Raw genomic sequence first — 258,784 nt, 5'->3', positions numbered from 1 at the left:
ATGTGCACTCGAGAAGAAAGTATATTCTGTTGCTTTGGGATGCAGAGTTCTATATATATGTGTCAGGTCCATCTGATCCAATGTATCATTCAGGGCTCTTGTTTCTTTATTGATCCTGTGTCTAGATGATCTATCCATTGTTGTAAGTGGAGTATTAAAGTCCCCCGCAATTACCACATTCTTATCAATAAGGTTGTTTATGTTTGTGAGTAATTGTTTTATATATTTGGAGGCTTCCGTATTCGGTGCATAGACATTTATAATTATTAGCTCTTCCTGATGGATAGACCCTGTAATTATTATATAATGCCCTTCTTCATCTCTTGTTATAGCCTTTAATTTAAAGTCTAGTTTGTCTGATATAAGTATGGCTACTCCAGTTTTCTTTTGACTTCCAGTAGCATGATAGATAGTTCTCCATCCCCTCACTTTCAGTCTGAAGGTGTCTTCAGGTCTAAAATGAGTCTCTTGTAGACAGAAAATAGGGTCTTGTTTTTTTTTAATGCATTCTGATACCCTATGTCTTTTGGTTGGCGCATTTAGTCCATTTACATTCAGTGTTATTATAGAAAGATATGGGTTTAGGGTAATTGTGATGTCCGTAGGTTTCATGCTTGTAGCGATGTCTCTGGTACTTTGTCTCACAGGATCCCCCTTAGGATCTCTTGTAGGGCTGGTTTAGTGGTGATGAATTCCTTCAGTTTTTGTTTCTTTGGGAAGACCTTTATCTCTCCTTCTATTCTAAAAATTTTTTTTTAACGTTTATTTATTTTTGAGACAGAGAGAGATAGAGCATGAATGGGGGAGGGTCAGAGAGAGGGAGACACAGAATCTGAAACAGGCTCCAGGTTCTGAGCTGTCAGCACAGAGCCTGATGTGGGGCTCGAACCCACGAACTGTGAGATCATGACCTGAGCTGAAGTTGGACGCTTAGCCGACTGAGCCACCCAGGCGCCCCTCTCCTTCTATTCTAAATGACAAACTTGCTGGATAAAGGATTCTCGGCTGCATATTTTTTCTGTTCATCACATTGAAGATTTCCTGCCATTCCCTCCTGGACTGACAAGTTTCAGTAGAGAGGTCTGTCACTAGTCTTATCAGTCTCCCTTCATATGTTAAAGCATGTTTATCCCTAGCTGCTTTCATAATTTTCTCTTTATCCTTGTATTTTGCCAGTTTCACTATGATATGTTGTGCAGAAGATTGATTCAAGTTACATCTGAAGGGAGTTCTCTGTGTCTCTTGGATTTCAATGCCTTTTTCCTTCCCCAGATCAGGGAAGTTCTCAGCTATGATTTCTTCAAATACACCTTCAGCACCTTTCCCTCTCTCTTCCTCCTCTGGAATCCCAATTATGCGTAAATTATTTCTTTTTAGTGTATCACTTAGTTCTCTAATTCTCCCCTCATACTCCTGGATTTTTTTATCTGTCTTTTTCTCAGCTTCTTCTTTTTCCATAATTTTATCTTCTAATTCACCTATTCTCTCCTCTGCCTCTTCAATCTGAGCTGTGGTCGCCTCCATTTTATTCTGCAGCTCATTTATAGCATTTTTAGCTCCTCCTGACTGTTTCTTAGTCCCTTGATCTCTGTAGCAATAGATTCTCTGCTGTCCTCTATACTGTTTTCAAGTCCAGCGATTAATTTTATGACTATTATTTTAAATTCATTTTCTGTTATATTGTTTAAATCATTTTTGATTAGTTTGTTAGCTGTTGCTACTTCCTGGAGTTTCTTTTGAGGGGAATTCTTCTGTTTCATCATTTTGGATAGTCCCTGGAGTGACACGGAACTGCAGGACACTTCCCCTGTGCTGTCTGGAGTAACTTGCATTGGTGGGTGGGGCTGCAGTCCGACCTGATGTCTGCCCCCAGCCCACCGCTGGGGCCACAGTCAGACTGGTGTGTGCCTTCTATTCCCTTCTCCCAGTGGTGGGACTCACTGTGGGGTGGGGTGGCTCCTGTCTGGGCTATTTGCACACTGCCAGGCTTGTGGCGCTGCTTCCATGGGATCTGGTGTATTAGCCAGGGTGGTGCACAGGGGCAGGAGGGGCAGCCTCAGCTCGCTTTTCCTTCAGTGGTCCACTTTGAGAGGGGCCCTGCAGCACCAGGAGGGAGGCAGACCCATCGGAGGGATGGATCTGCAGAAGCACAGCATTGGGTGTTTGCGTGGTGCAAGCTAGTTCCGTGATGGGAACTGGTTCCCTTTGGGATTTTGGCTGGGGGATGGATGAAGGAGATGGCACGTCCCAGCGCCTTTGTTCCTTGCCAAGGTGAACTCTGCCCTCCGGGGCTCAACAACTCTCCCTCCCACTCTCCGAGCAGAGCTGTTGACTTATAACCTTCCAGATGTTAAGTCCCGCTGACTCTCAGAACACACTAGGTCTGGCCCCTCCGCTTTTGCAAGCCAGACTAAGGGGCTCTGCCTTGCAGGACGGCCTGCCCCTCCACCACCCTGGCTCCCTCCTGCCAGTCCGTGTAGTGCTCACCGCCTCTCCGCCCTTCCTACCCTCTTCCGTGGGCCTCTTGTCTATGCTTGTCTCCAGAGAATCCGTTCTGCTAGTCTTCTGGTGGTTTTCTGGGTTATTTAGGTCAATGTGGGTGGAATCTAAGTGATTAGCTGGACACGGTGAGCCCAGCATCCTCCTATGCCGCCATGTTTGCTAACTCTCCTGGTGACTGCTTTTTTGCACCACAGGCTCATAGTGAGTTTGAGCTCCACTAAAAGCTCCAGATTTCTCTATTTAGAATGTCTCCAGTCTGGTCTTCTAGAATTTATTTTTAGAAGAACTATCATTTAAGAATTTTCAAAATAATTATCTAGCTAGTTTTAGTGCAGGGTTCTAGCTTATCATTTCGTTTCCTGGCCATGGGATGTCTCATGGAAAATATTATTTAGAATAATAGTTTTATCTCTGAAGAATGAAGAGTACATATGAGAAAGAGCAGCTGGGACTGTATCACCTCCATAACTAACTGCCTAATCTTAATATGTCATTCAAGCCTTATTTTTCTAATATTTTTAATAGATTTTATTACCTATTTGCATAGTACCACAGGGATTTTGGAAGAATAATTAAAACAAAGGAGATAGATAATTTTCAAAAATATGAATTGTTGGGGCACCTGGCTGGCTCAATTGGAAGAGCATGGGACTCTTGATCTTGGGGTTGTGAGTTTGAGCCCCATGTTGGATATACAGATTACTAAAAAATAAACTTAAAAAGCAACACAAAAGAATTGAATAAAATAAGAACAATGTTTAAAAATATATGAGTTATGGGGCAACTGGTTGGCTCCGTTGGTTAAGTGTCTGACTCTTGATTTCGGCTCAGGTCATGATCTCCCAGTTCCTGAGTTTGAGCCTAACATCTGTGCTGACCATATGGAGCCTGCTTGGGATTCTCTCTCCCTATCTCTGTCTCTGTGTCTCTCTCTCAAAATAAATAAATAAACTTAAAAAAATATGAACTGCATCATGGAAGAGAAGTACAAAAGTGGTAAAGATGGCAGTGACATTGCTGATATTCATTATCATTATCACCATCTGGTGCAACATGGTAATTTGTGGATTCCAACCCACCCCCACCCCTCAAAGCAATCCAAAATAGAAGGAATTTTGTATAATTATGGGCCATTTTAGGAAATAGAATACTATTGATGATAGAATAGGACGTTGTAGAATGTGTCCTCTGGCTTTGAGGTGAGAACTCCCACATCTTGGCCTGTAATCAGGAGCACCCCATGGGGAAACTCTCTAGAAACTCTGGTTTATCTTTTCATCTTCCTTTCTTTGCTTTTATTCCTGATGGTAGTGACTCATTTCTCACTCCCCTTTCCCTAAAGCCACGAGCTCACAAGCTTCTTGTGGTATCTGGGTTTTCAAAGAGAGAGGGGATGGAACCATGCTGATGTATTTTTTAAAAAATTTTTAAATCTTTATTTTTAAGAAAGAGAGAGAGAGAGAGAGAGAGAGAGAGAGAGACAAAGTGTGAGAAGGGGAGGAACAGAGAGAGAGGGAGACACAGAATCAAAAGCAGGCTCCAAGCTCTGAGCTGTCAGCACAGAGCCCAATGTGGGGCTCAAACTAACAAACCACAAATTCATGACTTGAGCCGAAGTCAGACACTTAACTGACTGAGCCACCTAGGTTCCCCAATGCTGGTTTTTCAGCACACCTGAGAAAGCCTTCTGACAAATGAGGTGGTTCTGGAAGATAGAGGGAGCCTGGTCCTGAGGATCTGAGGCTTTGGTCAGAAAATACTTGGATTTTCGGATGAGGAGAGACCTTGACACATCTACTCCCCTGAGATTCCTGGGAGAACTAGGGCAGTGGGAAGTGACTTTGTGCAGGGGAAGGGGACTGTGTGCTCACAGAAGGGTCCTGCTTAGACTGTGGGCAGGAGGGACGGGGCGTGCATGCAGTGGGATAGCTCAACGAAGACGACGCATGCTCAAGATCGGAATTTCTCACCTTACATTTTTTTGCATGTGGATGCCCTTTGCTGGTGAGTGGATCTCGTAAAGAGACTAAGGCCGAGGCCATGGTGTCCAACACAAAACAGAACTTTTAATCATGTTGCTTCTGCAGCAGCCAGCACAGTCACACCCTTATTTCTCAGATGGGTTTGGCTCCATCCACACTATCCTCTCCCTTCCCTTCCTGTTTTATCTTATTGGATGGTATTTCACTGTGCAGCTCTTAATGGAACACCTTCTATGCATCCAGCTCTGTGAAGTAGTGTTTATAAGAGAAGATCTCAGTCTTCTTGGGTGGGTGAGTCTCACACACATGACATAAATGGAGGCTGAAACAAAGATGTAATACATTTAAGGATCTAGAGTGTATGAAGCATAAATCAAGGGTTCAGGGAGGGTAGGGGAGGAAATCTGGTAGCCACCAGTATTACAGGGGGTGGGGGCGGGGTTAAGATCAATGATAGTCTTTGAGTGGCTGGTCACCCAGGGAATCTCAGACTTGAATAGCCCTTCTTCTTCTTTCCTGGACTCACCCTGCCCTGGTCCTGGAGGGAGAACATTGTAGTTAAAACAGTTGGAAAGTCCATGTCAGTGTCCTGTGTAGACACACCAATATCCCCACGTTGTCCTGTGTCTCCTCTAAGTGCTTCACACACTGTTTACGCCCTTAAACTACCTTTATTTCTCCTGATAGTTTATAAACTTCTCACTGAAATTTTAAAGATCTATCTGAAAACTGAGTAGAGGGAATTCATATATTTTTTTAAAAATCAAAGCATTTTGTCACCCCCTTTATGAATAAAACCATACTTAGAAACTGGATAACAGCTAAAGCAATCCAAGCTTTTGGACTAAGCTACAGGTGTATTTAGAAGGCAATTCATAATTCTAAATATTTAAGTATTTGAAAAATGAGAAGTTAGCAAAAGGAAAAACAGAATATAGATGAAAGGAAATAATAAATAATAAATAAAAATAGGAACAGAAATAATGAAATTTAAAAGAACACAAAATACCCCCAAATTTACACAGTAAAGCTAATTCTTTGGAATGACATACAATTCTGCTAATGTGAATCAAAATCAAAGATCAAGAACACAATAAAAACTGAGAACAAACTGAGGGTTGATGGGGGGTGGGAGGGAGGGGAGGGTGGTTGATGGGTATTAAAAAAAAAGAACACGATAAAAAATTTAAGAGAATCCTATGAATAGATTTGGGCCAATACACTTGAAAATAGAGATGAATAGATAATTAAAAGATAAATAAATATTTTCAGATATCAGATCAGATAAAGCAATGACATTACTATTCCCATGGGGAGAACTGTTTTCTTGCTATATCCCAAAATATATCCTTTTAATATTTGACTCTTTAAAATTTTTCTATAAATATAGATCTGTTTTTATAAACTGTCTAAAAATAGGCCTGTTGTCTACAACAGGTATCCATTTGGTGAGAGATGTGAGCACCATCTTTAAATTTGTATAAGCCAAAAAGAGCAGAGTTAGTCTTATTATTCCAAGCTGCACAGAAAAAAGAAGATAAATTTGATGTCATTGTTTTATTTTTTTTAATTAAAAAAATTTTAATGTTTATATTTGAGAGGCAGAACGTGAGTGGGGGAGGGGCAGAAACGGAGACAGAATCCAAAGCAGGCTCCAGGCTCTGAGCTGTCAGCACAGAGCCCCATGCAGAGCTTGAACCCACAAGCCAAAAGATCATGACCTGAGCGGAAGTTGGATGCTTAACCAACTGAGCTACCCAGGTGCCCCTTTAAACATTTTTTTAAGTAAGTTTATTTATTTATTTATTTATTTATTTATTTTTATTTAAAAAATGTTTTAATATTGAATTTATTGTCAAATTGTTTTCTATACAACACACTGTGCTCATCCCAACAGGTGCCCTCCTCAATGCCCATCACCCACCCTCCTCTCCCTCCCACCCCCCATCAACCCTCAGTTTCTTCTCAATTTTTAAGAGTCTCTTATGGTTTGGCTCCCTCCCTCTCTAACTTTTTTTTTCCTTTCCCTCCCCCATGGTCTTCGGTTAAGTTTCTCAGGATCCACATAAGAGTAAAAACATGGTATCAGTCTTTCTCTGTATGACTTATTTCACTTAGAATAACACTCTCCAGTTCCATCCATGTTGCTACAAAGGGTCATATTTCATTCTTTCTCATTGCCACGTAGTATTCCATTGTGTATATAAACCACAATTTCTTTATCCATTCATCAGTTGATGGACATTTAGGTTCTTTCCATAATTTGGCTATTGTTGAAAGTGCTGCTATAAACATTAGGGTACAAGTGCCCCTATGCATCAGCACTCCTGTATCCCTCGGGTAAATTCCTAGAAGTGCTATTGTTGGGTCATAGGGTAGTTCTATTTTTAATTTTTTGAAGGACCTCCGCACTGTTTTCCAGAGTGGCTGCCCCAGTTTGCATTCCCACCAACAGTGCAAGAGGGTTCCCATTTCTCCACATCCTCTTCAGCATCTATAGTCTCCTGATTTGTTCATTTTGGCTACTCTGACTGGCGTGAGGTGGTATCTCAGTGTGGTTTTGATTTGTATTTCCCTGATGAGGAGTGATGTTGAGCATCTTTTCATGTGCCTGTTGGCCATCTGGACGTCTTCTTTAGAGAAGTGTCTATTCATGTTTTCTGCCCATTTCTTCACTAGAGTATTTGTTTTTCAGGTGTGGACTTTGGTGAGTTGTTTATAGTTTTTGGATCCTAGCCCTTTGTCTCATATATCATTTGCAAATATCTTTTCCCGTTCTGTTGGTTGCCTTTTAGTTTTGTTGATTGTTTCCTTTGTAGTGCAGAAGCTTTATCTTCAGGAGGTCCCAGTAGTTCATTTTTGCTTTTAATTCCCTTGCCTTTAGAGATGTGTCAAGTAAGAAATTGCTGCAGCTGAGGTCAGAGAAGTTTTTTCCTGCTTTCTCCTCTAGGGTTTTGATGGTTTCCTGTCTCACATTCAGGTATTTTATCCATTTTGAGTTTATTTCTGTGAATGGTGAAGAAAGTGGTCTCGTTTCATTCTTCTGCATGTTGCTGGCCAGTTCTCCCAGCATCATTTGTTAAAGAGACTGTCTTTTTTCCATTGGATATTCTTTCCTGCTTTGTCAAAAATTGGTTGGCCATACTTTTGTGGGTCCAATTCTGAAGTCTCTATTCTATTCCATTGGTCTATGTGTCTGTTTTTGTGCCAATACCATGCTGTCTTGGTGATTACAGCTTTGTAGTAGAGGTTGAAGTCTGGGATTGTGATTCCTCCTGCTTTGGTCTCCTTCTTCAAAATTACTTTGGCTCTTCGGGGTCTTTTGTGGTTCCATACAAATTTTAGGATTGCTTGTTCTAGCTTCAAGAAGAATGCTGGTGCAATTTTGATTGGGATTGCATTGAATGTCTAGATAGCCTTGGGTAGTATTGACATTTTAACAATATTTATTCTTCCAACCCATGAGCACGTGAATGGGATCAGTTTATTTATTTGTCTTTCTGTTGCTTCATTATTAGTGTATAAGAATGCAACTTATTTCTGTACATTAATTTTGTATCCTGTGATATGTTTATTTTTGAAGGAGACAGAGACAGAGCACGAGCAGGGGAGGGGTAGAGAGGGAGACGCAGAATACGAAGCAGGTTCCAGGCTCTGAGCTGTCAGCACAGACCCCGATGCGGGGCTCAAATTCATGGACCCCAAGATCTTGACTGGAGCCAAAGTCAGATGCTTAACCTATTGAGCCACTCAGTCACCCTTACTTTGAGAGAGAGAGAGAGAGAGAGAGAGAGAGAGAGAGCACACTCAAGTGGGGGAGAGGCAGAGAGAGAAGGAGAGAATCTCAAGCAGGCTCCACACACCATCAGTTTGGAGCCCAATGCAAGGTTGATCTCAGGAACTAAGACCGCGACCTGAGCAGAAATCAAGAGTCAGATGCTTAACCAACTGAGCCACCCAGGAATCCCAATGTCATTATTTTTAAAATACTTTAATATTCAGAAACAATAATGGGTCCCTTATGATGTATAGTAACATAAAGTGTAACCAGCACTCAGATAAAGAAACAGAACATCCCAGAAGTCCCCCTATTATTCTCCAAGGGTGACTTCTAGCTGAACTTCTAATAGCATAGATTCATTTTAGCTGTCCTTGTACTTAATATAAATGGAATTATGTACTATGTATTTCTTTTGTATCTGGTTTTTGTTTCTGTTTTCATTTTTTGCTTACCATTATGTTTGAGATTTATCCATATCATAATAAGTAGCAATAAATTGTGCATTCTCACTATTAGTATTTTGTTGTGTGAATATAACCCAATTTAAATACATACAATTTATAATTTATGAATGAATATATAACCTGTATAATTAACCCAATTAATGTAGGCTATGTTACTTCTGCTTTTTCAATTTTTATTTCTTTGTTTGTTTGTTTGTAAAGTGGGTTCCACACCCACCCAGCATGGAGCTTGGACTCACTACTCTGAGATCAAGATCTGAGCTGACATCAAAAGTTGGACACTTAACTGACTGAACCACCCAGGCACCCCTGCTTTTTCATTTTAAAACCGTTTTTCAGCTATTTTACTTTATTTTATTTTCTAGTTTTATTCAGATATAATTGACAAATAAAAATTACATATATTTAAGGTATACAAGTTGTTGATTTGATATAGGCATACATTGTGAAATAGTCACCATAATCTAGCTAATTATCATATCCACCACCTCACTTGGTTACCATTTTTCTTTTCTTTCTTTTTTTGTCGTGAGAATACTTAAGTTGATGGGCATTTACATTGTTTCCATTTTTTTGTTATTCTAAGTGCCACCACTATAAATATCACAGACATTACCTTTCGCAGAACAGAAGCACATATTTATGTTGGGTATGTACCTTGGGGTAGAACAGCTCAATATTAGCTATGTGTAATATTCAGTTTTCCTAGATACTACAGACTTTTCCAGAAGAGTTCTACCAATGAGCATTTTCACTAAACATCATGTGAGAGTTCTATTTGCTCCACAGTGTCAGAAGTTTCCTTTATATGGAACATTCACACAATTTTCAAGTTTATTCTTAGGCATTTTACTTTTTGTTGTTATTTTTTAATTCACAAGTTATATATAATTGGGTATTGTTAAGTTAACATAATTGGCTTATGTGAGTCAGTTTTTATGGTTTTTATTTAATTTTGCATCCATCAACTTATTAAGGTCTTTTATTGTTTATAGGAGCATGGTTATAGGTTTATTCTCTTCTAGGAGCATGTTATATGGTTTATTCTCTTGATTTTCCCAGGTAATAATCATAGCATTTATAAATAATGATTTTATAGCCACCTTATATTTTTTATACATGCTATTTGTTTGTCTTTTATGGTTTTAACGTATATTTCCTCTAGATAAATATTTAAAATAGTATGAATAGTAAACATTGTATTTTATTTTATTTCTATTTTAGAAATAGAGAGCAAGCAGGGGAGGGGAAGAGGAAGAGGGAGAGACAGAATCCCAAGCAGGCTCCACGCTGTCAGCACAGAGCCTGATGCAGGGCTTGATCCCATGAACCAGGAGATTATGACCTGAGTCAAAATCAAGAATCAGGCACTCAACTGACTGAGCCACCCAGGCACCCTAACAGTGAATATTTTAAACTTCCAAATTTCCATTCAGCCTCCAAAATGTTTATCAAAGTCTTTTTATTACTAGCATATCTTCCCCGAGAAGGAAGAATTTCACAGCAGTTCCTGAGAAAAAAGATGGATGAAGCATTCAAGTGACTAAAGTAAGTCCATCAAGGCCAGAGCAGATGAGAGAAGAGAGAGGTGACAGTGAAATGAGGAGAAAAAGGTGGGAAGTGGCCATATCACCTGGATCACCCAAAGTGGGGACACAGAAGGAAAAGCTAAAAAATTGTGATGATCACAACCCGGGGTTGCAGACCCACTGAGAGAGTGGGATTTAATTTTAAGATCATGCTTCCCACACCCACTCCTACCACCCCATCAACAGGGCTTCAGTATAAAAACAGTGAATTAAAGCTGATAGAACAGGGGTGCCTGGGTGACTCAGTCAGCTGAGCGCCTGACTTCAGCTCAGGTCATGATCTCGAGGTCCATGGGTTTGAGCCCCACGTTGGGCTGTGTGCTGACAGTTTGGAGCCTGGAGACTGCTTCAGATTCTGTGTCCCCTTCTCTCTCTGCCCCACCCCTGCTTGTGCTCTGTCTCTCTCTGTCTTTCAAAAATGAATAAACAGGGGCGCCTGGGTGGCTCAGTCGGTTAGGTGGCCGACTTCGGCTCAGGTCATGATCTCACGGTCTGTGAGTTCGAGCCCCGCGTCGGGCTCTGTGCTGACAGCTCAGAGCCTGGAGCCTGTTTCAGATTCTGTGTCTCCCTCTCTCTGACCCTCCCCCATTCATGCTCTGTCTCTCTCTGTCTCAAAGATGAATAAACGTTAAAAAAAAATTAAAAAAAAATGAATAAACATAAAAATAAATTTTTAAAAAGCTGAAAAAACAGCAAGATAGAAACTCTATTTAAGAAGGGCTTCCTAGGGAAACCCACCAACAACAGTGAGAACAGACAGGAACGTTAGAGGAAGCCAGCTCTACAGCTTCAGCAAATATGAACACAGCCCAACTCGTAGACAGATGAATACAAAACCTCACCCACAGCTCTAGCTATGTTAATTCCTAATATAAGATAGATCCCATCCAGCTTTCCACATCCACACAAGGTGTGCTAACAGGAAAGAAGAAGTCCAGTCTGGAGACACAGGGATGACCAGACTCAGATATGGCACAGAATTGTGGATTGTCAGACGTGTGTGTGTGTGTGTGTGTGTGTTGTATACACACATACATAAAGAGATTTATTACAAGGGATTGGCTCAATTGTTTTGGAGCTGACGAGTCCCATGGCCCACAGTCAGCTGACTGGAGCCAGTGGAGTAGCTCTAATCTCTGAGGATGTGCCACCCAGGACCCAGCAGTTCCAGTCTGCAGGTCTCGACCTGAGAGAAAATACTTAAAGGAAGTTGGAGTTAAGGAGGGAGGAAGAGACAATGGGCATCCACCACAATGGTGAAGGCATTGGTACGTGCAGGAGACAGGCAACTTGCAAACAAGGGAGGAGATCAGTAAAAAATCAGGTCCCTGGCACAAAATTTTCTGAAGGGTCTGCTGCTTCTTTCTAAGCCTCTGAGTTATCCTGGTTCAGGACAAAAATAATAACAATACTGATGTTCTTGTTTTTCCTGTTTATATTACCAAAGCCACAGACAAAGTGCAAACAGCATGTGTTCCGACTGAGAAGGGCTTGGCCCTGGGTGTTCTCACCCACTTCCTGTTCCCCACACAGCAGACTTTGCTCTTTCTTGAGCAAAGCTCAAGCAAAGCTTGAGCTGAGCTTTCTGATCCCATTTTACTGAAAACTATAAGCAATGTATTCTATATATTCATATGCCATGGACACTTTCCTCTACCTCTTCCAGTCAAAGTCCCCAGAAGCCTGCAATGTGTCGTCCCTAAAAGGAGACACAAAGAACTCACAAGACAGCACGGACCCAGGAGACAGAAAACATGACCATTCCTCTTCCTCTACGGCTGACGGAGTGGTAAGTCTGAGTGAGTGAGAGTGTGTGTTTGTGTGCGTGTGTGTGTGTTGTGTATGTATGTTTCTATGTGTGTTGTATGTTTGTGTTTGTGTATGTGCTGTGTTTGGGAGTGTATGTGTATGGGTGGAGTGTGTGTGATGTGCTGATGTGTATGTTTATGTTGATGTGTATCTGTGTGTTTTTGTGACTGTGTATGTTGTGTATTTATGTGTGTTTGTGTGACTGTGTATGTTGTGTATTTGTTTCTGTGTGTATGTGGGTGTTTTATGTTTGTGTGTTTTGTGTGTGTGTTTATGTGTTTATGTATTTGTGAATATGTGTGTGGAGTTTTCTGATTGTATGTGTGCAGTGTTATGTGTGACACGTTTGTGTGTGTGTGTTTGTGTATAGGTGTATGCTGTGTTTATGAGTGTGTGTTTGCAAGTTTGTGAGTGTGTGCATGTTTGCAAGTGTGTGGGCGTGTGTTGTGTTTGTGAGTGTGGGTGTGTGCTGTTTGTGACTATGTGTGGTTGTATTTGAGTGTGTGTGTGTTTGTTGTGTTTGTGAGTCTGTGTGAATGTGAGTGTGGGTGTGTGTTTGCGAGTGTGTGGGTGTGTGTTGTGTTTGTGTGTATGTTTGCAAGTGTATTAGTGTGTGCTGTGTTTGTGTGGGTGTGTGTTTGTGAGTGTGTGGGTGTGTGTTGTGTTTGTGAGTGCACGTGTGTAGTGCATGCAGTGTGCGTTTACAGTGGTACGAACCCATCCATGAATAAGAGTCAGAAGAACTCTGTTCCCTGCTCGAATTCACTGTTTAGCTCTGAGCAAGATGCTTTGGCGAGTTGACTCTCCTCCTGAGAAGCATTAAGTGGGGGGACATAGCTGCTTATGCTCTGTGCTGGAGACAAAACCTACCAAGTGCGGCGAGGCAGGCATGTGAGGTGCTGGCCAGGCAGGGGCAAAGCAGCAAGGCCTGGGGCGCGGACTCACTTGCTGGTGCAAGGCTGGGGCGCACAGTGCAAATTTTCTGCCTGTGTTCCTCACCCAGCTCACCTACCCGCCCTGCTGTTACTTTCCACTGAGCCTCCCCTTCTTTCTAAAGGAGTCACGAGATTTTGCTGGTGAAGTACTGCCTCAGTTTCCACCAAGGATGTAAGGAAGCGAAGGACAAAGAGGTTGAGGGGTCTCCAGGTACAGAGATAGGAGCACTAATCTCCTTGTTCCAGAAGCCCTTTGGATAAGCAAATGCTGTATCCCTGCTAGGGATAGCTGGGGACAGCTGTTCCCCTGACCTGGTCACTCTCTTTTCCTGAAGTCACATGACTTACTGGACTGTGACTGTTTTGAGCCTGGCCCTTCAGAGGTGACATTGCTAAGTAAAGCCAACAACCATACAGCAAGGGCCACACTGACCTCCCACTGGGCAGCTCCCAGGATAAGGGCAGGACTGAAGTCATTTGCCAGGTTAACAGAGTACAATGACTTTCTGAGGATGTTGTGGCAATGGGAAAACCAGGCCTATCAGGGCCCCCTGTAGCTGGGTCTCCCCACACCCCACAGCCTTTGTCTGGCGACATTCATCTGACTGTGTCTCTGAGAGTCTTACATGTTCTGGAAAAACAGTCCTGGAGCCATGCAGTTTCCTCCCTGACTCCACAGAGAATATCAAGCAGCTATAGGCTGACGGGCCCCTGACATAGGCAACTGTGTTAGTCCATGAGGCAGGATGCACTGAGCGAGGTTACATGCTGTCCTCAGAAGGATGCCTGAAGTTCCTGGATAGAGTGGCATGGCCCTTCCCACAGGGGAGGAGACCTCAGGGACATTTAGTTCAGGCCTAGCATTCACACTTATGGGGACAATAAGGCCCAGGCAGTGTGACCATCCACTGTGACCAACTGATGGCCATTGGAGATGAGCACTGCGGTCTCCTGGCTCCCAGCAGGACTCTGCCCCACACCCTGATGGCCCCATTCCTGTCCTCACAGCAGAACCTGGCCACCAACCTGTAAGCCCTCTGTAATCCTAACTTCCTAACTGCCAAACCTTCCCCAAAGGTCAGGCCTGGACTACCCGTTTTGGCCCAAGATCCCTGCCCCCATCCCCCAGCCAGTCCCTCGCCACGACTTCCTGCCCATGCCCTCCAGATACACTGTGGCCACACCAGTCTTCCCACTGCTCTCAGGACCCAGTATCAGACCTGCCTCTGCTCTCTGTTCTTTTCTCTCCTCACAGAACAGCTCTAGGACCCTGTCTCTCCAAATACTACCTGCCACCTCGGCTGTCAGGCCAGTTCACAGTTCACCTTTCTCCATGAAGTCTCTTACACTGCCAATAGAGACCACAGTAGGGATGGGGGGAGAAGAGAGAAAACAGGGTCTGCAAAGGAAGGAAAGACCCCTCAGACGCCCTCCTCTCTCTCCTCATTCAGGCTGCTCCCCTCAAACCTAAGCTTCTGGCAAGAGAAAGGCAAAAGTCAGGTGCCTCTTAAAACTGTTGAAAAACCAGTAAGACATATTATGGTTTTCTCTAGATAAAGAAGGAAGAATATGAAGAGATTGTCCAGGATAATCCTGCAGGAGCACTGTGTCAGGATCCTAAACAAGACGTTATAGGAGGTAAACTACTTTCTAGCAGAAATGAGCTTGAGAGAGGTGTGGATGGGGATGTTTAATGACAGGTGGTGCACTGGGACAGGCAGCGGGGTCCATCCCTGTAGAGATTTGCCCACCTGGGCTGCCATCAAGGGGGCTTTGGGTTGGGGGGGGGTCTTCCTTTACTGCAGCCAAATAAGACAGAGAGGGGCCTGATGGGCACAGTGGGGGAAACAAAGGGAGACACAGTGCCAGCCGCCCCCTTTACTAAATCTCTGTGCCAGGCCCAAAGAAAGGGGTCTGTGCATTCTGGGCTTGCTTCCTCAGGTAGGATGTGCTGATAGTCGGTGTGACCAAACGGCTCACTGGAGCCCGAGGCTCTGCAGCCAACAGACCCCATGCAGGTGCTTGGCTGGATCAGATGGGAGAGCTCTCAGGGTCATACGGGTTGCAAAGCAGCATGTGAGCAGATAGGATGTACTTGCCTGCTGCCTCAGAACTGGGCTTGGCCTTCTGGAGGGGGTTCTCTCCAAAAGCTACTGCATCAGGGCCAGGCTTTTAACTTTCAAGGGCTCAACTTTGCCATCTACCTTGGGCAGACAGAATCTGGGAATGCTGGAAATCCATCCAATTTCCTGCCCAGAAGAAATTATTTGTGATTCATTATGTATTTTAACACAAACAGCTTTTTACTACATGAACTTCAATGGCCTGAGCCACTGGGAGAGAGCCTTATTAATAAACCACCAAAGCAAATTACCCATAGAAGTGCTGATACCCGATTTACCTATTCTTTTTTTTTTAAATGTTTTTTGATGCTTATTTTTGAGACAGAGACAGAGCATGAATGGGGGAGGGGCAGAGAGAGGGAGACATAGAATCTGAAGCAGGCTCAAACTCACAGAGTGTGAGATCATGACCTGAGCCGAAGTCAGACGCCCAGCTGACTGAACCACCCAGGGGCCAATTTACCTATTCTTGCGGCAATCAAGGTTAAATATTACTTGAAAAATCCTCTCCAGCGCTCAAGTGGTATATTTAAATTCCAGTGGTGTGCTCTGGTCCCAGGCGTGTGCAGAGACAGGGTTTGCTACCTTTGCCCAGCTTTTCATTGGCTGGGAGGGCAGAGGTGAATGTTCCATGCTTCCTTGAAACCCTCATCCATTCACTCAAATTCCTTTCAAGTCAGCTGGGGGAAGCTGGAGGGAGTCAAAGCCATTCGGTCAGAATTGGCTGCTGGGTCAGCCTGGCCTGGGTGGCAGGCAGCAGAAAAAACATGTCATTGCTGAAGAGATTCTGAGGAAGTCAGTGTCCATCCTCCCCTCAGGAGGCTCAGGGCTCTGCTGTTGAGACACATCACTATCTTCAATGGGGGAATAGACTTGGAAACCATTTATTAGTTGGCATTTCTCTGTGTGCTCTGGGTCTCAGATCTGAAAGGTCAGAAGGGAATTAATTCCCTTCCTGGTGCTCAGCCCCAAGAATCCAAGAACCTTGACACTAGGTTTCTCGATATTAAATTGGCATCTCCAAGTCTCTCTCAGCTCATGGTTCTGGTATTCTGCTGGGTGAGAATGTCCAACCCAGACTTCAAGGCTGCTGAATAAGAATGTGGCCGCAGGGTGTTTCTGCACTTGGAGCCTGGGGGTGGGTTGAGGTGGCCCCACACTCCCAACATTCTCTGCCACAAAAGCTGAAGAAGGTGATATGGTCAGACGCATGAGGTCACGTGTTTCTTTTTCTTCCTGCTCTTACTGAGAAGGATCTCCAATCAGGGAGACTTAGGGAAGCCCAGGGTTCCATAGTCATATTGGGCTAATTCCCATCTGGGTGAGAACAGATGACCCTGATAAGAAATGTCAAAACCGAACCATAAAAATGTGGTATTCGACCACACCATCCAGCAATTCCCCTTCTGGGTGGATACCCAAAAGAACTGAGAGCCGGGGACTCAGACATTTGTACGCTAATGTTCACAGCAGCATTATTCACAATAGTAAAAGGTGGAAACAACCCAAATGTTCATATATGTTTATGAATAAACAAAATATGATACAAACCTACAATGGGGTATGATCCAGCCTTAAAAAGGAAGGCAGTCCGGACACGTGCTACAACATGGGTGAATCTGAGGGCGTTATGCTGAATTAAAGAAGCCAGACACAAAAAAGCAAATCCTGCAATATTCCACTCGCATGTTCTACCTAGAATGGTCAGACTCCTAGACGCAGAAAGAACACTAGAGGTCACCAGGAATTAGTGCGGAGGGAGTAATGGGGAGTTGCGGTTTCATCAGGACAGTCTGGGATGATAAAAAAAATTCTTGAGGTGCACAGTGATGATTGCACATGATGTGAATGCACTGAGCGCCTCACCTCAAACTGGGTACAATGATGAATTTTGCTATATTCTATAATTTTTTACATTGTCTTTTTACCACACTTGTTAAAAAAAGGCTTTAAAAAGGCAAGAAAGAACGTGAGCCTCCCCCGTCCCCCTCCCCCCGCAGGTCTCCGGTGCAGAGGCGGGTCTTCCGCTCCCCCCCCCCCCCCCCCCCCCCCCCCCGCCTCCCGCCGACGCCCTGCCCCGGTCAGGGAGCTCCCAGCCACGCGGCTCTAACCCCAGCTCCCTCTGCTTTGTTTCGGCGCTTCCAGGTCTGGGGAAGGCCCCACCGAGCCCCCAGAGACTGAGGCTCCTCCTAGTGGGGAAAGCCGGCAGCGGGAAGAGCGCGACGGGAAACAGCATCCTGGGCAGGAAAGAATTCCAGTCTAAACTCAGCGCTCAACCGGTGACCCGGGCCCTGCAGAGGGCCAGCCGCGACTGGGCCGGCCTGGAGCTCGAGGTGATCGACACCCCCGACATCCTGTCCCCGTGTGCCCCGCTGGAGGCCGTGTGCGAGGCGGTCGTCTTTTCCGCCCCCGGGCCGCACGCGGTGCTGCTGGTGACGCAGCTGGGCCGCTACACGGAAGAGGACCGGCGGGCGGTGCGGCGCCTCCAGGAGGCCTTCGGGGTGGGCGTGCTGGCCCACACGGTGCTGGTGTTCACGCGCAAGGAGGACCTGGAAGGGGGCTCCTTGGAGCAGTACCTGCGGGAGACCGACAACGAGCCCCTGGCCCGGCTGGACCGGCAGTGCTCACGGCGCCACTGCGCCTTCAACAACGCGACGGGCGGCGCGGAGCAGGAGGCGCAGCTGCGGGAGCTCCTGGGGCAGGTCAACTGCATCCTGTGGGAGAACAACCACCGGCACTTCAGCAACCGCGCCTACCGCTACTGCCAGCGGAACGGTCTGCGCGGAGACGGCCAGGAGAAGCAGGTGCCCGGGGGGAGCGGCTCAGAGGAGGCGCCCGGCGCGGAGCCCTGGCGGGAGGGTCTGTGCCAGATCCAGAAGGAATCGGAGGAAGTTTACAGACGTCTGCTGAAGAGGGAGCCCATTTGAGCCTCGGCCGGGCCTCAGCCTCCGTGGCCAGCTGTCGGCCTCTCCGTGCCCGTGGGTCCTTGGCCATCCCAGTCTCCTGATCCGCGGGTGCGGTCCGGAGTGCCCAGCTCGAACCCCCCGGGGGCCTTCATCACACCTTCCGGGGCGGTTGAATGGCTTCTACGCTGTAGGGAGCAGCATGCCAGGTGGAGGGGAGAACTCTGCAGTGCGCGGGCGTCTTTCTGGAGGGCTGTTGCTGCGCATGGAGAAGAAAGCAGAATGGGGTCTGGCTCTGGCCATCTAGCTGCATAAGGAGATAGGTGCGCCTCAGGTGCACCTCAGCTTCTTTGAGGTTCTAGATGCTTCTGGAGAGTCTGACCAACTGATGGAAGCAGAATTGGAGCAGACTGGAGCAGCATACCCGCCCCTAGTCTCTTTTCCTTCCTTCAAGCTGTGTGACAGAGGGTCTCCAGTTACCTTCATCTGGGAGGGGTGGGAAGTGCTGGAGGGCGGTCAGAGATCAGAGGACACAGCGTCAGGTCTGTTTGGTTTCGTCCAATGGTTAAGTCTCTACAACCAGATGCCCGCGGACTACATCTCGCAGTGTGGAGGCCGGGACACCTCTCTAACCCAGACCAAATGGACCTCTAAGAAAGTTTGAGCGTTTCTTTTGCCAGAATATTCAGAAAAGTGTCTCAGGGCCCAACAAGACTTATTTGGGGGTGCATACTTAAGTCTTTGTGCCAGAACCATTTATTAGATATGCCATCAATTTCCCACTGAGCTGAAGCACGTTGATCATATGATACGTTTTCATATTCTGTAAGATCTATGTCAGGATTTTCAATTCTGTTCTTGTCTCCTACTTTTCTTCCTTTCTTATGAATAAAATATTGATTTCATTTCAGAGGCTTTGCGTATAATATGCCAGTCTACATTTTAATATTTCCTTTGTTATTCTCAGGCATCCATTCTTCAGGGTGAAAGCTAAAATCATTTGCATTTCCATTAGAAGATTAATTTCTTTAAGTGATCTTGTTTTAACTGTCAGCTTTGTTAATTTCATAACAGAAAATACATTGACCCGATCTCGCGGTCCGTGAGTTCGAGCCCCGCGTCAGGCTCTGGGCTGATGGCTCAGAGCCTGGAGCCTGTTTCTGATTCTGTGTCTCCCTCTCTCTCTGCCCCTCCCCCGTTCATGCTCTGTCTCTCTCTGTCCCAAAAATAAATAAGCGTTGAAAAAAAATTTTTAATACAAAAAAAAAAAGAAAAGAAAATACATTGACCAAATGACAGCCTCATTCACTGAGTCTAAATGGCAAGTTACTCAAAACACGTTATCCAATAAAAATCCTTGAAAAAAGAAAAATAAAATAATAAAATAAATAAAAATCCTAAAGAAATTGGTTTTAATTACATCAAATACAGTGGGTTCTTTTCTCCTTTATGATTAAAAATCAGCGGTGATAAGTCCCACAAGATTTCAGGAGAAGGGATAGATGGGGCACTATCGCTCCCTCAGCTTCAGACAATGGGGGAAGACGTGTGTGGATATGTTCTGGAAACTCCACAGTCTGTGAACCAGTAAGAAAAAAAGTGATGTGGGTGGAGGTGGGGGTGGGCTGAAGACAGAGTGTTGTCTTGGCCAAGGCTGTGAAATCGCCAGCTTCAGAATTTGTGCCTTTCTAAAAACATCTCTACACTGAAAAAAGCATGAAAAATGGGGATGTGGACAACCAGAAGAGCTCAGTGCACACTAGGTTGTTTCCTCCCCCGTTGGGTCCAAGCAGCTGTTAAAAGTATCAGGGGTTGTTTCCAGCTCCCAACACTCCTGTAATAACACTGAAAAACTATGTGGAAAATACAAAATAATAATAATTATACAACAGTTGCTTGAAGGCATTGGGGAGTGACCAAATGCAGGCAGACACTACAGGGAACTGTAATCCCCAAACTGTCTAGAAGAAATTTTTTTCCGGAAGCCTGAGAGAATTGGTCACAGTACTGATAGCAGCAAAGATGGAATCTGAGGTTCCAGTTCACCAAGCATTCCATGGCGATACTGAAAGGGTCATGTTTCTGGAGTAAAAACCACATCAGGGCAAAGGGATTTGCTCTAAAAGAAGACCAAGCTCATGGGCATTGAGGAGAGCAACTTTTGGGATGAGCACTTGGGATGAGCACTGGGTGTTGTATGGAAACCAATTTGACAATAAATTTTATATTAAAAAAATAAAAATAAAATAAAATAAAAGAAGACCAAGCTCAAAGTAGTCCCTTCCTAGGAATGTGTAAAACCAAGCCTTCTCAAAGCCAAAGTGATCCACCAGTAATTTTTTTAAATGTTCATTTATTTATTTTGAGAGATAGAGACAGAGCACAAGCAGGGGAGGAGCAGAGAGAGAGGGAGACACAGAATCCAAAACAGGCTCCAGGCTCCAAGCTGTCAGCACAGAGCCTGACGCGGGGCTCAAACTCACAAACCGTGAGATCATGACCTGACCTGAAGCCAGACGCTCAACCGACTAAGCCACCCAGACGCCCCGATCCACCAGTAATTTAAGTGCCTGCTACAACAAAGTCAATATTCTTCAGGAGATAGTAATATCTTGAGTCTCTACAATGTATTATCTACAATATCTTATAAATTATTTAAAATTCTTGTTTTCTAACATAAGGATAGGAAGTTATAAAATTTCCCTCTACACATGTGTATCTACATCTCACAAATTTGTGTATATTCCATTTTCACTATCAGTTTAAAATATTTTCTGGGGCGCCTGGGTGGCGCAGTCGGTTAAGCGTCTGACTTCAGCCAGGTCACGATCTCGCGGTCCGTGAGTTCGAGCCCCACATCGGGCTCTGGGCTGATGGCTCGGAGCCTGGAGCCTGTTTCCGATTCTGTGTCTCCCTCTCTCTCTGCCCCTCACCCGTTCATGCTCTGTCTCTCTCTGTCCCAAAAATAAATAAAGGTTGAAAAAAAAAATTAAAAAAAAAATAAAATATTTTCTATATTCTTTGTGATGTTTTTTCTCACTCATGGGTTATTTAGACGTATGTGTTTGAGTTCCAAATATTTGAGTATTTTCTAGAAATTTCAGTGTTCAGTATGGTAAGCATTAGTCATGTGTGGCTATTGAGCACTTGAAATGTAGCTGGTGTACCTGAGAAAAGGAAGTTTGAATTTTAATTTAGTTATAATTAGCTTTAATTTAAATTTAAAAGCTGAAGCAGTGTAAAATATTTTACCATGAAACACAGCTTTGTTGTTTAGGTGGAAATAAATTTCCCTTGAATATTGTATTACATATTATTGCTGTTTTGCAGTGCAGATGTGGGACGTATGCATTGTTTCTAGTGTCAGCCATAAACCTGTCACCGAGCTATAGTCCTGTCAATAGATTGATTCTGTTTGAGTAATCTTCTTTCACTGAGGCAATACTTGTGTTTGAATACTGGATGTAGACAGTACAAATCACAGTAATGCCTACCTACATTATAGGTGGTAATTAAATTTAAATACTGATTATTTTATTCATAATATAATTAAATTAATTTTTGGTTTAAAAATCATGGACAAATTTTTAACTTTGAAATGAATGCATAATACTGATACAGAATGAATGGAGATCACCAGGTGAACTCCATGACAAGAACAGAGAAAGAGAAAGAGACCAGACCAACATATGTTACAAAATTCATGATGAGCAGCAATTGCACTTTGTTGTAGTACAACAAAGCCAGAAACAAAGTGGTTAGAGATGTTTTCAGGATACACATAGGAATTTTGATGAAACATTTCCTCTCAACAATCAAAAACAAAATGGACAAAACCAGTAACTGAGCCAGAATCAAATGCCCAACAAAACAATTCTAAACAATTTTTAACAGGATCTGAGCTTTTAACTTGGGCTACTTTAAAGCAGCTTTGAATGCCAATGTTTATAGCAGCACTCTCAACAATAGCCAAATTATGGAAAGAGCCTAAATGTCCATCAACTGATGAATGGATAAAGAAATTGTGGTTTATATACACAATGGAATACTACGTGGCAATGAGAAAGAATGAAATATGGCCTTTTGTAGCAACATGGATGGAACTGGAGAGTGTGATGCTAAGTGAAATAAGCCATACAGAGAAAGACAGATACCATATGGTTTCACTCTTATGTGGATCCTGAGAAACTTAACAGAAACCCATGGGGGAGGGGAAGGGAAAAAAAAAAGAGGTTAGAGTGGGAGAGAGCCAAAACATAGGAGACTGTTAAAAACTGAGAACAAACTGAGGGTTGATGGGGGGTGGGAGGGAGGGAAGGGTGGGTGATGGGCATTGAGGAGGGCACCTTTTGGGATGAGCACTGGGTGTTGTATGGAAACCAATTTGACAATAAATTTCATATATTGAAAAAAAATAAAGCAGCTTTGATTATTGCACAAAAAAGAAAAATGCTTTAGTTGGAGAGATGGTTAAAGAAATTACTACTTTGGCTACGGTAAGTTTTGTTGGAAAATTTTAGGAAAAGCCTAAGATTTTTAAAGTATCAAAATATGAAAGACCTTCCATTAAGGCACCAAACAATTGCCCATGGAAGAGAAGACCTTTTTGAGGAACCTCTATAATTGTTTTCCAGAGTGGCTGCACCAGTTTGCATTCCCAAACGGTGCAAGAGAGTTCCCCTTTCTCCACATCCTTACAAATATCTGTTGCTTTCTGACTTGTTAATTTTAGTCGTTCTCACAGGTATGAGGTGGTATCTCATGGTGGTTTTGATTTGTATTTCCCATATGATGATGAGTGATGCTGAACATCTTTTCAAATGTCTGTTATCCATCTGTATTTCTTCTTTGGAAAAATGTCTGTTCATGTCTTCTGACTATTTCTTTATCTTAAAACGTTATTTTTATCTTATCTTTATCTTTAAACATTAAAAATAAGGCAAAAACCTCTTTGACCTTGGTGGCAGCAACTTCTTACTCAACATGTCTCCAGAAGCAAGGAAAACAAAAGCATAAATGAACTATTGGGACCTCATCAAGATAAACCTCTGCACAGCAAAAGAAACAATCAGCAAAACTAAAAGGCAACCAATGGAATGGGAAAAGATATTTGCAAATGACATCTCAGATAAAGGGTTAATATCCAAAATCTATAAAGAACTTATCAAACTCAATACCCCAAAAATCAAATAATCCAGTGAAGAAATGGGCAAAAGACATGAATAGACACTTTTTAAAAGAAGACATCCAGATGGCTAACAGACACATGAAAAAAAAAGCTCAACAGCATTCATCATCAGGAAATACAAATCAAAACCACAATGAGATACCACCTCACACCAGTCACCATGGAAAATTAACAACGCAGGCAATGACAGATGTTGGCAAGGATGCAGAGCAAAAGGAACCCTTTGACACTACTGGTGGGAATGAAAACTGGTGCAGCCACTCTGGAAAACAGTATGGAAGTTCCTTAAAAATTTAAAAATAAAACTACCCTACTACACTACTAGGTATTTATCCAAAGGATACAGGTGTGCTGTTTCAAAGGGGCACAAGCACCCTAATGTTTATAGTAGTGCTATTGACAATAGCTAAAGCATGAAAAGAGACCAAACGCCCATCAATAGATGAATGGATAAAGAAGATGTGGTATATTGTCACAGACTTTGAGTCTGGAGTTTTCTCTTGTCCAGCAAGAGAGCTGATGCAGAATTGAATATGAGAGAGGCTAATGTCCAGGATGAGACAAGAGACCTGAGTAAGGGTCCTTGCTCTGTATTTATTAGGATCGGAAGGCTTACAAACGTTATGGACATGCAGAAAGAGACAATAAAATAGTGATCATTAATTCATGTGTGTGAAAGAAAGGAGGTTTTGAAAGCATGCAGTGTTAGGGGTTTGGGTCAATATAAAACAAAATCCCAGTGTCAAGCATAGGACTGTTTACTGCAGGCACCAGACACCGTGTCTGTTTATCTTAACCTTTCTAGGGGCTAAGTCAGATAGAGCATGCTACCTCAGGGTTAACAAGACATTTTTCTCGCTGATTAGCTCTGGGCACTTTTGTTATGTAAAGGCTTTCCGCTTTACATTTTGTTTACTTAATGATAAATCCTGGGGCTTTTGCCCTGCTGTAGCAGGTTTCCACCTCTAGCTGCTCTTGGACGCTTTCATCCTGTGAAAGCAGCTTCCACTCTATGCTTCATTCTACACTGAGTGCTTTCGCCCTGTGGCGGCTTCCTGCTCAGAGAATTCTTAAACTTATTCCCCATTGTATATATAAAATGGAATATTGCTTGGAATCAAAAAGAATGAAATTTTGCCATTTGAAACAACGTGGATGGAACTAGAGTGTATTATGCTAAACAAAATTAGTCAATCAGAGAAAGACAAATATCATATGACTTCACTCCTATGTGGAATTTAAGATACAAAACAGATGAACATAACGGAAGGGAAGCAAAAATAATGTAAAAACAGGGATGGAGACCAAATATAAGAGACTCTTAAATATAGAGAACAAACTGAGGGTTGCTGGAGGGTTATGAGTGGGCTAGATGGGTAACGGCCATTAAGGAGGACACTTGTTGGGATGAGCGCTGGGTGTTATATGTAGGGAATGAATCACTGGATTCATTATTATTATTATTGTACTATATGCTAACTAACTTGGATGTAAATTTAAACAAACAAACATTAAAAGTAGAACTACTGTATGATCCAGCAATTGCACTACCAGGTATTAACCAAAGGATACAAAAATACAGATTTGAAGGGGCACATGCACCCTGATGTTTATAGCAGCACTATCAACAATAGCCAACTATGGAAAGAGCCCAAATGTCCACCGACTGATGAATGGATAAAGAAGATGTGGTGTATATATGTACAAGGGAATAATACTCAGCGATCAAAATGAATGACATTTTGCCACTTGCAACGACATGGGTGGAGTTAGAGTGTATTATGCTAAGCAAAATAAGTCAATCAAAGAAAGACAAATACCATATGATTTCACTCACATGTGGGATTTAAGAAACAAAACAGATGAACACATGAGAAGGAAAAAAGAGAGAAGGAAGCAAACCGTAAAGACTCTAAACTATAAAGAACAAACTGAGGGTTGATGGAAGGAGGTGGGTGGGGGATGGGCTAGGTGGGTGATGGGTAATAAGGAGGGCACTTATGATGAGCACTGGGTGTTATATGTAAGTGATGAATCACTAAATTCGATACCTGAAGCCAATTTTGCCATATATGTTAAATAACTAGAATTTAAATAAAAGCTTAAAAAGAAAAAAGACAAGATCTTTTTAATAATATCAAAGATTAATTGATATAAAATTTGAAAACTTTCAAGTATTTTTCTTTAGAACCATACGAGAAGTATGATATAAGACACTGGCCAAATAACATTTTTAGTGTGTCTTAAAATATTCCCAAATCTGTGAAGAGATGTAAATTCAAGGCAAACAATTAAATTAGAGGTATGGGGATTTCAAAATCATTTGAGCCTGTCCGATGAGAATTTTAATAGATATTTGGCACCAATCTTTCACAATGGAGATCCCTGCGTAAGGCTCCAGCTTCGATCTCATACTGTATGCCCCAGAATTACTGAATCATGTTCTTTCCCAGTGCTGGATCCTGCCTTTATTTTGCTTTGATTGTTTCCAGAAACATATCAGCTCCCACCACTTAAACAGAGTATTTGATTAGGAAAACATAATCTAGGTACCAAAAGTAAAATGTAGGGACACCTGGATGGCTCAGTCAGTTAAGCATCTGACTCTTGATCTCAGCTCAGAGCTTGATCTCACGATTGTGAGTTCAAGCCCCATGTTATGTTCTGCACTGGGCGTGAAGCCTGCTTGAAAGAAAGAAAGAAAGAAAGAAAGAAAGAAAGAAAGGGAGGGAGGGAGGGAGGGAGGGAGGGAGGGAGGGAGGAAGGAAGGAAGGAAGAACTTTTAATCTAGGAAATGAGAGAGTTGCCCACGCATGGGAAGGCTGGGAATGCAGGGGTTTGAGAAGCTAACTGGGGCTCTGAAACCAGCAATTCTCATGGCCATCAGTGATGAAGCATAAAACCTGTGTGTTTGCAAAAGTTTCCAGAGAATGGTACTCCATCCCGTACATGTTCCAAATCCCAAGGGAGCGTCTTGCATTAGTGAACTTTAACCTGGACCTACAGGAGAAGGGATGATATGGAATGTCATTCTAGGTTCCTTCCCTGTGATGCAGAGAAGGGACCTTGAGGGACAGTGAGTGTTGTCATGGTGACAACAGGGGATTTGGCACAGCTGAATAATTCATAGGTAAGGATTCACCTTATATCTGTTCTTATGGAAACATTCCCTATCTCATCCAAGACATCAAATAAGACTAGTACCTATTTAATGCTGGGTGTGCCTGGGACAAAGTACTAATTTATTATCTCGTATTTTAGTCACTTGTGTCTCAGGATGTTGACAGTTACTACCACAGTAGTGGGTGGCAGAAAACTCTTCCCTGTTCAATGTTGTGCACCAAATTCCTGGCATACATGAGGCATCTGTAAATGTTTCTTCACCCTACTCCTTGGAGATTTAGTGAAACTTGGCTCAAGGTACATTTCCATAGCCTAGAGAGGCCAAAAGCCTTCATGCTCTTTCTGGGAATTTTCTGAGCTCACTTTCTTAGGCTTTCCTCTACTTTCTCAATCATATGCATTGTCCCATTTCACCCCATTTGATGTAGTTCTTCAGCTCTTTAACTGGTTTCCACAATAACAACACATATTAACCATTTTTTTTTAAGTTTACGTACTTATTTTGAGAGAGAGAGTGAGAGAGGGGCAGAGAGGGAGGGAGAGACAGAATTCCAAGCAGGATCACAAAACCTTGATCATCACCTAAGCCAAATGAACCCAGGAATCAGATGCTTAACCAACTGAGCCACAGAGGTTCCCCATTAGCATTTTTATGAAAGTCACAGGGAGGGGTCCCACAAGCAGCAACTTACTGCACCAAGAGTTGACTCTCCTCTCTCTGGCTCAGAGGAGGAAATGCCAATCCCTCCAACTCCACCACCCAGGAAGTAGAAACTCTGCTGTGAGCCCTTCATAAATGATCTCCTCATGAAAGGCAGAGTGACTGATCTGTTTCAGAATGTGAGAATGTTAGGACACTCTGACTTCCAGTAGACCACTTTTTATTATATTTTATTTTTCAAAAACAGGAAGCAGATGGTACTTTCTCCCTTTTAGCTTGCTGGGACCAGACGTGACCCACACTTTTGGATACTTATTCCATTCTGTATGCACACCAAAGAAATTATTTCTGGCAGGTCCCAACTGAGTCACCTTCTCAGACAGTAAATCTGGTTGTCAGATAGTCCCAGGATGTACGACTAGCTCTCTTCCATTCAGGGAGAAGAATAAAGTCTTCTAACTTTGGACTCCAGTTCCTGCTCTGGTCTCTACTTCCTCTTTACTAGGGAGTCCTAGACTTTTGATAGAATTCTGGTATTTTGCCTTATTTGATTTAGTTCTTTGCATGTACACTTGAGAATCTTGGAAAGGAGTCTTCAGTACTCTGTCCAGCTGGTAACATTTTCCCTTTCAAACACAGGATTATTTGCTCCTGGGCAGTCACTCTGAAGGGATAGTCTTAGACAAGCAGCATCAACAACACCTGTGAGTTTGCTGAGAATGCAGATTCTCAGGATCCACTGAGAGCTTACTGAATCAGAAACTTTGTACTTTAACAAGCCTTCCCACTGGCTCTGATGCATGCTAATGCTTCAGAAAATATAGAGAATGTGTGAAATGAAGAAGCATTAAGAATTGTATGAAAATTTGGTTGGGAGATTGTCAAGGGAATTCACCTTGAGGGTGAGAATGACGTAGCTGTGCAGCAAGGTGTAGAGAAAATTCACCCAAGCGACACATAGCTCATGTTGCTTGTCATCTGCGTGTTATCCACCTTGCCTTTGTTCCTTACTAACAAAACTACAGTTGTGTTTATAAAAGTGATGTATCATGTGAAATACTAAATCACACAGTGTTTCTTGCAGCTGTGGTAACCACATGATCAAGAGATAGGAGCCAAAGTCCTGGGGATTTCTGGGCTTGCTTTGCTTTTGTAATACAAGTGACATTCTGTTTTCCTTTTTGTTTCTTTCTTTTAAGTTTATTTTGAGACAGAGATGGAGATAGAGAGAGAGAGAGAGAAAGAGAGAAAGAGAGAGCAGAGGAGGGGGAGAGAAAGAGGGAGAGAGAAAACCTCAAGCAGGCTTTGCACTGTCAGCCCAGAGCCCAAATCTGGGCTTGATTTCAGGAACCATGAGATCATGACCTAAGCCAAAATCAAGAGTTGGGCACTTAACTGACTGAACCACCCAGGAGTCCCTACCTTCCTTATTGTTTCTATCTTCTTTCCATCTGTAAGGCAGAGGTGAAACAGTCATCTTGCTTCTTTGAGACAAAAGTCACTTGCAAAAAATGGCGGAGCAGGTAAGGAGACAAAAATCAAGTTATCAAGTTCTTTGGAGAGTTACATCACCAACTTTTGTATAAAATTTGAACCTTTTGTTTGTTAAGCCACTTTAGTGATGTTTCCCTTATGTGCAGCCCAACATACTCCAGCTGATATTCCAGGACTGAATGAGAATCACTGCCAAATCAGCCACACTGAGAAACAGGGGACAACATTCAACAGGTAGAGGATGGGATCCCATCCTTCTCAACAAACCCCCATGTTACATAGGCATCTCTCTCCCACTGAAGGAGAGGAATGTGATGGTGGGGTGGGGGGGCATGACTCTCAAAGTCACTTAAATAGACTGAACTCTGTCTAAAGGTTCTCTTTGACAGATCACATTGGACTTCTTTAAACAACATGAAACATTTCGTTATGATTTTTCTCTGGAAGTAATGGGTAAGACTGAGGAAAGACTATAAAAATTAAAGTTTTTACATTTTCTCTCTATATTAAATGTAGTCTATGTTTAATTTTGCTATGTAAGCTGTTCCCATGTACTCCACACTGCTCCACAAGAAGCAATTGACTTAAAGTCTTAGGGGACTCATTTCCATAAGCTTGCTCAAAGTATTTTTCCTACAAAAGCAACTATTATATCAAAAGGAATTAAAAATAGAATTAAAATTTCCCTATCTCAGTGTCCTTTCTCACAAATGTCTATCAGAGATATAATGCTTAAGAAAATGTGCACACCACGGAGCACAGGAACTATTTTTATTGATGAAAAAGTTACAGAAAATATGAGCATATAGGACTTAAAATGCCCTAATAATAGATTTTAATACACCATTCTCAGTACAAAACAAACCAAGTAGGGGAGCCTGGGTGGCTCAGTTGGTTAAGCATCTGGCTTTGGCTCAGGTCATGGTCTCACAGCTTGTGAGTTTGAGCCCTTTATTGGCCTATGTGCTGACAGCTCAGAGCCTGGAGTCCGTTTCAGATTCTGCGTCTCCCTCTCTCTCTGCCCCTCTCCTGTTCACATTTGGTCTCTCTCTCTCAAAAATGAATAAGTACTAAAAAAATAAAAACAAAAACAAGCAAAAAACAAGCCGAGTAGCCAAAAAAGAAAAAAAAATAGTAAGTAAAGAGCTAGAAGAGTAAACAACATAATGAAGAAATTAGATCTCATGGATATATTGAGAATTTACTCTCTTCTCTATAATAGCAGAGAATACACTCTTTTTTGCAGGCACTCATAGAACATTCACAAAACTTGATCATTAGCAAACCTCAGTGAGTTCCATAAAGTAGAAGTATTGCAAACAACGTGCAATAAAACCAGAAATCACTTTTGTAAGGTAATCTGGAAATTAACTTTTAGGAAAAAAGTTTTGTGGAAAAAAATTATAAACTGACACTTTAGAGTTTCTTAAAGATGATGATCATGAAAACACTAAATAGCAACAGCTATAGGATTCATTTAAAGAAATGAGGGGAGGGGCGCGTGGGTGACTCAGTCAGTTGAGGGTCCGACTTTGGCTCAGGTCATGATCTCACTGTTCGAGGCCTGCATAGGGCTCTCTTCTGTCAGCGCAGAGCCCAGTTTTGATCCCTCCTCTCTCTGTACCTCCCCCACTTACACTGTCTCTATCTCTCTCAAAAATAAACAAACATTGGGGCACCTAGGTGGCTCCGTTGGTTCAGTGTCGTACTCTTGGTTTCAGCTTAGGTGATGATGTCACAGTTTTGGAACCAGCTCCGATCTGACAGTGGAGCCTACTTGGGATTCTCCCTCTCTCTTTGCCCCTCCCCCGTTCATACTGTCTCTATCTCTCTCAATATAAATAAGTAAACTTTAAAATAAATGAATAAATAAATCAATAAACATTTTTGCAAATAAAGAAATGAGGGGAGAAAATTCATTACACCCAAGACTTCTCCAATAAGAATAAAAGAATGAAAAATAATAAATTCAATTCCCACCTCCAAAAATACCTGTGAAAACTAAAAGGAAGTAAACCAGAGGAAAGTATGGAAATAATAAAGATGAAACAAAAATTAATGTAGTAGGGAGGAAAACACACTAGGCCTAATTAACAAATTAAAATTCAGGCTTGTCAAAAAAAATTAAACTACTAATTATTTTTTTGGAGAAGAAAAGGGGAAAGGACCACAAATAAAATTTTCAATATGATAAGAGGTTATGGCCATTGAATTAGAAGAAATTTTTTTCTTTTTTATTTAATATGAAATTTATTGTCAAATTGGTTTCCATACAACACCCAGTGGTCATCCCAACAGGTGCCCTCCTCAAAGCCCATCACCCACTTTCCCCTCCCTCCCACCCCCCATCAACCCTCAGTTTATTCTCAGTTTTTAAGAGTCTCTTATGCTTTGGCTCTCTCCCTCTCTAACTTTTTTTTCCCCTTCCCCTCTCCCATGGGTTTCTGTTAAGTTTCTCAGGATCCACCTAAGAGTGAAAACATATGGTATCTGTCTTTCTCTGTATGACTTATTTCACTTAGCATAAAACTCTCCAGTTCCATCCACATTGCTACAAAAGGCCATATTTCATTCTTTCTCATTGCCAGGTAGTATTCCATTGTATATATAAACCACAATTTCTTTATCCATTCATCAGTTGATGGACATTTAGGCTCTTTCCATAATTTGGCTATTGTTGAGAGTGCTGCTATAAATATTGGGGTACAAGTGCCCCTATGCATCAGCACTCCTGTATCCCTTAGAAGAAATTTTTAAAATTTAAGACCTCTGTACAAATAAATATGAAGACCTAGATGAAATGGATAATTTCCTAGGGAAATACAGATTACCAATACTGTCCACTAGAGTGGTGAAGGTGAAATCATAGACCAATTTACATGGAAGAGATAGGGAAAGCCATTCAGGAACCATACCACAAAGTAAACACCAGGGCCAGATGCTTTTGCATGGGAATTCTTCTGAACCTTCAACATCCAGATGTCCCAGTGCTCTTTAAATTGTTGCAGAACATTGGAAATGAAGGGAAATTTCCCTAACTGCTCTTTCAAAAGAAATATAGCATTGATACCTAAGCTTGATAAAGACCATATAAAAAGATGAAATTATAAACCAATATCTCTCATGAGTATCAAAACAAAAATACCAAATAAAATGCTAGCAAATAGACTCCAACACCACATTCTTAAACATAAATGAAAAATTGATTCATTATTGGAAAATCTATTAATGTCATTGACTTATCAATAGACTTAAGGAAAAATAATCATAAGGTTATTTCCATAGATGATTTGTGAAAGCCTTTGACAAAATTTAACAGCTATTCATGATAAATAATATAATAGCTATTCACTCAAGAAAAGAGTGGACAGGGGCACCTGGGTGGGTCAGTTGGTCTAAACGTCTGACTCAATTTCGGCTCAGGTCATGATCTCACAGTTCTTGGGATTGAGTAGCGCATCTGACTCTTTGGGACAGTGTGGTGCCTGCTTGGGATTCTCTCTTCCTCTCTCTGCCACTCCCCTGCTCACACATGCTTGCTCTTCCTCTCTCTCTCTCTTTCTCAAAATAAATTTTAAAAACTTTTATAAAAAGTGGAGAATACTTGTTTAAAATATTTATACACACACAAATACAAATTGTATACTACTGTAATCCAATATCTCACTTACTTAACTGGGAATCACTGAAGATATATTTAGGAACAAAGCAAGCCATGTCCATCCTTTACTATTCAACATCGTGATAGACGTCTTAGCCAATGCAATGAGATAAGAGCAATCAATTATGGGCATAAGACTAAATAAAAAAGAAGTGATAAACTGTGGTGCATCCATAAGATGGAACCCTAGTCAGCAATTAAAGAAGACAAGCTATGGACACACACCACATGGATGATTCTCAAAGTTTTTATGCTGAGTGAGTGAAGCCAGTCTCCAAAGGGACTTTGTTTTACTTATCTCTAAATTCTCAGTGTACTCTTTTGTTGTTGTTTTGTTTATTTGTTTACTTTGAAACAGAGGAAAGGGAGAGTGAGCACAAGCAGGGGAGGGGCAGAAAGAGAGGGAGAGAGAGAATCCCAAGCAGGCTCCAAGTTGTCAGCATAGAGCCCGATATGGGTCTCCAGCCTACCAATGGTGTGATCATGACCTGAGCCAAAATCAAAAGTCAGTCGCTCAATTGACTGAGCCACCCAGGCGTCCCTAGACTCTCATTGTAGTATTATGGTATAAAATCCACCCTGAAGTAAAACAATCAATGAATGTTAATGAATTGATGAATAGATATGAACTCTTAAAACTCGAGAGAAGGGAATGTGTTGCATGTATCATTCTCCTATTGTATGAACCGCCATATGTAGTATTTATCAAGGACTCTGCCTGCCTTCTGCCCTGGGAGACAAATGGGCAATGCTGTTCTCAGGGTATTTCATTTTTTTTAATGTTCATTTTATTTTTGGAGAGAGAGAGAGAGAGAGAGAGAGAGAGGGAGAGAGAGAGAAAACGTGAGTGGGGGAGGGGCAGAGAGGGAGACACAGAATCTGAAGCAAGCTCCAAGCTCCAAGCTGTCAGCACAGAGGCCAACTCATGGCTCGAACTCACGAACTGTGAGATCATGACCTGAGCCAAAACCAAGAGTTGGATGCTTAACCAACTGAGCCACCTAGGCATCCTTAGTCCGTTTCATTTTTAAGAAACTAAGCAATCATCAAAATAGTAGCCTTTTCATATTTCCTTCATATTTTAAATTTCCAGGAAACTTTGTTCTTTCCTGTTGATCCAAGTTTTTTCTAGCATCATTCTGTTTTGGCCTGAAGAATTTATTTAACATTTTGTTTATGCAAGCCCTAGTGAGACAAATTCTGGTTTTCATTGTCTTCAAATGTATTTTTTTAATCTTTATGCTTGAGAGAGAGTTTTGCTGAATAAAGAAGTCTAGGCTGATCTTTTCTTTCTCTTCAGCTTTTCAAACATATTCCAATGTTTTCTGGCTCACATTCTTTCTGATAAGAAAGCAGCTGTCATTCTTATATTGGTCCCCTATATATAATGTCTTTTCCCCTCCTCTGGTTGATTAAAATTTTTTTGTTTTCTTTGGTTTTTCAGTAGTTTTACTATAAAGTGCCTGAGTTGTCTCTCTTTGTATTTCCTCCTTAAGGTTGATCATGATTTTTGGATTTCAAAGTTAAGGTTTTTCATCAGTTTTTTTTTTATTTGTGGTCATTATGCACTCAAGTTTTCATTCTTCTATTCTTGGGTTCAAACTGAATATATGAGAGTAGTTATTATTAGTCCATTGACATGAGCGCTACATTCATTTGGGCTTTTTTTCCAATATTTTCTTCCTTCTTGGGTTCGAATTGAGAATACGAGAGTGCTTATTATTATTCCACTGACCATGAGTGCCACATTCATTTGTTTTTTTTCAATATTTTCTTTACTTTTTGTGCTTCAGTCTCAATAATTTCTCTTAACCTGTCTTCAAGTTTTCAGATCCTTTCATCAATGTCCCGTATGCTTGTAGGTCCATGCATTTAAGATGTTCTTTTTAAATTTTAGATACTTTATTTTCTAGTTCCAGATTTAATTCTATTTTACAGATTATATTTCTCTCCTGAGATCCTTAACCCATTATATTTTTTTATATAAATCGTTAACACATTTATAATTGTTATTGTAAAGTCCTTAAATGATAATTCCAACAAATGAGTCATCAGTTTTTCTGTTTCTACTATTAATCCTTTGATTATAAGTCATATTTTTAATTTTTATTGAGTTCATTTTTAATATTTTGAGGAACCTCCATACTGTTTTCCAGAGTGGCTGCACCAGTTTGCATTCCCACCTGCAGTGCCAAAGTGTTCCCCTTTCTCCACATCCTCGCCAACATCTGTCATTGCCTGAGTTGTTAATTTTAGCCAGTGTGACTGGTGTGAGGTGGTATGTCATTGTGATTTTGATTTGTATTTCCCTGATGATGAGTGATGTTCAGCATTTTTTCATGTGTCTGTTAGCTATCTGGACGTGTTTTTTGAAAAGCGTCTAGTCATGTCTTTTGCCCATTTCTTCACTGGATTATTTGTTTTTTTGGGGTGTTGAGTTTGATAAGTTCCTTATAGGTTTTGGAATCTAACCCTTTATTTGAGATGTCATTTGCAAATATCTTCTCCCATTCCATCAATTGCCTTTTAGTTTTGCTGAGACATGTTGAGTAGGAAGTTCCTGTGACCAGGATCAAAGAGGTTTTTCCTGCTTTCTCCTCTAGGATTTTGATGGCTTCCTGTCTTATGTTTAGGTCTTTCATCCATTTTGAGTTTGTTTTGTGTATGGTATAAGAAAGTGGTCCAGATGAGGGGCAACTGGGTGGCTCAGTCGGTTGAGTGTCCTACTTTGGCTCAGGTCATGATCTCGCGGTCTGTGAGTTTGAGCCCCACGTTGGGCTCTGTGCTGACAGCTCAGAGCCTGGAGCCTGTTTCAGATTCTGTGTCTCCCTCTCTCTCTGCCCCTCCCTGCTCATGCTCTCTCTCTCTCTCTCTCTCTCTCTCTCTGTCAAAAATAAATAAACATAAAAAAAATTTAAAAAGAAAGAAAGAAAAAAAGAAAGAAAGAAAGAAAGAGGTCCAGATTCATTCTTCTGCATGTCCAGTTTTCCGAACACCATTTGGTGAAGAGACTATCTTTATTCCATTGGATATTCTTTTCTGCCATATTCTAGTTGGCCATATGTTTATGGGTCCATTTCTGGGTCCTCTATTCTGTTCCACTGATATAAGGGTCTGTTTCTGTGCCAGTACCATACTGTCATGGTGATCAATGCTTTGCAATACATCTTGAAGGCTGCAGTAGTGATGTCTCCAGCTTTGGTTTTCTTTTTCAGGATTGTTTTGGCTACTCGAGGTCTTTTCTGGTTCCATAAAATTTTAGGATTGTTTGTTCTAGCTCTGTTTAATGTTATATATAATATTATAAGCTCTGTGAAGAATTCTGGTGTTATTTTGATAGAGATTGCATTGGATATGTAGATTGCTTTGGGTAGTATCGACATTTTAACATTTGTTCTTCCAATCCATGAGCATACAATATTTTTCTTTTTTTGTGTGTCTTCTTCAATGTCTTTCATAAGCTTTCTGTGTATAGATTTTTACCTCTTTGGTTAGGTTTATTCCTGGGTATTTTATGGTGTAAGGTTAGGTTGTGTTTCTGAGACCTTTCTTCCTTCATTAAGAAGGCCTGGATTGCTATATTCTCCCCTTATGATCGCCTTTGTTGCATCCCAGAGGACCTGGGCTGTAGTGTTATCATTTTTATTGGCTTCCATGTACTTTTTAATTTTTCTCTTTAACTTCTCGGTTATCCCATTCATTCTTTAGTAGGATGTTCTTTACTCTCCAACTATGTGTTGTCTTTCCAAATTTTTCCTTGTGGTTGATTTTGAGTTTCATAGTGCTGTGGTCTGAAAATATGTGATCATATGTGATATGATCTTGATATTTTTGTACTTGCTGTGTCCCACTATGTGATTTATTCTGGAGATTGTTCTATGTGCACTTGAGAAGAATGCTGCTTTATGATGAAATGTTCTGAATATATTTGTTAAGTGTATCTGGTCCAATGTGTCATCCAAAGCCATTGTTTCCTTGTAAATTTTCTACTTAAATGATCTGTCCATTGTTGTAAGTGGGGTGTTGAAGTCCCCTACTATTATGGTATTATTGTCAATGAGTTTATGTTTGTGATTTATTGATTTATATATTTAGGTTCTTACATGTTGGGTCATAAACGTTTACAATTGTTAGGTCTTCTTGGTGGATAGACCCCTTAATTAAAATATAATGCCTTTCCTTATCTCTTGTTATAGTCTTTATTTCAAAATCTAAATTGTCTAAGTATGGCTACTCTGACTTTCTTTTGGCGACAATTAGCATGATTTCTTCATCCCTTTACTTTCAATCTGAAAGTGTCTTTCAATCTAAAACGGGTCTCTTGTAAACAGCCAATAGATGGATCTTGTTTTCTTACCGATTCTGTTACCCAATGTCTTTTGATTGCAGCACTTAGTCCATAGACATTTAGAGTGAGTACTGAAAGATATGAATTTATTACCATTGTGTTGCCTGTAGAGTTTGAGTCTCTGGTGGATTTCTATGGTCCTTTCTAGTCTTTATTGCTTTTGGTCTTTTTTTGTCTTGGTTCATCTTTTCTTCCCTGAGAGAGTCCTCCTCAAAATTTTTTTCTAGGCTGGTTATTGGTCACAAACTTCTTTAGTTTTCCTTTGTCTGGGAAACTCTTTATCTCTCCTTCTAATTTGAATGACAACCTTGCTGGATAACGAATTTTCAGCTGCATATTTTTCCAATTCAGCACTTTGAGTATATCCTGCCACTCCTTTCTGGCCTGCCAATTTCTGATAGATCTGCTGAGAACCTGATCTGGCTTCCCTTGTAGGTTAAGGACTTTTTCCCTTACTGCTTTCATAATTCTTTCTTGTCTGTTTATTTTGTGAATTTGACTATGAAGCGACTTGTTGATAGTTGGTTTTTGTTGAATCTAATGGGAGTTCTCTGTGTTTCCTGGATTTTGATGTCTGTGTCTTTCCTCAGGGTAGAAAAGTTTTCTGCTATGATTTCCTCACATAAACTTTCTTCTCTGTTTTATCTCTCTTCATTTTCTGGGACCCCTATTATTCAGATACGATTCCTTTTTAATGAGTCACTGAGTTCTCTAAATCTTATATCATGCTCTTTTGCCTTAGTTTCCCTCTTTTTTTCCTGAATCATTATTCTCCATAGGTTTGTTCTCTGCATCATTAATTCGCTGCTCTGCTTCATCCATCCTTGCCACCTTGGCATCCATTTGAGATTGCATCTCAGTTCTAGCATTTTTAATTTTGTGCTGACAAATTTTACTTTTTTTTTTTAATCTCCATGGAAAGGGATTGTATGCTTTTTCAATCCCAGATAATATATATATTATCCAGACTCTAAATTCTGGTTGAAACATTTTGCTTATTTGTCTGAAGCATTTCCTCCTGTTCTTTCTTTTGGAGTGAATTCCTTCATTTCTTCATTTTGGATGAAAAAGATAATAATAAAAAAATAAAGATTAAAAGTTAAAAATTTAAAACAACACAAAAAAAATGAAATAAAAGATGCTAGTCCTAGGTGTGTTCTGGTCTGGTTGTTGAAAGAAACTCAATAGAATAGAGAAAAAAGGGAAAGAAAGGGGGGAAAAGGGAATAAAAAGAAAATGTTTGATAATTAAAAAAACGAATACAATAAAATAGAATAGAGTGAAATGCTGAAAGTAAAATGGAATAAAAATTTTTACAAGAAAGTAAAAAAATACAGTAGATATAATTTAAAGAAAAATATTTTTTATAAAATCAGAAAATAAAAATAAATTTTTTCTCTTTCTATATTCAAGTATATGAAAAGAAGAAGAAAAAAGAATGAATGGATGGACTAGCGAACAGAATGAAATATGAATGAAATTATATCCAGTTTCCACTAGAAGTCAAACTATGGAGAAACCTATAGTCTGTAAACTAAGGTGGTGGAGAGACATGTTCCTTTAGAGCTTGGTTGGCACAGTAGGATAGGGCTTGGTGTGACAGCTCCGTTTACACTAGATGGCACTGCTTAGATTACTGGGGTAGATCATTGTGGCGCCTGTATCCATGAATGCACATGGGTGGGAGAGGTGTAAATGGTATCACCTACCTATCCAGTCTCTAGCATCAGAACTCTGTGCTCTCACTGACTGGCAATCATGCACTCCTCCTTTGTCCCTGGCTTCTGTCCACTCCCTGCCTCTACACTATCCAGAACCAAGTCATCAGCCTGCCAGGTGGTACCTCCCTTCTGAATTTTATCTCAGATGAGGCTGTGATTCCAAACCCCTCATTTCTGAGGGCCCTGTGGCTTGGACCCACTCTGACCCCCTCAGGGAGGGTCTTGCCAAGACTTGCTTGGGTGCTGGCCGCCCTTGCCCCCAGGAAAATTCGCATGACCATGTTGCTGCTGAAGCCCAGAGACTATGGCCAGGTGCCAACATTCCCAGAAAAAATTCACACAATCTTGTAGCAGCAGCATCTAAGAGATTATGGTAAATCACACCACACATCTGGCATCAGGTTTCACTGCTTCCTAACACCCTTGCTCAACACCAACAAATGGCTGTTCTCTAGGGTCTGCTGGGACCTTTGCCTGTGGGGAAGCTGCATAGCCTCTACCAAATGTCCTCTTAACTGGAGAACCACCTCTCCCCATGTGGCCAGAGACCCCTCACCCTTGGACCTTGCTGTCTATTCCTGGGGATTTGCCCTTCCCACCAGAACACCACCAGGCATTGAGCTGTATAATTTCCAACTCTGTGCTCCCCTGTTTATAGAGTGGCATTGAACTTTCTTCTTTCTCCTTTCTCTCTTTCTTGTTCAGTCCCTTGTGTGTGTTTCCACTCTTTCTCTGTCTCTCCAGCTGCTTTCAGGGAGAATTTTTTCATGCACTCTCCCCGCTGTCTCAATCCTCTTTCCACAGCAAAAATAGTTCCCTAACATCTGAGCCTTCTCTCTCCACCATTTCACCTCTCCATGCTGCATACCTGTGAAGTTCTGTGGCTCAAGTTATGAAGATTGTTATGTTAATCCTCAGATACATTTTCTAGGTGTTAAAAATGCTTTGGTGCTGATCTAGCTGAAATTCAGGGATGAGAGAAGCAGAAAACTTCCAAAATTCTGCCATCTTGGCCCCTTCTCCTAAGTGACTATTTCTAAAAGGATTGTGAGCTTCTTTGTGTTGTGCTTCTCTAATGCTTGAGGTTAATTAAAAGTTCAGTCTACACCGGGATTTATTGGTAGAACATGGAAATGTACTTTGGGAAACCTTAGAATGGATAATGTGAGAAGTACCCAGGAGAAAAGTAGAAAAGGTATAAAGACACCTCTTATTGTTATACATATATTAAAGACAATTTTTGCTCCAGGAAAACCAGAAAGATCTCTGAAGCCTTTGTTACACATAATATCTATCAGTGAATAATTAATGAATCCAAGTAAAAGGTAGTGTTTGACTGGCAGAGGGGTTGAGAATGTGGCTGGGAATTTCCAAGGAAAAGGAGGAGAGATGTGCAGAGGGTAAACCAAAACTAGCTCCAAAATCATCTTGAACTTTTACCAAAAAGTAAAATTCAGTGTTCTTAGAAGAAATAACACAGGGGGTCACCTGAGTGGCTCAGTCCATTGAGCATCTGACTCTTGGTTTCGGCTCAGGTCATGATCTCACAGTTCATAGGTTTGAGCCCTGCATCGGGTTCTGCACTGATGTGTGGAGTCTGCTTGGGATTCTTTCTCTCTCTGCCTCTCCCCTGTTCATGCTCTCTCTCTCTCTTTCTCTCAAAATAAATAATTAACTAATTTTAAATTAAGTAATAAAAAATAGCAAAGGTATTTTCCAAGAAAGAGTGGACTCCAATTTTATAGAAATATGAGAGAAGAGAAAATTTTTATTTTAATAACAAGCAAACAATTCAACTGGGAGGGGGTGTAAGTAATGAAGGTCTGAGGTGATGGAGGTGAAGTGGCAACAGTTAGTTTCACATGAAAAGAAGAGAACTGGTTATTCAGCAAATATATTGCATTGAGGTCAGTTAAAGAGTTGCTATACATACATCTGAATACAGCAAACAGTTGTTCTCTTCTGTGTTGAATCTCCGTCTTTCAACTGCTCTTTGTGGCATTTCACTTAGTTGAGTTCTGAGAGGTCTATTTTCTAAACAACTCTTTGTCCTTCAGTAGGCAGCTGATAAGGAACAATTTGAATCCTTCTGTAAAACTCTTACTACATAAATTTCCATTCATCTGGAAAGAATTCTATAAACATCTCCACCGATAGATTACCCAACACGAAGAACAAATCTTTCTAACAAATCATAGGGGGAAGGTGATCACTGTGTCCTAAAGGAAAAATAAGTGAGTAGAAGCAACAGAGGGAGAAGATCCACCAATCGAGAAAGAAACTAGATTTTTCTCGGCATAAATAGACAAAGTTTGGGGTCACCTTTGTACCTTCTACTCTGCAGTTCCACAAATTGAGAGTTCGCCCCTCCCCTGTTAAGTCAATCAAGCATCTACCAATCTCCAACAGTGAATCTGATTATACCTCTTAGTCTTGAGAGTCTGAGAGACAGAAGCAAGAGTGCTCCAAGGTTGGTGAATGAGTTCAGGGGTGCGGGGGCTGGGTGGGTGGGGGGGTGGCAGACAGTGGGCAGGGCCAGCGGGAAATATGCAGAAAATAGGGAGATCTTTTCATTCAGGTAAATCTTACATAAACAGGTGAGAGAAAACAGGAAAAACTATCTGCAGTGCTTCCATGATCAATTCAACGTTCCTGCAATGAGTCTCACCTTCATATCTGGCGTTCTGCTGCTTTAGGGCATAGAAAGCCTCTTTCCCTGCCAATTCTCTCTCCATTTGTTCCTTTCATTTCTGCCGCTCCAGTTTATCCTCCAGCTTCCTGATTTTTTCTTCAAACTCCTCTCTTCCCTGCACTCACTGTCTCTCTAGCTGTGCTCCATAAAATTCTTGCATCTCTTGGATTTGTTTCTGAATCTCCTCTTTGGCCTTTTGGTACATCTTCTTAGTGTAGCATCGTCCTTCATTCTAGGCCACAATGCGCTAGACCAGGGCCAGCAGTTGGCTTCTTTGGGCCTCCTGCTCAGCTTCTGTTGCACTATTCTTGCACATGCAGTAGTGATCATGGAACTATCCCTCCAGCTCTTGGATGCCTTCGGGTGCTTCCTCTAAGTAATCATGGAAATTGATGCCATCCAAGTCATCTTTCCAGGTGAAAAAGAGAATCATGTATCTCCTAGCTCTGAGTCCAAATATTTACTGAATCTTTTCCGTGGCCTTGTGCTCTTCCTGCATGTATGGGACCAGCTGTCCCATCATGGGCAGGGTGTGAGGTCCTGGGGAGGTCAGGAAGATGTAGCGAGTAAACTCTTTGCAGGTGTCAGCATCCTGTGCCTCGGTGTCAAAAATGCCTGGTGTATCCACGACACAATTTCTCTTACCTGCCATCTGCTGCTCCCTTTCTTAAAGGTCTTGGTGGCAGATGTTGCGGCAATGCTAGAAGGAAACACTTTCTCTCCAAGGGTGCTGTTGCCCAGGGCACTTTTCCCTTCTCTGGTCTTACCCACTAAGAGAAGTCTCAATTGTGAATCTCTGCCATCTTGGTTTCTAAGCCCTGGAATATCAGGAAACAAAGTCCACAGCATTAGGAGGTAATCCAGCTGCTTCCCTATAGGGGCCCCATTTCCCCTCACACACACCCCTCCTCTGTTGCCCCAGGGTCCCCTCCCATGAGTGACTGCTGCACTCCCAGAACTCTATAGAAAGCCCTTCTAGAGAAGCCTGTTCAACGTCTATAGAAACCCTGAAGTTCTCTTGCAAAACTTGGGAAATGCCCAAGTCCTTTCCAGGATTTCCTGGAGCTTCTTACTCTTACTTTTTGTAGCTAAGTAGCCTACAGAAGGGTAAACAAAATATTGTAGTTTACAAAGAGAATTCTGAGCTGCTGCTGCTGGTAGCTATTCATCATAAGAGCAAGGCAGCAAGTAACACAAAATCTGTCTTTGGGGCATCTCAGTGGAAGACTCCCTCCCCATTTATATTCAGAATGGAACTTTGCTTCTCCCATTAAGAAGTCAGTTAGGCCGGTTACACAAGCCAACTCATCTTTGTAGGGTACAAAAGGGATGCCTTGTGGAAAGAGCAAGTGTCTTTTTCTATTTCGTGTGTGCAACCATCCTGTCAGGGGTTGTGACATGAGAGAGAACAATATAATTTAACTTTAAAGTTTAAAAGCTTAGCTTAGAATCCAGTGAAGTTTTTATATTCTAAAATAAGACATTACAGAATTATAGTCATAAATCAGTGAAATTTCTCCAAAGTTATTATAAAATCCCTTGATACTAAAAAAAATGAAAGAAAAAGAGCACCTGGGTGGCTCAATTGATTGAGTGTTGGACTCTTGATATTCCCTCAGGTCATGATCCCAGAGTCATGTGATTGAGTCCCACATAGGCTACATGCTGAGCATGGAGTCTGCTTAAGATTCTCTCTCTCTCCTTCTCTCTCTTAATCTCTCTCCCTCTGTCCCTCTCCCTTTTTATCTCTCTCTAAAAAAAAAATGAGGGGCTCCTGCGTGGCTCAGTCAGTTGAGCATCCAACTTTGTCTCAGGTCATGATCTCACAGTTCATGAGTTCGAGCACCAAATCAGGTTCTATGCTGACATCTCAGAGCCTGGTGCTTGCTTGGGATTCTGTGTCTCTCTCTTTCTCTACCAAACCCCTGCTCTAGCTCTGTCTCTCTCTGACTCAAAAGTAAATAAGTATTAAAATTTTTATTAAAAACTTTTTAAAAAAAATGATCATATGATTCAGTAATGCCACTTCTGGGTATTTATCCCAAGGAAAAAACACTAACTGGAAAAGTTATCTGCATTCCCATGTTTATTGCAGCATTATCTACGATAGCCAGGATATGGAAACAATCTAAGTGTCCACTGATGGATAAATGGACCGAGAAATCATGGATATATACACAATTGGATATTAGTCATCCATTAAAAAAAACCCAAATCTTGCCATTTGCAACAGCATGGATGGATGTCAAGGGAATTTATGCTCAGTGAAATAAGTCAGACAGAGAAAAACAAGTACTCTACCATCTCCCTTATATATGGAATCTAAAAAATAAAAAACAAAACAAGCTCACAGTTACAGAGAACAGGCTGCTGCTTCCCAGGTTGAGGGGATTGGTGAAACCTGGGAAGGGATCAAAAGATAAAAGATAAAATAAAATGAATATATGTTATGACAACATACACATATATAGGCTAGTGGGAAATAGCAAGACTTGCTGGATGTATTTTTCAATTGATGATTAAATCTACTTAAAGGAGATGAATTTTATTTTATGTAAATTAAAATTCAATAAAGCTGAAAAATTGCAGCATTTTAGTACAACTGGATGCATTTAGGATAATCCATCATGGTAGATTTACATGATTTTTTTAAGTTTATTTATTTATTTTGACAGAGAGAGAGCATGAGCAGGAAGGGGCAGAGAGAGGGAGAGAAAGAATCTCAAACAGTCTCCATGCTGTCAGTGCAGAGCCCAACACAGGGCTTGAACTCACAACCCATCAGGTCATCATCTGAGCCAAAATCAAGAGTTTAAATTCAAAATCAAGATGTCTAACTCACTGAGCCACCCGGGTGCCCCAACATGATTTACAATCATCTAAAACTGGCTACAAGCTGTCATCCTACCTGTGTCCGTGTCCCGTTACGATATGAATTTGTATTTTTTCTCATCCACAGATCGAGTCTATTTCTGCCTCTTTGGGAGCTCAAAGCCTCAAAGGTTTTGCATTTTGCCTTTTGACAATGTCTGCTTCTTTATGCATTTCTTGTCTCTGTTTTATAATTTGACACCTTTTTTCAACCCATGTCCTCCCTCTCATGCATTTAAAAATATCTGTAACACTTTATTAGAAATGACATAGTAAAGAGAAGAAAGGATGATTCCTATGCACCTCACAGCTCAGTCCCCAGGAAGTCTGTAGTCTACACTCAACATTGGCCCAGTTCCCAGAACCTTCTCACAAGAACAAGAATGGTTTTTGTCAATTTACCGGTGCACAGCCACACTTCTTTCTTGTCTTCACCACAACCATTTCCTGCTGCATCTCCTTCTGTTTTTGTCTTCCGGTGACATAGGGTTGGAAGCACCTCACAGCACACAAGGCTGAGGTGCAAGGTCCATGCCCCCTACGCAGCCCTGCAGTGGAAGCCTGTAGCATTTTGGTACAATTGGATGCAATTAGGATGATCACTTGTGGTAGATTTACATGATTTTTCAAAATTAGTCATTTATTTTGAGAGAGAGAGAGAGAGGGAGAGATAGAGAGCGTGAGCAGGAAGGGGCAGAGAGAGCAATCTACAAACTGGGAGAAAATGTTTGCGAGTCACATATCAGATAAAGAAAGAACTTGTGTACGAACTTGATAAAGATCTGGCAAAGAATAGAATGTGTCAAGAACTCTGAAAATTCATTAATACAAAGACAGTCCAATTTAAAATAGAAAATACAAACATTTTCGACATAATTAAAGTATGTATACACCAGTGAAACCATCATAACAAGCAAGATAGCGAATGTATCCATCAGCCACAAAAGTTCTTCATGCACCGCTCATCTGCCCCTGTCCCTTAGGCACCATTTATGTGCTCTGCACAATATGCACAGCAAACTGTTCGGGATGTGAACATTTGAGTGGCCAGGCCTAGATTCAGAGCTTCAGGTCCTTAAGAAGAAGGTTTTCTTACCATCAATGCCACCTTCTGCAACATGGTCATTGTTGACCCCAAACCCCAGAGAATGCAGTCCAACTTAGGAAGAATTTCAGATAACCAAGATACTTCTTAACAGGAAGAAGGAACTTCAGAACAATTGCCTCAGATATTCCATTTTGTATTTTTGTCCATAAACATAGACGAGGCCAAGAATAAATAAATAAAATGAAATAAACATAGATAGACCACTGTTTTAAAAAACTTACCAGAAATTATGCAACCTTACATCCACATTCACAAATGATTACAAATGCACTCTGGGTTGTTATTCATGGACTATGTGCACAGCACTTTGGCAAATGATCGCTGCCTCTGGAACATGCATCTTCAGGGCTCATCCCTCACAACGTCTCTGAAACTCCCTCAGCAGAGTCGTCTTCAGAGTTAAAGGCGACAATGGAAGACAACTCTCTAATGTGGAACTACTTTTTGCTTCCAAACACTAGCATGCTTTGGTCACTCACCCTATTTACCAGATTGAGACTGTCAAAAATGAAATTCACTCTTAAAAGGCCAAGTTGTGCTCTCCAAGTGTACTCAGAAATTTAGCTCCAGCCGCGCCACAAGCTTACCGGCAAAGTCACCCACACAGATGTAAAGATCATATCCATTTGCTGCCGTGCTCTTGACCGCCTGTCCTCCCCTGGACACAAGGATGTGGACACTCCTTGGCACAGATTTTTAGCTGGTCAAGTCTTGGGTCTGATTGACCTTGAATAAGTAAGGCCCAGGGCCCAGAGGGACACTGACCCACCTGAGATATTGGAGGCCCTACTCCACCTCTCTGAATCTCTAGATTCTCTGTGATTTACACATAAATGTCCCTCCCTGGTGGGATGTGGGAACTTCCTGTCAGTTCTCTGCACGAACAAAGTGCCTGTCACCTGGATTCCCAGTGCTACACTCATAGGAAACACACACCTCAGTTACAGGAATTAGGATCCGCAAGATCTTGTGGTTCTTCTCTACTGGAATCTCCTCTCCATCAAAGTCATCCTGTGTGCAACTATGTGATTAAATAAGAGGGATGTCACAAGGACAGGGAGAGAAGACACTTATTCTTTCCTCCCATCGGCCCTTCAAAATGGCTCCATCCGTGCCACCTGGGGGAAACCTTACACAGGTTCTGCCTTAAGCAAAAAACCTATCCAATCACTATTGGTCACATTCATGTACTCAAATCCTCTAGTGTAATAATCACACTCTCAATTTCACTGAGAGGTGCGGCGCCTGGGTGACTCAGTCAGCTGAGCGTCTGACTTCAGCTCAGGTCATGATCTCGAGGTCCATGGGTTTGAGCCCCACGTTGGGCTGTGTGCTGACAGTTTGGAGCCTGGAGACTGCTTCAGATTCTGTGTCTCCCTCACTCTCTGCCCTGCCCCTGCTCATGCTCTCTCTCTCTATTTCTCTCTCTCCCTCTCACAAATAAATAAACACTTGAAAAAATTTTCAGAAGGAGTTAACATGGCAGAGAAGTAAGGGAATCTGAAGTTCCCTCGTCCCTCAAACACAGAAGTATTGAGGCGAGAAGGCTTGAAATTCCAGGAATCCAGGCTACAGAGTGACAGAAACATCTCCAGGGGCCCATGGGGACAATGTGATGGGCCATAGATGCATGATTTCAAACTGGGAGAGATAAAAAAAAGACAACGTAAGAACGGAGGGGAGGGATCCCTTTCTGCAGAAAGACAAAAGAAAGCGAAAGAGAGTTTGCAGAAGTGAAGGTTGTATTTGGACAAGAGAAAAAACATGGGTTGGGGAACAGAAAAAATGGAGAAAGAACCAATTTTTAACTGCAGGGCTTTCTCCAGCCTCTTTGTGTACCTGGGGAGGAGGGGAGCCAGCCCAAGCTCTGTAGCCAGCTCCCAGGCACAGGTGGAGAGAGCAATACCCTCCCTTGAGTGCTGTGGGAAGAAGGCAAATAGCCATTCCAAGGACAAAGGACACTGCAGGACCCCCCCCCCCCCGCCACCCAGAGGCCCTTTGTGACCATACCCTGGAGTGACAGTACGCCAGAAGTGGGGCACATGGAGCAGGATCCTTTAAGACATTGGGGTTTGAATCCCAGCCGACTGCCTGGGAGACCCAGGAGCCTGGAGCAGAACAGACTGCCCGCTCGTGCCCCTTTGGCACTGTGAGGACGACCTGAACAGAGTGGTCTAGGATGCCTGGTCTGGGGAGGAGAGACTGGGGTGTCACCATTTTACTCCCCATCACCAACAAGGTGGGGCTTCAGGGAACGGACAATGGATCGACAGTGGAGGTGGACCTGCTCACACCAAAGCATGCCCCTCTGCACCTGGTAACTGTGTGTCTAACAGATCAAGACTCAACACTGACTGAACCAGACAGTCCCTCCTCCAGACCAGCACAGGCACTGGTTACAAGGCACCATCAGATATTGGTCCAGTAGTTTTGCATTCTCTGATTTGATTCTTAGTCAATTTTTATTTTATGTATATATATACATATATATTTCTTCTTCTTCTTCTTCTTCTTCTTCTTCTTTTTCTTCTTTCATCTTTCTTCTTCTTCTTCCTCTTATTTCTTCCCTATTCTAGGCTGGTTATTCTGGTTGTTGGTTTGTTTAAGCAGACACTTTTAATCTATTCTCTTTATGCCTTTTCTGTATCTCCTTTATTTTCCTCTCTATCACTCTCTATGGACTAAGCCATAAAGTTTCTCTGATCTCGGTTTGGTCATTTTTTTTCTCTTTTCCTTTTCCCTGCCACTGTCATTTCTCTCTTTCTATGGGATAAGGCCTCTTCCACCACCACCACCCCCATTAAAAATTTTTTTTCCCAGGGATACTTCAACAAAAAAATCAAAGCACTCCTGGTGGAAGGTCCAAACCACCACTAGGAATAGCGAGATAAAGTAATCAGAGTCTCAACAACAAAGAGCACAAAACACACTCTAAAAATACCTCTTGAAGGGCCAGGCCCTGGACAACATTATGACCCCCTGTTTTAATATAATAGTTCTCACGGGAGCAAGACCCATAAGAAGCTATTAAAACACATAAGGGACAGAAAACTAGGCAAAATGATGAAACAGAAGAATTCCCCTCAAAAGAAACTCCAGGGGGAAATGACAGCTAGAGAATTGCTCAAAACAGATATAAGCAATATAACTGAGCAAGAATTTAGAATAATAGTCATATTACTGGGCTTGAAAGAAGCATAGAAGACAGAAGAGAATCTACTGCCACAGAGATCAAGAAACTAAGAAATAGTCACAACAAATTAAGAAATGCAGTAAATGAGGTGCAAAATAAACTAGATGCAGTGACAGCAAGGATGAAGGAGACAAAGGGTAGATTAAGTGAAATAGAAGATAAAATTATGGAAAATGAGGAAGCCAAGAAAAAGAGAGATAAGAACATACTAGACCCTGAGGGGAGAAATAGAGAACAAGGATTCAATGAAACATAATAATATTCATATCATAAGAGTTCCAGAAGAAGAAGAAGAAAAGAGAGAGAAAAAGGGAAGAAGGTTTACTTGAACAAATTATTGCTGTGAACTTCCCTTATCTGGGGAAGGAAATGGACATCCAAATCCAGGAGACAAAGAGAACTCCTTTCAGATTTAACAAGAATAGATCTTCTCCACAGAATATCATAGTGAAACTGGCAAAATACAAAGATAAGGAGAAAATTCTGAAAGCATCCAGGGACAAATTGGCCTTAACCTACAAGAGTAGACACATAAGGGTAGTAGCAGACCTATCCACTGAAACTTGGCAGGCAAGAAGGGAGTGGCAGGAAACATTCAATGTGCTGAATAGGAAAAATATGCAGCCAAGAATCCTTTATCCAGCAAAGCTGTCATTCAGGATAGAAGGAAAGATAAAGGCTTTCCCAGACAAACAAAACCTGAAGGAATTCATGAACACTAAACAAGTTCTGCAAGAGATCCTTAGGGGGACTCTGTGAGTGGAATGCTACAAAGACTACAAAGGACCAGAGACATCACCACAAGCATGAAACCTACAGGTAACACAATGACACTAAATCGAAATCTTTCAATAATCACTCTGAATGTAAATGGACTAAATGCCCCAATCAAACACATAACATATCAGAATGGATAAAAAAAAACCAAGATCCATCTATATGCTGTCTACAAGGGGTCCATTTTAGACCTGAGGACACTTTCAGATTGAAAGTGAGGGGATGGAGAACCATCTATCATACTACTGGAAGTCAAAAGAAAGCTGGGGTGGCCATACTTATATCACACGAACTAGATATTAATCTAAAGGCTGTAACAAGACATGAAGAAGGGCAATATATCATAATTACAGGGTCTATACATCAAGAAGAGCTAACAATTGTAAATGTTTATGATCCCAACTTGATTGCACCCAAATAGATAAATCAGTTAATCACTAACATAAGTGATCTTATTGATAGAAATTCTGTAATTGGAGGAAACTTTAATTCTCCACTTACAACAATGGACAGATCGTCTGGGCAAAAAAAATCAATGAAGAAACAATGGCTTTGAATGATATAGTGGACCAGATGGACTTGACAGATATATCCAGAACTTTTCATCCAAAAGCAGCAGAATTCTTTTCGAGTGCACATGGAACATTCTCCAAAATAGATCACATCCTAGGTCACAAAACAGCCCTCAAGAAAAATAAAAGATTTTCCCCGTTGAGGATGATGTTAGCTGTGGGCTTTTCATAAATGGCTTTGATGATCTTTAAGTATGTTCCTTCTATCCCGACTTTTCAAGGGTTTTTATAAAGAAAGGGTGCTGGATTTTGTCAAAGGCCTTTTCTGCATCGATTGACAGGATCATATGGTTCTTCTCTTTTTTGTTGTTAATGTGATGTACCACGTTGATTGATTTGCGAATGTTGAACCAGCCCTGCATCCCAGGAATGAATCCCACTTGGTCATGGTGAATAATTCTTTTTATATGCCGTTGAATTCGATTTGCTAGTATCTTATTGAGAATTTTTGCATCCATATTCATCAGGGATATTGGCCTGTAGTTCTCTTTTTTTACTGGGTCTCTGTCTGGTTTAGGAATCAAAGTAATACTGGCTTCATACAATGAGTCTGGAAGTTTTCCTTCCCCTTCTATTTATTGGAATATCTTGAGAAGAATAGGTATTATCTCTGCTTTAAACGTCTGGTAGAACTCCCCTGGGAAGCCATCTGGTCATGGACTCTTATTTGTTGGGAGATTTTTGATAACCGATTCAATTTCTTCGCTGGTTATGGGTCTGTTCAAGCTTTCTATTTCCTCCTCTTTGAGTTTTGGAAGAGTGTGGGTGTTTAGGAATTTGTCCATTTCTTCCAGGTTGTCCAATTTGTTGGCATATAATTTTTCATAGTATTGAGGAGGGCAACTTTTGGGATGAGCACTGGGTGTTGTATGGAAACCAATTTGAAAATAAATTTCATATATTAAAAAAAAAAGAAAAGAAAAATAAAAGAACCGAGATCATACCGTGCATATTTTCAGACAACAATGCTATGAAACTTGAAGTCAACCACAAGAAAAAATTTGGAAAGCCTCCAAATGGATGGAGGTTAAATAACATCCTACTAATGAATGAATGGGTCAACCAGGCACTTAAAGAAGAAATTAAAACGTATATGGAAGCAAGTGAAAATGAAAACATGACAGTCCGAATCCTTTGGGATGCAGCAAAGGCAGTTCTAAGAGGAAAATACATTGCAATCCAGGCCTATCTCAAGAAATAAGAAATATCCCAAATACAAAATCTAATAGCACACCTAAAGGAAGTAGAAGCAGAACAGCAAAGAAACCCCAAAGCCAGCAGAACAGCAAAAGAGAAATAATAAAGATTAGAGCAGAAATAAAAAATATAGAACCCCCCCCCCCGCAAAAAAAAATACAGTAGAACCGATCAATGAATCTAATAGCTAGTTTTTTTCTTTTCTCGAAAAAACAAACAAAATTGATAAACCCCTAGTCGGGCTTCTCAAAAAGAAAAGAGAGAGGACCCAAATAGATAAAAATCACAAATAAAAGTGGACAGATCACAACCAACATCACAGAAATACAATTATCAGGGAATACTATGAAAACTTACATGCCAACAAACTGGACAACCTGGAGGAAATGGACAAATTTCTAGACACCCACACGCTACCAAAACTCAAACAGGAAGAAATAGAAAATTTGAACACACCCATAACCAGTGAAGAAATTGAATCAGTTATCAAAAATCTAACAACAGATAAGAGCCCTGGGCCTCATGGCTTCCTAGGGGAATTCTACCAGACATTTAAAACAGAGTTAATACTCATCCTTCTCAAGCTGTTCCAAAAAATAGACATGGAAGAAAGCTTCCAGGCTCATTCTGTGAAGCCACCATTACCTTGATTCCCAAACCAGACCAGAGACCCCACTAAAAAGGAGAATTACAGACCAATATCGCTGGTTAACATAAATGCAAAAATTCCCAACAAAATACTAGCAAATCAAATTCAACAGCATCTCAAAAGAATTATTCACCACGATTTAGTGGGATTCATTTCTGGGCTGCATGGCTGGTTCAATATTCTCAAATCAATTTATGTGATAGAAGAAAGGATAAGAACCATATGATCCTGTCAATAGATGCAGAAAAAGCATTTGACAAAATACAGCATCCTTTCTTAACAAAAGCCCTCAAGAAAGTCAGGATAGAAGGAACCTACCTTAATTTCATAAGAGCCATATATTAAAAGCCCACAGCTAATACCATCCTCGTGGAAACAAAGTAAGAGCTTTCCCCCAACATCAGGAACATGGCAGGGATGTCCACTCTCATGGCTGTTGTTTAACATCATGTTGGAAGTCCTAGCCTCAGCAAGCAGACAACAAAATGAAATAAAAGGCATCCAAATTGGCGAAGAAGTCAAACTTTCACGTTCCACAGATGACATGATACTCTACATGGAAAACCTGAAAGACTCCACCAAAAAGCTGCTAGAACTGATACATGAATTCAGCAAAGTCACAGGATACAAAACCAATGTGCAGAAATCAGTTGCCTTTCTATATACCAATAATGAAGCAACAGACTACTTTCTTACACCATATACAAAATTAAACTCAAAATTGATGAAAGACCTAAGTGTGAGAGAGAAAACCATTAAAACCCTAGAGGAGAAAACAGGCAATAACCTCTTTGACCTGAGCCAAAGAAATTTCTTGCTCGACCCGTCTCCGAAGGCAAGGGAAATAAAAGAAAAAATGAACTCTTGGGACCTCATCTAGATAAAAAGATTCTGCACTGCAAAGGAAACAATCAACAAAACAAAAAGGCAACCAATGTAACGGGAGAAGATATTTAAAAGTGACATATCAAATAAAGGGTTAGTATCCAAAATCTGTAAAAAACTTACCAACCTCAACACCCAAAAACAAATAACCCAGTGAAGAAATGGGCAGACAACATGAATAGACACTTTTCCAAAAAAGACATCCAAATGGCCAACAGACACATGAAAAGATGTTCAATGTCACTCATCATCAGGGAAATACAAATCAAAACCACATTGAGATGCCACCTTACACCGGTCAGAGTGGCTAAAATTAACAACTCAGGAAACAAAAGATGTTGGCGAGGATGTAGAGAAACGGTAACTCTCTTGACTGTTGGTGGGAATGCAAACTGGTGCAGCCGCTCTGGAAAACATTATGGAGGTTCCCCCAAAATTAAAATGGAACATCCCTGCAACCCAGCAATAGCACCACTAAGAATTTATCCAAAGGATACAGGAGGGCTGATTCACAGGGGAACATGTACCCCAATATTTATAGTAGCACTTTCAACAATAGCCAAATTATGGAAAGAGCCCAAATGTCCATCAACAGAAGAGTGGATAAAGATGTGGTTTATATATACAATGGAATACTACTTGGCAATGAGAAAGAATGAAATCCTGCCTTTTGCAACAACATGGATGGAACTGGAGGCTATTATGCTAAGTGAAATAAGTCAGTCAGAGAAAGAAAGATCCCATATGTTTTCACTCATATGTGGACCTAGGAAACTTAACAAAAGACCATGGGGGAAGGGAAGGGAAGAAATAATTTCAACCAGAGGGGGAGGCAAACCATAAGAGACTCTTCAATACAGAGAACGAATTGAGGGTTGATGGGGGGAGGAATGGGTGATGGGTATTGAGGAGGGCACTTGTTGGGATGAGCACTGGATGCTGTATGTAAGTGATGAATCATAGGAATCTGCCCCCAAAACCAAGAGGACACTGTATACACTGTATGTTAGCTAACTTGACAATTTATTGACAATAAATTGTCAAGTTAGCTATATATATATATATATATACATATGTATATATGTATATATATATATATATATATTTACAAAAACTTTAAAAAAATATTACTGAAGGGTAAATCTTCTACTGTCCCTGGCATCCCTGGCATGTGCCTGCTCCCAGAGAAGAACCTGCAGTGTAGACAGGGCTGCTTAGAGCTCTCCCCACGCTGCCATTCTCCTCCTGTCCTTGCCTTTGGCTCTGATTCTTCATGGGCTGGAGGAGAAGAGGCAGAAACACTGAAGATGAGTCAAGTGTAGTCTGGCCTTGGTAGGGGGACAGTGGCAGCATTCTTAGTGGCTCTTTTCCCCATGCAACACTGTTAATAGCCTTCAGAGTCTCCTCTGGGAATCTGAAATCATAAGCCCAACAGAAGGCCACTCTCTCCTCTCCCATCGCTTGCTTCAATGTCTGTTCCTAGTGCTGGACTTCCAGAACTCTGATGCACATACAAGCTGCTGGGATCCCTGCTGGGCCCCTGGGCAAGTCTGCTTCAAACTGGCTTTGGGTGCCTCCCTCCCATGTGGCCCCATTTGATATATGAAGAACACATACTTCTGCCCCCGTGTTAGTGAAAGTTCTGACTGCGTCCAAGACCTCCACCACCATGTGTACTCTGCTCCCTCCACAAAGCAAAACAACAGCCTTCATGTATCCCATGACCACCAGGCAGCAGAGCCAAACTCCGAAGGACAAACAACAAGTCTCTTAATGTACACTGCCCACAGCCCTCTGGCAGTATCAAACTCCAGAGGCCGCCTCACTAGGTTTCAGGAGAGAGAAAACCTCCATCTCTTTGGACATGGCAAGCAGAGACGACTCCCTGTGGAGCCTCCCTTACATAGTCACACGGTTACACCTGGGCCACCTTCTGCCCTGGGGAGACGATTCTGCCACAGATGAACTCCAAGAATTGGCCAATACTAATTTGTCATTGTCCCTATAAATTAAATGTTCTCATCTAAAAGCCCTTTCCTCTTGGGATGCCTGCCTGGATCATTTGGAAGAGCATGCGACCCTTGATCTCATGGTCATGAGTTGGAGCCCCATGTTGGGTGTAGAGATTACTTAAATGCGGAAACCTAACAGAAAAGGTCCTTTCCTCTTGACCCCTTCAAATATCTATCAAATTAGTTGAAGGACTAAACCTCACAAAACTGGTTCTTGCTTCTTCCTTTGGACATCCTATACGGAGCTTCTAGCATATAGTTTTGGACTGTGGGGTATTGGCAATTAGTAAAGATTCAAATGATAATAAGGGAGATATTTATGTTACCCCGAGCCTTTCATATAGCCTTCTGACCCAGATTTCAAGTTAATGCAGGTCATTTACATTAGACCCTAACTTTGACATCCGATATTGAACTTGTCACAAACCTAACTGAACACTGTTGCTCCTGACTCTATCCTTCCCCTGAAAATCTTACCCGTCACCATGAACTTTCCTGTTTCTGAATAGATGCATGACCATCGTACCCATCACCCACATGGACACATCCTACACATCCTTCACAGTAGACTTCATACACTAAATCTTTCCTCAGGTCTTCCTCTATAAATCCTAGTGTAAATTCCCCATCATGAGTCATGACTATCACATATTTCAACACAGGGATCATGCACACATTAAACGCTGGAAATTCCACAGTCTTCAGCACTGAAATAGAACCACATTCAGAGAAAACTGGAATATAAAATATGTTAAGAGAAGTGAGTGAGTAATATTTCGATCGTCAAGTGAAGAGATAATGATTTATTTGATTTACTCGTTTTTTCTCTGGTTATCTCTTACCTTCCAAAATGGAATCTAATGTTGGGAGAAAAGAAATCAGCTTACATAAGCTGCACATTCAAATGGCCTGAACACAAGTTAATTGTGTTAAGAATGCTTCTGCATATCTCTGGGGGAAAATATCTTTTAAACGGTTCTGAAATGAAAAAGGACAGGGTAGGAATACTTTGCTCTCTAGATATACTATAGTCACTTACAAGGAAGTGGTTTTGAACATAAGAAGTGCATGATGGCAGAGAGTACTTTGGTCTCACTTTGTCATTTGACACATGTTTTCTCATGAGAGGATTTTTTCTTCCGTGTTTTTACTGTATTCTGAATACTTGTGATGAATCTTAGAATGAGCGGGTATTAAGAATCTTAAATTTTCCAGACTTAATCTCTAATCCGTCTCCCGAAAAGTCACTGATATGGTAAATACTCTCAGTCATGTTCACAGACAAAACAAAGGACGAATAAAAATTCTAATAAATTTGGATTTGGGATGTCTGCAATCCTTGTGAGTGACTGAGAGTCACCCATCTAACTTTGAAGTGTCTCTATTATTTTAGCAAGACAGAACCTTTCATCTACTTACTGCAAATGTCACAGCATGGAAGGGTAAGGAGAGATTTTTCTGGTGTCAGGAAACAAGCACTAAAGGGAATGTAAAACCATCCACAACAATAAAGATGCTCTGAAAGAGAACTGGGTACCATAAGATTTATCAATCAGGTTCTCACAGGAAAAAGATAGTCTGTTCTCATTAGGTACTTGGAGAAAGTTTAGAGAAGGGGCCTCTTACAAACTGTGGACACAGGGAATTTGGAAACCACAGGGACATTGATAGTATCGATAAGAAATTAAATCCCACCTGAAGGGGTGAACAAAGACTGCAATGCAGAAGAAGAGTTGGGTAGAAAGGCCACCAAGGGAGGAGCTGTGACCTTTGGCGTAGGGTTGCAGTTAGTCAGAGATGGCCCTGCAGAGATAGACGTGGGAGAATGGATACCCCAGCCTTGCTTTTCTACTTCCACAGGGCCTCTGACTTGGACTTCCCATTGGCCAGCCAGGCAGAAGTCAGAGAGCAAGAGATCCCACCGATGTAGTGCAAATAGATCAGCCTCAGGGGGCAAAGAGCTAGGGTGAAGTGTGATTCTGCAGAGGCAAATGAAAACTATGTGGCCCAGATGGGATTTTTCAGATACAAGTGGAGACATTTTAAGTAAGGATGGTCCCTAAAAAATAAAAGAAAGAAACACAATAAGAGAATCCTGTGACTTTCAGATCTCCATGAACCACAGAACAATCTTTCCAGAGAAACCCGATACCTCCCTAACATAGTATTTGTGGCCATGTGGTGCAACGACGCATGTGACCAGTGTTTCAGACACTTAACATGTGCATGATTTCTGATTTGAATTTTCCTGAGTCTTTGAACTCTATATGCCATTGCCTGATTATGCCAATTTTGTGTGAAGAGGTACAGGTGGGAAAGGGAGGCGGTGGGGAGTGAGAGCTGGGAAGAGGCTTCATTCTAGTTCTTGCTGCATAACAAACCATTCTGAAGCTCAGTGGTTAAAAACAAAAACCATCATTTATTTGTTCTCATAAAGCTGCAATTTGGGCAGGACTCAGTGGGAATGGATCATCTTTGCTTTCTGCAACTTCAACTGAGATGGCGGGGCAGCTGGAGGGCCCGCATCTGTGTTGCCTCACTTGCATGGTGGGCAAGTTGGTGTGAGTCACAAATGAAAGGTGAGCTGGGAAGTGGGCCAGTGACTTCAGGCCCTCTGCATGGGGGCCTCTCAAGAGGCAGCCTGGGCTTTCTCACAACATGACAGTCAAGTTCCAAGGGCAAGAACTCCAACAGGGCAAGGAAGCATTGCCCATATGTAACCTTAGAGTCACAAGGTGTTGCTTCAACCATCTGCTATTAATTGAAACGGTCCCAGATCTGCCCAGTTCCAAGGTAGAGGACACAGGCCCCGCAACTCAGTGACAGGAGTAACAGGGTCAGCTTATAGGAAGAATAAGTAGAAGCTACTGTCACAGCTGTCTATGGAAACTACAATCTACCACTATCGCAAATCATCATAAATTCAGAAGAAAAAATGAAATGGTCTTTACTACCAAAACATATACCATATTTTTGAAAGCACCCTCTTAATCCAATTTGAACCATCTCTAAATAATCCCTTCTCAGCTTCTTCCCTGATATTTTTTATTTGTTCAGCATACCTCATCTTTAGCAATTTTATTTTTTTCTCCCGTTCTTCCTGTGATTTATGAGCATATTCCTTTTCTACTAGTTTAATTTCATTATTTAATTGATCGGTGTAGATCTTCTTCAGGTCTTCTTCCCGTTGCTTCAGCCTCTTCTCTGTGTCCTCATAAATGGCATCGGTAAAGTAAGCCCCTCCGTTGCTCTGCACCATCTCCTCTATCAGCTCCACCAGCTCCTGCACTTGAGCTTCCTTCTTGGCCTCTGAGGCTCTGTTGTTGAAGGCACAGTAGCGGTTCCCACACTCGTTGATGATGTTTCTTAGCTTCACATCTGAATCTGCCAAGAAGTCACTCAGGCTCTTCTCTTCCAAGTTATCTTTGTGAGTGAAAAACACGATCATGTGCTTCAAGGCTGGCTACCCAAAAACAGCCTTGATCAACGCCACGGTCGTCTGGTCTTCCTCCGTGTAGCGCCCACTGGGAGGACCAAGAAGATGGCGTGGGGCCCAGGACAGGAGTAGAGGACACACTGGCTGATTTCCCTGCACGTGGTATCCAGGGTCTCCTTGGTGTCAAAGAGCCCTGGGGTGTCAACAACAACAAGTTTCCTCCCCTTCCATTCCTGGGATGCTCTTTGACAGCTGGAGGTGACAGCATGTGGAGCAACTCTAGACTCAAAGACTCTACTCCCCAGGATGGTGTTGGCCGTCGCGCTCTTCCCACTTCCAGTTTTCCCCACCAAAACAATCCTCAGAGTGTTGTCCTGAGGGTCTGCCATGTCACTACCAGTGGCTGTGGGGTGTAAAAAAGAGAAGGAGAAGAAAAAGAGTCAACAATGGTAAGTGGAAAGCATCACCTCGCTCTTATGACCTATGTGTTCCTCTCTGAAATCCTGCAGTAGTCTACTATCCATGTTGGTCCCATAAAGACAGAAAGATGAAACAATTCAATCACCATGGAAAAACAAAGTAGTTAAAGAGTTCCCCTACAAAAGAGTACCAGGTCTAGATGGCTTCATGGGGATCTCACTTACCCTTTCTTAAACTATTCCTGATGACTTAAAGCAGAAGGAAATCTTTCTAATTTTTTCTATGACACAAGTGTGATATTGATCCCAATAAGAAAGATTTCACCAGTAAATAAAGCTACAGACATGTCTCATTTGCGAATACTAATACAAAAATCCCAAATAAATTGCCAGAGACTAAAATGTAATACCCCACAATTACATGTGATTTATTTCAGAAATAGTAGGGTGGTTCAATATGAGAAAATGGATTGTAACAACACATCCTTGTTAGTAGATTTAAGAAGAAAAATACCTTGATGCAGAAAAGACATTTCCCCAAATTCCACACTGTTTTAATAGATACTTCTTTAACATGTTTATATAGAAATATAAATTTTAAAAAATTTGTCACCCTTTTTTTCTCTGCAGCTAAAATAGTTGACTATTAAGTTCATTTGGATGAATGAAGAAAGAAAATTAGCCTGTGGAGTCAAAAAAGAGAAGAACAATGAGGGAGGGCCAGCTCTAACAGATAGTAAAATATTTTAGCCCCTATAATTAAGGCAGTATGAAGTGTGTGTGATCAGAGACAGATCAGAAAACAAAAACGGACAATTCCGAAATAGACCAAATTGGTCTACTATATTCATGAGTATCCAGTTCAATTGTATCATGTTACATTTATCGTCCATAAGGCAGCCTCTCACAGCAATGGGGAGAAAGATGGACTAATAACTAGCATTGGGATAACTACAAAACCACACAGAAAAAGACAAAACTGCACCCACATCTTCTGCCACTCACATTCTAAATATGTTAGAAATATAAACACTAAAAATCAATCCACACAAATACTAGAAGAAACTCAGACAAATCCTTTGTAATCTAGGGGCGGGGCAACCCTAAGATTTGGAAGATTGTAAGGAAAAGGATTCACACATCTGACTAGGTAAAGATCTAAAAGACAATGGGAGACAAGGAACACCGCAGACAATTAAAATACGAATGTCAGACTATATCAAAGAGGGTTAATTCTCCTCTTATACAAAGAATACCTAAAAGTAGAGAGACAAATATCCAACAGCTTGATAGAAAATGGAGCAAGAGATATGAATAAACAGTTCAAAGAAAAAAAAGAAATGTCAATGCTCCTCAACTATGTAAAAATATATGAACACTCAAAGTAAAGTAGACAAAAATACATCCAACATAGGAAAAGAAAAAAACTAAATATAACAAATTAAAATTACACTGAGATACTATTTCTCCACTTACGGATTTGGCAAAAATTGAAAAATTTGCTGCTATCATTTCAGTAAAAGTTTAGAGGAAACAAGTTCTCATCTCCATGGATAATGAGAATAGAGAAACAGTCTAAAACCTTCAAGGGTAAATTAGCAATATCATATAAATCACATATGCATTTATTCTTGGGTTGTGAGTCCCAGTTTTAGGATTTATGCCTGTAGTGGTCAAGGGCAGGTTACCCCTAAACATGCAATTTTGGCATACTGACTATTTCATACAAAAGTACCTTAAGATACAGCCTGTGTGGGAAGATTACTAAGACCCTCTTCTGTCCCCCTGCAAGCAGGAAACAAATCTCCCATGTAAAAGGTGCCCATCCTGTCCCAGGAGGTAAAGAGACACTCTCATGACCAGGGATAGGAGATTTAGAGCCAAGAAGACTGTATAAACAGCCCACTACTTTCTACTAATTTACTACCCCAGCCCAAAGTCTCTTGAGAATTCCTCCCTAACAGATGCTCCCAAAGTTAAGTTTTCCTTGTTTTGTCAAACCCTCACAGATCCATCGTCTCTTTGCCTAAAAAGTATAAAAACTGCCTGCCTTGGTCATTTCTCTTGGTCTTAGTTTCATTACTGAGCATCTGTGCACACTGCTTTTTTTTGTCTTATTAATCTGCCTCAAGTGAATGCAATTCTTAGTGCAGCTGGAAGACCTTGAAGGGTAGAGGAAGAAGTTCCCCTTCCTTATGTCCCAGAGCTACACTGACAAAAACACAGAAAAAGATAAGGCATATGTTTATTCTCTGCGTCAGTATTTGTAATACTTAAAGACCAAAAATCTACCAAATGCCCACTAGTAGGGGTCTGATTGAATAAACCAAGGTACATACACACAGCGATGTATTATCAAACTGTAGAAAGGAATAAGAAATACCTCTCTATGCCGGGATGGAGAGATCTCCAGGATATTTCATTAAGCAAAAAAAAAAAAAAAGGCAAAGTGAAGAAAATAATATTTAATTTACTGTCATTTCTCTAATGGGGAGGAACATGAACTGTAGGTACTAAATACAACATATATTTCATGCACATGATAAAGCAATGGCAGATCATCTGAACCGTCACCAAAGAAGTTACTGACAGAGGGATGGGAGGAATATGGGGGACAGGGTAGAAGCTGGAAACTACTTTGAATATACTTCGATTTCATAGATTTGTCTTGAAAGCATGTATTTCCGTCTGTTAGAGAGTTCGAATCACAGCTCTTTTCCTTTATGAAAGACCTACATGTGTACCTGCCGTTGCTGGCTGACATAAATTCAAAGAGGATTTTTCATTTGTACAAAAAAAAGCTGAACACGAATACAGCGTTCCGCATTTGTTTCACAGCCAGTTGAGCTAATGGAGAGGCCGAGTGGGCCATTGTCCACACCAGCTGCCAATCACCTTCCCTGGGAACGTCACACAGGGGTTCACCATCCAGCCACCAGAGCTGTGAGCCAGATGAACGCGTGGGCTTTCTCTCAATTGAATGTGTGCATCTGTTAACAAGTTGTGTCTAAAAGTATCAGAAACACATAAGGGAGGTTATTTGGGGGAGATCTGGGAATGCGCACCCTTTTTCCATGTACATTCATGGTAATTGCTGCTCTGCTTTATGTCATTTTGTTTCATAAAAGATTTCATAGGAACGTTCTGCTTGCGGATAGTGAGGAACATCTGTAAATAGCTTACATAATTATACAACAAAAACTATATTTTCAGATAACTAGTAAAAATCAAAAGCAAATGCAATACATAGTATTTGGTGTAATAGACAAACCACACAAAGAATTGGTCCAAGAAACTTGAAAATGCAGTTGTTTCATTGGCTATTGTCCTAATGGGATACAGTGTAAGGCCAAATAGGGGGGAAAAGTCAAGAAAATCTTAAATTCTTTTCAGGAATCCTGTCCTATTCTTAGCTTTTTGTGCACGTGTGTAGTTTTGAAGCCCAAGGACAAGCCCAGTGGCAATGAGCACCCTTAGCGCCCATACTGTGCCCTTCAAATGCCATTTCCCACCAAAAACATTAGGACTCTTAGGAGAAGGTACCGATTCCATTTCTGGGCCAAGAAATGTGCAAGTGGATCCTAGACTATCCTAGTCACACTAAAATGTGAGGGTGCTATCAAAAACAACTCAGACCGTGGGATGCCTGACTAGCTCTGTCAATACAGCATGCATCTCTTGATCCCACGTTCTTGAGTTCTAGCCCCACATTGGGTGCAGAGATTACTTAAAAAAAAAAAAGTTTGGATGTTACCGAAAAGACTACAGAGCTAACTTGAAGAGGCTGACTGGACAGAGAATGGGTAATTTGAGTATCAATGAGAATAATAATTTCAATGGATTAAAATTCATCAAATATGTTGAAGTTCATGAATTCATAACAATACCATCATTGTGAAAGAAGTGAAGTGTTCTCTTTGGGGTATGCTAGGAAATGATGTCATCAGTCTGAACATGGACAAAAATGATTCAAGCATTATTTTGTCTTATTAACTACACCTTATGGAAATGAAAGTATGATTCAGGGGAAGTTTCTTTTATAGGATTATGCCATCCAATCAATGAAGAAAGATTGATAGAATTACAATATTATAATTTGTGACCATTAATGAAACAAAGTTACTCTAGGCTATCATTACTGTCTGCTACATTACAGAAAGAGACAGAATAAAATATAAGGTGCCTTCTGATGGAAGTTTACAACTGCACCTATGAAATATTGCCACCCAACTAACCAGGCAAGCCTTAATCTGATCAAGCCTCTCCTTAAATTTAAATTTATACAAAACAATGATACTAGAAGAACATGTCATATGACATCTTGAGGATTTAATGAGTAAAATGTACACTGTCCAATTCTCTTGGACAAAGGACCAACCGTTTCTTAAACAGAAACATTTTACAAAAAGAAACAGGAAGGTGAAAACTTATTTATCAAATTAAACTTAAGAGATATAAAAGAATTGCAATTTATGAACCGTATTTGGAGCTGATTTCAATTTTATTAAAAAAAATTTTTTAATGTTTATTTATTTTTCAGAGAGACAGAGAAAGAATGCGAGTGGGTTAGGGGCAGAGAGAGAGGGAGACCCAGAAGCAGAAGCAGGCTCCAGGCTCTGAGCTGTCAGCACAGAGACCGACGCGGGGCTCGAACTCACAAGCTGTGAGATCATGACCTGAGCCGAAGTCAGACACTCAACTGACTGAGCCACCCAGGCGCCCCTGATTTCAATTTTAAAATCTATGAGACAATCTGAGGATTGGAATACACCTGGTAATTGTTTAAAAATTCTAATTGCTTTTTGAAGTCTGCTCATGGTATATTTTAATGACCTTTATCTTCCAGACATACATATGTAAATATTTACTGATAGTGTGATAAAATTTTTAGTATTCTAATAATTTAGTAATTTTTAGTATTCTAATGTTTAAAGTGTATGAATTAATTAATTAATTTAATCTCTACACCCAGCGTGGGGCTCGAACTCACAACCCTGAGATCAAGAGTCCCATGCTCTTCCCACTGAGCCAGATAGGCGCCCCCACTCTAATTTTTGAAATGAGGAAATAGATGTGGCTCAGAAATGCTGAGAACGTTGCCCAAGGTCACTGCGCTAAAGGGCTTTGGGCAGAGAAGGGATCCAATGCAAAGTATGTCTGATCCTACACTCATGCATAACCCTTGCACTCTCTGGTCTCTTCTTGGTTCCTTCTCAGGTCCTTGATTCTACATTTCTGTTTACATTGGATCAGAAAGAGATCATGGGAGGCCAGGGGAGGTAGATCACTCTCTGTCCAGAAACATGAACTGGTAGCAACCCTGGAATTAGGGAAGGCAAACAAAGGGCTTCACGCACATTTGTCTTCTATAGAATAGCTCATTCTCTCCCCATGGCATCCCTTCCTTACCTCCTCTGTTACACTGTCGATCACACCATTTCTCTCTTACATGTGGGGAAGGACACCACCAGCTGAATTCTAGGCTTCCTGTGCCATTTGTGACCTGGGTATCTCGGGGAATTTAATAAAACCACCCGCACACTGCCTAGGATTCAGATTTTCTTTCAGGAAAAAGAGGGTTTGGGCCAGAGTCGTCTCTAAATTGCCTTCCAGCTCTAAAGACCTGCCTTGAGACACTAGTTTCCCACTAAGGGAAATGGATGGGGTGTCAGGTAGCACTCACTCTGTCATGACAGCAACTGATGGAAGGTATGCTGTTCAGCAAGTTTGTCCTGATAAATAGGAGACATGTGGACATGGGCCACTCAATCTCCTTAGCCCCACCCCACCTTCTACCGAGACCCCTGTGGCAGCATCCTCATTGCTGGGCTGCTGGCACAGTACCTGGCCCCTTCTAGGACCAGAACCCACACGCATGCACACCCCTGTGTCCTGCTGCCCCTCACGGTTCAATTGCTCTGAGGCCAGGCTCACCTTCTTTCCAATGAGCTGATGAGTTCCCCAGTGTCTCCAAAGAAGCTGTTTGAGCTGGTGCTTTTGTTTAACTGAGAGGAAAAAGTGTTTGCACCCTTTAAGCCTCTGAGGCAGGAAGCTCAGATTGGGTGGAGCTAGTGAAGGAACTATTCGTCTTTAAAGAGACAGAAATATTACCCTATAATTTGGGAAATGCTTTAGTTTTACCAAGGTGTAAGCTTTTTCTCCATGTGCCTGCTATCACACAAAATTCCCAAAGCTATATTTGTTGTTTGGGGTTATAGTGGTGGATCCCAAAGGCCCTTATTAAGTGACCCAAATCATGCACACAGAGGTGGGCATGCTCTCTGATCATCTTCTCTGGATGGAGTGGGAGATGCTGGGTTGATTCTGGGTGAAAGGAACTCAGATATGTGGCTAGATGTGTCCAAATTTAGAGCCTGGGATACTTCCCAGTGATTGCATCATATGGGCTTTCATGATGGCCTTTCATGAAGCTCTCAAGTTACTCATTAAAAATTTAACAGCACTCTGGTACAAAGCCAAAATGTCTAAACCATTGAGAACCAAGAGTAAAAGAGGAAGATGTAGCCTGGAAAAAGTCATCCAATGACCACACACCTTCTCTAGTTTTCTTCATATGGTTCCCACAAGCCCAAAAATATGCATGACCTGACAAGAAAAGATGGACCCAGGGAGGAGAATCATCTTTCCCCTAAACCTTCCTACCTTCCCCTACCCCAGACCCAGGCAGAGATAGACTTTTTCAGATTTAGCCAGTGCATCCATTCCAACCTGCTCTGGAAACTATGAGATGAGAAGCAGATGGTCAGAGCTCTCATGGTTGACCAGCTGTTCCAATTATTTGTTGCATCACCATAAAATTATTATGATTTTGATTATATATTGTTGTTCATTACTTTGAGACATGGGATTAGCTGATGCTGAAGCTTAAAAGTGGGTACTAAAAAGACTAAATGTGGCAGGAAGTAATGTATAATGGGGTGGCAACCAATGGAAGGAAGTAGCTACATTTTGAAATTACTGTGTTAATGAGTATATTATTGGTCAATATCATTGGACCACTTGTTGGTGTTAATGACTTGGAGGGCCCCAGGTAACTGTTTTCCAACTTGCAATAAAGACACAGACCAGGACCAGCTATATAATTTACAAGGCTGGCACAAAATAAAAATGCCAGGCCCTTTGTCAAAGAGAATCAAACAAACAAACACACATAAACACACACACACACACACACACACACACACACACACACACAAACTTACAAAAAACTTAAGAATTTCAAGATGACATCAAGAGTGTTAAACCTATCTGGGCACAGGGTCCTTTACATACCCATGAAGTTGGTCTTGATGAGGCTCCATACATAGAAGTCTAGAGGAGAGCCAGAACCATATGTCCTACTCAAAATATCTCTACCATTGCCTAGTTTCATTTCAATCTATATATTCCTTGAGTGAAACGTCTCCCGCCAGAGCCACCTTGGATGTTTTCCTGGTCAGCTAATTGCTTCTCCAGGTATTATCCTCAGGTATGCTGGTAAGTTCCCTAGTGGGAACGGGAGAGTAGTTGACACAGAATCCATGGATACCACCGGAAATCAGATGTGGGTCTCAAACGGTAACAGCCTTGCAATCATTGGTAAAGAGGAGCATGTGGCTCTTATCAGTCCCATGCTGAGCCCTAAGTTACCAGTGATCTCCTTCTAGAAGATTTTTGATAGAAGTAGTCTTGCCCCATATCTGTATTGCTCACTTAGCCACGCTCCTCATCATTGAGGGCTTCCTTCCACTTCCTTTTTTTATGTTTTCCTTTTATTATTTCAATCTCACACACACAAAGCAATGTGGATATAATGAATTTTCAAAAAGTTGTGGGGTCATTAAAAGACATTCTTTAAATTCTACAGGAGTCTTCTTGTGGGAATCAGGGAATTTTCTGCTGCTTAGATCTAGATGGCCTCAAAGCTCAACTTATTAAAACATTGCAGAGATAATAACAGGAGATGAAAAAGAATGGTTCCCTACATTGTCCTGGTTCTTCTACATATCATCTCTATAACCTGGTGAGTCAGTTTTCTATTGTTGCCATAACAAGCTGTCAAAACTTTAGTAGCCTAAAACAATATAAAATTAATCTCCAACAATGCTGGAAGACAAGAATATGAAATTAGTCTTATGGAGATAAAAATCAAGATCTCTGAAGCGCTGGTTCTTTCTGGAGGCTCTAGGAGACAAACCATTCCTTGCCCCTTTCATCTTCCAGAAGCTGCCTGCTCTCCTGGGCTTGTAGTCACATCACACCAATCTCTGCTGCCTTCATCACAATGCCTTCGTACCTCCTCCTTAGAAGGACATTTCTGATTACATCTTGGGCCCACTCAAAAATTCAGAATTATCTCATCTCAAAATCGTTAACTTAATAACATCTGCAAAATCCTTATGGAATAAGGTAACATTCACAGGCTCTGGGGATTAGGGTGTGGACATCTTTCTGTAGCCACCATTCATCCTGCCACATTTGGGTAAGTTAACCTCTCTGCAACTCACTTTCCTAATCACTAAAATGGAATACTCACTTCAGAAGGTCACTGTGCACCCAGACAAAGTCGTACACATGAAGTGGTTCTCAGACCATAGTGATCAACAGGTAGTAGTTAGTAGTAATAATACAACCCTCAATGCTAGTCTCATAGATTACCATCCTGAGGCTCATCTACACATCATAGATGCTGTCTTAGTCAGCGTGGACCACCATAATACCACAGCCTGGGAGCAGGAACAACAGGAATTAATCTCTCACAGTTCTGGAGACTGGGAAGCCCAAGCCCAATGTGCAGGCCAACTTGTTTCCGTGGGTAGGGCTCACTTCCTGATTTGCAGATGACACAGTCTCACTGTGTCCATACATGATGGAGCGAGGAAGCAACTCTCTGCTATCTCTCCTTACAAGGGCACTAATCCCCTCAAGAGGGCCCCATTTTCAAGAACTCATGGAAACCCACTTACCTTATCCCCAAATACCATCATGTTGGGGGTTAGGGATTCTGGAGACTTCTCTTTTTTTGCCCCCAAAAAACTAGTCACTTCTACTTTGTAACAATATCCTTTAAGTGAATTGTTGGATACCACTCAAGGTTTCCTGGTTTCTCCCCACTCACTCAACCCCCAAAGGGCACTGCATGAAAAGGAAGACTCAGCACCTCCACAGCCTGTCTACCAGGATAAGGGATCTGGATTATCTATACCCCTGCACTCACATGGCTTTAATGAAATTGTCTTCTGGCTCCACAGATGTGCAAGAGCTGCCTCTTGCAGGTTAATGGCAGCCATGTCACAAAAGAGATATAGGTGTTAGGTGTGACAGTGCACTTGAGGCTGAATCCCTCAAAGGAAACATTGACCAAACCCTCATGAAATAAGAACCATGCCCCCCAAAGAGCCTTTTACTGTCTTCCACGATGTTATATTCGGTTATGAACCACAACCATTCAGTCCTGTTCTCAGACAGGTCTCTGCTTCCTCCTAAGGCTTCTCCAAAGATCTGCCAAAAATGACCACTCAGAATTTGTGTCTTCACCAGAGGGTCACAGTCTTGGAGCTTCAGGGGAAAAACTGTAGGACGTGCTCTGAACTACTGTTGCCTCAAAGAGACTCTTCAGAGCAGGTTTGCAAGATGGCAGCACTGACTCAATGCTCAGAATGTGCCAGTGAGCAAAGCCAGGACTACTGGAACTCTCAGTCTGGAAGCATATGTACCTCAGGAAATCAGACAACGGTCTCAAGATCCAGCAGAGTGAGAAGTAATGACATAGGACTGAGTGAACAGATTGAAGATGTGCCATTGTGGTTATTTGTTTGGAATATTGATGGCATTCTGTTTGATGTTCTACTTGTATTGCTATTTGTGGAAACCTTATTTCTTTCTCCTTAAATGAATTAGTAGACTGTGGATTTGTAAACCCACAACAACCATTTTTAAACATTACCTCATCTTCACCTACCCTCAAAATTGAGAAACAAATGCTTCTACTAAGTTTCATTCCCTTTCATGACGATAGAACCATTTGCATAGGTTTAATAAAAATCTGTCCTCTTGTTTCCAAAGATACCATTGAAAAAAATTGATTCTGCAGCAAGGCCATATGTACAGTGTGATATCTGAGAGTGACTGTTGTTTAATCAAAGACCATCAGACCACTGCTAAGGAGCAATTGTTGGTGTTACATGTGGAGCTAATGTCTCCAAAACCTTCATAAGAAAACTAATATGATTTCTGGCTTCCAGGATCCCAATCTCTGGGAGTAAGGAAGTCTACTCCCAGGTAGTCCAGAAACCCAGGCAAATTTTGGAGACCTCAGGAAGAGGGAAAATCCCTGAGATTTATGGGTACAGCATGCAAAGTTTACTGGAGAAAATGTTTGGGCCTTGGTTTCCTACTCCTAGGATGGAAGAATGGCAGGGGCTTTGAAAAGTCTGATTCAAAATTCATTTTGAAAATTTCCAAAGGAAGCTTATCCTTTGGAATTGATAGTTTCTTAATATGATGAGGCTCTAGATTTCACGAGCAAACTCAAGGAGGCTTTTCTGGTTAATTAAGATTCTTGCTGCATCTGTATAAATAATCAGGCCATGCATAGTAAAAAGAATCTTCTGGGATCAACAATACTTGTTGGAGGCTGTTTATGATCACAAAGTAGAGAACGCTATGAAAATGATCCAAAACTTAGAAATAGGCAAGAGAGATCACTGGAGTGTTCTATTGTTCTGTGTGGTGCTGTGCTTGATGATCAGCTGTGATATTTTACAACACTTTAAGGACAGAGAGAATTTTTGCACATCTCTGCCTTGGAGATACTCAGCGAATTTTCTGTCTGGTGGAATATAGACTCAAAAATTACATTTTAGTACTCACTTGAACATATCAACCCTTGATTTCAAATGAACATTGTGTTTCTGTTTGTTTGTGTTTTTTTTTATTCTTTGCTTATTTGTTTGTTTTTAACTAGGTTTCACACCTAGCATGGAGCCCAAACTTAAGACCAGAGCTGAGATCAAGAGTCAGACGCTTAAATGATTAAGCCACTCAAAGGAACTTTGAACCAATTATAGAATCATACTGGTGCTCTAGTTAAGCCAGGAGTTGAGCAAAATCTTTGATGTGTTTATACTTGCCCAGGAGTCATGAGTTTGCTTTTTTTGAAAACTGCCCTCAGATAAGAAAGAGAGGGAGAAATAGCATGATCCAAGCCTTGGAGATGGAAATGACACAGGACACAGGCAGAGAACAGCTAACAATTTGGAGTGCAGGAATCATTACCAGCCTTTACTGAGGGCCTACTGTGTCCCAGGCACTTGCCTCTCCATCATTATCACCTTCGTTCCTTACAAAAGTGTAAACAGATATTAACGGGAACAATGATATCTAGAAGAATCTCATTCTTGAAAGAGGAGTTGAGACTGATTATAATGACTGTTGAATACCAGGCCAAGGAATGTGGATTCTAAGCCCTAGGCAGTAGAAGATTTCCAAGAAGCAGAGACCTAAGAAAACTATCCCAATGGGCTTAACCTGGTAACTGTAACTAGGACTGGAGAGGAAGAGATCAGGGGTACTGTACCCTCACACTGCACACACTGTCCCTCTCTTACCATCCATCATAGGTTGAATTGTGTCCTTCTAAAGAAGTCCTAACTCCTGGTACCTGAGAATGTGACCTTCTTTGGAGCACGGTCTCTGTGATGTCATGTCATGAAGTTAAGGTTGAGCCCTACTCCAATGCCTGGAATCGTTTCATTCACAGTGAGGGAAGTTTACACACAGATACACACAGAGAACACCATGTGACAAAAGAGGCAGAGATTGGAGCGAAGCACCTAGAAGGCAAAGAACAAAGCAGGCCAGCCAGCACCAGAAGCTAAGAAGCAGCAAAGAAGGATCCTTCCCCAGAGACTTCATGGCGAGTATGGCCCTGGGAACGTCTCAGTTTGGCACTTGTAGCCTGTGCCAGTGAGACAGTAGCCATAACAATGAGACAGTAAGTTTCTGCTCTTTAAGCAACAGTTTGTGGTCATTTGTTACAGCAGCCCCTGGGGGAATTAATATAGATTTTAAGGCCAAGAAGTAGGGTCCTGCTCTGGTAATTACCTAAAATGTAGGAGTCGTTTCGAAATTGAGTAATGCATGGGGGCTCCAAAAATTCTAAGGTACATGATAAAAAAAGGCCTAGATTGCCCTTAGAGGATGTCGGTGGTAGGAGGAACATCAAGGTCACTTTCTGGTGAGGTCCCAGAGAGAGGTGGGGATCATGCTGCTGGACATTGGAGGGACGATGGCACTTGCTATAAAATGGCAGGCGGCAGGGAGGTGGGCTAAATTGAGGTGGGCTACTGGGTTGAGAGTAGACCATGTAAGTGATGAACTTGAATATTTAGCTGAGGAGAATTCCGAGAAAAATGTGGAAGATGTGGCCTGGTTTCTCCTTGCTGCTTCTAATGAAATGCGTGAGGAAGGAGAGTGGTGGCCTATCTGCCAGCCAAGGAGCACCAAGATGGCCAGCTGCCAGCAGAGCCCAGGAAGAAGCAAGCAAGGTCCTCCCCTCAAGGCTTCAGAGAGCGCACGCCTCTTCTGGCATCTTGACTTTGGACTCCCGGAGCTACCACACAATCCATGTCTCAGCTGTTTCAACTGCAGTTTGGGTGACCTGTCGTGCAGTGTTAGGCATACAGTATGTCCCCTCCACCTTGCCCCTGCCTGTGTTCTTGTCCCATCCTCTGAGAAACCCAAAGGTCTCTCCTTCTGTGGCACAGTGTGAGCGGACAAATCTTCTAGACTACGTTCTTCCTCATTCCCGCCACATTTCTGGCCCAAATAGACACTGGGTCTCCCTGATGAGAGAGAGCTTGGGGCTTTCTCAGAATTTAGATTTCAGTGCTCTGAAGACTTTTCTTTTTGGAAACAAATATACAACACCAAAACAAAAACTAACAATTGTTTCTATAAAAGAGACACACACAAATTTAAGGCCTGGGAGTGTGTTAAGGCCTCCTGAACACTTAAGGCAAACAGGCAGACTGTCAGGGTGCCATGAGCTGGGGGTCACAGGTAAAAGCAGGCCCCAGTCCCAGCAGCAAGAATCAATCCCTCGCTTTTACAGAATACCAACACCGCACAAAAGGACTATTTTCTCTTAATCAGCAAAAATGTCTCCTTAATATATGAAAATCAGTCAGTGGAAAAGTGTGTGGGCCTGATTCTGCCACGATCAAGATCTATGGCTCGGAGAAAACCCAAACACAAACAGACCCCAAAAACCCACAATCCCCATGTGCCCCAGTATCTTTATGGATAAGAAGTCCTAGATTGTCTTAATTCAATGCGTCCTACAGTACAGCATCATGTGAGACTATCTGGGCCTCTCTCAATGAGGACGAATCCCAAGTCTCTCCTCCGTGGCATGATTCATGAGCCTGGGCCCATGTACCCACACAACTTCTCAGGTGTTGGTTGGCTGTAGGTATAAATCTCCAGGTGGAACAGGGGCCTGTGGCCACCAAAGGGAGACCCTGAGGAGTACCAAGTCCCAAGACTCCTGGCTGGAGGACCCAGGTGTGAATACGAGTATGGACCTTCTTTCCCCAGGGCTTTAGCATCCCTGGGCCATTAAAGTAATGGACACTTACAGATGGTTATGGACATCACCTTTATTTACCAGCCAGCACCAACAGCCATGAACACAAGAAGCAAAGGCACAGGCATGTTTCACCCTGAGTTCTCTGCTACTCTCCACACACACAGCATCCTTCCTCACTCATCTGCCTAGACTTTCCAGTCCCACACCTCCAAACCCCACAGCCTTTGCTTGGATGGCCCCTGGATTCTTAGCCATTCCTCGGTACCAGTGGTGGAAGAGGTGGCTTGGGAGAATGGGGGTCAGGGAAAGAACTCACAGGCTGCCAGGACCAGCCAACAGCATTCAGTGATCTGCCCTCTCTGGGATTTAGAACAAAGTTGGCACGGTTTCTGCTGTTACCTTCGTTTCTTTCTTTTGGTTTCAACTTGACATCTTTTATTGCTTCACTCACATCTTTGTGGAGTGTCTCGAGTGCTTTATTACAAATGATAAACACGGTAAGTAAATCTTTAATGAGGGATAAAGGAAAGACTGTTTGTACACTGTGTGTACTACACACTGCTCCACAAGAAGCAATTGACTTAAAGTCTAAGGGACTCATTTGCATAAGCCTGCTCAAAGCATTTTTCCTACAAAAGCAACTATTAACTCAAGAGGAATTAAAAATAGAATTAAAATCTCCCTATCTCATTGTCCTTTCTCACAAATCTGTATCAGAGAATTGGTGCTTAAGAAAATGTGCACACCAATGAGAAAGAATGAAATCTGGCCCTTTGTAGCAACGTGGATGGAACTGGAGAGTGTGATGCTAAGTGAAATAAGCCATACAGAGAAAGGCAGATACCATATGTTTTCACTCTTATATGGATCCTGAGAAACTTAACAGAAACCCATGGGGGAGTGGAAGGAAAAAAAAACAAAAAGAGGTTAGAGTGGGAGAGAGCCAAAGCATAAGAGACTGTTAAAAACTGAGAACAAACTGAGGGTTGATGGGGGGTGGGAGGGTGGGGAGGGTGGGTGATGCGTATTGAGGAGGGCACCTTTTGGGATGAGCACTGGGTGTTGTATGGAAACCAATTTGAAAATAAACTTCATACATTGATAAAAAAAAAAAGCATTCCTCCTGGGGTGCCTGGCTGGCTCAGTTGGAAAAGCATGCGACCCTTGATCTCAGGATCATGAGGTGGAGCCCCATGTTGGGTATAGAGATTACTTAAATAAAACCTAAAAAAAAAGTCCTTTCCTCTTGACCCCTTCAAATATCTATGAAATTAATTGAAGGACTAAATCTCACAAAACTAGTTCTCACTTCTTCCTTTGGGCATCCAATGTGTATCTTCTGGCATAGAGCTTTTGACTGTGGGGTATTGGCAATTAGAAAGATTCAGCTGAAATTGGAGATATTTATGTTAACATCCTGCCACATTTACCCCAAGCCTTTCAAATAACCTTCGGACCCAGATTTCAAGTTAATGCAGGTCGTTTATATTGGACCCTACCTTTCACATCTGATATTCAACTTGTCACAAACCTAACTGAATGCTGTGGCTCCTGACTCTACCCTTCCCCTGAAAATCTTACCTATCACCCAGAACTTTCCTGTTTCTGAACAGAAGCATGATCATCCTACCCATCACACACATGGACACATCCTACACATCCTTCACAGTAGACTTCACACCTAAATACTTCCTCAGGTCTTCTTCTATAAATCCTTGTTTAAATTCCCCATCGTGGGTCATTACTATCACATATTTCAACAACAGGGATCATGCACACATTAAACGCGGGAAATACCACAGTCTTCAGCACTGAAATAGAACCATCTTCAGGGAAAACTGGGACATAAAATATGTTAAGAGAAGTGAGTGAGCAGTATTTCAATTGTCAGGTGAAGAGATAATGATTTATTTGATTTACTCCTTTTTTCTCTGGGTATGTGTTACCTTCCAAAATAGAACCTAAGGTTGGGAAAAAAGAAATTAGCTCACGTAAGATGCACATTCAAACAGCCCTCACACAGGCTAATTGTATTAAGAATGCTTCTGCATATCTCTGAGAGAAAATATCTTTTAAACGGTTCTGAAATGAAAAACGTCAGGGGAGAGCATGAATACTTTGCTCTCTAGACATACTATCACACAAATGAGTCATTTACAAGGAAGTACTTCTGAACATAAGAACTGCATGATGGCGAAGAGTACTTTGGTCTCACTTTGTCTTTGACACATGTTTTCTCATGAGGGGATTTTTCTTCCATGTTGCTTTTACTGCGTTCTGAATACTGGTGATGAATCTTAGAATGAGCAGGTATTTAGAATCTTAAGTCTTCCAGACTTAATCTCTAATCCATCTCCCGAAAAGTCACTGGTATGGTAAACACTCTGAGTCATGTTCACAGACAAAACAAAGGACGAATAAAAATTCTAATAATTTGGATTTGGGAGGTCTGCAATCCTTGTGAGTGACTGAGAGTCACCCATCTAACTTTGAAGTTTCTTTATTATTTTAGCAAGACAAACCTTTCATCTACTTACTTCAAATGTCACAGAATGGAAGGGTAAGGAGAGATTTTTCTGGTGTCAGAAAACAAGCACTAGAGGGAATGTAAAACCATCCACAACAATAAAGATGCTCTGAAAGAGAACTGGGTACCGTAAGATTTATCAATCAGGTTCTAACAAGAAAAGGATAGTCTGCTCTCATTAGGTACTTGGAGAAAGTGTAGAGAAGGGGCCTCTTACACCCTGTGCACACAGGGAATTTAGAAAACACAGGGACGTTGATAGTATCGATAAGAAAATTAAATCCCACCTGCAGGGGTGAACAAAGACTGAAATGCAGAAGAAGAGTTGGGTAGAAAGGCCACCAAGGGAGGAGCTGTGACCTTTGGCATAGGGTTGCAGTTAGTCAGAGATGGCCCTGCAGAGATAGAGGTGGGGGAATGGACACCCCAGCCTTGCTTTTCTACTTCCACAGGGCCTCTGACTTGGACTTCCAATTGGCCAGCCAGGCAGAAGCCAGAGAGCAAGAGATCCCACTGATGTGGTGCAACTAGATCAGCCTCAGGGGGCAAAGAGCTAGGGTGAAGTGTGATTCTGCAGAGGCAAATGAAAACTATGTGGCCCAGATGGGATTTTTCAGATACAATTGGAGACGTTTTAAATAGGATGGTCCCTAAAAAAGAAAAGAGAAACACAATAAGAGAATCCTGTGACTTTCAGATCTCCATGAACCACAGAACAATCTTTCCAGAGAACCCGATACCTCTCTAAAAAGTACTTGTGACCATGCAGTGCAACAACGCATGTGACCAGTGGTTCAGACACGGAACATGTGCAGGATTTCTGATTTGAATTTTCCTGAGTCTTTGAACTCTATATGCCATTGCCTGATTATGCCAACTTTGTGTGAAGAGGGACAGGTGAGAAGGGGAGGCAGTGGGGAGTGAGAGCTGGGAAGAGGCTTCATTCTGGTTAGTTCTCACTGCATAACAAACCATTCTGAAGCTCAGTGGTTAAAAACAAAAACCATCATTTATTTGTTCTCATAAAGCTGCAATTTGGGCAGGACTCAGTGGGAATGGCTCATCTTTGCTTTCTGCAACTTCAACTGAGATGGCGGGGCTGCTGGAGGGCCCGCTTCTGTGTTGCCTCATTTGCATGGCGGGCAAGTTGGTGTGAGTCACAAATGAAAGGTGAGCTGGGAAGTGGGCCAGTGACTTCAGGCCCTCTGCATGGGGGCCTCTCAAGAGGCAGCCTAGGCTTTCTCACAACATGGCAGTCAAGTTCCAAGGGCAAGAACTCCAACAGGGCAAGGAAGCATTGCCCATATGTAACCTTAGAGTCACAAGGTGTTGCTTCAATCATCTGCTATTAATTGAAACAGTCCCAGATCTGGTCAGTTCCAAGGTAGAGGACACAGGCCCCACAATTCAGTGGCAGGAGTAACAGGGTCAGCTTATAGGAAGAATAAGTAGAAGCTACTGTCACAGCTGTCTATGGAAACTACAACCTACCACTATTGCAAATCATCGTAAATTCAAAAGAAAAAATGAAATGATCTTTACTACCAGAACATATGCCATATTTTTGAAAGCACCCTCCTAATCCAATCTAAAACATGTTCAGATATGCCCTTCTCAGCTTCTTCCCTGATGTTTTTTAATTGTTCATCATAAATCCTCTTTAGCCATTTTATTTTTTCCTCCCGTTCTTCCTGTGATTTATCAGCATATTCCTTTTCTACTAGTTTAATTTCATTATTTAATTGATCGGTATAGATCTTCTTCAGGTCTTCTTCCCGTTGATTCAGCCTCTTCTCTGTGTCCTTGTAAATGGCATCAGTAAAGTAATCCCCTCCGTTGCTCTTCACCATCTCCTCTATCAGCTCCACCAGCTCCTGCACTTGAGCTTCCTTCTCAGCCTCTGAGGCTCTGTTGTTGAAGGCACAGCAGCGGTTCCCACACTCGCTGATGATGTTTCTTAGCTTCACATCTGCATCTGCTAAGAAGTCACTCAGGCTCTGCCCCTCCAAGTTATCTTTGCCAGTGAACAACATGATCATGTGCCTCAAGGCTGGCTTCCCAAAGACATACTTGATCAATGCCACGGTCTTCTGCTCTTCATCTGTGTAGCGGCTCAGCGGGAGGACCAAGACGATGGCGTGAGGCCCAGGGCAGGAGTAGAGGACACACTGGCTGATTTCCCTGCACGTGGTATCCAGGGTCTCCTTGGTGTCAAAGAGCCCTGGGGTGTCAACAACAACAAGTTTCCTCCCCTTCCATTCCTTGGATGCTCTTTGACAGCTGGAGGTGACAGCATGTGGAGCAACTCTAGACTCAAAGACTCTACTCCCCAGGATGGTGTTTGCCGTTGCGCTCTTCCCACTTCCAGTTTTCCCCACCAAAACAATCCTCAGAGTGTTGTCCTGAGGGTACGCCATGTCTTAAAAAAGGGAAGGAGAAGAAAAAGAGTCAATGAAGGTAAGTGGAAACCATCACATTCCTCTTATCTCCTTTGTGTTTCTCCATGAAAACCTGCAGTAGTGTACTATCCATGTTGGTCCCATATAGACAAAAAGATGAAACAATTCAATCACCATGGAAGAAACAATAAAGTAGTTAAAGAGTTCCCCTACAAAAAAGTACCAGGTCCAGATGGTTTCATGGGGATCTCACTTAAACCTTTCTTAAACTATTCCTGATGACTTAAAACAGAAGGAAATCTTTCCTGTTCATTCTATACCACAAGTATGATATTGATCCCAAAGGCTAACAAAGATTTCACCAATAAATAAAGCTACAGACATCTCTCATTTGCGAATACTAATGCAAAAGTCCCAAATAAATTGTCAGACACTAAAAAGTAATACCCCACAATTAAATGTGATTTATTTCAGAAATACTACGGTGGTTCAATATGAGAAAATGGATTGTTACAATACATCCTCTTTAGTAGAGTTAAGAAGAAAAACACTTTGATGCAGAACAGACATTTCCCCAAATTCAATGCTGTTTTAATAGATACTTCTTTAACGTGATTTTATAGAAATATAAATTTTAACAAATTTGTCACCATTTTTTCTCTGCAGCTAAAATAGTTGACTATAAACTTCATTTGGATGAATGAAGAAAGAAAATTAGCCTGTAGAGTCAACAAAGAGAAGAACGATGAGGGAGGGCCATCTCTACCAGAGAGTAAAATATTTTAGCCCCTATAATTAAGGCAGTATGACATGTGTGTGAACAGAGACAGAACGGAAAACAAAAACAGACAATTCAAAGATAGACCAAATTGGTCTACTATATTCATGAGTATCCAGTGCAATTGTATCACGTTACATTTATCATCCATAAGGCAGCCTCTCACAGCAATGGGGAGAAAGATGGACTAATAACCAGCATTGGGATAACTACAAAACCACACAGAAAAAGACAAAACTGCACCCACGTCTTCATGCCATTCACATGCTAAATACATTAGAAACATAACACTAAAAATCAATCCACATAAACACTAGAAGAAACTCAGACCAATCCTTTGTAACCTAGGGGCGGGGCAACTATTTCTAAGAGTTGAAAGATTGTAAAGAAAAGGATTCATACATCTGACTGCATAAAGACCTAAAAGACAATGGGAGTCAAGGAGCATCACAATTAAAATATGAATGTCAGACTATATCAAAGAGGGTTAATTCTCTTCTTATACAAAGAATACCTAAAAGTAGAGAGACAAATGTCCAATAGCTCGATAGAAAATGGAGCAAGACATACGAATAAACAGTTCAAAGAAAAAAAAGAAATGCCAATGCTCCTGAACTATGTAAAAATACATGAACACTCACTTAAAGTAGAGAAAAATAAATCCGACATAGGAAAAGAAAATAACTAAATATAGTAAATTAAAATTACACTGAGATACTATTTCTCCACCTACCGATTTGGCAAAAATCAAAAAATTTGCTGCTATAATCAGTCAGTAAAGGTTTAGAGGAAACAGGTTCTCTTCTCCATGGCTAATGAAATTGAAGAACAGTCTAAAACCTACAGAGGAGAAATTGGCAATATCGTACAAATTACATATACATTTATTGGATTCTGAATCCCAATTTTAGGACTTATGCCTGTAGTGGTCAGGGCAGCTCACTGTTAAACGTGCAATTTTGGCATGCTATTTCTTTTTTAATTTTTTTACATTTATTTATTTTGGAGAAACAGAGTGAGACAAAGCATGAGCGGGGGAGGGGCAGAGAGAGAAGGAGACACAGAATCTGAAGCAGGCTCCAGGCTCTCAACAAGCTGTTAGCACAGAGCCTGACGCTGGGAACCCAGGAACTGTGAGATCATGACCGGAGCGAAGACGGACTCTCAACTACTGAGACACCCAGGCGCCCCAGCATACTATTTTAAGTGAAAGTAACTTAAGACCCAACCTATGTGGGAAGATTACTAAGACCCTCTTCTGTCCTCCTGCAAGCATGAAACAAATTCTCCCATGTAAAAGGTGTCCTTCCTGTCCCAGGAGGTAAAGAGACACCCTTATGTCCAGGGATGGGAGATCTAGAGCCAAGAAGACTGTATAAACAGCCCACTACTTTCTACTATTTTACTACCCCAGCCCAAAGTCTCTTTAGAATTCCTCCCTAACAGATGCTCCCAAAGTTAAGTTTTCCTTGTTTTGTCAATCCCTCACAGATCCATCGTCTCTTTGCCTAAAAAGTATAAAAACTTCCTGCCTTGGTCATTTCCCTTCATCTTAGTTTCATTACTGAGCATCTGTGCACACTGCTTTTTTTTCTCTTGCTAATCTGCCTCAAGTGAATGTAATTCTTAGGGCAGCTGTAAGACCTTGAAGGGTAGAGGAAGAAGTTCCCTTTCCTTATGTCCCAGAGCTACACTGACAAAAACACAGGAAAAGTTTAGGCATATGTTTATTCTCTGTGTCACTATTTGTAATAATTAAAGACAAAAAATCCACCAAATACCCACCAGTAGGAGTCTGGTTGAATAAACTAAGGTACATACACACACCAATGTCTATCCAACTGTAGAAAGGAATAAGAAATACCTCCCTATGCCAGAATGGAGAGATCTCCAGGATATTTCATTAAGAAAAAAAAAAAAGACAAAGTGAAGAAAATAATATTTACTTTACTGTCATTTCTCTAATGGAGAGGAACATGAACTGTAGGTACAAAATACAACATATATTTCGGGCACATGATAAAGTAAAGGCAGATCATCTGAACTGCCACCAAAGAAATTGCTGACAGAGGGATGGGAGGAATAAGGCGGGGGCAGGGTAGAAGCTGGAAATTACTTTGAGTATACTTAGATTTCATAGATTTTTCTTGAAAGCATGTACTTCCTTCTTTTTGAGAGTTTGAATTACAGCTCTTTTCCTTTATGAAAGACCTACATGTGTACCTGTTGTTGCCGGCTGACATAAATTCAAAGAGGATTTTTCATTTGTACAAAAAAGAGCTGAACACGAATACAGCGTTCCACATTTGTTTTACAGCCAGTTGAGCTAATGGAGAGGCCGAGTGGGCCCTTGTCCACGCCAGCTGCCAATCACCTTCCCCGGGAACCTCACACAGGGGTTCACCATCAAGTCACCAGTCTGTGAGCCAGATGAGCACGTGGGCTTTCTCTCAATTGAATGTGTGCATCTGTTAACAAGTTGTGTCTAAAAGTATCAGAAACACATAAGGGAGGTTATTTGGGGGAGATCTGGGAATGTGCACCCTTTTTCCATGTACATTGATGGTAATTGCTGCTCTGCTTTATGTCATTTTGTTTCATAAAAGATTTCATAGGAACATTCTGCTTGTGGATAGTGAGGAACATCTGTAAATAGCTTACATAATTATACAACAAAAACTATATTTTCAGATAACTAGTAAAAATCAAAAGCAAATGCAATACATAGTATTTCGTGTAATAGACAAACCACAAAGAATTGGTCCAAGAAACTTGAAAATGTAGTTGCTTCATTGGCTATTGTCCTAATGGGATATAGTGTAAGGCCAAATAGGGGGGAAAAAACGTCAAGAAAATCTTAAATTGTTTTCAGAAATCCTGTCCTATTCTTAGCTTTTTGTGCACATGTGTAGTTTTGAAGCCCAAGGACAAGCCCAGTGGCAATGAACACCCTTAGCGCCCATACTGTGCCCTTCAAATGCCATTCATTTCCCACCAAAAACATTAAGAATCTTAGGAGAATGTACCAATTCCAGATCTGGACCAAGAAACGTGCAAGTGGATCCTACACTATCTAGTCATACTATAAAGCGAGGATTCTATCAAAAACTACTCAGACCGTGGGATGCCTGGCTAGCTCTGTCAATGCAGCATGCATCTCTTGATCCCACGTTCATGAGTTCTAGCTCCACATTGGGTGCAGAGATCACTTTCAAAAAAAAATGTTTGGATCTTACCAAAAGGAGTACAGGGCCAACTTGAAGAGGCTGACTGGACAGAGATGGGGTAATTTGAGTACCAATGAGAATAATAATTTCAATGGATTGAAATACATCAAATATGTTGAAGTTCATGAATTCATAACAATACCAACATCACAAAAGAAGTGAAGTGTTCTCTTTAGGGTATGCTAGGAAATGATGTCATCAGTCTGAACATGGACAAAAAAGATTCAAGCATTCCTTTTGTCTTATTAACTACACCTTATGGAAATGAGAGTATGATTCAGGGGAACTTTCTTTTTAAAGGATTATGCCATCCAATAAATGAAGAAAGAATGATAGAATTATAATATTATTATTTGTGACTGTTAATGAAAGAAACTTACTCTAGACTATGATTACAGTTTGCTACATTACAGAAAGAGACAGAAGAATATATAAGGTGCCTTCTGATGGACGTTTACAACTGCACCTATGGAATATTGCCACACAACTAACCAGGCAAGCCTTAATCTGATCAAACCTCTCCTTAAATTTAAATTTATACAGGGGCGCCTGGGTGGCACAGTTGGTTAAGCATCCGACTTCAGCCAAGTCACAATCTCGCGGTCCGTGAGTTCGAGCCCCGCTTCGGGCTCTGGGCTGATGGCTCAGAGCCTGGAGCCTGTTTCCGATTCTGTGTCTCCCTCTCTCTCTGCCCCTCCCCCGTTCATGCTCTGTCTCTCTCTGTCCCTAAAAATAAATAAACATTGAAAAAAAATTAAAAAAAAATTTAAATTTATACAAAATACAGAAACTAGAAGAACATGTCATATGACGTCTTGAGGTTTTAATGAGCAAAATGTACACTGTCCAATTCTCTTGGAAAAAGGACCAACCATTTCTTAACCAAAATAATTTTACAAAAAGAAACAGGAAGGTGAAAACTTATTTATAAAATTTAACTTAAGACATATGAAAGAATCGAAATTGATGAACCATATTTGGAGCTGATTTCAATTTTAAATTCTAGGAGATGATCTGGGAATTGGAATACACCTGGTAATTTTTTAAATATTCTAATTGCTTTTTGAACTCTGATTATGGTATATTTTAATGACCTTTATCTTCCAGACATACATATGTAAATAATTACTGATGAAGTGATAAAATTTTTAGTATTCTAGTAATGTAATAATTTTTAGTATTCTAATGTTTAAAGTGTATGTATGTATCTATGTATTTAATGTCTACACCCAGCATGAGGCTCACACTCACAACCCTGAGATCAAGAGTCCCATGCTCTTCCAACTGAGCCAGATAGGGGCCCCCACTCTAATTTTTGAAATGAGGAAATAGATGTGGCTCAGAAATGCTGAGAACGTTGCCCAAGATCATTGCGCTAAAGGGCTTTGGGCAGAGAAGGGATCCAATGCAAAGTATGTCTGACCCTACACTCATGCATAACCCTTGCACTCTCTGGTCTCTTCTTGGTTCCTTCTCAGGTCCTTGATTCTACATTTCTGTTTACATTGGATCAGAAAGAGATCATGGGAGGCCAGGGGAGGTAGATCACTCTCTGTCCAGAAACATGAACTGGTAGCAACCCTGGAATTAGGAAAGGCAAACAAAGGGATTCACACACATTTGTTTCTATAGAATAGCTCATTCTCTCCCCATGGCACCCCTTCCTTACCTCCACTGTTACACTATCGATCACACCATTTCTCTCTTACATGTTGGAAAGGACACAGCCAGCTGAATTCTAGGCTTCCTGTGCCATTTGTGACCTGGGTATCCCGGGGAATTTCATAAAACCACACGCACACCGTCTGGGATTCAGATTTTCTTTCAGAAAAAAAGAGGGATTGGGACAGACTGGTCTCTAAATTGCCTTCCAGCTCTAAAGACCTGCCTTGAGGACACTAGTTTCCCACTAAGGGAAATGGATGGGGTGTCAGGCAGAACTCACTCTGTCATGACAACAACTGATGGAAGATACGCTGTTCAGCAAGTTTGTCCTGCTAAATAGGAGATGTGTGGACGTGGGCCAATCAATCTCCTTACTCCCACCCTTCCTCCCCCAGGACCCCTGTGGCAGCATCCTATTTGCTGGGCTGCTGGCAGGGTATTTGGTCCCCTCTCAGACCAGGACCCACACCCATGCACAGCCCTGTGTCCTGCTGCCCCTCCCGGCTCTATTGCCCTAGGCCAGGCTCACCTTCTTTTGAATGAGCTGATGAGTTCCCCAGTGTTCTCCAAAGAAGCTGTTTGAGCTGGTGCTTTTGCTTAACTGAGAGGAAAAAGTGTTTGCACCCTTTAAACCTCTGAGACAGGAAGCTCAGATTGGGTGGAGCTAGTGAAGGAACTATTTGGCTTTAAAGAGACAGAAACATTGCCCTATAATTGGAGGAGTGCTTTGGTTTCAACAAGGTGTAAGCTTTTCCTCCATGTGCTTGCTGTCACACCAAATTTTCCAAACCTATATTTGTTGTTTGGGGTTATACTGGTGGATCCCAAAGGCCCTTATTAAGTGACCCAAATCATGCACACAGAGCCAGGCATGGTGTTGGATCATCTTCCCTGCATGACGTGGGAGACTCTGGTGAGATTCTAGGAAGAAGAAACTCAAATGCCTGGCTAGATGTGTCCAAATTTAGAGCCTGGGATACTTCCCAGTGATTGTATCATATGGGTTTTCATGATAGTCTTTCATGAAGGTCTCAAGTTACTCATTAAAAACTCACCAGCCTTCAGGTACAAAGCCAAGAGTCTAAAGCATTGGGAGCCAAGAGAAAAAAAGGAAGATGTGGCCTGGAAAAAGTCTTCCAATGACCATACACCTTCTCTAGTTTTCTTCATATGGTTCTTTCAAGCCCCAAAATATGCATGACCTGACAACAAAAGATGCACCCAGGGAGGAGATCAAACTTTCCCCTACAACCTTCCTACTTTCCTCTACCCCAGACCCAGGCACAGGTAGATTTTCCCAGATTTAGCCAGTGCATCCATTCCAACCTGCTCTGGAAACTTTGAGATGATAGGCAGATGGTCAAAACTCTCATGGTTGACCAGCTGTTCCAATTGTCTCTTGCATCATCATAAAATTATAATGTTTTTGATTATATATTTTTGTTCACTACATTGAGACATGGGATTAGTTGATGCTCACACTTGAAGGTGGGTACTAAGAGAACTAAATGTGGCAGGAAGTAGTGGACAATGGGGTGGCAACCCATGGAGGGAAGCATCTAGATTCGGAATTATTGAATTAATACTATATTATTGGTCCATACCGTTAGACCAATTATTGGTACTAATGACTTGGAGGGCCCCAGGTAACTGTTTTCCAACTTGCAATAAAGACACAGACCGGGACAAGCTATGTAATTTGCAAAGTCTGGCACAAAAGGAATATGCCAGGCCCTTTGTCAAAAACAAACAAAAAAAATTAAGAATTTCAATTTGACATCAATAGAACAGTAAACCCTTCTAAGTACAGGGCCCTGTGCAACGGCACAGGTCACATACCCATGAACTTGGTCTTGATGAGGCTGCATACATAAAAGTCTAGAGGAGAGCTAGAATCATATTTCCTGCTCAAAATATCTCTACCATTTCCTAGTTTCATTTCAAGCTACATATTCCTTGAGAGAAACTTGTCCTTGGATGTTTTCATGGTCAGCTAATTGCTTCTCCAGGTATTATGCTCAGGTACGCTGTTAAGTTCCCTAGAGGGAACAGGAGACTAGTTGACACAGAATCCATGGATGCCACAAGAAATCAGATGTGGGTCTCAAATGGTAACAGCCTTGTGATCATTGGTCAAAAAGGAGCATGTGGCCCCCATCAGTCCCATCCTGAGCCTAAGTTAGGAGTGATCTCCTTCTACAAGATTCGGGATAGAAGCAGTGTAACCCCATATCTGAATTGTTCACTTAGCCACGCTCCTGATCATTGAGGGCTTCCTTCCACTTGCACCTATGCTGTGAGCCACAGGCCTCTCCACCGCTTGTCTACTCCTGCAACCCTGGAAACACAACTTTCCACCCAGGATCTTGCTCCTTCCACATAGTCAGAAGCAGAAAGATAAATGTGGACAAAGCCACAGCTTCCTTTTTTATGTTCTCCTTTGATTCTTTCCATTTCACACACACACTCAGAAATGTGGATATAATGAATTTTCAAAAGGTGTGGGGTCATTAAGAGACATTCTTTGAATTCTATAGGAGTCTTCTTGTGGGGCTCAGGGTGTTTTCTGATGCTCAGATCTAGATAATCTCAAAGCTCAACTTATTACAATACTGCAGAAATAATAATAGTAGTTTAAAAGAATCGTTCCCCCATTGTCCTGTTTCTTCTACATATCGTCTTTGTAACCTTGGAGGATCCGATTCCTATTGCCTCCATAACAAATTCCGAAAACATTAGTAGCCGAAAACAATATAAACTTCATCTTCTACAGTTATGGAGGACAAGAGCATGGAATTAGTTTTATGGAGATAAAATCAAGGTCTTGCAGAGCTGGGTCTTTCTGGAGGCTCCAGGAGAGAATCCATCCCTTGCCTCTTACATCTTCTAGAAGCTGCCAGATGTCCTGGGCTTGAGGCCACATCACACCAATCTCTGCTGCTTTTATCACATTGCCTACATGCCTCTCCTTAGAAGGACCTTTCTGATTACATCTGGGGCCCACCCAGATAATCCGGAATAATCTCCCCATCTCAAAGTCATTAACTAAATCACACCTGCAAAAATGCTTATGGAATAAGGTAACATTCACAGGTTCTGGGGATTAGAGTGTGGCCATCTTTCGGGGGCCACCATTCAGCCTGCCACATTTGGGTGAGTTAACCTCTCTGCAACTCACTCCCCTAATCTTTAAAATGGAATACTTACTTCAGACGGTCATTGTGAAACCAGATAAATTTGTACACATGAAGTGGTACTCAAACCATAGTGATCAATAGGTATTAGTTAGTAGTAATAATTCAACCCTCAATGTTAGTCTCATAGATTATCATCCTGAGGCTCATCTACACATCATAGGTGCTGTTTTAGTCAGCGTGGACTGCCATAATACCACAGCCTGGGAGCAGGAACAACAGGAAATAATCTCTCACAGTTCTGGAGACTGGGCAGCCCAAGCCCAATGTGCCAGCCAACTTGTTTCCCTGGGAAAGGCTCACTTCCTGATTTGCGAATGGCACTGTCTCACCGTGTCCATACATGATGGAGCAAGGAAGCAACTCTCTGCTATCTCTTCTTACAAGGGCACTAATCCCCTCAAGAGGACCCCAGATTCATGAACTCATGGAAACCCACTTACGTTACCCCCAAGTACCATCATGTTGGGGCTTAAGGATTCTGGAGCCTTCTCTCTTGGTGCCACATAAAACTAGTCACTTCTACTTTGTAACAATCTCTTTTACGTGGATATCACTCAACGTTTCCTGGTTTCTCCCCACTCACTCCACCCCCAAAGGGCATTGCATGAAAAGGAAGACTCAGCACCTCCACAGCCTGTCTACCAGGATAAAGGACCTGGAATATCTATACCCCTGCACTCACATGGCTTTAATGAAATTGTCTTCTGGCTCCACGGATGTGCAAGAAGAGCTGCCTCTTGCAGGCTAATGGCAGCCATGTCACAAAAGAGATATTGGTGTTAGGTGTGACAGTGCACTTGAGGCTGAATCCCTCAAAGGAAACATTGACCAAACCCTCATGAAATAAGGACCATGCCCCCAAAGAGCCTTTTACTGTCTTCCACGATGTTGTATTCGGTTATGAACCACAACCATTCAGTGCTGTTCTCAAACAGGTCTCTGCTTCCTCCTAAGGCTTCTCCGAAGATCTACCAAAAGTGACCACTCAGAATTTGTGTCTTCACCAGAGGGTCACAGTCTTGGAGCTTCAGGGGAAAAACTGTAGGACGTGCTCTGAACTACTGTTGCCTCAAAGAGACTCTTCAGAGTAGGTTTGCAAGATGGCAGCACTGACTCAATGCTCAGACTGTGCCAGTGAGCAAAGCCAGGACTACTGGGACTCTCAGTCTGGAAGCATATGTACCTCAGGAAATCAGACGACTGACTCAAGATCCAGCAGAGTGAGAAGTAATGACATAGGACTGAGTGAACGGATTCAAGATGTGCCATTGTGGTTATTTGTTTGGAATATTGATGCGTTCTGTTTGATGTTCTACTTGTATGGCTATGTGTGGAAACCTTATTTCTTTCTCCTTAAACGAATTAGTAGACTGTGTATTTGTAAACCCACAACAACCGTCTTTAAATATTACCTCATCTTCACCTACCCTCAAAATTCAGAAACAAATGCTTCTACTAAGTTTAATTCACTTTCATGATGATAGAACCATTTGCATAGGTTTAATAAAATTCTGTCCTCTTGTTTACAAAGATACCCTTGGAAAAATCGATTCTGCAGCAAGGCCATATGTACAGTGTGATATTTGAGAGTGATTGTTGTTTAAACAAAGACCATCAGACCACTGCTAAGGAGCAATTGTTGGTGTTACATGTGGAGCTAATGTCTCCAAAACCTTCATAAGAAAACTAATATGATGTCTGGCTTCCAGGATCCCAATCTGGGAGAAAGGAAGTCCACTCCCATGTAGTCCAGAAATCCAGGCAAATTTTGGAGACCTCAGGAAGAGGGAAATTCTTTGAGATTTATGGGTACAGCATGCAAAGTTTACTGGAGAAAGTGTTTGGGCCTTGGTTTCCTACTCCTAGGATAGAAGAATGGCAGGGGCTTTGAAAAGTCTGATTCAAAATTCATTTTGAAAATTTCCAAAAGAAGTTTATCCTTTGGCATTGATACTTGCTTAATATGATTAGGCTCTAGATTTCACGAGCAAACTCAAGGAGGCTTTTCCAGTTAATTAAGATTCTTGCTGCATCTGTATAAATGATCAGGCCATGCATGGTAAAAACAATCTTCTAGGATCAACAATACTTGTTGGAGACTGTTTATGATCACAAAGTAGAGAACGCTATGAATGATCCAAAATTTAGAAATAGGCAAGACAGATTGCTGGAGTGTTCTATTGTTCTGTGTGGTGCTGTGCTTGATGATCAGCTGTGATATTTTACAACACTTTAAGGACAGAGAGAATTTTTGCACATCTCTGCCTTGGAGATACTCAGCGAATTTTCTGTCTGGTGGAATATACAACTCAAAAATTACATGTTACTACTCTCTTGAACACATCAACATTTGATTTCAAATGAGCTTTGTGTTTCTGTTTGTTTGTGTTTTTTGTTTTATTCTTTGCTTATTTGTTTGTTTTTAACTAGGTTTCACACCCAGCATGGAGCCCAAACTTAAGACCCTAAGGTCAAGACCTGAGCTGAGATCAAGAGTCAGATGCTTAATTGATTCAGCCACCCAAAAACTTTGAACCAATTATAGATCATACTGGTTCTCTAGTTAAGCCATGAGTTGAACAAAATCTTTGATGTGTTTATACTTGCCCAGGAGTCATGAGTTTGCTTTTTTTGAAAACTGCAGATAAGAAAGAGAGGGAGAAATAGCATGATTCAACCCTTGGAGGTGGAAATAACACTGGACACAGGCAGAGAACAGCTAACAATTTGGAGTGCAGGAATCATTACCAGCCTTTACTGAGGGCCTACTGTGTCCCAGGCACTTGCCTCTCCATCATTATCACCTTCGTTCCTTACAAAAGTGTAAACAGATATTAACAGGAACAATGATATCTAGAAGAATCTCATTCTTGGAAGAGGATTTGAGACTGATTATAATGACTGTTGAATACCAGGCCAAGGAATGTGGATTCTAAGCCCTAGGCAGTAGAAGATTTCCACGAAGCAGAGACCTACACAAACTATCCCAATGGGCTTAACCTGGTAACTGCAACTAGGACTGGAGAGGAAGAGATCAGGGGTACTGTACCCTCACACTGCACACACTGTCCCTCTCTTACCATCCATCTTAGGTTGTATTGTGTCCTCCTAAAGAAGTCCTAACTCCTGATACCTGAGAATGTGACCTTCTTTGGAGCACGCTCTCTGTGATGTCATGTCATGAAGTTAAGGTTAACCCCTACTCCAATGCCTGGAATCGTTTCATTCACAGTGAGGGAAGTTTACACACAGATACACACAGAGAACACCATGTGACAAAAGAGGCAGAGATTGGAGTGAAGCACCTAGAAGGCAAAGAACAAAGCACGACAGCCTGCACCAGAAGATTAGAAGCAGCAAAGTAGGATCCTTCCCCAGAGCCTTCATGGCGAGTATGGCCCTGGGAACGTCTCGGTTTGGCACTTGTAGCCTGTGCCAGTGAGACAGTAGCCATAACAATGAGACAGTAAGCTTCTGCTCTTTAAGCAACAGTTTGTGGTCATTTGTTACAGCAGCTCCTGGGGGAACTAATATAGATTTTAAGGCCAAGAAGTAGGGTCCTGCTCTGGTAATTACCAGTCGTTTTGAAATTGAGTAATGCATGGAGGCTCGAAGAATTCTGAGGTATATGATAAAAAGAAAGGCCTAAGAGGATGTCGGTGGTAGGATGAACATCCAGGTTACTTTCTGGTGAGGTCCCAGAGAGAGGTGGGGACCACGCTGCTGGACGTTGGAGGGACGATGGCACTTGCTATAAAATGGCAGGGGGCAGGGGGCAGGGAGGTGGGCTAAACTGAGGTGGCTGCTGGGTGGAGAGCAGACCATGTAAGTGATGAACTTGAATATTTAGCTGAGGAGAATTCCGAGAACAGTGTGGAAGGTGCAGCCTGGTTTCTCCTTGCTGCTTCTAATGAAATGCATGAGGAAAGAGAGTGGTGGCCTATCTGCCAGCCAAGGAGCACCAAGATGTCCAGCTGCCAGCAGAGCCCAGGAAGAAGCAAGCAAGGTCCTCCCCTCAAGGCTTCAGAGAGCGCACGCCTCTGCTGGCATCTTGACTTTGGACTCCAGGAGCTACCACACAATCCATGTCTCAGCTGTTTCAACTGCAGTTTGGACGACCTGTCATGTAGTGCTAGGTATCCAGTATGTCCCCTCCACCTTGCCCCTGCCTGTGTTCTTGTCCCATCCTCTGAGAAACCCAAAGGTCTCCCCTTCTGTGGCACAGTGTGAGCGGGCAAGTCTTCTAGACTACGTTCTTCCTCATTCCTGCCACATTTCTGGCCCAGACAGACCCCGGGTCTCCCTGATGAGAGAGAGCTTGGGGCTTTCTCAGAATTTAGATTTCAGTCCTCTAAAGAATTCTCTTTTTGGAAACAAATATACAACACCAAAACAAAAAGTAACAATTGTTTCTTTTAAGGAGACAACAGGAATTTAAGGCCTGGGAGTGCGGTTAAGGCCTCCTGAACTCTGAAGGCAAAAAGGCAGACTATCAGGGTGCCATGAGTTGGGGGCTCTGAGGTAAAAGCGGGCCCCTGTCCCAGTAGCAAGAATCAATCCCTCGCTCTTACAGAATACCAACACTGCACAAAAGGACTATTTTCTCTTAATCAGCAAAAATGTTTCCTTAATATATGAAAATCAGTCAGTGGAAAAGTGTGTGGGCCTGATTCTGCCACGATCAAGATCTATGTCTTGGAGAAAACCCAAACACAAACAGACCCCAAAAAACCACAATCCCCATGTGCCCCAGTACCTTTATGGATAAGAAGTCCCAGATTGTCTCAATTCAATGCCTCCTACACAACAGCATCATGCGACTATCTGGGCCTCTCCCAATGAGGACAGATTCCAAGACACCCCCCCCCCCACATGATTCATGACCCTGGGCCCATGTACCTACACAACCTCTCAGGTGTAAATGGCATCTTGTAAATGGCATCGGTAAAGTAAGCCCCTCCGTTGCTCTGCACCATCTCCTCTATCAGCTCCACCAGCTCCTGCACTTGAGCTTCCTTCTCGGCCTCTGAGGCTCTGTTGTTGAAGGCACAATAGCGGTTCCCACACTCGCTGATGATGTTTCTTAGCTTCACATCTGAATCTGCCAAGAAGTCACTCAGGCTCTTCTCCTCCAAGTCATCTTTGCGAGTGAACAACACGATCATGTGCTTCAAAGCTGGCTTCCCAAAGACAGCCTTGATCAACGCCACAGTCGTCTGCTCTTCTTCCCTGTAGAGGCCCACCTGGAGGACCAAGATGATGGCGTGGGGCCCAGGGCGGGAGTAGAGGACACACTGGCTGATTTCCCTGCACGTGGTTTCCAGGGTCTCCTTGGTGTCAAAGAGCCCTGGGGTGTCAACAACAAGAAGTTTCCTCCCCTTCCATTCCTTGGATGCTTTTTGACACTTGGTGGTAACAGCATTGGGTGCAATTTTAGACTCAAAGACTCTACTCCCCAGGATGGTGTTTGCCGTTGCGCTCTTCCCACTTCCAATTTTCCCCACCAAAACAATCCTCAGAGTGTTGTCCTGAGGGTGTGCCATGTCACTACCAGTGGCTGTGGGGTGTAAAAAAGAGAAGGAGAAGAAAAAGAGTCAACAATGGTAAGTGGAAACCATCACATTCCTCCTATCTCCTTTGTGTTTTCCATGAAAACCTGCAGTAGTGTACTATCCATGTTGGTCCCATAAAGACAAAAAGATGAAACAATTCACTCACCATGGAAGAAACAATAAAGTAGTTAAAGAGTTCCCCTACAAAAGACTACCAGGTCCAGATGGCTTCATGGGGATCTCACTTAACTTTTCTTCAACTATTCCTGATGACTTAAAACAGAAAGAAATCTTTCCAGTTCTTTCTATGACATATGTATGATATTGATCCCAAAGGCTAACAAAGATTTCACCAATAAATAAAGCTACAGACATGTCTCATTTGCGAATACTAATGCAAAAATCCCAAATAAATTGTCAGACACTAAAAAGTAAAACCCCACACTTAAATGTGATTTATTTCAGAAATAGTAGGGTGGTTCAATATGAGAGAATCGATTGTTACAACACATCCCCTTTAGTAGATTTAAGAAGAAAAATACCTTGATGCAAAACAGACATTACCCCAAATTCAACACTGTTTTAATAGATACTTCTTTAATGTGATTTTATAGAAATATAAATTTTAAAAAATTTGTCTCCATTTTTTTTCTCTGCAGCTAAAATAGTTGACTGTAAACTTAATTTGGAAGAATGAAGAAAGGAAATTAGCCTGTAGAGTCAACAAAGAGAAGAACGATGAGGGAGGGCCAGCTCTGCCAGATAGCAAAATATTTTAGCCCTTATAATTAAGGCAGCATGAAGAGTGTGTGAACATAGAGAACCCGAAAACAAAAACGGACAATTCAGAAATAGACCAAATTGGTCTACTATATTCATGAGCATCCAGTTCAATTGTATCGTGTTACATTTCTCTTCCCTAAGGCAGCATCTCACAGCAATGAGGAGAAAGATGGACTAATAACCAGCATTGGGATAACTACAAAACCACACAGAAAAAGACAAAACTGCACCCAGGTCTTCATGCCATTCACATGCTAAATACGTTAGAAATATAAACACTAAAAATCAATCCACATAAATACTAGAAGAAACTCAGACCAATCCTTTGTAACCTAGGGGCGGGGCAACTCTTTCTAAGATTTGAAAGATTGTAAGGAAAAGGATTCATACATCTGACTACATAAAGATCTAGAATACAATGGGAGACAACGAACACCATGTGCAATTAAAATACGAATGTCAGACTATATCAAAGAGGGTTAATTCTCCTCTTATACAAAGAATACCTAAAGGTACAGAGACAAATGTCCAATAGCTCGATAGAAAATGGAGAAAGACATATGAATAAACAGTTCAAAGAAAAAAAAAGAAATGCCAATGCTCCTCAACTATGTAAAAATATATGAACACTCACTTAAAGTAGAGAAATATAAACCCAACAAAGGAAAAGAAAAAACTAAATATAACAAATTAAGATTACATTGAGATACTATTTCTCCACTTACAGATTTGGCAAAAGTGCAAAAATTTGCTGCTATAATCAGTCGGTAAAGGTTTAGAGGAAACAGGTTCTCTTCCCCATGGCTAATGAGAATAGAAAAACAGTCTAAAACCTACAGGGGAGAAATTAGCAATATCATACAAATCACACATACATTTATTCTTGGATTGTGAGTCCCAATTTTAGGATTTATGCCTGTAGTGGTCAAGGGCAGGTCACCCCTAAACGTGCAACTTTGGCATACTATTTCAACGTTTATTTATTTTTGGGACAGAGAGAGACAGAGCATGAACGGGGGAAGGGCAGAGAGAGAGGGAGACACAGAATCGGAAACAGGCTCCAGGCTCTGAGCCATCAGCCCAGAGCCCGACGCGGGGCTCGAACTCACGGACCGCAAGATCGTGACCTGGCTGAAGTCGGACGCTTAACCGACTGCGCCACCCAGGCGCCCCCATACTGACTATTTCATATAAAAGTACCTTAAGACACATCCTGTGTGGGAAGATTACTAAGACCCTCTTCTGTCCCCCTGCAAGCAGGAAACAAATCTCCCATGTAAAAGGTCCCCTTGCTGTCCAGGAGGTAAAGAGACACTCTCACGACCAGGGATGGGAGATTTAGAGCCAAGAAGACTATATAAACAGCCCACTACTTTCTACTAATTTACTACCCCAGCCCAAAGTCTGTTTAGAATTCCTCCCTAACAGATGCTCCCAAAGTTAAGTTCTCCTTGTTTTGTCAATCCCTCACAGATCCATCGTCTCTTTGCCTAAAAAGTACAAAAACTGCCTGCCTTGGTCATCTCTCTTGGTCTTAGTTTCATTTCTGAGCATCTTTGCACACTGCTTTTTTTTGTCTTATTAATCTGCCTCAAGTGAATGTAATTCTTAGTGCAGCTGGAAGACCTTGAAGGGTAGAGGAAGAAGTTCCCTTTCCTTATATCCCAGAGCTACACTGACAAAAACACAGGAAAAGATTAGGCATATTTTATTCTCTGCATCACTATTTCTAATAATTAAAGACCAAAAATCTACCAAATGCCCACCAGTAGGAGTCTGGTTGAATAAACTAAGGTACATACACACAGCAATGTACTATCCAACTATAGAAAGGAATAAGAAATACTTCACTATGCTGGGATGGAGAAATCTCCAGAATATTTCATTAAGCAAAAAACAAGGCAAAGTGAAGAAAATAATATTTAGTTTACTGTCATTTCTCTAGTGGGGAGGAACATGAAATGCAGGTACAAAATACAACATATATTTAATTGCACATGAAAAAGCAATGGCAGATCATCTGAACCGTCACCAAAGAAGTTACTGACAGAGGGATGGGAGGAATAAGGCGGGGGCAGGGTAGAAGCTGGAAATTACTTTGAGTAAACTTAGATTTCATAGATTTGTCTTGAAAGCATGTACTTCCTTCTTTTTGAGAGTTCGAATTACAGCTCTTTTCCTTTATGAAAGACCTACATGTGTACCTGTTGTTGCCGGCTGACATAAATTCAAAGAGGATTTTTCATTTGTACAAAAAAAAGCTGAACACGAATACAGCGTTCCACATTTGTTTTACAGCCAGTTGAGCTAATGGAGAGGCCGAGTGGGCCCTTGTCCACGCCAGCTGCCAATCACCTTCCCCGGGAACCTCACACAGGCGTTCACCATCCAGCCACCAGAGCTGTGAGCCAGATGAACGCGTGGGCTTTCTCTCAATTGAATGTGTGCATCTGTTAACAAGTTGTGTCTAAAAGTATCAGAAACACATAAGGGAGGTTATTTGGGGGAGATCTGGGAATGCGCACCCTTTTTCCATGTACATTCATGGTAATTGCTGCTCTGCTTTATGTCATTTTGTTTCATAAAAGATTTCATAGGAACGTTCTGCTTGTGGATAGTGAGGAACATCTGTAAATAGCTTACATAATTATACAACAAAAACTATATTTTCAGATAACTAGTAAAAATCAAAAGCAAATGCAATACATAGTATTTCGTGTAATAGACAAACCACACAAAGAATTGGTCCAAGAAACTTGAAAATGCAGTTGCTTCATTGGCTATTGTCCTAATGGGATATAGTGTAAGGCCAAATAGGGGGGAAAAAACGTCAAGAAAATCTTAAATTGCTTTCAGGAATCCTGTCCTATTCTTAGCTTTTTGTGCACATGTGTAGTTTTGAAGCCCAAGGACAAGCCCAGTGGCAATGAACACCCCTAGTGCCCATACTGTGCCCTTCAAATGCCATTTCCCACCAAAAACATTAAGAATCTTAGGATAATGTACCAATTCCAGATCTGGCTCAAGAAACGTTCAAGTGGATCCTAGACTATCTAGTCATACTATAAAGCGAGGATTCTATCAAAAACTACTCAGACCGTGGGATGCCTGGCTAGCTCTGTCAATGCAGCATGCATCTCTTGATCCCACGCTCATGAGTTCTAGCCCACATTGGGTGCAGAGATCACTTTCAAAAAAAAAAATGTTTGGATCTTACCGAAAGGACTACAGGGCCAACTTGAAGAGGCTGACTGGACAGAGATGGGGTAATTTGAATACCAATGAGAATACTAATGTCAATGGATTAAAATTCATCAAATATGTTGAAGTTCATGAATTCATATCAATACCATCATCGCAAAAGAAGTGAAGTGTTCTCTCTGGGGTATACTAGGAAATGATGTCATCAGTCTGAACATGGACAAAAAAAAATCAAGCATTCCTTTTGTCTTATTAACTACACCTTATGAAATGAAAGTATGATTCAGGGGAAGTTTCTTTTTATACGATTATGCCATCCAATAAATGAAGAAAGAATGATAGAATTATAATACCATAATTTGCGACCGTTAATGAAACAAAGTTACTCTAGGCTATCATTACTGTCTGCTACATTACAGAAAGAGACAGAAGAATATATAAGGTGCCTTCTGATGGACGTTTACAACTGCACCTATGAAATATTGCCACCCAACTAACCAGGCAAATCTTAATCTGATCAAGCCTCTCCTTAAATTTAAATGTATACAAAACACGGAAACTGGAAGAACATGTCATTTGACGTCTTGAGCATTTAATGAGCAAAATGTACACTGTCCAATTCTCTTGAAAAAGGACCAACCATTTCTTAACCAAAAATAATTTACAAAAAAAAAAAAAACGGAAGGTGAAAACTTATTTATAAAACTAAACTTAAGAGATATGAAAGAATCGAAATTTATGAACCTTATTTGGAGCTGATTTCAATTTTAAATTCTAGGAGACGATGTGGGAATTGGAATACACCTGGTAATTTTTTTTTTTTTAGTTTTAGTTTCTTTAATTTTTTTTAATATATGAAATTTATTGTCAAATTGGTTTCCATACAACACCCAGAATTCTAATTGCTTTTTGAACACTGATTATGGAATATTTTAATGACCTTTATCTTCCAGACATACATATGTAAATAATTACTGATGAAGTGATAAAATTTTTAGTATTCTAGTAATGTAATACTTTTTCATATTCTAATGTTTAAAGTGTATGTACATGTATTTAATCTCCACCCAGCATGAGGCTCACACTCACAACCCTGAGATCAAGAGTCCCATGCTCTTCCCACTGAGCCAGATAGGCGCCCCCACTCTAATTTTTGAAATGAGGAAATAGATGTGGCTCAGAAATGCTGAGAACGTTGCCCAAGGTCACTGCGCTAAAGGGCTTTGGGCAGAGAAGGGATCCAATGCAAAGTATGTCTGACCCTACACTCATGCATAACCCTTGCACTCTCTGGTCTCTTCTTGGTTCCTTCTCAGGTCCTTGATTCTACATTTCTGTTTACATTGGATCAGAAAGAGATCATGGGAGGCCAGGGGAGGTAGATCACTCTCTGTCCAGAAACATGAACTGGTAGCAACCCTGGAATTAGGGAAGGCAAACAAAGGGATTCACACACATTTGTTTTCTATAGAATAGCTCAATATCTCCCCCATGGCACCCCTTCCTTACCTCCTCTGTTACACTATCGATCACACCATTTCTCTCTTACATGTTGGAAAGGACACAGCCAGCTGAATTCTAGGCTTCCTGTGCCATTTGTGACCTGGGTATCCCGGGGAATTTCATAAAACCACACGCACACAATCTGGGATTCAGATTTTCTTTCAGGAAAAAAGAGGGATTGGGACAGACTGGTCTCTAAATTGCCTTCCAGCTCTAAAGACCTGCCTTGAGGACACTAGTTTCCCACTAAGGGAAATGGATGGGGTGTCAGGCAGAACTCACTCTGTCATGACAACAACTGATGGAAGATACGCTGTTCAGCAAGTTTGTCCTGCTAAATAGATGTGTGGACATGGGCCACTCAATCTCCTTACTCCCACTCTTCCTCCCCCAGGACCCCTGTGGCAGCATCCTGTTTGCTGGGCTGCTGGCAGGGTATTTGGTCCCCTCTCAGACCAGGACCCACACCCCTGCACAGCCCTGTGTCCTGCTGCCCCTCCCGGCTCTATTGCCCTAGGCCAGGCTCACCTTCTTTTGAATGAGCTGATGAGTTCCTCAGTGTTCTCCAAAGAAGCTGTTTGAGCTGCTGCTTTTGCTTAACTGAGAGGAAAAAGTGTTTGCACCCTTTAAACCTCTGAGACAGGAAGCTCAGATTGGGTGGAGCTAGTGAAGGAACTATTTGGCTTTAAAGAGACAGAAACATTGCCCTATAATTGGAGGAGTGCTTTGGTTTCAACAAGGTGTAAGCTTTTTCTCCATGTGCCTGCTGTCACACCAAATTTTCCAAACCTATATTTGTTGTTTGGGGTTATACTGGTGGATCCCAAAGGCCCTTATTAAGTGACCCAAATCATGCACACAGAGCCAGGCATGGTGTTGGATCATCTTCCCTGCATGACGTGGGAGACTCTGGTGAGATTCTAGGAAGAAGAAACTCAAATGCCTGGCTAGATGTGTCCAAATTTAGAGCCTGGGATACTTCCCAGTGATTGTATCATATGGGTTTTCATGATAGTCTTTCATGAAGGTCTCAAGTTACTCATTAAAAACTCACCAGCCTTCAGGTACAAAGCCAAGTGTCTAAACCATTGGGAGCCAAGAGAAAAAAAGGAAGATGTGGCCTGGAAAAAGTCTTCCAATGACCATACACTTTCTCTAGTTTTCTTCATATGGTTCTTTCAAGCCCCAAAATATGCATGACCTGACAACAAAAGATGCACCCAGGGAGGAGATCAAACTTTCCCCTACAACCTTCCTACTTTCCTCTACCCCAGACCCAGGCACAGGTAGATTTTCCCAGATTTAGCCAGTGCATCCATTCCAACCTGCTCTGGAAACTTTGAGATGATAGGCAGATGGTCAAAACTCTCATGGTTGACCAGCTGTTCCAATTGTCTCTTGCATCATCATAAAATTATAATGTTTTTGATTATATATTTTTGTTCACTACATTGAGACATGGGATTAGTTGATGCTCACACTTGAAGGTGGGTACTAAGAGAACTAAATGTGGCAGGAAGTAGTGGACAATGGGGTGGCAACCCATGGAGGGAAGCATCTAGATTCGGAATTATTGAATTAATACTATATTATTGGTCCATACCGTTAGACCAATTATTGGTACTAATGACTTGGAGGGCCCCAGGTAACTGTTTTCCAACTTGCAATAAAGACACAGACCGGGACAAGCTATGTAATTTGCAAAGTCTGGCACAAAAGGAATATGCCAGGCCCTTTGTCAAAAACAAACAAAAAAATTAAGAATTTCAATTCGACATCAATAGAACAGTAAACCCTTCTAAGTACAGGGCCCTGTGCAACGGCACAGGTCACATACCCATGAACTTGGTCTTGATGAGGCTGCATACATAAAAGTCTAGAGGAGAGCTAGAATCATATTTCCTGCTCAAAATATCTCTACCATTTCCTAGTTTCATTTCAAGCTACATATTCCTTGAGGGAAACTTTTCCTTGGATGTTTTCATGGTCAGCTAATTGCTTCTCCAGGTATTATGCTCAGGTACGCTGTTAAGTTCCCTAGAGGGAACAGGAGACTAGTTGACACAGAATCCATGGATGCCACAAGAAATCAGATGTGGGTCTCAAATGGTAACAGCCTTGTGATCATTGGTCAAAAAGGAGCATGTGGCCCCCATCAGTCCCATCCTGAGCCTAAGTTAGGAGTGATCTCCTTCTACAAGATTCGGGATAGAAGCAGTGTAACCCCATATCTGAATTGTTCACTTAGCCACGCTCCTGATCATTGAGGGCTTCCTTCCACTTGCACCTATGCTGTGAGCCACAGGCCTCTCCACCTCTTGTCTACTCCTGCAACCCTGGAAACACAACTTTCCACCCAGGATCTTGCTCCTTCCACATAGTCAGAAGCAGAAAGATAAATGTGGACAAAGCCACAGCTTCCTTTTTTATGTTCTCCTTTGATTCTTTCCATTTCACACACACACAGAAATGTGGATATAATGAATTTTCAAAAGGTGTGGGGTCATTAAGAGACATTCTTTGAATTCTATAGGAGTCTTCTTGTGGGGCTCAGGGTGTTTTCTGATGCTCAGATCTAGATAATCTCAAAGCTCAACTTATTACAATACTGCAGAAATAATAATAGTAGTTTAAAAGAATCGTTCCCCCATTGTCCTGTTTCTTCTACATATCGTCTTTGTAACCTTGGAGGATCCGATTCCTATTGCCTCCATAACAAATTCCCAAAACATTAGTAGCTGAAAACAATATAAACTTCATCTTCTACAGTTATGGAGGACAAGAGCATGGAATTAGTTTTATGGAGATAAAATCAAGGTCTTGCAGAGCTGGGTCTTTCTGGAGGCTCCAGGAGAGAATCCATCCCTTGCCTCTTACATCTTCTAGAAGCTGCCAGATGTCCTGGGCTTGAGGCCACATCACACCAATCTCTGCTGCTTTTATCACATTGCCTACATGCCTCTCCTTAGAAGGACCTTTCTGATTACATCTGGGGCCCACCCAGATAATCCGGAATAATCTCCCCATCTCAAAGTCATTAACTAAATCACACCTGCAAAAATGCTTATGGAATAAGGTAACATTCACAGGTTCTGGGGATTAGAGTGTGGCCATCTTTCGGGGGCCACCATTCAGCCTGCCACATTTGGGTGAGTTAACCTCTCTGCAACTCACTCCCCTAATCTTTAAAATGGAATACTTACTTCAGACGGTCATTGTGAAACCAGATAAATTTGTACACATGAAGTGGTACTCAAACCATAGTGATCAATAGGTATTAGTTAGTAGTAATAATTCAACCCTCAATGTTAGTCTCATAGATTATCATCCTGAGGCTCATCTACACATCATAGGTGCTGTTTTAGTCAGCGTGGACTGCCATAATACCACAGCCTGGGAGCAGGAACAACAGGAAATAATCTCTCACAGTTCTGGAGACTGGGCAGCCCAAGCCCAATGTGCCAGCCAACTTGTTTCCCTGGGAAAGGCTCACTTCCTGATTTGCGAATGGCACTGTCTCACCGTGTCCATACATGATGGAGCAAGGAAGCAACTCTCTGCTATCTCTTCTTACAAGGGCACTAATCCCCTCAAGAGGACCCCAGATTCATGAACTCATGGAAACCCACTTACGTTACCCCCAAGTACCATCATGTTGGGGCTTAAGGATTCTGGAGCCTTCTCTCTTGGTGCCACATAAAACTAGTCACTTCTACTTTGTAACAATCTCTTTTACGTGGATATCACTCAACGTTTCCTGGTTTCTCCCCACTCACTCCACCCCCAAAGGGCATTGCATGAAAAGGAAGACTCAGCACCTCCACAGCCTGTCTACCAGGATAAAGGACCTGGAATATCTATACCCCTGCACTCACATGGCTTTAATGAAATTGTCTTCTGGCTCCACGGATGTGCAAGAAGAGCTGCCTCTTGCAGGCTAATGGCAGCCATGTCACAAAAGAGATATTGGTGTTAGGTGTGACAGTGCACTTGAGGCTGAATCCCTCAAAGGAAACATTGACCAAACCCTCATGAAATAAGGACCATGCCCCCAAAGAGCCTTTTACTGTCTTCCACGATGTTGTATTCGGTTATGAACCACAACCATTCAGTGCTGTTCTCAAACAGGTCTCTGCTTCCTCCTAAGGCTTCTCCGAAGATCTACCAAAAGTGACCACTCAGAATTTGTGTCTTCACCAGAGGGTCACAGTCTTGGAGCTTCAGGGGAAAAACTGTAGGACGTGCTCTGAACTACTGTTGCCTCAAAGAGACTCTTCAGAGTAGGTTTGCAAGATGGCAGCACTGACTCAATGCTCAGACTGTGCCAGTGAGCAAAGCCAGGACTACTGGGACTCTCAGTCTGGAAGCATATGTACCTCAGGAAATCAGACGACTGACTCAAGATCCAGCAGAGTGAGAAGTAATGACATAGGACTGAGTGAACGGATTCAAGATGTGCCATTGTGGTTATTTGTTTGGAATATTGATGCGTTCTGTTTGATGTTCTACTTGTATGGCTATGTGTGGAAACCTTATTTCTTTCTCCTTAAACGAATTAGTAGACTGTGTATTTGTAAACCCACAACAACCGTCTTTAAATATTACCTCATCTTCACCTACCCTCAAAATTCAGAAACAAATGCTTCTACTAAGTTTAATTCACTTTCATGATGATAGAACCATTTGCATAGGTTTAATAAAATTCTGTCCTCTTGTTTACAAAGATACCCTTGGAAAAATCGATTCTGCAGCAAGGCCATATGTACAGTGTGATATTTGAGAGTGATTGTTGTTTAAACAAAGACCATCAGACCACTGCTAAGGAGCAATTGTTGGTGTTACATGTGGAGCTAATGTCTCCAAAACCTTCATAAGAAAACTAATATGATGTCTGGCTTCCAGGATCCCAATCTGGGAGAAAGGAAGTCCACTCCCAGGTAGTCCAGAAATCCAGGCAAATTTTGGAGACCTCAGGAAGAGGGAAATTCTTTGAGATTTATGGGTACAGCATGCAAAGTTTACTGGAGAAAGTGTTTGGGCCTTGGTTTCCTACTCCTAGGATAGAAGAATGGCAGGGGCTTTGAAAAGTCTGATTCAAAATTCATTTTGAAAATTTCCAAAAGAAGTTTATCCTTTGGCATTGATACTTGCTTAATATGATTAGGCTCTAGATTTCACGAGCAAACTCAAGGAGGCTTTTCCAGTTAATTAAGATTCTTGCTGCATCTGTATAAATGATCAGGCCATGCATGGTAAAAACAATCTTCTAGGATCAACAATACTTGTTGGAGACTGTTTATGATCACAAAGTAGAGAACGCTATGAATGATCCAAAATTTAGAAATAGGCAAGACAGATTGCTGGAGTGTTCTATTGTTCTGTGTGGTGCTGTGCTTGATGATCAGCTGTGATATTTTACAACACTTTAAGGACAGAGAGAATTTTTGCACATCTCTGCCTTGGAGATACTCAGCGAATTTTCTGTCTGGTGGAATATACAACTCAAAAATTACATGTTACTACTCTCTTGAACACATCAACATTTGATTTCAAATGAGCTTTGTGTTTCTGTTTGTTTGTGTTTTTTGTTTTATTCTTTGCTTATTTGTTTGTTTTTAACTAGGTTTCACACCCAGCATGGAGCCCAAACTTAAGACCCTAAGGTCAAGACCTGAGCTGAGATCAAGAGTCAGATGCTTAATTGATTCAGCCACCCAAAAACTTTGAACCAATTATAGATCATACTGGTTCTCTAGTTAAGCCATGAGTTGAACAAAATCTTTGATGTGTTTATACTTGCCCAGGAGTCATGAGTTTGCTTTTTTTGAAAACTGCAGATAAGAAAGAGAGGGAGAAATAGCATGATTCAACCCTTGGAGGTGGAAATAACACTGGACACAGGCAGAGAACAGCTAACAATTTGGAGTGCAGGAATCATTACCAGCCTTTACTGAGGGCCTACTGTGTCCCAGGCACTTGCCTCTCCATCATTATCACCTTCGTTCCTTACAAAAGTGTAAACAGATATTAACAGGAACAATGATATCTAGAAGAATCTCATTCTTGGAAGAGGATTTGAGACTGATTATAATGACTGTTGAATACCAGGCCAAGGAATGTGGATTCTAAGCCCTAGGCAGTAGAAGATTTCCACGAAGCAGAGACCTACACAAACTATCCCAATGGGCTTAACCTGGTAACTGCAACTAGGACTGGAGAGGAAGAGATCAGGGGTACTGTACCCTCACACTGCACACACTGTCCCTCTCTTACCATCCATCTTAGGTTGTATTGTGTCCTCCTAAAGAAGTCCTAACTCCTGATACCTGAGAATGTGACCTTCTTTGGAGCACGCTCTCTGTGATGTCATGTCATGAAGTTAAGGTTAACCCCTACTCCAATGCCTGCAATCGTTTCATTCACAGTGAGGGAAGTTTACACACAGATACACACAGAGAACACCATGTGACAAAAGAGGCAGAGATTGGAGTGAAGCACCTAGAAGGCAAAGAACAAAGCACGACAGCCTGCACCAGAAGATTAGAAGCAGCAAAGTAGGATCCTTCCCCAGAGCCTTCATGGCGAGTATGGCCCTGGGAACGTCTCGGTTTGGCACTTGTAGCCTGTGCCAGTGAGACAGTAGCCATAACAATGAGACAGTAAGCTTCTGCTCTTTAAGCAACAGTTTGTGGTCATTTGTTACAGCAGCTCCTGGGGGAACTAATATAGATTTTAAGGCCAAGAAGTAGGGTCCTGCTCTGGTAATTACCAGTCGTTTTGAAATTGAGTAATGCATGGAGGCTCGAAGAATTCTGAGGTATATGATAAAAAGAAAGGCCTAAGAGGATGTCGGTGGTAGGATGAACATCCAGGTTACTTTCTGGTGAGGTCCCAGAGAGAGGTGGGGACCACGCTGCTGGACGTTGGAGGGACGATGGCACTTGCTATAAAATGGCAGGGGGCAGGGGGCAGGGAGGTGGGCTAAACTGAGGTGGCTGCTGGGTGGAGAGCAGACCATGTAAGTGATGAACTTGAATATTTAGCTGAGGAGAATTCCGAGAACAGTGTGGAAGGTGCAGCCTGGTTTCTCCTTGCTGCTTCTAATGAAATGCATGAGGAAAGAGAGTGGTGGCCTATCTGCCAGCCAAGGAGCACCAAGATGTCCAGCTGCCAGCAGAGCCCAGGAAGAAGCAAGCAAGGTCCTCCCCTCAAGGCTTCAGAGAGCGCACGCCTCTGCTGGCATCTTGACTTTGGACTCCAGGAGCTACCACACAATCCATGTCTCAGCTGTTTCAACTGCAGTTTGGACGACCTGTCATGTAGTGCTAGGTATCCAGTATGTCCCCTCCACCTTGCCCCTGCCTGTGTTCTTGTCCCATCCTCTGAGAAACCCAAAGGTCTCCCCTTCTGTGGCACAGTGTGAGCGGGCAAGTCTTCTAGACTACGTTCTTCCTCATTCCTGCCACATTTCTGGCCCAGACAGACCCCGGGTCTCCCTGATGAGAGAGAGCTTGGGGCTTTCTCAGAATTTAGATTTCAGTCCTCTAAAGAATTCTCTTTTTGGAAACAAATATACAACACCAAAACAAAAAGTAACAATTGTTTCTTTTAAGGAGACAACAGGAATTTAAGGCCTGGGAGTGCGGTTAAGGCCTCCTGAACTCTGAAGGCAAAAAGGCAGACTATCAGGGTGCCATGAGTTGGGGGCTCTGAGGTAAAAGCGGGCCCCTGTCCCAGTAGCAAGAATCAATCCCTCGCTCTTACAGAATACCAACACTGCACAAAAGGACTATTTTCTCTTAATCAGCAAAAATGTTTCCTTAATATATGAAAATCAGTCAGTGGAAAAGTGTGTGGGCCTGATTCTGCCACGATCAAGATCTATGTCTTGGAGAAAACCCAAACACAAACAGACCCCAAAAAACCACAATCCCCATGTGCCCCAGTACCTTTATGGATAAGAAGTCCCAGATTGTCTCAATTCAATGCCTCCTACACAACAGCATCATGCGACTATCTGGGCCTCTCCCAATGAGGACAGATTCCAAGACACCCCCCCCCCCCCACATGATTCATGACCCTGGGCCCATGTACCTACACAACCTCTCAGGTGTAAATGGCATCTTGTAAATGGCATCGGTAAAGTAAGCCCCTCCGTTGCTCTGCACCATCTCCTCTATCAGCTCCACCAGCTCCTGCACTTGAGCTTCCTTCTCGGCCTCTGAGGCTCTGTTGTTGAAGGCACAATAGCGGTTCCCACACTCGCTGATGATGTTTCTTAGCTTCACATCTGAATCTGCCAAGAAGTCACTCAGGCTCTTCTCCTCCAAGTCATCTTTGCGAGTGAACAACACGATCATGTGCTTCAAAGCTGGCTTCCCAAAGACAGCCTTGATCAACGCCACAGTCGTCTGCTCTTCTTCCCTGTAGAGGCCCACCTGGAGGACCAAGATGATGGCGTGGGGCCCAGGGCGGGAGTAGAGGACACACTGGCTGATTTCCCTGCACGTGGTTTCCAGGGTCTCCTTGGTGTCAAAGAGCCCTGGGGTGTCAACAACAAGAAGTTTCCTCCCCTTCCATTCCTTGGATGCTTTTTGACACTTGGTGGTAACAGCATTGGGTGCAATTTTAGACTCAAAGACTCTACTCCCCAGGATGGTGTTTGCCGTTGCGCTCTTCCCACTTCCAATTTTCCCCACCAAAACAATCCTCAGAGTGTTGTCCTGAGGGTGTGCCATGTCACTACCAGTGGCTGTGGGGTGTAAAAAAGAGAAGGAGAAGAAAAAGAGTCAACAATGGTAAGTGGAAACCATCACATTCCTCCTATCTCCTTTGTGTTTTCCATGAAAACCTGCAGTAGTGTACTATCCATGTTGGTCCCATAAAGACAAAAAGATGAAACAATTCACTCACCATGGAAGAAACAATAAAGTAGTTAAAGAGTTCCCCTACAAAAGACTACCAGGTCCAGATGGCTTCATGGGGATCTCACTTAACTTTTCTTCAACTATTCCTGATGACTTAAAACAGAAAGAAATCTTTCCAGTTCTTTCTATGACATATGTATGATATTGATCCCAAAGGCTAACAAAGATTTCACCAATAAATAAAGCTACAGACATGTCTCATTTGCGAATACTAATGCAAAAATCCCAAATAAATTGTCAGACACTAAAAAGTAAAACCCCACACTTAAATGTGATTTATTTCAGAAATAGTAGGGTGGTTCAATATGAGAGAATCGATTGTTACAACACATCCCCTTTAGTAGATTTAAGAAGAAAAATACCTTGATGCAAAACAGACATTACCCCAAATTCAACACTGTTTTAATAGATACTTCTTTAATGTGATTTTATAGAAATATAAATTTTAAAAAATTTGTCTCCATTTTTTTTCTCTGCAGCTAAAATAGTTGACTGTAAACTTAATTTGGAAGAATGAAGAAAGGAAATTAGCCTGTAGAGTCAACAAAGAGAAGAACGATGAGGGAGGGCCAGCTCTGCCAGATAGCAAAATATTTTAGCCCTTATAATTAAGGCAGCATGAAGAGTGTGTGAACATAGAGAACCCGAAAACAAAAACGGACAATTCAGAAATAGACCAAATTGGTCTACTATATTCATGAGCATCCAGTTCAATTGTATCGTGTTACATTTCTCTTCCCTAAGGCAGCATCTCACAGCAATGAGGAGAAAGATGGACTAATAACCAGCATTGGGATAACTACAAAACCACACAGAAAAAGACAAAACTGCACCCAGGTCTTCATGCCATTCACATGCTAAATACGTTAGAAATATAAACACTAAAAATCAATCCACATAAATACTAGAAGAAACTCAGACCAATCCTTTGTAACCTAGGGGCGGGGCAACTCTTTCTAAGATTTGAAAGATTGTAAGGAAAAGGATTCATACATCTGACTACATAAAGATCTAGAATACAATGGGAGACAACGAACACCATGTGCAATTAAAATACGAATGTCAGACTATATCAAAGAGGGTTAATTCTCCTCTTATACAAAGAATACCTAAAGGTACAGAGACAAATGTCCAATAGCTCGATAGAAAATGGAGAAAGACATATGAATAAACAGTTCAAAGAAAAAAAAAGAAATGCCAATGCTCCTCAACTATGTAAAAATATATGAACACTCACTTAAAGTAGAGAAATATAAACCCAACAAAGGAAAAGAAAAAACTAAATATAACAAATTAAGATTACATTGAGATACTATTTCTCCACTTACAGATTTGGCAAAAGTGCAAAAATTTGCTGCTATAATCAGTCGGTAAAGGTTTAGAGGAAACAGGTTCTCTTCCCCATGGCTAATGAGAATAGAAAAACAGTCTAAAACCTACAGGGGAGAAATTAGCAATATCATACAAATCACACATACATTTATTCTTGGATTGTGAGTCCCAATTTTAGGATTTATGCCTGTAGTGGTCAAGGGCAGGTCACCCCTAAACGTGCAACTTTGGCATACTATTTCAACGTTTATTTATTTTTGGGACAGAGAGAGACAGAGCATGAACGGGGGAAGGGCAGAGAGAGAGGGAGACACAGAATCGGAAACAGGCTCCAGGCTCTGAGCCATCAGCCCAGAGCCCGACGCGGGGCTCGAACTCACGGACCGCAAGATCGTGACCTGGCTGAAGTCGGACGCTTAACCGACTGCGCCACCCAGGCGCCCCCATACTGACTATTTCATATAAAAGTACCTTAAGACACATCCTGTGTGGGAAGATTACTAAGACCCTCTTCTGTCCCCCTGCAAGCAGGAAACAAATCTCCCATGTAAAAGGTCCCCTTGCTGTCCAGGAGGTAAAGAGACACTCTCACGACCAGGGATGGGAGATTTAGAGCCAAGAAGACTATATAAACAGCCCACTACTTTCTACTAATTTACTACCCCAGCCCAAAGTCTGTTTAGAATTCCTCCCTAACAGATGCTCCCAAAGTTAAGTTCTCCTTGTTTTGTCAATCCCTCACAGATCCATCGTCTCTTTGCCTAAAAAGTACAAAAACTGCCTGCCTTGGTCATCTCTCTTGGTCTTAGTTTCATTTCTGAGCATCTTTGCACACTGCTTTTTTTTGTCTTATTAATCTGCCTCAAGTGAATGTAATTCTTAGTGCAGCTGGAAGACCTTGAAGGGTAGAGGAAGAAGTTCCCCTTCCTTATATCCCAGAGCTACACTGACAAAAACACAGGAAAAGATTAGGCATATTTTATTCTCTGCATCACTATTTCTAATAATTAAAGACCAAAAATCTACCAAATGCCCACCAGTAGGAGTCTGGTTGAATAAACTAAGGTACATACACACAGCAATGTACTATCCAACTATAGAAAGGAATAAGAAATACTTCACTATGCTGGGATGGAGAAATCTCCAGAATATTTCATTAAGCAAAAAACAAGGCAAAGTGAAGAAAATAATATTTAGTTTACTGTCATTTCTCTAGTGGGGAGGAACATGAAATGCAGGTACAAAATACAACATATATTTAATTGCACATGAAAAAGCAATGGCAGATCATCTGAACCGTCACCAAAGAAGTTACTGACAGAGGGATGGGAGGAATAAGGCGGGGGCAGGGTAGAAGCTGGAAATTACTTTGAGTAAACTTAGATTTCATAGATTTGTCTTGAAAGCATGTACTTCCTTCTTTTTGAGAGTTCGAATTACAGCTCTTTTCCTTTATGAAAGACCTACATGTGTACCTGTTGTTGCCGGCTGACATAAATTCAAAGAGGATTTTTCATTTGTACAAAAAAAAAGCTGAACACGAATACAGCGTTCCACATTTGTTTTACAGCCAGTTGAGCTAATGGAGAGGCCGAGTGGGCCCTTGTCCACGCCAGCTGCCAATCACCTTCCCCGGGAACCTCACACAGGCGTTCACCATCCAGCCACCAGAGCTGTGAGCCAGATGAACGCGTGGGCTTTCTCTCAATTGAATGTGTGCATCTGTTAACAAGTTGTGTCTAAAAGTATCAGAAACACATAAGGGAGGTTATTTGGGGGAGATCTGGGAATGCGCACCCTTTTTCCATGTACATTCATGGTAATTGCTGCTCTGCTTTATGTCATTTTGTTTCATAAAAGATTTCATAGGAACGTTCTGCTTGTGGATAGTGAGGAACATCTGTAAATAGCTTACATAATTATACAACAAAAACTATATTTTCAGATAACTAGTAAAAATCAAAAGCAAATGCAATACATAGTATTTCGTGTAATAGACAAACCACACAAAGAATTGGTCCAAGAAACTTGAAAATGCAGTTGCTTCATTGGCTATTGTCCTAATGGGATATAGTGTAAGGCCAAATAGGGGGGAAAAAACGTCAAGAAAATCTTAAATTGCTTTCAGGAATCCTGTCCTATTCTTAGCTTTTTGTGCACATGTGTAGTTTTGAAGCCCAAGGACAAGCCCAGTGGCAATGAACACCCCTAGTGCCCATACTGTGCCCTTCAAATGCCATTTCCCACCAAAAACATTAAGAATCTTAGGATAATGTACCAATTCCAGATCTGGCTCAAGAAACGTTCAAGTGGATCCTAGACTATCTAGTCATACTATAAAGCGAGGATTCTATCAAAAACTACTCAGACCGTGGGATGCCTGGCTAGCTCTGTCAATGCAGCATGCATCTCTTGATCCCACGCTCATGAGTTCTAGCCCACATTGGGTGCAGAGATCACTTTCAAAAAAAAAAATGTTTGGATCTTACCGAAAGGACTACAGGGCCAACTTGAAGAGGCTGACTGGACAGAGATGGGGTAATTTGAATACCAATGAGAATACTAATGTCAATGGATTAAAATTCATCAAATATGTTGAAGTTCATGAATTCATATCAATACCATCATCGCAAAAGAAGTGAAGTGTTCTCTCTGGGGTATACTAGGAAATGATGTCATCAGTCTGAACATGGACAAAAAAAAATCAAGCATTCCTTTTGTCTTATTAACTACACCTTATGAAATGAAAGTATGATTCAGGGGAAGTTTCTTTTTATACGATTATGCCATCCAATAAATGAAGAAAGAATGATAGAATTATAATACCATAATTTGCGACCGTTAATGAAACAAAGTTACTCTAGGCTATCATTACTGTCTGCTACATTACAGAAAGAGACAGAAGAATATATAAGGTGCCTTCTGATGGACGTTTACAACTGCACCTATGAAATATTGCCACCCAACTAACCAGGCAAATCTTAATCTGATCAAGCCTCTCCTTAAATTTAAATGTATACAAAACACGGAAACTGGAAGAACATGTCATTTGACGTCTTGAGCATTTAATGAGCAAAATGTACACTGTCCAATTCTCTTGAAAAAGGACCAACCATTTCTTAACCAAAAATAATTTACAAAAAAAAAAAAAACGGAAGGTGAAAACTTATTTATAAAACTAAACTTAAGAGATATGAAAGAATCGAAATTTATGAACCTTATTTGGAGCTGATTTCAATTTTAAATTCTAGGAGACGATGTGGGAATTGGAATACACCTGGTAATTTTTTTTTTTTTAGTTTTAGTTTCTTTAATTTTTTTTAATATATGAAATTTATTGTCAAATTGGTTTCCATACAACACCCAGAATTCTAATTGCTTTTTGAACACTGATTATGGAATATTTTAATGACCTTTATCTTCCAGACATACATATGTAAATAATTACTGATGAAGTGATAAAATTTTTAGTATTCTAGTAATGTAATACTTTTTCATATTCTAATGTTTAAAGTGTATGTACATGTATTTAATCTCCACCCAGCATGAGGCTCACACTCACAACCCTGAGATCAAGAGTCCCATGCTCTTCCCACTGAGCCAGATAGGCGCCCCCACTCTAATTTTTGAAATGAGGAAATAGATGTGGCTCAGAAATGCTGAGAACGTTGCCCAAGGTCACTGCGCTAAAGGGCTTTGGGCAGAGAAGGGATCCAATGCAAAGTATGTCTGACCCTACACTCATGCATAACCCTTGCACTCTCTGGTCTCTTCTTGGTTCCTTCTCAGGTCCTTGATTCTACATTTCTGTTTACATTGGATCAGAAAGAGATCATGGGAGGCCAGGGGAGGTAGATCACTCTCTGTCCAGAAACATGAACTGGTAGCAACCCTGGAATTAGGGAAGGCAAACAAAGGGATTCACACACATTTGTTTTCTATAGAATAGCTCAATATCTCCCCCATGGCACCCCTTCCTTACCTCCTCTGTTACACTATCGATCACACCATTTCTCTCTTACATGTTGGAAAGGACACAGCCAGCTGAATTCTAGGCTTCCTGTGCCATTTGTGACCTGGGTATCCCGGGGAATTTCATAAAACCACACGCACACAATCTGGGATTCAGATTTTCTTTCAGGAAAAAAGAGGGATTGGGACAGACTGGTCTCTAAATTGCCTTCCAGCTCTAAAGACCTGCCTTGAGGACACTAGTTTCCCACTAAGGGAAATGGATGGGGTGTCAGGCAGAACTCACTCTGTCATGACAACAACTGATGGAAGATACGCTGTTCAGCAAGTTTGTCCTGCTAAATAGATGTGTGGACATGGGCCACTCAATCTCCTTACTCCCACTCTTCCTCCCCCAGGACCCCTGTGGCAGCATCCTGTTTGCTGGGCTGCTGGCAGGGTATTTGGTCCCCTCTCAGACCAGGACCCACACCCCTGCACAGCCCTGTGTCCTGCTGCCCCTCCCAGCTCTATTGCCCTAGGCCAGGCTCACCTTCTTTTGAATGAGCTGATGAGTTCCTCAGTGTTCTCCAAAGAAGCTGTTTGAGCTGCTGCTTTTGCTTAACTGAGAGGAAAAAGTGTTTGCACCCTTTAAACCTCTGAGACAGGAAGCTCAGATTGGGTGGAGCTAGTGAAGGAACTATTTGGCTTTAAAGAGACAGAAACATTGCCCTATAATTGGAGGAGTGCTTTGGTTTCAACAAGGTGTAAGCTTTTTCTCCATGTGCCTGCTGTCACACCAAATTTTCCAAACCTATATTTGTTGTTTGGGGTTATACTGGTGGATCCCAAAGGCCCTTATTAAGTGACCCAAATCATGCACACAGAGCCAGGCATGGTGTTGGATCATCTTCCCTGCATGACGTGGGAGACTCTGGTGAGATTCTAGGAAGAAGAAACTCAAATGCCTGGCTAGATGTGTCCAAATTTAGAGCCTGGGATACTTCCCAGTGATTGTATCATATGGGTTTTCATGATAGTCTTTCATGAAGGTCTCAAGTTACTCATTAAAAACTCACCAGCCTTCAGGTACAAAGCCAAGTGTCTAAACCATTGGGAGCCAAGAGAAAAAAAGGAAGATGTGGCCTGGAAAAAGTCTTCCAATGACCATACACTTTCTCTAGTTTTCTTCATATGGTTCTTTCAAGCCCCAAAATATGCATGACCTGACAACAAAAGATGCACCCAGGGAGGAGATCAAACTTTCCCCTACAACCTTCCTACTTTCCTCTACCCCAGACCCAGGCACAGGTAGATTTTCCCAGATTTAGCCAGTGCATCCATTCCAACCTGCTCTGGAAACTTTGAGATGATAGGCAGATGGTCAAAACTCTCATGGTTGACCAGCTGTTCCAATTGTCTCTTGCATCATCATAAAATTATAATGTTTTTGATTATATATTTTTGTTCACTACATTGAGACATGGGATTAGTTGATGCTCACACTTGAAGGTGGGTACTAAGAGAACTAAATGTGGCAGGAAGTAGTGGACAATGGGGTGGCAACCCATGGAGGGAAGCATCTAGATTCGGAATTATTGAATTAATACTATATTATTGGTCCATACCGTTAGACCAATTATTGGTACTAATGACTTGGAGGGCCCCAGGTAACTGTTTTCCAACTTGCAATAAAGACACAGACCGGGACAAGCTATGTAATTTGCAAAGTCTGGCACAAAAGGAATATGCCAGGCCCTTTGTCAAAAACAAACAAAAAAATTAAGAATTTCAATTCGACATCAATAGAACAGTAAACCCTTCTAAGTACAGGGCCCTGTGCAACGGCACAGGTCACATACCCATGAACTTGGTCTTGATGAGGCTGCATACATAAAAGTCTAGAGGAGAGCTAGAATCATATTTCCTGCTCAAAATATCTCTACCATTTCCTAGTTTCATTTCAAGCTACATATTCCTTGAGGGAAACTTTTCCTTGGATGTTTTCATGGTCAGCTAATTGCTTCTCCAGGTATTATGCTCAGGTACGCTGTTAAGTTCCCTAGAGGGAACAGGAGACTAGTTGACACAGAATCCATGGATGCCACAAGAAATCAGATGTGGGTCTCAAATGGTAACAGCCTTGTGATCATTGGTCAAAAAGGAGCATGTGGCCCCCATCAGTCCCATCCTGAGCCCTAAGTTAGGAGTGATCTCCTTCTACAAGATTCTGGATAGAAGCAGTGTAGCCCCATATCTGAATTGTTCACTTAGCCACGTTCCTGATCATTGAGGGCTTCCTTCCACTTGCACCTATGCTGTGAGCCACAGGCCTCTCCACCGCTTGTCTACTCCTGCAACCCTGGAAACACAACTTTCCACCCAGGATCTTGCTCCTTCCACATAGTCAGAAGAAGAGAGATAAATGTGGACAAAGCCACAGCTTCCTTTTTTATGTTCTCCTTTGATTCTTTCCATTTCACACACACACAGAAATGTGGATATAATGAATTTTCAAAAGGTGTGGGGTCATTAAGAGACATTCTTTGAATTCTATAGGAGTCTTCTTGTGGGGCTCAGGGTGTTTTCTGATGCTCAGATCTAGATAATCTCAAAGCTCAACTTATTACAATACTGCAGAAATAATAATAGTAGTTTAAAAGAATCGTTCCCCCATTGTCCTGTTTCTTCTACATATCGTCTTTGTAACCTTGGAGGATCCGATTCCTATTGCCTCCATAACAAATTCCCAAAACATTAGTAGCTGAAAACAATATAAACTTCATCTTCTACAGTTATGGAGGACAAGAGCATGGAATTAGTTTTATGGAGATAAAATCAAGGTCTTGCAGAGCTGGGTCTTTCTGGAGGCTCCAGGAGAGAATCCATCCCTTGCCTCTTACATCTTCTAGAAGCTGCCAGATGTCCTGGGCTTGGGGCCACATCACACCAATCTCTGCTGCCTTTATCACATTGCCTACATGCCTCTCCTTAGAAGGACCTTTCTGATTACATCTGGGGCCCACCCAGATAATCCGGAATAATCTCCCCATCTCAAAGTCATTAACTAAATCACACCTGCAAAAATGCTTATGGAATAAGGTAACATTCACAGGTTCTGGGGATTAGAGTGTGGCCATCTTTCAGGGGCCACCATTCGGCCTGCCACATTTGGGTGAGTTAACCTCTCTGCAAGTCACTCCCCTAATCTTTAAAATGGAAAACTTACTTCAGACAGTCATTGTGAAACCAGATAAATTTGTACACATGAAGTGGTACTCAAACCATAGTGATCAATAGGTATTAGTTAGTAGTAATAATTCAACCCTCAATATTAGTCTCATAGATTATCATCCTGAGGCTCATCTACACATCATAGATGCTGTCTTAATCAGCGTGGACTGCCATAATACCACAGCCTGGGAGCAGGAACAACAGGAAATAATCTCTCACAGTTCTGGAGACTGGACAGCCCAAGCCCAATGTGCCAGCCAACTTGTTTCCCTGGGAAAGGCTCACTTCCTGATTTGCGAATGGCACTGTCTCACCGTGTCCATACATGATGGAGCAAGGAAGCAACTCTCTGCTATCTCTTCTTACAAGGGCACTAATCCCCTCAAGAGGACCCCAGATTCATGAACTCATGGAAACCCACTTATGTTACTGCCAAGTACCATCATGTTGGGGGTTAGGGATTCTGGAGCCTTCTCTCTTGGTGCCACATAAAACTAGTCACTTCTACTTTGTAACAATCTCTTTTACGTGGATATCACTCAACGTTTCCTGGTTTCTCCCCACTCACTCCACCCCCAAAGGGCATTGCATGAAAAGGAAGACTCAGCACCTCCACAGCCTCTCTACCAGGATAAGGGATCTGGATTATCTATACCCCTGCACTCACATGGCTTTAATGAAATTGTCTTCTGGCTCCACGGATGTGCAAGAAGAGCTGCCTCTTGCAGGCTAATGGCAGCCATGTCACAAAAGAGATATTGGTGTTAGGTGTGACAGTGCACTTGAGGCTGAAAACCTCAAAGGAAACATTGACCAAACCCTCATGAAATAAGGACCATGCCCCCAAAGAGCCTTTTACTGTCTTCCACGATGTTATATTTGGTTATGAACCACAACCATTCAGTCCTCTTCTCAAACAGGTCTCTCCTTGCTCCTAAGACTTCTCCGAAGATCTTCCAAAAGTGACCACTCAGAATTTGTGTCTTCACCAGAGGGTCACAGTCTTGGAGCCTCAGGGGAAAAACTATAGGACGTGCTCTGAACTACTGTTGCCTCAAAGAGACTCTTCAGAGCAGGTTTGCAAGATGGCAGCACTGACTCAATGCTCAGAATGTGCCAGTGAGCAAAGCCAGGACTACTGGGACTCTCAGTCTGGAAGTATATGTACCTCAGGAAATCAGACGACTGACTCAAGATCCAGCAGAGTGAGAAGTAATGACATAGGACTGAGTGAACGGATTCAAGATGTGCCATTGTGGTTATTTGTTTGGAATATTGATGCGTTCTGTTTGATGTTCTACTTGTATGGCTATTTGTGGAAACCTTATTTCTTTCTCCATAAACGAATTAGTAGACTGTGTATTTGTAAACCCACAACAACCGTCTTTAAATATTACCTCATCTTCACCTACCCTCAAAATTCAGAAGCAAATGCTTCTACTAAGTTTAATTCACTTTCATGATGATAGAACCATTTGCATAGGTTTAATAAAATTCTGTCCTCTTGTTTACAAAGATACCCTTGGAAAAATCGATTCTGCAGCAAAGCCATATGTACAGGGTGATATATGAGAGTGATTGTTGTTTCATCAAAGACCATCAGACCACTGCTAAGGAGCAATTGTTGGTGTTACATGTGGAGCTAATGTCTCCAAAACCTTCATAAGAAAACTAATATGATGTCTGGCTTCCAGGATCCCAATCTGGGAGAAAGGAAGTCCACTCCCAGGTAGTCCAGAAATCCAGGCAAATTTTGGAGACCTCAGGAAGAGGGAAATTCTTTGAGATTTATGGGTACAGCATGCAAAGTTTACTGGAGAAAGTGTTTGGGCCTTGGTTTCCTACTCCTAGGATAGAAGAATGGCAGGGGCTTTGAAAAGTCTGATTCAAAATTCATTTTGAAAATTTCCAAAAGAAGTTTATCCTTTGGCATTGATACTTGCTTAATATGATTAGGCTCTAGATTTCACGAGCAAACTCAAGGAGGCTTTTCCAGTTAATTAAGATTCTTGCTGCATCTGTATAAATGATCAGGCCATGCATGGTAAAAACAATCTTCTAGGATCAACAATACTTGTTGGAGACTGTTTATGATCACAAAGTAGAGAACGCTATGAATGATCCAAAATTTAGATATAGGCAAGACAGATTGCTGGAGTGTTCTATTGTTCTGTGTGGTGCTGTGCTTGATGATCAGCTGTGATATTTTACAACACTTTAAGGACAGAGAGAATTTTTGCACATCTCTGCCTTGGAGATACTCAGCGAATTTTCTGTCTGGTGGAATATACAACTCAAAAATTACATGTTACTACTCTCTTGAACACATCAACATTTGATTTCAAATGAGCTTTGTGTTTCTGTTTGTTTGTGTTTTTTGTTTTATTCTTTGCTTATTTGTTTGTTTTTAACTAGGTTTCACACCCAGCATGGAGCCCAAACTTAAGACCCTAAGGTCAAGACCTGAGCTGAGATCAAGAGTCAGATGCTTAATTGATTCAGCCACCCAAAAACTTTGAACCAATTATAGATCATACTGGTTCTCTAGTTAAGCCATGAGTTGAACAAAATCTTTGATGTGTTTATACTTGCCCAGGAGTCATGAGTTTGCTTTTTTTGAAAACTGCAGATAAGAAAGAGAGGGAGAAATAGCATGATTCAACCCTTGGAGGTGGAAATAACACTGGACACAGGCAGAGAACAGCTAACAATTTGGAGTGCAGGAATCATTACCAGCCTTTACTGAGGGCCTACTGTGTCCCAGGCACTTGCCTCTCCATCATTATCACCTTCGTTCCTTACAAAAGTGTAAACAGATATTAACGGGAACAATGATATCTAGAAGAATCTCATTCTTGAAAGAGGAGTTGAGACTGATTATAATGACTGTTGAATACCAGGCCAAGGAATGTGGATTCTAAGCCCTAGGCAGTAGAAGATTTCCAAGAAGCAGAGACCTAAGAAAACTATCCCAATGGGTTAACCTGGTAACTGCAACTAGGACTGGAGAGGAAGAGATCAGGGGTACTGTACCCTCACACTGCACACACTGTCCTTCTCTTACAATATTGTAGGTTGAATTGTGTCCTTCTAAAGAAGTCCTAACTCCTGGTACCTGAGAATGTGACCTTCTTTGGAGCACGGTCTCTGTGATGTCATGTCATGAAGTTAAGGTTGAGCCCTACTCCAATGCCTGCAATCGTTTCATTCACAGTGAGGGAAGTTTACACACAGATACACACAGAGTACACCATGTGACAAAAGAGGCAGAGATTGGAGTGAAGCACCTAGAAGGCAAAGAACAAAGCAGGCCAGCCAGCACCAGAAGCTAAGAAGCAGCAGAGAAGGATCCTTCCCCAGAGACTTCATGGAGAGTATGGCCCTGGGAACGTCTCGGTTTGGCACTTGTAGCCTGTGCCAGTGAGACAGTAGCCATAACAATGAGACAGTAAGTTTCTGCTCTTTAAGCAACAGTTTGCGGTCATTTGTTACAGCAGCTCCTGGGGGAACTAATATAGATTTTAAGGCCAAGAAGTAGGGCCCTGCTCTGGTAATTACCAGTCGTTTTGAAATTGAGTAATGCATGGAGGCTAGAAGAATTCTGAGGTACATGATAAAAAGAAAGGCCTAAGAGGATGTCGGTGGTAGGATGAGCGTCCAGGTCACTTTCTGGTGAGGTCCCAGAGAGAGGTGGGGACCACGCTGCTGGACGTTGGAGGGACGATGGCACTTGCTATAAAATCGCAGGGGGCAGGGGGCTGGGAGGCGGGCTAAACTGAGGTGGCTGCTGGGTTGAGAGTAGACCATGTAAGTGATGAACTTGAATATTTAGCTGAGGAGAATTCTGAGAACAGTGTGGAAGGTATGGCCTGGTTTCTCCTTGCTGCTTCTAATGAAATGCATGAGGAAAGAGAGTGGTGGCCTATCTGCCAGCCAAGGAGCACCAAGATCGCCAGCTGCCAGCAGAGCCCAGGAAGAAGCAAGGAAATTCTCCCCCTTGAGGCTTCAGAGAGCGCACGCCTCTGCTGGCATCTTGACTTTGGACTCCAGGAGCTACCACACAATCCATGTCTCAGCTGTTTCAACTGCAGTTTGGACGACCTGTCGTGCAGTGCTAGGCATCCAGCATGTCCCCTCCACCTTGCCCCTTCCTGCATTCTTGTCCCATCCTCTGAGAAACCCAAAGGTCTCCGCTTCTGTGGCACAGTTTGAGTGGGCAAATCTTCTAGACTATGTTCTTCCTCATTCCCGCCACATTTCTGGCCCAGATGGACCCCCGGTCTCCCTGATGAGAGAGAGCTTGGGGCTTTCTCAGAATTTAGATTTCAGTCCTCTAAAGAATTCTCTTTTAGGAAACAAATATACAACACCAAAAGAAAAACTAACATTTTTTTTTTATAAATTTTTTTTTCAACGTTTATTTATTTTTGGGACAGAGAGAGACAGAGCATGAATGGGGGAGGGGCAGAGAGAGAGGGAGACACAGAATCGGAAACAGGCTCCAAGCTCTGAGCCATCAGCCCAGAGCCTGACACGGGGCTCGAACTCCTGGACCGCGAGATCATGACCTGGCTGAAGTCGGAAGCTTAACCGACTGCGCCACCCAGGTGCCCCAACATTTTTTTTTTAAAGAGACACACAGGAATTTAGACCTGGGAGTGCGGTTAAGGCCTCCTGAACTCTGAAGGCAAATAGGCAGACTGTCAGGGCGCCATGAGCTGGGGATCAGAGGTAAAAGCAGTCCCCCGTCCCAGCAGCAACAATCAATCCCTCACTCTTACAGAATACCAACACCGCACAAAAGGACTATTTTCTCTTAATCAGCAAAAATGTCTCCTTAATATATGAAAATCAGCCAGTGGAAAAGTGTGTGGGCCTGATTCTGCCACGATCAAGATCTATGGCTCGGAGAAAACCCAAACACAAACAGACCCCAAAAAACCACAATCCCCTTATGCCCCAGTATCTTTGCGGATAAGAAGTCCTAGATTGTCTCAATTCGATGCCTCCTACAGAATAGCACCATGCGAGACTATCTGGGCCTCTCCCAATGAGGACGAATCCCAAGACTCTCCCTCCCGCATGATTCATGAGCCTGGGCCCATGTACCCACACAACTTCTCAGGTGTTGGTTGGCTGTAGGTATAAATCTCCTGGGGGAACAGGGGCCTGTGGCCCCCAAAGGAGACCCTCAGGAGTGCCCAGTCCCAGGACTCCTGGCTGGAGGTCCCAGGTGTGAATACAAGTATGGGCCTTCTTCCCCAGGGCTTTGGCATTCCTGGGCGATCAGAGTAATGGACACCTACAGATGGTCATGGACCTCACCTTTATTTACCAGCCAGCACCAAAAGCCATGAACACAAGAAGCAAAGGCACAGGCATGTTTTTCCCAAAGTTCTCTGCTACTCTACACACACACACAGCATCCTACCTCACTCATCCGCCTAGACTTTCCAGTCCCACCCTCCAAACCCCACAGCCTTTGCTTGGATGGCCCCTGGATTCTTAGCCATTCCTCGGTACCAGTGGTGGAAGAGGCGGCTTGGGAGAATCGGGGTCAGGGAAAGAACTCACAGGCTGCCAGGACCAGCCGACAGCATTCACTGATCTGCCCTCTCTGGGATTTAGAACAAAGTTGGCATGGTTTCTGCTGTTACCTTCATTTCTTTCTTTTGGTTTCAACTTGACATCTTTTATTGCTTCACTCTCATCTTTGTGGAGTGTCTCGAGTGCTTTATTACAAATGATAAACATGGTAAATAAATCTTTAACGAGGGATAAAGGAAAGACTGTTACATTTATGGCACATTTTTTTCTGTTACTGTTTCCCACAGTCCCTTGCATTTTCAAGAAATGGGCAACAGTGTGATTTCTCGTAAATTCACTCATGCACAGAAAAACATACATCTTACTTCAGCCCCAGCAATTTCCTGCCTCACCTCTCCCGAGTCTGTCTTCCTCATCAGGCCACAAAGGCAAGGTCACAGGTTCATGTCTTCTCACTTGTGGCTGCTCTTGTGCTCAAAAGGGACTGGGGCAGGAAGGCTGGGCCAAGGAAGAACCCCACCATGGAGGTCTCACTGGCCTCTGCACAGGATATTTTTCCCATCTCTCCCCAGGCTGGTGCTGGCCTGAGGATGAGGTGGACGTCTTCCTGGGAATCTCCCACCTTGGCCCGTTCAAAGCAAGCACAGCAGCTAGATCTTTTGACCCTGACGTGGGCTGAACAAGTCAGTTCTGCTCTTTATTAGAACAGGTGCACACGGATGCTGCTATCTTCCAAAATTTTGACCAATTTTTCTACTGGTTGTTTGTTCATTGAATGATTGATTGATTGATTGATTGATGAAAGTTTATTCGTTAATTTTGAGAGAGAGAGAGAGTGAGGAGGGGAAGGACAGATAAAGAGGAAGACAGAGGATCCCAAGCACACTCCCTGCCAGCACAGAGCCTGACATAGGGCTTGATTCAAGAACCGTGAGATCATCGTTCTGAGGTGAAACCATGAGTTGGATGTTCAACCAAATGAGCCTCCCAGGTCCCCCCAAGTTTTAAAAAATTTTCACTCAAAACATAAATAGCTAACAAACAGCCGAGCAGCCTTATTATTTTGACTATTATTTATTTATCAGGAAGATATAGAATGTGAAAGTTGCACTGAAATGACTCATGTCCAAGCTGTGAAAGAATAAAACGACTCTTTGGAAATACAGGGAGAGGCCAGCGTCTCTCTCACCCTTGCAAGTTCACCATATCTGTAGTTAGTAGGACAGCGGGACTCCGTATAAAAACGTCTGTCGGTAAGACGTTGGTAACTGCTGCCTAGCTCCCTTTTGACGGTGTTTCATTTAACTATACTAAGACACCTGAAGGGGAAGACAAAATGAGGCAAACTCCAGGCAGCCAGCAGGAAGGAAGAAGAGGGGAGTTGGCCTGTGGCCAGAGTTTGACCCAAAACTAGGACAGGCTTCCATATGCCCTGGAGGAACTCTACAGACCTAGTACTGGTGGGACAGCCATAAGTGGTGCAACGTATATATTTTGAAAAATATATTAAAGTCTCTTAATGTTGTTCTAAGATCATTCAGCAAACAAAGAAAGACCTATTTCAAAAAAAAAATCTACTAAATACTAGTAAGAACAGTGAGTCTGTGACGTTCACCATAAGATGCTTCCACCCTTCCAACACACACTCACCTCCTCTGGAAGGAAACTGCATTCTGGGAGGTGTGGCCAAGAAGGTGGGGCTCCCTTTCTCCTCAGCCTTCCAGCAAGAGAACAGTATCTTGGGAAGAATCAGCTGGTGGTCAGTAGGTTTAACCACTGGGTATAGTACAGACAGACAGAGTGGTTAGGGAAAGACGCACACACTGAAGCTAAGACAACTGTCACCTCCCGGGACTCTGCAGGCCCAAGCTGCACCCTCTGAGGAGAGACACCAGAGGTTTCACCCTGCAGGGGAAGCAGACTTCACCAGGAGAGTCCAGCCAAACATGCAAACCTCCTGCACAAAGTTGAATTGAAGCCACCAGAGCAGATATCCTTGTCTTATCTCTGATCACAGGGGCAAAGCTCTCAGCCTTTCATCACGTATGGTACCAGTGGTGGGAGTTTTCACACTGATTTCCTTCAGTTCTTTCAACATGCCTAGAACTGCTCTTTGGAAGCCCTGTCTTTGAATCCAACAACCAGGGCCTCTGCCAGGCAATTCCTGTGGCCTGAGTTTTTCCAGTATATGGGTCACACCTTCCTGTTTCGTTGTACATCTTACAGTTCTTGTTAAAAACTGGGTATTTTAGGGAACATGGTGTAGTGAATCTGGATACTATTCCCTTTCTGCCTTTCTAGGCCTTGATTTGCTGCTGTCTGTGTGTCCATAAGGATACAGAAATTGCTTTTTTAAACACCAAAATAGAAATTCTGCAGCAGAAAAGTATGACTGAAATGAAAATTTTACTAGTGGAGCTCAATGATAGATTTGAATGGCTAGAACAAATATTCAGTGATTTTGAAAATGTAATAATTATAAACACACATGAACTTCACAATTGAGCCCCAAAACACAGGAAGCAAAAAATAACAGGCGTCAAGGAGAAATAGAGAATTCAACAACAAGCTGTAGACTTCAATGTCAATGCTGACCAATGCATACCACAGCTAATCAGAAGTCAGAAGGTCAAAACAGAAAGAGATGTGACCCACAGATAAACCAACTAGATCTAACACTAGAGCACTTTACCCAACGAAGTAGATTACGCATTCTGTTCAGGTACACAGAGAACGTTCTCCTAAATATGACCAATAGGCCATAAAATGGGCCTCAATAAATCTCAAAGACTTGAAATCCTAGAGTATAACAGGGGGTAAGCTCCTTTACATCAGTCTTGGCAATAATTTTTTGGATTTGACCACAAAAGCAAAGACAGCGACAGATAAAATGAACAAGTGAGATTACATCAAACTAATAAACTTCTGCCTGGCAAAGGAAATCATCAACAATACAAAAAGGCACCCGATTAAATGGGAGAAAGTATTTGCAAATCGTATATTTGATAAAGGGTTAATACCCAAAATACATACAGGATTCATATAATTAAGCAACACCCGAGCAATTCATTTAAAAAGGACAGAGGAGGGGCGCCTGGGTGGCGCAGTCGGTTAAGCGTCCGACTTCAGCCAGGTCACGATCTCGCGGTCTGTGAGTTCGAGCCCCGCGTCGGGCTCTGGGCTGATGGCTCAGAGCCTGGAGCCTGTTTCGAATTCTGTGTCTCCCTCTCTCTCTGCCCCTCCCCCGTTCATGCTCTGTCTCTCTCTGTCCCAAAAATAAAATAAAAAACGTTGAAAAAAAAAAAGTATTATAAAAAGGACAGAGGAACTAAACAGGCATTTTCCCAAAGTGGACATCCAGGTGGCACATAGGTGCATGAAGATGTCCTCAGTATCACCATCATCGGTGGAAACGCAAATCAAAACCACAATGAGGTTTCCCCTCACACCTGTTAGAACAGCCATCATCAAGAAGACAAGAGGTAACAAGTATTAGGGAGGATGTGGAGAAAAGGGAAGCCTTGTGCTCTGTGCATGGGACGCAAATTGGTGCAGCCACTGTGGAAAACAGTATGGATGGTCCTCCAAAAATTATAGGTAGAATTACATTTGATCCGGCAATCCCACTTCTGGGTATTTATCCAAAAGAAATGCAAGCAAGATCTCAAAGAAAGATCTGCACTCACAAGCTCCCTACAGCATTGCTCACAATACCCAAGATGTGGAAGCAACCTAAGGGTCCATCTATGGGTATATATATATTGTTCTGTGAAAAGAAAGAGGAACATCTTGTCATTTGCAACAACAGGGTTGAACTTGAGGGCATTATTGTAAGCGAAACAGGTCGAACAGAGAAAAACAAACACTGTATGATATCATTTTATGTGGAATTTTAAAAAGCCAAACTGATAGAAATGGAGAGTAGAACAGTGGTGACAAGGGGTTGGGGGATGGGGGGATGGGGAGACATTGGTCAAAGAGTACAAAGTTCCAGTTATAAGATGAATACGTTCTGGGGATCTAATGTACAGCACAGTGATTATGTCTCATCCCAGTGTATCATACCTTAAGTGTTACTAAGAGAGTAGATGATCTTAAATGTTCTCACTCAAAAGAAGAGTAATGGTAAATATGTGATGTGATGCAGGTGTTAGCTATTAATACTATGGTGGCAATTATTTTGCAATATAGAGTGTATCAAATCAACACATTGCACCCTTTAAAATTACAGTGTTACATTTCAATTATATCTCAATAAAGCTGGATAGGGTGTGGGGGGATAAGGTGGAGGGCCATGGGTTAGGTATCTTCACTAGAGAGAACGAACTGGCAAGACTGGCTAAAAATCAGGCCCCAGAGCATTAGCTTCAGGTTAACTGAAAGCCCTCACTACACACGGGGAGAGGTGACTCCAGAAACTGTAAGTGAGTTAGGCAAGCTCGCAGAGATGATTCCAGAACAAACCAGGTCCAGGGCACACAGCACCATTTGCTGTTGTAGCCTTCTCTCCCCAAATTGTCTGGCTATTTTACTCATGGCTATTTTCCTCTCTCATGACCTCCTGACAGGAGAAACAGACACTTGGGTCAGAGATACCAACTTGGGGCTAAACTAAGTCTCCTATGAAAATTACATCCTCTTCCTGCTGTCTGATCTTTAATAGCTCAAAAGACCTCTTTGTCTTTAGGAATGAGGAGACTGGCAGATAGGACCACATTGGTGGCCCTGTCCACACTGATGTCCAGTCAAGGATTCCTCCTTGATTCCTGGGGAAGGAGATTCTCAAGAGGCAATTTTACAGGAAAACACCCAAAAAGCAAAAGGCAACTGGAGATAAGGGTAGTGGGCAGAGGCCAAAACTGAGAACAGGCCTCAGAAGTCTAAACTGCCTTTCACTGAGGTTACAGCCCCTCCCGTGAACAAGATGTGGTGCCACAGCGACCTTAGGAAAGGATCAGCACAGTCCCAGCAGCACAGGTGGGTTGTGCAGTGGAAACAACACAAAGGCACCACTCGCTGGCCCACCTGGCCCATGTCCTGTCCCTTTAAATCGGCACCACTGGGCCCTCCCTCCCTGGGCTCTGAGACTTCCTCCCTGTGCTTTGCTGGCAGGATCAGCCTCTGTACTCACAACCCAAGGCACAGCACCAGGTCACGGGTTTCTGCAGCCAACAGCAGAGCCTGTCACCACTTCTGCTGGAAGGTGAGCACACACGGGGAGGAAGGGAGCCACCTGGGACAGAGGGGAGTGGAGGAAGTGGGAGGGGGTAGGGGGGCTCTAAGGAATTCAGGGCCTGGTTGCAGCTCACTGAGTGGGCACCTGCATTCTACTACCTCCCAGGAAGGGGAGCAGGATCTAGAAAGAATGACTTCACTCTTGCAGGCTTTTCAGGGAGCTCTGAGTTTCAGAACAAGCAAGTGAAGAAGAAATGTAGGCATCTTCTCCAGCCGTGGAGTGCACACACTTTTACTTAGGACTACATACTTCGTCCTGCCCTGCTCCTCACCCTGGTCAGAAAGGTGTTTGCTAGAAGCACTGTCAGGGCTGAGCACGCTGGAGAAGGCTGCAGACACTCCCCCTGAGGGCATGTGCAGCCAAGGAGAGAGACATTTCTGAGGACAAACAAGTGAGTCTAACCTCAGAACACATCGCAGAGTGGAAATCGTGTCTGTGAGCCGAACCCCAATCACACCCTCCACCTCTTCAGCCCTGTGCACCCCCAGGGACTTGCAGCAGCCAGCAACAGTTATGAACATGGTCTTCAGACCTCTGCAGTACACATGCTTGTGTGTCCTTGCACATCCCTTCCCCCGCCCAAGCTGCCCAGGGCTCTATGGGCTGGAGCCCTCTTCATCCCCACACACTGGCTATACATGAAGGGCTTGGACAGGATGAATGGCTCAGAAACTCAAAGCAGCGACCCGATGCATTAGAATCACTCAGGGGGTTGGGGAGGGTGCCTCAGTGGCTTGGTCCATTAAGCTTTGAGCCCTGGGATGGATTCTGTGCTGTCAGTTCAATGCCTGGAGCCTGCTTTGGATTCTTTGTCTCCCTCTCTCTCTGAAGCTCCCCTGCTCGAGCTCTGTCTCACCGTCTCTCAAAAAAATAAGTAACAGTAAAAAAAAAATTTTTTTAATAAAAAAAATCCCTCAGGAGGAGGGGCGAGAGATACCGTTTTTTTTAACGTTTATTTATTATTTATTTATTTATTTATTTATTTATTTATTTATTTATTTATATATTTGTTTATTTTTGAGACAGACATGTGAGCAGGGAGGCACACATGAAGACGAAGGAGAGATAATCCGAAGCAGGCTCTGTGCTATCAGCACAGAGCCTGATGAGGGACTCAAACCCACAAACCATGAGATCATGAGCTGAACCAAAATTAAGAGTCAGACACTTAACAGACTGAGTCACAAAGGAACCCCCTTTTTCTTATTAAAGTACAGATCTATGAAACAAAATGTGAAACATACATTTTAAAGACTCCCATAGATACTCCCAAAAGACAGCAGGTTCAGGAAGCAGGGGACTACTAATATCCAATTGCAGTTAAGATGCTAGGAGTCTCCATGTTCTACATCAGTCAGTGACTCCAAGCCTCTAAATCCCAGGTGTCAGCTCTCAGAAACTCTGGAAGAATTTTTCAAATCCCATCCCAAACCATCGCAAACCTTTGGGAAGTCCCATAGTGGCCAGGAGTCCAGTGGATTTCCTAGAGCACACTTGGTCAGTTCCGTCATCGATAAGGACGTCTTGCTTTAGCTAAATTCTTGTTCTTTGCACTGAATCTTCCGGCTGTTTCTTCAGTTCTGCTGTGCAGTCAGTTATGGGAGTTTGCTAATTTTTACACACAAGATCACTACTCACCTGAGGCCTGTGGGATCAAATTTACCAAGGGCTTTGGGGAGCCGAAAGGGGCGTTACGCAGAAGACAAACCTGTCATCTAACGGGTCAGAGACAAGTTATCAATCAACCCTTCCCTTTGCTTGTCCTTGTGTGTTGCCCATGGGACACAGCAGTAGCCATGTGTTGCCATGAAGAGGTAGCATTTGAAATGGATGGCGGAGCACAGACAGGACTCAGACAGAAACGTGGGAGAGAAGGAATGGTCATGGGGGTGAGCGCACAGGTGGGCTGGAAAGGCCCTGAAACCTGTCCTCTGCGGAGCAGCTGACCCAGAAGGGGAGTGAGTGGGACACAGGGCTGGTGAAGCAGACAGAGCAGAGCTGCGCCCTGGTGACCAGGTCCTCCTGAGATCAAGCAGACTCCATCACTGAGTGGCTAGCTGTAGTAAATCCTGCCGGACTTGCGGTCATCGCTAGGTTTCAGAGGCCTCAGACTTGGGGCAGGAACACCAGGAGCCAGAAGGGAGTGTCCCATCTCTCCAGCACACAGGTCATATTTACACAAATGACACAAGCCAAATTCTTTGGTCTTCGGAGAGCAGATCACAGGTTCTTCAGATAAGCATGGGAGATAAGTATCTTTCCCAATTTTCAAAAGCAAACTGCAAACTCTCTTCTTGTCCCCCCACCCCCACCCCTGCCCATCCCCGGCCAACCGCCCTAAGGTGGTTCCCTAAGTCACTGAGCAGAATTTCTGATTCTCACAGTTTTCCAAAGTCTCCCCTGGCTGTGGACTCTTCTGGGAAAACTTTGTGCCTACAGTTAATGCCACTGACATAAATTACCTGGGAAATTCTCAGCTAAGGCTCACTCACTGACACAGAGGACAGGTTATCACTTCCCCTCTGTCATTTGCATTCAGGGTCCCTGAAAGGACAAACGAGGCTCACCAAAGGTTCTCACAGTTTGGTTCCAATACCAACCAGGTCCTTCCAGGGTTCTTCCCCAAATTCTGATGTTCAGAGGAGGGCAGGAAGCATGACCTTTTTATTGGGATGTCACCAGTTCTTTGGACCTTGCCTGAGCCACCTTAGGTAGTTATACCTATTCGATAAACGAATGAATGATTGAAGGAATGAAGGAACTAACAGGTTGTGTTTGGAAATCTTTCAGGTGGGCATGGGAGGACGCAAGATGGCCAGAGATGAAGAAAATGCCTACGGTAAGAACTGATCTCAGGGTGTACATGCCCCTAGGCGTCAGCTCTGGGTCCCAAGGCCATGGGCTAACTCAAGACTGAACAGAGACATTGGGGCACCTGCGTGGCTCAGTCGGTTGAGCGTCTGACTTCAGCTCAGGTCATGATCTTGCAGCTCGTGAGTTCGAGCCCCACGTTGGGCTCTGTGCTGACAGCTCACAGCCTGGAGCCTGTGTCAGATTCGTCTCCCTCTCTCTCTGTCCCAACCCACTCGCATTCTGTCTCTGTCTCTCTCAAAAATAAATAAACATTAAAAAAAAAAAAAGACTGAACAGAGACAAATCCCAGACATGTCCCCATGCTGGGGTGAAACAGCTAGAGCTCCAGCTTTGTATTTTTGCTGGACCTCTGCCCCTGCCCTACTGTAGGATATTAAGTGCCTTGACCAGACTGTGCCTTGGGTCCCACAGGGTACAATGAGGATAGTACATCTACTCCGATCCCCACAGAAGATGTGGAAGGTTGAGATCACGGACTGGAGGGAACACGGTTTACCAGGTAGACTGTGTCCGTGAACAAGGATGGAGGGTTAACTGTGTCTTACTGGAAGCAGGTTTCCTAGAGAGAAGAGGGAGGAGGAGGGGAAGTGGAGGAAGGGAAGAAGCAAAGAGATCCTGTCACCTAATACCCTGAGGGACACAACTCTCACCCCTCCCATTATGCAGAAGACGTTGAATGCTTAGACTAAATTGGCCCAAGGTTCCACAGCTGGCACATGCGGGGCTGTGATTCCAACCCGGGGTGTCTGGGACTCCCCGGCCTCCCAGGCCTTCTATGCCCTCCCGCATCTCCTCGCTGGGATGGCCCCTGGGAGCAGTCTGGCAGAGGCCTGGGAAGTCGTCGAGCACGGAGCAGCTCTGCAAGGTGCGGACGACCAGAGGCAATGTCAGCTGAAGTCATGGCCTGCGACCTTCGAGGGGGACCCTCCAGGGCAGTGTGCACCCGGTGCCGGAGCATGGACTGGGGGCAGGTGCACGCACTGGAGCCAAAGATGGAAGAAAGGTGGCTAAAGATGCCCCCGGAGTCGCACAAGCTCTAACCAGAGCGCCTGGGAAAGGCCTGGTTGGACAAGCAGAAGCGGGAGGCGTCGGTGCCCTCCTCCGTTCAGGAGGCACCCCGTAGCCCCGGTGGAGCGAGATGCGCGCTCTCAGGCCGGCGGCCCAAGCCTACTCTGTCCTCACAGGTTCCCAGGACCCGGACTACCAGCAGCAGCCGCTCGCGCAGGAGCTCAGGCTCAGGCTCACCCTGGCCGGCAGGACCGGAGTGGGCAAGAGCGCCACGGGCAACAGCATCCTGGGCCACAGGCTCTTCCCGTCCAGGCTCGCGGCCACCCCGGTGACCAGAAGCTGCGCCCTGGGGAGCCGCAGCTGGGCCAGGTGGCGCGTGGAGGTCACCGACACCCCCGACCTCTTCACCGCCCAAGGCCGGCACGCGGACCCGGACTGCACCGAGCGGGCCAGCTGCTACCTGCTCTCGGCGCCCGGGCCGCACGCGCTGCTGCTGGTCACGCAGCTGGGCCGCTTCACCGCCCAGGACGAGGAGGCGGCGCGCGGCGTCCGCGAGCTGTTCGGCGCCGGCGTCCTGGCGCGCGCCGTGCTCGTCTTCACGCGCCAGGAGGACCTGGAGGGGGGCTCGCTGCACGACTACGTGCGCGCCACCGACAACCGCGCGCTGCGGGCCCTGGTGGCCGAGTGCGGCGGCCGCGTGTGCGCCCTGGACAACCGGGCGGAGGGCGCCGAGCGCGATGCGCAGGTGGGCGAGCTGCTGGCGCTGGTGGAGCGGCTGGCGCTGGAGCACGACGGCGCGCCCTTCACCGACGACGTGTACGGCCTGGCGTGGGCCCGGCGCCACGCGCGTCCCGAGGACACGCTCCGCCTGGTGGCCGCGCGGCTGGCGGCACGCGGTCTGGGGCGGGGGTGGAGGCGGGAGTGGGGGCGGGGGCGGCGCTGGCTGGAGGCCACGAGGCGGGGATGGCCGCTGGCGCTCCTGCTGCTGGGGGGCGCACTGTTATTTGTCCTGCTGCTTCTCCAGTGGCGGGCTCCAGGCCCAGATTGAAGGCGCTGCCCTTCCAAATGCGGGGAGCCTGGAGGGTAAAGGGGCTGGGTCAAGGCGCTGAGGGGAACTTAAACCCAATTTCAAAGGAAACCTGGAGTTTCAGACTGGGAGTCTTAATGACTCAGGATGCCTTGGACACTGTATCGACTTTGCAAAGGCTCAGGTTCACTTTTAGCATTCAAATGTCACTTTTGACTATATGTACACTATTCAAATAAATGTGGTTAACTTTCAAATGTCCTTAATTCATTTTAGTAGTTTGGATGTATTTTTCCTTCTTGAAAAAATAGTGCATTGACTGGTAGTGTTTTATATAGAAAGTGGATTCATGGCAAAGGGAAACAAACATTTTTTTGTGTGTGTGAGAGCATTTATCAAAACGTAGACACTGTCTTAGTCCGCCTGAGTTGCTATTAAAAAAAAACAAAGGGGAAAGCTCTCAGTTTTTCCCCATTGAGGATGATATTAGCTGTGAGCTTTTCATAAATGGCCTTTATGGTGTTTAAGTATGTTCCTTCTATCCCAACTTTCTCCAGGGTTTTTTTTAAGAAAGGATGCTGAATTTTGTCAAATGGTTTTTCTGCATTGACAGGATCACATGGTTCTTTTCTTTTCTTTTCTTTTCTTTTCTTTTCTTTTCTTTTCTTAATGTGATGTAGCACACTGATTGATTTGCATATGTTGCACCAGCCCTGCAGCCCAGAAATGAATCCCACTTGAAAATGGTAAATAACTCTTTTTATATGCTGTTGAATTTGACTTGCTAGTATCTTACTGAGAATTTTTGCATCCATATTCATCAGGGATATTGGCCTGTAGTTCTCTTTTTTTAGCTGGGTGTCTGTCTGGTTTAGGAATCAAACTAATGCTGGCTTCATAGGATGAGTCTAGAAGTTTTCCTTCCCCTTCTATTTTTTGGAACAGCTTGAGAAGGATAGGTATTATCTCTGCTTTAAATGTCTGGTAGAATTCCCCAGGGAAGCCATGTGGTACAGGACTCTTAGTTGTTGGGAGATTTTTGATAACTGATCGGATTTTTTATTTCTTCCCATTTGAGTTTTGGAAGTGTGTGGGTGCTTAGGAATTTGTCCATTTCTTCCAGGTTGTCCAATTTGTTGTTATATAATTTTTCATGGTATTCCCTGAGAATTGCTTGTATTTCTGAGGGATTGAGATCAGGATCACGACAGGGATGTCCACTCTCACTGCTGTGTTTACCATGGTGTTGGAAGTTCTAGCATCAGCAATCAGACAACAAAAGGAAATCAAAGGCATCAAAACTGGCAAAGATGAAGTCAAGCTTTCACTTTTTGCAGATGACATGATATTATACATGGAAAACCCGATAGGTTCCACCAAAAATCTGCTAGAACTGATACATGAATTGAGCAAAGTCTCAGGATACAAAATCAATGTACAGAAATCAGTTGCGTTCTTATACACCAATAATGGAGCCACAGAAAGACAAATAAACTGGTCCCATTCACAATTGCACCAAGAAGCATAAAATACCTAGGAATAAAACTAACCAAAGATGTAAAAGATCTGGACGCTGAAAACTATAGAAAGCTTATGAAGGAAATTGAAGAAGATACAAAGAAATGGAAAACATTCCATGCTCATGGAACGGAAGAGTAAATATTGTTAAAATGTTAATACTACCCAAGGCTATCTACACATTCAATGCAATCCCAATCAAAATTGCACCAGTATTCTTCTTGAAGCTAGAACAAGCAATCCTAAAATTTGTGGGAACCACAAAACACACTGAATAGCCAAAGTAATATTGAAGAAGACCAAAGCAGGAGGCATCACAATTCCAGACTTTAGCCTCTACTACAAAGCTGTAGTCATCAAGACAGCATGGTATTGACACAAAAATAGACACATAGACCAATCGAATAGAATAGAGACTCCAGAATTGGACCCACAAAAGTATGGCCAACTAATCTTTGACAAAGCAGGAAAGAATATCCAATGGAAAAAAAGTCTCTTTAACAAATGATGCTGGGAGATCTGGACAGCAACATGCGGAAGAATGAAACGAGACCACTTTCTTACAGCATTCACAAAAATAACTCAAAATGGATAAATGACCAGAATGTGAGACAGGAAACCATCAAAACCCTAGAGGAGAAAGCAGGAAATAACCTCTCTGACCTCAGCCGCAGCAATTTCTTACGTGACACATCTCCAAAGGCAAGGGAATTAAAAGCAAAAATGAACTTTTGGGGCCTCATGAAGATAAAAAGCTTCTGCACTGCAAAGGAAACAAGCAACAAAACTAAAAGGCAACCAACAGAATGGGAAACGATGTTTGCAAATGACATATGAGACAAAGGGCTAGTATCCAAAATCTATAAAGAACTCACCAAGCTCCACACCTGAAAAACAAATAATCCAGTGAAGAAATGGGCAGAAAACATGAATAGACACTTCTCTAAAGAAGACATCCAGATGGCCAACAGGCACATGAAAAGATGCTCAACATCACTCCTCATCAGGGAAATACAGATCAAACCACACTGAGATACTATGTTAAACAACAGCGGTGAGAGTGGGCATCCCTGTCGTGTTCCTGATCTCAGGGAAAAAGCTCTCAGTTTTTCCCCATTGAGGATGATGTTAGCTGTGGGCTTTTCATAAATGGCTTTTATGATGTGTAAGTATGTTCCTTCTATCCCGACTTTCTCAAGGGTTTTTATAAAGAAAGGGTGCTGGATTTTGTCAAAGGCCTTTTCTGCATGGATTGACAGGATCATAGGGTTCTTCTCTTTTTTTTTTATTATGTGATGTATCACGTTGATTGATTTGCGAATGTTGAACCAGCCCTGCATCCCAGGAATGAATCCCACTTGATCATGGTGAATAATTCTTTTTATATGCTCTTGAATTTGATTTGCTAGTATCTTATTGAGAATTTTTGCATCCATATTCATCAGGGATATTGGCCTGTAATTCTCTTTTTTTACTGGGTCTCTGTCTGTTTAGGAATCAAAGTAATACTGGCTTCATAGAATGAGTCTGGAAGCTTTCCTTCCCTTTCTATTTCTTGGAATAGCTTGAGAAGGATAGGTATTATCTCTCTTTAAACGTCTGGTAGAACTCCCCTGGGAAGCCATCTGGTCCTGGACTCGTATTTGTTGGGAGGTTTTTTTTTTTTTCAATATATGAAATTTATTGTCAAATTGGTTTCAATACAACACCCAGTGCTCATCCCAAAACGTGCCTTCCTGAATACCCATCACCCACCCTCTCCTCCCTCCCACCCCCCATCAACCCTCAGTTTGTTCTCAGTTTTTAACAGTCTCTTATGCTTTGGCTCTGTTGGGAGATTTTTGATAACCGATTCAATTTCTTCGCTGGTTATGGGTCTGTTCAAGCTTTCTCTTTCCTCCTGATTGAGTTTTGGAAGAGTGTGGGTGTTTAGGAATTTGTCCATTTCTTCCAGATTGTCCAATTTGTTGGCATATAATTTTTCATAGTATTCCCTGATAATTGTTTGTATCTCTGAGGGATTGGTTGTAATAATTCCATTTTCATTCATGATTTTATCTATTTGGGTCATCTCCCTTTTCTTTTTGAGAAGCCTGGCTAGAGGTTTATCAATTTTGTTTATTTTTTCAAAAAACCAACTCTTGGTTTTGTTGATCTGCTCTACCGTTTTTTTAGATTCTATATTGTTTATTTCTGCTCTGATCTTTATTATTTCTCTTCTTCTGCTGGGTTTAGGCTGCCTTTGCTGTTCTGCTTCTAGTTCCTTTAGGTGTGCTGTTAGATTTTGTATTTGGGATTTTTCTTGTTTCTTGAGATAGGCCTGGATTGCGATGTATTTTCCTCTCAGGACTGCCTTTGCTGCATCCCAAAGTGTTTGGATTGTTGTATTTTCATTTTCGTTTGTTTCCATATATTTTTTAATTTCTTCTCTAATTGCCTGGTTGACCCACTCATTCTTTAGTAGGGTGTTGTTTAACCTCCATGCTTTTGGAGGTTTTCCAGACTTTTTCCTGTGGTTGATTTCAAGCTTCATAGCATTGTGGTCTGAAAGTATGCATGGTATAATTTCAATTCTTGTAAACTTATGAAGGGCTGTTTTGTGACCCAGTATATGATCTATCTTGGAGAATGTTCCATGTGCACTCGAGAAGAAAGTATATTCTGTTGCTTTGGGATGCAGAGTTCTAAATATATCTGTCAAGTCCATCTGATCCAATGTATCATTCAGGGCCCTTGTTTCTTTATTGACCGTGTGTCTAGATGATCTATCCATTTCTGTAAGTGGAGTGTTAAAGTCCCCTGCAATTACCACATTCTTATCAATAAGGTTGCTTATGTTTATGAGTAATTGTTTTATATATTTGGGGCCTCCAGTATTCGGCGCATAGACATTTATAATTGTTAGCTCTTCCTGATGGATAGACCCTGTAATTATTATATAATGCCCTTCTTCATCTCTTGTTACAGCCTTTAATTTAAAGTCTAGTTTGTCTGATATAAGTATGGCTACTCCAGCTTTCTTTTGGCTTCCAGTAGCATGATAAATAGTTCTCCATCCCCTCACTCTCAATCTAAAGGTGTCCTCAGGTCTAAAATGAGTCTCTTGTAGACAGCAAATCGATGGGTCTTGTTTTTTTATCCATTCTGATACCCTATGTCTTTTGGTTGGCGCATTTAATCCATTTACATTCAGTGTTATTATAGAAAGATACGGGTTTAGAGTCATTGTGATGTCTGTATGTTTTATGCTTGTAGTGATGTCTCTGGTACTTTGTCTCACAGGATCCCCCTTAGGATCTCTTGTAGGGCTGGTTTAGTGGTGACAAATTCCTTCAGTTTTTGTTTGTTTGGGAAGACCTTTATCTCTCCTTCTATTCTAAATGACAGACTTGCTGGATAAAGGATTCTTGGCTGCATATTTTTTCTGTTTAGCACACTGAAAGATCTCGTGCCAATCCTTTCTGGCCTGCCAAGTTTCAAAAGAGAGATCAGTCACGAGTCTTATAGGTCTCCCTTTATATGTGAGGGCACGTTTATCCCTTGCTGCTTTCAGAATTTTCTCTTTATCCTTGTATTTTGCCAGTTTGACTATGATATGTCGTGCAGAAGATCGATTCAAGTTACTTCTGAAGGGAGTTCTCTGTGCCTCTTGGATTTCAATGCCTTTTTCCTTCCCCAGTTCAGGGAAGTTCTCAGCTATTATTTCTTCAAGTACCCCTTCAGCACCTTTCCCTCTCTCTTCCTCCTCTGGGATACCAATTATGCGTATATTATTTCTTTTTAGTGTATCACTTAGTTCTCTAATTTTCCCCTCATACTCCTGGATTTTTTTTATCTCTCTTTTTCTCAGCTTCCTCTTTTTCCATAACTTTATCTTCTAGTTCACCTATTCTCTCCTCTGCCTCTTCAATCCGAGCCGTGGTGGTTTCCATTTTGTTTTGCATTTTGTTTAAAGCGTTTTTCAGCTCCTCATGACTGTTCCTTAGTCCCTTGATCTCTGAGATCAGATGAGATCGGGCGCGTTCAGGGTGGTATGGCCATAGACAGTCCCTTGATCTCTGTAGCAAGAGATTCTCTGCTGTCCTCTATACTGTTTTCAAGCCCAGCGATTAATTTTATGACTATTATTCTAAATTCACTTTCTGTTATATTATTTAAATCCTTTTTGATCAGTTCATTAGCTGTTGTTATTTCCTGGAGATTCTTCTGAGGGGAATTCTTCCATTTGGTCATTTTGGATAGTCCCTGGAGTGGTGTGGACCTGCAGGGCACTTCCCCTGTGCTGTGGTGTATAACTGGAGTTGGTGGGCAGGGCCGCAGTCCAACCTGATGTCTGCCCCCAGCCCACCACTGGGGCCACAGTCAGACTGGTGTGTGCCTTCTTGTCCCCTCTCCTAGGGGCGGGATTCACTGTGGGTGGTGTGGCCCGTCTGGGCTACTTGCACACTGCCAGGCTTGTGGTGCTGGGGATCTGTCGTATTAGCTGGGGTGGGTAGGCAAGGTGCACGGGGGCAGGAGGGGCAGGCTTAGCTCGCTTCTCCTTAGGTGATACACTTCAGGAGAGGCCCTGTGGCAGCGCGAGGGAGTCATATCTGCTGCCAGAGGTTTGGCTCCGCAGAAGCACAGAGTTGGGTGTTTGCGCGGAGCGAGCAAGTTCCCTGGCAGGAACTGGTTCCCTTTGGGATTTTGGCTGGGGGATGGGCGAGGGAGATGGCGCTGGCGAGTGCCTTTGTTCCCCACCAAACTGAGCTCTGTCATCTGTCTGGGGGCTCAGCAGCTCTCCCTCCCTTTGTCCTCCAGCCTTCCCGCTTTCCGAGCAGAGCTGTTAACTTATGACCTCCCAGACGCTAACATGCGCTTGTTGTCGAAACACAGTCTGTCCAGCCCCTATGCTTTTGCCAGCCAGACTCGGGGGCTCTGCTTGGCCGGCAGGCTGCCCCTCCGCCCCGGCTCCCTCCTGCCAGTCCTTGGAGCGTGCACCGCCTCGACGCCCTTCCTACCCTCTTCCGTGGGCCTCTCGTCTGCACTTCCCTCTGGAGACTCCATTCTGCTAATCCTCTGGCGGTTTTCTGGGTTATTTAGGCAGGTGTAGGTGGAATCTAAGTGATCAGCAGGATGCACGGTGAGGCCAGCATCCTCCTATGCCGCCATCTTACCGCTTGTATTGCTTGTATTGTTTGTATTGGTTGTATTGTTTGTATTGCTTGTATTTCTTGTATTGCTTGTATTTCTGAGGGATTGAGATCAGGATCAGAACAAGGATGTCCACTCTCACTGCTGTTGTTTAACATAGTGTTGGAAGTTCTAGCATCAGCAATCAAACAACAAAAGGAAATCAAAGGCATCAAAACTGGCAAAGATGAAGTCAAGCTTTCACTTTTTGTAGATGACATGATATTATACATGGAAAATCCGATAGACTCCACCAAAAGTCTGCTAGAACTGATACATGAATTCAGCAAAGTTGCAGGATACAAAATCAATGTACAGAAATCAGTTGCATTCTTATACACTAACAATGAAGCAACAGAAAGACAAATAAAGAAACTGATCCCATTCACAATTGCACCAAGAAGCATAAAATACCTAGGAATAAATCTAACCAAAGATGTAAAAGATCTGTATGCTGAAAACTATAGAAAGCTTATGAAAGTAGTTGAAGAAGATACAACGAAATGGAAAGACATTCCCTGCTCAAGGATTGGAAGAATAAATATTGTCAAAATGTCAATACTACCCAAAGCTATCTACACATTCAATGCAATCCCAATCAAAATTGCACCAGCATTCTTCTCGAAACTAGAACAAGCAATCCTAAAATTCATATGGAACCACAAAAGGCCCCAAATAGCCAAAGTAATTTTGAAGAAGAAGACCAAAGCAGGAGGCATCACAATCCCAGACTTTAGCCTCTACTACAAACCTGTAATCATCAAGACAGCATGGTATTGGCACAAAAACAGACACATAGACCAATGGAATAGAATAGAAACCCCAGAGCTAGACCCACAAACCTATGGCCAACAAATCTTTGACAAAGCAGGAAAGAACATCCAATGGAAAAAAAGACAGTCTCTTTAACAAATGGTGCTGGGAGAACTGGACAGCAACATGCAGAAGGTTGAAACTAGACCACTTTCTCACACCATTCACAAAAATAAACTCAAAATGGATAAAGGACCTGAATGTGAGACAGGAAACCATCAAAACCCTAGAGGAGAAAGCAGGAAAAGACCTCTCTGACCTCAGCCGTAGCAATATCTTACTTGACACATCCCCAAAGGCAAGGGAATTAAAAGCAAAATGAATTACTGGGACCTTATGAAGATAAAAAGCTTCTGCACAGCAAAGGAAACAACCAACAAAACTAAAAGGCAACCAACGGAATGGGAAAAGATATTTGCAAATGACATATGAGACAAAGGGCTAGTATCCAAAATCTATAAAGAGCTCACCAAACTCCACACCCGAAAAACAAATAACCCAGTGAAGAAATGGGCAGAAAACATGAATAGACACTTCTCTAAAGAAGACATCCGGATGGCCAACAGGCACATGAAAAGATGTTCAGCGTCGCTCCTTATCAGGGAAATACAAATCAAAACCACACTCAGATATCACCTCACGCCAGTCAGAGTGGCCAAAATGAACAAATCAGGAGACTATAGATGCTGGAGAGGATGTGGAGAAACGGGAACCCTCTTGCACTGTTGGTGGGAATTCAAATTCGTGCAGCTGCTCTGGAAAGCAGTGTGGAGGTTCCTCAGAAAATTAAAAATAGACCTACCCTATGACCCAGCAATAGCACTGCTGGGAATATACCCAAGGGATACAGGAATACTGATGCATAGGGGCACTTGTACCCCAATGTTTATAGCAGCACTCTCAACAATAGCCAAATTGTGGAAAGAGCCTAAATGTCCATCAACTGATGAATGGATAAAGAAATTGTGGTTTATATACACAATGGAATACTACGTGGCAATGAGAAAGAATGAAATATGGCCTTTTGTAGCAACGTGGATGGAACTGGAGAGTGTGATGCTAAGTGAAATAAGCCATACAGAGAAAGACAGATACCATATGGTTTCACTCTTATGTGGATCTTGAGAAACTTAACAGAAACCCATGGGGGAGGGGAAGGGAAAAAAAAAAGAGGTTAGAGTGGGAGAGAGCCAAAGCATAAGAGACTGTTAAAAACTGAGAACAAACTGAGGGTTGATGGGGGGTGGGAGGGAGGGGAGGGTGGGTGATGGGTATTCAGGAGGGCACGTTTTGGGATGAGCACTGGGTGTTGTATGGAAACCAATTTGACAATAAAGTTCATATATTGAAAAAAAAACCACACTGAGATACCACCTCACGCCAGTCATAGTCGCTAAAATGAACAAATCAGGAGACTATAGATGCTGGAGAGGATGTGGAGAAACGGGAACCCTCTTGCACTGTTGGTGGGAACGCAAACTGGTGCAGCTGCTCCGGAAAACTGTGGAGGTTCCTCAAAAAATTAAAAATAGAACTACCCTGTGACCCAGCAATAGCACTGCTAGAAATTTACCCAAGGGGTACAGGAGTGCTGATGCATAGCGGCACTTGTACCACAATGTTTATAGCAGCACTCTCAACAATAGCCAAATTATGGAAAGAGCCTAAAAATCCATCAGCTGATGAATGGATAAAGAAATTGTGTCTCATATACACAATGGAATACTACTTGGCAATGAGAAAGAATGAAACATGGCCTTTTGTAGCAACGCGGATGGAACTGGAGAGTGTTATGCTAAGTGAAATAAGTCATACAGAGAAAGACAGTTACCATATGTTTTCACTCTTATGTGGATCCTGAGAAACTTAACAGATGACCATGGGGGAGGGGAACGAAAAAACAAACGTTAGAGAGGGAGGGAGCCAAACCAATAGAGACTCTTAAAAACTGACAATAAACTGAGGGTTGATGTGGGGTGGGAGGGACGCAAGGGGTGATGGGCACTGAGGAGGGCACGTGTTGGGATGAGCACCGGGTGTTGTATGGAAACTAATTTGACAATAAATTTCATATTAAAAAAATAAGAAATAAAATTTAAAAAAGCACAGACTGGGCCACTTCTAAATAGGAGAAGAATTTTCCCCAAGGTCCTAGAGGTTGGAGGTCCAAGATGGAGATGTGATTTCAGTCAGGATCTGGTGAGAGACCTCTCTGGGTTGCGGACTGCTGACATCTGGCTGTGTCCTCACATGGTGGAAGGGATGAGTCAGCTTTCTGGGGCCTCTTGTAGAAGGGCACAATTCTCAGTCATATGGGATCTACCCTCTTGACTGACTCACCTCCCAAAGGTCCCAGCTCCTGAAACCATCCTCTTGGGCACGAAATTTTCAATATATAAAACCTGTTGGGGGACACAAACATTCAGACCAAAGCAGACACTGACCCTCCTTAATACTGTCCTAGTTCTTATACCCGGCTAGATCTGGCCCTTTGTGACCCTTGGATGTTTTATTATCACCCATGAAAGTGATGTCACGGTCAGACATATTAATGTTTACTTCTGATACATCGGTTTATTTCCTTTACAATAATTTACTGCCAAAAAAGAGAAATAACTATACTGAAAATAACACAGTTCCCAAGTTTCTAGCATTTATTATGGTTGATGTCTTTCCAAAGTGAAGTCGAAATTTGGGGAATGTCTTCATTGTGCTTCTCAAATGGATTACTATGCAAAAAAAACAAAACAAACAAACAAAACAAAACAAAGCAAAACCCAGAGGTCGTCTCACACAATGGAGAAAGAGGGAGCCACAGGTGCACTGGTGGAAAGCCTCAGACGCCCGACATTCCACTGCTATGGTGGTACCATGGAGTTTAATGGGGGTAGGCCAGTCCATGAAAGTGCTTGACCGCCACATCATTAGAAAATCAGATGCCATCCTTAGGTTGTGTAACCAAACCCATAGGGTTTCCTTATTGCTCTGTCAGAATGTGACAAAACACTTTCAAGGAAGTTGGCTCCTCACTTCAAATCAGCCATGCCCTAGTCCGGAGGTGTGGATGCAACAGGAGGCACCTACTCACCTGGCCCAGGGTTCAGGGTCTGGAAGGAAGGTGGTGTTGGCGGGAGGTGGGTGCAGCTCCACGTGGAGAAGGTGGGGGACCCCCTAGTGCCATCCCAGTTCCACGTGGATTAGAAGGGCCCGCCATGCCACTAGTTCCTGGGGCGCCAGAGTGGGAGATGCAGGTTGGACTTCGGGGTTGTGGTGAGCTGTGGTCAGGAGGCCTGAGGGCCCTGGTGGCCCTTGCAGTGAGCTGGGCTCGGTGAAGTGCCGCTGGGCAGAAGACCGCCATTAATCTCCGTCTTTAGGGTCCTCAGCAGCCCTGCGGGGCTCACACGGGGGCTCTGAGCAAGGGGGGAATCCCTTCTGTAACCCTGCAACTCGGGAACCCGCTGGGCAACAGGGAGGGGGCCGGGGTTGGGGGGACGGCCGCTGTCCCCAGCTCTGCCTCCAGGGCGGCGTGTGCATGAGCACGCACTGTGGGGCTGACTTTAACCCGTCATTCTTTCATTTCACGTTGTCTCGTGACCACGTGTCCACACACGCCCTCCAACTGTTGTTTGTTTCTGTCTTGTTTGCATGTAGAAATGGGAAGTTAAAATAAATATAAGTATTATGGGTTTTAAATTCTCATACGGAAATGTATGCTCGAATCAAAGGAAGGCTTTGACGTCCACGGGTAAAAAAGCTCTACTTGGGACATGGCGAGGGCGTGTTAGAAGGAGTAGCGGAGAGAGCAGGGTGTGGCACGTGGCCCCGGACTTGTGTCTGTCTCAGAGCCATCCCCTATGCACCTGCTCCAAGAGGTGGGGCCGAAAGGGGTTCCGTTTCTTTATTGACATGATCACATTAATGTTCATCTTGATAGCTTTCGTGTATGATGAAATAATATGATGAAACCAATTTGTAGGTTGAATTCAATAAAACTGTGATACAGAATCATCAAATCCAAGAGGAAACTTTTAGTAATAGTAAATACTCATGAATTAAAAAAAAAAGATTTCATAAACAGGTACATTTCACACTCATACATACTCCACAGGTATTATTCACAATAATAAATACTGCACATCATTGTGTGTATATTCCTGGGAGCTAGTTGAAGTATAAGGTAGGATATGATTAGATGCCAGTTACAAAGTGCAAATGTGGAAAGATACCAATATCTCTAGATATAGATATATATCTACATCCATTGAGAGAGAGAGAGAGAGAGAGAGAGATAGGTAGGTATAGATATTGATATCTTTCCACCTGTTTCTGTTTCTCTTGAGAACCCTAGTACAGTCAGACCTACTGAGAAAGTCCACATCCCCAGGCCCAGGTGCACAGGCCATGCATAAGACTCAGGCTGGACCACAACAGACATATGTGCTGCCCTGCCCCCACACGCCATAGGAGCAATGATTGATAAGCACCAGCCATCCATCACGGGCCTGGAGAGACTCTGGGAAGCAGAGTTTGTAGGGATGACTGGAAGCTGAAGGTAAACGGGATGAGAACACTGAGTAAAACCACATGCCATCTGAGTGCCCACACTAAGCTCAAGGCACCCTAGAGAAATATGGGGCCTTAGCTGCTCCATCGATAATTGTAGCAACAATCCCATCCAGTCCAATTCCCTGTGGGCTGACTCAAATCCCACCCTAACAGCCTGATGGAGGACAAGGAATTCTGTATCTAGGCATCAATATTATTTATTTCATTTGCTCCTTTCCTCCTATGTCTACAATTTAATAAAATTATGACACTTGTTTTAAAAGCAGGAGAACAAAAATAAAACACAATCAACAGGGTAGACTCACAAAAAGTCCAGAAACTGAACAGGGATTTTATTTTATTTTATTTTATTTTATTTTATTTTATTTTTTAATTTTTTTTCAACGTTTATTTATTTTTGGGACAGAGAGAGACAGAGCATGAACAGGGGAGGGGCAGAGAGAGGGAGACACAGAATCAGAAACAGGCTCCAGGCTCCGAGCCATCAGCCCAGAGCCCGACGCGGGGCTCGAACTCACGGACCGCGAGATCATGACCTGGCTGAAGTCGGACGCTTAACCGACTGCGCCACCCAGGCGCCCCTGAACAGGGATTTTAAAATAACAACAAGGACTGAAGAAAAACTGGACAACATGAAATAAAAGATGGGGAAATTTCAACAGACAGATGAAAACCATAAGAATCAAACATACGTGGTAGAAGTCAAAAGCACTATCAGAGATGAAGTGAAAACAGGATTTGTGAAAACATGACAGCCTTGTAATCCGGGGTGTTGGTGTTTCTTTACAAGGGATTGCCTATAGTCTATCACTTGTCCAATTTTCATGACAAAGCCCAGGGCTCCTTGCTGCAAAATAGAATTTTATATAGTAGATATCCAGAAAATAGAAGCTGAGAACACTCTGTCTTCTTCTAGGGGAAAGAAAACAGAGAGGAAGAAAGAATAAACCAATGAGACATGTGTCCCAGATTCCACCTCTCCAGGTTCAGAAAGCAAGAGGTATATTGTCTTTTCCTCAGTTCATGGAGGAATGAAGAAGCATGAAGAATTGTATGAAAATTTGGTTGGAAGATTGTTAAGGGAATTCACCATGAGGGTGAGAACGAGGTAGCTGTGCAGCGTCTATGTTTAATTTTGCTACGTAGGCTGTTCCCCGTGTATTCCACACTGCTCCACAAGAAGCAATTGACTTAAAGTCTAAGGGACTCATTTCCATAAGCCTGCCCAAAGCATTTTTCCTACAAAAGCAACTATTAACTCAAGAGGAATTAAAAATAGAATTAAAATCTCCCTGTCTCATTGTCCTTTCTCACAAATCTGTATCAGAGAATTGGTGCTTAAGAAAATGTGCACACTAATGAGAAAGAATGAAATCTGGCCCTGTGTAGCAATGTGGATGGAACTGGAGAGTGTGATGCTAAGTGAAATAAGCCATACAGAGAAAGGCAGATACCATATGTTTTCACTCTTATGTGGATCCTGAGAAACTTAACAGAAACCCATGGGGGAGGGGAAGGAAAAAAAAGAGGTTAGAGTGGGAGAGAGCCAAAGCATAAGAGACTCTTAAAAACTGAGAACAAACTGAGGGTTGATGGGGTGTGGGAGGGAGGGGAGGGTCGGTGATGGGTATTGAAGAGGGTATCTTTTGGGATGAGCACTGGGTGTTGTATGGAAACCAACTTCACAATAAATTTCATATATTAAAAAAAAGAGGGAAAAAATAAAAATAAAAAAAATAAAACAGGTCTTTTGGAAACAGCCTAAAGATGGATCTTGTTTTCTTATTCATTCTGTTACCCTATGTCTTTTGACTAGAGCATTTAGTCCATTGACATGTAGAGTGAGTACTGAAAGATATGAATTTATTGCCATTGTGTTGCCTGTAGAGTTTGAGTTTCTGGTGGTGTTCTCTGGTCTTTGTTGCTTTTGTCTTTTTTGCTTTGGTTCACCTTTTCTCCCCTGAGAGAGTCCCCCACACAATTTTGTTCCAGGCTGGTTAAGGGTCACAAACATCTATAGTTTTCCTGTGTCTGGGAAACACTTTATCTCCCTTTCTATTTTGAACAAACAGCCTTGCTGAATGAAGAGCTTTGGGCTGCTTATTTTTCCAGTTCAGCACATTGAATGTATCCCACCACTCCTTTCTGTCCTGCCAATTTCTGTGGATAGGTCTTCTGAGAACCTGATCTGGTTGCACTTGTAAGGTAAGGGCTTTTTTCCTTTGCTGCTTTCATAATTCTCTCCTTGTCTCTTTATTTTGTGAATTTGAATATGAAATGACTTGTTGATAGTTGGTTTTCCTTGAATCTGATGGGAGTTCTCTGTGCTTCCTGGGTTTTGATGTCTGTCTTTCCTCAGGGTAGGAAAGTGTTCTGGTATGATTTCCTCACATAAACCTTCTTCTCAGTGTTCTCTGTCTACATTTTCTGGGACCCCTATTATTCAGATGTTGTTCCTTTTTACTGAGTCACTACGTTCTCTAAATCTTATATAATTCTCTTTTGCCTTAGTTTCCCTCTTTTTTTCCTGCTTCATTAACCTCTATAAGTTTGTCCTCTGCATCATCAATTCCCTGCTCTGCTGCATCCATCCTTGCCTCCGTGGCAACCATATGAGATTGCATCTCAATTCTAGCATTTTTAATTTCATGATGGCAAATTTTACTTCTTTTATCTCCACAGAAAGGGAATCTATGCTTTTTTCAAACCCAGCTAATATTCGTATTATCAGGACTCTAAATTCTGGTTCAGACATTTTGCTTATTTGTCGGGAGCATTTCCTCCTGTCCTTTCAGTGAATTCCTTCATTTTGGAAGAAGTAAAGGAATTATTTAAAAATTTAAAAATTTTAAACAACACACAAAAAAATCAAATGAAGGATGCTAGATCCTAAATGTGTTTTGGTCTGGTTGTTGAAAGAAGCTTGACAGAATAGAGAAAAAAGGGAAAGAAAAGGGGAAAAAAGGAAATAAAAAGTAGGAAAACATTTGATAATTAAAAACATGCAACCTTCCTTTGTCTCCAGCATCCATCCACTCCCCACTTCTACACTATCTGCGACCAAGCCATGTGGTGGCACCTCCCTTCTGAATTTCATCTCAGAAGGGGCTGTGTTTCCAAACCCCTCATTTCTGAGGTCCCTTAGTCATGGACCCACTCCAACCCTCCGTGGGAGGGTCTTGCCAAGCAATGGCCAGGTGCTCGCCACCCCTGGGAACGTTCATGGGACCACCTGCTGCAGATGCCCAGAGGCTACAGCCAGGTACCAATGTGCCCCACAAGACTTTCACCCAGTCATGTAGCAGCAGCGTCTCAGGGGTTGTGGTAAATCACAACACACATCTGGTGCCAGACTTCACTGCCCCATAATGCCTTTGTTCCAAAACCAACAAACAGCTGTTGTCCAGGGTCCACTGGGACACTTACCTGTGGGGAGGCCACACGACCTCTACCAAATGTTCTCTTAGCAAGGGAACCGCTTCTCCCCACGTGGCCCTCGGAGCCCTCGGACCTCACTCCTGGGGATTCACCCTTCCCACCAGATCACCACCAGGTAGCGAAGTACAGAGTTTCCAACTCTGGGCTCCCTTGTTTATAGGGCCCTTCTTCTTAATGGTATTGAAAGTCTACTTTCTCCTTTCTTGCTTTCTTGTTCAGTCCCTTTTGGGTGTTTCCACTCTTTCTCTTTCTCTACAGTTGCCTTTTGGGGAGTGTTTTCCTGTATTCTACCCCCTGTTTCTGTCCTATCTCCACAAGCAAAAACAACTCCCTATCCACCATGGCTTCTCTCTCCCCCAAATCACCTCTCGTGCTGTGTACCTGCCAAGTTCTCTGGCTCAGGTTATGCAGATTGTTATGTTGATCCTCAGATAAATTTTCTAGTGTGAAAAATGCTTTTGTGCTGATCCTGCTGAATTTCAGGAATGAGAGAAGCAGAAAACTTCCATGCTACTCCACCATCTTGGTCCCTTCTCCTGGGGAGAAGGGATTGTGAGGGATTGTAAGCTTCTTTGTGGTGTGCTTCCTTTATCCTCGAGATTAATTAAAAGTACAGTCTAAACTCATAGGTGTTTGAGGAAAACTGGGAGAGGTATATGTCCCTTTGGGCAAAATGGCTTTGAGCATAGACAAGCCAATGTCAAGATGGAAGAGTGAGGAGAGTTGCCATAAGTCACATATGACCACCAGAACATATTGGTAGAACATGGAAATGTGCTTTGGGAAGCCTTCGCATGGATTATGTGAGAAGTACCAAATAGAAAAGTAGAAAACAGATAGAGATACCTCCTACTGTTATCCATATATTAAAAGGGATTTTTGCTCCAGGAAAACCAGAAAGGCCTCTAAAGCCTTGGTTATACATAATTTCTATCAGTGCATAATGAATGAATCCAACGAGAAGGTGGTGTTTGACTGGCAGAGAGGTTGAGAATGTGGCTGGGAATTTCCAAGGAAAAGGAGGAGAGATGTGTTGAGGGTAGAGCAAGACTAGCTCTGAAATCATCTTGAACTGTTACCAAAAAGTGAAACTCACACCTGTAGTCTTAGAAGAAGTGGCAAACGTAGGGCGCCTGGGTGGCTCAGTCCATTGAGCATCCCACTCTCAGTTTCAGCTCAGGTCATGATCTCATGGTTTGTGGGTTTGAGCCCTGCATCAAGCTCTGCACTGATGTGTGGAGCCTGCTTGGGGTTCTCTCTATCACTGCCTCTCCCCTGCTCATGCCTCTAAATAAATAAATAAATTTTAAATAAAATAATAAAGAAAAAGAAATATCAAAGGTATTTTCCAAGAAGTGGACTGAAAATTTATGGAAATATGACAGAACAGAAAACTTTTATTATAATACCAACTAGCAAGCAGTTCAGCTGGGAGAGGGTGGTATGTGCAGTAAGTTATGAAGGTCTGAGGTGGTGGAGGTGAAGTGGCAACAGTTAGTTTCACATGAAAAGGAGAGAACTGGTTATTCAGCAAATATGTTGCATTGAAGTCTGTCAAAGAGTTGCTGTAGATATGTCTGAATACATCAATCCGTTGTTGTCTTCTGTGTTGAATCTCCGTCTTTCAACTGCTCTTTCTGGCATTTCACTTAGTTGAGTTCTGAAGGGCCTGTTTTCCAGACAACTCTTTGTTCTTCAGTGGGCAGCTGATAAGAAACAACTTGAGTCCCTCTGTAAAAGTGTAACTAAATAAATTTCCATTCATCTGGAAAGAATTCTATAAACATCTCCATTATTAGACTACCTAACATGAAGAACCAATCTTTGTAACAAACCATATGGGTAAGGTGATTGCCATGTCCTAAAAGCAAAAATAAGTGAGTAGAAGCAACAAAGGGAGAGGATCCACCAATCTAGAAGGAATCTAGATTTCACTCGGGACAAATAGAGAAATTTTGGGGTCATCTTCTTAGAAGAGCATCAATATCTTCTACTCTGGAGTTCCACAAATTGAGAATGCGTCCCTCCCCTGGTAAGTCAATCAAACATCTACCAATCACCACCAGTGAATCTGATTATACCCCTTCGTCCTGAGAGTCTGAGAGACAGAATCGAGAGTGCTTCAAGGTTGGTGAATGAGTTCTGGGGTGGGGGCTTGGCAGGGCCAGCGGAAAATGTGTAGCAAATAAGGAGATCTTCTCATTCAGGTTAATCTTCCATAAACAGGTGAGAGAAGATAGGAAAAACCATCTGTAGAGCTTTCATGATCATGTCAACTATCTTATACTGATTCTCATCTCTGTGTTTTTGCAGGTTTATAGCATATAATGCCTCTTTCTCAGCCAATTCCCTCTCCATTTGTTCCATTTGTCTCTGCTGCTCCAGTTTATCCTCCAGCTTTCTGATTTTGTCTTCAAACTCCTTTCTTATCTGCACTCTCTCTCTCTCTAGCTCTGCTGCGTAAAATTCTTGCATTTCTTGCATTTGTTTCTGAATCTCGTTGTCAGCCTTTTGGTACATCTTATTAGTGTAGCATCTTCCTTCATTCTCGGCCACAATGCGCTGGACCAGGGTGAGCAGCTGATTTCTCTGGGCCTCCTGCTCAGCTCCTGTCGCCCGATTGTTGAACACGCAGTAGCGATCACCAAACTTGCCCACCAACTCTCGGATATCTTTGGGTGCTTTCTGTAAGTAATCATGGAAATTTATGCCATCCAAGTCATCTTTCCGGGTGAATAAGAGAATCATGTATCTCTTAGCTCTGAGTCCAAACACTTGCAGGATCTTCTCTGTGGCCTTTCGCTCTTCCTGCGTGTACCGGCCCAGCGGGACCACCAGGAGCAGAGCATGAGGCCCTGGGGAGGTCAGGAAGATGCAGTGAGCAATCTCCTTGCAGGTGTCAGCATCCTGTACCTCGGTGTCGAAAATGCCAGGCGTATCCACAACCACAATTTCTCTTCCCTGCCACCTGCTGCTCCCTTTCTTACAGGTCTTGGTGACTGATGTTGCCGCAATGCTGGAATGAAACACTTTCTCTCCAAGGATGCTGTTGCCTGTGGCACTTTTCCCTCCTCCAGTCTTACCCACTAAGACCAGTCTCAGCTGTGAATCTCTGCCATCTTGGTTTCTAAGCCCTGGGACATCAGGAAACAAAAGCCACAGCATTAGGATGGTAATCCAGCTGCTTCTCCTGCATGGCCCCCCATTTCCCCTCACACACATCCCTCCTCTGTAGCCGCACGCCCCCCCCCCCCATAAGTGACTGCGGCACTCCCAGAACTCTATAGAAGGCCCTTCTAGAGAAGCCTATTCGAAGTCTACAGAAAGCCTGAAATTCTCTTGCAATACTTGGGGAATGCCCAAGTACTTTCCAGGATTTCCTGGAGCTTCTTACTCTTCCTTTTTATAGCTAAGTAGCCCACAGAAGAGTAAACAAAATATTGTAGTTTACAAAGAGAATTCTGAGCTGCTGCTGCTGGTAGCTATTCCTCATAAGAGCAATGCAGCAAGTAACACAAAATCTGACTTTGGGGCATCTCAGTGGGAGACTCCCCTCCCCATTTATATTCAGAATGGAACTTTGCTCTCCCATTAAGAAGCCAGCTAGGCAGGTTACACAAGCCAACCCATCCTTGCAGGGTACAAAAGGGATGCTTGTGTGGAAAGAGAAAGTGTCTTTTTCTGTTTCCTGTGTGCAACCATTTTGTCAGGGATTGTGACAGGAGAGAGAACAATAAAATTTACATTTAAAGTTAAAAACCTTAGGTTAAAAACCTTAGCTTAGAGTCCAGTGAAGTTTTCATATTCTTAATTAAGACATTAAAGAGTTATAGACAGGAAATATCAACAGATCTCTAAAATTATTATAAAATCTCTTGATACATAAAAAATAAAAGAAACAGAGACCCTGGGTGGCTCAGTCAGATGAGCATTGGACTCTTCATATTGGCTCAGGTTGTGATTCCAGGGTCGTGGGACTGAGTCCCACATCAGGCTGCACACTGAGCATGGAGTCTGCTTAAGATTATCTCTCTCTATTCCTCTCTATCTCTCCCTCTTCCCCTGTCCCTCTCCCTCTTTCTCTCTTAAAAAAGTTGAGGGGCACGTGGGTGGTTCAGTCAGCTGAGTGCCCGACTTCAACTCCGGTCATGATCCCACTATTTACGGGTTCCAGCCCCCCATCGGGCTCTTTGTTCACATTTCAGAGCCTGGAGCCTGCTTCAGTTTCTATGTCTCCCTCTCTCTCTGCCTGTCCTCTGCTCACTCTCTGTCTCTGTCTCTGTCTCTCTTTCTCTCTTTCTCTCAAAACTAAATAAACATTAAAAAAATTCTTTGGGGAGTCGCCTGGGTGGCTCAGTGGGTTAAGCGTCCGACTTCTTGAGGTCTATGAGTTTAAGCCCTGCACCAGGATCTGGGCTGACAGCTCAGAGTCCGGTGCCTGCTTCAGATACTGTGTCTTCCTCTCTCTCTCTCTGCTCCCACTCTGTCTCTCTGTCTCTCTGTCTCTCTCTCTTAAAAATGAATAAATATAAAAGAAATTTCTTAATGAAATAAAAATGGATACAGTTGAGAGCATCAGTAGAGTTATATTTTCTTAGCTTCACTAGATTAAGCGTTCTACTTCCTAGGAAGTTGACAGATAATACCAGCTCAGCACAGCAATTCTCACATTTTTCAGAATAACTGTGACTTCAGTTAAACAACAAATCATCTATACAACTGTTATGCATTTGTATTCAGTAATTCATTGCATACCTCCTTATGGTGTCTATACAGTCTCTGTCTTCAGGATTTGTTAAACACAGAACTCCCCCCCCCACCACCACCACCCTATAGAACATAGGTGGAAATCACATTTGAAAGCCTGTACCTCTGAGGAGACAGACCCTGACAGCACAACCCTAAGTGAGGCTGATTCCTGCATGGGAAATCCTGTATTATGGCCATCCTTTTATGCTTGAACATAATGCATATGTTATCATACTCACAACATTAGAGACACTATTATAAACAGCATTTTATTTGTCAGACACAGCAACAGCATTGATCCAGTCCCTTAGACCCAAAATCTAGCAACTGCCCTTGATTCTTCCCTTCCCTTGCCTTCCCTTGCCTTCCCTTGCCTTCCCTTCCCTTCCCTTGCTTTCCCTTTCCTTTCCATATCAGCACATTCTCTGAGCTCCACCTGCAAATCTGTCTACTTTTCTCCCTCCACTTTGAAGGCCACCACACTAGCTCCCACTACCATCAGCATCCAGGCCTCCAGAGTCTCCCAGCTGTTCTCTCTGCTTCCATTTGGTCCCCTTCCATCTACTCTGTCAATTGGAATACTCTTTTAAAAATGCCAGTGGAGCAGAGGAGAGATATTGCAGAAGCTCCAGCTCTGGGTTCCACAAAATCTGTAGTTGGTCTCCAATTCCTTCCGAGGATTAGCAAATCATCCCCAATGCAGAGTTCACACATGATAACCAGATCCCCGGCCTGAGACAGGTAGATTTCCAGAAACCGAGAACACTGAATACAGAATGGCTAAGATTATCAAAGGAAACATGTGGATGGGAGTTCAGATTATCATTTAGTTAGCATCCCTATGCAAGGCTCCAACTTTGGGACAGCCTGAGGGCATCTGCCTAGAGAGGAGGAGAGAAATCACGGGAGGAGAAACAGAAAGGCGTTTTACCCGGAGAGAGTGGACAGGGTGGACAGGAAAGAAAGAGCAGAGGAAATGAAGAGGAGATCAGATAGATACAGGGGTGGAAACATTTTGCTCCAGCCGGATGAGGGCTGGCTGTCAGCACAAGAGAACCCCTCTGCTCCTGTCCTCCCCCACCCAGCCCGGGGGGACCCAAGCAGGATATCACCGATCTCACCGCAGCTGCTCCTGGGGCCACCGGGGCTGCAGTACGTATCGCTGTTGGGGGTTGCCATTGCAGTGTGAATTCCTGCCATAGAGAAACAGAACGTGTGGTTTTAGGGAGGTGGATGGTACTGGAAGCCTCAACCTCGTGTAGCCAACAGTTTCTTCTCTTCTGCACACTTGCCACTTGGTTTCCCTGCCCTATTTCCCAAGGCTTCTCTGCTCTCCACATTTGGGCTCATCTTCAGATTGTTCCCTTTTCTTCACACAATCATGCACTTGCGGTGGTCTGTTAGCACTCCTTCAGGGTGGCCTTCCCCTGGGATACTGAGGATTTACTGACAGACCCCTTCCACTCCCCTTAAGAAGCCAGACTTGCCTAAACAATGCATTCCTTGCTAATAAATTCCTTTCTTTGTCTTCTCTTTTAATGCCCTCTCCCTGCCTTTAAAGACCTTTCTTCTGTAGCTCAGTGGAGCACCCCTCAATTTGCAGGATAAGATGCTGCCTGATTCATGAATCTTCCATAAAACCAATTTTTTGGCTGAATTTTGTTACATAACAAAATTACTGGAGCAGACTTTGACTAGGACGGGCTGAAAATGCTCGTTGTTCTGGACAAGCTCTTCTGATGGGAAGCCATCAAAACAAATATACAACACTGTGAGCAAGACAGACCCTTCTCTTGTAAGAAGAGTTCTTTCTTTATCCCTTAAAGACAGGGAATAGGAAAGAGCTTCTTGTAAAGCGAGAAGAGAAAGCACAGAATTTTTAAAAATCATTTTTGGGCACAATGTTGGTGCTGGTGATGGGTGTTAGGGAGGGGGAGGATAACAGAAATAGGGAAACAAAAGGTATTTCGGTGTTTCATAAGGTCCTTCTTCTAGCTTGTGGGCTCTCTCTTCAGTCTGAAGTTCTGTGCTATGTATCCCAGCTCAGATGTCAGATCAAAAGACTGCACTTCTGGGGTGCTGACCTTGGGTGGCTGGGTTCTCCTACTGCCTAATGAACAGGCATCCATTGGTCCCCAGCTCCTCCCCAACTGCCGAGGGTCACCTGGAGATGAGGGGCGTCTCCCTCATCTTGCCTCCTAAAGGCATGGGAAGTTCCTCTTCCCCAACTCTGAGTGAGGCTCAGAAAGGGGCAGCCCTGAGCAGGCAGACAGCTGGGTAGCAGAGCCTCTGATCCTGACCTGGGTGATGGCTTTGGGGAAAGGGACAGTGACCTGTGCTTCTTCATCTCCCATCTGCTCCTCCCCATAGAGCTCATTCTGTCTGCTCACCCAAGTTTATCCCTGAAAACTTCAAGTTTATTTATACTTTCTATTAATAACGAGGGGAATAACATTTGTACAAGTATTCTGTGGGCAGCAAGCCCTGAAAGACAATTGATTTGTAGGGCTCAGCCCTCAAAACAGATTACAACCTAAAGTCAGAAAAAAACAGGAAAAAGGAACCAACAAGAAAGACACAGTCTGAAAGCATGTTTGCCCGGAGGTTTAAAATGTACGTCCGGGGGAGAGGTCCCCTCTCCATCAAAATCACACATTACCCTTTGTTCCCTCCCCCAAATACCCCTTTTCTCTTACCTGGAAAGTTTGGGTCCTGCTCCCTTCTCTAACTTTGAAGACAATGCTAAGCTAAGACGTTGAGAGAAAGGAGAGAGGATGTGAGAGGAGGAGCTGTACAAACTTGCTCATGCAAGAGACCTGCCCACTTCGTCATCTAGCCTCTCAGATAGAACTTCCTGTAACTAATGATTTCATTTTTGCAGTACAATAAGTTAGCCATTAACCACATGGGCTGTTGACAACATGAAGTGTGACGAGTGTGAAGGCAGAAGTGAATTTTTAATTTTATTTCACCTGAATTAATTTGTAAAGGTTTTATTTTTAAATAATCTCTCCACCCAATGTGGGGCTCATACAACCCGGAGATCAAGAGTTGCATACTCCACTGACTGAGCCAGCCAAGCACCTCTATTCGAACTAATTGAAAGTTAGACAACCACATCTGCCTTGTAGATACCATATTCATCCATGCAGACTCTACCAGGAAGGACAAAATAAGGGTTATGCTGTGACATTCTGGAAAAACTGCTGAGTCAAAACTAGAGAGCTGCCAGCTCTGAAAAGCCTGTGTTCCCTGACCCCACATCTCAGCACAACAGGGGTCTTTCAGACCAACGTCTGCTCCTACTGCTTAGGTCTATATCAGTGTAGGCAGCCACTATGTCCTCTCCTTCCTCCCTGGGACTAGGGGAGAGTTGTTATTTCCAAGGTATTATCTGGCTGAAGCCAGAGAGGGTAGCTTATCTTAACTAATTAGGATAGGTCCAAAGTTACCCTGTGAGATGGTGCTCAGACCATTTGCAATAGGCTAACCACTAACATCTGACTCTACCTGCCAGGAAAATGTAAACTGTGAGAGTATTGTCAAGGGGGGGGAGGGGGTCCCAGTTCCCTAGAGACACGGATCCCATTATTTTTTTTCTATATGTTAGTTTTCCAAGTATCTTTATTTTCTTTTTTTTTTTTTAATTAATTTTAAAGTGGGATGGTTGAATGGCTCAGTCAGTTAAGCATCTGACTTCAGTTAAGGTCATGATCTCACAGTTCCTGAGTTCGAGCCCCACATCAGGCTCTGTGCTGACAGCTCAGAGTCTCAAGTCTGCTTCGGATTCTGTGTCTCTCCCTCTTTGTATCTCTCCCACTTGCACTCCATCTCTCTCTTTAAAAAGTGAATAAACGTTAAAAAAGTTTTTAATTATTTGAAAAGTTTATATTTTGCTACTTGTTTTCTCAGTGCAGAGTCTGACACAGGGCTTGAACTCACAAACCATGAGATCATGACCTGGGCCCAAATCAACATTCCACATTTAACCCACTGAGCCACCCAGATGCTTTACAATCATATAAAACTGGCCACAAGGTGTCACACTACCTGGGTCCGTGCCCTGTTACAATACGAATTTCTGTCTTTTCTCATCCACAGATGGAGTCTATTCCCTTGGAACTCAAGGCCTCAAAGGTTTTGGAGTTTGCCTTTTTACAATGTGAGCTCCTTTATGCATTTCTTGTTTCTGCTTTATAATTTGACACCTTTTTCAACCCATGTCCTCCTTCTCATGCATTTAAAAATATCTGTAACCCTCTATTAGAAATGACATAGTAAAGAGACGAGAGGATGATCCCTATGCACCTCACAGCTCAGTCCCTAGAAAGTCTGTAGTCTACCTTCCATGTTAATGTTACCAAGCTCCCACCCAGAACCTTCTCAACAGAACAAGCACGGTTGTTCTAAATTTACCTGTGCACAGCCACACTTCTTTCTTGTCTTCACCACAAGCATTTCCTGCCACATCTCCTTCTGTTTTGAGCACCTCACAGGATATAAGGCTAAAGTGCAAGGTCCTACCCAGACCTACCATGGAAGCCTAATTAAGGACTGGCTTGAGCTGAGTAAAATGACCAGTGTGGGCTGTCCCTCTTGACTCTGACGTTCAGAGCCTTGACAATGGAGCTTTTAAATTTTTTTTAACGTTTATTTATTTTTGAGACAGAGAGAGACAGAGCATGAACGGGGGAGGGTCAGAGAGAGAAGGAGACACAGAATCTGAAACAGTCTCCAGGCTCTGAGCGGTCAGCACAGAGCCCGACGCGGGGCTCGAACTCACGGACTGCGAGATCGTGACCTGAGCTGAAGTTGGCCACCTAACCGACTGAGACACCCAGGTGCCCCCTGACAATGGAGCTTTTAAAAGCCCAAGCTGCTTATGGAAAACTTAATAGGTCCATTTATTACTGCTTATTTGAAATAATGACAACTGGTAATTTGAATTAGGATTTCTCTTTTTCCAAGTTGTGAATGGGCAAAAATGATGCCATGTAAGTAACATCAAAGTAGTTTGCACATTCTCTCTCACTATATTTTATTTCTATTCAACAAGAGATCGGGTATCTCAAAGTCAAGATGGCAAACGGGCCATACACGAACCATTGTGGAAAATGGATTAATAGAAACTGTAGACAACAGACATCCTCTCTTTCTGCAAACCCTCAGGAACCCATGTCATGGAGGGCTTGGGTTTATGAGCATCGGTGACAAGAGGTCTCAACAGGTTTCTGGAAGGCAGAGAGAATGTAAGACCTCAAACCACAAAACTCCAAGGAGAAAACAAGCAGCAAGCTCCTTCACATTCATCTTGGTGATGAGTTTTTGAATCTGACACCAAAAGCAAAAGTAGGCAGGGGGGGACTACATCCAACTACAAAGCTCCTGCAGAGCAAAGGAATCCTTCAACAGAATGAAAAGGCCAACCTACAGAATGGGAGAAAATCTTGGCAAATCATGTATCTGATAAGAGGCCCTGGGTCAGGGGGTCCACAGGCCACATGACCCCAGGGTAGGCTACAGAGGAGGCAGCCAACAACGTCACCAGGGAAACCCTGTGGAAGTGGAGCTTCAGAAATTTCAGCTGCTGTGGACCGGGCTGTGTGCAGTGATTCCATGATCTTTTCATTCCCCCTAATTCAGAACCCCACACTACAGGGGCACCTAGGTGGCTCAGTCAGTTGAGCGTGCCACTTTGACCCAGGTCATTATCTCACAGTTCACGAATTCGAGCCCCACATCTGGCTCTGTGCTGACAGCTCAGAGCCTGGAGCCTGCTTCAGATTCTGTGTCTCCCTCTCTCTCTTCCTCTTCCCAGCTCACACTTTGTCTCTCTCTCTCAAAAATAAATGAAAACATTAAAAAGATATTTTTTAAAAAATTTTAAAAAGAACCTCACACTTCAAAGTATCTCTCCCCAAGTGTGCAATTAGAGGGTTCTTCTTGAAGACTTAGAACATTTTTAGAGGAAGCCCTCTGCCAGCCGCCCTGTAGGGTCCCCTTGGTGGGACAACCTGCCATGCTCTGTCACCTCAGATGGAGCCTATGTTTACAACCCCTCACTGGTTACATGGAACTCCTTTTCTAGCGATTTATACTTAAACATGGCATCAAATATATAGCAGGGAGAATAGACACTTGAGGAAAGATTACAAGATAAAAGGGAGCAGGAAGAGACAGAGACAAACAGAAAAAAATCACCCTTACCAGAGACATTAAGTCAGAAAACAAAACAGGCCAAAACTAACCAAACACATGAAAATAAACTTCTCTTTTAGGTATCTAGATTATCAATCCTCCCAGTGAAATCAACTAAAAGTACTGAAAAGTATTACATATATTTTCTTAAAACCATGGGTGAACAGGCAAGAAGATACGCTGTCTCACACCTGGAGCTAATGGAGGTGGAAACCCAGACCAGTCGGGGAGGAGAGCAGCCAGCTGGCACCGGAAGGATATTTTAGCAACCTTGAAACCTAACCTTCACTTCTCAAAGCCACCCTGACATAAAAATGAGAGTCAAGGCCAGATCTGATTGGAGCGGGGAGTCTGCTGGGGGATTTTCACCACAAACCCCACTGGGTCCCTCCCTCAGTGAGGGGTGACTCAGAAACCCGTGGCTTCTGCTGAGGGGGTCGGATGATAGGTTTGAAAAAGAAAAGGGCAGAAAGCAATTTAAAGAGGCAAAGATGCTTTAAGAGAGAAATCAGAAGAGGATAGGGGCAGAGGACATCTTCGAAATGATAATAGTTGAATTGTTTCTGCACTGATTAAGTTCACCAATCCATACATTTGCAAACTCTAACAAATCACAAAGAAGATAATTAAGAAAGCATTCACACCGCAAACTGGTGCAGCTGCTCTGGAAAACAGTATGGAAATTCCTCAAAAAATTAAAAATAGAACTACCCTACGACCCAGCAGTTGCACTAGTAGGTATTTATCCAAGGGATACAGGTGTGCTGTTTCAAAGAGACACATGCACCCCCATGTTTATAACAGCACTATCAACAATAGTCAAAGTATGGAAAGAGTTCAAATGTTCATCAATGGATGAATGGATAAAGAAGATGTGGTATATATATATATATATATATATATATATAGAATGGAGTATTACTCAGTGATCAAAAAGAATGAAATCTTGCCATTTGCAACTACATGGACGGAACTAGAAGGTATTATGTTAGGTGAAATTAGTGAGTCAGAGAAAGACAAATATCATATGACTTCACTCATATGAGGACTTTAAGATACAAAACAGATGAACACAATGGAAGGGAAGCAAAAATAATATAAAAACGGTGCCCTCCCTTTTCTCCTCTGCCTTGTAATGGCTGCTCCCGAGACCCAGGGGGCTGCTGCTTGAGGGGAGGAGGACTGCAAGAGCAACCATAGAGAATCTGGGAGTGTCAGTTATGAGGTAAGGATTGTATCCTGGAGCTGCTTTCCCTGCCAGAAAGTCCAGGTGGCACCACCGCTTTAGAAGGTTCTCCATCTTGTGAGAACCTTGTATTTTCTGTGAAGAACATTTTCCTATGGATGAACAAGACAAACTTCTGAAGCACATGATTATTGAACATAAGATGGTCACAGCTGATGTCAAGTTGGTTGCTGATTTCCAAAGGTACGTTTTATATTGGAGGAAAAGGTTCACTGAACAGCCCGTTACAGATTTTTGTAGTGTGATAAGAATCAAATCCACAGCTCCACTTGAAGAAGAAGACAATTACTTTTTGTTATGTGATGTTTTACCAGAAGATAGAGTACTTAGAGAGGAACTTCAGAAACAAAGACTGAAAGAAATTCTGAAACAACAGCAGCAAGAAAGAAATGATAACAATTTTCATGGTATTTGTATGTTTTGCAATGAGGAGTTTTTCAGGAACAGATCTGTTCTTTTGAACCACATGGCCAGAGAACATGCTTTCAACATTGGCTTGCCAGACAACATTGCAAACTGCAATGAATTTCTATGCACATTACAGAAAAAGCTTGACAACTTGCAGTGCTTATACTGTGAGAAGACCTTCAGGGACAAAAATACACTTAAAGATCATATGAGGAAAAAACAGCATCGGAGGATCAATCCTAAGAACAGAGAATATGACCAATTTTATGTCATCAATTATTTGGAACTTGGAAAATCGTGGGAGGAAGTTCAGTTGGAAGATGATCGGGAGTTGCTAGACCATCAGGAAGACGACTGGTCTGATTGGGAAGAGCGTCCTGACTCTGCTGTCTGCCTATTTTGTGAAAAGCAAGCAGAAACAATTGAGAAATTATGTGTCCACATGGAGGAAGCACACGATTTTGATCTCCTCAAAATAAAGTCAGAACTTGGATTGAATTTCTATCAGCAAGTAAAATTGGTCAATTTCATTCGAAGGCAAATTCACCAATGTAGATGTTATAGTTGCCATGTGAAATTCAAGTCCAAAGCAGAGTTAAGGACTCACATGGAAAAGACTAAACATACATCACTGCTTCTTGCAAGAAAGATATGGGATCAACCAGAGTATTATTTTCCAACCTATGAAAATGATATTCTACTATGTACACTGTCTGACAGTGAAAGTGACCTGACAGCTCAGGAACAAAATGGAAATATCACCATCATCAGCGAAGATACATCTAAACTGCATGCTTTGAAACAAACCAGTATTTTGAACCAGTTGGTACTACATGAGGGCTTGAAAAACTAGAAGAAAATGCCACAGAAGCAACTTTTCATGTTTTTCGCTTATGAGACAGACTCAGAAAAATTGTTTAAATTTGAACATCAGCAAAGGATTAGACCCTGGTGAAATAAAATTTTTCAAAAGTACTTTTTAAAAAATAAAGTGAGGACTTTTTGTATTTTTGGCTATAACGTTTTACTATGTAATCATTATAAATGATCTCATTTCATTAGACTAGGTTATCTATAATAAGGAAGACATGTGGGGTGCCTAGTTGGCTCAGTTGGTGGAGCATGTGACTCTTGATCGCAAGGTCATGAGTTTGAGCCCCATGTTGGATGTAGAGATTACTTAAAAAAAATTTTTTTTAATAAGGAAGACATGCAAATAACAAATGAAGTGTTCAAATTATTGATGAAGTTTTTTCCTCTATCACCCATTCTCCTGCAGACTGGTAGATGTAAGAAGTTCCAGTAAATTTGTGTTCAAAATTATTTTTTGTCAAGGATAATTTATAAGAAGTACTATCCCTGTTGTATCACACCAGGCATGTAATATCCATGTACCAGTTTTATGGATGTGAGAATTGACAGTCCACTCAGGTGTTGTCAGCCAGTGGATTCTTAGAAAGTTCCCCATTGGTCTTTCATCTAACCAGTTTAGTATTCATTGGTAATTGTTACCTATTATTTTTTGTAATGGCTGCAAAAGATTTTTCTAATTCTATCATTTCTTTTACAGTGGGTTCTTTACACAGCATGTGTGCTATGGAGCACTGGAGTTTTAAGTTCTAGTTTTCAATTGTTAGTACCAGTCTGTGTAGGCAGTGCCCAAAGACTAATCTTGAAGTAATATAGACTGTCCAGAGTCTCAAGCCTAATCTCCTACCATATGATCCAAATTGACTGGATTTGTAAGTTATATAGGCTCTGACCATGGCTTTAGATTTCCAAGCCTCCAGCTTTGCAGACACCTGCACAAGGCTTTTATTAAAAACCAAGCAGAGAAATGAAAGCCCTTATTATAATGGAAAATGCTTAAATTAAAGATGCAATTGATCTAAAAAAATAATAATAATATAAAAACGGGGGGGGAACCTAAGAGACTCTTAAATATGGAGAACAAACAAAGGGTTGCTGGAGGGGTGTGGGAGGGGGGATAGGCTAAATGGGTAAAATACATTAAGGAATCTACTCCGGAAATCATTGTTGCACTATATGCTAACTAACTTGGAGGTAAATTTAAAAATAAATAAATTATTTTTAAAAAAAAGAAAGAAAGCATTCACACCTTAGCACATAGTAAAATTATATCCCATCAAAGCAGAAAGACTACCTTAAAGGGAGTCAGAAAGAACAGAGAGAGGACCTTTGAGGAAGAAATAGTTGGAGTTATGCTGATTTTTTTTAATTTATGTATTTTGAGAGATAGAGAGTGAGCAGGAGGGAGCAGGGGGAGAGAGAACCCCAAGCAGGCTCTGTGCTGTCAGTGAAAAGCCCACTGTGAGACTCAATCCCAAGAACTGTGAGATCATGACCTGAGCCCAGACCAAGAGCTGAATGCTTAACCAATTGAACCACCTTGGTGCCCCTCTTTTTTTTTAAGTAAGCTCTACATCCATTTTTTTTAAGTAAACTCTACACCCATCAACATGGGGCTCAAACCCATGACCCTGAGAGTAAGACTCAAACACTATATCAACTTAGCCAGTCAGGTGCCCAACAGAGGAGCCAGGAAACAGTGGAGGTAGGTTTTCAGTGTGCTGAGAGAAAATGACAGTCAACCTGAAATCCTAGTCTCAGAGAAAATTGCTGTCAAAACTAAGGGGAAAATACATACACCCATTTCAGGCAACACAGACTGAGATTTCTTGACACAATCTCTAGCACAATCTCATTAGAGGAATTTGTAAAGAATGTATCTGAGGCAAGAGGAAAGTAATCCAGATAGTAAATCACAGGTAAAAAAAAGTAAGTTTAAACAAATGCAAACTGTGTAAAATAATACTAATGCTTCCTAAGGTTTAATCGGGGAGAATGAGAAAATTAAATATTCAACAATAACAATATATAGATTGGGGTTGAGGGTGGGAATGGAATTAAAATGTTCTAATTTGTTGTATATGAAGAAGATTAAAACAGATTTCTCGAGATTTTGAGCAGTTAAGAATGTATGTTGTAATCACTGGGTGATTACAGGAAAAGCACACATAATTTCCAAACTAGTAGAGGAAAACACAAAATGTGAAAAAAAAATCCAAATCATTCAAGTTAAACCACACAGAGGAAGGGGAAGAAAAAGAAATACGGAACAGGCTGGACAAGTAAAAGCAAAGAGTAAAACTTTAAATATACATCCCCATAAGTCACAAGTTTTAATTATGATAAATGCACCAATGTTTTCAGTTAAAAAAAAAATAAAGAGTTTTGGAGGGGACTGAAGAAGAAATCCAAGTCAAAAACGTTAAGTGAGGGAAAACTTGAAAACAAAAGTGTAAGTAAACCTACAAGCACATTCTAAACAAATAAAAACAGAATATCAAACTACATAGACTTTTCATTCGATAATTATCGAGAGCTTATCATGTGCCAGGCACTGTTCTGGGCAACTGAATACATCAGCAATGAGAGCTGGTAAGGATCCTTTCTTTCTGAATCGTTTAGTGGTCCTTGAAGGAGCAGAAAATGAACAAAAAACAAATTTGTAAATTACAAAAGCTATGAGATGTTCTCTTGTAAAAGAAGGAAAATCACAGAGGGAGGGTAAGGAGGGGGGAGAGCAGAGAAGATGAGTTGAATGCACACCACGGTCTCGAAACAGCTGCCTTGTTCATCAGGTGTAAGTATTCCCATGCATCAAGACAAAACACGGTTTTACATTGATATGCACCACAAAGGGAGGCATCACATGTATAAAGGGAATAATCAAATCACAAGAGGAAACAGACAAATCTCCATGTATGGTGACAGATTTTAACACACACCTCTCATTGCTACAACAGGCAGATACAAAAAAATCAAAAAGTACACAGAAGATTTAAGCCACATGATTGATAAGTTTGACCTAATGAGCATATGTAGACTATTTCATGAAATTTCTGAGCCAGTTGTTTACAAGTACGTAGGAAAAATTTATTAACGTTGTTCTTATGTTTATCCATGAAGAAATGCTCTAAAATTTTTGAAATAACATAGACAACATTTCCTGACCACAATGTAATTAAAAGAAAAGTAAATAAAATGTCATACGTTTAGCAATTGGAGAACACAGTTTTAAATAACTGATGGGTCAAAAGAGACAAAAACAGAAATTGATCAATATTTGGAATGAAGTGTAATTAAATTACTGCATTTCAAAGCCTATGAAAAATTAAAATTTAGCTTTCAGTGTGTATTAGGAAAGAGAAAGAATGAAAATTAATCAGCAAAATACATATCTGCTTCAGATCCTGTGTCTCCCTCTCTCTCTGCCGCTCCTCCACTCATACTCTGTCTCTCTCTCTCTCTCTCTCTCTCTCTCTCTCAAAAATAAATAAACAGTTTAAAAAATTATTCAGTTTCACTGAAGGGTAAATTTTCTACAATCCCTGGCCTATGCCTGCTCCCAGAAAAGAACCTGCAGTGTAGACAGGGTTGCTTAGAGCTCTCCCCAACCTGCCCTTCTCCTCCTGTCCTTGCCTTGGCTCTGATTGCTCATGGGCTGGGGGAGAAGAGGCAGGAACACTGAAGACCAGTCAGGTGTAGTCTGGCCTTGGTGGGGGTGGGGGATCGTGGCAGAATACTTAGTGGCTCTTCCCCCACCCAGGAGACCTTTAATGAGTCTTTAGAGAGTCTTCCCTGGGAATCTGCAATCACAAGTCCAACAGACGGCCACTCTCTCCCCTCCCGCCGGTTGCTTCCATGTCTGTTCCTGGTGCCTGGACTTCCAGAGCTCTTGTCCACACAGAAGCTGTTGGGATCCCTGCTGGGCCCCTGGGCAAGTCCCCCTCAAACTGGCTTTGGCTGCATCCCTACTGTATGGCCCACATTTGATATGAGAAACCTATACTTTTGCCCCTCCCCCGCTCCCTAGTGAAAGTTTTGACTGCTTCCAAGACAGCCGCCACCGTGTGTACCCTGCTCCCTCCACAGAACACAGCAATAGCCTTCATGTATCCCATGGGACCAGCAGGCAGCAAAGCCAAACTCCAAAGGAAACACATCAAGTCTCTTAACATACACGACCCACATCCCTCTGGCAGCATCAAAGTCCTGAGGCCACCTCACTAGCTTTTGGGAAGAGGGAACCTCCATCTCGCTGGACATGGCACGCAGAGAGGAGTCCCTGTGGGGCTTCCCTTATATAGTCACACGGTACACCTGGGTCACCTTCTGCACTGGGGGGGGGGGGGTGATTGCTCTATAGATGAACCCCAAGAATTGACCAATTCTAATTTGTCATTGTCCTTATAATTGAGGGGTTCTCTTTTAAAAGTCATTCCTCCTGGGATGCCTGGCTGGCTCATTTGGAAGAGCATGAGACACTTGATCTCAGGGTCATGAGGTGGAATGCCATGTTGGCTGTAGAGATTACTTAAATAAAACCTAAAAAAAAAAGTCCTTTCCTCTTGATCCCTTCAAATATCTATCAAATTAGTTGAAGGAATAAATCTCACAAAACTGGTTCTCGCTTCTTCCTTTGGGCATCCTATGTGGATCTTCTGGCATAGAGCTTTTGACTGTGGGGTATCGGCAATTAGAAAGATTCAGGTGAAATTGGAGATATTTATGTTAACATCCTGCCACATTTACCCCAAGCCTTTCACATAACCTTCGGATGCAGATTTCAAGTTAATGCAGGTTGTTTATATTGGACCCTACCTTTGACATCTGATATTCAACGTGTCACAACCTAACTGAACGCTGTGGCTCCTGACTCTACCCTTCCCCTGAAAATCTTACCTATCACCCTGAACTTACCTATCACTCCTGTTTCTGAACAGAAGCATAATCATCCTACCCATCACCCACATGGACACATCCTACACATCCTTCACAGTAGACTTCACACCTAAATACTTCCTCAGGTCTTCTTCTATAAATCCTTGTTTAAATTCCCCATCATGAGTCATGACTATCACATATTTCAACAACAGGGATCATGCACACATTAAACGCTGGAAATACCACAGTCTTCAGCACTGAAATAGAACCATCTTCAGGGAAAACTGGGACATAAAATATGTTAAGAGAAGTGAGTGAGCAATATTTCAATTGTCAAGTGAAGAGATAATGATTTATTTGATTTACTGGTTTTTCTCTGGGTATGTGTTACCTTCCAAAATAGAACCTAAGGTTGGGAAAAAAGAAGTTAGATCACATAAGCTGCACATTCAAACAGCCCTCACACAGGTTAATTGTATTAAGAATGCTTCTGCATATCTCTGAGAGAAAATATCTTTTAAACGGTTCTGAAATGAAAAAAGTCAGGAGAGAGCATGAATACTTTGCTCTCTAGAGATACCATCACACAGATGAGTCACTTACAAGGAAGTACTTTTGAACATAAGAACTGCATGATGGCAAAGAGTACTTTGGTCTCACTTTGGCATTTGACACATGTTTTCTCATGAGAGGATTTTTTTTCCGTGTTGCTTTTACTGTGTTCTGAATACTGGTGATGAATCTTAGAATGAGTGGGTATTTAGAATCTTAAGTTTTCCAGACTTAATCTCTAATCCATCTCCCGAAGAGTCACTGATATGGTAAACACTCTCAGTCATGTTCACAGACAAAACAAAGGACAAATAAAAATTCTAATAATTTGGATTTGGGATGTCTGCAATCCTTGTGAGTGACTGAGAGTCACCCATCTAACTTTGAAATTTCTCTATTATTTTAGCAAGACAGAACCTTTCATCTACTTACTGCAAATGTCATAGCATGGAAGGGTAAGGAGAGATTTTTCTGGTGTCAGAAAACAAGCACTAGAGGGAATGAAAAACCATCAATAACAATAAAGATGCTCTGAAGGAGAACTGGGTACCATAAGATTTATCAATCAGGTTCTCACAGGAAAAAGATAGTCTGCTCTCATTAGGTACTTGGAGAAAGGTTAGAGAAGGGGCCTCTTACACACTGTGGACACAGGAAATTGAGAAAACATGGGGACATTGATAGTATCGATAAGAAAATTAAATCCCACCTGAAGGGGTGAACGAACACTGGAATTCAGAAGAAGAGTTGGGTAGAAAGGCCACCAAGGGAGGAGCTGTGACCTTTGGCGTAGGGTTGCAGTTAGTCAGAGATGGCCCTGCAGAGATAGACGTGGGAGAATGGATACCCCAGCCTTGCTTTTCTACTTCCACAGGGCCTCTGACTTGGACTTCCCATTGGCCAGCCAGGCAGAAGTCAGAGAGCAAGAGATCCCACCAATGCAGTGCAAATAGATCAGCCTCAGGGGGCAAAGAGCTAGGGTGAAGTGTGATTCTGCAGAGGCAAATGAAAACTATGTGGCCCAGATGGGATTTTTCAGATACAATTGGAGACATTTTAGGTTAGGATGGTCCCTAAAACAGAAAAGAGAGAAACACAGTAAGAGAATCCTGTGACTTTCAGATCTCCATGAACCACAGAACAATCTTCCAGAGAAACCCAATACCTCCCTAAAAAGTACTTGTGACCATGCAGTGCAACCACACATGTGACCAGTGTTTCAGACACTTGACATGTGCAGGATTTCTGATTTGAATTTTCCTGAGTCTTTGAACTCTATATGCCATTGCCTGATTATGCCAACTTTGTGTGAAGAGGGACAGGTGGGAAGGGGAGGCGGTGGGGACTGAGAGCTGGGAAGAGGCTTCATTCTGGTTGGTTCTCACTGCATAACAAACCATTCTGAAGCTCAGTGGTTAAAAACAAAAACCATCATTTATTTGTTCTCATAAAGCTGCAATTTGGGCAGGACTCAGTGGGAATGGATCATCTTTGCTTTCTGCAACTTCGCCTGAGATGGCGGGGCAGCCGGAGGGCCCGCTTCTGCATTGCCTCATTTGCATGGCGGGCAAGTTGGTGTGAGTCACAAATGAAAGGTGAGCTGGGAAGTGGGCCAGTGACTTCAAGCCCTCTGGAAGGGGGCCTCTCAAGAGGCAGCCTGGGCTTTCTCACAACATGACAGTCAAGTTCCAAGGGCAAGAACCCCAACAGGGCAAGGAAGCATTGCCCACATGTAACTTTAGAGTCACAAGGTGTTGCTTCAACCATCTGCTATTAATTGAAACGGTCCCAGATCTGCCCTGTTCCAAGGTAGAGGACACAGGCCCCGCAAGTCAGTGGCAGGAGTAACAGGGTCAGGTTATAGGAAGAATAAGTAGAAGCTACTGTCACAGCTGTCTATGGAAACTACAATCTACCACTATTGCAAATCATCGTAAATTCAAAAGAAAAAATGAAATGGTCTTTACTACCAAAACGTATGCCATATTTTTGAAAGCACCCTCCTAATCCCATCTAAAACATGTTCAAATATGCCCTTCTCAGCTTCTTCCCTGATATTTTTTAATTGTTCATCATAAATCCTCTTTAGCCATTCTATTTTTTTCTCCCGTTCTTCCTGTGATTTATCAGCATATTCCTTTTCTACTAGTTTAATTTCATTATTTAATTGATCGGCATAGATCTTCTTCAGGTCTTCTTCCCGTTGCCTCAGCCTCTTCTCTGTGTCCTTGTAAATGGCATCGGTAAAGTAATCCCCTCCGTTGTTCTGCACCATCTCCTCTATCAGCTCCACCAGCTCCTGCACTTGAGCTTCCTTCTCGGCCTCTGAGGCTCTGTTGTTGAAGGCACAGTAGCGGTTCCCACACTCGCTGATGATGTTTCTTAGCTTCACATCTGAATCTGCTAAGAAGTCACTCAGGCTCTGCCCCTCCAAGTTATCTTTGCGAGTGAACAACATGATCATGTGCTTCAAGGCTGGCTTCCCAAAGACATACTTGATCAATGCCATGGTCTTCTGCTCTTCATCCGTGTAGCGGCCCAGCTGGAGGACCAAGATGATGGCGTGGGGCCCAGGGCAGGAGTAGAGGACACACTGGCTGATTTCCCTGCACGTGGTATCCAGGGTCTCCTTGGTGTCAAAGAGCCCTGGGGTGTCAACAACAAGAAGTTTCCTCCCCTTCCATTCCTTGGATGCTTTTTGACACTTGGTGGTGACAGCATTGGGTGCAATTTTAGACTCAAAGACACTACTCCCCAGGATGGTGTTTGCCGTTGCGCTCTTCCCACTTCCACTTTTCCCCACCAAAACAATCCTCAGAGTGTTGTCCTGAGGGTCTGCCATGTCTTAAAAAAGGGAAGGAGAAGAAAAAGAGTCAATGAAGGTAAGTGGAAACCATCATGTTCCTCTTATCTCCTTTCTGTTTCTCCATGAAAACCTGCAGTAGTGTACTATCCATGTTGGTCCCATAAAGACAAAAAGATGAAACAATTCAATCACCATGGAAGAAACAATAAAGTAGTTAAAGAGTTCCCCTACAAAAGAGTACCAGGTCCAGATGGCTTCATGGGGATCTCACTTAACCTTTCTTAAACTATTCCTGATGACTTAAAACAGAAAGAAATCTTTCCTGTTCTTTCTATGCCACAAGTATGATATTGATCCCAAAGGCTAACAAAGATTTCACCAATAAATAAAGCTACAGACATGTCTCATTTGCGAATACTAATGCAAAAATCCCAAATAAATTGTCAGACACTAAAAAGTAATACCCCACAATTAAATGTGATTTATTTCAGAAATAGTAGGGTGGTTCAATATGAGAAAATGGATTGTTACAATACATCCTCTTTAGTAGAGTTAAGAAGAAAAACACTTTGATGCAGAACAGACATTTCCCCAAATTCAATGCTGTTTTAATAGATACTTCTTTAACGTGATTTTATAGAAATATAAATTTTAACAAATTTGTTACCATTTTTTCTCTGCCGCCTATATAGTTGACTATAATCTTCATTTGGATGAATGAAGAAAGAAAATTAGCCTGTAGAGTCAACAAAGAGAAGAACGATGAGGGAGGGCCATCTCTACCAGATAGTAAAATATTTTAGCCCCTATAATTAAGTCAGTATGATGTGTGTGTGAACAGAGACAGAATGGAAAACAAAAACAGACAATTCAGAAATAGACCAAATTGGTCTACTATATTCATGAGTATCCAGTTCAATTGTATCGTGTTACATTTATCGTCCGTAAGGCAGCATCTCACAGCAATGGGAAGAAAGATGGACTAATAACCAGCATTGGGATAACTGCAAAACCGCACAGAAAAAGACAAAACTGCACCCACGTCTTCAGGCCATTCACTTGCTAAATACATTAGAAATATAAACACTAAAAATCAATCCACATAAATACTAGAAGAAACTCAGACCAATCCTTTGTAACCTAGGGAAGGGGCAACTATTTCTAAGATTTGAAAGATTGTAAGGAAAAGGATTCATACATCTGACTACATAACGACCTAAAAGACAGTGGGAGACAACAAACATCACAGACAATTAAAATACGAATGTCAGACTATATCAAAGAGGGTTAATTCTCCTCTTATACAAAGAATACCTAAAAGTAGACAGACAAATTTCCAACAGCTCGATAGAAAAGGGAGCAAGACATAGGAATAAACAGTTCAAAGAAAAAAAAGAAATGCCAATGCTCTTCAACTATGTAAAAACATATGAACACTAACTTAAAGTAGAGAAAATTCCAATATAGGAAAAGAAAATAACTAAATATAGTAAATTAAAATTACACTGAGATACTATTTCTCCACTTACGGATTTGGCAATAATCCAAAAATTTGCTGCTATAATGAGTCAGTAAAGGTTTAGCGGAAACAGGTTCTCTTCTCCATGGCTAATGAAATTGAAAAACAGTCTAAAACCTACAGAGGAGAAATTGGCAATATCGTACAAATTACATATACATTTATTCTTGGATTCAGAGTCCCAATTTTAGGATTTATGCCTGTAGTGGTCAAGGGCAGATCACACCTAAACGTGCAATGTTGGCATACTATTTCTTTTTTTAAATTTTTTTACATTTATTTATTTTGGAGAAACAGAGTGAGACAAAGCATGAGCGGGGGAAGGGCAGAGAGAGAAGGAGACACAGAATCTGAAGCAGGCTCCAGGCTCCCAACAAGCGGTTAGCACAGAGCCTGACGCTGGGCTCGAACCCACGAACTGTGAGATCATGACCTGAGCGAAGTCGGACGCTCAACTGACTGAGACACCCAGGCGCCCCGGCATACTGACTATTTTAAGTGAAAGTAACAAGATACAACCTATGTGGGAAGATTATTAAGACCCTCTTCTGTCCCCCTCCAAACAGGAAACAAATCTCCCATGTAAAAGGTGCCCTTCCTGTCCCAGGAGGTAAAGAAACACCCTTATGACCAGGGATGGGAGATTTAGAGCCAAGAAGACTGTATAAACAGCCCACTACTTTCTACTAATTTACTACCCCAGCCCAAAGTCTCTTTAGAATTCCTCCCTAACAATCCTGAGAAACTTAACAGGAACCCATGGGGGAGGGGAAGGAAAAAAAAAAAAAAAGAGGTTAGAATGGGAGAGAGCCAAAGCATAAGAGACTGTTAAAAACTGAGAACAAACTGAGGGTTGATGGGGGGTGGGAGGGAGGAGAGGGTGGGTGATGGGTATTGAGGAGGGCACCTTTTGGGATGAGCACTGGGTGTTATATGGAAACAAATTTGTCAATAAATTTCATTAAAAAAAATAAAATAAAATAAAATTCAAATTAAACATTAAAAAAAAAAAAAGAATTCCTCCCTAACAGATGCTCCCAAAGTTAAGTTTTCCATGTTTTGTCAATCCCTCACAGATCCATCATCTCTTTGCCTAAAAAGTATAAAAACTGCCTGCCTTGGTCATTTCTCTTCATCTTAGTTTCATTACTGAGCATTTGTGCACACTGCTCTTTTTCCTCTTGTTAATCTGCCTCAAGTGAATGTAATTCTTAGTGCAGCTGGAAGACCTTGAAGGGTAGAGGAAGAAGTTCCCCTTCCTTTTATCCCAGAGCTACACTGACAAAAACACAGAAAAAGATAAGGCATATGTTTATTCTCTGCATCACTATTTGTAATAATTAAAGACCAAAAATATACCAAATGCCCACCAGTAGGAGTCTGGTTGAATAAACTAAGGTACATACACACAGCGGTGTACTATCCAACTGTAGAAAGGAATAAGAAATACCTCTCTATGCCGGGATGGAGAGATCTCCAGGATATTTCACTAAGCAAAAAAAAAAAAAAAAAAAAAAAAAGGCAAAGCGAAGAAAATAATATTTAGTTTACTGTCATTTCTCTAGTGGGGAGGAACATGAACTGTAGGTACTAAATACAACATATATTTCATGCACATGATAAAGCAATGGCAGATCATCTGAACCGTCACCAAAGAAGTTACTGACAGAGGGATGGGAGGAATAAGGCGGGGGCAGGGTAGAAGCTGGAAACTACTTTGAATATACTTCAATTTCATAGATTTGTCTTGAAAGCATGTACTTCCTTCTTTTTGAGAGTTCGAATTACACCTCTTGTCCTTTATTAAAGACCAACATGTGTACCTGCTGTTGCTGGCTGACAAAAATTCAAAGAGGATTTTTCATTGTACAAGAAAAAAAAGCTGAACACGAATACAGCGTTCTGCATTTGTTTCACAGCCAGTTGAGCTAATAGAGAGGACGAGTGGGCCCTTGTCCACGCCAGCTGCCAATCACCTTCCCCGGGAACCTCACACAGGGGTTCACCATCCAGTCACCAGTCTGTGAGCCAGATGAGCACGTGGATTTCTCTCAATTGAATGTGTGCATCTGTTAACAAGTTGTGTCTAAAAGTATCAGAAACACATAAGGGAGGTTATTTGGGGGAGATCTGGGAAGGCGCACCCTTTTTCCATGTACTTTGATGGTAATTGCTTCTATCCTTTATGTCATTTTGTTTCATAAAAGATTTCATAGGAACATTCTGCTTGTGGATAGTGAGGAACATCTGTAAATAGCTTCATAATTATAAACAAAAACTATATTTTAAGATAACTGGTAAAAATCAAAAGCACATGAATTACATAGTATTTGGTGTAATAGACAAACCACACAAAGAATTGGTCCAAGAAACTTGAAAATGCAGTTGCTTCATTGGCTATTGTCCTAATGGGATATAGTGTAAGGCCAAATAGGGGAAAAAACGTCAAGAAAATCTTAAATTGCTTTCAGGAATCCTGTCCTATTCTTAGCTTTTTGTGCACATGTGTAGTTTTGAAGCCCAAGGACAAGCCCAGTGGCAATGAACACCCTTAGCGCCCATACTGTGCCCTTCAAATGCCATTTCCCACCAAAAACATTAAGAATCTTAGGAGAACGTACCGATTCCAGATCTGGGCCAAGAAACGTACAAGTGGATCCTAGACTATCTAGTCATACTAGAAAGTGAGGATTCTATCAAAAACTACTCAGACCGTGGGATGCCTGGCTAGCTCTGTCAATACAGCATGCATCTCTTGATCCCACGTTCATGAGTTCTAGCCCCACATTGGGTGCAGAGATTACTTTCAAAAAAAAAAAGTTTGGATCTTACTGAAAGGACTACAGGGCCAACTTGAAGAGGCTGACTGGACAGAGATGGGGTAATTTGAGTACCAATGATAATAATAATTTCAATGGATTAAAATTCATCAAATATGTTGAAGTTCATGAATTCATAACAATACCAACATCGCAAAAGAAGTGAAGTGTTCTCTTTGGGGTATGCTAGGAAATGATGTCATCAGTCTGAACATGGACAAAAAAGAATCAAGCATTCCTTTTGTCTTATTAACTACACCTTATGGAAACAAAGGTATGATTCAGGGGAACTTTCTTTTAAAGGATTATGCCATCCAATAAATGAAGAAAGATTGATAGAATTATAATATTATATTTTGTGACCGATAATGAAACAAAGTTACTCTAGGCTATCATTACTGTCTGCTACATTACAGAAAGAGACAGAAGAATATATAAGGTGCCTTCTGATAGACGTTTACAACTGCACCTATGAAATATTGCCACCCAAATAACCAGGCAAGCCTTAACCTGATCAAGCCTCTCCTTAAATTTAAACTTATACAAAACACGGAAACTGGAAGAACATGTCATATGACGTCTTGAGGATTTAATGAGCAAAAAGTACACTGTCCAATTCTCTTGGAAAAAGGACCAACCATTCCGAATACAGTGGAAAACCAAAAACCAAAAACATTTTACAAAAAGAAACAGGAAGGTGAAAACTTATTTATCAAATTAAATTTAAGAGATATGAAAGAATCAAAATTTATGAACCGTATTTGGAGCTGATTTCAATTTTAAATTCTAGGAGAAGATCTGGAATTGGAATAAACCTGGTAATTGTTTAAAAATTCTAATTGCTTTTTGAACTCTGATCATGGTATATTTTAATGATCTTTATCTTCCAGACATACATATGTAAGTAATTACTGATGAAGTGATAAAATTTTTAGTATTCTAGTAATTTAATACTTTTTAGTATTCTAATGTTTAAAGTGTATGTATGTATGTATTTAATCTCTACACCCAGCATGAGGCTCAAACTCACAACCCTGAGATCAAGAGTCCCATGCTTCCCACTGAGCCACATAGGCGCCCCCACTTTGTTTCTTGAAATGAAGAGATTGATGTGGCTCAGAAATGCTGAGAGTGTTGCCCAAGGTCACTGCGCTAATGGGCTTTGGGCAGAGAATGGATCCAATGCAAAGTATGTCTGACCCTACACTCATGCATAACCCTTGCACACTCTGGTCTCTTCTTGGTTCCTTCTCAGGTCCTTGATTCTACATTTCTGTTTACATTGGATCAGAAAGAGATCATGGGAGGCCAGGGGAGATAGATCACTCTCTGTCCAGAAACATGAACTGGTAGCAACCCTGGAAATAGGGAAGGCAACCAAAGGGCTTCACACATTTGTTTTCTATAGAATAGCTCATTCTCTCCCCCATGGCACCCCTTCCTTACCTCCTCTGTTACACTGTCGATCACACCATTTCTCTCTTACATGTTGGAAAGGACACAGCCAGCTGAATTCTAAGCTTCCTATGCCATTTGTGACCTGGGTATCCCGGGGAATTTCATAAAACCACACGCACACCATCTGGGATTCAGATTTTCTTTCAGGAAAAAAGAGGGATTGGGACAGACTGGTCTCTAAATTGCCTTCCAGCTCTAAAGACCTGCCTTGAGGACACTAGTTTCCCACTAAGGGAAATGGATGGGGTGTCAGGCAGCACTCACTCTGTCATGACAGGAACTGATGGAAGATATGCTGTTCAGCAAGTTTGTCCTGCTAAATAGGAGACAGTGTGGACATGGGCCACTCAATCTCCTTACTCCCACACTTCCTCCCCCAGGACCCCTGTGGCAGCATCCTGTTTGCTGGGCTGCTGGCACGGTACTTGATCCCCTCTCGGACCAGAACCCACACCCATGCACAACCCTATGTCCTGAGACCCTCACGGTTCCATTGCTCTGAGGCGAGGCTCACCTTCTTTTGAAGGAGCTGAGTTCCCCATTGTTCTCCAAAGAATCTGTTTGAGCTGCTGCTTTTGCTTTCACTGTGAGGAAAATGTGTTTGCACCCTTTAAACCTCTGAGGCAGGAAGCTCAGATTGGGTGGAGCTAGTGAAGGAACTATTTGGCTTTAAAGAGACAGAAATATTGCCCTATAATTGGAGGAGTGCTTTAGTTTTACCAAGGTGTAAGCTTTTTCTCCATGTGCCTGCTCTCACACCAAATTTTCCAAAGCTATATTTGTTGTTTGGGGTTATACTGGTGGATCCCAAAGGCCCTTATTAAGTGACCCAAATCATGCACACAGAGCCAGGCATGGTGTTGGATCATCTTCCCTGCATGACATGGGAGACTCTGGTGTGATTCTAGGAAGAAGAAACTCAAATGTGTGGTTAGATGTGTCCAAATTTAGAGCCTGGGATACTTCCCAGTGATTGTATCATATGGGTTTTCATGAGAGTCTTTCATGAAGGTCTCAAGTTACTCATTAAATTTACCAGCCTTCGTGTACAAAGCCAAGAGTCTAAAGCATTGGGAGCCAAGAGAAAAAAAGGAAGATGTGGCCTGGAAAAAGTCTTCCAATGACCATACACCTTCTCTAGTTTTCTTCATATGGTTCTTTCAAGCCCCAAAATATGCATGACCTGACAACAAAAGATGCACCCAGGGAGGAGATCAAACTTTCCCCTACAACCTTCCTACTTTCCTCTACCCCAGACCCAGGCACAGGTAGATTTTCCCAGATTTAGCCAGTGCATCCATTCCAACCTGCTCTGGAAACTTTGAGATGATAGGCAGATGGTCAAAACCTCTCATGGTTGACCAGCTGTTCCAATTGTCTCTTGCATCATCATAAAATTATAATGTTTTTGATTATATATTTTTGTTCACTACATTGAGACATGGGATTACTTGATGCTCACACTTGAAGGTGGGTACTAAGAGAACTAAATGTGGCAGGAAGTAGTGGACAATGGGGTGGCAACCCATGGAGGGAAGCAGCTAGATTTGGAAATTATTGTATTAATACTATATTATTGGTCCATATCATTAGACCAGTTATTGGTGCTAATGACTTGGAGGGCCCCAGGTAACTGTTTTCCAACTTGCAATAAAGACACAGACCGGGACAAGCTATGTAATTTGCAAAGTCTGGCACAAAAGGAATATGCCAGGCCCTTTGTCAAAAACAAACAAAAAAATTTAAGAATTTCAAGATGACATCAATACAACAGTAAACCCTTCTAAGTACAGGGCCCTGTGCAACGGCACAGGTCACATACCCATGAACTTGGTCTTGATGAGGCTGCATACATAAAAGTCTAGAGGAGAGCTAGAATCATATTTCCTGCTCAAAATATCTCTACCATTTCCTAGTTTCATTTCAAGCTACATATTCCTTGAGGGAAACTTGTCCTTGGATGTTTTCATGGTCAGCTAATTGCTTCTCCAGGTATTATGCTCAGGTATGCTGCTAAGTTCCCTAGAGGGAACAGGAGATGAGTTGACACAGAATCCATGGATGTCACAAGAAATCAGATGCGGGTCTCAAATGGTAACAGCCTTGTGATCATTGGTCAAAAAGGAGCATGTGGCCCCCATCAGTCCCATCCTGAGCCCTAAGTTAGGAGTGATCTCCTTCTACAAGATTCTGGATAGAAGCAGTGTAGCCCCATATCTGAATTGTTCACTTAGCCACGCTCCTGATCATTGAGGGCTTCCTTCCACTTGCACCTATGCTGTGAGCCACAGGCCTCTCCACCGCTTGTCTCCTCCTGCAACCCTGGAAACACAACTTTCCACCCAGGATCTTGCTCCTTCCACATAGTCAGAAGAAGAGAGATAAATGTGGACAAAGCCACAGCTTCCTTTTTTATGTTCTCCTTTGATTCTTTCCATTTCACACACACACACAGAAATGTGGATATAATGAATTTTCAAAAGGTGTGGGGTCATTAAGAGACATCCTTTGAATTGTATGGGAGTCTTCTTGTGGGGCTCAGGGTGTTTTCTGCTGCTCAGATCTAGATAATCTCAATGCTCAACTTATTAAAATAGTGCAGAAATAATAACAGTAGTTTAAAAGAATCGTTCCTCCATTGTCCTGTTTCTTCTACATATCATCTTGGTAACCTTGGTGGATCCGTTTCCTATGCCTCCATAACAAATTCCCAAAACATTAGTAGCTGAAAACAATAAAAACTTCATCTCCTGCAGTTATGGAGGACAAGAGCATGGTATTAGTGTTATGGAGATAAAATCAAGGTCCTGCAGAGCTGGTTCTTTCTGGAGGCTCCAGGAGAGATTCCATCCCTTGCCTCTTACATCTTCTAGAAGCTGCCAGCTGTCCTGGGCTTGTGGCCACATCACACGAGTCTCTGCTGCCTTCATCACATTGCCTTCTTGCCTCTCCTTAGAAGGACCTTTCTGATTACATCTGGGGCCCACCCAGATAATCCGGAATAATCTCCCCATCTCAAAGTCATTAACTTAATCACACCTGCAAAGATGCTTATGGAATAAGGTAACATTCACAGGCTCTGGGGATTAGAGTGTGGCCATCTTTAAGGGGCCACCATTCAGCCTGCCACATTTGGGTGAGTTAACCTCTCTGCAACTCACTCCCCTAATCTTTAAAATGGAATACTTTCTTCAGACGGTCATTGTGAAACCAGATAAATTTGTACACATGAAATGGTACTCAAACCATAGTGATCAATAGGTATTAGTTAGAAGTAGCAATAGAACCCTCTATGCTAGTCTCATAGATTACCCTTCTAAGGCTCACCTACACATCAGAGATGCTGTCTTAATCAGTTTGCACAAGCATAATACCACAGCCTGGGAGCAGGAACTACAGGAATTCATTTCTCACAGTTCTGGAGACTGGGAAGCCCAAGCCCAATGTGCCAGCCAACTTATTTCCCTGGGGAAGACTCACCTCCTGATTTGTGGATGGAGCCATCTCACCAGGTCCATACATGAAGGATCGAGGAAGCAACTCTCTGCTATCTCTTCTTACAAGGGCACAAATCCCCTCAAGAGGACCCCAGATTCATGAACTCATGGAAACCCACTTACCTTATCCCCAAATACCATCATGTTGGGGGTTAGGGATTCTGGAGCCTTCTCTCTTGGTGCCACATAAAACTAGTCACTTCTACTTTGTAACAATCTCTTTTAGGTGGATATCACTCAAGGTTTCCTGGTTTCTCCCCACTCACCCCACCCCCAAAGGGCACTGCATGAAAAGGAAGACTCAGCACCTCACAGCCTGTCTACCAGGATAAGGGATCTGGATTATCTATACCCCTGCACTCACATGGCTTTAATGAAATTGTTTTCTGGCTCCACGGATGTGCAAGAAGAGCTGCCTCTTGCAGGTTAATGGCAGCCATGTCACAAAAGAGATATAGGTGTTAGGTGTGACAGTGCACTTGGGGCTGAAACCCTCAAAGGAAACATTGACCAAACCCTCATGAAATAAGGACCATCCCCCCCAAAGAGCCTTTTACTGTCTTCCACGATGTTATATTCGGTTATGAACCGCAACCATTCAGTCCTCTTCTCAAACAGGTCTCTGCTTCCTCCTAAGGCTTCTCCGAAGATCTTCCAAAAGTGACCACTCAGAATTTGTGTCTTCACCAGAGGGTCACAGTCTTGGAGCTTCAGGGGAAAAACTGTAGGACGTGCTCTGAACTACTGTTGCCTCAAAGAGACTCTTCAGAGCAGGTTTCCAAGATGGCAGCACTGACTCAATGCTCAGACTATGCCAGTGAGCAAAGCCAGGACTACTGGGACTCTCAGTCTGGAAGCATATGTACCTCATGAAATCAGACGACTGACTCAAGATCCAGCAGAGTGAGAAGTAATGACATAGGACTGAGTGAACGGATTCAAGATGTGCCATTGTCGGTTATTTGTTTGGAATATTGATGGCACTCTGATGTTCTTCTTGAATGGCTATGGGTGGAAACCTTATTTCTTTCTCTTTAAATGAATTAGTAGACTGTGGATCTGTAAACCCACAACAACCGTCTTTAAACATTACCTCATCTTCACCTACCCTCAAAATTCAGAAACAAATGCTTCTACTGAGTTTCATTCAATTTCATCATGATAGAACCATTTGCATAGGTTTAATAAAAATCTGTCCTCTTGTTTACAAAGATACCATTGGAAAAATCGATTCTGCAGCAAGGCCATATGTACAGTGTGATATCTGAGAGGGATTGTTGTTTAATCAAAGACCATCAGACCACTGCTAAGGAGCAATTGTTGGTGTTACATGTGGAGCTAATGTCTCCAAAACCTTCATAAGAAAACTAATATGATTTCTGGCTTCCAGGATCCCAATCTCTGGGAGTAAGGAAGTCCACTCCCAGGTAGTCCAGAAACCCAGGCAAATTTTGGAGACCTCAGGAAGAGGGAAAATCCCTGAGATTTATGGGTACAGCATGCAAAGTTTACTGGAGCAAGTGTTTGGGCCTCGGTTTCCTACTCCTAGGATAGAAGAATGGCAGGGGCTTTGAAAAGTCTGATTCAAAATTCATTTTGAAAATTTCCAAAAGAAGTTTATCCTTTGGAATTGATAGTTGCTTAATATGATTAGGCTCTAGATTTCCCAAGCAAACTCAAGGAGGCTTTTCCAGTTAATTAAGATTCTTGCTGCATCTGTATAAATGATCAGGCCATGCATGGTAAAAACAATCTTCTAGGATCAACAATACTTGTTGGAGACTGTTTATGATCACAAAGTAGAGAACGCTATGAAAATGATCCAAAACTTAGAAATAGGCAAGAGAGATTACTGGAGTGTTCTATTGTTCTGTGTGGTGCTGTGCTTGATGATCTGCTGTGATATTTTACAACACTTTAAGGACAGAGAGAATTTTTGCATATCTCTGCCTTGGAGATACTCAGCGAATTTTCTGTCTGGTGGAATATAGAATTCAAAAATTACATGTTACTACTCTCTTGAACACATTTCAAATGAACTTTGTGTTTCTGTTTGTTTGTGTTTTTTGTTTTATTCTTTGCTTATTTGTTTGTTTTTAACTAGGTTTCACACCCAGCATGGAGCCCAAACTCAAGACCCTAAGGTCAAGACCTGAGCTGAGATCAAGAGTCAGATGCTTAATTGATTGAGCCACCCAAAAACTTTGAACCAATTATAGAATCAAATTGGTTCTCTAGTTAAGCCATGAGTTGAGCAAAATCTTTCATGTGTTTATACTTGCCCAGGAGTCATGAGTTTGCTTTTTTTGAAAACTGCAGATAAGAAAGAGAGGGAGAAATAGCATGATCCAAGCCTTGGATGTGGAAATAACACTGGACACAGAGAGAGAACAGCTAACAATTTGGAGTGCAGGAATCATTACCAGCCTTTACTGAGGGCCTACCATGTCCCAGGCACTGACCTCTATATCACCTTCGTTCCTTACAAAAGTGTAAAATGGATATTAAAGGGAACAATGATATCTAGAAGAATCTCATTCTTGGAAGAGGAGTTGAGACTGATTATAATGACTGTTGAATACCAGGCCAAGGAATGTGGATTCTAAGCCCTAGGCAGTAGAAGATTTCCAAGAAGCAGAGACCTAAGAAAACTATCCCAATGGGCTTAACCTGGTAACTGCAACTAGGACTGGAGAGGAAGAGATCAGGGGTACTGTACCCTCACTGCACACACTGTCCCTCTCTTACCATCCATCCTAGGTCGAATTGTGTCCTCCTAAAGAAGTGCTAACCCCTGGTACCTGAGAATGTGACCTTCTTTGGAGCACGCTCTCTGTGATGTCATGTCATGAAGTTAAGGTTGAGCCCTACTCCAATGCCTGGAATCGTTTCATTCACAGTGAGGGAAGTTTACACACAGATACACACAGAGAACACCATGTGACAAAAGAGGCAGAGATTGGAGTGAAGCACCTAGAAGGCAAAGAACAAAGCACGACAGCCTGCACCAGAAGATTAGAAGCAGCAAAGTAGGATCCTTCCCCAGAGCCTTCATGGCGAGTATGGCCCTGGGAACGTCTCGGTTTGGCACTTGTAGCCTGTGCCAGTGAGACAGTAGCCATAACAATGAGACAGTAAGCTTCTGCTCTTTAAGCAACAGTTTGTGGTCATTTGTTACAGCAGCTCCTGGGGGAACTAATATAGATTTTAAGGCCAAGAAGTAGGGTCCTGCTCTGGTAATTACCAGTCGTTTTGAAATTGAGTAATGCATGGAGGCTCCAAGAATTCTGAGGCACGTGATAAAAAAAAGGCCTAAGAGGATGTCGGTGGTATGATGAACTTCAAGGTCACTTTCTGGTGAGGTCCCAGAGAAGGTGGGGACCACGCTGCTGGACATTGGAGGGATGATGGCACTTGCTATAAAATGGCAGGGGGCAGGGGGCAGGGAGGTGGGCTAAACTGAGGTGGGCTGCTGGGTGGAGAGCAGACCATGTAAGTGATGAACTTGAATATTTAGCTGAGGAGAATTAAGAGAACAGTGTGGAAGGTGCAGCCTGGTATCTACTTGCTGCTTCTAATGAAATGCATGAGGAAAGAGAGTGGTGGCCTATCTGCCAGCCAAGGAGCACCAGGATCGCCAGCTGCCAGCAGAGCCCAGGAAGAAGCAAGCAAGGTCCTCCCCTCAAGGCTTCAGAGAGCGCACGCCTCTGCTGGCATCTTGACTTTGGACTCCAGGAGCTACCACACAATCCATGTCTCAGCTGTTTCAACTGCAGTTTGGACGACCTGTCGTGCAGTGCTAGCCATCCAGTATGTCCCCTCCACCTTGCCCCTGCCTGCTTTCTTTCCCATCCTCTGAGAAACCCAAAGGTCTCCCCTTCTGTGGCACGGTGTGAACAGGGCAAATCTTCTAGACTACACTCCTCCTCATTCCCGGCACATTTCTGGCCCAGATGGACCCCCGGTCTCCCTGATGAGAGAGAGCTTGGGGCTTTCTCAGAACTTAGATTTCAGTCCTCTGAAGAATTTTCTTTTTGGAAACAATTATACAACACCAAAACAAAACCTAACAATTGTTTCCTTTAAAGAGACACACAGGAATTTAAGGCCTGGGAGTGGGGTTAAGGCCTCCTGAACTCTGAAGGCAAACAGGCAGACTGCCAGGGTGCCATGAGCTGGGGGGTCAGAGGTAAAAGCAGGCCCCCGTCCCAGCAGCAACAATCAATCCCTCACTCTTACAGAATACCAACACCGCACAAAAGGACTATTTTCTCTTAATAAGCAAAAATGTCTCCTTAATATATGAAAATCACTCAGAGGAAAAGTGTGTGCGCCTGATTCTGCCATGATCAAGATCTATGGCTTGGAGAAAACCCAAACACAAACAGACCCCAAAAAACCACAATCCCCATGTGCCCAAGTATCTTTATGGATAAGAAGTCCTAGATTGTCTCAATACAATGCCTCCTACAGAATAGCATCATGCGAGACTATCGGGGCCTCTCCCAATGAGGAGGAATCCCAAGACTCTCCCCCACCCCGGCATGATTCATGAGCCTGGGCTCACATACCCACACAATTTCTCAGGTGTTGCTTGGCTGTAGGTATAAATCTCCAGGTGGAACTGGGGCCTGTGGCCCCCAAAGGGAGACCCTGAGGAGGGCTGAGTCCCAAGACTCCTGGCTGGAGGACCCAGGTGTAAATACGAGTATGGAACTTTTTTCCCCAGGTCTTTGGCGTCCCTAGGCCATCAGAGTAATGGACACTTACAGATGGTTATGGACACCACCTTTATTTACCAGCCAGCACCAACAGCCATGAACACAAGAAGCAAAGGCACAGGCATGTTTCACCCCGAGTTCTCTGCTACTCTCCACACACACAGCATCCTTCCTCACTCATCCGCCTAGACTTTCCAGTCCCACGCCTCCAAACCCCACAGCCTTTGCTTGGATGGCCCCTGGATTCTTAGCCATTCCTCGGTACCGACGGTGGAAGAGGCGGTTTGGGAGAATGGGGGTCAGGGAAAGAACTCACAGGCTACCAGGACCAGCCGACAGCATTCAGTGATCTGCCCTCTCTGGGATTTACAAAAAGTTGGCAAGGTTTCTGCTGTTACCTTCGTTTCTTTATTTTGGTTTCAACTTGACATCTTTTATTGCTTCACTCATATCTTTGTGGAGTGTCTCGAGTGCTTTATTACAAATGATAAACACGGTAAGTAAATCTTTAACGAGGGATAAAGGAAAGACTGTTACATTTATGGCACCATATCACAGCACAGTTTTTTCTGTTACTGTTTCCCACAGTCCCTTGCATTTTCAAGAAATGGGCAACAGGGTGATTTCTCGTAAATTCACTCATGCACAGAAAAACATACATCTTACTTCAGCCCCAGCAATTTCCTGCCTCACCTCTCCCGAGTCTGTCTTCCTCATCAGGCCACAAAGGCAAGGTCACAGGTTCATGTCTTCTCATTTGTGGCTGCTCTTGTGCTCAAAAGGGACTGGGGCAGGAAGGCTGGGCCAAGGAGAATCCCCACCATGGAGGTCTCACTGGCCTCTGCACAGGTAGCTTTTCCCATCTCTCCCCAGGCTAGTGCTGGTCTGAGGATGAGGTGGATGTCTTCCTGGGAATCTCCAACCAGGGCCCGTTCAAAGCAAGCACAGTAGCTAGATCTTTTGACCCTGACGTGGGCTGAACAAGTCAGTTCTGCTATTTATTAGAACAGGTGCACACGGATGCTGCTATCTTCCAAAATTTTGACCAATTTTTCTACTGGTTGTTTGTTCATTGATTGATTGATTAAAGTTTGTTTATTAATTTTGAGAGAGAGAGTGAGGAGGGGAAGGACAGATAAAGAGAGAGAGAGAGGATCCCAAGCAGACTCCCTGCCAGCACAGAGCCCGACGCAGGGCTTGATTCCAGAACCATGAGATCATCGTTCTGAGGTGAAACCATGAGTTGGATGTTCAAGCAAATGAGCCCCCCAGATCCCCCCACCTTTTAAAAAATTTTTCGCTCAAAACATAAATAACAAACAGCCGAGCAGCCTTATTATTTTGACTATTATTTATTTATCAGGAAGATATAGAACGTGAAAGTTGCACTGAAATGACTCATGTCCAAGCTGTTAAAGAATATAAACCACTCTTTGGAAATACAGAGAGAGGCCAGGGTCTCTCTCACCCTCTGCAAGTTCACCATATCTGCAGTTAGTAGGACAGCGGGACTCTGTATAAAGATGGCTGTCTGTAAGACGGTGGTAACTGCTGCCTGGCTCCCTTTTGACGCTCTTTCGTTTAACTATAATAAGACACCACAAAGGGAAGATAAAACGAGGCAAACTCCAGGCAGCCAGCAAGAAGGAAGAAGAGGGGAGTTGGCAATGTGGCCAGAGTTTGACCCAAAACTAGGACAGGCTTCCATATGTCCTGGAGGAACTCTACAGACCTAGTACTGGTGGGACAGCCATAAGTGGTGCAACATATATATTTTCAAAAAATATTAAAGTCTCTTAAAGTTGTTCTAAGGGCATTCAGCAAATGAAGAAAGACCAATTTCAAAAAAAAAAAAAAAGGTCTACTAAGTAGTAGTAAGAACAGTGAGTCTGTGACACTTGACCATAAGCTGCTTCCTCCCTTCCAACTCACACTCACCTCCTCTGGAAGGAAACTGCATTCTGGGAGGCATGGCCAAAGGTAGGGCTCCCTGTTCCCTCAGCCTTCCAGCAAGAGAGCAGTATCTTGGGAGGAATCAGCTGGCGGTCAGTAGGTTTAACCACTGGGTATAGTGCGGACAGGCAGAGTGGTTAGGGAAAGACGCACAGAGTGGGGCTAAGACAACTGTCACCTCCCGGGACTGTGCAGGCCCTGGCTGCACCCTCTGAGGAGAGACACCAAAGGTTTCACCCTGCAGGGGAAGCAGACTTCACCAGGAAAGTCCAGCCAAACACGCAAACCCCGTGCACAAAGTTGCATTGAAGCGACCAGAGCAGATATCCTTGTCTTATCTCTGATCACAGGGGCAAAGCTCTCAGCCTTTCATCAAGTATGGTACCAGTGGTGGGAGTTTTCACACTGATTTCCTTCAGTTCTTTCAACATGCTTAGAACTGCTCTTTGGAAGCCCTATCTTTGAATCCAATATCCAGGGCCTCTGCCAGGCAATTCCTGTGGCCTCAGTTTTTCCAGTATATGGGTCACACCTTCCTGTTTCATTGTACATCTTACAGGTGTTGTCAAAAACTGGGTATTTTAGGTAACATGGTGTAGTGAATCTGGATACTGATTCCCTTTCTGCCTTTTCTAGGCCTTGATTTGCTGCTGTCTGTGTGTCCATAAGGATACAGAAATTGCTTTTTTAAACAACAAAATAGAAATTATGCAGCAGAAAAGTATGACTGAAATGAAAATTTTACTAGTGGAGCTCAACGATAGATTTCAATGGCTAGAACAAAGATTCAGTGAATTTGAAAATGTAATAATTATAAACACACATGAACTTCACAATTGAGCCCCAAAACACAGGAAGCAAAAAATAACAGGCATCAAGGAGAAATAGACAATTCAACAACAAGCTGTAGACTTCAATGTCCACGTTGAACACCGCATACCACAGCTAATCAGAGGGTCAAAACAGAAACAGAAGATGTGACCCAGAGATAAACCAATTAGACCTAACACTAGAACACCTTACCCAACGAAGTAGATTATGCATTCTGTTCAGGTACACAGAGAACGTTCTCCTAAATATGGCCAATAGGCCATAAAATGGGCCTCAATAAATCTAAGAGACTTGAAATCCTAGAGTATAACAGGGGGTAAGCTCCTTTACATCAGTCTTGGCAATAATTTTTTGGACTTGACCACAAAAGCAAAGGCAGCCACAGATAAAATGAACAAGTGAGATTACATCCAACTAATACGCTTCTGCCTGGCAAAGGAAACCATCAACAATACAAAAAGGCAGCCCACTGAATGGGAGAAAGTATTTGCAAATCATATATTTGATAAAGGGTTAATACCCAAAATACATAAAGGACTCATAAAATTAATAGCAAAACCCGAGCAATTTATTTAAAAAGGACAGAGGAACTAAACAGGCATTTTCCCAAAGAGGACATCCAGGTGGCACATAGGTGCATGAAGATGTGCTCAGTATCACCATCATCAGGGGAAACGCAAATCAAAACCACAATGAGGTTTCCCCTCACACCTGTTAGAACAGCCATCATCAAGAAGACAAGAGGTAACAAGTGTTAGGGAGGATGTGGAGAAAAGGGAAGCCTTGTGCAGTGTGCACGGGACACAAATTGGTGCAGCCACTGTGGAAAACAGTATGGATGGTCCTCCAAAAATTAGAGGTAGCATTACATTTGATCCGGCAATCCCACTTCTGGGTATTTATCCAAAAGAAATGCAAGCAAGATCTCAAAGAAAGATCTGCACTCACAAGCTCCCTACAGCATTGCTCACAATACCCAAGATGTGGAAGCAACCTAAGGGTCCATCTATGGGTATATATATATATATATATATATATATATATATATATATTGTTCTGTGAAAAGAAAGAGGAACATCTTGTCATTTGCAACAACAGGGTCGAACTTGAGGGCATTATCATAAGCGAAACATGTCGAACAGAGAAAAACAAATACTGTATGATATCACTTTTATGTGGAATTTTAAAAAGCCAAACTGATAGAAATGGAGAATAGAACGGTGGTGACCAGGGTCTGGGGGATGGGGGGATGGGGAGACATTGGTCAAAGAGTACAAAGTTCCAGTTATAAGATGAATACGTTCTGGGGATCTAATGGGCAGCACAGTGATTATAGCTCATACCACTGTATCATACCTTAAGTGTTACTAAGAGAGTAGATGATCTTAAATGTTCTCACTCAGAAAGGGTAATGGTAAATATGTGATGTGATGCAGGTGTTAGCTAATAATACTGTGGTGGCAATTATTTTGCAATATAGAGTGTATCAAATCAACACATTGCACCCTTTAAAATTACAGTGTTACATTTCAATTATATCTCAGTAGAGCTGGACAGCATGTGGGGGGGATAAGGAGGAGGGCCATGGGTGAGGTATCTTCACTAGAGAGAATGAACTGGCAAGACTGGCTAAAAATCAGGCCCCAGAGCATTAGCTTCAGGTTAACTGAAAGCCCTCACTACACATGGGGAGAGGTGACTCCAGAAACTGTAAGTGAGTTGGGCAAAATCGCAGAATTGATTCCAGAACAAACCAGGTCCGGGGCACATAGCACCATACGTTGTTGTAGACTTCTCTCCACAAATTGTATGGCTATTTCACTCACAGCTATTTTCCTCTCTCATGACCTCCTGACAGGAGAAACAGACACTTGGGCCAGAGATACCAACTTGAGGCTAGCCTAAGTCTCCTATGAAAATTCCATCCTCTTCCTGACGTCTGATCTTTAATAGCTGAAAAGACCTCTTTTTCTTTAGGAATGAGGAGATGGCAGAGAGGACCACATTGGTGGCCTTGTCCACACTGATGTCCAGTCAAGGATTCCTCCCTGATTCCTGGGGAAAGAGACTCTCAAGAGGTCATTTTCTAGGAAAACACCCAAAAAGAAAAAGGCAACTGGACATAAGAGTGGTGGGCAGAGGCCAAAACTGAGAACAGGCCTCAGAAATCTAAACTGCCCTTCACTGAGGTTACAGCCCCTTCCGGGAACAAGATGTGGTGCCACAGCGACCTTCAGAAAAGATCAACACAGTCCCAAGCAGGGGGTGGGTTGAGCAGTGGAAACAATGCAAAGGCACCCCTCGTTGGCCCACCCGACCCATGTCCTGTCCCTTTAAATCGGCACCACTGGGCCCTCCCTCCCTGGGCTCTGAGACTTCCTCCCTGCTCTGTGCTGGCAGGAACAGCCTCTGTACTCACAACCCAAGGCACAGCACCAGGTCGCTGGTTTCTGCAGCCAACAGCAGGGCCTGTCACCACTTCTGCTGGAAGGTGAGCACACACGGGGAGGAAGGGAGCCACCTGGGGCAGGGGGGGAGTAGACGAAGTGGGTGGTGTAGGGGGGCTCTAAGGAATTCAGGGCCTGGTTGCAGCTCACTGAGTGGGCACCCGCATTCTACTACCTCCCAAGAAGGGGAGCAGGATCTAGAAAGATAAATTTCACTCTTGCAGGCTTTTCAGGGAGCTCTGAGTTTCAGAACAAGCAAGGGAAGAAGAAATGGTAAGCATCTTTTTCCAGCCCTGGAGTGCCCACACTTTTACTTGGGACTACGTTCTTCGTCCTGCCCTGCTCCTCACCCTGGTCAGAAAGGTGTTTGCTAGCAGCACTGTCAGGGCTGAGCACACTGGAGAAGGCTGCAGACACTCCCTCTGAGGGCATGTGCAGCCAAGGAGAGAGACATTTCTGAGGACAAACAAGTGAGTCTAACCTCAGAACACATCGCAGCGTGGAAATCGTGTCTGTGAGCCAAGCCCCAATCACACCCTCCACTTCCTCAGCCCTGTTCACCCCCAGGGACTTGCAGCAGCCAGCAACAGTTATGAACATGGTCTTCAGACCTCTGCAGTACACATGCTTGTGTGTCCTTCCATATCCCGTCCCCCGCCCAAGCTGCCCAGGGCTCTGTGGGCTGGAGCCCTCTTCATCCCCACACACTGGCTATAAATGAAGGACTTGGACAGGATGAAAGGCCCAGAAACTCAGAGCAGGGACCCAATGCATTAGAATCACTCAGGGGGTTGGGGTGGTACCTCGGTGGCTTGGTCCATTAAGCTTTGAGCCCTGCGATGGATTATATGCTGTCAGTTCAATGCCTGGAGCCTGCTTTGGATACTTCGTCTGCCTCTCTCCTTCTGACCTTCCCCTGCTTGAGCTCTGTCTCACTGTCTCTCAAAAAAATAAATAAACAGTAAAATAAATTTTTTTAATAAAAAAAATCCCTCAGGAGGAGGGGTGAGAGATACCATTTTTTTAACGTTTATTTATTATTTATTTATTTATTTGTTTGTTTGTTTATTTTTTAGACAGACATGTGAGCAGGGGAGGCACACATGAAGAAGAAGGAGAGAGAATCCGAAGCAGGCTCTGTGCTATCAGCACAGAGCCTGATGAGGGGCTCAAACCCACAAACCATAAGATCATGAGCTGAACCAAAATGAAGAGTCAGACACTTAACAGACTGAACCACAAAGGCACTCCTTTTCTCTTATTAAAGTACACATCTATGAAACAAAATGTCAAATATATATTTTAAAGACTCCCATAGATACTCCCAAAAGACAGCAGGTTCAGGAAGCAGGGGACTACTAATATCCAATTGCAGTTAAGATGCTAGGAGTCTCCATGTTCTACATCAGTCAGTGACTCCAAGCCTCTAAACCCCAGGTGTCAGCTCTCAGAAACTCTGGAGGAATTTTTCAAATCCCATCCCAAACCATCGCAAACCTTTGGGAAGTCCCATAGGGGCCAGGAGTCCAGTGGATTTCCTAGAGCACACTTGGTCAGTTCCATCATCGATAAGGACGTCTTGCTTTAGCTAAATTCTTGTTCTTTGCACTGAATCTTCCGGCTGTTTCTTCAGTTCTGCTGTGCAGTCAGTTATGGGAGTTTGCTAATTTTTACACACAAGACCACTACTCACCTGAGGCCTGTGGGATCAACTTTACCAAGGGCTTTGGGGAGCTGAAAGGGGCGTTACGCAGAAGACAAACCTGTCATCTAACGGGTCAGAGACAAGTTATCAATCAACCCTTCCCTTTGCTTGTCCTTGTGTGTTGCCCATGGGACACAGCAGTAGCCAGGTGTTGCCATGAAGAGGTAGCATTTGAAATGGATGGCGGAGCACAGACAGGACTCAGACAGAAACGTGGGAGAGAATGAGTGGTCATGGGGGTGAGCACAAGGGCAGGCTGGAAAGGCCCTGAAACCTGTCCTCTGCAGAGCAGCTGACCCAGAAGGGGAGTGAGTGGGACACAGGGCTGGCAAAGCAGACAGACCAGAGCTGTGCCCTTGTGACCAGGTCCTCGTGAGATCAAGCAGACTCCATCACTGAGTGGCTAGCTGTAGTAAATCCTGCCGGACTTGGGGTCATCGCTGAGTTTCAGAGGCCTCAGATTCGGGGCAGGAACACCAGGAGCCAGAAGGGAGTGTCCCATCTCTCCAGCACACAGGTCATATTTACACAAATGACACAAGCCAAATTCTTTGGTCTTCGGAGAGCAGATCACAGGTTCTTCACATCAGCATGGGAGATAGGTATCTTTCCCAATTTTCAAAAGCAAACTGCAAACTCTCTTCTTGCCCCCCACCCCTGCCCATCCCCGGCCAACCGCCCTAAGGTTGTTCCCCAAATCACTGAGCAGAATTTCTGACTCTCACACTTTTCCAAAGTCTCCCCAGGCTGTGAAATCTTCTGGGAAAACTTTGTGCCTACAGTTAATGCCACTGACATAAATTACCTGGGAAATTCTCAGCTAAGGCTCACTCACTGACACAGAGGACGAGTTATCACCACCACTCTGTCATTTGCATTCAGGGTCCCTGAAAGGACCAACGAGGCTCACCAAAGGTTCTCACGAATTGGTTCCAATACCAACCAGATCCTTCCGGGGTTCTTCCCCAAATTCTGATGTTCAGAGGAGGGCTGGAAGCATGACCTTTTCATTGGGATGTCACCAGCTCTTTGGACCTTGCCTGTGCCACCTTAGGTAGTTATACCTATTCGATAAACGAATGAATGATTGAAGGAATGAAGGAACTAACAGGTTGTGTTTGGAACTCTTTCAGGTGGGCATGGGAGGACGCAAGATGGCCAGGGATGAAGAAGATGCCTATGGTAAGAACTGATCTCAGTGTGTACTTGCCCCTAGGCGTCAGCTCTGGGTCTCAAGGCCATGGGCTAACTCAAGACTGAACAAAGGGGCACCTGGGTGGCGCAGTCGGTTAAGCGTCCGACTTCAGCCAGGTCACGATCTTGCGGTCCGCGAGTTCGAGCCCCGCGTCGGGCCCTGGGCTGATGGCTCAGAGCCTGGAGCCTGTTTCCGATTCTGTGTCTCCCTCTCTCTCTGCCCCTCCCCCGTTCATGCTCTGTCTCTCTCTGTCCCAAAAATAAATAAACCTTGAAAAAAAATTAAAAAAAAAAAAAGAGTGAACAGAGACATTGGGGCACCTGGGAGGCTCAGTCGGTTGAGCGTCTGACTTCAGCTCAGGTCATGATCTCGCAGCTCGTGAGTTCGAGCCCCACGTTGGGCTCTGTGCTGACAGCTCACAGCCTGGAGCCTGTTTCAGATTCATCTCCTTCTCTCTCTGTCCCAACCCACTCGCATTCTGTCTCTGTCTCTCTCAAAAATAAATAAACATTAAAAAAAAGAAAAAGACTGAACAGAGACAAATCCCAGACATGTCCCCATGCTGGGGTGAAACAGCTAGAGCCCCAGCTTTGCATTTTTGCTGGACCTCTGCCCCTGCCCTACTGTAGCATATTAAGTGCCTCGACCAGACTGTGCCTTGGGTCCCACAGGGTACAATGAGGATAGTACATCTACTCTGATCCCCACAGAAGATGTGGAAGGTTGAGACCATGGACTGGAGGGAACACGGTTTACCAGGTAGACTGTGTCCGTGAACAAGGATGGAGGGTTAACTGTGTCTTACTGGAAGCAGGTTTACTAGAGAGAAGAGGGAGGAGGAGGGGAAGTGGAGGAAGGGAAGAAGCAAAGAGATCCTGTCACCTAATACTCTGAGCAACCCTGGGAGACACAACTCTCTGTCACCCCTCCCATTATGCAGAAGACGTTAAAGGCTTAGACTAAACTTGCCCAGGGTTCCACAGCTGGCACATGCGGGGCTGTGATTCCAACCCGGGGTGTCTGGGACTCCCAGGCCTCCCAGGCCTTCTATGCCCTCCTGCATCTCCTCGCTGGGATGGCCCCTGGGAGAAGTCTGGCAGAGGCCTGGGAAGTCGTCGAGCACGGAGCAGCTCTGCAAGGTGCAGACGACCAGAGGTAATGTCAGCTGAAGTCATGGCCTGCGACCTTCGAGGGGGACCCTCCAGAGCAGTGTGCACCTGGTGCCGGAGCATGGACTGGGGGGGAGGTGCAGGCACTCGAGCCAAAGATGGAAGAAAGGTGGCTAAAGATGCCCCCGGAGTCGCACAAGCTCTAACCAGAGCGCCTGGGAAAGGCCTGGTTGGACAAGCAGAAGCAGGAGGCGTCGGTGCCCTCCTCCGTTCAGGAGGCACCCCGTAGCCCCGGCGGAGCGAGATGCGCCCTCTCAGGCCGGCGGCCCAAGCCTACTCTGTCCTCACAGGTTCCCAGGACCCGGACTACCAGCAGCAGCCGCTCGCGCAGGAGCGCAGGCTCAGGCTCATCCTGGCCGGCAGGACCGGAGTGGGCAAGAGCGCCACGGGCAACAGCATCCTGGGCCACAGGCTCTTCCCGTCCAGGCTCGCGGCCACCCCGGTGACCAGAAGCTGCGCCCTGGGGAGCCGCAGCTGGGCCGGGTGGCGCGTGGAGGTCACCGACACCCCCGACCTCTTCACCGCCCAAGGCCGGCACGCGGACCCGGACTGCACCGAGCGGGCCAGCTGCTACCTGCTCTCGGCGCCCGGGCCGCACGCGCTGCTGCTGGTCACGCAGCTGGGCCGCTTCACCGCCCAGGACGAGGAGGCGGTGCGCGGCGTCCGCGAGCTGTTCGGCGCCGGCGTCCTGGCGCGCGCCGTGGTCGTCTTCACGCGCCGGGAGGACCTGGAGGGGGGCTCGCTGCACGACTACGTACGCGCCACCGACAACCGCGCGCTGCGGGCCCTGGTGGCCGAGTGCGGCGGCCGCGTGTGCGCCCTGGACAACCGGGCGGAGGGCGCCGAGCGCGATGCGCAGGTGGGCGAGCTGCTGGCGCTGGTGGAGCGGCTGGCTCTGGAGCACGACGGCGCGCCCTTCACCGACGACGTGTACGGCCTGGCGTGGGCCCGGCGCCACGCGCGGCCGGAGGACACGCTCCGCCTGGTGGCCGCGCGGCTGGCGGCCCGCGGTCTGGGGCGGGGGTGGGGTGGGCAGTGGGGGCGGGGGCGGCGCTGGCTGGAGGCCGCGAGGCGGGGGTGGCCGCTGGCGCTCCTGCTGCTGGGGGGCGCACTGTTATTTGTCCTGCTGCTTCTCCAGCGGGGGGCTCCAGGCCCAGATTGAAGGCTCTGCCCTTCCAAACGTGGGGACCCTGGCGGGTAAAGGGGCTGGGTAAGGCGCTGAGGGGAACTTAAACCCAATTTCAAAGGAAACGTGGAGTTTCAGACTGCGAGTCTTAATGACGCAGGAAGCCTTGGACACTGTATCGACTTTGCAAAGGCTCAAGTTCACTTTTAGAGTTTAGATGTCACTTTTGACTATGTTACACTATTCAAATAAATGTGGTTAACTTTCAAATGGCCTTAATTCATTTTAGTAGTTTGGATGCATTTTTCTTTTTTGAAAAAATAGTGCATTGAATGGTCGTGTTTTATATAGAAAGTGGATTCATGGCAAAGGGAAACAAACATTTTTGTGTGTGTGTGAGCATTTATCAAAACGTAGACACTGTCTTAGTCAGCTTGAGTTGCTATTAAAAAAAAAAAAAACAACGGGAAAGCTTTCAGTTTTTCCCCATTGAGGATATTAGCTGTGGGCTTTTCATAAATGGCTTTTATGATGTTTAAGTATGTTCCTTCTATCCCGACATTCTCCAGGGTTTTTATTAAGAAAGGATGCTGAATCTTGTTAAATGGTTTTTATGCATTGATTGACAGGATCACATGGTTCTTTTCTTTTCTTGTATTAATGTGAGGTATCACATTGATTGATTTGCATATGTTAAACCAGCCCTGCAGCTCAGGAATGAATCCCACTTGATCACAGTGAACAATTCTTTTTATATGCTGTTGAATTTGATTTGCTTGTAACTTACTGAGAATTTTTGCATCCATATTCATCAGGGATATTGGCCTGTAGTTCTCTTTTTTTTGCTGGGTATCTGTCTGGTTAGGAATCAAAGTAATGCTGGCTTCAAAGGTTGAGTCTAGAAGTTTTCCTTCCCCTTCTATTGTTTGGAAGAGCTTTATAAAGATAGGTATTATCTCTGCTAAAATGTCTGGTAGAATTCCCCAGGGAAACCATGTGGTACAGGACTCTTATTTGTTGGGAGATTTTTGATAACTGATCAAATTTTTTATTTCTTCCTGTTTGAGTTTTGGAAGTGTGTGGGTACATAGGAATTTGTCCATTTCTTCCAGGTTGTCCAATTTGTTGGCATATAATTTTTCATGGTATTCCCTGAGAATTGCTTGTATTTCTGAGGGATTGAGATCAGGAACACGACAGGGATGTCCACTCTCACCGCTGTGTTTACCATGGTGTTGGACGTTCTAGCATCAGCAATCAGACAACAAAGAAAATCAAAGGCATCAAAATTGGCAAAGATGAAGTGAAGCTTTCACTTTTTGCAGATGACATGATATTATACATGGCCAGACCTAGATCAGAGCTTCAGGTCCTTAAGAAGAAGGTTTTCTTACAATCAGTGCCACCTTCTGCAACATGGTCATTGTTGATCCCAAACCCCAGAGAATGCAGTCCAACTTAGGAAGAATTTCAGATAATCAAGATACTTATTAACATGGGGCGCCTGGGTGGCACAGTTGGTTAAGCGTCCGACTTCAGCCAGGTCACGATCTCGCGGTCCGTGAGTTCGAGCCCCGCGTCGGGCTCTGGGCTGATGGCTCAGAGCCTGGAGCCTGTTTCTGATTCTGTGTCTCCCTCTCTCTGCCCCTCCCCCGTTCATGCTCTGTCTCTCTCTGTCCCAAAAATAAATAAACGTTGAAAAAAAAATTTTTTTAAAAAAGATACTTCTTAACAGGAAGAAAGAACTTCAGAACAATTGCCTCAGATATTCCATTTTGTATTTTTGTTCACAAACATAGACGAGGCCGAAAATAAATAAATAAAATGAAATAAACATAGATAGACCACTGTTTTAAAAACATACCAGAAATTATGCAACCTTACATCCACATTCACAAATGATTACAAATGCACTCTGGGTTGTTGTTCATGGACTATGTGCACAGCACTTTGGCAAATGATCGCTGCCTCTGGAACATGCATCTTCAGGGCTCATCACTCGCAACGTCTCTGAAACTCCCTCAGCAGAGTCGTCTTCAGAGTTAAAGGCAACAATGGAAGACAAGTCTCTAATGTGTAGCTTCTTTTTGCTTCCAAACACTAGCATGCTTTGGTCACTCACCCTATTTACCAGATTAAGACTGTCAAAAATGAAATTCACTCTCAAAAGGCCAAGTTGTGGTCTCTAAGTGTACTCAGAAATTTAGCACCAGCCACGCCACAAGCTTGCCGTCAAAGTCACCCACACAGATGTAAAGATCATGTCCATTCACTGCTGTGCTCTTGACCGCCTGTCCTCTCCTCAGACTCAAGCATGTGGACACTCCTTGGCACAGATTTTTAGCTGGTCAAGTCTTGGGTCTGACTGACCTTGAATAAGTAAGGCCCAGGGCCCAGAGGGACCCTGACCCACCTGAGATATTGGAGGCCCTACTCCACCTCTCTGAATCCCTAGATTCTCTGTGATTTACACATAAATGTCCCTCCCTGGTGGGATGTGGGAACTTCCTGTCAGTTCTCTGCACGAGCAAAGTGCCTGTCACCTGGATTCCCAGAGCTACACTCATAGGAAACACACACCTCAGTTACAGGAATTAGGATCGGCAAGATCTTGGGGTTCTTCTCTACCAGAATCTCCTCTCCATCAAAGCCCTCCTGTGTGCAACTATGTGATTAAATAAGAGGGATGTCACAAGGACAGGGAGAGAAGAGACTTATTCTTTCCTCCCATCGGCCCTTCAAACTGGCTCCATCCGTGCCACCTGGAGGAAACCTTACACAGGTACTGCCTTAAGCAAAAAACCTCTCCAATCACTATTGGTCACATTCATGTACTCAAATCCTCTAGTGTAATAATCACACTCTCAATTTCACTGAGGGGTGGGGCGCCTGGGTGACTCAGTCAGCTGAGCGCCTGACTTCAGCTCAGGTCATGATCTCGAGGTCCATGGGTTTGAGCCCCACGTTGGGCTGTGTGCTGACAGTTTGGAGCCTGGAGACTGCTTCAGATTCTGTGTCTCCCTCTCTCTCTGCCCTGCCCCTGCTCATGCTCTCTCCCTCTCTCTCTCTCTCTCTCTCTCTCTCTCTCTCCTCTCACACAAATAAATAAACACTTGAAAAAAAATTTAAGAAGGAGTTAACATGGCAGAGAAGTAAGGGAATCCGAAGTTCCCTTGTCCCTCAAACACAGAAGTATTGAGGCGAGAAGGCTTGAAATTCCAGGAATCCAGGCAACAGAGTGACAGAAACATCTCCAGGGGCCCATGGGGACAATGTGATGGGCCATAGATGCATGATTTCAAACTGGGAGAGATTAAAAAGGCAGCGTAGGAACGGAGGGGAAGGATCCCCTTCTGCAGAAAGACAAAAGAAAGCGAAAGAGAGATTGCAGAAGTGGAAGGTTGTATTTGGACAAGAGAAAAAACATGGGTTGGGGAACAGAAAAAATGGAGAAAGAACCAATTTTTAACTTCAGGGCTTTCTCCGGCCTCTTTGTGTACCTGGGGAGGAGGGGAGCCAGCCCAAGCTCTGTAGCCAGCTCCCAGGCACAGGTGGAGAGAGCAATCCCCTCCCTTGAGTGCTGTGGGAAGAAGGCAAATAGCCATTCCAAGGACAAAGGACACTGCAGGACCCCCCCGCCACCCAGAGGCCCTTTGTGACCATACCCTGGAGTGATACTATGCCAGAACTGGGGCACGTGGAGCAGGATCCTTTAAGACATTGGGGTTTGAATCCCAGCCGACTGCCTGGGAGACCCAAGATCCTGGAGCGAAACAGACTGCCCACTCGTGCTCCTGTGGCACTGTGAGGACGACCTGAACAGAGTGGTCTAGGATGCCTGGTCTGGGGAGGAGACACTGGGGTGTCACCATTTTACTCCCCATCACCAGCAAGGTGGGGCTTCAGGGAATGGACAATGGATCCACACTGGAGGTGGACCTGCTCACACCAAAGCATGCCCCTCTGCACCTGGTAACTGTGTGTCTAACAGAGCAAGACTCAACACTGACTGAACCAGACAGTCCCTCCTCCAGACCAGCACAGGCACTGGTTACAAGGCACCATCAGATATTGGTCCAGTAGTTTTGCATTCTCTGATTTGATTCTTGGTCAATTTTTATTTTATGTATGTATATACATATATATTTCTTCTTCTTCTTCTTTCATCTTCCTTCCTTCTTCTTCTTCTTCTTCCTCTTATTTCTTCCCTTCTCTATGCTGGTTATTCTGGTTGTTGCTTTGTTTAAGCAGACATTTTTAATCTATTCTCTTTATGCCTCTTCTGTATCTCCTTTATTTTCCTCTCTCTCTCTCTCTCTATGGACTAAGCCATACAGTGTCTCTGATCTCTGTTTGGTCAATTTTTTTTTCTTTTCCTTTTCCCTGCCCCTGTCATTTCTCTCTTTGTATGGGATAAGGCCTCTTACACCACCACCACCCCCATTAAAAATTATTTTTTCCAGGCATACTTCATCAAACAAATCAAAGCACTCCTGGTGGAAGGTCCAAACCACCACTAGGATTGGGGAGATAATGTAATCAGAGTCTAAACAACAGAGAGCACAAAACACACTCCAAAAATACCTCTTGAAGGGCCAGGCCCTGGACAACATTATGACCCCCTGTTTTAATATAATAGTCTTCACAGGACCAAGACCCATAAGAAGCTATTAAAATACATAAGCGACATAAAACTAGGCAAAATGATGAAACGGAAGAATTCTCCTCAAAAGAAATTCCAGGAGGAAATGACAGCTAGAGAATTGCTCAAAACAGATATAAGCAATATAACTGAGAAAGAATTTAGAATGATAGTCATATTACTGGGCTTGAAAGAAGCATAGAAGACAGACGAGAATCTATTGCCACAGAGATCAAGGAACTAAGAAATAGTCACAACGAATTAAGAAATGAGGTGCAAAATAAACCAGATGCAGTGACAGCAAGGATGAAGGAGGCAAAGGGTAGATTAAGTGAAATAGAAGATAAAATTATGGAAAATGATGAAGCCAAGAAAAAGAGAGATAAGAACATCCTAGACCCAGAGGGGAGAAATAGAGAACGAGGAGATTCAATGAAACATAATAAATTCCATATCATAAGAGTTCCAGAAGAAGAAGAAGAAAAGAGAGAGAAAAAGGGAAGAAGGTTTACTTGAACAAATTATAGCTGTGAACTTCCCTTATCTGGGGAAGGAAATGGACATCCAAATCCAGGAGACAAAGAGAACTCCTTTCAGATTTAACAAGAATAGATCTTCTCCACAGAATATCATAGTGAAACTGGAAAAATACAAAGATAAGGAGAAAATTCTGAAAGCATCCAGGAACAAACAGGCCTTAACCTACAAGAGTAGACACATAACGGTAGTAGCACACCTATCCACTGAAACTTGGCAGGCAAGAAGGAAGTGGCAGGAAATATTCAATGTGCTGACTAGGAAAAATATGCAGCCAAGAATCCTTTATCCAGCAAGGCTGTCATTCAGGATAGAAGGAAAGATAAAGGCTTTCCCAGACAAACAAAACCTGAAGGAATTCATGAACACTAAACAAGTTCTGCAAGAGATCCTTAGGGGGACTCTGTGAGTGGAATGCTACAAAGACTACAAAGGACCAGAGACATCACCACAAGCATGAAACCTACAGGTAACACAATGACACTAAATCGAAATCTTTCAATAATCACTCTGAATGTAAATGGACTAAATGCCCCAATCAAACACATAACATATCAGAATGGATAAAAAAAAACAAGATCCATCTATATGCTGTCTACCAGAGGTCCACTTTACACCTGAGGACACTTTCAGATTGAAAGTGAGGGGATGGAGAACCATCTATCATACTACTGGAAGTCAAAAGAAAGCTGGGGTGGCCATACTTATATCACACGAACTAGATTTTAATCTAAAGGCTGTAACAAGACATGAAGAAGGGCAATATATCATAATTACAGGGTCTATACATCAAGAAGAGCTAACAATTGTAAATGTTTATGATCCCAACTTGATTGCACCCAAATACATAAATCAGTTAATCACAAACATAAGTGATCTTATCGATAGAAATACTGTAATTGGAGGAAACTTTAATTCTCCACTCACAACAATGGACGGATCGTCTGGGCAAAAAAAATCAATGAAGAAACAATGGCTTTGAATGATACAGTGGACCAGATGGACTTGACAGATATTTCCAGAACTTTTCATCCAAAAGCAGCAGAATTCTTTTCGAGTGCACATGGAACATTCTCCAAAATAGATCACATCCTAGGTCACAAAACAGACCTCAACAAATATAAAAGAACCGAGATCATACCGTGCATATTTTCAGACAACAATGCTATGAAACTTGAAGTCAACCACAAGAAAAATTTTGGAAAGCCTCCAAATGCATGGAGGTTAAAGAACATCCTACTAAAGAATGAATGGTTCAACCAGGGACTTAAAGAAGAAATTAAAACGTATATGGAAGCAAGTGAAAATGAAAACATGACAGTCCAAATCCTTTGGGATGCAGCAAAGGCAGTTCTAAGAGGAAAATACATTGCAATCCAGGCCTATCTCAAGAAATAAGAAAAATCCCAAATACAAAATCTAATAGCACACCTAAAGGAAGTAGAAGCAGAACAGCAAAGAAACCCCAAAGCCAGCAGAACAGCAGAAGAGAAATAATAAAGATTAGAGCAGAAATAAAAAATATAGACACCCCCCCCCCCGCCAAAAAAATACAGTACAACAGATCAATGAATCTAATAGCTAGTTTTTTTCTTTTCTGGAAAAAACAAACAAAATTGATAAACCCCTAGTCGGGCTTCTCAAAAAGAAAAGAGAGAGGACCCAAATAGATAAAAATCACAAATAAAAGTGGACATATCACAACCAACATCACAGAAATACAATTTTCAGGGAATACTATGAAAACTTACATGCCAACAAACTGGACAACCTGGAGGAAATGGACAAATTTCTAGACACCCACATGCTACCAAAACTCAAACAGGAAGAAATAGGAAATTTGAACACACCCATACCCAGTGAAGAAATTGAATCAGTTATCAAAAATCTAACAACAGATAAGAGTCCTGGGCCACATGGCTTCCTAGGGGAATTCTACCAGACATTTAAAACAGAGTTAATACTCATCCTTCTCAAGCTGTTCCAAAAAATAGACATGGAAGAAAGCTTCCGGACCCATTCTGTGAAGCCACCATTACCTTGATTCCCAAACCAGACCAGAGACCCCACTAAAAAGGAGAATTATAGACCAATATCCCTGGTTAACATAAATGCAAAAATTCCTAACAAAATACTAGCAAATCAAATTCAACCGCATCTCAAAACAATTATTCACCACGATTAAGTGGGATTCATTTCTGGGCTGCATGGCTGGTTCAATATTCTCAAATCAATTAATGTGATACATCACATTAATAGAAGAAAGGATAAGAACCATATGATCCTGTCAATAGATGCAGAAAAAGCATTTGACAAAATATAGCATCCTTTCTTAAGAAAGCCCTCAATAAAGTCGGGATAGAAGGAACCTACCTTAACTTCATAAGACCCATATATTAAAAGCCCACAGCTAATACCATCCTCGTGGAAACAAAGTAAGAGCTTTCCCCCAACATCAGGAACATGGCAGGGATGTCCACTCTCATGGCTGTTGTTTAACATCATGTTGGAAGTCCTAGCCTCAGCAAGCAGACAACAAAATGAAATAAAAGGCATCCAAATTGGCGAAGAAGTCAAACTTTCACGTTCCGCAGATGACATGATACTCTACATGGAAAACCTGAAAGATTCCACCAAAAAGCTGCTAAAACTGATACATGAATTCAGCAAAGTCACAGGATACAAAACCAATGTGCAGAAATCAGTTGCCTTTCTATATACCAATAATGAAGCAACAGACTACTTTCTTACACCATACACAAAATTAAACTCAAAATTGATGAAAGACCTAAATGTGAGAGAGAAAACCATTAAAACCCTAGAGGAGAAAACAGGCAATAACCTCTTTGACCTGAGCCCCAGCAATTTCTTGCTCGACCCATCTCTGAAGGCAAGGGAAATAAAAGAAAAAATGAACTCTTGGGACCTCATCAAGATAAAAAGCTTCTGCACTGCAAAGGAAACAATCAACAAAACAAAAAGGCAACCAATGCAATGGAGAAGATATTTAAAAATGATATATCAAATAAAGGGTTAGTATCCAAAATCTATAAAGAACTTACCAACCCAGTGAAGAAATGGGCAGACAACATGAATAGACACTTTTCCAAAAAAGACATCCAAATGGCCAACAGACACATGCAAAGATGTTCAACGTCACTCATCATCAGGGAAATACAAATCAAAACCACATTGAGATGCCACCTTACACCGGTCAGAGTGGCTAAAATTAACAACTCAGGAAACAAAAGATGTTGGCGAGGATGTGGAGAAACGGTAACTCTCTTGACTGTTGGTGGGAATGCAAACTGGTGCAGCCGCTCTGGAAAACATTATGGAGGTTCCTCAAAAAATTAAAATGGAACATCCCTGCAACCCAGCAATAGCACCACTAAGAATTTATCCAAAGGATACAGGAGGGCTGATTCACAGGGGAACATGTACCCCAATATTTATAGTAGCACTTTCAACAATAGCCAAATTATGGAAAGAGCCCAAATGTCCATCAACAGAAGAATGGATAAAGATGTGGTTTATATATACAATGGAATACTACTTGGCAATGAGAAAGAATGAAATCCTGCCTTTTGCAACAACATGGATGGAACTGGAGGGTATAATGCTAAGTGAAATAAGTCAGTCAGAGAAAGAAAGATCCCATATGTTTTCACTCATATGTGGACTTAGGAAACTTAACAAAAGACCATGGGGGAAGGGAAGGGAAGAAATAATTTCAACCGGAGGGGGAGGCAAACCATAAGAGACTCTTAAATACAGAGAATGAACTCAGGGTTGATGGAGGTGGGGGAGGGGGGAAAATGGGTGATGGGTATTGAGGAGGGCACTTGTTGGGATGAGCATGGATGCTGTATGTAAGTGACGAATCATAGGAATCTGCCACCAAACCAAGAGGACACTGTATACACTGTATGTTAGCTAACTTGACAATTTATTGACAATAAATTGTCAAGCTACCTATATATATATATATATTTACAAAAACTTTAAAAAAAATATTACTGAAGGGTAAATCTTCTACTGTCCCTGGCATCCCTGGCATGTGCCTGCTCCCAGAGAAGAACCTGCAGTGTAGACAGGGCTGCTTAGAGCTCTCCCCACGCTGCCATTCTCCTCCTGTCCTTGCCTTGGCTCTGATTCTTCATGGGATGGAGGAGAAGAGGCAGAAACACTGAAGATGAGTCAAGTGTAGTCTGGCCTTGGTGGGGGGACAGTGGCAGCATTCTTAGTGGCTCTTTTCCCCATGGAACACTGTTAATAGCCTTCAGAGTCTCCTCTGGGAATCTGAAATCATAAGCCCAACAGAAGGCCACTCTCTCCTCTCCCATCACTTGCTTCAACCTCTGTTCCTAGTGCTGGACTTCCAGAACTCTGATGCACATACAAGCTGCTGGGATCCCTGCTGGGCCCCTGGGCAAGTCCCCTTCAAACTGGCTTTGGGTGCCTCCCTCCCATGTGGCCCAATTTGATATATGAAGAACACATACTTTTGCCCCTGTTAGTGAAAGTTCTGACTGCGTCCAAGACCTCCACCACCATGTGTACTCTGCTCCCTCCACAGAGCAAAGCAACAGCCTTCATGTATCCCATGACCACCAGGCAGCAAAGCCAACTCCGAAGGACACACAACAAGTCTCTTTTTTTTTTAATTTTTTTCAATGTTTATTTATTTTTGGGACAGAGAGAGACAGAGCATGAACGGGGAGGGGCAGAGAGAGAGGGAGACACAGAATCGGAAACAGGCTCCAGGCTCTGAGCCATCAGCCCAGAGCCCGATGTGCGGCTCGAACTCACAGACCGCGAGATCATGACCTGGCTGAAGTCAGACGCTTAACCGACTGCGCCACCCAGGCGCCCCACAAGTCTCTTAATGTACACCGTCCACACCCCTCTGGCAGTATCAAACTCCAGAGGTTACCTCACTAGTTTCAGGAGAGAGAGAACCTCCATCTCTCTGGACATGGCACGCAGAGACGACTCCCTGTGGGGCCTCCCTTACATAGTCACACGGTGACACCTGGGCCACCTTCTGCCCTGGGGAGATGAACTCCAAGAATTGACCAATACTAATTTGTGATTGTCCCTATAAATTAAATGTTCTCGTTTAAAAAGCCCTTTCCTCTTGGGATGCCTGGCTGGATCATTTGGAAGAGCATGCGACCCTTGATCTCATGGTCATGAGCTGGAGCCCCATGTTGGGTGTAGAGATTACTTAAATGCTGAAACCTAACAGAAAAGGTCCTTTCCTCTTGATCCCTTCAAATATCTATCAAATTAGTTGAAGGACTAAACCTAACAAAACTGGTTCTTGCTTCTTCCTTTGGGCATCCTATATGGATCTTCTAGCATATAGTTTTGGACTGTGGGGTATTGGCAATTAGTAAAGATTCAACTGATATTAAGGGAGATATTTATGTTACCCCGAGCCTTTCATATAGCCTTCTGACCCAGATTTCAAGTTAATGCAGGTCATTTACATTGGACCCTAACTTTGACATCTGATATTGAACTTGTCACAAACCTAACTGAACGCTGTTGCTCCTGACTCTATCCTTCCCCTGAAAATCTTACCCGTCACCATGAGCTTTCCTGTTTCTGAATAGAAACATGACCATTGTACCCATCACCCACATGGACACATCCTACACATCCTTCACAGTAGACTTCATACACTAAATCTTTCCTCAGGTCTTCCTCTATAAATCCTAGTGTAAATTCCCCATCATGAGTCATGACTATCACATATTTCAACACAGGGATCATGCACACATTAAACGCTGGAAATTCCACAGTCTTCAGCACTGAAATAGAACCACATTCAGAGAAAACTGGAATATAAAATATGTTAAGAGAAGTGAGTGAACAATATTTCGATTGTCAAGTGAAGAGATAATGATTTATTTGATTTACTCGTTTTTTCTCTGGTTATCTCTTACCTTCCAAAATGGAATCTAATGTTGGGAGAAAAGAAATCAGCTTACATAAGCTGCACATTCAAATGGCCTGAACACAAGTTAATTGTATTAAGAATGCTTCTGCATATCTCTGGTGGAAAATATCTTTTAAACGGTTCTGAAATGAAAAAGGACAGGGTAGGAATACTTTGCTGTCTAGACATACTAGAGTCACTTACAAGGAAGTAGTTTTGAACATAAGAACTGCATGATGGCAGAGAGTACTTTGGTCTCACTTTGTCATTTGACACATGTTTTCTCATGAGAGGATTTTTTCTTCCGTGTTTTTACTGGATTCTGAATACTTGTGATGAATCTTAGAATGAGTGGGTATTAAGAATCTTAAATTTTCCAGACTTAATCTCTAATCCGTCTCCCCAAAAGTCACTGATATGGTAAATACTCTCAGTCATGTTCACAGACAAAACAAAGGACGAATAAAAATTCTAATAATTTGGATTTGGGATGTCTGCAATCCTTGTGAGTGACTGACAGTCACCCATCTAACTTTGAAGTGTCTCTATTATTTTAGCAAGACAGAACCTTTCATCTACTTACTGCAAATGTCACAGCATGGAAGGGTAAGGAGAGATTTTTCTGGTGTCAGAAAACAAGCACTAGAGGGAATGAAAAACCATCAATAACAATAAAGATGCTCTGAAGGAGAACTGGGTACCATAAGATTTATCAATCAGGTTCTCACAGGAAACAGATACTCCACTCTCATTAGGTACTTGGAGAAAGTGTAGAGAAGGGGCCTCTTACAAACTGTGGACACAGGGAATTTGGAAACCACAGGGACATTGATAGTATCGATAAGAAAATTAAATCCCACCTGAAGGGGTGAATGAACACTGGAATTCAGAAGAAGAGTTGGGTAGAAAGGCCACCAAGGGAGGAGCTGTGACCTTTGGCGTAGGGTTGCAGTTAGTCAGAGATGGCCCTGCAGAGATAGACGTGGGAGAATGGATACCCCAGCCTTGCTTTTCTACTTCCACAGGGCCTCTGACTTGGACTTCCCATTGGCCAGCCAGGCAGAAGTCAGAGAGCAAGAGATCCCACCGATGTAGTGCAAATAGATCAGCCTCAGGGGGCAAAGAGCTAGGGTGAAGTGTGATTCTGCAGAGGCAAATGAAAACTATGTGGCCCAGATGGGATTTTTCAGATACAACTGGAGACATTTTAGGTTAGGATGGTCCCTAAAAAAGAAAAGAGAGAAACACAATAAGAGAATCCTGTGACTTTCAGATCTCCATGAACCACAGAACAATCTTTCCAGAGAAACCCAATACCTCCCTAACATAGTATTTGTGGCCATGTGGTGCAACGACGCATGTGACCAGTGTTTCAGACACTTGACATGTGCAGGATTTCTGATTTGAATTTTCCTGAGTCTTTGAACTCTATATGCCATTGCCTGATTATGCCAATTTTGTGTGAAGAGGGAAAGGTGGGAAAGGGAGGCAGTGGGGAGTGAGAGCTGGGAAGAGGCTTCATTCTGGTTAGTTCTCGCTGCATAACAAACCATTCTGAAGCTCAGTGGTTAAAAACAAAAACCATCATTTATTTGTTCTCATAAAGCTGCAATTTGGGCAGGACTCAGTGGGAATGGATCATCTTTGCTTTCTGCAACTTCGCCTGAGATGGCGGGGCAGCAGGAGAGCCCGCTTCTGTGTTGCCTCACTTGCATGGTGGGCAAGTTGGTGTGAGTCACAAATGAAAGGTGAGCTGGGAAGTGGGCCAGTGACTTCAGGCCCTCTGCATGGGGGCCTCTCAAGAGGCAGCCTGGGCTTTCTCACAACATGACAGTCAAGTTCCAAGGGCAAGAACCCCAACAGGGCAAGGAAGCATTGCCCATATGTAACCTTAGAGTCACAAGGTGTTGCTTCAACCATCTGCTATTAATTGAAACGGTCCCAGATCTGCCCAGTTCCAAGGTAGAGGACACAGGCCCCGCAAGTCAGTGGCAGGAGTAACAGGGTCAGCTTATAGGAAGAATAAGTAGAAGCTACTGTCACAGCTATCTATGGAAACTACAATCTACCACTATGGCAAATCATCATAAATTCAGAAGAAAAAACGAAATGGTCTTTACTACCAAAACATCTGCCATATTTTTGAAAGCAAGCTCATAATCCCATTGGAACCATCTCTAATCCCTTCTCAGCTTCTTCCCTGATATTTTTTATTTGTTCAGCATACTTCATCTTTAGCAATTTTATTTTTTCCTCCCGTTCTTCCTGTGATTTATCAGCATATTCCTTTTCTACTAGTTTAATTTCATTATTTAATTGATCGGTGTAGATCTTCTTCAGGTCTTCTTCCCGTTGCTTCAGCCTCTTCTCTGTGTCCTCATAAATGGCATTGGTAAAGTAAGCCCCTCCATTGTTCTGCACCATCTCCTCTATCAGCTCCACCAGCTCCTGCACCTGAGCTTCCTTCTCCGCCTCTGAGGCTCTGTTGTTGAAGGCACAGTAGCGGTTCCCACACTCGCTGATGATGTTTCTTAGCTTCACATCTGAATCTGCCAAGAAGTCACTCAGGCTCTTCTCCTCCAAGTTATCTTTGCGAGTGAGCAACAGGATCATGTGCTTCAAGGCTGGCTTCCCAAAGACAGTCTTGATCAATGCCACGGTCTTCTGCTCTTCCTCCGTGTAGCGGCCAACATGGAGGACCAAGATGATGGCGTGGGGCCCAGGACAGGAGTAGAGGACACATTGGATGATTTCCCCGCATGTGGTATCCAGGGTCTCCTTGGTGTCAAAGAGTCCTGGGGTGTCAACAACAACAAGTTTCCTCCCCTTCCATTCCTTGGATGCTTTTTGACACCTGGAGAAGACAGCATGGGGAGCAACTCTAGACTCAAAGACTCTACTCCCCAGGATGGTGTTGGCCGTCGCGCTCTTCCCACTTCCAGTTTTCCCCACCAGAACAATCCTCAGAGTGTTGTCCTGAGGGTCTGCCATGTCACTACCAGGAGTCTCTGTGGTGTAAAGGAAAGGAAGGAGAAGAAAAAGAGTCAAAGAAGGTAAGTGGAAAGCATCACCTCGCTCTTATGACCTATGTGTTCCTCTCTGAAATCCTGCAGTAGTCTACTATCCATGTAGGTCCCATAAAGACAGAAAGATGAAACAATTCAATCACCATGGAAAAACAACAAAGTAGTTAAAGAGTTCCCCTACAAAAGAGTACCAGGTCCAGATGGTTTCATGGGGATCTCACTTACCCTTTCTTAAACTATTCCTGATGACTTAAAACAGAAGGAAACCTTTCCAATTCTTTCTATGACACAAGTGTGATATTGATCCCAAAGGCTAACAAAGATTTCACCAATAAATAAAGCTACAGACATGTCTCATTTGCGAATACTAATGCAAAAATCCCAAATAAATTGTCAGACACTAAAAAGTAATACTCCACAATTAAATGTGATTTATTTCAGAAATAGTAGGGTGGTTCAATATGAGAAAATGGATTGTAACAACACATCCTTGTTAGTAGATTTAAGAAGAAAAACACCTTCATACAGAATAGACATTTCCCCAAATTCAACACTGTTTTAATAGATACTTCTTTAACGTGTTTATATAGAAATATAAATTTTAAAAAATTTGTCTCCATTTTTTTCTCTGCAGCTAAAATAGTTGACTATTAAATTCACTTGGATGAATGAAGAAAGAAAATTAGACTGTAGAGTCAACAAGGCGAAGAACGATGAGGGAGGACCAGCTGTACCAGATAGTAAAATATTTTAGCCCCTATAATTAAGGCAGTATGAAGTGTGTGTGAACAGAGACAAATGGAAAACAAAAACAGACAATTCAGAAATAGACCAAATTGGTCTACTATATTCATGAGTATCCAGTTCAATTGTGTCATGTTACATTTATCGTCCATAAGGCAGCATCTCACAGCAATGGGGAGAAAGATGGACTAATAACCAGCATTGGGATAACTACAAAACCACACAGAAAAAGACAAAACTGCACCCACGTCTTCAGGCCATTCACAAGTTAAATACATTAGAAATATAACACTAAAAATCAATCCACATAAATACTAGAAGAAACTCAGACAAATCCTTTGTAACCTAGGGGTGGGGCAACTCTTTCTAAGATTTGAAAGATTGTAAGGAAAAGGATTCATACATCTGACTACATAAAGACCTAAAAGACAATGGGAGACAATGAACATCACAGACAATTAAAATACGAATGTCAGACTATATCAAAGAGGGTTAATTCTCCTCTTATACAAAGAATACCTAAAAGCAGAGAGACAAATATCCAAAAGCTCGATGCAAAATGGAGCAAGACGTATGAATAAACAGTTCAAAGAAAAAAAAGAAATGTCAATGCTCCTCAACTATGTAAAAATATATGAACACTCAAAGTAGAGAAATAGAAACCCAATGTAGGAAAAGAAAAAAACCAAATATAACAAATTAAAATTACACTGAGATACTATTTCTCCACTTACAGATTTGGCAAAAGTGCAAAAATTTGCTGCTATAATCAGTCGGTAAAGGTTTAGAGGAAACAGGTTCTCTTCTCCATGGCTAATGAGAATAGAAAAACAGTCTAAAACCTACAGAGGAGAAATTAGCAATATCATACAAATTACATATACATTTATTCTGGATTGTGAGTCCCAATTTTAGGATTTATGCCTGTAGTGGTCAAGGGCAGGTCACCCCTAAACGTGCAACTTTGACATACTGACTATTTCATATAAAAGTAACGTAAGATACAGCCTGTGTGGGAAGATTATTAAGACCCTCTTCTGTCCCCCTCCAAACAGGAAACAAATCTCCCATGTAAAAGGTGCCCATCCTGTCCCAGGAGGTAAAGAGACACCCTTATGATCAGGGATGGGAGATTTAGAGCCAAGAAGACTGTATAAACAGCCCACTACTTTCTACTAATTTACTACCCCAGCCCAAAGTCTCTTGAGAATTCCTCCCTAACAGATGCTCCCAAAGTTAAGTCTTCCTTGTTTTGTCAATCCCTCACAGATCCATCGTCTCTTTGCCTAAAAAGTATAAAAACTGCCTGCCTTGGTCATTTCTCTTGGTCTTAGTTTCATTGCTGAGCATCTGTGCACACTGCTTTTTTTTTCTCTTATTTATCTGCCTCAAGTGAATGTAATTCTTAGTGCAGCTGGAAGACCTTGAAGGGTAGAGGAAGAAGTTCCCCTTCCTTTTATCCCAGAGCTACACTAACAAAACACAGGAAAAGATTAGGCATATGTTTATTCACTGCATCACTATTTGTAATAATTAAAGACCAAAAACCTACCAAATGCCCACTAGTAGGGGTCTGATTGAATAAACCAAGGTACATACACACAGCGATGTACTATCCAACTGTAGAAAGGAATAAGAAATACCTCTCTATGCCAGGATGGTGAGATCTCCAGGATATTTCATTAAGCAAAAAAAAAAGGCAAAGTGAAGAAAATAATATTTAGTTTACTGTCATTTCTCTAGTGGGGAGGAACATGAACTGTAGGTACAAAGTACAACATATATTTCATGCACATGAAAAAGCAATGGCAGATCATCTGAACTGTCACCAAAGAAGTTACTGACAGAGGGATGGGAGGAATAAGGTGGGGGACAGGGTAGAAGCTGGAAACTACTTTGAATATACTTCGATTTCATAGATTTGTCTTGAAAGCATGTACTTCCTTCTTTTTGAGAGTTCGAATTACACCTCTTTTCCTTTATGAAAGACCTACATGTGTACCTGCTGTTGCTGGCTAAAATACATTCAAAGAGGATTTTTCATTTCTACAAAAAAAAAGCTGAACACGAATACAGCGTTCCGCATTTGTTTCACAGCCAGTTGAGCTAATGGAGAGGCCGAGTGGGCCATTGTCCATGCCAGCTGCCAATCACCTTCCCCGGGAACCTCACACAGGGGTTCACCATCCAGCCACCAGAGCTGTGAGCCAGATGAGCACGTGGGCTTTCTCTCAATTGAATGTGTGCATCTGTTAACAAGTTGTGTCTAAAAGTATCAGAAACACATAAGGGAGGTTATTTGGGGGAGATCTGGGAAGGCGCACCCTTTTTCCATGTACATTCATGGTAATTGCTGCTCTGCTTTATGTCATTTTGTTTCATAAAAGATTTCATAGGAACGTTCTGCTTGTGGATAGTGAGGAACATCTGTAAATAGCTTACATAATTATAAACAAAAACTATATTTTAAGATAACTGGTAAAAATCAAAAGCAAATGCAATACATAGTATTTGGTGTAATAGACAAACCACACAAAGAATTGGTCCAAGAAACTTGAAAATGCAGTTGCTTCATTGGCTATTGTCCTAATGGGATATAGTGTAAGGCCAAATAGGGGAAAAAACGTCAAGAAAATCTTAAATTGCTTTCAGGAATCCTGTCCTATTCTTAGCTTTTTGTGCACGTGTGTAGTTTTGAAGCCCAAGGACAAGCCCAGTGGCAATGAGCACCCTTAGCGCCCATACTGTGCCCTTCAAATGCCATTTCCCACCAAAAACATTAAGAATCTTAGGAGAAGGTACCGATTCCAGATCTGGGCCAAGAAATGTACAAGTGGATCCTAGACTATCTAGTCATACTAGAAAGTGAGGATTCTATCAAAAACTACTCAGACCGTGGGATACCTGGCTAGCTCTGTCAATACAGCATGCATCTCTTGATCCCACGTTCATGAGTTCTAGCCCCACATTGGGTGCAGAGATTACTTTCAAAAAAAAAAGTTTGGATGTTACCGAAAGGACTACAGAACCAACTTGAAGAGGCTGACTGGACAGAGAATGGGTAATTTGAGTACCAATGAGAATAATAATTTCAATGGATTAAAATTCATCAAATATGTTGAAGTTCATGAATTCATAACAATACCATCATTGCAAAAGAAGTGAAGTGTTCTCTTTGGGGTATGCTAGGAAATGATGTCATCAGTCTGAACATGGACAAAAAAGAATCAAGCATTCCTTTTGTCTTAATAACTACACCTTATGGAAATGAAAGTATGATTCAGGGGAACTTTCTTTTACAGGATTATGCCATCCAATAAATGAAGAAAGAATGATAGAATTATAATATTATAATTTGTGACCGTTAATGAAACAAAGTTACTCTAGGCTATCATTACTGTCTGCTACATTATAGAAAGAGACAGAAGAAAATATAAGGTGCCTTCTGATGGAAGTTTACAACTGCACCTATGAAATATTGCCACCCAACTAACCAGGCAATTCTTAATCTGATCAAGCCTCTCCTTAAATTTAAATTTATACAAAACACTGAAACTAGAAGAAATTGTCATATGACATCTTGAGGATTTAACGAGCAAAATGTACACTGTCCAATTCTCTTGGACAAAGGACCAACCGTTTCTTAAACAGAAACATTTTACAAAAAGAAACAGGAGGGTGAAAGCTTATTTATCAAATTAAACTTAAGAGATATAAAAGATTGCAATTTATGAACCGTATTTGGAGCTGATTTCAATTTTGTTTTTTAAAAAAAATTGTAATGTTTATTTATTTTTCAGAGAGACAGAGACAGAATGCGAGTGGGTTAGGGGCAGAGAGAGAGGGAGACCCAGAAGCAGAAGCAGGCTCCAGGCTGTGAGCTGTCAGCACAGAGCCCGATGCAGGGCTCGAATTCATGAGCTGTGAGATCATGACCTGAGCCGAAGTCGGACACTCAAACAACTGAGCCACCCAGGCACCCCTGATTTCAATTTTAAAATCTATGAGATAATCTGGGGATTGAAATACACCTGGTAATTGTTTAAAAATTCTAATTGCTTTTTGAACTCTGATCATGGTATATTTTAATGACCTTTATCTCCCAGACATACATATGTAAGTATTTACTGATAAAGTGATAAAATTTTTAGTATTCTAGTAATTTGGTGATTTTTTAGTATTCTAATATTTGAAGTGTATTAATTAATCAATTAATTTAATCTCTACACCCAGCTTGGGGCTCAAACTCACAACCCTGAGATCAAGAGTCCCATGCTCTTCCCACTGAGCCAGATAGGCACCCCGACTCTAATTTTTTAAATGAGGAAATCGATGTGGCTCGGAAATACTGAGGAAGTTGCCCAAGGTCACTGCGTTAATGGGCTTTGGGCAGAGGAGGGATCCAATGCAAAGTATGTCTGACCCTACACTCATGCATAACCCTTGCAAGCTCTGGTCTCTTCTTGGTTCCTTCTCAGGTCCTTGATTCTACATTTCTGTTTACATTGGATCAGAAAGAGATCATGGGAGGCCAGGGGAGGTAGATCACTCTCTGTCCAGAAACATGAACTGGTAGCAACCCTGGAATTAGGGAAGGCAACCAAAGGGCTTCACGCACATTTGTTTTCTATAGAATAGCTCATTCTCTCCCCATGGCACCCCTTCCTTACCTCCTCTGTTACACTGTCGATCACACCATTTCTCTCTTACATGTTGGAAAGGACACAGCCAGCTGAATTCTAGGCTTCCTGTGCCATTTGTGACCTGGGTATCCCGGGGAATTTGATAAAACCACACACAAACCGTCTGGGATTCAGATTTTCTTTCAGGAAAAAAGAGGGATTGGGACAGACTGGTCTCTAAATTGCCTTCCAGCTCTAAAGACCTGCCTTGAGGACACTAGTTTCCCACCAAGGAAAACATATGGGGTGCCAGGCAGCACTCACTCTGTCATAAGAGCAACTGATGGAAGACATGCTGTTCAGCAAGTTTGTCCTGCTAAATAGGAGACATGAGAACATGGGCCACTCAATCTCCTTAGTCCCACCCTATCTTCTGCTGAGACCCCTGTGGCAGCTTCCTCATTGCTGGGCTGCTGGCACAGTTTCGGTCCCTTCTAGGAGCAGAACCCACACCCATGCAAACCCCTATGTCCTGCTGCCCCTCACGGTTCCATTGTTCTGAGGCCAGGCTCACCTTCTTTTGAAGGAGCTGAGTTCCCCATTGTTCTCCAAAGAATTGTTTGAGCTGCTGCTTTTGCTTTCACTGTGAGGAAAAAGTGTTTGCACCCTTTAAACCTCTCGGGCAGCAAGCTCAGAGGAGCTTGGGAGGAGCTAGTGAAGGAACTATTTGGCTTTAAAGAGACAGAAATATTGCCCTATAATTGGAGGCGTGTGTTAGTTTTACCAAGGTGTAAGCTTTTTCTCCATGTGCCTGCTCTCACACCAAATTTTCCAAACCTATATTTGTTGTTTGGGGTTATACTGGTGGGTCCCAAAGGCCCTTATTACATGACACAAATCATGCACACAGAGCCAGGCGTGGTGTTGGATCATCTTCCCTGCATGGAGTGGGAGACTGTGGGGTGATTCTAGGAAGAAGAAACTCAAATGCCTGGCTAGATGTGTCAAATTTAGAGCCTGGGATACTTCCCAGTGATTGTATCATATGGGTTTTCATGATAGTCTTTCATGAAGGTCTCAAGTTACTCATTAAAAATTTACCAGCCTTCAGGTACAAAGCCAAGAGTCTAAAGCATTGGGAGCCAAGAGAAAAAAAGGAAGATGTGGCCTGGAAAAAGTCTTCCAATGACCATACACCTTCTCTAGTTTTCTTCATATGGTTCTTTCAAGCCCCAAAATATGCATGACCTGACAACAAAAGATGCACCCAGGGAGGAGATCAAACTTTCCCCTTCAACCTTCCTACTTTCCTCTACCCCAGACCCAGGCACAGGTAGATTTTCCCAGATTTAGCCAGTGCATCCATTCCAACCTGCTCTGGAAACTTTGAGATGATAGGCAGATGGTCAAAGCTCTCATGGTTGACCAGCTGTTCCAATTGTCTCTTGCATCATCATAAAATTATAATGTTTTTGATTATATATTTTTGTTCACTACATTGAGACATGGGATTACTTGATGCTCACACTTGAAGGTGGGTACAAGAGAACTAAATGTGGCAGGAAGTAGTGGACAATGGGGTGGCAACCCATGGAGGGAAGCCGCTAGATTCAGAAATTATTGTATTAACACTATATTATTGGTCCATATCGTTAGACCACTTATTGGTGCTAATGACTTGGAGGGCCCCAGGTAACTGTTTTCCAACTTGCAATAAAGACACAGACCGGGACAAGCTATGTAATTTGCAAAGTCTGGCACAAAAAGAATATGCCAGGCTCTTTGTCAAAAACAAACAAAAAAATTAAGAATTTCAAGATGACATCAATAGAACAGTAAACCCTTCTAAGTACAGGGCCCTGTGCAACGGCACAGGTCACATACCCATGAACTTGGTCTTGATGAGGCTGCATACATAAAAGTCTAGAGGAGAGCTAGAATCATATTTCCTGCTCAAAATATCTCTACCATTTCCTAGTTTCATTTCAAGCTACATATTCCTTGAGGGAAACTTGTCCTTGGATGTTTTCATGGTCAGCTAATTGCTTCTCCAGGTATTATGCTCAGGTATGCTGTTAAGTTCCCTAGAGGGAACAGGAGATGAGTTGACACAGAATCCATGGATGTCACAAGAAATCAGATGCGGGTCTCAAATGGTAACAGCCTTGTGATCATTGGTCAAAAAGGAGCATGTGGCCCCCATCAGTCCCATCCTGAGCCCTAAGTTAGGAGTGATCTCCTTCTACAAGATTCTGGATAGAAGCAGTGTAGCCCCATATCTGAATTGTTCACTTAGCCACGCTCCTGATCATTGAGGGCTTCCTTCCACTTGCACCTATGCTGTGAGCCACAGGCCTCTCCACCGCTTGTCTCCTCCTGCAACCCTGGAAACACAACTTTCCACCCAGGATCTTGCTCCTCCACATAGTCAGAAGAAGAGAGATAAATGTGGACAAAGCCACAGCTTCCTTTTTTATGTTCTCCTTTGATTCTTTCCATTTCACACAGACACAGAAATGTGGATATAATGAATTTTCAAAAGGTGTGGGGTCATTAAGAGACATCCTTTGAATTGTATGGGAGTCTTCTTGTGGGGCTCAGGGTGTTTTCTGCTGCTCAGATCTAGATAATCTCAATGCTCAACTTATTAAAATAGTGCAGAAATAATAACAGTAGTTTAAAAGAATCGTTCCTCCATTGTCCTGTTCTTCTACATATCATCTTTGGAACGTTGGTGGATCCGTTTCCTATGCCTCCATAACAAATTCCCAAAACATTAGTAGCTGAAAACAATAAAAACTTCATCTCCTGCAGTTATGGAGGACAAGAGCATGGTATTAGTGTTATGGAGATAAAATCAAGGTCCTGCAGAGCTGGTTCTTTCTGGAGGCTCCAGGAGAGATTCCATCCCTTGCCTCTTACATCTTCTAGAAGCTGCCAGCTGTCCTGGGCTTGTGGCCACATCACACGAGTCTCTGCTGCCTTCATCACATTGCCTTCTTGCCTCTCCTTAGAAGGACCTTTCTGATTACATCTGGGGCCCACCCAGATAATCCGGAATAATCTCCCCATCTCAAAGTCATTAACTTAATCACACCTGCAAAGATGCTTATGGAATAAGGTAACATTCACAGGCTCTCGGGATTAGAGTGTGGCCATCTTTAAGGGGCCACCATTCAGCCTGCCACATTTGGGTGAGTTAACCTCTCTGCAACTCACTCCCCTAATCTTTAAAAAGGAATACTTTCTTCAGACGGTCATTGTGAAACCAGATAAATTTGTACACATGAAATGGTACTCAAACCATAGTGATCAATAGGTATTAGTTAGAAGTAGCAATAGAACCCTCTATGCTAGTCTCATAGATTACCCTTCTAAGGCTCACCTACACATCAGAGATGCTGTCTTAATCAGCTTGCACAACCATAATACCACTGCCTGGGAGCAGGAACTACAGGAATTCATTTCTTACAGTTCTGGAGACTGGGCAGCCCAAGCCCAATGTGCCAGCCAACTTGTTTCCCTGGGGAAGGCTCTCTTCCTGATTTGCGAATGGCACTGTCTCACCATGTCCATACATGATGGAGCAGGGAAGCAACTCTCTGCTATCTCTTCTTACAAGGGCACAAATCCCCTCAAGAGGACCCCAGATTCATGAACTCATGGAAACCCACTTACCTTATCCCCAAATACCATCATGTTGGGGGTTAGGGATTCTGGAGCCTTCTCTCTTGGTGCCACATAAAACTAGTCACTCCTACTTTGTAACAATCTCTTTTAAGTGGATATCACTCAAGGTCTGCAGCAAGGCCATATGTACAGTGTGATATCTGAGAGTGACTGTTGTTTAATCAAAGACCATCAGACCACTGCTAAGGAGCAATTGTTGGTGTTACATGTGGAGCTAATGTCTCCAAAACCTTCATAAGAAAACTAATATGATTTCTGGCTTCCAGGATCCCAAATTCTGGGAGTAAGGAAGTCCACTCCCAGGTAGTCCAGAAACCCAGGCAAATTTTGGAGACCTCAGGAAGAGGGAAAATCATTGAGATTTATGGGTACAGCATGCAAAGTTTATTGGAAAAAGTGTTTGGACGTTGGTTTCCTACTCCTAGGATAGAAGAATGGCAGGGGCTTTGAAAAGTCTGATTCAAAACTCATTTTGAAAATTTCCAAAAGAAGTTTATCCTTTGGAATTGATAGTTGCTTAATATGATTAGGCTCTAGATTTCCCAAGCAAACTCAAGGAGGTATTTCCGGTTAATTAAGATTCTTGCTGCATCTGTATAAATAATCAGGCCATGCATAGTAAAAACAATCTTTTAGGATCAACAATACTTGTCAGAAACTGTTTATGATCACAAAGTAGAGAACACTACGAAAATGATCCAAAAGGTAGAAATAGGCAAGAGAGATTACTGGAGTGTTCTATTATTCTGTGTGGTACTGTGCTTGATGATCCGCTGTGATATTTTACAACACTTTAAGGACAGAGAGAATTTTTGCACATCTCTGCCTTGGAGATACTCAGCGAATTTTCTGTCTGGTGGAATATAGAACTCAAAAATTCCATGATACTACTCTCTTGAACACATCAACCCTTGATTTCAAATGAACTTTGTGTTTCTGTTTTTTTGTGTTTTTTGTTTTATTCTTTGCTTATTTGTTTGCTTTTAACTAGGTTTCACACCCAGCATGGAGCCCAAACTTAAGACCCTAAGGTCAAGACCTGAGCTGAGATCAAGAGACAGACGCCTAACTGACTGAGCCACCCAAAGAAACTCTGAACCAATTATAGAATAAAACTGGTTCTCTCATTAAGCCATGAATTGAGCAAAATCGTTGATGTGTTTATACTTGCCCAGGAGTCATGAGATTGCTTTTTTTGAAAACTGTGGATAAGAAAGAGAGGGAGAAACAGCATGATCCAAGCCTTGGAGGTGAAAATAACACTGGACACAGGCAGAGAACAGCTAACAATTTGGAGTGCAGGAATCATTACCAGCCTTTACTGAGGGCCTACTGTGTGCCGGGCACTGACCTCTATATCATTATCACCTTCGTTCCTTACAAAAGTGTAAAATGTATATTAATGGGAACAATGATATCTAGAAGAATCTCATTCTTGGAAGAGGAGTTGAGACTGATTATAATGACTGTTGAATACCAGGCCAAGGAATATGGATTCTAAGCCCTAGGCAGTAGAAGATTTCCAAGAAACAGAGACCTAAGAAAACTATCCCAATGGGTTAACCTGGTAACTGCAATGAGGACTTGAGAGGAAGAGATCAGGGGTACTGTACCCTCACTGCACACACTGTCCCTCTCTTACCATATCGTAGGTTGAATTGTGTCCCTCTAAAGAAGTCCTAACTCCTGGTACCTGACAATGTGAACTTCTTTGGAGCATGCTATCTGTGATGTCATGTCATAAAGTTAAGGTTGACCCCTACTCCAATGCCTGGAATTGTTTCATTCACAGTGAGGGAAGTTTACACACAGATACACACAGAGAACACCATGTGACAAAAGAGGCAGAGATTGGAGCGAAGCACCTAGAAGGCAAAGAACAAAGCACGACAGCCTGCACCAGAAGATTAGAAGCAGCAAAGAAGGATCCTTCCCCAGAGCCTTCATGGAGAGTATGGCCCTGGGAACGTCTCGGTTTGGCACTTGTAGCCTGTGCCAGTGAGACAGTAGCCATAACAATGAGACAGTAAGCTTCTGCTCTTTAAGCAACAGTTTGTGGTCATTTGTTACAGCAGCTCCAGGGGAACTAATATAGATTTTAAGGCCAAGAAGTAGGGTCCTGCTCTGGTAATTACCAGTCGTTTTGAAATTGAGTAATGCATGGAGGCTAGAAGCATTCTGAGGTAAATGATAAAAAGAAAGACCTAAGAGGATATCGGTGGTAGGATGAGCGTCCAGGTCACTTTCTGGTGAGGTCCCAGAGAGAGGTGGGGACCACGCTGCTGGACATTGGAGGGACGATGGCACTTGCTATAAAATGGCAGGGGGCAGGGGGCAGGGAGGCAGGCTAAACTGAGGTGGGCTGCTGGGTGGAGAGTAGACCATGTAAGTTATGAACTTGAATATTTAGCTGAGGAGAATTCTGAGAACAGTGTGGAAGGTGCAGCCTGGTATCTACTTGCTGCTGCTAATGAAATGAGTGAGGAAAGAGGGTGGTGGCCTATCTGCCAGCCAAGGAGCACCAAGATCGCCAGCTGCCAGCAGAGCCCAGGAAGAAGCAAGCAAGGTCCTCCCCTCAAGGCTTCAGAGAGTGCACGCCTCTGCTGGCATCTTGACTTTGGACTCCAGGAGCTACCACACAATCCATGGTTCAGCTGTTTCAACTGGAGTTTGGCCGACCTGTCGTGCAGTGCTAGCCATCCAGTATGTCCCCTCCACCTTGCCCCTGCCTGCTTTCTTTCCCATCCTCTGAGAAACCCAAAGGTCTCCCCTTCTGTGGCACGGTGTGAACAGGGCAAATCTTCTAGACTACATTCTTCCTCATTCCCGCCACATTTCTGGCCCAGACGGACCCCAGGTCTCCATGATGAGAGAGAGCTTGGGGCTTTCTCAGAACTTAGATTTCAGTCCTCTGAAGAATTTTCTTTTTGGAAACAATTATACAACACCAAAACAAAACCTAACAATTGTTTCCTTTAAAGAGACACACAGGAATTTAAGGCCTGGGAGTGCGGTTAAGGCCTCCTGAAGTCTGAAGGCAAACAGGCAGACTGTCAGGGCGCCATGAGCTGGGGGGTCAGAGGTAAAAGCAGGCCCTGGTCCCAGTAGCAACAATCAATCCCTCACTCTTACAGAATACCAACACCGCACAAAAGGACTATTTTCTCTTAATCAGCAAAAATGTCTCCTTAATATATGAAAATCAGTCAGTGGAAAAGTCTGTGGGCCTGATTCTGCCACGATCAAGATCTATGGCTTGGAGAAAACACAAACAGAAACAGACCCCAAAAAACCACAATCCCCATGTGCCCCAGTATCTTTACAGATAAGAAGTCCCAGATTGTCTCAATTCAATGCCTCCTACAGAACAGCATCATGTGAGACTATCTGGGCCTCTCCCAATGAGGACAAATCCCAAGACTCTCCCCCCGTCATGATTCATGAGCCTGGGCCCATGTACCCACACAACTTCTCAGGTGTTGGTTGGCTGTAGGTATAAATCTCCAGGTGGAACAGGGGCCTGTGGCCGCCAAAGGGAGACCCTGAGGAGGACCAAGTCCCAAGACTCCTGGCTGGAGGACCCAGGTGTGAATACGAGTATGGACCTTCTTTCCCCAGGGCTTTAGCATCCCTGGGCCATCAAAGTAATGGACACTTACAGATGGTTATGGACCTCACCTTTATTTACCAGCCAGCACCAACAGCCATGAACACAAGAAGCAAAGGCACAGGCATGTTTCACCCCGAGTTCTCTGCTACTCTCCACACACACAGCATCCTTCCTCACTCATCCGCCTAGACTTTCCAGTCCCACGCCTCCAAACCCCACAGCCTGTGCTTGGATGGCCCCTGGATTCTTAGCCATTCCTCGGTACCGACGGTGGAAGAGGCGGTTTGGGAGAATGGGGGTCAGGGAAAGAACTCACAGGCTACCAGGACCAGCCGACAGCATTCAGTGATCTGCCCTCTCTGGGATTTACAACAAAGTTGGTACGGTTTCTGCTGTTACCTTCGTTTCTTTCAGGTTAACTGAAAGCCCTCACTACACACGGGGAGAGTTGACTCCAGAAACTGTAAGTGAGTTAGGCAAGCTCGCAGAGATGATTCCAGAACAAACCAGGTCCAGGGCACATAGCACCATTTGCTGTTGTAGCCTTCTCTCCACAAATTGTCTGGCTATTTTACTCATGGCTATTTTCCTCTCTCATGACCTCCTGACAGGAGAAACAGACACTTGGGCCAGAGATACCAACTTGAGGCTAGCCTAAGTCTCCTATGAAAATTCCATCCTCTTCCTGACGTCTGATCTTTAATAGCTGAAAAGACCTCTTTTTCTTTAGGAATGAGGAGATGGCAGAGAGGACCACATTGGTGGCCTTGTCCACACTGATGTCCAGTCAAGGATTCCTCCCTGATTCCTGGGGAAAGAGACTCTCAAGAGGTCATTTTCTAGGAAAACACCCAAAAAGAAAAAGGCAACTGGACATAAGAGTGGTGGGCAGAGGCCAAAACTGAGAACAGGCCTCAGAAATCTAAACTGCCCTTCACTGAGGTTACAGCCCCTCCCGGGAACAAGATGTGGTGCCACAGCTACCTTCGGAAAAGATCAGCACAGTCCCAAGCAGGAGGTGGGTTGCGCAGTGGAAACAATGCAAAGGCACCCCTCGCTGGCCCATGTCCTGTCCCTTTAAATCGGCACCACTGGGCCCTCCCTCCCTGGGCTCTGAGACTTCCTCCCTGCTCTGTGCTGGCAGGAACAGCCTCTGTACTCACAACCCAAGGCACAGCACCAGGTCGCGGGTTTCTGCAGCCAACAGCAGGGCCTGTCACCATTTCTGCTGGAAGGTGAGCACACAAGGGGAGGAAGGGAGCCACCTGGGACAGAGGGGAGTGGAGGAAGTGGGAGGGGGTAGGAGGGCTCTAAGGAATTCAGGGCCTGGTTGCAGCTCACTGAGTGGGCACCTGCATTCTACTACTCCCAGGAAGGGGAGCAGGATCTAGAAACAATAACTTCACTCTTGCAGGCTTTTCAGGGAGCTCTGAGTTTCAGAACAAGCAAGTGAAGAAGAAATGGTAAGCATCTTCTCCAGCCGTGGAGTGCGTACACTTTTACTTGGGACTACATACTTCGTCCTGTCCTGCTCCTCGCCTGGTCAGAAAGGTGTTTGCTAGAAGCACTGTCAGGGCTGAGCACGCTGGAGAAGTCTGCAGACACTCCCTCTGAGGGCATGTGCAGTCAAGGAGAGAGACATTTCTGAGGACAAACAAGTGAGTCTAACCTCAGAACACATCGCAGAGTGGAAATCGTGTCTGTGAGCCGAACCCCACTCACACCCTCCACCTCCTCAGCCCTGTGCACCCCCAGGGACTTGCAGCAGCCAGCAACAGTTATGAACATGGTCTTCAGACCTCTGCAGTACACGTGCTTGTGTGTCCTTGCACATCCCGTCCCCTGCCCAAGCTGCCCAGGGCTCTGTGCGCTGGAGCCAGCTTCATCCCCACACTGGCTATACATGAAGGGCTTGGACAGGATGAATGGCTCAGACACTCAGAGCAGGGACCCAATGCATTAGAATCACTCAGGGGGTTGGGGAGGGTGCCTCAGTGGCTTGGTCCATTAAGCTTTGAGCCCTGCAATGGATTCTGTGCTGTCAGTTCAATGCCTGGAGCCTGCTTTGGATTCTTCGTCTCCCTCTCTCTCTCGGACCCTTCCCTGCTTGAGCTCTGTCTCACCGTCTCTCAAAAAAATAAGAAAACAGTAAAAAATTAAAAAAAAAAGAAATCCCTCAGGAGGAGGGGTGAGAGATACCGTTTTTTTTAACGTTTATTTATTATTTATTTGTTTGTTTGTTTTTTAGACAGACATATGAGCAGGGGAGGCACACATGAAGAAGAAGGAGAGAGAATCCGAAGCAGGCTCTGTGCTATCAGCACAGAGCCTGATGAGGGGCTCAAACCCACAAACCATGAGATCATGAGCTGAACAAAAATTAAGAGTCAAACACTTAACAGACTGAGCCACAAAGGCACCCCCTTTTTTCTTATTAAACTACATCTATGAAACAAAATGTCAAATATATATTTTAAAGACTCCCATAGATACTTCCAAAAGACAGCAGGTTCAGGAAGCAGGGGACTACTAATATCCAATTGCATTTAAGATGCTAGGAGTCTCCATGTTCTACATCAGTCAATGACTCCAAGTCTGTAAACCCCAGATGTCAGCGCTCAGAAACTCTGGAAGAATTTTTCAAATCCCATCCCAAACCATCGCAAACCTTTGGGAAGTCCCATAGGGGCCAGGAGTCCAATGGATTTCCTAGAGCACACTTGGTCAGTTCCGTCATCGATAAGGACTTCTTGCTTTAGCTAAACTCTTGTTCTTTGCACTGAATCTTCTGGCTGTTTCTTCAGTTCTGCTGTGCAGTCAGTTATGGGAGTTTGCTAATTTTTACACACAAGACCACTACTCACCTGAGGCCTGTGGGATCAACTTTACCAAGGGCTTTGGGGAGCCGAAAGGGGTGTTATGCAGAAGACAAACCTGTCATCTAACGGGTCAGAGACAAGTTATCAATCAACCCTTCCCTTTGCTTGTCCTTGTGTGTTGCCCATGGAACACAGCACGGTCACCCGCAGTAGCCAGGTGTTGCCATGAAGAGGTAGCATTTGAAATGGATGGTGGAGTACAGACAGGACTCAGACAGAAACGTGGGAGAGAATGAGTGGTCATGGGGGTGAGCGCACAGGTGGGCTGGAAAGGCCCTGAAACCTGTCCTCTGCGGAGCAGCTGACCCAGAAGGGGAGTGAGTGGGACACAGGGCTGGCAAAGCAGACAGACCAGAGCTGCGCCCTTGTGACCAGGTCCTCGTGAGATCAAGCAGACTCCATCACTGAGTGGCTAGCTGTAGTAAATCCTGCCGGACTTGGGGTCATCGCTTAGTTTCAGAGGCCTCAGATTCGGGGCAGGAACACCAGGAGCCGGAAGGGAGTGTCCCATCTCTCCAGCACACAGGTCATATTTACACAAATGACACAAGCCAAATTCTTTGGTCTTCGGAGAACAGATCACAAGTTCTTCACATCAGCATGGGAGATAGGTATCTTTCCCAATTTTCAAAAGCAAACTGCAAACTCTCTTCTTGTCCCCCCACCCCTGCCCATCCCTGGCCAACTGCCCTAAGGTTGTTCCCCAAATCACTGAGCAGAATTTCTGATTCTCACGGTTTTCCAAAGTCTCCCCTGGCTGTGGACTCTTCTGGGAAAACTTTGTGCCTACAGTTAATGCCACTGACATAAATTACCTGGGAAATTCTCAGCTAAGGCTCACTCACTGACACAGAGGACGGGTTATCACTTCCACTCTGTCATTTGCATTCGGGGTCCCTGAAAGGACCAACGAGGCTCACCAAAGGATCTCATGGTTTGGTTCCAACACCAACCAGGTCCTTCCAGGGTTCTTCCCCAAATTCTGATGTTCAGAGGAGGGCAGGAAGCATGACCTTTCATTGGGATGTCACCAGCTCTTTGGACCTTGCCTGAGCCACCTTAGGTAGTTATACCTATTCAATAAACGAATGAAAGATTGAAGGAATGAAGGAACTAACAGGCTGTGTTCGGAACTCTTTCAGGTGGGCATGGAAGGACAAAAGATGGCCAGGGATGAAGAAAATGCCTATGGTAAGAACTGATCTCAGCGTGTACTTGTCAGCTCTGGGTCCCAAGGCCATGGGCTAACTCAAGACTGAACAGAGACATTGGGGCACCTGGGTGGCTCAGTCGGTTGAGCATCTGACTTCAGCTCAGGTCATGATCTCGCAGCTCGTGAGTTCGAGCCCCACGTTGGGCTCTGTGGTGACAGCTCACAGCCTGGAGCCTGTGTCAGATTCGTCTCCTTCTCTCTCTGTCCGAACCCACTCGCATTCTGTCTCTGTCTCTCTCAAAAATAAATAAACATTAAAAAAAAAAAGACTGAACAGAGACAATCCTATACATGTCCCCATGCTGGGGTGAAACAGCTAGAGCCCCAGCTTTGCATTTTTGCTGGACCTCTGCCCCTGCCCTACTGTAGGATATTAAGTGCCTTGACCAGACTGTGCCTTGGGTCCCACAGGGTACAATGAGGATAGTACATCTACTCCGATCCCCACAGGAGTTGTGGAGGGTTGAGATCATGGACTGGAGGGAACACGGTTTACCAGGTAGACTGTGTCCGTGAACAAGGATGGAGGGTTAACTGTGTCTTACTGGAAGCAGGTTTCCTAGAGAGAAGAGGGAGGAGGAGGGGAAGTGGAGGAAGGGAAGAAGCAAAGAGATCCTGTCACCTAATACTCTGAGCAACCCTGGGAGACACAACTCTCTGTCACCCCTCCCATTATGCAGAAGACGTTAAAGGCTTAGACTAAACTTGCCCAAGGTTCCACAGCTGGCACATGCGGGGCTGTGATTCCAACCCGGGGTGTCTGGGACTCCAGACAGCCCTTCACTCCCAGGCCTTCTGTGCCCTCCCGCATCTCCTCGCTGGGATGGCACCTGGGAGCAGTCTGGCAGAGGCCTGGGAAGTCGTCAAGCACGGAGCAGCTCTGCAAGGTGCAGACGACCAGAGGTAATGTCAGCTGAAGTCATGGCCTGCGACCTTCGAGGGGGACCCTCCAGAGCAGTGTGCACCCGGTGCCGGAGCATGGACTGGGGGGCAGGTGCACGCACTCGAGCCAAAGATGGAAGAAAGGTGGCTAAAGATGCCCCCGGAGTCGCACAAGCTCTAACCAGAGCGCCTGGGAAAGGCCTGGTTGGACAAGCAGAAGCGGGAGGCGTTGGTGCCCTCCTCCGTTCAGGAGGCAGCCCGGAGCCCCAGTGGAGCGGGACGCGCGCTCTCAGGCCGGCGGCCCAAGCCTACTCTGTCCTCACAGGTTCCCAGGACCCGGACGACCAGCAGCAGCCGCTCGCGCAGGAGCGCAGGCTCAGGCTCATCCTGGCCGGCAGGACCGGAGTGGGCAAGAGCGCCACGGGCAACAGCATCCTGGGCCACAGGCTCTTCCCGTCCAGGCTCGCGGCCACCCCGGTGACCAGAAGCTGCGCCCTGGGGAGCCGCAGCTGGGCCGGGTGGCGCGTGGAGGTCACCGACACCCCCGACCTCTTCACCGCCCAAGGCCGGCACGCGGACCCGGACTGCACCGAGCGGGCCAGCTGCTACCTGCTTTCGGCGCCCGGGCCGCACGCGCTGCTGCTGGTCACGCAGCTGGGCCGCTTCACCGCCCAGGACGAGGAGGCGGTGCGCGGCGTCCGCGAGCTGTTCGGCGCCGGCGTCCTGGCGCGCGCCGTGGTCGTCTTCACGCGCCGGGAGGACCTGGAGGGGGGCTCGCTGCACGACTACGTACGCGCCACCGACAACCGCGCGCTGCGGGCCCTGGTGGCCGAGTGCGGCGGCCGCGTGTGCGCCCTGGACAACCGGGCGGAGGGCGCCGAGCGCGATGCGCAGGTGGGCGAGCTGCTGGCGCTGGTGGAGCGGCTGGCGCTGGAGCACGACGGCGCGCCCTTCACCGACGACGTGTACGGCCTGGCGTGGGCCCGGCGCCACGCGCGTCCCGAGGACACGCTCCGCCTGGTGGCCGCGCGGCTGGTGTCCCGCGGTCTGGGGCGGGGGCGGGGGCGGCGCTGGCTGGAGGCCCGCGGTAGGGGTGGCAGCGGGCGCTCCAGCTCCTGGAGGGGGAACTCTTACCTGTCCTGCTGCTTTTCCCGTGGGGGGGCCCCAGACCCAGATTGAAGGCGCTGCCCTTCCAAATGCGGGGAGCCTGCAAGGAGAGGGGCTGGGTACAAGGAGCTGAGAGAGACTTAAAACCAATTTCAAAGGTAACGTGGAGTTTCAGACTGCGAGTCTTAATGGCGCAGGAAGCCTTGGACACTATATTGACTTTCCAAAGGCTCAAGTTGACTTTTAGCGTTTAGATGTCACTTTTGACTATAAGTACACTATTCAAATAAATGTGGTTAACTTTCAAATGTCCTTAATTCATTTTAGTAGTTTGGATGCATTTTTCTTTCTTGAAAAAATAGTGAAATGACTTGTAGTGTTTTGTAGAAAGTGGATTCATGGCAAAGGGAAACAAACACTTTTGTGTGTGTGTGAGCATTTGTCAAAACGTAGACACTGTCTTAGTCAGCTTGAGTTGCTATTAAAAAAAAAAAAACAATGGGAAAGCTCTCAGTTTTTCCCCATTGAGGATGATATTAGCTTTGGGCTTTTCATAAACGGCCTTTATGGTGTTTAAGTATGTTCCTTCTATCCCAACTTTCTCCAGGGTTTTTTTTTTTCAAGAAAGGATGCTGAATTTTGTCAAATGGTTTTTCTACATTGATTGACAGGATCGCATGGTTCTTTTCTTTTCTTTTATTAATGTGATGTAGCACACTGATTGATTTGCATATGTTGCACCAGCCCTGCAGCCCAGAAATGAATCCCACTTGATCATGGTGAACAATTCTTTTTATATGCTGTTGATTTTGATTTGCTAGTATCTTACTGAGAATTTTTGCATCCATATTCATCAGGGATATTGGCCTGTAGTTCTCTTTTTTTGGTTGGGTATCTGTCTGGTTTAGTAATCGAAGTAATTCTTGCTTCATAGGATGAGTCTAGAAGTTTTCCTTCCCCTTCTATTTTTTGGAACAGCTTGAGAAGGATAAGTATTATCTCTGCTTTAAATGTCTGGTAGAATTCCCCAGGGAAACCATGTGGTACAGGACTCTTAGTTGTTGGGAGATTTTTGATAACTGATCGAATTTTTTATTTCTTCCCATTTGAGTTTTGGAAGTGTGTGGGTGCTTAGGAATTTGTCCATTTCTTCCAGGTTGTCCAATTTGTTGGCATATAATTTTTCATAGTATTCCCTGAGAATTGCTTGTATTTCTGAGGGATTGAGATCAGGATCACGACAGGGATGTCCACTCTCACCGCTGTGTTTACCATGGTGTTGGAAGTTCTAGCATCAGCAATCAGACAACAAAAGGAAATCAAAGGCATCAAAACTGGCAAAGATGAAGTCAAGCTTTCACTTTTTGCAGATGTCATGATATTATACCTGGAAAACCCGATAGACTCCACCCAACGTCTGCTAGACCTGATACATGAATTCAGCAAAGTCGCAGGATACAAAATCAATATACAGAAATCAGTTGCGTTCTTATACACCAATAATGGAGCAACAGAAAGACAAATAAACTGATCCCATTCACAATTGCACCAAGAAGCATAAAATACCTAGGAATAAAACTAACCAAAGACGTAAGATCTGGATGCTGAAAACTACAAAAAGCTTATGAAGGAAATTGAAGAAGATACAAAGAAATGGAAAAACATTCCATGCTCATGGATTGGAAGAATAAATATTGTTAAAATGTCAATACTACCCAAGGCTATCTACACATTCAATGCAATCCTAATCAAAATTGCACCGGCATTCTTCTTGAAGCTAGAACAAGCAATCCTAAAATTCGTATGGAGCCACAAAAGACCCTGAATAGCCAAAGTAATATTGAAGAAGAAGACCAAAGCAGGAGGCATCACAATCCCAGACTTTAGCCTCTACTACAAAGCTGTAATCACCAAGACTGCATGGTATTGACCCAAAAATAGACACATAGACCAATGGAATAGAATAGAGACTCCAGAATTGGACCCACAAAAGTATGGCCAACTAATCTTTGACAAAGCAGGAAAGAATATCCAATGGAAAAAGTCTCTTTAACAAATGATGCTGGGAGAACTGGACAGCAACATGCAGAAGAATGAAATGAGACCACTTTCTTACACCATTCACAAAAATAAACTCAAAATGGATAAATGACCGGAATGTGAGACAGGAAACCATCAAAACCCTAGAAGAGAAAGCAGGAAATAACCTCTCTGACCTCAGCCACAGCAATTTCTTACGTGATACATCTCCAAAGGCAAGGGAATTAAAAGCAAAAATGAACTTTTGGGGCCTCATGAAGATAAAAAGCTTCTGCACTGCAAAGGAAACAAGCAACAAAACTAAAAGGCAACCAACAAATGGGAAACGATATTTGCAAATGACATATGAGACAAAGGGCAAGTATCCAAAATCTATAAAGAACTCACCAAACTCCACACCTGAAAAACAAATAATCCAGTGAAGAAATGGGCAGAAAACATGAATAGACACTTCTCTAAAGAAGACATCCAGATGGCCAACAGGCACATGAAAAGATGCTCAACATCACTCCTCATCAGGGAAATACAGATCAAAACCACAGTGAGATACCACCTCACACCATCAGAGTGGCTAAAATGAACAAATCAGGAGGCTACAGATGCTGGAGAGGATGTGGAGAAACAAAAACCCTCTTGCACTGTTGGTGGGAATGCAAACTGGTGCAGCTGCTCCGGAAAACTTGGAGGTTCCTCAAAAAATTAAAAATAGACCTACCCTATGACCCAGCAATAGCACTGCTAGGAATTTACCCAAGGGGTACAGGAGTGCTGATGCATAGCGGCACTTGACCCAATATTTATAGCAGCACTCTCAACAATAGCCAAATTATGGAAAGAGCCTAAATGTCCATCAGCTGATGAATGGATAAAGAAATTGTGTCTCATATACACAATGGAATACTACTTACCAATGAGAAAGAATGAAATATGGCCCTTTGTAGCAATGCGGATGGAACTGGAGAGTGTTATGCTAAGTGAAATAAGTCATACAGAGAAAGATAGATACCATATGTTTTCACTCTTATCTGGATCCTGAGAAACTTAACAGAAGACCATGGGGGAGGGGAAGAAAAAAAAAACCATTAGAGAGGGAGGGAGCCAAACCAATAGAGACTCTTAAAAACTGAGAATAAACTGAGGGTTGATGTGGGGTGGGAGGGACGCAGGAGGTGATGGGCATTGAGGAGGGCACCTGTTGGGATGAGCACTGGGTGTTGTATGGAAACCAATTTGACAATAAATTTCATATTAAAAAAATAAGAAATAAAATTTAAAAAAGCACAGACTGGGCCACTTCTAAATAGCAGAAAAATTTTCTGCATGGTTCTAGAGGTTGGAGGTCCAAGATGGAGATGTGATTTCAGTCAGGATCTGGTGAGAGACCTCTCTGGGTTGCAGGCTGCTGACATCTGGCTGTGTCCTCACATGGTGGAAGGGATGAGTCAGCTTTCTGGGGCCTCTTGTAGAAGGGCACAATTCTCAGTCATATGGGATCTACCCTCTTGACTGACTCACCTTCCAAAGGCCCCAGCTCCTGAAACCATCCTCTTGGGCATGAAATTTTCAATATATAAAACCTGTTGGGGGACACAAACATTCAGACCAAAGCAGACACTGACCCTCCTTAATACTGTCCTAGTTCTTATACCCGGCTAGATCTGGCCCTTTGTGACCCTTGGATGTTTTATTATCACCCGTGAAAGTGATGTCACGGTCAGACATATTAATGTTTACTTCTGATACATCGGTTTATTTCCTTTACAATAATTTACTGCCAAAAAAGAGAAATAACTATACTGAAAATAAAACAGTTCCCAAGTTTCTAGCATTTATTATGGCTGATGTCTTTCCAAAGTGAAGTCGAAATTTGGGGAATGTCTTCATTGTGCTTCTCAAATGGATTACTATGCAAAAAAAAAAAAAAAACAAAACAAACAAAACAAAACAATACAAAACCCAGAGGTCGTCTCACACAATGGAGAAAGAGGGAGCCACAGGTGCACTGGTGGAAAGCTCCAGACCCCTGACATTCCATTGCTATGGTGGTACCATGGAGTTTAATGGGGGTAGGCCAGCCCATGAAAGTGCTTGACCGCCACATCATTAGAAAATCAGATGCCATCCTTAGGTTGTGTAACCAAACCCATAGGGTTTCCTTATTGCTCTGTCAGAATGTGACAAAACACTTTCAAGGAAGTTGTCTCCTCACTTCAAATCAGCCATGCTCTAGTCCGGGGGTGTGGATGCAACAGGAGGCACCTACTCACCTGGCCCAGGGTTCAGGGTCTGGAAGGAAGGTGGTGTTGGCGGGAGGTGGGGGCAGCTCCACGTGGAGAAGGTGGTTATTGGGGGGACCCCTAGGGCCATCCCAGTTCCACGTGGATTAGAAGGGCCCGCCATGCCACTAGTTCCTGGGGCGCCAGAGTGGGAGATGCAGGTTGGACTTCGGGGTTGTGGTGAGCTGTGGTCAGGAGACCTGAGGGCCCTGGTGGCCCTTGCAGTGAGCTGGGCTCGGTGAAGTGTCGCTGGGCGGAAGTCCGCCATTAATCTCCGTCTTTAGGGTCCTCAGCAGCCCTGCGGGGCTCACACGGGGGCTCTGAGCAAGGGGGGAATCCCTTCCGTAACCCTGCAACTCGGGAACCCGCTGGGCAACAGGGAGGGGGCCGGGGTTGGGGGGACGGCCGCTGTCCCCAGCTCTGCCTCCAGGGCGGCGTGTGCATGAGCACGCACTGTGGGGCTGACTTTAACCCGTCATTCTTTCATTTCACGTTGTCTCGTGACCACGTGTCCACACACGCCCTCCAACTGTTGTTTGTTTCTGTCTTGTTTGCATGTAGAAATGGGAAGTTAAAATAAATATAAGTATTATGGCTTTTAAATTCGCATACGGAAATGTATGCTTGAATCAAAGGAAGGCTTCGACACCCACGGGTAAAAAGCCCTACTTGGGACATTGCGAGGGCGTGTTAGAAGGAGTAGCGGAGAGAGCAGGGTGTGGCACGTGGCCCCGGACTTGTGTCTGTCTCAGAGCCATCCCCTATGCACCTACTCCAAGAGGTGGGGCCGAAAGGGGTTACATTTCTTTATTAACATGATCACATTAATGTTCATCTTGATAGCTTTCGTGTATGATGAAATAATATGATAAAACCACTTTGTAGGTTAAATTCCATAAAACTGTGATACAGAATCATCAAATCCAAGAGGAAACTTTTCGTAATAGTAAATACTCATAAATTTAAAAAAAGGATTTCATAAACAGGTACATTTCACACTCATACATACTCCACAGGTATTATTCACAATAATAAATACTGCACATTATTGTGTGTATATTCCTGGGAGCTAGTGGAAGTATAAGGTAGGATATGATTACATGCCAGTTACAAAGTGCAAATGTGGAAAGATACCAATATCTATAGATACAGATATATATCTACATCGAGAGAGAGAGAGATAGGTATAGATATTGATATCTTTCCACCTGGTTCTGTTTCTCTTGAGAACCCTAGTACAGTCAGACCTACTGAGAAAGTCCACGTCCCCAGGCCCAGGTGCACAGGCCATGCTTAAGACTCAGGCTGGACCAGGACAACAGACATATGTGCTGCCCTGCCCCCACACGCCATAGGAGCAATGATTGATAAGCACCAGCCATCCATCACCGGCCTGGAGAGATTCTGGGAAGCAGAGTGTGTAGGGATGACTGGAAGCTGAAGGTAAACGGGATGAGAACACTAAGTAAAACCACATGGCATCTGAGTGCCCACACTAAGCTCAAGGCACCCTAGAGAAATATGGGGCCTTAGCTGCTCTATCGATAATTGTAGCAACAGTCCCAACCGGTCCAACTCCCTGTGGGCTGACTCAAATCCCACCCTAATAGCCTGATGGAGGACAAGGGATTCTGTATCTAGGCATCAATATTATTTATTTCATTTGCTCCTTTCCTCCTATGTCTACAATTTAATAAAATTATGAAACTTGTTTTAAAAGCAGGAGAACAAAAATAAAACACAATCAACAGGGTAGACTCACAAAAAGTCCAGGAACTGAACAGGGATTTTAAAATAACAACAAGGACTGAATAAAAACTGGACAACATGAAATAAAAGATGGGGAAATTTCAACAGACAGATGAAAACCATAAGAATCAAACATACGTGGTAGAAGTCAAAAGCACTATCAGAGATGAAGTGTTCCCTAGCAGGTACATCAATCAACACAGTTGACTCAACATGAGTCAGTGAATTTGAAGAAGAGAGAATAGAAATTCTTCCAATGAAAACAAAAGTTAAAAATGAGTGAGAAAAAGAAAAAGAGAAGAGAGTATCCGGGAGCTGCAAAGCAAATCAAACAGGTTAACACACATGTATCTGAAGTACCAGAAAAAGAAAAAAAGAGAATGAACAGAAGAAACATTTGAAGAGCTAATGGTTCAGACGTTTGTAAAAACAAGGGAAGACACCAAGACACAGATCCAAGAGTCCCAGAGAAGCTTGAGCAGGATAAATACAGAAACAAACAAATAAAAATCTAGGCACTTCATACTCAAACTGCAAAAAAACAAAGATAAAGAGGAAGACTTAAAAATAACTGTGGTGTAAAAGGCACATTATATTAGAGGAATAAAGATTGTAATTACAGATGATTCCTTGTCAGAGCTTGCAATCCAGAAGACAATTGACTGACATCTTTATATTACTGAAAGAACAAAAGTGTCAGCCCAGAATTCTCTAAGCCATAAAAATAGCTTTCAAGAATGAAATATGGCCCTTTGTAGCATCATGGATGGAACTGGAGAGTGTTATGCCAAGTGAAATAAGCCATACAGAGAAAGACATATGGTTTCACTCTTATGTGGATCCTGAGAAACTTAACAGGAACCCATGGGGGAGGGGAAGGAAAAAAAAAAAAGAGGTTAGAGTGGAAGAGAGCCAAAGATAAGAGACTCTTAAAAACTGAGAACAGGGGCGCCTGGGTGGCGCAGTCGGTTAAGCGTCTGACTTCAGCCAGGTCATGATCTCGCGGTCCGGGAGTTGGAGCCCAGCGTCGGGCTCTGGGCTGATGGCTCAGAGCCTGGAGCCTGTTTCCGATTCTGTGTCTCCCTCTCTCTCTGCCCCTCCCCCGTTCATGCTCTGTCTCTCTCTGTCCCAAAAATAAATAAACGTTGAAAAAAATTTTTAAAAAAAAAAACTGAGAACAAACTGAGGGTTGATGGGGGGTGGGAGGGAGGAGAGGGTGGGTGATGGGTATTGAGGAGGGCACCTTTTGGGATGAGCACTGGGTGTTGTATGGAAACCAATTTGACAATAAATTTCATATATTAAAAAACATTTTTAATAGCTTTCAAATATAAAAGTGAGCTAAAGCCTGCCTCACAGAAGCTGAGCCGATTCACTGTTGACTTACCTGTGCTACAACAGATACTGGAGGAAGTTCCTCATCCAGAAGGAATGAAGGTGATACCAGACAGAAATTTGTATTTACCTAAAGAAATAAAAAGCTCCAGAAATGGCAAAAAGGAAGATAATACAAAAGACATTTTGTAGCTTACATTTTATAGCTCTAAAAGACAATTGTCTAAAACAAAAATAGTAATAGTGTATGGAAGGACCTACAACGTATGTGAAAGTAAGGCATGACAACACCCAGGAGGGAGAAATTGTTAAGTACACTAGTGTAAGTTTCTTAAACGACATGTGAAGTGGTCTAATAGTACTTCCATGTAGACTGTGATAAATGGTCTAAACACCCCAGAATAAAAAGCAGGGACTGTAGGACTGGATTAAAAAGCAAGGCCGGGGCGCCTGGGTGGCTCAGTCGGTTGAGTGGCCGACTTCGGCTCAGGTCATGATCTCATGGTCTGTGAGTTCCAGCCCCACATCGGGCTCTGTGCTGATGGCTCAGAGCCTGGAGCCTGTTTCAGATTCTGTGTCTCCCTCTCTCTCTGCCCCTCCCCCGTTCATGCTCTGTCTCTCTCTGTCTCAAAAATAAATAAACGTTAAAAAAATTAAAAAAAAAAAAGCAAGGCCAACCACATGCTATTTAAAAGAAACTCACTATAAATATAACAAGTGCATTACTTTTTTATCGGTGCCTAACAAATGACCTCCAACTTAGCAACTTGAAACAACATATGCTTATTGGCTCCGTCTCTGGGGGTCTGGAGTCTAGGCAAGGCCTGACTGGGTCCTGTGCTCAGAGTTGCTTGAAGCTTCAGTCAAGGAGTCAGCTGCTCAGTCGTGTCTTCTGTGGAGTTCAAGGTCTTTTTCCAAATTCATTCAAGTTGTTGGCAGCATTGAGTTGCTTGTGGTTGTAGGACTGAGTTCCTCCTCCCAGAGGGTCACCCTGGCTGCCCCTCTTGATAGGCAGTTCTCAATACAGATATTCAACATGGATATTCTCTCCAGTGGGAGAATCTCTTGCTTTTAAATATTTTTTTATTAGGTCAGGCCCACCTGGTATAATCGCACCTCCCTTTTTCCCCTAAAGTTTATTTATTATTTTGAGAGAGTCCGAGATAGCACAAACGGGGAGGGGCAGAGAGAGAAGGAGAGACAGAATCCCAAGCAGGCCTTCCACTGTCAGCATGGACCCCTACTCAGGGCTCCAATTCAGGAAACCATGAGATCATGACCTCAGGCAAAGGAAACCAATAGTCAGATGCTTGACCAACTGAGCCACCCAGGCACCTCATTAGCATTTTTTTGAAAGACACAGAGAAGGATACAAGAGGTGACTCTCCTCTCTCTGGCTCAGAGGAGAAAGTGCTGATCCCTCCACCTTCACCCCAGGGAAGCAGAAACTCTGCTGCGAGCCCTTCATAAATGATCTCCTCATGAAAGACAATAATTGATCTGTTTCAGAATGTGAGAATGTTAGGATATTCAGTAGACCACTTTTTCCTATTATGTTTTATTTTTTAAAAACATGAAACAGATGGTACTTTCTCCCTCTTAGCTTACTGGGGCCAGACGTGACCCACACTTTTGGTTTCTTATTCCATTCTGTATACACACCAAAGATATTCTTTCTGGCAGGTCCCAGCTGAGTCACCTTCTTGGACAGTAAATCTGGTTGTCAGATGGCCCCAGGATGTGCGACTAGCTCTGTTCCATTCAGGGAGAAGAATAAAGTTTTCCAACTTCGGGTTTTGACCCCTGCTCTGGTCTCCACTCCGTCTTTACTAGGGAGTCCTAGACTTTTGATAGAAATCTGGCATTTTGCCTTATTTGATTTAGTTCTTTGCATGTATACTTGAGAATCTTGGAGACGAGGAGTCTTCAGTATTCTGAATCTAGCTGGTAACAATTGGAACGAGGGAAATGCCTTAAATAAGATTGAAATGACTTTGTCCCTTTCAAATGTGAGATTATTTGTGACTGGGCAGTCACTCTGAAGGTATGGTCCCAGACGAGCAGCATGGGCAACACCTGTGAACAACACAACCTGTAGGGAATGCAGATTCTCAAGCTCCACCCCGAGCCTACTGAATCAGGCTTTGTACTTTAACAAGACTTCCCTATGGCTCTGATACATGCTAATGCTTCACACAGTAAGAGAAAAACCTGAAGAAACACCTTCTACACTAAAAAAAAAAAAAAAAAAAAAAGGATTTATGAAAACATGACACCCTTGTAATGCAGGGTGTTGGTGTTTCTTCACAAGGGATTGCCTATAGTCTAGCACTTGTCCAATTTACATGACAAAGCCCAGGGCTCCCTTGCTGCCCAATAAAATTTTATATAGTAGATGTCCAGATACAGAAGTTGAGAACACTCTGTCTTCTTCCAGGGGTAAAAAAACAGAGAGGATTAAAGAATAAACCAATGAGACATGTGTCCCAGATTCCACCTCTCCAGGTTCAGAAAGCAAGAGATATATTGTCTTTTCCTCAGTTCATGGAGGAATGAAGACGCATTAAGAATTGTATGAAAATTTGGTTGGGAGATTGTCAAGGGAATTCACCATGAGGGTGAGAACGAGGTAGCTGTGCAGTGTCTATGTTTAATTTTGCTACGTAGGCTGTTCCCCGTGTACTCCACACTGCTCCACAAGAAGCAATTGACTTAAAGTCTAAGGGACTCATCTGCATAAGCCTGCTCAAAGCATTTTTCCTACAAAAGCAACTATTAACTCAAGAGGAATTAAAAATAGAATTAAAATCTCCCTATCTCATTGTCCTTTCTCACAAATCTGTATCAGAGAATTGGTGCTTAAGAAAATGTGCACACCAATGAGAAAGAATGAAATATGGCCCTGTGTAGCAATGTGGATGGAACTGGAGAGTGTGGTGCTAAGTGAAATAAGCCATACAGAGAAAGGCAGATACCATATGTTTTCACTCTTATGTGGATCCTGAGAAACTTAACAGAAACCCATGGGGGAGGGGAAGGAAAAAAAAGAGGTTAGAGTGGGAGAGAGCCAAAGCATAAGAGACCCTTAAAAACTGAGAACAAACTGAGGGTTGATGGGGTGTGGGAGGGAGGGGAGGGTCGGTGATGGGTATTGAAGAGGGTATCTTTTGGGATGAGCACTGGGTGTTGTATGGAAACCAACTTCACAATAAATTTCATATATTAAAAAAAAGAGGGAAAAAATAAAAATAAAAAAAATAAAACAGGTCTTTTGGAAACAGCCTAAAGATGGATCTTGTTTTCTTATTCATTCTGTTACCCTATGTCTTTTGACTAGAGCATTTAGTCCATTGACATGTAGAGTGAGTACTGAAAGATATGAATTTATTGCCATTGTGTTGCCTGTAGAGTTTGAGTTTCTGGTGGTGTTCCCTAGTCTTTGTTGCTTTTGTCTTTTTTGCTTTGGTTCACCTTTTCTCACCTGAGAGAGTCCCCCACACAATTTCGTTCCAGGCTGGTTACTGGCCACAAATGTCTATAGTTTTCCTGTGCCTGGGAAACACTTTATCTCTCTTTCTATTTTGAACAAACAGCCTTGCTGAATGAAGAGCTTTGGCTGCTTACTTTTCCAGTTCAGCACATTGAATATATCCCGCCACTCCTTTCTGTCCTGCCAATTTCTGTGGATAGGTCTTCTGAGAACCTGATCTGGTTGCACTTGTAGGGTAAGGGCTTTTTTCCTTTGCTGCTTTCATAATTCTTTCCTTGTCTCTTTATTTTGTGAATTTGAATATGAAATGACTTGTTGATAGTTGGTTTTCCTTGAATCTGATGGGAGTTCTCTGTGCTTCCTGGGTTTTGATGTCTGTCTTTCCTCAGGGTAGGAAAGTGTTCTGGTATGATTTCCTCACATAAACCTTCTTCTCTGTGTTCTCTGTCTTCATTTTCTGGGACCCCTATTATTCAGATGTTGTTCCTTTTTAATGAGTCACCACGTTCTCTAAATTTTATATCATGCTCTTTTGCCTTAGTTTCCCTCTTTTTTTCCTGCTTCATTAACCCCATAAGTTTGTCCTCTGCATCATCGATTCCCTGCTCTGCTGCATCCATCCTTGCCACCATGGCAACCATATGAGATTGCATCTCAGTTATAGCATTTTTAATTTCATGATGGCAAATTTTACTTCTTTTATCTCCACAGAAAGGGAATCTATGCTTTTTTCAAACCCAGCTAATATTCGTATTATCGGGACCCTAAATTCTGGTTCAGACATTTTGCTTATTTGTCGGGAGCATTTCCTCCTGTCCTTTCTTTTCAGTGAATTCCTTCATTTTGGAAGAAGTAAAGGAATTATTTAAAAATTTAAAAATTTTAAACAACACACAAAAAAATCAAATGAAGGATGCTAGATCCTAAATGTGTTTTGGTCTGGTTGTTGAAAGAAGCTTGACAGAATAGAGAAAAAAGGGAAAGAAAAGGGGAAAAAAGGAAATAAAAAGTAGGAAAACATTTGATAATTAAAAACATGCAACCTTCCTTTGTCTCCAGCATCCATCCACTCCCCACTTCTACACTATCTGCGACCAAGCCATGTGGTGGCACCTCCCTTCTGAATTTCATCTCAGAAGGGGCTGTGTTTCCAAACCCCTCATTTCTGAGGTCCCTTAGTCATGGACCCACTCCAACCCTCCGTGGGAGGGTCTTGCCAAGCAATGGCCAGGTGCTCGCCACCCCTGGGAACGTTCATGGGACCACCTGCTGCAGATGCCCAGAGGCTACAGCCAGGTACCGATGTGCCCCACAAGACTTTCACCCAGTCATGTAGCAGCAGCGTCTCAGGGGTTGTGGTAAATCACAACACACATCTGGTGCCAGACTTCACTGCCCCATAATGCCTTTGTTCCAAAACCAACAAACAGCTGTTGTCCAGGGTCCACTGGGACACTTACCTGTGGGGAGGCCACACGACCTCCACCAAATGTTCTCTTAGCAAGGGAACTGCTTCTCCCCACGTGGCCCTCGGAGCCCTCGGACCTCACTCCTGGGGATTCACCCTTCCCACCAGATCACCACCAGGTACCCAGGTACAGAGTTTCCAACTCTGGGCTTCCTTGTTTATAGGGCCCTTATTCTTAATGGTATTGAAAGTCTACTTTCTCCTTTCTTGCTTTCTTGTTCAGTCCCTTTTGGGTGTTTCCACTCTTTCTCTTTCTCTACAGTTGCCTTTTGGGGAGTGTTTTCCTGTATTCTACCCCCTGTTTCTGTCCTATCTCCACAAGCAAAAACAACTCCCTATCCACCATGGCTTCTCTCTCCCCCAAATCACGTCTCATCCTGTGTATCTGCCAAGTTCTGTGGCTCAGGTTATACAGATTATTATGTTGATCTTCAGATAAATTTTCTAGGGTGCAAAATGCTTTTGTGCTGATCTGGCTGAATTTCAGGAATGAGAAAAGCAGAAAACTTCCATGCTACTCCACCATCTTGGTTCCTTCTCCTGGGGAGAAGGGATTGTGAGGGATTGTGAGCTTCTTTGTGGTGTGCTTCCTTTATCCTTGAGATTAATTAAAAGTACAGTCTAAACTCATGGGTGTTTGGGTAAAACTGGGAGAGGTATATGTCCCTTTGGGCAAAATGGCTTTGAGCATAGACAAGCCAATGTCAAGATGGAAGAGTGAGGAGAGTTGCCATAAGTCACATATGACCACCAGAACATATTGGTAGAACATGGAAATGTGCTTTGGGAAGCCTTCACATGGATTATGTGAGAAGTACCAAATAGAAAACTAGAAAACAGATATAGACACCTCCTACTGTTATCCATATATTAAAGGGGATTTTTGCTCCAGGAAAACCAGAAAGGTCTCTAAAGCCTTGGTTACACATAATTTCTATCAGTGCATAATGAATGAATCCAACGAGAAGATGGTGTTTGACTGGCAGAGGGGTTGAGAATGTGGCTGGGAATTTCCAAGGAAAAGGAGGAGACATGTGTTGAGGGTAGAGAAAGACTAGCTCTGAAATCATCTTGAACTGTTACCAAAGAGTGAAACTCACACCTGTAGTCTTAGAAGAAGTGGCAAACGTAGGGCACCTGGGTGGCTCAGTCCATTGAGCATCCCACTCTCAGTTTCAGTTCAGGTCATGATCTCATGGTTTGTGGGTTTGAGCCCTGCATCAAGCTCTGCACTGATGTGTGGAGCCTGCTTGGGGTTCTCTCTATCACTGCCTCTCCCCTGCTCATGCCTCTAAATAAATAAATAAATTTTAAATAAAATAATAAAAAAAAGAAATATCAAAGTTATTTTCCAAGAAGAAGTGGACTGCAAATGTATAGAAATATGACAGAACAGAAAACTTTTATTATAATACCAACTAGCAAGCAGTTCAGCTGGGAGAGGGTGGTATGTGCAGTAAGTTATGAAGGTCTGAGGTGGTGGAGGTGAAGTGGCAACAGTTAGTTTCACATGAAAAGGAGAGAACTGGTTATTCAGCAAATATGTTGCATTGAAGTCTGTCAAAGAGTTGCTGTAGATATGTCTGAATACATCAATCCGTTGTTGTCTTCTGTGTTGAATCTCCGTCTTTCAACTGCTCTTTCTGGCATTTCACTTAGTTGAGTTCTGAAGGGCTTGTTTTCCAGACAACTCTTTGTTCTTCAGTGGGCAGCTGATAAGGAACAACTTGAGTCCCTCTGTAAAAGTGTAACTAAAAAAATTTCCATTCATCTGGAAAGAATTCTATAAGCATCTCCATCATTAGACTACCTAACATGAAGAACCAATCTTTGTAACAAACCATATGGGTAAGGTGATTGCCATGTCCTAAAAGCAAAAATAAGTGAGTAGAAGCAACAAAGGGAGAGGATCCACCAATCTAAAAGGAATCTAGATTTCACTTGGGACAAATAGAGAAATTTTGGGGTCATCTTCTTAGAAGAGCATCAATACCTTCTACTCTGGAGTTCCACAAATTGAGAATGCATCCCTCCCCTGGTAAGTCAATCAAACATCTACCAATCACCACCAGTGAATCTGATTATACCCCTTCGTCCTGAGAGTCTGAGAGACAGAATCAAGAGTGCTTCAAGGTTGGTGAATGAGTTCTGGGGTGGGGGCTTGGCAGGGCCAGCGGAAAATGTGTAGCAAATCAGATCTTCTCATTCAGGTTAATCTTTCATAAACAGGTGAGAGAAGATAGGAAAAACCATCTGTAGAGCTTTCATGATCAAGTCAACTATCTTATACTGATTCTCATCTCTGTGTTTTTGCAGCTTTACAGCATATAATGCCTCTTTCTCAGCCAATTCCCTCTCCATTTGTTCCATTTGTTTCTGCTGCTCCAGTTTATCCTCCAGCTTTCTGATCTTGTCTTCAAACTCCTTTCTTATCTGCACTCTCTCTCTCTAGCTGTGCTGTGTAAAATTCTTGCATTTCTTGCATTTGTTTCTGAATCTCGTTGTCAGCCTTTTGGTACATCTTATTAGTGTAGCATCTTCCTTCATTCTCAGGCCACAATGCGCTGGACCAGGGCAAGCAGCTGATTTCTCTGGGCCTCCTGCTCAGCTCCTGTCGCCTGATTGTTGAACATGCAGTAGCGATCACCAAACTTGCCCACCAACTCTAGGATACCTTTGGGTGCTCTCTGTAAGTAATCATGGAAATTGATGCCATCCAAGTCATCTTTCCGGGTGAATAAGAGAATCATGTATCTCCTAGCTCTGAGTCCAAATATTTGCAGGATCTTCTCTGTGGCCTTTCGCTCTTCTTGCATGTACCGGCCCAGCAAGACCACCAGGAGCAGAGCATGAGGCCCTGGGGAGGTCAGGAAGATGCAGTGAGCAATCTCCTTGCAGGTGTCAGCATCCTGTGCCTCGGTGTCGAAAATGCCAGGCGTGTCCACGACCACAATTTCTCTTCCCTGCCACCTGCTCTTCCGTTTCTTACAGGTCTTGGAGGCAGATGTTGCCGCAATGCTGGAATGAAACACTTTCTCTCCAAGGATGCTGTTGCCTGTGGCACTTTTCCCTCCTCCAGTCTTACCCACTAAGACCAGTCTCAGCTGTGAATCTCTGCCATCTTGGTTTCTAAGCCCTGGGACATCAGGAAACAAAAGCCACAGCATTAGGATGGTAATCCAGCTGCTTCTCCTGCATGGCCCCCCATTTCCCCTCACACACATCCCTCCTCTGTTGCCCCAGGGTCCCCTCCCATAAGTGACTGCTGCACTCCCAGAACTCTATAGAAGGCCCTTCTAAAGAAGCCTATTCGAAGTCTACAGAAAGCCTGAAGTTCTCTTGCAATACTTGGGGAATGCCCAAGTACTTTCCAGGATTTCCCGGAGCTTCTTACTCTTCCTTTTTGTAGCTAAGTAGCCCACAGAAGAGGAAACAAAATATTATAGTTTACAAAGAGAATTCTGAGCTGCTGCTGCTGGTAGCTATTGCTCATAAGAGCAATGCAGCAAGTAACACAAAATCTGACTTTGGGGCATCTCAGTGGGAGACTCCCCTCCCCATTTATATTCAAAATGGAACTTTGCTTCTTCCTATTAAGAAGCCAGCTAGGCAGGTTACACAAGCCAACTCACCCTTGTAGGGTACAAAATGGATGCCTGTGTGGAAAGACCAAGTGTCTTTTTCTATTTCATGTGTGCAACCATCCTGTCAGGGATTGTGACATGAGAGAGAACAGTATAATTTAACTTTAAAGTTTAAAAACTTGGCTTAGAATCCAGTGAAGTTTTTATATTCTAAAATAAGGCATTACAGAATTATAGTCATAAATTACTGACATTTCTCCAAAGTTATTATAAAATCCCTTGATACTAAAAAAGATGAAAGAAAGAGAGCACCTGGGTGGCTCAATTGATTGAATGTTGGACTTTTGATATTTGCTCTGGTCATGATCCCAGAGTCGTGCGATTGAGTCCCACATAGGCTACACGCTGAGCATGGAGTCTGCTTAAGATTCTCTCTCTCTCCCTCTCTCTCTCTTTATCTCTCTCCCTCTGTCCCTATCCCTTTCTCTCTCTCTCTAAAAAAAATGAGGGGCTCCTGCGTGGCTCAGTCAGTTGAGCATCCAACTTCGCCTCAGGTCATGATCTCACAGTTCATGAGTTCGAGCATCAAATCAGGTTCTGTGCTGACATCTCAGAGCCTGGAGCCTGCTTGGGATTCTGTGTCTCTCTCTTTCTCTACCAAACCCCTGCTCTAGCTCTGTCTCTCTCTGACTCAAAAGTAAATAAGTATTAAATATTTTATTAAAAACTTTTTTTAAAAAACGATCATATGTTTCAGTAATGCCACTTCTGGGTATTTATCCTAAGGAAAAAACACTAACTGGAAAAGTTATCTGAATTCCCATCTTTAATGCAGCATTATCTACAATAGCCAGGATATGGAAACAATCTAAGTGTCCACTGATGGATAAATGGACCGAGAAATCATGGCATATACACAATTGGATATTAGTCATCCATTTAAAAAAAAAACCCAAATCTTGCCATTTGCAACAGCATGGATGGATGTCAAGGGAATTATGCTCAGTGAAATAAGGCAGACAGAGAAAAACAAGTACTCTACGATCTCCCTTACATATGGAATCTAAAAAAGAAAAAACAAGACAAGCTCATAGTTACAGAGAACAGGCTGCTGCTTCCCAGGTTGAGGGGATTGGTGAAACCTGGGAAGGGATCAAAAGATAAAAGATAAAATAAAATGAATATATGTTATGACAACATACACATATATAGGCTAGTGGGAAATAGCAAGACGTGCTGGATGTATTTTTCAATTGATGATTAAATCTACTTAAAGGAGATTAATTTTATTTTATGTAAATTAAAATTCAATAAAGCTGAAAAATTGCAGCATTTTAGTACAACTGGATGCATTTAGGATAATCCGTCATGGTAGATTTACATGATTTTTTTAAGTTTATTCATTTATTTTGAGAGAGAGAGAGAGAGAGCATGAGCAGGAAGGGGCACAGAGAGGGAGGAAAGAATCTCAGTCTCCATGCTGTCGGTGCAGAGCCCAACACAGGGCTTGAACTCACAACCCATCAGATCATGACCTGGACCAAAATCAAGAGTTTAAATTTAAACTCAAGACATCTAATGCACTGAGCCACCCTGACACCCCAACATGATTTACAATCACCTAAAACTGGCAACAAGCTGTCATACTACCTGTGTCCGTGCCCCGTTACGATATGAATTTGTATCTTTTCTCATCCACAGATCGAGTCTATTTCTGCATCTTTTGTAGCTCAAAGCCTCAAAGGTTTTGCAGTTTGCCTTTTGACAATGTCTGCTTCTTTACACATTTCTTGTTTCTGTTTTATAATTTGACACCTTTTTTCAACCCATGTCCTCCCTCTCATGCATTTAAAAATATCTGTAACACTTTATTAGAAATGACATAGTAAAGAGAAGAAAGGATGATTCCTATGCACCTCACAGCTCAGTCCCAGGAAGTCTGTAGTCTACAATTGACGTTGGCCCAGTTCCCAGAACCTTCTCACAAGAACAAGCACGGTTGTTGTCAATTTACCGGTGCACAGCCACACTTCTTTCTTGTCTTCACTGCAACCATTTCCTGCTTCATCTCCTTCTGTTTTTGTCTTCTGGCGACAAAGGGTTGTGAGCACCTCACAGCACACAAGGTTGAGGTGCAAGGCCCATGCCCCCTACCCAGCCCTGCAGTGGAAGCCTGCAGCATTTTGGTACAATTGGATGCAATTAGGATAATCAGTTGTGGTAGATTTACATGATTTTTCAAAGTTAATCATTTATTTTGAGAGAGAGAGAGAGGGAGAGATAGAGGGAGAGATAGAGAGCGTGAGCAGGAAGGGGCAGAGAGCAATCTACAAACTGGGAGAAAATGTTTGTGAGTCACATATCAGATAAAGAAAGAACTTGTGTATATACTTGATAAAGATCTGACAAAGAATAGAATGTGTCAAGAACTCTGAAAATTCATTAATACAAAGACAGTGCAATTTAAAATAGAAAATACAAACATTTTCGACATGAATTAAAGTATGTATACACCAGTGAAACCATCATAACAAGCAAGATAGCGAACGCATCCGTCAGCCACAAAAGTTCTTCATGCACCGCTCACCTACCCATGTCCCTTAGGCACCATTTATGTGCTCTGCACAATATGCACAGCAAACTGTTCCTGATGTGAACATGTGAGTGGCCAGGCCTAGATTCAGAGCTTCAGGTCCTTAAGAAGAAGGTTTTCTTACCATCAATGCCACCTTCTGCAACATGGTCATTGTTGATCCCAAACCCCAGAGAATGCAGTCCAACTTAGGAAGAATTTCAGATAATCAAGATACTTCTTAACAGGAAGAAAGAACTTCAGAACAATTGCTTCAGATATTCCATTTTGTATTTTTGTTCACAAACATAGACGAGGCCGAAAATAAATAAATAAAATGAAATAAACATAGATAGACCACTGTTTTAAAAACATACCAGAAATTATGCAACCTTACATCCACATTCACAAATGATTATAAAATGCACTCTGGGTTGTTGTTCATGGACTATGTGCACAGCACTTTGGCAAATGATCGCTGCCTCTGGAACATGCATCTTCAGGGCTCATCACTCGCAACGTCTCTGAAACTCCCTCAGCAGAGTCGTCTTCAGAGTTAAAGGCGACAATGGAAGACAAGTCTCTAATGTGTAGCTTCTTTTTGCTTCCAAACACTAGCATGCTTTGGTCACTCACCCTATTTACCAGATTAAGACTGTCAAAAATGAAATTCACTCTCAAAAGGCCAAGTTGTGGTCTCTAAGTGTACTCAGAAATTTAGCCCCAGCCACGCCACAAGCTTGCCGTCAAAGTCACCCACACAGATATAAAGATCATGTCCATTCACTGCTGTGCTCTTGACCGCCGGTCCTCTCCTCAGACGCAAGGATGTGGACACTCCTTGGCACAGATTTTTAGCTGGTCAAGTCTTGGGTCTGACTGACCTTGAATAAGTAAGGCCCAGGGCCCAGAGGGACCCTGACCCACCTGAGATATTGGAGGCCCTACTCCACCTCTCTGAATCTCTAGATTCTCTGTGATTTACACATAAATGTCCATCCCTGGGGGGATGTGGGAACTTCCTGTCAGTTCTCTGCACGAGCAAAGTGCCTGTCACCTGGATTCCCAGTGCTACACTCATAGGAAACACACACCTCAGTTACAGGAATTAGGATCTGCAAGATCTTGGGGTTCTTCTCTACTGGAATCTCCTCTCCATCAAAGTCCTCCTGTGTGCAACTATGTGATTAAATAAGAGGGATGTCACAAGGACAGGGAGAGAAGAGACTTATTCTTTCCTCCCATCGGCCCTTCAAACTGGCTCCATCCGTGCCACCTGGAGGAAACCTTACACAGGTTCTGCTTTAAGCAAAAAACCTCTCCAATCACTATTGGTCACATTCATGTACTCAAATCATCTAGTGTAATAATCACACTCTCAATTTCACTGAGGGGTGGGGCGCCTGGGTGACTCAGCTGAGCGTCTGACTTCAGCTCAGGTCATGATCTCGAGGTCCATGGGTTTGAGCCCCACGTTGGGCTGTGTGCTGACAGTTTGGAGCCTGGAGACTGCTTCAGATTCTGTGTCTCCCTCCCTCTCTGCCCTGCCCCTGCTCATGCTCTCTCTCTCTCTCTCTCTCTCTCTCTCACACACACACACACAAATAAATAAACACTTCAAAAAATTTTCAGAAGGAGTTAACATGGCAGAGAAGTAAGGGAATCTGAAGTTCCCTCGTCCCTCAAACACAGAAGTATTGAGGCGAGAAGGCTTGAAATTCCAGGAATCCAGGCTACAGAGTGACAGAAACATCTCCAGAGGCCCATGAGGACAATGTGATGGGCCATAGATGCATGATTTCAAACTGGGAGAGATAAAAAAGGCAGCGTAGGAACGGAGGGGAGGTATCCCCTTCTGCAGAAACACAAAAGAAAGCGAAAGAGAGGTTGCAGAAGTGGAAGGTTGTATTTGGACAAGAGAAAAAACATGGGTTGGGGAACAGAAAAAATGGAGAAAGAACCAATTTTTAACTTCAGGGCTTTCTCCAGCCTCTTTGTGTACCTGGGGAGGAGGGGAGCCAGCCCAAGCTCTGTAGCCAGCTCCCAGGCACAGGTGGAGAGAGCAATCCCCTCCCTTGAGTGCTGTGGGAAGAAGGCAAATAGCCATTCCAAGGACAAAGGACACTGCAGGACCCCCCCACCACCCAGAGGCCCTTTGTGACCATACCCTGGAGTGACACTATGCCAGAACTGGGGCACGTGGAGCAGGATCCTTTAAGACATTGGGGTTTGAATCCCAGCCGACTGCCTGGGAGACCCAAGATCCTGGAGCGAAACAGACTGCCCACTCGTGCTCCTGTGGCACTGTGAGGACGACCTGAACAGAGTGGTCTAGGATGCCTGGTCTGGGGAGGAGACACTGGGGTGTCACCATTTTACTCCCCATCACCAGCAAGGTGGGGCTTCAGGGAATGGACAATGGATCCACACTGGAGGTGGACCTGCTCACACCAAAGCATGCCCCTCTGCACCTGGTAACTGTGTGTCTAACAGAGCAAGACTCAACACTGACTGAACCAGACAGTCCCTCCTCCAGACCAGCACAGGCACTGGTTACAAGGCACCATCAGATATTGGTCCAGTAGTTTTGCATTCTCTGATTTGATTCTTGGTCAATTTTTATTTTATGTATGTATATACATATATATTTCTTCTTCTTCTTCTTTCATCTTCCTTCCTTCTTCTTCTTCTTCTTCCTCTTATTTCTTCCCTTCTCTATGCTGGTTATTCTGGTTGTTGCTTTGTTTAAGCAGACATTTTTAATCTATTCTCTTTATGCCTCTTCTGTATCTCCTTTATTTTCCTCTCTCTCTCTCTCTCTCTATGGACTAAGCCATACAGTGTCTCTGATCTCTGTTTGGTCAATTTTTTTTTCTTTTCCTTTTCCCTGCCCCTGTCATTTCTCTCTTTGTATGGGATAAGGCCTCTTACACCACCACCACCCCCATTAAAAATTATTTTTTCCAGGCATACTTCATCAAACAAATCAAAGCACTCCTGGTGGAAGGTCCAAACCACCACTAGGATTGGGGAGATAATGTAATCAGAGTCTAAACAACAGAGAGCACAAAACACACTCCAAAAATACCTCTTGAAGGGCCAGGCCCTGGACAACATTATGACCCCCTGTTTTAATATAATAGTCTTCACAGGACCAAGACCCATAAGAAGCTATTAAAATACATAAGCGACATAAAACTAGGCAAAATGATGAAACGGAAGAATTCTCCTCAAAAGAAATTCCAGGAGGAAATGACAGCTAGAGAATTGCTCAAAACAGATATAAGCAATATAACTGAGAAAGAATTTAGAATGATAGTCATATTACTGGGCTTGAAAGAAGCATAGAAGACAGACGAGAATCTATTGCCACAGAGATCAAGGAACTAAGAAATAGTCACAACGAATTAAGAAATGAGGTGCAAAATAAACCAGATGCAGTGACAGCAAGGATGAAGGAGGCAAAGGGTAGATTAAGTGAAATAGAAGATAAAATTATGGAAAATGATGAAGCCAAGAAAAAGAGAGATAAGAACATCCTAGACCCAGAGGGGAGAAATAGAGAACGAGGAGATTCAATGAAACATAATAAATTCCATATCATAAGAGTTCCAGAAGAAGAAGAAGAAAAGAGAGAGAAAAAGGGAAGAAGGTTTACTTGAACAAATTATAGCTGTGAACTTCCCTTATCTGGGGAAGGAAATGGACATCCAAATCCAGGAGACAAAGAGAACTCCTTTCAGATTTAACAAGAATAGATCTTCTCCACAGAATATCATAGTGAAACTGGAAAAATACAAAGATAAGGAGAAAATTCTGAAAGCATCCAGGGACAAACGGGCCTTAACCTACAAGAGTAGACATATAAGGGTAGTAGCACACCTATCCACTGAAACTTGGCAGGCAAGAAGGGAGTGGCAGGAAATATTCAATGTGCTGACTAGGAAAAATATGCAGCCAAGAATCCTTTATCCAGCAAGGCTGTCATTCAGGATAGAAGGAAAGATAAAGGCTTTCCCAGACAAACAAAACCTGAAGGAATTCATGAACACTAAACAAGTTCTGCAAGAGATCCTTAGGGGGACTCTGTGAGTGGAATGCTACAAAGACTACAAAGGACCAGAGACATCACCACAAGCATGAAACCTACAGGTAACACAATGACACTAAATCGAAATCTTTCAATAATCACTCTGAATGTAAATGGACTAAATGCCCCAATCAAACACATAACATATCAGAATGGATAAAAAAAAAACAAGATCCATCTATATGCTGTCTACAAGGGGTCCATTTTAGACCTGAGGACACTTTCACATTGAAAGTAAGGGGATGGAGAACCATCTATCATACTACTGGAAGTCAAAAGAAAGCTGGGGTAGCCATACTTATATCACACGAACTAGATTTTCATCTAAAGGCTGTAACAAGACATGAAGAAGGGCAATATATCATAATTACAGGGTCTATACATCAAGAAGAGCTAACAATTGTATGTTTATGCTCCCAACTTGATTGCACCCAAATACATAAATCAGTTAATCACAAACATAAGTGGTCTTATCAATAGAAATACTATAATTGGAGGAAACTTTAATTCTCCACTTACAACAATGGACAGATCGTCTGGGCAAAAAAAATCAATGAAGAAACAATGGCTTTGAATGATACAGTGGACCAGATGGACTTGACAGATATTTCCAGAACTTTTCATCCAAAAGCAACAGAATTCTTTTCGAGTGCACATGGAACATTCTCCAAAATAGATCACACCCTAGGTCACAAAACAGCCCTCAACAAATATAAAAGAACCGAGATCATACCATGCATATTTTCAGACAACAATGCTATGAAACTTGAAGTCAACCACAAGAAAAATTTTGGAAAGCCTCCAAATGCATGGAGGTTAAAGAACATCCTACTAAAGAATCAATGGGTCAACAGGCACTTAAAGAAGAAATTAAAACGTATATGGAAGCAAGTGAAAATGAAAACATGACAGTCCGAATCCTTTGGGATGCAGCAAAGGCAGTTCTAAGAGGAAAATACATTGCAATCCAGGCCTATCTCAAGAAATAAGAAAAATCCCAAATACAAAATCTAATAGCACACCTAAAGGAAGTAGAAGCAGAACAGCAAAGAAACCCCAAAGCCAGCAGAACAGCAGAAGAAGAGAAATAATAAAGATTAGAGCAGAAATAAAAAATATAGACACCCCCCCCCGCCAAAAAAATACAATACAACAGATCAATGAATCTAATAGCTAGTTTTTTTCTTTTCTGGAAAAAACAAACAAAATTGATAAACCCCTAGTCGGGCTTCTCAAAAAGAAAAGAGAGAGGACCCAAATAGATAAAAACCACAAATAAAAGTGGACATATCACAACCAACATCACAGAAATACAATTATCAGGGAATACTATGAAAACTTACATGCCAACAAACTGGACAACCTGGAGGAAATGGACAAATTTCTAGACACCCACAGGCTACCAAACTCAAACAGGAAGAAATAGGAAATTTGAACACACCCATACCCAGTGAAGAAATTGAATCAGTTATCAAAAATCTAACAACAGATAAGAGTCCTGGGCCACATGGCTTCCTAGGGGATTTCTACCAGACATTTAAAACAGAGTTAATACTCATCCTTCTCAAGCTGTTCCAAAAAATAGACATGGAAGAAAGCTTCCGGACCCATTCTGTGAAGCCACCATTACCTTGATTCCCAAACCAGACTGAGACCCCACTAAAAAGGAGAATTACAGACCAGTATCCCTGGTTAACATAAATGCAAAAATTCCTAACAAAATACTAGCAAATCAAATTCAACCGCATCTCAAAACAATTATTCACCACGATTAAGTGGGATTCATTTCTGGGCTGCATGGCTGGTTCAATATTCTCAAATCAATTAATGTGATACATCACATTAATAGAAGAAAGGATAAGAACCATATGATCTTGTCAATAGATGCAGAAAAAGCATTTGACAAAATATAGCATCCTTTCTTAATAAAAGCCCTCAAGAAAGTCGGGATAGAAGGAACCTACCTTAACTCATAAGAGCCATATATTAAAAGCCCACAGCTAATACCATCCTCGTGGAAACAAAGTAAGAGCTTTCCCCCAACATCAGGAACATGGCAGGGATGTCCACTCTCATGGCTGTTGTTTAACATCATGTTGGAAGTCCTAGCCTCAGCAAGCAGACAACAAAATGAAATAAAAGGCATCCAAATTGGCGAAGAAGTCAAACTTTCACGTTCTCCAGATGACATGATACTCTACATGGAAAACCTGAAAGATTCCACCAAAAAGCTGCTAGAACTGACACATGAATTCAGCAAAGTCACAGGATACAAAACCAATGTGCAGAAATCAGTTGCCTTTCTATATACCAATAATGAAGCAACAGACCACTTTCTTACACCATACACAAAATTAAACTCAAAATTGATGAAAGACCTAAATGTGAGAGAGAAAACCATTAAAACCCTAGAGGAGAAAACAGGCAATAACCTCTTTGACCTGAGCCCCAGCAATTTCTTGCTCGACCCATCTCTGAAGGCAAGGGAAATAAAAGAAAAAATGAACTCTTGGGACCTCATCAAGATAAAAAGCTTCTGCACTGCAAAGGAAACAATCAACAAAACAAAAAGGCAACCAATGCAATGGAGAAGATATTTAAAAATGATATATCAAATAAAGGGTTAGTATCCAAAATCTATAAAGAACTTACCAACCCAGTGAAGAAATGGGCAGACAACATGAATAGACACTTTTCCAAAAAAGACATCCAAATGGCCAACAGACACATGCAAAGATGTTCAACGTCACTCATCATCAGGGAAATACAAATCAAAACCACATTGAGATGCCACCTTACACCGGTCAGAGTGGCTAAAATTAACAACTCAGGAAACAAAAGATGTTGGCGAGGATGTGGAGAAACGGTAACTCTCTTGACTGTTGGTGGGAATGCAAACTGGTGCAGCCGCTCTGGAAAACATTATGGAGGTTCCTCAAAAAATTAAAATGGAACATCCCTGCAACCCAGCAATAGCACCACTAAGAATTTATCCAAAGGATACAGGAGGGCTGATTCACAGGGGAACATGTACCCCAATATTTATAGTAGCACTTTCAACAATAGCCAAATTATGGAAAGAGCCCAAATGTCCATCAACAGAAGAATGGATAAAGATGTGGTTTATATATACAATGGAATACTACTTGGCAATGAGAAAGAATGAAATCCTGCCTTTTGCAACAACATGGATGGAACTGGAGGGTATAATGCTAAGTGAAATAAGTCAGTCAGAGAAAGAAAGATCCCATATGTTTTCACTCATATGTGGACTTAGGAAACTTAACAAAAGACCATGGGGGAAGGGAAGGGAAGAAATAATTTCAACCGGAGGGGGAGGCAAACCATAAGAGACTCTTAAATACAGAGAATGAACTCAGGGTTGATGGAGGTGGGGGAGGGGGGAAAATGGGTGATGGGTATTGAGGAGGGCACTTGTTGGGATGAGCATGGATGCTGTATGTAAGTGACGAATCATAGGAATCTGCCACCAAACCAAGAGGACACTGTATACACTGTATGTTAGCTAACTTGACAATTTATTGACAATAAATTGTCAAGCTACCTATATATATATATATATATATATACATATATATATATTTACAAAAACTTTAAAAAAAATATTACTGAAGGGTAAATCTTCTACTGTCCCTGGCATCCCTGGCATGTGCCTGCTCCCAGAGAAGAACCTGCAGTGTAGACAGGGCTGCTTAGAGCTCTCCCCACGCTGCCATTCTCCTCCTGTCCTTGCCTTGGCTCTGATTCTTCATGGGATGGAGGAGAAGAGGCAGAAACACTGAAGATGAGTCAAGTGTAGTCTGGCCTTGGTGGGGGGACAGTGGCAGCATTCTTAGTGGCTCTTTTCCCCATGGAACACTGTTAATAGCCTTCAGAGTCTCCTCTGGGAATCTGAAATCATAAGCCCAACAGAAGGCCACTCTCTCCTCTCCCATCGCTTGCTTCAACGTCTGTTCCTAGTGCTGGACTTCCAGAACTCTGATGCACATACAAGCTGCTGGGATCCCTGCTGGGCCCCTGGGCAAGTCCCCTTCAAACTGGCTTTGGGTGCCTCCCTCCCATGTGGCCCAATTTGATATATGAAGAACACATACTTTTGCCCCTGTTAGTGAAAGTTCTGACTGCGTCCAAGACCTCCACCACCATGTGTACTCTGCTCCCTCCACAGAGCAAAGCAACAGCCTTCATGTATCCCATGACCACCAGGCAGCAAAGCCAACTCCGAAGGACACACAACAAGTCTCTTTTTTTTTTAATTTTTTTTCAATGTTTATTTATTTTTGGGACAGAGAGAGACAGAGCATGAACGGGGAGGGGCAGAGAGAGAGGGAGACACAGAATCGGAAACAGGCTCCAGGCTCTGAGCCATCAGCCCAGAGCCCGATGTGGGGCTCGAACTCACAGACCGCGAGATCATGACCTGGCTGAAGTCAGACGCTTAACCGACTGCGCCACCCAGGCGCCCCACAAGTCTCTTAATGTACACCGTCCACACCCCTCTGTCAGTATCAAACTCCAGAGGTCGCCTCACTAGGTTTCAGGAGAGAGAGAACCTCCATCTCTCTGGACATGGCACGCAGAGACGACTCCCTGTGGGGCCTCCCTTACATAGTCACACGGTTACACTTGGGCCACCTTCTGCCCTGGGGAGATGAACTCCAAGAATTGACCAATACTAATTTGTGATTGTCCCTATAAATTAAATGTTCTCGTTTAAAAAGCCCTTTCCTCTTGGGATGCCTGGCTGGATCATTTGGAAGAGCATGCGACCCTTGATCTCATGGTCATGAGCTGGAGCCCCATGTTGGGTGTAGAGATTACTTAAATGCTGAAACCTAACAGAAAAGGTCCTTTCCTCTTGATCCCTTCAAATATCTATCAAATTAGTTGAAGGGCTAAACCTAACAAAACTGGTTCTTGCTTCTTCCTTTGGGCATCCTATATGGATCTTCTAGCATATAGTTTTGGACTGCGGGGTATTGGCAATTAGTAAACATTCAACTGATGTTAAGGGAGATATTGATGTTACCCCGAGCCTTTCATATAGCCTTCTGACCCAGATTTCAAGTTAATGCAGGTCATTTACATTGGATCCTAACTTTGACATCTGATATTGAACTTATCACAAACCTAACTGAACGCTGTTGCTCCTGACTCTATCCTTCCCCTGAAAATCTTACCCGTCACCATGAGCTTTCCTGTTTCTGAATAGAAACATGACCATTGTACCCATCACCCACATGGACACATCCTACACATCCTTCACAGTAGACTTCATACACTAAATCTTTCCTAAGGTCTTCCTCTATAAATCCTAGTGTAAATTCCTCATCATGAGTCATGACTATCACATATTTCAACACAGGGATCATGAACACATTAAATGCTGGAAATTCCACAGTCTTCAGCACTGAAATAGAACCACATTCAGAGAAAACTGGAATATAAAATATGTTAAGAGAAGTGAGTGAACAATATTTCGATTGTCAAGTGAAGAGATAATGATTTATTTGATTTACTCGTTTTTTCTCTGGTTATCTCTTACCTTCCAAAATGGAATCTAATGTTGGGAGAAAAGAAATCAGCTTACATAAGCTGCACATTCAAATGGCCTGAACACAAGTTAATTGTGTTAAGAATGCTTCTGCATATCTCTGGTGGAAAATATCTTTTAAACGGTTCTGAAATGAAAAAGGACAGGGTAGGAATACTTTGCTGTCTAGACATACTAGAGTCACTTACAAGGAAGTAGTTTTGAACATAAGAACTGCATGATGGCAGAGAGTACTTTGGTCTCACTTTGTCATTTGACACATGTTTTCTCATGAGAGGATTTTTTCTTCCGTGTTTTTACTATATTCTGAATACTTGTGATGAATCTTAGAATGAGCGGGTATTAAGAATCTTAAATTTTCCAGACTTAATCTCTAATCCGTCTCCCCAAAAGTCACTGATATGGTAAATACTCTCAGTCATGTTCACAGACAAAACAAAGGGCAAATAAAAATTCTAATAATTTGGATTTGGGATGTCTGCAATTCTTCTGAGTGACTGACAGTCACCCATCTAACTTTGAAGTGTCTCTATTATTTTAGCAAGACAGAACCTTTCATCTACTTACTGCAAATGTCACAGCATGGAAGGGTAAGGAGAGATTTTTCTGGTGTCAGAAAACAAGCACTAGAGGGAATGAAAAACCATCAATAACAATAAAGATGCTCTGAAGGAGAACTGGGTACCATAAGATTTATCAATCAGGTTCTCACAGGAAAAAGATAGTCTGCTCTCATTAGGTACTTGGAGAAAGTGTAGAGAAGGGGCCTCTTACAAACTGTGGACACAGGGAATTTGGAAACCACAGGGACGTTGTTAGTATCGATAAGAAAATTAAATCCCACCTGAAGGGGTGAATGAACACTGGAATTCAGAAGAAGAGTTGGGTAGAAAGGCCACCAAGGGAGGAGCTGTGACCTTTGGCGTAGGGTTGCAGTTAGTCAGAGATGGCCCTGCAGAGATAGACGTGGGAGAATGGATACCCCAGCCTTGCTTTTCTACTTCCACAGGGCCTCTGACTTGGACTTCCCATTGGCCAGCCAGGCAGAAGTCAGAGAGCAAGAGATCCCACCGATGTAGTGCAAATAGATCAGCCTCAGGGGGCAAAGAGCTAGGGTGAAGTGTGATTCTGCAGAGGCAAATGAAAACTATGTGGCCCAGATGGGATTTTTCAGATACAATTGGAGATGTTTTAAATAGGATGGTCCCTAAAAAAGAAAAGAGAAACACAATAAGAGAATCCTGTGACTTTCAGATCTTCATGAACCACAGAACAATCTTTCCAGAGAAACCCAATACCTCCCTAAAAAGTACTTGTGACCATGCAGTGCAATGACACATGTGACCAGTGTTTCAGACACTTAACATGTGCAGGATTTCTGATTTGAATTTTCCTGAGTCTTTGAACTCTATATGCCATTGCCTGATTATGCCAACTTTGTGTGAAGAGACACAGGTGGGAAGGAGAGGCGGTGGGGACTGAGAGCTGGGAAGAGGCTTCATTCTGGTTGGTTCTCACTGCATAACAAACCATTCTGAAGCTCAGTGGTTAAAAACAAAAACCATCATTTATTTGTTCTCATAAAGCTGCAATATTGGCAGCACTCAGTGGGAATGGATCATCTTTGCTTTCTGCAACTTCGCCTGAGATGGCGGGGCAGCCGGAGGGCCCGCTTCTCTATTGCCTCATTTGCATGGCGGGCAAGTTGGTGTGAGTCACAAATGAAAGGTGAGCTGGGGAAGTGGGCCAGTGACTTCAAGCCCTCTGGAAGGGGGCCTCTCAAGAGGCAGCCTTGGCTTTCTCACAACATGACAGTCAAGTTCCAAGGGCAAGAACCCCAACAGGGCAAGGAAGCATTGCTCACATGTAACCTTAGAGTCACAAGGTGTTGCTTCAATCATCTGCTATTAATTGAAACACTCCCAGATCTGCCCAGTTCCAAGGTAGAGGACACAGGCCCGCAACTCAGTGACAGGAGTAACAGGGTCAGTTTATAGGAAGCGTAAGTAGAAGCTACTGTCACAGCTATCTATGGAAACTACAATCTACCACTATGGCAAATCATCGTAAATTCAGAAGAAAAAACGAAATGGTCTTTACTACCAAAACATCTGCCATATTTTTGAAAGCAAGCTCATAATCCCATTGGAACCATCTCTAAATAATCCCTTCTCAGCTTCTTCCCTGATATTTTTTATTTGTTCAGCATACTTCATCTTTAGCAATTTTATTTTTTCCTCCCGTTCTTCCTGTGATTTATGAGCATATTCCTTTTCTACTAGTTTAATTTCATTATTTAATTGATCAGTGTAGATCTTCTTCAGGTCTTCTTCCCGTTGCTTCAGCCTCTTCTCTGTGTCCTCATAAATGGCATTGGTAAAGTAAGCCCCTCCATTGTTCTGCACCATCTCCTCTATCAGCTCCACCAGCTCCTGCACCTGAGCTTCCTTCTCTGCCTCTGAGGCTCTGTTGTTGAAGGCACAGTAGCGGTTCCCACACTCGCTGATGATGTTTCTTAGCTTCACATCTGAATCTGCCAAGAAGTCACTCAGGCTCTTCTCCTCCAAGTTATCTTTGCCAGTTAGCAACACGATCATGTGCTTCAAGGCTGGCTTCCCAAAGACAGTCTTGATCAATGCCACGGTCTTCTGCTCTTCCTCCGTGTAGCGGCCAACATGGAGGACCAAGATGATGGCGTGGGGCCCAGGACAGGAGTAGAGGACACACTGGCTGATTTCCCCGCGTGTGGTATCCAGGGTCTCCTTGGTGTCAAAGAGTCCTGGGGTGTCAACAACAACAAGTTTCCTCCCCTTCCATTCCTTGGATGCTTTTTGACACCTGGAGAAGACAGCATGGGGAGCAACTCTAGACTCAAAGACTCTACTCCCCAGGATGGTGTTGGCCGTCGCGCTCTTCCCACTTCCAGTTTTCCCCACCAGAACAATCCTCAGAGTGTTGTCCTGAGGGTCTGCCATGTCACTACCAGGAGTCTCTGTGGTGTAAAGGAAAGGAAGGAGAAGAAAAAGAGTCAAAGAAGGTAAGTGGAAAGCATCACCTCGCTCTTATGACCTATGTGTTCCTCTCTGAAATCCTGCAGTAGTCTACTATCCATGTAGGTCTCATAAAGACAGAAAGATGAAACAATTCAATCACCATGGAAAAACAACAAAGTAGTTAAAGAGTTCCCCTACAAAAGAGTACCAGGTCCAGATGGTTTCATGGGGATCTCACTTAACCTTTCTTAAACTATTCCTGATGACTTAAAACAGAAGGAAACCTTTCCAATTCTTTCTATGACACAAGTGTGATATTGATCCCAAAGGCTAACAAAGATTTCACCAATAAATAAAGCTACAGACATGTCTCATTTGCGAATACTAATACAAAAATCCCAAATAAATTGTCAGACACTAAAAAGTAATACTCCACAATTAAATGTGATTTATTTCAGAAATAGTAGGGTGGTTCAATATGAGAAAATGGATTGTAACAACACATCCTTGTTAGTAGATTTAAGAAGAAAAACACCTTCATACAGAATAGACATTTCCCCAAATTCAACACTGTTTTAATAGATACTTCTTTAACGTGTTTATATAGAAATATAAATTTTAAAAAATTTGTCTCCATTTTTTTCTCTGCAGCTAAAATAGTTGACTATTAAATTCACTTGGATGAATGAAGAAAGAAAATTAGACTGTAGAGTCAACAAGGCGAAGAATGATGAGGGAGGACCAGCTGTACCAGATAGTAAAATATTTTAGCCCCTATAATTAAGGCAGTATGAAGTGTGTGTGAACAGAGACAAATGGAAAACAAAAACAGACAATTCAGAAATAGACCAAATTGGTCTACTATATTCATGAGTATCCAGTTCAATTGTATCGTGTTACATTTATCGTCCATAAGGCAGCATCTCACAGCAATGGGGAGAAAGATGGACTAATAACCAGCATTGGGATAACTACAAAACCACACAGAAAAAGACAAAACTGCACCCACGTCTTCGGCCATTCACAAGTTAAATACATTAGAAATATAACACTAAAAATCAATCCACATAAATACTAGAAGAAACTCAGACAAATCCTTTGTAACCTAGGGGTGGGGCAACTCTTTCTAAGATTTGAAAGATTGTAAGGAAAAGGATTCATACATCTGACTACATAAAGACCTAAAAGACAATGGGAGACAATGAACATCACAGACAATTAAAATACAAAATGTCAGACTATATCAAAGAGGGTTAATTCTCCTCTTATACAAAGAATACCTAAAAGCAGAGAGACAAATATCCAAAAGCTCGATGCAAAATGGAGCAAGACGTATGAATAAACAGTTCAAAGAAAAAAAAGAAATGTCAATGCTCCTCAACTATGTAAAAATATATGAACACTCAAAGTAGAGAAATAGAAACCCAATGTAGGAAAAGAAAAAAACCAAATGTAACAAATTAAAATTACACTGAGATACTATTTCTCCACTTACAGATTTGGCAAAAGTGCAAAAATTTGCTGCTATAATCAGTCGGTAAAGGTTTAGAGGAAACAGGTTCTCTTCTCCGTGGCTAATGAGAATAGAAAAACAGTCTAAAACCTACAGAGGAGAAATTAGCAATATCATACAAATTACATATACATTTATTCTGGATTGTGAGTCCCAATTTTAGGATTTATGCCTGTAGTGGTCAAGGGCAGGTCACCCCTAAACGTGCAACTTTGACATACTGACTATTTCATATAAAAGTAACGTAAGATACAGCCTGTGTGGGAAGATTATTAAGACCCTCTTCTGTCCCCCTCCAAACAGGAAACAAATCTCCCATGTAAAAGGTGCCCATCCTGTCCCAGGAGGTAAAGAGACACTCTCATGACCAGGGATAGGAGATTTAGAGCCAAGAAGAGTGTATAAACAGCCCACTACTTTCTACTAATTTACTACCCCAGCCCAAAGTCTCTTGAGAATTCCTCCCTAACAGATGCTCCCAAAGTTAAGTCTTCCTTGTTTTGTCAATCCCTCACAGATCCATCGTCTCTTTGCCTAAAAAGGATAAAAACTGCCTGCCTTGGTCATCTCTCTTGGTCTTAGTTTCATTACTGAGCATCTGTACACACTGCTTTTTTTTTTCTCTTGTTAATCTGCCTCAAGTGAATGTAATTCTTAGTGCAGCTGGAAGACCTTGAAGGGTAGAGGAAGAAGTTCCCCTTCCTTTTATCCCAGAGCTACACTAACAAAACACAGGAAAAGATTAGGCATATGTTTATTCACTGCATCACTATTTGTAATATTTAAAGACCAAAAACCTACCAAATGCCCACTAGTAGGGGTCTGATTGAATAAACCAAGGTACATACACACAGCGATGTACTATCCAACTGTAGAAAGGAATAAGAAATACCTCTCTATGCCAGGATGGTGAGATCTCCAGGATATTTCATTAAGCAAAAAAAAAAGGCAAAGTAAAGAAAATAATATTTAGTTTACTGTCATTTCTCTAGTGGGGAGGAACATGAACTGTAGGTACAAAGTACAACATATATTTCATGCACATGAAAAAGCAATGGCAGATCATCTGAACTGTCACCAAAGAAGTTACTGACAGAGGGATGGGAGGAATAAGGTGGGGGACAGGGTAGAAGCTGGAAACTACTTTGAATATACTTCAATTTCATAGATTTGTCTTGAAAGCATGTACTTCCTTCTTTTTGAGAGTTCGAATTACACCTCTTTTCCTTTATGAAAGACCTACATGTGTACCTGCTGTTGCTGGCTGAAATATATTCAAAGAGGATTTTTCATTTCTACAAAAAAAAAGCTGAACACGAATACAGCGTTCCGCATTTGTTTCACAGCCAGTTGAGCTAATAGAGAGGCCGAGTGGGCCATTGTCCACACCAGCTGCCAATCACCTTCCCCGGGAACCTCACACAGGGGTTCACCATCCAGCCACCAGAGCTGTGAGCCAGATGAGCACGTGGGCTTTCTCTCAATTGAATGTGTGCATCTGTTAACAAGTTGTGTCTAAAAGTATCAGAAACACATAAGGGAGGTTATTTGGGGGAGATCTGGGAAGGCGCACCCTTTTTCCATGTACATTCATGGTAATTGCTTCTATCCTTTATGTCATTTTGTTTCATAAAAGATTTCATAGGAACGTTCTGCTTGTGGATAGTGAGGAACATCTGTAAATAGCTTACATAATTATAAACAAAAACTATATTTTAAGATAACTGGTAAAAATCAAAAACAAATGCAATACATAGTATTTGGTGTAATAGACAAACCACACAAAGAATTGGTCCAAGAAACTTGAAAATGCAGTTGCTTCATTGGCTATTGTCCTAATGGGATATAGTGTAAGGCCAAATAGGGGAAAAAACGTCAAGAAAATCTTA

At 42.9% G+C, this 258,784-nt stretch overlaps 10 protein-coding genes, 2 long non-coding RNA genes and 3 pseudogenes across 20 annotated transcripts in view; 6 read left to right on the top strand and 9 right to left on the bottom strand.

The window, feature by feature from the left end:
- Positions 1 to 11,813: 11,813 nt before the first annotated feature.
- Positions 11,814 to 18,998, top strand: GIMAP6 (GTPase, IMAP family member 6). The gene is made up of 3 exons (XM_043589899.1): positions 11,814 to 12,107; positions 14,616 to 14,700; positions 17,331 to 18,998. The coding sequence occupies exons 1-3, from the start codon at positions 11,934 to 11,936 to the stop codon at positions 18,110 to 18,112; spliced, it is 1,041 nt and encodes a 346-aa protein (XP_043445834.1). The 5' UTR covers positions 11,814 to 11,933; the 3' UTR covers positions 18,113 to 18,998.
- A 21,796-nt stretch (positions 18,999 to 40,794) lies between these two features.
- Positions 40,795 to 41,842, bottom strand: LOC122486518 (annotated as a pseudogene).
- Positions 41,843 to 56,639: 14,797 nt separating this feature from the next.
- LOC122488513 lies at positions 56,640 to 63,553 on the bottom strand (annotated as a pseudogene).
- Positions 63,554 to 75,591: 12,038 nt separating this feature from the next.
- Positions 75,592 to 173,371, bottom strand: LOC122488504 (GTPase IMAP family member 8-like). Its single transcript, XM_043589879.1, has 4 exons — positions 173,182 to 173,371; positions 104,617 to 105,270; positions 90,383 to 91,036; positions 75,592 to 76,623 (listed from the first exon to the last, which is right to left on the bottom strand). Exons 1-4 carry the CDS (start codon positions 173,207 to 173,209, stop codon positions 75,755 to 75,757), a joined length of 2,205 nt encoding a protein of 734 aa, XP_043445814.1. The 5' UTR covers positions 173,210 to 173,371; the 3' UTR covers positions 75,592 to 75,754.
- On the bottom strand, positions 77,054 to 82,915 carry LOC122488515. Its single transcript, XR_006298634.1, has 2 exons — positions 82,812 to 82,915; positions 77,054 to 78,223 (listed from the first exon to the last, which is right to left on the bottom strand). It is a non-coding gene; the product is annotated as an uncharacterized LOC122488515 (long non-coding RNA).
- On the top strand, positions 90,930 to 92,630 carry LOC122488516. The gene is made up of 2 exons (XR_006298635.1): positions 90,930 to 91,038; positions 92,542 to 92,630. It is a non-coding gene; the product is annotated as an uncharacterized LOC122488516 (long non-coding RNA).
- LOC122488511 (GTPase IMAP family member 1-like) lies at positions 124,613 to 129,911 on the top strand. 2 transcript variants are annotated; one of them, XM_043589893.1, is made up of 4 exons: positions 124,615 to 124,712; positions 124,893 to 124,940; positions 127,536 to 127,584; positions 128,804 to 129,911. In XM_043589893.1, exons 3-4 carry the CDS (start codon positions 127,542 to 127,544, stop codon positions 129,673 to 129,675), a joined length of 915 nt encoding a protein of 304 aa, XP_043445828.1. In that variant the 5' UTR covers positions 124,615 to 124,712; positions 124,893 to 124,940; positions 127,536 to 127,541; the 3' UTR covers positions 129,676 to 129,911. The 2 variants fall into 2 exon arrangements, with proteins under 2 accessions (XP_043445827.1, XP_043445828.1); XM_043589892.1 differs by lacking the exon at positions 124,893 to 124,940 and having other exon boundaries at positions 124,613 to 124,712.
- On the top strand, positions 124,657 to 191,583 carry LOC122488509 (GTPase IMAP family member 1-like). 3 transcript variants are annotated; one of them, XM_043589885.1, is made up of 4 exons: positions 186,040 to 186,160; positions 186,341 to 186,389; positions 188,955 to 189,003; positions 190,476 to 191,583. In XM_043589885.1, exons 2-4 carry the CDS (start codon positions 186,387 to 186,389, stop codon positions 191,345 to 191,347), a joined length of 924 nt encoding a protein of 307 aa, XP_043445820.1. In that variant the 5' UTR covers positions 186,040 to 186,160; positions 186,341 to 186,386; the 3' UTR covers positions 191,348 to 191,583. The 3 variants fall into 3 exon arrangements, with proteins under 3 accessions (XP_043445822.1, XP_043445820.1, XP_043445821.1); XM_043589887.1 differs by lacking the exons at positions 186,040 to 186,160; positions 186,341 to 186,389 and adding an exon at positions 124,657 to 124,712; XM_043589886.1 differs by lacking the exon at positions 186,341 to 186,389.
- On the bottom strand, positions 147,261 to 152,730 carry LOC122488508 (GTPase IMAP family member 4-like). Its single transcript, XM_043589884.1, has 3 exons — positions 152,607 to 152,730; positions 151,032 to 151,103; positions 147,261 to 148,295 (listed from the first exon to the last, which is right to left on the bottom strand). Exons 2-3 carry the CDS (start codon positions 151,087 to 151,089, stop codon positions 147,370 to 147,372), a joined length of 984 nt encoding a protein of 327 aa, XP_043445819.1. The 5' UTR covers positions 151,090 to 151,103; positions 152,607 to 152,730; the 3' UTR covers positions 147,261 to 147,369.
- LOC122488505 lies at positions 157,229 to 158,737 on the top strand (annotated as a pseudogene).
- LOC122488514 (GTPase IMAP family member 7-like) lies at positions 165,481 to 167,115 on the bottom strand. Its single transcript, XM_043589897.1, has one exon. The coding sequence runs from the start codon at positions 166,905 to 166,907 to the stop codon at positions 166,032 to 166,034; it is 876 nt and encodes a 291-aa protein (XP_043445832.1). The 5' UTR covers positions 166,908 to 167,115; the 3' UTR covers positions 165,481 to 166,031.
- A 12,422-nt stretch (positions 191,584 to 204,005) lies between the features above and the next one.
- On the bottom strand, positions 204,006 to 211,446 carry LOC122488512 (GTPase IMAP family member 7-like). Of its 4 annotated transcripts, none has more exons than XM_043589895.1 (2): positions 211,404 to 211,438; positions 204,006 to 205,442 (listed from the first exon to the last, which is right to left on the bottom strand). In XM_043589895.1, exons 1-2 carry the CDS (start codon positions 211,429 to 211,431, stop codon positions 204,592 to 204,594), a joined length of 879 nt encoding a protein of 292 aa, XP_043445830.1. In that variant the 5' UTR covers positions 211,432 to 211,438; the 3' UTR covers positions 204,006 to 204,591. The 4 variants fall into 4 exon arrangements, 3 of the variants coding, with proteins under 3 accessions (XP_043445830.1, XP_043445829.1, XP_043445831.1); XM_043589894.1 differs by having other exon boundaries at positions 204,006 to 205,445; positions 211,404 to 211,437; XM_043589896.1 differs by lacking the exon at positions 211,404 to 211,438 and adding an exon at positions 206,942 to 207,028 and having other exon boundaries at positions 204,006 to 205,445.
- Positions 211,447 to 222,120: 10,674 nt separating this feature from the next.
- On the top strand, positions 222,121 to 224,520 carry LOC122488506 (GTPase IMAP family member 1-like). Its single transcript, XM_043589880.1, has 2 exons — positions 222,121 to 222,199; positions 223,429 to 224,520. The coding sequence occupies exons 1-2, from the start codon at positions 222,157 to 222,159 to the stop codon at positions 224,280 to 224,282; spliced, it is 897 nt and encodes a 298-aa protein (XP_043445815.1). The 5' UTR covers positions 222,121 to 222,156; the 3' UTR covers positions 224,283 to 224,520.
- Positions 224,521 to 237,951: 13,431 nt separating this feature from the next.
- Positions 237,952 to 239,735, bottom strand: LOC122488361 (GTPase IMAP family member 4-like). The gene is given in 3 exon segments (XM_043589656.1): positions 237,952 to 239,017; positions 239,019 to 239,119; positions 239,121 to 239,735. Coding segments are annotated over 3 exon segments (954 nt in total). The 3' UTR covers positions 237,952 to 238,779.
- A 14,202-nt stretch (positions 239,736 to 253,937) lies between these two features.
- The window catches only part of LOC122488510 (GTPase IMAP family member 7-like), a 7,203-nt gene continuing 2,356 nt past the window's right edge, over positions 253,938 to 258,784 (bottom strand). Inside the window, exons 1-2 of one of the 3 annotated variants that reach the window (XM_043589889.1) lie at positions 256,878 to 256,986; positions 253,938 to 255,381 (exon numbers count right to left, since the gene is read on the bottom strand). In XM_043589889.1, coding sequence (XP_043445824.1) covers positions 254,489 to 255,364 — 876 coding nt within the window. In that variant the 5' untranslated portion in view covers positions 255,365 to 255,381; positions 256,878 to 256,986 and the 3' untranslated portion in view covers positions 253,938 to 254,488. Of the gene's footprint in view, positions 255,382 to 256,877; positions 256,987 to 258,784 lie in introns of those variants that run through there. The other 2 variants (XM_043589888.1, XM_043589891.1) reach the window with 2 other exon arrangements.

The sequence above is a fragment of the Prionailurus bengalensis genome, chromosome A2, assembly GCF_016509475.1.
Source record: "Prionailurus bengalensis isolate Pbe53 chromosome A2, Fcat_Pben_1.1_paternal_pri, whole genome shotgun sequence".
In the NCBI taxonomy this organism is placed as follows: domain Eukaryota; kingdom Metazoa; phylum Chordata; class Mammalia; order Carnivora; family Felidae; genus Prionailurus; species Prionailurus bengalensis.
The sequence above is the reverse complement of the archived record's forward strand: the minus strand, read 5'-3'. Positions and strand labels throughout refer to the sequence as shown.

Excerpts from the sequence above, each read along its gene's own strand:
- GIMAP6 (XM_043589899.1), top strand. The coding sequence starts at position 11,934 with ATGTATTCTATATATTCATATGCCATGGACACTTTCCTCTACCTCTTC. Across the intron at positions 12,108-14,615 it reads CCTCTACGGCTGACGGAGTG|ATAAAGAAGGAAGAATATGA; the intron begins GTAAGTCTGAGT and ends GGTTTTCTCTAG. Across the intron at positions 14,701-17,330 it reads TAAACAAGACGTTATAGGAG|GTCTGGGGAAGGCCCCACCG; the intron begins GTAAACTACTTT and ends CGGCGCTTCCAG.
- LOC122488511 (XM_043589892.1), top strand. The coding sequence starts at position 127,542 with ATGGGAGGACGCAAGATGGCCAGAGATGAAGAAAATGCCTACG. Across the intron at positions 127,585-128,803 it reads AGATGAAGAAAATGCCTACG|GTTCCCAGGACCCGGACTAC; the intron begins GTAAGAACTGAT and ends CTGTCCTCACAG.
- LOC122488508 (XM_043589884.1), bottom strand. The coding sequence starts at position 151,089 with ATGGCAACCCCCAACAGCGATACGTACTGCAGCCCCGGTGGCCCCAGG. Across the intron at positions 148,296-151,031 it reads TGGCCCCAGGAGCAGCTGCG|GGCTTAGAAACCAAGATGGC; the intron begins GTGAGATCGGTG and ends CTGATGTCCCAG.
- LOC122488514 (XM_043589897.1), bottom strand. The coding sequence starts at position 166,907 with ATGGCAGACCCTCAGGACAACACTCTGAGGATTGTTTTGGTGGGGAAA.
- LOC122488504 (XM_043589879.1), bottom strand. The coding sequence starts at position 173,209 with ATGGGGAACTCAGCTCCTTCAAAAGAAG. Across the intron at positions 105,271-173,181 it reads CTCAGCTCCTTCAAAAGAAG|CCACTGGTAGTGACATGGCA; the intron begins GTGAGCCTCGCC and ends TACACCCCACAG. Across the intron at positions 76,624-90,382 it reads ATTTACACCTGAGAGGTTGT|ACCCTCAGGACAACACTCTG; the intron begins GTAGGTACATGG and ends AAGACATGGCGT.
- LOC122488509 (XM_043589885.1), top strand. Across the intron at positions 189,004-190,475 it reads GGATGAAGAAGATGCCTATG|GTTCCCAGGACCCGGACTAC; the intron begins GTAAGAACTGAT and ends CTGTCCTCACAG.
- LOC122488512 (XM_043589894.1), bottom strand. The coding sequence starts at position 211,431 with ATGGGGAACTCAGCTCCTTCAAAAGAAG. Across the intron at positions 205,446-211,403 it reads CTCAGCTCCTTCAAAAGAAG|AGACTCCTGGTAGTGACATG; the intron begins GTGAGCCTGGCC and ends TTTACACCACAG.
- LOC122488506 (XM_043589880.1), top strand. The coding sequence starts at position 222,157 with ATGGAAGGACAAAAGATGGCCAGGGATGAAGAAAATGCCTATG. Across the intron at positions 222,200-223,428 it reads GGATGAAGAAAATGCCTATG|GTTCCCAGGACCCGGACGAC; the intron begins GTAAGAACTGAT and ends CTGTCCTCACAG.